Source organism: Cibotium barometz, chromosome 60 (genome assembly GCF_041138505.1).
Source record: "Cibotium barometz isolate CiBa-2024 chromosome 60, ASM4113850v1, whole genome shotgun sequence".
Taxonomy (NCBI): domain Eukaryota; kingdom Viridiplantae; phylum Streptophyta; class Polypodiopsida; order Cyatheales; family Cibotiaceae; genus Cibotium; species Cibotium barometz.
Window position 1 is genome coordinate 13,669,819 of NC_141105.1, and position 288,358 is coordinate 13,958,176.

Below are 288,358 nucleotides of genomic sequence, written 5' to 3' on the forward strand. Positions count from 1 at the left end.
GATGACATGCTTATTGTAGGCATGGCAAATGGTATTGGGAGATGCATTTGGGGCATGGATCTCAATGGCTGGAAGATATCAGCCACTGGATTCAGTCTAAGTGTGAGCCCACGTAATCCCTCTATCACTGCCATATCTTGACGTTGTCAATTGCTCCTTAATGTGAGTAAGCACATTTTTTAAGTTATTATTTATTTTTGCTTTATAGGTTTTCTTACAGCCCGTTATAGCCTCGAGGCATGGCGTACCCTTCGTTGGGTTAAACGTGTGTCCGTTTGCCCTAATTAGCTTAGGCGCTACACACGCGTGAATGACCTCTTATCAAAAAAAGTCCATGCAAGGAGCTTTTCAAAGGGAAGAGAAGGTCTCAAAACCTATTTTCCATCATTGTCCAATTTCGAAGAGCTCGATGTGGGCTTTCCGATAAGCACTAGAGCGCGTTTAGGTACACGGTCTATGAGATATGAGCCTCCAAATAGGGCTTATTTCTAGACTTTTTTTTTGCTACAGACTCTCCTTCACACGTGAACCAGTAAGGTTTCACGATGTGAAATGGACTTCACGCAAAAAAAAAGCGTGAAACGCTTAGCCTGTGAACCAAATTTCATGATTTTATTTTATTATTTTTTCACGGGGGCTGTTTCACAACGTGAACCCTTAACCCATGAAACATCTTCCTTTTTTTTTTAGCGTTGGGGACTATTTCACACCGTGAAATAGCAGGGTTTCACGCCGTGAACCCTTAACCCGTGAATTGTTGATTTTTATTTTTATTTTTTTGGGAGTCTAGTGGGAAATTCGAATTTCCTTATATAGAGGAAATATTTTTTGAATTTTAAAATGAGGAGATATGGATATTTTTCTAAAAAGGTAAGTGGAAATCAAAAAAGTCAACACTTTATGACACCTCCTTACACCCTTCATAAATAAACCCCAAAATGGACAATTTGACAACTCATTAATGCTCATTAATCTTAATGAGTTATGAAAAAAAATGCTTAGAAATTAATCAAAGATTAATTATTTCACTAATCCTTTCCATTTGGACTAACTAAGAGCTCTAATTAACCACCACTAATCACTAATTAATTCACACCATTAAGCACATCACTGGATAGAGCATAGAATTGCTAAGCTATGTGCATCAACTAACGTATAGATTAATCTATACATAGAATTGCTAAGCTATGTGCATCAACTAATGTATAGATTAATCTATAATTAGAGATTAATTAAACTCTAGATTATAGTCTCTTCTCTTTATGCAAAATTAAGCAAAAGAGAGAAATTCCTCCAATTGATGAAGAAATTGATGTAATTAGGTGTTTTGATACACCTAAATGCTCTCAAAACACTCAAAATCACTAATGCGACCTCTTATATGATCAAGTTTGACCCCAAAAACACATTTTCTAATCTTTTTGCCTCTTGAATTAGATTAATCACCCTTTAATGATAAAAACTAGTCAATTAAGAAAGATTAGTCGATTTCATTAGTTTTTGAGAAACTTTAAATGATTAAGCTACTCCTGATGCTTGCTAACACTCTAATGCATACAAATCAAACAAAAAAACACACAAATCAAACAAAAATTTATGATTCTAGCTCTATGTTTAACTCTAAAGAAAGCTAAAAACCTCTAAAATTTACATTCTATTACATTTTTTGATGCAATGGAAACAAACAAAGCCTAATACACTCTATGTGCAAGCCGTAAGAACATTAAAAACCACATAATAAAAATAATGATTTAAGCTAAAATTTAAGCAAAAAGACATTCTTTACAAAACACAAAAAGAGAATTATTTCACACAAAATCACACACAAATCGCCATCAAAACCGCATCTTTTTCATGGGAAACCATTAATAAAGACAATGGGCGATGGGTAATGCGTAGATTAGGAAAAAGCTAAGGAATGATTCCCAGGTAGCGGCGCTAAAAATATTATGGTTCACCCCAACCCCCCTTGAAACACATCCAACAATAGATTACTTGGTGAACAGCAATTGTCATGAGGATCTTTCCAATGGCCGAGCTCGTAACCCTTGAGGTCCAAGCTCTACAACTCCTTGAGAGAAGCAATTCCATCATGTCTCGTGAGCGTTGTCACACCGCCACGTTGCACTACGTGTACTCATCTCTCCTCTCACCTCACCTCACTCACACACACTCACTAGCATGCATTAGAGAGATATAGATTAGCAAGAGGATTAGAAAGAGCAAGACTCTATTGCACAATGGGAGAGTTTTGTATTATGAGATATATTCACTTATATACATGGCCATAAGTGTTTACACTCACTTAAACTATGGCTGGCCAGGCACTTTAGGCTCATAAGAGGCTTAATGCCATTACAATGACTCATCTCATAATATATCCATGAAGTACATCACTTGGGACTTCATCTTAACTTACTACCACATGCTCTTAAAGTAGAAAGAGAGCGGAAATCACCATAAGTATTCCATAGGACCATACGGATGCCCATCCAAGTTGTAGATTTGGACACCGTTGCTTCATATCTTGAATGTATGACCTTTTGGTGTATCTACCTTGACTCCTTGATATAAGATAATGGTAGTATCTCTTGTTAACCCTAGGAATGGGTTAACATTCCTCGACCTTGCGAGTTCTATACTAGTCCCTAACCTTATCATCTAATGTTAGACTAAAGGCGTTGGTCTTGGAAACCTCATTTTGTTCTCCTAGGGCCTCACGCACTTGATCAAAAACCTCCAAATGTCTCCTAGGATCACCATCGCTCTAGTGAACTTGTGGGTTAGCTTGACTATCTTAGCAGCCTTCCCATGGCTTTGTCGACCATCTTCTCTCACAACTGGTGCTATGCTTTCCACTCTAGTGAACTTGTGGGTTAGCTTGACTATCTTAGCAGCCTTCCCATGGCTTTATCGACCACCTTCTCTCACAACTGGTGCTATGCTTTCCACTCTACCGCTCTTTCCAGGGCCTATGCAAAACCAACTGGGTCTATGGGTAGAGATAGTGCTGACATAACTTAAGCAACAATGATAGGAGCAGGTGGAGGTGGGACACATGGCACTGCACGAGGATTCATTTGTCTAAACCTTGGTGGAGGTAGATGTGCGACATAAGGCATGTGCCCTATTGGGCACCCAATAAGTGCTCGTCATGTGGGCATGAGGTGGTCTCACCAGCAGGAGTTGGTAGCTCACTCACTCCAAGGAGGGGATGTGTCACGGGTGCACTAGAATAAGATGTGACCCCTTTAGGAACGGTCATACTAGATATGCCAGGCAGCGCAAGGGGCTCCATGTGTGAAGTGGTGTTGGCTACCATATGACCGCCATGCTGCTGACCCTCAGGGTGCTTGAAAACTTTAGAGGTCATGGTAACAAATCAAACTCATGTGCAAGATGAAGACTAGTACCTGAACAAAACCAACTAACTGAAAATCGGACTCTTTATGCTATCTCTGAAGTGGCGCAGCTTGTTTGCATACGCTCCTTGTTGTAGATTGCACTACCATTGTGCTTTTCTATGTGGCGGTGCTATAGAGAAAGAGGGAGAAAAAGCCTCCTCTCTCTGATGTGGCAAGTCCTTAACCACGTTGAAGACTTTCTTTAAGATTTGGCACTTGCCAAATCTTAAAGATTTGGCACTTGTCAACATCTGATGCAAGATGATATCATAGAACATTGTAAACCACAACTTAGTGCTCAAAGCTCGAAAGATGCTTTCAAGAACTACTAAAACGTGACTCGATTATGCTTCACATTTTGATGTTGCATGCCATGGTAGAGGAGTAACCACTTGCACTTGATGTGAGATGACATGATGACATTCTAGGTGAAGACATGATGACATTGCCCAAATAGTCCAATAGAAATTCTTACAAACTTTAAAGGGGTAGATGAGGTGACTTGCCACTATAGCTAGGAGCGCTAGCCACCACCATGAAGGACACACTCACCACCTTGTGCTTTCACGTGTGGCATGCACAATCTAGGGACCATCATCCTAACACATAGGTAGTCCCATTGCTCCAAATGGAATGCTTATTATATTGCTCCATCCAACCCCTCTTTCTTACACAATCTACCTAGCACACTGCTACTTGAGGAAACTCAATGGATTGCTTAGAGACGAAAATGTTGCCTCATCCAACCCCCCTTTCTTACACAACATACCTAGCACACTACTACATGGATTGCTACTTGGATTGCTTAGAGAAGAAAATGTTGCCTCATCCAACCCCTCTTTCTTACACAATATACCTATCACACTGCTACTTGGGGAAACTTAATGGATTGCTTAGAGAAGAAGAAAATGTTGTATTTGAATAGAACACTTAAATAGTAAGTTAAAAGGCTTGTTCATTTCCAGATTACATACATTTCTACATGAAATTCAAAAAAAGGATTCATAATGCTTGAGTTTGCCTTAAGAAAATATGCACCTTGTGCATATTTCATATACTTCTACATGAATTTTGAAAAAAGGACTCATACTGCTTGTTGAATCAGCCTTAAGAATGTATGCACCTACTATATAATGCATAGGTTTTTGATAGCCCTTGTCCTCCTCCGTTACATGTTGATAGCTAAAGGCAGTCCACTTTGGCTGAACAAATGGGGGACACATCGCGCTCACCTTGTAAACCAACTTGTTTACTTTTGACCTCAAAATCAAAAGTATTATGTAGATAACTACAAGAAAGAGATGGTCCTATATGAAACAACCATTCACAACCCAAAATAACATCAGCTCTAGTAATATGCATAACCTAAAAATCTAAGTGCATTTCATGTCCCTGAATAATGAGTGATACTTGCTTAACCACCGTGTCCCATACATTCTTATCATGCCCATTAACAAGAGATACCATGTATTTATGATCAATAGGGCTTTGTGGCAATTTTAATTTTTTAACCAAGTGATGATTCTGAAAGTTATGTGTAGCCCCATTGTCAATCATGACACGAACTCTTCGTCTGTATGATGTGTCCATACATCGAAAACCAAATCATAAGGTCCAAAAGAGGGTACCCACATTATAGAGGTTACACAACACTCATGCGTGGCATCAATATGGCATACTTGAGCTTCTGAAAACTTTTAAGAAGCCTGGAGTGGCAAGACTTGCATCGTGTGCATTGCCTTACTACCACCCTTATCGACATCCTTGCCATGGTTCTTTGGACAATGATGTTTATCATGATTAACAACCATGCAAATAAAACATAATTTTACTTTTTTGCTTGCTCATAATCTTGCAGAGACAAGGAACCCCTTCGCCCCTTAGCCTTCTTAACCGTGTCACTACCTTGTTTGGCCCCCTTTTAATTTTTTCCCCTTAGAACTATGGAAGTCGGATGCTTCAACCCAAGGTGTCTTGGCTATGCATTTCTTCTCAATATTATCATCAAAGATTTGTACACTCTTTATGGCCTATTCTAAAGTTTTAGGGTTTTGTGTTTTAACTTTATTCTTACATTCATTATCTAAACCATGCAGAAAACCTCGTACTTTATGGAAATCATCCAAACTCTCAAGCTTGAGAATTATCTCACGGTACTTAGAAATATATTGGTTCAACGTAAGACCTTCCATCTTCAGTTGTCTCAAGCATTCCAATTGTGATCCTTCTCATTCTCACGTAAGAATTCTTTTTGAAAAAAGTTCCTCAAAAGCAGCCTATGACATAGGTTAATCGCTCTTGCCGAGGCTCGCCCACCACTTATTGGCCTTGCCCTCAAGCGTAAGACTTGCCTTGAGAGTGTGAACAACATTAGGAGAACACTTCAAAAGGTGCAAGTCCATCCGATTTTGTAAAAATTGTTCACTGCATCTTTATTACACTCCTTCTCTTCCCTGTGGAACACAGGTGGCTTCATGCTCTTGAGCATAACTATCACTTCCTGATTCCCGGGCGTTTCAGTGTCTTGAGTTGACCCGCCAAGGGTAGATGCCCCTGGAGTGTTAACCGGGACACTCTAAAACCCTGAATTAGCACGACGACCAACTGCTAGTAGAGAGTCGCTTGTATGTTTTGTAAACTTTGAGAAAGGACAAGTAAATTTTGTTTGTGCGTGGATTCTAATAAAGTATGTGCATGTAAATCCACAAATCCGTGATCACCCGCATCTAGATCAACCATATTGGTATCCATAGATGGATGACCGCCATGCTGCTGACCCTCAGGGTGCTTGAAAACTTTAGAGGTCATGGTAACAAATCAAACTCATGTGCAAGATCAAGACTAGTACCTGACCAAAACCGACTAACCGAAAATCGGACTCTTTATGCTATCTTTGAAGTGGCGCAACTTGTTTGCATACGCTCCTTGTTGTAGATTGCACTACCATTGTGCTTTTCTATGTGGCAGTGCTATAGAGAAAGAAAGAGAAAAAGCCTCCTCTCTCTAATGTGGCTGTAGAGAAAGAGAGAGAAAGCCTCCTCTCTTACATGCCGCTAGTTGTAGAGATAAAAGCTGGCAGCGGCTACTATTGATCGCCCATTCTCGTGTAGACAAGTAACGAGAGAGAGAAAGAGAGTAGTTACTCTCCTCCGTGGCCTGTGAGAGCGTAGAGAGAGAGAGAGAGAGAGAGAGAGAGAGAGAGAGAGAGAGAGAGAGAGAGAGAGAGAGAGAGAGAGAGAGAGAGAGAGAGAGAGAGAGAGAGAGAGTAGTTACTCTCTTCCACGGCCTATGAGAGTGCGTCGTTACTATTGATGTCCATCGACACTAGTTGGACTTTGTCAACACTTGTGTGATGTGACAGATCCGCCATCAGTAGAACTGGTGTCTTGTCGAGATTTGTGTGTACGACTGCCTGTGCATGTTAACAATGCTGATGTTGTATGGTGCTATTGCACGCTTATCTTGCAGTTAGATGCTCTGTGCTGTTGGCATCGTTTGCGCGGTTCTCTTAGCCGTCGTCTGTGGGGCTGTTGTGGTTGCTCTTGTGGCCAACTGTGCAACGGCTGAGAACAGTCGTTGCTCTTGCAGCCGACTATGCACACGGCTGAGAACAGCCGTGTGCTATGGTGGTTGTGCGCTTCCATGGTTGCTGATGCGGACAAGTAACTGGAGAGAGATAACCTGTAGTTACTCTCCTCATGTTGGAGTTGTGCGTAGCCTATTGTGTGATGATGGAAGAGCATTGCTTTGATACCAGTGTGAGACCTCCTAGAAGAGAATAGGGTAACTCTCCACCTAACCACTGGATATAGACTCGAGCCAGCTAACTATATCCCTGGCTATCCACACTAGTCCGGAATCCCATGAACCGCCCAACTCCCCCTAGCCCTACGCTTGTCCTAACTGTGTTGATATCCCTATCCATACAACTCCTATAGCACTTGTTGCAATTGTGACCATCAAACGACCCCTTGCACAAGTGCTTATGCTCGATGGTAGGACATTAGAAGAAGTGCATGTGGTAGAGGCATTGATCCAAGTTGCTAGAGCAAAGGAATAAGAGACCTTGCAATTGGCACAACAATGATTAGCAGACCAATCAGCCCAATATGAGTCCCATGCCAGGATTGCGCAAGTAGTGCCCGATAGACTCGATACAATCAATAACATTGCGTCTACCTCGAGGAAAGAGCTAGGCATGCAAATCATGGATCAACGTCTTCTCACAAATGTTTAGGAGTATGACGCATCCACATTCTCAAGGACAAAATGATTCTTTAAAATTTCAGGAACCAAAGTAAGTTCCTAAAATATCAATAATATCAAGCTTACTTACAATCATGCACTACTGATGAATATAGCAAATATAGTCAAACCAAAAATGTATGGAGAAGTCAAAGGAAGTAAACAGTGGAAGTAATCATACAATAGCACTTGAGCTAATAAATTTAATATTGGAAATAAATGGGTATACAAGGGTAACTCAAAATAATGAAAGTATTAAAAAATTGAATGTTAGACTGTTAGCAAAAGGTTATGCCCAAAAAAGGCATCAAAGTATAAGGAGACGATAAAGATCAAGGGAGTAAAGAGCCGCTAGCCACCACCATGAAGGACACACTCACCACCTTGTGCTTTCACGTGTGGCATGCACAATCTAGAGACCATCATCCTAACACATAGGTAGTCCCATTGCTCCAAATGGAATGCTTATTATATTGCTCCATCCAACCCCTCTTTCTTACACAATCTACCTAGCACATTGCTACTTGAGGAAACTCAATGTTGCCTCATCCAACCCCCCTTTCTTACACAACATACCTAGCACACTACTACATGGATTGCTACTTGGATTGCTTAGAGAAAAAAATGTTGCCTCATCCAACCCCCCTTTCTTACACAACATACCTAGCACACTACTACATGGATTGCTACTTGGATTGCTTAGAGAAGAAAATGTTGCCTCATCCAACCCCTTTTTCTTACACAACATACCTAGCACACTGCTACATGGGGAAACTTAATGGATTGCTTAGAGAAGAAGAAAATGTTGTATTTGAATAGAACACTTAAATAGTAAGTTAAAAAGCTTGTTCATTTCCAGATTACATACATTTCTACATGAAATTCAAAAAAAGGATTCATAATGCTTGAGTTTGCCTTAAGAAAATATGCACCTTGTGCATATTTCATATACTTCTACATGATTTTTGAAAAAAGGACTCATACTGCTTGTTGAATCAGCCTTAAGAATGTATGCACCTACTGTATAATGCATAGGTTTTTGATAGCCCTTGTCCTCCTCCGTTACATGTTGATAGCTAAAGCATTAAACATAGTGGACATTAAAATCATGAAAAATAGAAGAAAGTGTGAGTAGAGTACATTTCAGATTGCCATAAACAAAATTCTAAAAGAACATAAGCTTGTACCCACCATCAAAGCTTAGATGGTGAAACTCAATTCTTTAGAAAGGAAAAAACCATGAAGAATTTTCATAGGGCTAAATGTATTGGATAGGTTCATGTGGGCTATCTCATTCTTTGTAGAAATGGGGTAGTAGATAACCATCTCTAGAGAACACTAACCAATCCGCCTAATCTAATTGCTATAATCCAAGGCTTTACTATCTCTTATTCTTAGCTCTACAAAACCCCTAAATCCTAGCTTTACAATCTTAGCTATGGAGAATGATGCTGAAAGCTCATGAAATTAACCTTGCCATTTTGAAAAAATCCATTAAAAAATCCTATATGTTTGGATAAAAAGAAGAGAGCAAGGTACAGTTTTAAACAAAGCTAAAAGAAGAAGAAGAATAAGAGAGAGAGAGAGAGAGAGAGAGAGAGAGAGAGAGAGAGAGAGATTACTACCACAAAAAAAGATTTTGTAGCACATCCCCCTTTCTTCGATGTGAGTGTGGGTACTTATTTTAGATGCCATAACGGTAGATTCGAAACCACAACCACTTGTTTTTGGGAGGTGTGGGAGGAGGCTATTTCTTAAACTAAAGCAATCTATGCTCAATTATGGGGGCTACAATGTTTTTTCTTTGTTTATTGAATTATTTTTAAAGCATATTCCCCTATATGATTTTATCATAGCATGAACATAAGCAAACTGCAAAAATAATCAATGTGCAAATATTGATCGTTTTGTTTAGGCTAGCAGAATGAATATGCCATGAGCACGATGAGCAAAATCCCCCCCTCCCCCCCCCCCTCCCTCCCTCTCTCTCTCTCTCTCTCTCAAGTGCATCTCTTTCTCCCCTCAATCCATCTCTCCTTTCACACCATCACACAATCCATCTTTCTCTCTCTCTCTCTCTCTCTTCTCAGTTTGTCTCCAATGTACCAAAAATAAACTCCGCATGATTTTTTTTTTCTTTTTTGCAAGCTATAACAAGTTGTTTTGTTTGCATAAGATAGGTTTTCTTAGAGTTACAATTCTCTGTAGGAAAAGGAGCCATTAGATTCGAGAGAAAAATATTATACCCATAAATATCAGCTGTTGATATCCTATAACATCGCCAACCATTGATTTAAGGATTTAACGAAGGTACCCCCGAGTAATGTAATTCACTCATCAACAAAACAAAAACAGCGCAGTGCAAGGCCTCGTGATGGCTTTGGCCTACCGTTTCTTCGCCTCTTCTTCCATTCATGAGCTCTGTTCTGCTTTCCCTTCCTCAAGCTCCATTTCTCCTCTCTCAATACACCCAAGCAGTAACAGAAGAAATAGGACCGCTTGGCGATGGCAACCTGCAAACCCTATCCCTAATTCTGCTTGCATTTGCGCAGTCATGGGGATTCCGGGCCCAATCCCAGCCTCTTCCAATGACCCCTTCCTCGCCCGCCTAGCGGCAGCAGCTTCTTCTCCTATGGGGCAGGCTCAATCAACAGAATCCAGCAGCGAAGGCCCCCTTTACTCGACCTCGTTGCCAGCCCCAAACTTATGGCGGCCCCAGGTCAGGTAAAATTTCTCTGCATTTTGCATAGGTAAGAGACCTGGAATCGCCATTGTTTCTGATGTTGATAATGATGGTGATGCCTTAAGAAATTCTCATTTGTTCCATCCTTTCATGTTTTCATGTGGAGCTGTAGGCTGAGAGATCGGCTGCTTATAATGAGCACAAGCCGCGAAGACCTCCTCCAGATTTGCCTTCCCTGCTTCTCAATAGTCGGATTGTGTACATCGGAATGCCGGTAGTTGTCCCCTTCTCTGTCATCATGACTATGATCCTCCCATTTTGTGATGGTTAGGTCTTCTGGAATAGCAAGGGCTTCCTTTGAAGCATTAGCTTAAAAGTAGAGTTTATTGCCATTGCAGGGATTAGGGTCACTAGGCCCTCTTCGTGAGGCGTACTGATGTTTGAGCAGCCAGACTCTTTTTAAACTTCGGATTTGTAGATGACTCAAGTAGGTTTGGCACATTGCCAAATAGGCTGCATGTATGTGTGTATTGATATTGTCCTTGGATTAAGACAAAAATGATTGAAGGAGATACTCCTGTGATATTTTGTCCTTTACTGTTCCAAGAGCTCCTATATCTGCAGTACGGTAGTTCGGGGGTCAATATGCATGAACTGATAGGTGGTCGACATAGACTGATGTGGACCTACCTACCGCACCCCAGGATGTATATAGGCTCCAGTGCAGCCCATCCACATATTCCTCAGTTATCTACCTTCAACATGCGTTCGGTCTTGTATCCTCTTCGCATACAGCATTCTTCTGAGTATTTCCAGTCAAGCCATCAAAGCTCTTTTCCCAGGAGCGCATGGGTGGGGAGCAGCAAGCCATATGTTTAATGACTTTTCATCAGTAATTGAGTATTATTCTCCATCTCTGCTATTGTGCAATTTCTCATGTGAGAGGCTTGGCTATATCTACCTTGGACTAATTCAAGAAGGAAAAAGCTTTCCAGATAGTGAACCTGTCATGGGTTGTAAGCTTGAGTCTTGCATTTGGAGCAAATAACTGAAAGAAGAGTAGGTCTAGCTAGAGATTTCACGATAGGTAAACTATTCTACATAACCACAGACGTTAAGAGGAGTTTTAACTTATTTTTAAAATCACTTTTTATGCTAGCAGCAAATCAAATTTCATAGCACATTTCAAAGTTGGTTTAGATATTTCTGAGTATGGAATGCTTCGAAGTTCTGACATCATCTTTTGTTTCAGCTTGTGCCGGCAGTGACTGAGCTGGTCATAGCAGAGTTACTTTGCCTCCAGTGGTTGGATCCTCGGCAGCCTACATATGTGTACATTAACTCCACAGGGACTTCACGTGCAGATGGTGAAACGGTATTTTCTTCAACTTGTATGTAAGTTTATAATGTATTGAAATTATGCTGATTGAGACAGGACCGGGACTTGAAATAACCATGTGATTTTTGGTTAGGGCTTACTCATGTTGCAATGACAGGAATTTATTTTCTCTCATTTAATTTTATTTACCCACTCATATACTTGGCTGTCAGAATGCTCAGTGAGTGAGGAAGAAGTGAGGGCGCTTGGTTTGCTTTTTATGTCAGCCTCTGTTTGCCTTTCATCTTTAGTTGAAGCAATGTAAAACACATGGAGAGATTTTAAAAAAAACTGAAGGCGTTGTCACGTGTGGACCTTCCGGCCGGTGGTGTGATGTGGACACGTCCTTACCATTTAGCACTTTAGAGGGTGTGTTCGTGGCTGAGTCTTGGTCAATTTTGGGGCTTTTCAGCCATTTCATTGTATTTGGTCCGGGCGCCCAATGGGTGGCCATGTGTGGATGCTTTTATTATATTTGGACATTATTATTAATAAGTTAGGGTTGGTAGCCAACCAATCCTTAAGGCCACATTCGACATAACGTGAGTATTGGCAAGATCTCATCATCAGAAATCATTGTAAATATTCATTCATGTTAGTTATAGACACTAGATCAGTTCTACATCTATCTTGTCTATTGCATGCTTTCATTCGTGCTTCTGCATATGTAAATGCTCATGTTTTGCAATATATTGTAGGTTAGGTCTATCTCTCCTTGTCTTTTGTGCGTTTGCAAGATAAGTTTGATTAACGTTAATCTACGCTTTAGTCTTTCTGTAGCGTCACGCATGTAAATGTGATGGCCTTAGCACATTACCTTTCCCTTAGAGATTTAGGTGTCCTTCTCATCTTTGAGAAGGCTTATGATGATAAGAGTTTATTGGACCTTGGAGAGCGCCATGAAGCCGCGTCACTCATGTAAATGCGACAGCCTTAGTGCATTACCTTTCCCTTAGTGATTTGGGTGTCCTTCTTGTCTTTGAGAAGGCTTATGATAAGAGTTTATTGGACCTTCTTCGAGAGCTCCATGTTGCCAATATGCTTCTCGACAGCTTGGATTTACCTGTTGGCCCCTTTGCTTGTCCTCTTCATCGTAGAAGCCGTGAACCGCTTCTTGAGCTCAGAGGGATACATGTCTCTGGAAACTTAGCCTCCCTATCCACATCTTGGAGGAGCTTTTGGATGCAAAGTTCACAAATGACACTGCTACTTACCTTTGCGGGTTCAAAAGAGAACCTGGAGCATTTTGCCTTGGCAATAGAGGACATTCCCGTGCCTCTGGTGTGCGTGTAAAGTGGCACAAGTTGTATGGCTTTTGGGTGGTATCCCTTCCCACCCCAACTTGGTGGTTTATAGATGCTTGTCAATGGATCCATGGCGGTGACGCTAGTGGACCATTAACATCACCCAATAGCATTAGATAGCTCCCCTTTTGAGCATTCTTGGGAAGTTACTTGATTGGAGTTTTGCACAACTATCACTTGTAGGTAGAGTGGTGGTAGCTAATGAGGCCCTTGCTAGCATTTGGTACATCGCATCTTGCTAGGCATTGGGCAGATCTAGCACCTTACCTTTTTTTTTTTTTTTTTTTTGGGGGGGCGAGCAAAGGATCCTTCTATTAATTAAAAAAGACAGCCCATGGGTTAGATGTACATGCTCGTCACCCACAAAAGGGCAAGCAAACTACAAACTGCCGGGCGGGGGGGCGGGGGCGGGGGCGCGCGGCAAACCGGTGGCTTATAATGCCAAGTAATCTTGCCAGTCCAATTAGTAAGAAAGGGACCCATGCTGCATGTGCGCAGGAAGGCCTCTTGTCGTCTATGGATGCGATCTTCCCTACCGTGTAGCTTGCCCCACTGGCCACAGAGGATATGAATGATGGTGCAATAGAGCGAATGGGCTCTGCTGGAGTAGTGAGAGTACCCTCAAGGGTCTGTTGCAATGAGCCCGCCAAATATGCCATGTAGCTATCTTGTTGATGTAACGATTTGGCCCTCCTAGCTCTATTTCACATGATGGAACACATGCCCGGACACATGGACAAGTTGTTGAAAGCATGGGAACATGGATATCATGAAGTTGGCCAAGAAAAAGCACTAGTTTTGGACAAAAAGCAAGAGAAAGCAAAAAGTCAAACAAAGTTGACCGCAAGCTAAGGGCACCATTGGAAAGAGGAGATTAAGCCGGATCAAAAAGCTAAAGGCTATTTTTCCAAAAAGCAGTTCCAAGGCCAAAAAGCAAGGCTGTGAACTTAGAAAAGCAAAGCTAAAGAACTTTGACAAAAGTTGAGTAATATATTCTATTATTGAAAGAATAAAGAGGAAAGCATAGTGAAAAAGTAAAAGCAAAGCATGGTAGCTTTTGGCAAAAAGCAGGACATCCCCTTGGGTATAAAAGAAGCATGAATCTCTCCCTTCTGGTCATTCATTGAAGCTTGGAGATTATTCTCACCTTCATCAACATAATCATCGATTGTGGTATAGAGTGCGAGAAGACCATCTTCGTCATCATCATCATCATTATCAAGCTTTTGATCGAGGGGTTTCTTCTACCACCCCTCACTGACTATTTCTGCTGCCGTCGCCTTGCGCCGCTTGTGCCGCTGTAGCTTGTGCTACCAATAGCATTGCCACTGCCGCCCTTAGTCGTCGACGTTGCCATGTGTACGTTTTAGCTCTTGGCAAGAGATTTGATACCAAGTTCACAAATCTGCCATCTGGGCTAAGGGTTCCATCGCCAACTTGGAATTGCTTTCTTAAGGATTTTCTATAGATTGAGTATTGAGTTTTCTTGGACATCATTGAGATTTGGGGTTTGATATCAGATTTTGGACATTGGTACTAGCCCGGTGACTCTTGTGGGTCCTCCTTGTGGTGTGTTCACAATCAGAGATCTAAAAGAATGGGTACTATGCAATGATACCCACAAAGAAATGCTGCAAGAACTGTACAACATTGTGTATGGACAACAAGCATAAAGGAGAAAAAAAGATCACTGCTGAATATCACTAGAAAAGGTTGTACATGACGTGGAGCAGCACGAGGGAGGTCTCGTAGGTGCTACCTATCACTGTAGAAGTTGAAAAGAGATAAGGATGAGGCTAAGCCTAGCCACCTTTATATACGTGGGAGAGGAGCTAGTCGGCCATTAAAAAATCAGAGGATTGGCCGACAATGCAAAAAATGCTGAAATGTTACCTAAAAATAGGCTAAAAATATGTAGTGCCTAGATGCATATGCAGGGCTTCATATGGAGCTAGATACAAGCACGAATGTGCATGGGAAAGTCCATCTGGGGATGGAATAATTTCCAACACCTCCTCTTCAGCGCCAGATGGGTGTACCAACTCCGGTACGCTGAAAAAATCCTCCAAAGAGTCTGAAGGAACAACCTCCTCATAAAAGGCACAAAGCTTGCGAAGACTTGGTACATGTGAATATCAAGGAGGTCTCCGGAAGAAGCCATGAGAAGATATCGAAGACGAACTCACCAAGATCAATCTGGAGAGAGAAGCCCTCAAGAGATGGAACCATAGATGGCTCCAAAAAATGTGGTACCTCCTTTGCATCTGCAACAAGCAGAGGGACCAAAGTAGAACCCTTCTTTGAAGAAGAAGGAAATGAAACAACCATTGGAACAAAAGCATCATCAGTGATAGCAGAATTGCCAGGGTCGAAGTCGGAACAGGCTCCAAGATAGTGGAAGATGCCTCCTCAGAAACATAAGAAGAAGAAGCAACTGCTAGGAGAGAAGCCACCAAAGTAGGAAGCTCTAGAATATGTGAGGAACAAAATCATCCACCTGCTCCGTAGAAGAACCACTATCCTCCTCTGAAAGAGAGGATAGAAAATCTGCAATAATAGCGTCAGCATGTAACAACACAAGAGAAGGAAGATACTCATCCAAAGGGATGAGAGGAACTGATAAGGTCTCTGTCAGAAATGCCTGTAAATAATCCTCTTTTGCGGATAGGGCACTGACTTGGGTAGAGAGAATAGGTATCTGTGAAGAGGACACCTGTGTACTGTGAGTAGGGAAGAGAAGAGAATCCCCAAGAGGGGAGAATGGTGATCTCTAGAAGCCATCACCTCCAAGAGCCCAAATCTCCTTTAGAAAGACTAGAAGAGAGGGTGGGTGGGAGGGAACCAGAAAGAGAAGAGTATAGAATGACTGTAACATGCGGAAGCTTCGGAGAAGAATCGGTAACTTCAATACTCAGAAATCAGCACTCTTTTCGAGACGGAAATTAACGCACAAACTGAAAGGAGATGTGCAGAAAATAGAGAGAGGGAGAGAGAGCTGGAGAGGACACAGTATTGGGTCCCAAATACGCTCTGTAGGGCCCCCACCACGGATGGTGTATTTGCTTTATTAGAATGATGTAAATCTGAAAGAGAATACAGAAATCTTGGACCTTTCTTGGCTGGGTATTCCCTGCCCTTGACTTGAAATTCTTCACCCCTTTGCTTAGCACCCTCTTGGCTTGTCTAGCCTCTTATGCTTGAGCTCTTGGTGAGAAAATGAGATGAATGAATGGGATTGTGGGCTCAACCTTTTATACTACCCCTACTACTGCAGTCGGCCAGCAATAAATACTCCCACGACTCTGAAAATACGGAAATTAATACCTTAAATGCTGCGCATGACCTTACTGCATACTTATGCGCATGGGAAACAGGGCTGGGCACTTAGGCGCCTGCTGTCTGGGAGGCTGGGTACTGAATACCCATTTTCTGGAGGCTGGGCAGCCTGTATGGGCTGCACCATACTTGCTTTATACCTCTCCGAGGGCTGGATAACCAGTCGGCTACCCCTGGCCTGCCCTTGGGGCTGTCCTACAGCTCCCCCATGGCCTACCCATGGCTGGTGGGTACAGCCAGGGCCTCCTTGGCCCTCATGGGGGTGGTTTCACCCCATCCTCATGCCCACACTACGACTTGGGGTAGCCCTATGGGCTGGCCCCTTGTCCTAAACACTAACTACTCAGTGGAGGCCTACACTCGACAGGCCAATAAAGACCGAAGGGATATGAAGTTTTCGGAAGGGGATTGGGTTTATCTTCGGATTATGAAGCAAAGGTTGAAACAGGTGGGCAAGCGATGCCCAAAGTTGTCTTTCAGGAGCTTTGGACCTTTTCCCATCAGGAAAAAGATTAATGAGGTGTCTATGCAGTTAAAGCTACCTTCGCGTTGGACTATGCACGATGTGTTTCACGTCAGTCGGTTAAAGCCATATGCAGGTCCTATCCCGTCAGAAGTCAAAGACGAAGAGAAACCAGATATTGTTGATGAAGTAGAAGTTATGGTTCCAGAATAGATTCTTTTGCACCGTTTCAAGCACGGCTCAGGCCGACGACTACGACAGTTCCTCGCGAAGTTGCAGGACCGAGGGACCCATGAAGCAGTATGGCTCGACAAAGAGTTTTTCGAAGACTATTCGGCGTTATTGACGGATTATTTGGAGGCTATGCAGCTTCCGTCAAGTTTAGCAGAAGGGGATGCCAATCTGTCTTTTACTGACTCTAAAATCCCCTGGTAAGACTCCGTCACTCTGTTTGCTTCAGGTACTGAAGACGAGGTCCTGGTCAACAATGACTGGAAAGGTCTTTCAAATGCTGCCTCATATTGAGTCCTGCCAATAGCTGAAGAAAAAGAATCATTCAAAACAGCTTGAACTAAAGGCAAATATGATTCCCACTTACCTTGCTGATCGTGGACATAACACTTCAGCACATCAAAGGCCAACTGGTTGTATATCTTTGTTTGGCCGTCCATCTGTGGGTGGAATGCACTGGAAAAATTCAATTTAGTACCAAAATTATCAAACAGTGCCCTTCAAAAGTTACTGGTAAACTTAGCATCTCGGTTTGACACTATGGTCCTAGGAATTCCGCCAATCGAGTACCAATGCTGAATGAACAACTGGGCAACATCCTCGGTGGTCACATTGGCCCTGCAAGGAATAAGCATAACAAATTTGCTAAATCTATCAACAATAGTTAAGCACTGCGTATTATGCTTACTTGGACTGGGAGGCAGATTCGTGACAAAGTCCATGGAAATGTCTTGGAAAGGACCCTCCGAAAGTGACAAGGGCTGTAACAACCCTATCTTCTTTCCACGAGGAGCTTTCACCTTTTGACAAATGTCACAGCGTTGTACATATGTAAACACATCACGCCTTATCTTTGGCCAATAGTATTGCCGTTCAAATTTCTCCAAAGTCGAATTCATGCCCCTATGACCACCTGTAATGGCGTCATGGGCATCATGGAGAAGAGCTGCCCTGAAGGACTTTATGACACATAGTCGGCCTTTGTAGAAAAGCCAATCATCGCGTATCAGAAAGTGGCATGGTCCTGTGGCATTCAATGCCTGTTTCCACTTTGTACCGAATCCCTCGGAATCCGCGTATGTGTGCTTCATGTCATCTAGTCCTGTACCAACAAGATGAAGTCTAGTGGTTTGAATCGTAGACACTTGTCCCTTCCTGCTCAAAGCATCAGCCATTGGATTGGCCTTTCCTGGAAGGTACTCAATCACACCACCGAATTGCTGGAATATTTGACTCCAGCGGTGTTGTCGATCACTCCACTGTGCACTTGGCATTGTCTGAATCCAGCATAATGCTTGATGGTCAGTGCGAACCTCGAAGTCACGGCCATACAGAAAATGTTTCCAATGTTTCAAGGCCTGTATAACTGCTAGGAGTTCACGATCATAGACTGAATAGTTTTTCTCGCTGACAGTAACTTACGAGACATGTAAGCTACTGGATGACCATTCTGCTGCAATACACCTCCAATTGCGATGTTACTCGCATCGGTGATCACCTGAAATGGGTCGTCCCACGAGGCAAGTGCTAAACAAGGTGCTTCTGACAAAGCCACCTTGAGGTTATGGAATGCCTCCAATGCTCGTGGAGTCATTCGAATCTTTTGCCTTCTTGTCTTCACTCCCTTTAGCAGATGGGTAAGATGGGTAAGATCTGCCGAGAGGTCAGAAAACTTGTCGATGTGGGTGGAGTATACCTGGCATATACCCACAAAGGATCTGATGTCATAGGCTGTCTGAGGTACTTCCCAGTTGACAATCTCCGCCACTTTAGCCGGATCTAGTCGAATGCCTTGAGCACTAATTATGTATCCCAAGTAATGCACCTGGAACAGATAAAATTCCGACTTCTTTTCATTGACGTAGAGTTCGTTGCTTTCCAGCAACTTAAGGACTTTCTCCACATCAATGTCATGCTGCTCAATCGTAGCTGAAGATACGAGTATGTCGTCCAAAAATATGAATACGCACTTTCCAATCAAATCCCGGAAAACACGCATCATCATGCGGTTAAATGTAGCTGGGGCGTTCGTCAATCTAAATGGCATGACCACAAATTCATAGTGGGCCCGTTCCGTACGGAAGGCTGTCTTGGGGATGTCCCCCTCCACAATCCGCACCTGGTGGTACCCACTCTTTGAATCCAGTTTCGAGAACACCTTTGCTCCATTCAGCCTCTCGAGAATATAGTCAATTCGAGGCATCGGGAATATGCTCTTGATAGTCAGCTTGTTGAGTGCACGATAATTGACACAAACGGGAAGACCCATCTTTCTTCTTGACAAATAAGATCGGTGCTGCAAATGGCGACACGCTAGGGCGGATGAAGCTAGATTGCGACAATTCTTGGAGTTGGCGGTCCAACTCCGATTCCATTGCCTTGGAAAGGCGATACGGAAACTTGCTCGGGGGTTCTCGAGCTTGGGAGGAGGTCAATCTTGTGGTCCTCTGGTCTGGATGGGGGGAGCTGGGGAGGGAGGCTGTCCCGAAGAAAAATCTTCTGGAACTTTTCATGGAGAATCGAGTACTTCTTGGAAGCACTGGCCACCGTCTGGGCTGTTTGGATGTAAATCATCGCACACTGTGCGCCTTTCCTGACTGCTCGCTTAGCCCGCTCGCTTAGCTCATGAGCGGAAAGTTCAGAATTCTTGGCTCACACTAAATGGTCACCATGGCGTTTGACACATTCTGATTGATCTGGAACGTGTGCTTGTCCCACTTGACATTAGGAAGAAACTTGTGAAACCACTGAATACCCAAAATTATGTCTGCTCCTACAAGAGCGGCAACCATAAAATCACGTACAAACTCTATGCCCTAAATAACTAACTTAGCACCTAGAGCTTCATACTTGACGCTTGTTGTCATGCCTGTGCTAAAACCCTCAACCTGTTTGTCCACCGAAGTCAGCTCGAAACGGGCACGCCTAGCGGCCTGTTCCGTGACCACATCCTCCGTGCTGCCGCTGTCAAACAAGACAACTCCTCTTTGGCTACCTATGTAGCCAAAGGACTTGAGCAATTTGTTGCGCTCATACTCCTCATCATGGTCTTCAATCATGTTTGCACCATTCTTTTTCTTTGAAAAACAGTCTCTTTCATAGTGCTCGGTCTTTCCGCAGAAGTGGCATTTAATCTTGTCTTTGGAGAATTTCTTTGATGTAGCCCCCCTTGATGTATTCTTGCTGTAGTAGACTTCACTGTACACAAGTCCTTGCTTCTTTAGCTTCTTTTCTTCTTCCATCAGTGACCCAACAACATCTACCAATTTGGGAGTAGGTAGATTTGTGAGTGTGGTAACAATTTGTCCATACTCTTCAAGTGGAAGACTCTTCAATAAGATAGCTATGCTTACATCCTCTCCCATGTTAACCTTAATCCCTACCAGCTGGGTGATTAAACTCTTCATTTTGTTGAGGTGTGAGGCAAGTGATTCTCCTTTCTCTAGCTTCAGCTCAAAGAATTGAATCAATAGGCTTATCTTAGAGCTTTTGGCTGAAGTTCCAAATATCTTATCCAGTTCATCCCATGCCTCTTGTGAGGTATCCATTCCATCAATGTGATGAATGTACTCATCACTTAGGCCTAAGGCAATAATAGACAAAGCCTTTTCATCCTTAGAGATCCAATTTACTTCCCCCTCTCTTGTAGATGGCTTTTTGTCTTTGCCATTTACAATGTTCCATAGCCCCTTCCGCATCAATGTGAATTTAATTTTAGTTTGCCAAGTATGAAAGGATGCCCCTTCAAACTTATCATATTTCACTAGATTCATGGTTTATTCAGGGAAGGTCTTACCCTAGAGGGGCAGTGTCTAGTCCCAAACAATGGAAAGATAAAAAGAAAGACAACAAGAGTAGGTCTTACCTTAGAAAAGGCAGTGTCTAAACTCTTACACAAGTTTGAATGATTATATGCCTTCTCACCACAAGCTTTGACCAAAAATATTTTCAAGAAACTTAGTCAAAGAAGATCAACCTATCCTTTTTGACTAATAGATGATAGTCATGTGTGAAATGAAGTTCGGGAAAACTTGAAGGTGAGGTCCTCTCTTTACCGGCAGTAACAAATCCCAAAATGATTCCAGCTTTTCAATGACTTAGCAACCAAACCAGAGCTTTTCTGAAGCAAATAACATATAAGGATCAAAAACCCCCAACAAATTTTGGCCTTTGACCAAGTCCAAGTAGTCAAAATAGTCAAAACAAGCCCGAAATTGTCAACTACAGCAACAGTAAAGTTTGACCTTTAAATTCGAACTGAATACTAAAGCAATGAAGGGGATTTTGCAACCAAAATGAAGCTTATATAAAAGCTAAACTCCACCCAGGAGGATGCGGCCAGAACAGCTCGGATGAAGTCACACAGAGGTCGCCTAGCTCCAGAAAAGAAATGTGAACAGCAGCTCGAAATTAGCTCAAAATGAGCTCAAAAATCATGAGCATGATGCTCATAACATTGCTAAACCACAGCCAGGAGCATGAGTCGTTAATCTCATAGATGAATCTTGCATCTATGAGCTTTTGGATTTCTTCTCGTACTATCAATGCATGCTTGGGATTCATCGGGTAAGGATGTTAACATACTGGCCTGGCATCCTCTAACATCGGGATGGTGTGCTGGACTACTTTTGGGGGCACACCCTTCATATCGGTATACTTCCAGGTGAAGCGATCCTTGAATTCTATGAGGAGGGCTATCAGGGTCTTCTCCTTCATGAGAGGGAGGTCATCAACTATCAATACTGGTTGGGGTTCCTCTCCCCCTGGAGCTAGGTTTACTTCCTTAACTTTGGCTGGCCCATCGTATCCTTGGAAGCAATCCTTTTCTTGGGTCCTTTTTGCCTGTTGGAAGAGGATTTTTCAATCCTCTACGGTATAGGATTTGTAGTGAGAGGGGACATGTCATAAGTCTTCCTTTTTTTCATCATCCTCCTCGTCAACCTTAAATCGGACCTTTTTGGGACCCTTGGGTGGATTTACACGCTCTTGGATTTGAGGAGGTGTGGCTCCGGAGTTTACTCCTTAGTAGCGATTGTCGAGCCCACTGGAGCCATGATCTTGTTCAAACAAGAATCCCAATTCGAGGTGAACTCGTGTGATGAACCTTTGTAACTTCTACATAAGTCAACCAATGCATATCTGAATTGACTTTGACTTTCCCTTGGCACACCTTCCTAGGCTTAAGCGTGTTGAGCATGCGCAAGGGTACTTCCACCTTCTGTTCTTCTATTTTGGGTGTGGTGATTTGGGAACCAATCCGGTCAGATACATCGATGGTAGCAAGAACATGCATCCAATTCTGAGAGTATTCAGGCTCAAGTAAGGAGGCATAACAATGCTCATCCCGTTCTTGTTCTGGGTCGCTCCCTTTCTCAGAAGCTTTTAGAAGCTTGACAGATGTGGTCCTATCAGTCGTATCAGACTTGGCAGTAAATAAATGTCCGGATAGGGGATGCGCCTTATATGTGTCAAGGTCGATCCTTAGGACTTGTTCCCCTTGTCGTATATAGATGTTGTTGGAATGCCAATCATGCACCATTCCTACAATACGCAAGAGCGGACGTCCTAATATAACCTCGTAACCGGGCTAGTGTGTGAAGTCCATGACTACAAATCTGACCAGATACGTGAAGCAGGTTATGAAATATAGAGAGAATTTTCATATCCCGTGGAATGGCATAGATGGATCCAAATCCCATAATCTCTTCCAATCCCTAACATGAAGCATTGCAAGCAGGGATTTTTTGTTCACGTGATGACAAGGTCTCTCAAAAGTAGGCGTGCATCTGACTGATACAACAAAAAAAGAGGGCCTTTTTAACTATGCTAGAAGAGGCCATATCTAAGATGTTTCTAAGTTGTGACTCCATTAAAGCTTGGAAAATGCTCCGAGAGAAAGTCCCACTGATGGTGATCACATCCCCTCATGAATGGTAGGAATATGCAACCTCACGATATACCCTACCCAATCAAACCCCCTTGCTTGATCCCTTGAAACTATGTCCAAAAACCTACACTTACTTCACCAAGGAGATGGTTATGAAGTCCATTTGTAGATTAGCAACAAGGAGAATGCACTATCATAAAGGGTTAGTAGCATAACATATCATCTATGCCAAAGATGTGCTCTCAGACCTACTAGAACATCTCTTCAATAGAGCCATGTGTGAAGGCCTCCCTACTTCATGGAGCACATCCACTATTATACTAATACTATAATCAGGAGACCCTCACCAGTGCACCAACTATCACACTATCATGGCCAGACACACTCTTGCAAATTCGTATGCCTCCATCCTAGAACAAGACCTTAGCAAGTGGGAAAAAAGTTCTAGAGTTAGATGTCGAGGACAAGCAAGCTTTCGACAAGATTTCTCAATGCTAGACCATATCATCACTCTTTGGGATATCATTGAAGAAGGTAGATCCTACATGGATAGAATCTATTACACTTTTGTGGATTTTTGCAAGGCCTTTGATACGGTACCAAGAGCCAAACTCTTACACCGACTACAAAGACTAGGGGTCCCACAAGAGATTTTATGGGGCATCATAGCCTTGTATGAAAAAGTGATGGGCCATTTTTGTACCCCCAAATCCAACAACTCCAAATGCATCCAATCAACAATTGGGGCAAATCAAGGATGCCTACTATCACCCACATTGTTGGAGATCTATATTGATGAGATTTATAATTATATAGAAAGGTCAAGAGATCCAAGTTTTTTGCTTGATGAAATATGGATCCTAGTACTACTATATGTTGACGGCATTGTCTTGATTTCCGAGTCTCTGGAAGGAATGCAAAAATAGCTAGATGCCCTACTATCCTTTGCTAGAAATAGTGGGTTGGTGGTAAACCTCACAAAAACCAAGGCAATAGTGTTCAACACTCTCAATGGATGAGGAATTCAATGCCTTCACTCAGGTATGGGCCTAACCTAGTGGAATTTGTTGATTCCTCAAAGGCCCAATTTTCTCCATGAAGGAAGCAGTAGTAGAGAAGGTTGAGAGAGGGGCATGTTGCACTGGGAAAATTGGAAAGAATGTGTATAGAAGCACAATTTCAAGAGCCAAGAACTAAACTATGGCTCCTTGATACATTGGTGACACCAATAATACTTTATGGGGTCCCAATTTGTGGTCCTAGCTTAGAGCATCAAAACAAGATAGGAAAGTTTAAGGTAGGATGGAGACTAATAGAACATCTTTTGGTCTCTATGATATCTAGGATGATCATCGCAAAAGCCACAGTGCCTTATGAAATCATTAGAGTAGAATAAGCAACACTACCATTAATAGTGGAAGCCTTGACAAAGTTGGTGTCCTTTATACATGACCTCTGGTTGCAACCTCATCATAAATATGCGAGACAAGCTCTAGAGTCCTCCTGACAACTTGCACAAGAAGGAGACACTAAATGTTGGTATGCATAAATGAGCTCTTGGTTCAAACTTCATAGCTTCCACATGGACAAACTACCCCCATTCCAGTACTCCCTGGAGGCACCCTATTTAGAGATGACTAGAGACAAAATAAATAAGGTCATTAGATAGGATCTCATTCAACTCGAGACTCAAAGAACATGGAGGGATCCCAAGTCGACCTTAGGAGTCAAAACTTTCTACAGGGACAACCCATTGCAGCTCACATAAGATTGCTTCATCCGAAGGCCAGGTTACATGAACGTTGACCTCTCCCATAGACTATAGTGTGCTATTGTCTAGATTTTCACATCATTGTACCCACTAGAAATAGAAGTAGGTCATTGGCTTAAAACTCCCTCCAAAGTAAGGATTTATCACTTCTGTCAATTGGAAATAGAAACTAAGGAACACTGCATCTATAGATGCACTGTCTATTATGAAATAAGGGGAAGCTTCTAATGCCTTTCTTAGGAAGGTTTTAGCCCTCTTAGTAGAGTCATGAACTACTATGACCAAAGATTCTTGGGATTATACCTCAGAGATATATATTTATTTTGGAAGAATCTACTATTGAGCCCATCATCGGTGCAATCTTCATCTTGTAAGCTTCCTTCCTGAGATGCACCACACATCTATATAGGTAATTTACCATGTTTCCCTAGAGATATTTTTGAATTTACCAAGGTGGTAGATTTGAAATCCTCTACTAGAGTTTTGGCAACATCTCAGTAAGTATGATCTTGGGTATTCACCCATGTAATTGCATCTTCCTTCCTCCAGTAGATATGGCCATATCCCCAATATTGGATCACTTTAAGTTGTCGCATGAATGGACGACCCAAGATTATGTCATAGGTGGATCTTTTTCCAAAATCTACTATGGTAAATGGATGCTTCAAAGAAATTGTGTATACTAAGCCACCTAGCTAGTTTATTGATACAATTATCAAGAGTAAGATTTCACTGTAATGAGCACATATAGTATACTATAGTTTTACCTTGCTTCAATGATGTTAAAATAAGTATATTTCTAAGTATATGGTACTCATTATAGATTATATAGGTAAAGGTAGCATGCTTTAGCAATACCATGGACTTGATTATTGAACAAACTATCACTAACATTGGTCTAGGTACCACCCCACTTCTCACATACCTAGCAAAGGTAACTGAATGACCTAAGGGGTGACAAAAATGACAAACTTGCGACTTTAATTGCACTACTTCTAGTCATAAATAGAAATAGGTGTGAGCGGAAAAGATTAGAAACTAGAGGTAGTGATAAATGAACAAGTACTCTACAAAGAAAATACGTGCCTTAAAAGTAAAAGAGAAAGGTTGTGAACCTCATGTAGGGAAAACCGGTAAATGGCTCTACATGATGTAATCATCAAAAAACTAATTATATAGGGAAAACTGGTAAACTGCTCTGCATAATATAGGGAGAGGCACATACATGTTCACTCTCACTAACTTGTTTACTAATAACTAGCGAAGGTTATGAAAAACAAAGGTTGATTGTCACTAACTTTCTAACAAATGTTGTTTTGAAGATGTCTACCTTGGCAAGTCAAAGGAGTATAAGCAACGTAACGTTACCCCCTTTTCAAATGGATCAACCAGAGGTGAGGATAGCAGGTCAAAACTATATCTTATTGGATGTCATACACCAATGCAATGTAGACCTATAAGAGCTTGGAAAATAGAGGGAATGCCATAACATCTATCATGGAGTGAGCCCCTCCTCAAAAGGGAAATAGAGATGTACAAGATGGAGAATATAATTTCACATGATCCTACTCAAGTAGGAGGATATGAAGACACTCCAGATCAAGCTTTTAACACGAGTGACTTCAAAAAAACCCAGCTCAAGTGGAGAAGATTCTAGTTTAGTAACCACCCGTCAACAAAGATATGGTACAAGAGAGCCCCTAGGGAAATGAGGATTGATCCCTCCTTCTTCCCTATCAAGAGAAGATGCACATGGGAGGATTTTCAAAGACTCACGAAGGACACCCCTCAGTGGCTCAACTACCTGTCCATGAGCCCTCCAATATGTCATCGACACATTAGAGTACAACATAAAATTGCTCAGGGATCAAGATTGCAAGGATGCTTCTGGCTTGTCTCAAAACCTTTGAGCATGCCAGATGGAATAGGTTCCCTAAAAGAAAAGATGGCATGGCCTTTGATTTGGAGAGGGTATATGTACCACCCAAAGAAATCCTATATGGATTATATGCATGGGTATTGAACCTACGTGCTCATTACATAGTTACATGTGGGAGGAGGCATTCTACACAAGGTTCTTTGAAATCCACACGAGTGTCTTCACCCCATTCTTAAGATTGGCTAGTAGGTTCTGAGCCTACTCAGTAGTAAAATCCAGAAACCCCATTTGGTAGATCCTCATATCCAAATAAGATAGAGATCAAGCACAAAAGCACAAGAGGGCAGTAAAAGAGTTGGTTGACACATTCAAAGAAAAATGTCATTGACTCACTAAATTACCAACGCATTTGAGGACGTATGCAGAATAGGTGTGGGGAATTGTCCAAGCTTGAACGAGCAGACCTAAGTAGTGGCCAGACTACTCGAAGAAGTTGGACAAGTCCTAGGGGAGCATAACTTAAAATTTTACATTTTTTGGGTTTCGATAACCTGATCGAAGCTGAGTTATTTGGAATTTGTATATGAGTCGGGGCTCGCATGCTTCCAAGTTGTAAAATTAGAAGTCCCGGCCAACCGCTCAAGTTGATTGGCTTAAAAAAAATCTTGTGTGGAGAAGGAGCCGTGAGCGAGAAAATCTTCAGGCAAATGCTATACACGACATAGGTGTCAAAACTCAATTCTGATTGAAGTAGGTTGTCCTCCTTTAGCTCTTTGATTCCATATAAACAAAGTCCCTTTTAATAAAGATATTTTTTAATCATAATCAGAGCATGATTAGTATATTTTTACCTAACTTCTTACGTTATAATCTATGTTTTTAGCTTATAATGGTTATGATGCATCTTAGGATCATGGGGAATATATATGGAATTTGTGTGGTGAGATAGACTAAGTAGTGTCTACCCACAAGCCCAAGTGGTAGATTTAGTTAGTTTAGTTGTATTACACATGTCCATTAGTATTTTAGGGCTTCTAGAAAGCTTCATCGGACCACTAGTTAGTAGAGGGGACTATTGGGCACTTTACATGGGTGTAGGTTTATTACTGTAACCTTAGGCTATCTCTTGACACTTGCATAGCTGCTTCCACACATTACTTGGGCCAACTACATCCTTAGATGACATTTGGTATGTTATCAGAGTTCTCACTAGACATGACACGATGACCCATAAAACAAGGATAGTACAACACTTGATTGCCACTTATTGCTCCAAGGAATTGGACTTGAAGTGAGGGTAAACACCACTCCAGTAGCAGAATGATGATTGTTGGGATTACGAGCCCAATGTGAATCACACCAAACTTGCAGGAGTGCTGGGCTTGAGCCTCGAGCATAGAAGTTTTGATGGTCCAAGGTACTGAGATGTATCTGTGAGAGTACATTGTACCACAAGCATGTGGTGTTGATGAGGTTTTGTGGTGAAGGAACCAAGATTAGAAACAACATGTGTGATATTTGGGCAAGAATACGTGAGCCACACCATGCAACCCACAATGATTTCGTAAGGGCCCACGTCATTACGCAGTGAGGGGTCATGTATAGACAATGTCTCTCCAGAGTCTATTGGAGTGTCGATTGATTTGAAACTTCCCAAGTCAAAGCACTTGAGGATGTCATATAGGCAAACTTCCTTTGAGAAAAGAAAATACCCTTAGAGTTTGGTATACTTGGAAGCCTAGAAATAAGTGAAGTAAATCAAGGTTAGACATCTTGAATGAGTTCTCTAGCGTGTCCATGATCTGCTAAACCTAGTCAGTCCAATAACCTATGAGAACTATGTCATCCATTTAGATGATCACTATAGCAACCAAGGAGTCATAGATTATAACATTGCAGTTGGAATCCTCACGTGCACGCCGTAAGCCAATGCTGTGGAAGAACTTCTCAACCTTTGTGTACCATGCACATGGAGCTTGCTTGAGGCCTGTAGCTGGCAAACATAGTCCTCAAATCCTTTGATGATGAAATGAGGGGGCTGTTCCATGTATACTTCCTTCTCAAGGTATCCATGGAGGAATGCACTCTTGACATCCATATGAAATATTGGCCAACTGTAGTGAGCTACCAGTGCAAATGCACGCCTTATTATTGTCATTTGAGTAGTGGGAGCAAAAGTCTCATCATAAAAGTCAACACTAGGGCATTGTGCATAGCCCTTTTCCACCAAGCTTGCCTTGTGTTTCTCCATAGAGTAGTTGGCTTTGAACTTTGTCTTGAAGATCCAATGAGTGCCGATCACCTTCTGCTTCTTAGGTCGAGGAACAAGCTTCCAAGTCCCATTGAGCTCAATCAAATTGAGCTCCAGTTGTAGCACTTTTTTCAAACATCATATTGTTGAGCTTCTTGTACTGAAGAGGATTCCATGGGTGTCCTATGTGAATGTGACATAAGAACCAAATTGACAAAAATATTTCCCTCAAACACCTGCTTCTTACCCTTAAGACGTGCCGAGCGGTGAGGGGGATGGAAATGCGGGATGCTTCATAACACCTAAAGAGGAGATTGTGGAGTAGAGCTAGCTTGGAACCCTTGACTCCTTGGTAGCCTTCTAGGAAGGCACTGTCAATGTGGAGGCACCAATCGCATGATCCTCCTTGATATCTGACTTAGAAGTGGACTACGATGTGTCATGAGCCAGTGAGATGAGTGTCATGTGCATCATAAATGCCATGGACATTCTCAGGGCTAGATCCAGAAGAGGCAGCCAGATAAAGAGTAGAACCAAGATGAAAGAGTACAGAGCACTTGTGGCAGTGTAGATTGGAGACCGGCGTGGAGAACAAGCTGAAGATCAGAAGTGTGTCGGCTGCAGGACATTGGTGCTGGCTGCACAGAAAGGACTGTCGGCTGCTCATGGAGGTGGTCGGCTGAACCAGCAAACAGGGGCAGCATCAGGCGCATCAAGATCAAGGAGGAGGACCAAGTCGACTGAGTTAAATATCATTTAATGCATTCAGAACTGGCCGACCAGCAGTCGGCCAGCTCCTACATTGTCCAAGGGACCTATAAATAGGCCCACTTGCTCATTGTTTTAATGATTCAGCCCACTAGGGGTTTGAGTCAGTAGGAGTCCTAGTTTGGGACTGAATTTTGTTGAGTTATCACCTTTTCAAGAAGGCATCCAAGTACTTTTTTGTACCATAGATTATACTGAATTTCCAGCACTTCTCTCTCTCTCTCTCTCTCTCTCTCTCTCTCTACTCTCTCTCTCTATACCTGCATTTTTGCATCAGATGGTGCTTTTTTGCATCAGAAGGTTCTCAAGAGTGTTTAGGGCTGAAAGAAGACTACCCAGAGCTTTCGCGTGTTACATTGGTATCAGAGCATCAGGCTCAGCAAGGCTAAACGTTGATTCAGTCCCAGATGATGGTGTACAGGTCCAAGGTACAGGAAAGTACACGGATTCGAAGCCCAAGGCAAGAACACAGATCGGGAAGAACTCCCACGAGGTTTGTTGGTGGTGTTCCACAGTGCCAGATGGGGATGGCAGTTCCGTGAGCCAGATAGGTTCTCAGGTAACGGTCCCAAGGGAGGTTGATCCTCCAAGGGTGATGTGAGAGTGCCAGACTCAGTTCCAGGAATGAAGACCAAGATGGTGTTCAGAGTCAGGGCAGGAACGGAGTGTGGACTAGAGGAAACTAGATGCATAGATCTTCATCAGAGACAGAGTGGTTTGGAGAACAGGCCGGGTTTTGAGAGAAAAAAAGGTTGCCAGGGATGGATGATGACAGAGGGACTTTGGGACAGGATTGGGATGATGACAGTCATCCAAGAGCAGGTTGGAATCCCGTCATCAAGTTTAGCAGAGGGGGATGTCATGTGCATCATAAATGCCATGGACATTCTCAGGGCTAGATCCAGAAGAGGCAGCCAGATAAAGAGTAGAACCAAGATGAAAGAGTACAGAGCACTTGTGGCAGTGTAGACTGGAGACCGGCGTGGAGAACAAGCTGAAGATCAGAAGTGTGTTGGCTACAGGACATTGGTGCTGGCTGCACAGAAAGGATTGTCGGCTGCTCATGGAGGTGGTCGGCTGAACCAGCAAACAGGGGCAGCATCAGGCGCATCAAGATCAAGGAGGAGGACCAAGTCGGCTGAGTTAAATATCATTTAATGCATTCAGAACTGGCCGACCAGCAGTCGGCCAGCTCCTACATTGTCCAAGGGACCTATAAATAGGCCCACTTGCTCATTGTTTTAATGATTCAGCCCACTAGGGGTTTGAGTCAGTAGGAGTCCTAGTTTGGGACTGAATTTTGGTGTGTTATCACCTTTTCAAGAAGGCAGCCAAGGGCTGCAGACATGTACCTTTTTGTACCATAGATTATACTGAATTTCCAGCACTTCTCTCTCTCTCTCTACTCTCTCTCTATACCTGCGTTTTTGCATCAGATGGTGCTTTTTTGCATCAGAAGGTTCTCAAGAGTGTTTAGGGCTGAAAGAAGACTACCTAGAGCTTCCGCGTGTTACAATGAGTGGCTCATAGTCCAACAAGTTTTTGGGAGTTGATGGTGTTGATTCCAAGGATGAAGGTGTGGAAGGAAAGGATCCCAATGAGGAAGAGGAAGTTTTGGCTGCTATGGGATCGAGAGAGCTCTCAACAAAGACCACCACCTAGCTTATGTTGATGGTGAGGGTGTTGAAGTCAATAAGCTGAACTGCATTGGATTCTGGGCTATATCCCATGAAGGTGAGCTTCTTGGACTTTGCATCCAACTTTTGGCGAGTCTCCTTTTGGTATGTGTATAAAGGCCAGGCAACTAAATACTATGAAGTGAGCCAGCGAGGGCTTATGCAACTCAATACTATGAAGTGAGCCAGCGAGGGCTTCTGCCCATGATAAGCCTAAAATGGTGTCATGTTCCTCAATGCCATCGTAGGAGAGTGGTCTTGGATATATACAACCATAGAGCAAAGTTGGATATATACTTCCATAGAGCATCTCTCAAGCCATGCCTTAGGCCAAAAGGTGTGGAGAAGCAAAGCATACTCATGCATGGATGATCAAGCCATCTCCACCACCATCCGGTTCTTTGATGTGACAACTCCATTTTGTTGTGGAGTAGCCGATTGGTATTGTATGCCATTGGACTTGTAGAACTGCATCAATTCAGTCGATGTGAATTAATTCCCTTGATCGGTGTACAATGTAACCATGTTTAGGTCCTTCTCATTCTCCACCATGGTCCCCCATTCCTTGAAATGTTTGAATGCCTCTGACTTGAGCCTCAAGGAGTAGGCACAAGTGTACCTAGAAAAAACATCCACATGGGACACATGAATGAGTGCAAGTGGATACGATGTGGTAGTCATCACTTGCTTCAAGAAATAATCTCGATGTTGTTTACCCATCTGGCAAACAATGCAAATGCTAGTTGGTATCCTCAATGTAGGCAAGCCCTCCACAAAGGGTATCCCTACTAGCAGCTACTCAAAGCACATCATAGTTGAGGTGTCCAAACCGTGCATGATGCCAAAGTGAAGTTGAGGCAGCTCCATAAGAGAAGTGCCTTCAATTTGAAGAGGGATTCCTCATGCTCACTTGTAGTAGGAATAGTACTTGAGGAAGATTCTAAAATTACATCTTTACCTCCACTAAAGACCATAGTTGTACCCTGCATATCCAAAGAGGACATAGAGAGGAGGTTGAATGCCAAGTTAGAAACATAGAGGGCCTCCAAAGGGCTAAATGTTTTGCCCGATGCTGCCTTGACGATCGGGATCTCACAAGACCTTGAAACAGGTACCTGAGCAGAGTCACCCAAGGTGATGTGATTACCCACAATAGGTTGAAGAGAGCGGAACTAGTCCTTCATGGGATTCATGTGAGTCGTAGCACTGCTATCCACAATCCAAGAGTTGGCTTGGGTGTGGTAGTGAAAGTCATCTCTATTGTAGCAACAACAATAAAATGGCCTTTTTTACTTGTAGTGACAGTCATATATATTGTAGCAACAAGCAGATGGCCTTCCGTACTTGTAGTGAAAGTCATCTATATTGTAGCAACAAGAAAATGTCTCTCTATTGTAGCAACAAGCAATTCTAGGGAGGATTGATGATAACCCAAAATAAGTAAACATTTGTGCGGACTTGGAGAATCCATTCAAAGACAAATTGATCAAGCTTCTTACTAAATTCATAGATGTCTTTGCATGGTATTATGTGGACATAAAGGGTCTGGACACCCACTTTTATATCACCACCATAATGTATGGATCCAATCGAGCATCACTGTGCTTTTCACTTTGAACTTGTATTTCAACCTCTTCTACCTTGTATTTGCCTTTATCTCTTTGTGCTTGATTTGCTACATCACCCGGCTCTTCTTCTTGGCACCTTCTTGGAAACACTTAATCATCATGATTGGCATGATGTCATTACCATACAAATATACATACATATATATGCACACACACACACACATATGTATATCTATATATATATATACATATATATATATACGCACATATATACATATATATTCATATATGTATATATGTACATATATACATACTTACAAAAAAATAGAACCAAGGGTTCCTATTTGGTTCTACTCCATTGTACCCTCTTTGGATAGTATGGTACTTCCCATATTGTCAGTTGGGTGAAGCAAGAATATACAACCTAATAGGAGTTAGCTTACTGGAAACCACAATGCGTGTAACTTGTAATAGAATCCATACTTACATATTTCCACTTTAGATGAGCAATCTCTATTCATTCTAGGGAGTTAGTACTTCATCATCTTTGTATCACTAACAATGTTATACAAGGCCAAAAGTGCACACACACGAGAGAGAGAGAGAGAGAGAGAGACACACACACACGATGTGGTGGGGAGTACCGGCCAATGTACTATGAGCCCTCCCCTTATTCACTATATGTAAAGAATAAGGTGTGTACATATGTGGGCGCCCGTACATGGGCGACCGCCCGGACGACACAGGGGCCTTTAACCCCAACATGCGGCATACCTCTTGAGAACCTATATCACAAGATGTCATGTCGCTGAACACCCAACCCAAGAATGGTTAGTTTCAATATTCATCAATGGGTTGGTAAAGTAAACACCTCAGAACGGATGTATACAAGCACGGATGATGTGCTACTCTATATCAATGCATCTGGCAAGCTGTGGACTTAATTGACAACATGGGATCGTACTATGACCAAGAGGTGGGTCTAGATACTAAGTCCATAAGTGTTCCAACATAGAGTGATGGGAACAATCCCACACCGATAAACATGGACCTCCTAAGTGATTTGATCATACAAAAAATGAGGGATTCAATTGAGAGATCAAATCAAGCAAGCCAATCGCAAACTAACTGGAAGAATCAGAATGAGATGGACCAACATGTCAATGCAAATTATGGCCCAGTACATCAAAGACCAGATCATGTGTCACATACACATACACATACACATACACATACACACACACATATTTGTCTTTCCAGGCAGCCTTGCCTCCCGATCCATAATGCATGGGAGTTTGCCTAGCTCAAGCCTCTCGTTGTTTTGTATGGCATATGCATATGTGGATGTATATATGCATCAGGTGGGAACCACCCCTAATCACCCAAGAGGAGCTACTGTGGGAATAGCCCCCAGCTCTTGGACTCAAGATCTGCCAAATTGCTCCCGCCAAGCGTAACATGAGGCTAGCGAGTGTTTTATGTAAACCTACACACACATATATATACATGCATTCTCAGGTAATCAAGGCAGAATAGGTCACTGATTTTAGAGTCCAATATGAGGGATTTGGACTAACATTGGAAGGCAAGGCCATCAATTCAACTTGTGGATAAGGTGCATCTCAATCAAGTAAATAACTGAGGATTTTAATCCCCTTCCCAAGGGTCTCACATGTGGACCACATCTGTCGTGGAGAAGTTTGTTATAAAGATCCGAAGAAGAGCCCGTGATAATGATGGTTAGGACACATGCCTGTGAGATTTCGAGCGTAAGTAGTGGGAGGGAGTACCAATTGTGATGCACCCTCTTGCTATAAGGAAGCCATGTCAGTTCTTGCAACCTACCAAGTCTGGTCAGAATTGGGCAACTCTATCGCACCTGATCTGCTAAACATGCTTAAGAAATCTAATTAACCAATTATTGATTTTGTTAGTTCGTGTTTCCAATCCGAGTGTGCATTACACTTTCTTTGCCATGTTTTATTTTCTCTTCTCATAAATGATCAATTTATGATAAAAATACTTTAGAGAATATGAAAATTATTTAAATTATGTGCCTATGCAGGATAACCCTACGGATCTTTTCACAAGGGCGTTGCCTGATCGTGAGAAAATGTCGTGTTGCAAAGTGTTCATGAGCAGAATTGCAAAAGTAATGATGATCATTACCTCTATACCAAATGTGTCAAGAATGGTATATATATATATATATATATATATATATATATATATATACTTTTCAAACCCATTTAGGTCTCCCCAATCCAAGTGGATAGGTTAGGAAAATTGTTTACTAAAAATAGTGTTGGACCAAGGCGAGTCCTTGGAGGCCAAGGCCGGTGGATCCTCAGCACCCGTGAATGAATCAAAATAGTACCATGACCTCCTCGTCCTTTCGCTCCTCAGAAGTCCAACATGATGGAACTCATGGGGTCAATTTTTACCTATCTTTTATACTGATTCTGTCTTACAAGAGCTAGCTAGCTCTTGTAAGACAGATTTAGTACAAAAAATAGGTTGAACCAATTCCTTGTTTGTTATATGCAAGGCCTATGGGCATCTATAACTATAGCATGCAAGCCTCACTCTATATACACTTTTTTGGTGAAGATTAATCCAAGGTTGTATTTTGCAACTCTCATCCACATTCTCACATATATCTCACCTCCTATTTTTTCATTAATGCTACATAAAATAATGTGACAAGTTATGTATGCATGTATCATATGTATATGTATTCGAATTAAGCATGCTACAAGCGTTTCCTAAGGGCTATGGTTGTATAGGGATTTGCTTTTTTTTTTAAAAATTATTATTTTAGACATACAGCTTAAGAAGTGTTTATTAAAAATTAGTTTTGCTTTTTCGACTAATCTTCTTGGTGATTGTGACAACAGTACCTGTGCAACACGACGACTGAAAGAAACGAGTAATCCAAAAGAGCAAAAGAGCATACAGAATTACAACACGACTGAAAGAAATGAGCAGACGCCATGGAAAACTCTGATGCGTGTGTCAGCAGTGACATTGAGGATCTTTACGTCCCTGCAGATGCCACTTCCGGAATTGATGTTGTAAGGATGGTCAGTTCCAGCAGTGACTTTGAGGATCTTTACATCCCTGCAGATGCCACTTCCGGTATTGATGTTGTAACGATGGTCAGTTCTGAAAAAGATGTACACCAACATAACCCAGATAAATATGGTTCTGCAGAAGTGCATAGACATGCGTGTGTCAGCAGTGACTTTGAGGATCTTTGCGTCCCTGTAGATGCCACTTCCGGAATTGATGTTGTAAGGATGGTCAGTTCTGAAAAAGGTGTACACCAACATGCGTGTGTCAGCAGTGACTTTGAGGATCTTTGCGTCCCTGCAGATGCCACTTCCGGTATTGATGTTGTAAGGATGGTCAGTTCTGAAAACGGTGTACAACAACATAACCCAAATAAATATGGTTCTGCAGAAGTACATAGCCATGCGTGTGCAGATGCCACTTCCGGTATTGATGTTGTAAGGATGGTCAGTTCTCAAAAAGGTGTACACCAACATAACCCAGATAAATATGGTTCTGCAGAAGTGCATAGCCATGCGTGTGCAGATGCCACTTCCGGTATTGATGTTGTAAGGATGGTCAGTTCTGAAAAAGGTGTACACAAACATAACCCAGATAAATATGGTTCTCCAGAAGTGCATAGCCATGCGTGTCCAGATGTCACTTCCGGTATTGATGTTGTAAGGATGGTCAGTTCTGAAAAAGGTGTACACCAACATAACCCAGATAAATATGGTTCTGCAGAAGTGCATAGCCATGCGTGTGTCAGCAGCAGTGACTTTGAGGATCTTTGCGTCCCTGCAGATGCCACTTCTGGAATTGATGTAAGGATGGTCAGTTCTGAGAAAGGTGTACACCAACATGCGTGTGTCAGCAGTGACTTTGAGGATCTTTGCGTCCCTGCAGATGCCACTTCCGGTATTGATGTTGTAAGGATGGTCAGTTTTGAAAAAGGTGTACACCAACATAACCCAGATAAATATGGTTCTGCAGAAGTACATAGCCATGCGTGTGCAAATGCCACTTCCGGTATTGATGTTGTAAGGATGGTCAGTTCTGAAAAAGGTATACACCAACATAACGCAGATAAATACGGTTCTGCAGAAGTACATGGCCATGCGTGTGCAGATGCCACTTTCGGTATTGATGTTGTAAGGATGGTTAGTTCTGAAAAAGGTGTACACCAACATAACCCAGATAAATATGGTTCTGCAGAAGTGCATAGCCATGCGTGTTGTCCAGTTGGTACATAACTTTCATGTTTTCTTGGTACCAATGAGTATCACCATGAAAAAGCTTTATGATCAAACTTTGCTGGACAACGCACCTTGTGGCATGATGCATTTCAGTATGCCAGAGAAGATAAGGGCAGACTTGATGAACAAGCTTCCATGTGACCTATCTCAGGAGGATATGCAATGTTGTTTACGCGAGCGAATCAGATTTTTCACAAGCAATTGTCATGTGATCGCAAAAGACATGGAGGTAATATTGAGTGGCAAAACACTCAGACAATTCTTCAAGGAAGACAAAAGTCAGCGCCAGTATTCAGGTGAAAAAGTGGTACTTTACCTTGAAGCAGAGAATTCTGGCATTCACAAATCACAAGAAGGATGGAGACATGTACATAGGTACCGGGAGGATTTTGGGATGGAATACTAGCATGATAGCGCATAGTATTTCTGCATTCTCTGGATCATTTGGGGCTGCTCTCTTTTTGTTGGGTGCCATTCCAGGTTGTCATGTTGGAATCCACCTCTCTCCTACAAGCATTCCAATTTCAGCTGACAAAGTATGGTATGTTGTGCCCGATCACAATTTAGCTTGCAACACAGAAAACCCGACATACGGAAAGATGTATTTTGAATTTGTGTTGCCTTGCATAAGACTCGATAGTACAGATGTCAGACGAGATGTTGTCAAGAGATACACAGCATTTCACTTGTCAACAATCTTGAAGAACTTTCCATGTGAAGGGTGGACAAATGCCCAATTGGTGTGGTTGAGAGAAACAGTGGGCTACCTTGCAGATCCACCTAAGAGAAACAGTGGGCTCGAGTAAACAATGCATCTGCAAGGTAGCCCACTGTTTCTCTCAACCACACCAATTGGGCATTTGTCCACCCTTCACATGGATAGTTCTTCAAGATTGTTGACAAGTGAAATGCTGTGTATCTCTTGACAACATCTTGTCTGACATCTGTACTATCGAGTCTTATGCAAGGCAACACAAATTCAAAATACATCTTTCCGTATGCCGGGTTTTCTGTGTTGCAAGCTAAATTGTGATCGGGCACAACATACCATACTTTGTCAGCTGAAATTGGAATGCTTGCAGGAGAGAGGTGGGTTCCAACATGACAACCTGGAATGGCACCCAACAAAAAGAGAGCAGCCCCAGATGATCCAGAGAATGCAGAAATACTATGCGCTATCATGCTAGTATTCCATCCCAAAATCCTCCCGGTACCTATGTACATGTCTCCATCCTTCTTGTGATTTGTGAATGCCAGAATTCTCTGCTTCAAGGTAAGGTACCACTTTTTCACCTGAATACTGGCGCTGACTTTGTCTTCCTTGAAGAATTGTCTGAGTGTTTTGCCACTCAATATTGCCTCCATGTCTTTTGCGATCACATGACAATTGCTTGTGAAAAATCTGATTCGCTCGCGTAAACAACATTGCATATCCTCCTGAGATAGGTCACATGGAAGCTTGTTCATCAAGTCTGTCCTTATCTTCTCTGGCATACTGAAATGCACCATGCCACAAGGTGCGTTGTCCAGCAAAGTTTGATCATAAAGCTTTTCCATGGTGATACTCATTGGTACCAAGAAAACATGAAAGTTATGTACCAACTTAGGTTTTCTTGGAAGTGGAAAATTAGTGGCACACTTAATGATCTCCCATATAGCTGCATCAACTCGAGAAAGATCCTTGATGTCATATTCAAAACTTGTCAGTGGATCTACCATCGTAGGATCATCCTTGTTAGGGAGTACTTGTAAATCCTTTAAATGAACACGAGCAAGCCTATCGCTCTCAAACTGTGCCCTTGTTGGTTTGCATGGCCCTCCAAGCTATCATTTTTTGACCAATGCCACCAAAATGCACATGCAAGGCACTAGCAAGTAGCTTATGCGACAATGCAAAACCTGTGCCATAGTTGAAATCAACTCTACCAGCTTTGGATTCCTGTGGGCCACTGGTCCCTTGGATATGAAAAAACGCTTTGATAAATTTGGCAAATTCATCAAACTTATTCCCGAGTTGTTGTACAGGAGTATTCTCAAACCTCAAATGCTCAAATTCTTGAACTTCCTCGACTGAGACCTCATCACTAGAAACAACAAGCTTGAACATAGGACTTAGTTGTCCGGGTTCAACACCATCTCGATCGGAAATTCCCGAGTAAGGTGTAGAATGAAAAAACGGTGGTGATTCCTCCAAGAAGGCATCCACTGCAAGTGCTGCCAATTTACTCTCAATATTGTCCTCCCACTCATCATCTTCTGCACAATCCACAGCATCGTTCCAGAGCAATGCGCCAAATTCAAGTTCCAACTTATGATCCGAACCTATCACTACATCCTTCTCTACTTGCTCCTTAATAACAGGATTACCATCTTCATAGACAAATGTATCCGCATGGCTATGTACTTCTGCAGAACCATATTTATCCGGGTTATGTTGGTGTACACCTTTTTCAGAACTCACCATCCTTACAACATCAATACCGGAAGTGGCATCTGCACATGCATGGCTATGCACTTCTGCAGAACCATATTTATCTGGGTTATGTTGGTGTAGACCTTTTTCAGAACTGACCATCCTTACAAGAGTCAATACCGGAAGTGGCATCTGCACACGCATGGCTATGTACTTCTGCAGAACCATATTTATCTGGGTTATGTTGGTGTACATCTTTTTCAGAACTGACGATCCTTACAACATCAATATCGGAAGTGGCATCTGCACACGCATGGCTATGTACTTCTGTAGAACCATATCTATCTGGGTTATGTTGGTGTACATCTTTTTCAGAACTGACCATCCTTACAACATCAATACCAGAAGTGGCATCTGCAGGGACGCAAAAATCCTCAAAGTCACTACTGACACACGCATGGCTATGCACTTCTGCAGAACCATATTTATCTGGGTTATGTTGGTGTACACCTTTTTCAGAACTGACCATCCTTACAACATCAATATCGGAAGTGGCATTTGCACACGCATGGCTATGCACTTCTGCAGAACTATATTTATCTGGGTTATGTTGGTGTACACCTTTTTCAGAACTGACCATCCTTACAACATCAATACCGGAAGTGGCATCTGCACATACATGACTATGCACTTCTGCAGAACCATATTTATCTGGGTTATGTTGGTGTACACCTTTTTCAGAACTGACCATCCTTACAACATCAATACTGGAAGTGGCATCTGCACACGCATGGCTATGCACTTCTGCAGAACCATATTTATCTGGGTTATGTTGGTGTACACCTTTTTCAGAACTGACCATCCTTACAACATCAATACCGGAAGTGGCATCTGCACACGCATGGCTATGCACTTCTGCAGAACCATATTTATCTGGGTTATGTTGGTGTACACCTTTTTCAGAACTGACCATCCTTACAACATCAATACCGGAAGTGGCATCTGCAGGGAGGCAAAGATCATCAAAGTCACTGCTGACACACGCATGTTGGTGTACACCTTTTTCAGAACTGACCATCCTTACAACATCAATTCCGGAAGTGGCATCTACAGGGACGCAAAGATCCTCAAAGTCATTGTTGACACACGCATGGCTATGCACTTCTGCAGAACCATATTTATCTGGGTTTTGTTGGTGTACACCTTTTTCAGAACTGCCCTATACAACCATAGCTCTTAGGAAACTCTTGTAGCATGCTTAATTCGAATACATATAGATATGATACATGCATACATAATTTGTCACATTATTTTATGTAGCATTAATGGAAAAATAGGAGGTGAGATACATGTGAGAATGTGGATGAGAGTTGGAAAATACAACCTTGGATTAATCTTCACCAAAAAAGTGTATATAGAGTGAGGCTTGCATGCTACTTATACATGCCCATAGGCCTTGCATATAACAAACAAGGAATTGGTTGAACCTATTTTTTGTACTGATTCTGTCTTACAAGAGCTAGCTAGCTTTTGTAAGACAGAATCAGTACAAAAGATAGGTAAAAATTGACCTTATGAGTTCCATCATGTTGGACTTCTGAGGGGCGAAAGGGCGAGGAGGTCATGGTACTATTTTGATTCATTCATGGGTGTTGAGGATCCACCGACCTTGGCCTCCAAGGACTCGCCATGGTCCAACACTATTTTTAATAAACAATTTCCCTAACCCATCCACTTGGATTGGGGAGACCTAAATGGGTTTGAAAAGTGTATATATATATATAAATATATATATATACCATTCTTGGCACATTTGGTATAGAGGTAATACTTTTGCAATTCTGCTCATGAACACTTTGCAACATGACATTTTCTCACGATCAGGCAATGCCCTTGTGAAAAGATCTGTAGAGTTATCCTGCATAGGCACATAATTTAAATAATTTTCATATTCTCTAAAGTATTTTTATCATAAATTGGCCATTTATAAGAAGAGAAAATAAAACATGGCAAAGAAAGTGTAATGCACACTTAGATTGGGAACATGAACTAACAAAATTAATAATTGGTTAATTAGATTTCTTAAGCATGTTTAGCAGATCAGGTGCGATAGAGTTGCCCAATTCTGACCAGACTTGGTAGGTTGCAACAACTGACATGGCTTCCTTATAGCAAGAGGTTGCATCACAATTGGTACTCCCTCGCACTACTTACGCTCGAAATCTCATAGGCATGTGTTCTAACCATCATTATCACGGGCTCTTCTTCGGATCTTTAGCCAATCTTAGATAAATCCTAAATTTTAGAATCTTTTAAGAAAATAAGATTGTTTTGATCATATACCAATGATTATGATTTACTATAAACTAGTATTACCAAACCTTTATGATTATGACTTTTACGTCTTATTACCAATTTAGTGTTAAAGTTTAACTTGAAAGAACATAAACTTGAAAGGACATATATTTTAATCATAGATCAATATAAATTCGATTCTAGGAGCATATATTTCAGTCCTAGTGTCGTGTACATCCATCATAGATTCATAGCTCAGTGTATAAAGAGTTCAATCTCATAGTCCTAGACCAAGAACATGTACAATTTTATAGATAGTTGTAACTTTACAAAGTAGGCATAACGATGATCTTGGCAAGTAATCTACCAAACAATAAATATAAAATCTATGATGGTAATGTATAACATAGTAGCCGATTGAGTCGTCAAACAAATACTAGCACATAGGGGGTAAACAATTATCTAATCTAAGACTATCTGAGGGAAGCAGTTGCATAGCATATGGCTGTGTAGATGGGTACCAATAGATAGCTAACTGTACCTCTACAGTTGTATCCCCAATCAGTGCTGCACATGCATTGTGTGCCTCTTGTTGCAACTGTGTACTCAACTCTTTTAGGATCTTCAATTGGGCATGTAGAGCAACAATCTGGTTTTTAAACTCAGACTCAATGTGCAGTATTTCGATTTCCAAATGTTGAACTTGCTTGAACTGGGCTATGTTCTCTTCATATAATTGTGCCACAAGTTACTATGATGGCCCATGTAATGCCTTAAATAACTATGATCTCATGATTGTGACTTTGAGATGGCCACATGTATGCTTGTCCTTATAAGAGGACAAGTGTGGGAGGGAACTTGCAAGGAGGGGGTGGAAAAACCCCCTTAAGGAATTCTGAAAAGGCTAGAAGATCTAGCCAACGAAGGTGATAGCCTCGTAGATCTTTCTTAACAAGTTTGATTACCTAGATTCCTTTAATGAACTCCACACGTGGCAGTATGCAAGTTTTGCATGCATCAAATTTAACATTCATGAGGCAGTCACATGTGATGCTGGATGCAAGATGCAAATCTTACATGTAGTATGCTCGATGCAAGTTAAATGATGTTACATATACCATGCAAGATGCAAACTATTACATGTACTATGCACGATGAAGATGCAATGAATTAACAAAGAAGAGGAATATTGTTTTATAATTGCAATCTTTAATTATAGATAACAAAAACTCATATATATTGATAACAACATATAGGCTGGTGGGGCTAATGCCAAATGCCAAATATAGATTTTATTTCATAATGATTTGATTATAATAAGTTTGACACATGGCATCCAAATAAATATCAGTGTAGTATGAGCTCAGGGCATCACTAGAGTTACCTCCATTGAAAACATGTCCTAGTAGCTCCAAATGGCTTGTGCACGGCTCTACCTAAATAGCTTATTTTGCAAGTGCATTGAATTAGACATATTAGGGTAGCTCTAGAGACGAGAATCTACTTAGAACATGAGGCTTTATAAATCCCATGAAAAGGATAGATGTAGAGACACATATTGACAAGAGTGTGCAAAAGAACTTCAATTTGTGTAAGAGTATACATGTGCTTTTTTATCTTCCATATGAGAGGAGAGTCTATGAGAATGATAAGGGTGTCTCGTTGCATATTGATTTAGGGTTGCTAGTTTTGAACTGTGAGATGCTTGAATGATAGCAAAGTTAATGATGCATGTGGTAGTGAAATGTTTAAATGCCTAATTAGACGTTTCCTTATTTAAAGTGTAATTAGTGCATGGGGTTTTAGCTTTAGGGTGATGCATGGGATGCAAATATTTTAATTTCAATGTCTCAAATTGTGCCTTTGGAATGCGAATGCTTTAGTCTAGATTTCAATGGCGGCAAATGCCAAATGCTTTTTGATTTAGGGTTTAGGGTTTTGATCTAGGATTGCAACTTACGTTTTGATTTAGGATTGCTAGTTTAGCGATTCAAATGGAATGCAAATGGTATAATTTTCTTTATTCTATAAATTTCAATTGCAAATGCCAAATGCTTTTTGATTTAGGGCTGCATTTTGATTTAGAATTGCAACCTGCATTTTGGTTTAGGATTGCTAGTTTAGTAATAATTCAGATGGAATTCTATAAATTGCTTTATTTTATACATTGCTTTAGTGTAATTTGCTTTATTATATAAATTTCAACTGTAAATGCTTTTTGATTTAGTGTTGCAGTTTTACTTGTAAATGCAACTTGCATTTTGATTTAAAGTACCAATTTAATTGATGAACATGAACCGTGAGATGCTTGAATGATAGTAAACTTAATTATGCATATGATCGTGTATATGCTTTTAGATGTTTTCTTATATGCCATTGAAACTTTCTATATCTCATTAATTGCTCTTATATTAGTGTAAAAGTGTGGCAATGGATCTCATAACCCATATTATCACGTATAACCATGCATGACCTAAAATTATTCTTGAGGAATAAATTACCCTTTTCTTTACACTAAAGATTTTCCATCCATATATAACATTATATTTCATGTACAAAGATGTAGCATTATCTTTCATAAAGAAAATTTTAACATTATCTGTCATATACAAAGAAATTTCCACTTATATATAGAAACGTCAAAATAAGAATACTTATTTTGAGAAAAAAGTCATTGATTCCAAGTCATTTTTAGTGTGTTTAACCACAAAGAAATTTTCATTTATATATAGAAACGTCAAAATAAGAATACTTATTTTGAGAAAAAAGTCATTGATTCCAAGTCATTTTTAGTGTGTTTAACCACGAAAGTAAGAGAAAAAAGTAGCCAATCTTAGTTAATTCCTAAATTTTAGAATCTTTTAAGAAAATAAGATTGTTTTGATCATATACCAATGATTATGATTTACTATAAACTAGTATTACCAAACTTTTATGATTATGACTTTTATGTCTTATTACCAATTTAGTGTTAAAGTTTAACTTGAAAGAACATAAACTTGAAAGGACATATATTTCAATCATAGATCAATATAAATTCGATTCTAGGAGCATATATTTCAGTCCTAGTGTCGTGTACATCCATCATAGATTCATAGCTCAGTGTATAAAGAGTTCAATCTCATAGTCCTAGACCAAGAACATGTACAATTTTATAGATAGTTGTAACTTTACAAAGTAGGCATAACGATGATCTTGGCAAGTAATCTACCAAACAATAAATATAAAATCTATGATGGTAATGTATAACATAGTAGCCGATTGAGTCGTCAAACAAATACTAGCACATAGGGGGTAAACAATTATCTAATCTAAGACTATCTGAGGGAAGCAGTTGCATAGCATATGGCTGTGTAGATGGGTACCAACACATAGCTAACTGTACCTCTATAGTTGTATCCCCAATCAGTGCTGCACATGCATTGTGTGCCTCTTGTTGCAACTGTGTATTCAACTCTTTTAGGATCTTCAATTGGGGCATGTAGAGCAACAATCTGGTTTTTAAACTCAGACTCAATGTGCAGTCTTTCGATTTCCAAATGCTGAACTTACTTGAATTGGGCTATGTTCTCTTCATATAATTGTGCCACAAGTTACTCTGATGGCCCATGTAATGCCTTAAATAACTATGATCTCATGATTGTGACGTTGAGATGGCCACATGTATGCTTGTCCTTATAAGAGGACAAGTGTGGGAGGGAACTTGCAAGGAGGGGGTGGAAACCCCCCCTTAAGGAATTCTGAAAAGGCTAGAAGATCTAGCCAAAGAAGGTGATAGCCTCGTATATCTTTCTTAGCAAGTTTGATTACCTAGATTCCTTTAATAAACTCCACATATAGAAATTTAGCAAAGTATATTGCCACTTTGTTTTGGATCAGTGTCTTTTCATATACATTGACATAGATTTGATGCACATTTTGCCAAATGTGCTTGTCTCAAATTTTGTAATTTTCCATCAGCCATGCTAGTCAAATGATTGGGTCGGGGTGGTTCCACTTTCCTCTCTTGTTCTTTTGTGTCTCCTAGCTGCCTACTCATAGCTTCACCTTCATTGGCCTCTAAGGGCTAGATTTCCAATAACTCCTACTTGAAACAATATTATTCACTTCCTTCTATTGCATGCCCTTAAAAATTAGTGCACATGGTGTTGGTTATTACTTTGTATGTGATAATTAGTCATGTAAGACCTAAGAAATGATAAATCTAATATGCATTGCTACTTGGCACATCGAGAATCCTCTTTGTGCACCTCTTGCATCAATGGATGCTTACTTGCTCTTTTGGAACATTTTGGTTCCCTAGGAGCGAGAGAGGAGGTCCCTCTCCATTCTTGTAGAGAGTGATTGGATGGAGAGAGTGAAGTCACGCAATTGGATGCTACACATGTGGCAGTATGCAAGTTTTGCATGCATCAAATTTAACATTCATGAGGCAGCCACATGTGATGCTGGATGCAAGATGCAAATGTTACATGTAGTATGCTCGATGCAAGTTAAATGATGTTACATATACCATGCAAGATGCAAACTATTACATGTACTATGCACGATGAAGATGCAATGAATTAACAAAGAAGAGGAATATTGTTTTATAAGTGCAATCTTTAATTATAGATAATAAAAACTCATATATTGATAACAGCATATAGGCTGGTGGGGCTAATGCCAAATGCCAAATATAGATTTTATTTCATAATGATTTGATTCTAATAAGTTTGACACATGGGATCCAAATAAATATCAGTGTAGTATGAGCTTAGGTTATCACTAGATGTAGAGACACATATTGACAACAGTGTGCAAAAGAACTTCAATTTGTGTAAGAGTATACATGTGCTTTTTTATCTTCCATATGAGAGGAGAGTCTATGAGAATGATAAGGGTGTCTCGTTGCATATTGATTTAGGCTTGCTAGTTTTGAACTGTGAGATGCTTGAATGATAGCAAAGTTAATGATGCATGTGGTAGTGAAATGTTTAAATGCCTAATTAGACGTTTCCTTATTTAAAGTGTAATTAGTGCATGGGATTTTAGCTATACGGTGATGCATGGGATGCAAATATTTTAATTTCAATGTCTCAAATTGTGCCTTTGGAATGCAAATGCTTTAGTCTAGATTTCAATGGCGGCAAATGCCAAATGCTTTTCGATTTAGGGTTTAGGGTTTTGATCTAGGATTGCAACTTACGTTTTGATTTAGGATTGCTAGTTTAGCGATTCAAATGGAATGCAAATGGTTTAATTTTCTTTATTCTATAAATTTCAATTGCAAATGCCAAATGCTTTTTGATTTAGGGCTGCATTTTGATTTAGAATTGCAACCTGCATTTTGGTTTAGGATTGCTAGTTTAGTAATAATTCAGATGGAATTCTATAAATTGCTTTATTTTATACATTGCTTTAGTGTAATTTGCTTTATTATATAAATTTCAACTGTAAATGCTTTTTGATTTAGTGTTGCAGTTTCACTTGTAAATGCAACTTGCATTTTGACTTAAAGTACCAATTTAATTGATGAACATGAACTGTGAGATGCTTGAATGATAGTAAACTTAATTATGCATATGATCGTGTATATGCTTTTAGATGTTTTCTTATATGCCATTGAAACTTTCTATATCTCATTAATTGCTCTTATATTAGTGTAAAAGTGTGGCAATGGATCTCATAACCCATATTATCACGTATAACCATGCATGACCTAAAATTATTCTTGAGGAATAAATTACCCTTTTCTTTACACTAAAGATTTTCCATCCATATATAACATTATATTTCATGTACAAAGATGTAGCATTATCTTTCATAAAGAAAATTTTAACATTATCTGTCATATACAAAGAAATTTTCACTTATATATAGAAACGTCAAAATAAGAATACTTATTTTGAGAAAAAAGTCATTGATTCCAAGTCATTTTTAGTGTGTTTAACCACAAAGAAATTTCCATTTATATATAGAAACGTCAAAATAAGAATACTTATTTTGAGAAAAAAGTCATTGATTCCAAGTCATTTTTAGTGTGTTTAACCACGAAAGTAAGAGAAAAAAGTAGCCAATCTTAGATAAATCCTAAATTTTAGAATATTGTAAGAAAATAAGATTGTTTTGATCATATACCAATGATTATGATTTACTATAAACTAGTATTACCAAACTTTTATGATTATGACTTTTATGTCTTATTACCAATTTAGTGTTAAAGTTTAACTTGAAAGAACATAAACTTGAAAGGACATATATTTCAATCATAGATCAATATAAATTCGATTCTAGGAGCATATATTTCAGTCCTAGTGTCGTGTACATCCATCATAGATTCATAGCTCAATGTATAAAGAGTTCAATCTCATAGTCCTAGACCCAAGAACATGTACAATTTTATAGATAGTTGTAACTTTACAAAGTAGGCATAACGATGATCTTGGCAAGTAATCTACCAAACAATAAATATAAAATCTATGATGGTAATGTATAACATAGTAGCCGATTGAGTCGTCAAACAAATACTAGCACATAGGGGGTAAACAATTATCTAATCTAAGACTATCTGAGGGAAGCAGTTGCATAGCATATGGCTGTGTAGATGGGTACCAACACATAGCTAACTGTACCTCTACAGTTGTATCCCCAATCAGTGCTGCACATGCATTGTGTGCCTCTTGTTGCAACTGTGTATTCAACTCTTTTAGGATCTTCAATTGGGCATGTAGAGCAACAATCTGGTTTTTAAACTCAGACTCAATGTGCAGTCTTTCGATTTCCAAATGTTGAACTTGCTTGAACTGGGCTATGTTCTCTTCATATAATTGTGCCACAAGTTACTCTGATGGTCCATGTAATGCCTTAAATAACTATGATCTCATGATTGTGACTTTGAGATGGCCACATGTATGCTTGTTCTTATAAGAGGACAAGTGTGGGAGGGAACTTGCAAGGAGGGGGTGGAAAAACCCCCTTAAGGAATTCTGAAAAGGCTAGAAGATCTAGCCAAAGAAGGTGATAGCCTCGTAGATCTTTCTTAGCAAGTTTGATTACCTAGATTCCTTTAATGAACTCCACATATAGGAATTTAGCAAAGTATATTGCCACTTTGTTTTGGATCAGTGCCTTTTCATATACATTGACATAGATTTGATGCACATTTTGCCAAATGTGGTTGTCTCAAATTTTGTAATTTTCCATCAGCCATGCTAGTGAAATGATTGGGTTGGGGTGGTTCCACCTTCCTCTCTTGTTCTTTTGTGTCTCCTAGCTTGCCTACTCATAGCTTCACCTTCATTGGCCTCTAAGGGCTAGATTTCCAATAACTCCTACTTGAAACAATATTATTCACTTCCTTCTATTGCATGCCCTTAAAAATTAGTGCACATGGTGTTGGTTATTACTTTGTATGTGATAATTAGTCATGTAAGACCTAAGAAATGATAAATCTAATATGCATTGCTACTTGGCACATCGAGAATCCTCTTTGTGCACCTCTTGCATCAATGGATGCTTACTTGCTCTTTTGGAACATTTTGGTTCCCTAGGCGCGAGAGAGGAGGTCCCTCTCCATTCTTGTAGAGAGTGATTGGATGGAGAGAGTGAAGTCACGCAATTGGATGCTACACATGTGGCAGTATGCAAGTTTTGCATGCATCAAATTTAACATTCATGAGGCAGCCACATGTGATGCTGGATGCAAGATGCAAATGTTACATGTAGTATGCTCGATGCAAGTTAAATGATGTTACATATACCATGCAAGATGCAAACTATTACAAGTACTATGCACGATGAAGATGCAATGAATTAACAAAGAAGAGGAATATTGTTTTATAAGTGCAATCTTTAATTATAGATAACAAAAACTCATATATATTGATAACAACATATAGGCTGGTGGGGCTAATGCCAAATGTCAAATATAGATTTTATTTCATAATGATTTGATTATAATAAGTTTGACACATGGGATCCAAATAAATATCAGTGTAGTATGAGCTCAGGGCATCACTAGAGTTACCTCCATTGAAAACATGTCCTAGTAGCTCCAAATGGCTTGTGCACGGCTCTACCTAAATAGCTTATTTTGCAAGTGCATTGAATTAGACATATTAGGGTAGCTCTAGAGACGAGAATCTACTTAGAACATGAGGCTTTATAAATCCCATGAAAAGGATAGATGTAGAGACACATATTGACAAGAGTGTGCAAAAGAACTTCAATTTGTGTAAGAGTATACATGCGCTTTTTTATCTTCCATATGAGAGGAGAGTCTATGAGAATGATAAGGGTGTCTCGTTGCATATTGATTTAGGGTTGCTAGTTTTGAACTGTGAGATGCTTGAATGATAGCAAAGTTAATGATGCATGTGGTAGTGAAATGTTTAAATGCCTAATTAGACGTTTTCTTATTTAAAGTGTAATTAGTGCATGGGGTTTTAGCTTTAGGATGATGCATGGGATGCAAATATTTTAATTTCAATGTCTCAAATTGTGCCTTTGGAATGCAAATGCTTTAGTCTAGATTTCAATGGCGGCAAATGCCAAATGCTTTTTGATTTAGGGTTTAGGGTTTTGTTCTAGGATTGCAACTTATGTTTTGATTTAGGATTGCTAGTTTAGCGATTCAAATGGAATGCAAATGGTTAAATTTTCTTTATTCTCTAAATTTCAATTGCAAATGCCAAATGCTTTTTGATTTAGGGTTGCATTTTGATTTAGAATTGCAACCTGCATTTTGGTTTAGGATTGCTAGTTTAGTAATAATTATATGGAATTCTATAAATTACTTTATTTTATACATTGCTTTAGTCTAATTTGCTTTATTATATAAATTTCAACTGTAAATGCTTTTTGATTTAGTGTTGCAGTTTCACTTGTAAATGCAACTTGCATTTTGATTTAAAGTACCAATTTAATTGATGAACATGAACCGTGAGATGCTTGAATGATAGTAAACTTAATTATGCATATGATCGTGTATATGCTTTTATATGTTTTCTTATATGCCATTGAAACTTTCTATATCTCATTATTTGCTCTTATATTAGTGTAAAAGTGTGGCAATGGATCTCATAACCCATATTATCACGTATAACCATGCATGACCTAAAATTATTCTTGAGGAATAATTTACCCTTTTCTTTACACTAAAGATTTTCCATCCATATATAACATTATCTTTCATGTACAAAGATGTAGCATTATCTTTCATAAAGAAAATTTTAACATTATCTGTCATATACAAAGAAATTTTCATTTATATATAGAAACGTTAAAATAAGAATACTTATTTTGAGAAAAAAGTCATTGATTCCAAGTCATTTTTAGTGTGTTTAACCACAAAGAAATTTCCATTTATATATAGAAACGTCAAAATAAGAATACTTATTTTGAGAAAAAAGTCATTGATTCCAAGTCATTTTTAGTGTGTTTAACCACAAAGGTAAGAGAAAAAAGTAGCCAATCTTAGATAAATCCTAAATTTTAGAATCTTTTAAGAAAATAAGATTGTTTTGATCATATATCAATGATTATGATTTACTATAAACTAGTATTACCAAACTTTTATGATTATGACTTTTATGTCTTATTACCAATTTAGTGTTAAAGTTTAACTTGAAAGAACATAAACTTGAAAGGACATATATTTCAATCATAGATCAATATAAATTCGATTCTAGGAGCATATATTTCAGTCCTAGTGTCGTGTACATCCATCATAGATTCATAGCTCAGTGTATAAAGAGTTCAATCTCATAGTCCTAGACCCAAGAACATGTACAATTTTATAGATAGTTGTAACTTTACAAAGTAGGCATAACGATGATCTTGGCAAGTAATCTACCAAACAATAAATATAAAATCTATGATGGTAATGTATAACATAGTAGCCGATTGAGTCCTCAAACAAATACTAGCACATAGGGGGTAAACAATTATCTAATCTAAGACTATATGAGGGAAGCAGTTGCATAGCATATGGCTGTGTAGATGGGTACCAACACATAGCTAACTGTACCTCTACAGTTGTATCCCCAATCAGTGCTGCACATGCATTGTGTGCCTCTTGTTGCAATTGTGTATTCAACTCTTTTAGGATCTTCAATTGGGGCATGTAGAGCAACAATCTGGTTTTTAAACTCAGACTCAATGTGCAGTCTTTCGATTTCCAAATGCTGAACTTGCTTGAACTGGGCTATGTTCTTTTTATATAATTGTGCCACAAGTTACTCTGATGGCCCATGTAATGCCTTAAATAACTATGATCTCATGATTGTGACTTTGAGATGGCCACATGTATGCTTGTCCTTATAAGAGGATAGCAAGTTTGATTACCTAGATTCCTTTAATGAACTCCACATATAGAAATTTAGCAAAGTATATTGCCACTTTGTTTTGGATCAGTGCCTTTTCATATACATTGACATAGATTTGATGCACATTTTGCCAAATGTGCTTGTCTCAAATTTTGTAATTTTCCATCAGCAGCCATGCTAGTCAAATGATTGGGTCGTGGTGGTTCCACCTTCCTCTCTTGTTCTTTTGTGTCTCCTAGCTGCCTACTCATAGCTTCACCTTCATTGGCCTCTAAGGGCTAGATTTCCAATAACTCCTACTTGAAACAATATTATTCACTTCCTTCTATTGCATGCCCTTAAAAATTAGTGCACATGGTGTTGGTTATTACTTTGTATGTGATAATTAGTCATGTAAGACCTAAGAAATGATAAATCTAATATGCATTGCTACTTGGCACATCGAGAATCCTCTTTGTGCACCTCTTGCATCAATGGATGCTTACTTGCTCTTTTGGAACATTTTGGTTCCCTAGGCGCGAGAGAGGAGGTCCCTCTCCATTCTTGTAGAGAGTGATTGGATGGAGAGAGTGAAGTCACGCAATTGGATGCTACACGTGTGGCAGTATGCAAGTTTTGCATGCATCAAATTTAACATTCCTGAGGCAGCCACATGTGATGCTGGATGCAAGATGCAAATGTTACATGTAGTATGCTCGATGCAAGTTAAATGATGTTACATATACCATGCAAGATGCAAACTATTACGTGTACTATGCACGATGAAGATGCAATGAATTAACAAAGAAGAGGAATATTGTTTTATGATTGCAATCTTTAATTATAGATAACAAAAACTCATAAATTGATAACAACATATAGGCTGGTGGGGTTAATGTCAAATGCCAAATATAGATTTTATTTCATAATGATTTGATTATAATAAGTTTGACACATGGGATCCAAATAAATATCAGTGTAGTATGAGCTCAGGGCATCACTAGAGTTACCTCCATTGAAAACATGTTCTAGTAGATCCAAATGGCTTGTGCACGGCTCTACCTAAATAGCTTATTTTGCAAGTGCATTGAATTAGACATATTAGGGTAGCTCTAGAGATGAGAATCTACTTAGAACATGAGGCTTTACAAATCCCGTGAAAAGGATAGATGTAGAGACACATATTGACAAGAGTGTGCAAAAGAACTTCAATTTGTGTAAGAGTGTACATGTGCTTTCTTATCTTCCATATGAGAGGAGAGTCTATGAGAATGATACATTGTGCACTAGGGTGTCTCGTTGCATATTGATTTAGGGTTGCTAGTTTTGAACTGTGAGATGCTTGAATGATAGCAAAGTTAATGATGCATGTTGTAGTGAAATGTTTAAATGCCTAATCAGACGTTTCCTTATCTAAAGTGTAATTAGTGCATGGGGTTTTAGATTTAGGGTGACGCATGGGATGCAAATATTTTAATTTCAATGTCTCAAATTGTGCATTTGGAATGCAAATGCTTTAGTCTAGATTTCAATGGCGGCAAATGCCAAATGCTTTTTGATTTAGGGTTTAGGGTTTTGATCTAGGATTGCAACTTACGTTTTGATTTAGGATTGCTAGTTTAGCGATTCAAATGGATGCAAATGGTTTAATTTTCTTTATTCTATAAATTTCAATTGCAAATGCCAAATGCTTTTTGATTTAGGGCTGTATTTTGATTTAGAATTGCAACTTGCATTTTGGTTTAGGATTGCTAGTTTAGTAATAATTTAGATGGAATTCTATAAATTGCTTTATTTTATACATTGCTTTAGTCTAATTTACTTTATTATATAAATTTCAACTGTCAATGCTTTTTGATTTAGTGTTGCAGTTTCACTTGTAAATATAACTTGCATTTTGATTTAAAGTACCAATTTATTTGATGAACATGAACCGTGAGATGCTTGAATGATAGTAAACTTAATTATGCATATGATCGTGTATATGCTTTTAGATGTTTTCTTATACGCCATTGAAACGTTCTATATCTCATTAATTGCTCTTATATTAGTGTAAAAGTGTGGCAATGGATCTCATAACCCATATTATCACGTATAACCATGCATGACCTAAAATTATTCTTGAGGAATAAATAGCATATGGCTGTGTAGATGGGTACCAACACATAGCTAACTGTACCTCTACAGTTGTATCCCCAATCAGTGCTGCACATGCATTGTGTGCCTCTTGTTGCAACTGTGTATTTAACTCTTTTAGGATATTCAATTGGGGCATGTAGAGCAACAATCTGGTTTTTAAACTCAGACTCAATGTGCAGTCTTTCGATTTTCAAATGCTGAACTTGCTTGAACTGGGCTATGTTCTCTTCATATAATTGTGCCACAAGTTACTCTGATGGCCCATGTAATGCCTTAAATAACTATGATCTCATGATTGTGACTTTGAGATGGCCACATGTATGCTTGTCCTTATAAGAGGACAAGTGTGGGAGGGAACTTGCAAGGAGGGGGTGGAAACCCCCCCTTAAGGAATTGTGAAAAGGCTAGAAGATCTAGCCAAAGAAGGTGATAGCCTCGTAGATCTTTCTTAGCAAGTTTGATTACCTAGATTCCTTTAATGAACTCCACATATAGGAATTTAGCAAAGTATATTGCCACTTGGTTTTGGATCAGTGCCTTTTCATATACATTGACATAGATTTGATGCACATTTTGCCAAATGTGCTTGTCTCAAATTTTGTAATTTTCCATCAGCCATGCTAGTCAAATGATTGGGTCGGGGTGGTTCCACCTTCCTCTCTTGTTCTTTTGTGTCTCCATGTGCCTACTCATAGCTTCACCTTCATTGGCCTCTAAGGGCTAGATTTCCAATAACTCCTACTTGAAACAATATTATTCACTTCCTTCTATTGCATGCCCTTAAAAATTAGTGCACATGGTGTTGGTTATTACTTTGTATGTGATAATTAGTCATGTAAGACCTAAGAAATGATAAATCTAATATGCATTGCTACTTGGCACATCGAGAATCCTCTTTGTGCACCTCTTGCATCAATGGATGCTTACTTGCTCTTTTGGAACATTTTGGTTCCCTAGGAGCGAGAGAGGAGGTCCCTCTCCATTCTTGTAGAGAGTGATTGGATGGAGAGAGTGAAGTCACGCAATTGGATGCTACACATGTGGCAGTATGCAAGTCTTGCATGCATCAAATTTAACATTCATGAGGCAGCCACATGTGATGCTGGATGCAAGATGCAAATGTTACATGTAGTATGCTCGATGCAAGTTAAATGATGTTACATATACCATGCAAGATGCAAACTATTACATGTACTATGCACGATGAAGATGCAATGAATTAACAAAGAAGAGGAATATTGTTTTATAATTGCAATCTTTAATTATAGATAACAAAAACTCATATATATTGATAACAACATATAGGCTGGTGGGGCTAATGCCAAATGCCAAATATAGATTTTATTTCATAATGATTTGATTATAATAAGTTTGACACATGGGATCCAAATAAATATCAGTGTAGTATGAGCTCAGGGCATCACTAGAGTTACCTCCATTGAAAACATGTCCTAGTAGCTCCAAATGGCTTGTGCACGGCTCTACCTAAATAGCTTATTTTGTAAGTGCATTGAATTAGACATATTAGGGTAGCTCTAGAGATGAGAATCTACTTAGAACATGAGGCTTTATAAATCCCATGAAAAGGATAGATGTAGAGACACATATTGACAAGAGTGTGCAAAAGAACTTCAATTTGTGTAAGAGTATACATGTGCTTTTTTATCTTCCATATGAGAGGAGAGTCTATGAGAATGATAAGGGTGTCTCGTTGCATATTGATTTAGGCTTGCTAGTTTTGAACTGTGAGATGCTTGAATGATAGCAAAGTTAATGATGCATGTGGTAGTGAAATGTTTAAATGCCTAATTAGACGTTTCCTTATTTAAAGTGTAATTAGTGCATGGGATTTTAGCTATAGGGTGATGCATGGGATGCAAATATTTTAATTTCAATGTCTCAAATTGTGCCTTTGGAATGCAAATGCTTTAGTCTAGATTTCAATGGCGGCAAATGCCAAATGCTTTTTGATTTAGGGTTTAGGGTTTTGATCTAGGATTGCAACTTACGTTTTGATTTAGGATTGCTAGTTTAGCGATTCAAATGGAATGCAAATGGTTTAATTTTCTTTATTCTATAAATTTCAATTGCAAATGCCAAATGCTTTTTGATTTAGGGCTGCATTTTGATTTAGAATTGCAACCTGCATTTTGGTTTAGGATTGCTAGTTTAGTAATAATTCAGATGGAATTCTATAAATTGCTTTATTTTATACATTGCTTTAGTGTAATTTGCTTTATTATATAAATTTCAACTGTAAATGCTTTTTGATTTAGTGTTGCAGTTTCACTTGTAAATGCAACTTGCATTTTGACTTAAAGTACCAATTTAATTGATGAACATGAACCGTGAGATGCTTGAATGATAGTAAACTTAATTATGCATGTGATCGTGTATATGCTTTTAGATGTTTTCTTATATGCCATTGAAACTTTCTATATCTCATTAATTGCTCTTATATTAGTGTAAAAGTGTGGCAATGGATCTCATAACCCATATTATCACGTATAACCATGCATGACCTAAAATTATTCTTGAGGAATAAATTACCCTTTTCTTTACACTAAAGATTTTTCATCCATATATAACATTATATTTCATGTACAAAGATGTAGCATTAGCTTTCATAAAGAAAATTTTAACATTATCTGTCATATACAAAGAAATTTTCACTTATATATAGAAACGTCAAAATAAGAATACTTATTTTGAGAAAAAAGTCATTGATTCCAAGTCATTTTTAGTGTGTTTAACCACAAAGAAATTTCCATTTATATATAGAAACGTCAAAATAAGAATACTTATTTTGAGAAAAAAGTCATTGATTCCAAGTCATTTTTAGTGTGTTTAACCACGAAAGTAAGAGAAAAAAGTAGCCAATCTTAGATAAATCCTAAATTTTAGAATATTTTAAGAAAATAAGATTGTTTTGATCATATACCAATGATTATGATTTACTATAAACTAGTATTACCAAACTTTTATGATTATGACTTTTATGTCTTATTACCAATTTAGTGTTAAAGTTTAACTTGAAAGAACATAAACTTGAAAGGACATATATTTCAATCATAGATCAATATAAATTCGATTCTAGGAGCATATATTTCAGTCCTAGTGTCGTGTACATCCATCATAGATTCATAGCTCAATGTATAAAGAGTTCAATCTCATAGTCCTAGACCCAAGAACATGTACAATTTTATAGATAGTTGTAACTTTACAAAGTAGGCATAACGATGATCTTGGCAAGTAATCTACCAAACAATAAATATAAAATCTATGATGGTAATGTATAACATAGTAGCCGATTGAGTCGTCAAACAAATACTAGCACATAGGGGGTAAACAATTATCTAATCTAAGACTATCTGAGGGAAGCAGTTGCATAGCATATGGCTGTGTAGATGGGTACCAACACATAGCTAACTGTACCTCTACAGTTGTATCCCCAATCAGTGCTGCACATGCATTGTGTGCCTCTTGTTGCAACTGTGTATTCAACTCTTTTAGGATCTTCAATTGGGCATGTAGAGCAACAATCTGGTTTTTAAACTCAGACTCAATGTGCAGTCTTTTGATTTCCAAATGTTGAACTTGCTTGAACTGGGCTATGTTCTCTTCATATAATTGTGCCACAAGTTACTCTGATGGTCCATGTAATGCCTTAAATAACTATGATCTCATGATTGTGACTTTGAGATGGCCACATGTATGCTTGTTCTTATAAGAGGACAAGTGTGGGAGAGAGCTTGCAAGGAGGGGGTGGAAAAACCCCCTTAAGGAATTCTGAAAAGGCTAGAAGATCTAGCCAAAGAAGGTGATAGCCTCGTAGATCTTTCTTAGCAAGTTTGATTACCTAGATTCCTTTAATGAACTCCACATATAGGAATTTAGCAAAGTATATTGCCACTTTGTTTTGGATCAGTGCCTTTTTATATACATTGACATAGATTTGATGCACATTTTGCCAAATGTGGTTGTCTCAAATTTTGTAATTTTCCATCAGCCATGCTAGTCAAATGATTGGGTTGGGGTGGTTCCACCTTCCTCTCTTGTTCTTTTGTGTCTCCTAGCTTGCCTACTCATAGCTTCACCTTCATTGGCCTCTAAGGGCTAGATTTCCAATAACTCCTACTTGAAACAATATTATTCACTTTCTTCTATTGCATGCCCTTAAAAATTAGTGCACATGGTGTTGGTTATTACTTTGTATGTGATAATTAGTCATGTAAGACCTAAGAAATGATAAATCTAATATGCATTGCTACTTGGCACATCGAGAATCCTCTTTGTGCACCTCTTGCATCAATGGATGCTTACTTGCTCTTTTGGAACATTTTGGTTCCCTAGGCGCGAGAGAGGAGGTCCCTCTCCATTCTTGTAGAGAGTGATTGGATGGAGAGAGTGAAGTCACGCAATTGGATGCTACACATGTGGCAGTATGCAAGTTTTGCATGCATCAAATTTAACATTCATGAGGCAGCCACATGTGATGCTGGATGCAAGATGCAAATGTTACATGTAGTATGCTCGATGCAAGTTAAATGATGTTACATATACCATGCAAGATGCAAACTATTACAAGTACTATGCACGATGAAGATGCAATGAATTAACAAAGAAGAGGAATATTGTTTTATAAGTGCAATCTTTAATTATAGATAACAAAAACTCATATATATTGATAACAACATATAGGCTGGTGGGGCTAATGCCAAATGCCAAATATAGATTTTATTTCATAATGATTTGATTATAATAAGTTTGACACATGGGATCCAAATAAATATCAGTGTAGTATGAGCTTAGGGCATCACTAGAGTTACCTCCATTGAAAACATGTCCTAGTAGCTCCAAATGGCTTGTGCACGGCTCTACCTAAATAGCTTATTTTGCAAGTGCATTGAATTAGACATATTAGGGTAGCTCTAGAGACGAGAATCTACTTAGAATATGAGGCTTTATAAATCCCATGAAAAGGATAGATGTAGAGACACATATTGACAAGAGTGTGCAAAAGAACTTCAATTTGTGTAAGAGTATACATGTGCTTTTTTATCTTCCATATGAGAGGAGAGTCTATGAGAATGATAAGGGTGTCTCGTTGCATATTGATTTAGGGTTGCTAGTTTTGAACTGTGAGATGCTTGAATGATAGCAAAGTTAATGATGCATGTGGTAGTGAAATGTTTAAATGCCTAATTAGACGTTTCCTTATTTAAAGTGTAATTAGTGCATGGGGTTTTAGCTTTAGGATGATGCATGGGATGCAAATATTTTAATTTCAATGTCTCAAATTGTGCCTTTGGAATGCAAATGCTTTAGTCTAGATTTCAATGGCGGCAAATGCCAAATGCTTTTTGATTTAGGGTTTAGGGTTTTGTTCTAGGATTGCAACTTATGTTTTGATTTAGGATTGCTAGTTTAGCGATTCAAATGGAATGCAAATGGTTAAATTTTCTCTATTCTCTAAATTTCAATTGCAAATGCCAAATGCTTTTTGATTTAGGGTTGCATTTTGATTTAGAATTGCAACCTGCATTTTGGTTTAGGATTGCTAGTTTAGTAATAATTATATGGAATTCTATAAATTACTTTATTTTATACATTGCTTTAGTCTAATTTGCTTTATTATATAAATTTCAACTGTAAATGCTTTTTGATTTAGTGTTGCAGTTTCACTTGTAAATGCAACTTGCATTTTGATTTAAAGTACCAATTTAATTGATGAACATGAACCGTGAGATGCTTGAATGATAGTAAACTTAATTATGCATATGATCGTGTATATGCTTTTATATGTTTTCTTTTATGCCATTGAAACTTTCTATATCTCATTAATTGCTCTTATATTAGTGTAAAAGTGTGGCAATGGATCTCATAACCCATATTATCACGTATAACCATGCATGACCTAAAATTATTCTTGAGGAATAATTTACCCTTTTCTTTACACTAAAGATTTTCCATCCATATATAACATTATCTTTCATGTACAAAGATGTAGCATTATCTTTCATAAAGAAAATTTTAACATTATCTGTCATATACAAAGAAATTTTCATTTATATATAGAAACGTTAAAATAAGAATACTTATTTTGAGAAAAAAGTCATTGATTCCAAGTCATTTTTAGTGTGTTTAACCACAAAGAAATTTCCATTTATATATAGAAACGTCAAAATAAGAATACTTATTTTGAGAAAAAAGTCATTGATTCCAAGTCATTTTTAGTGTGTTTAACCACAAAGGTAAGAGAAAAAAGTAGCCAATCTTAGATAAATCCTAAATTTTAGAATCTTTTAAGAAAATAAGATTGTTTTGATCATATACCAATGATTATGATTTACTATAAACTAGTATTACCAAACTTTTATGATTATGACTTTTATGTCTTATTACCAATTTAGTGTTAAAGTTTAACTTGAAAGAACATAAACTTGAAAGGACATATATTTCAATCATAGATCAATATAAATTCGATTCTAGGAGCATATATTTCAGTCCTAGTGTCGTGTACATCCATCATAGATTCATAGCTCAGTGTATAAAGAGTTCAATCTCATAGTCCTAGACCCAAGAACATGTACAATTTTATAGATAGTTGTAACTTTACAAAGTAGGCATAACGATGATCTTGGCAAGTAATCTACCAAACAATAAATATAAAATCTATGATGGTAATGTATAACATAGTAGCCGATTGAGTCGTCAAACAAATACTAGCACATAGGGGGTAAACAATTATCTAATCTAAGACTATATGAGGGAAGCAGTTGCATAGCATATGGCTGTGTAGATGGGTACCAACACATAGCTAACTGTACCTCTACAGTTGTATCCCCAATCAGTGCTGCACATGCATTGTGTGCCTCTTGTTGCAATTGTGTATTCAACTCTTTTAGGATCTTCAATTGGGGCATGTAGAGCAACAATCTGGTTTTTAAACTCAGACTCAATGTGCAGTCTTTCGATTTCCAAATGCTGAACTTGCTTGAACTGGGCTATGTTCTTTTTATATAATTGTGCCACAAGTTACTCTGATGGCCCATGTAATGCCTTAAATAACTATGATCTCATGATTGTGACTTTGAGATGGCCACATGTATGCTTGTCCTTATAAGAGGATAGCAAGTTTGATTACCTAGATTCCTTTAATGAACTCCACATATAGAAATTTAGCAAAGTATATTGCCACTTTGTTTTGGATCAGTGCCTTTTCATATACATTGACATAGATTTGATGCACATTTTGCCAAATGTGCTTGTCTCAAATTTTGTAATTTTCCATCAGCCATGCTAGTCAAATGATTGGGTCGTGGTGGTTCCACCTTCCTCTCTTGTTCTTTTGTGTCTCCTAGCTGCCTACTCATAGCTTCACCTTCATTGGCCTCTAAGGGCTAGATTTCCAATAACTCCTACTTGAAACAATATTATTCACTTCCTTCTATTGCATGCCCTTAAAAATTAGTGCACATGGTGTTGGTTATTACTTTGTATGTGATAATTAGTCATGTAAGACCTAAGAAATGATAAATCTAATATGCATTGCTACTTGGCACATCGAGAATCCTCTTTGTGCACCTCTTGCATCAATGGATGCTTACTTGCTCTTTTGGAACATTTTGGTTCCCTAGGCGCGAGAGAGGAGGTCCCTCTCCATTCTTGTAGAGAGTGATTGGATGGAGAGAGTGAAGTCACGCAATTGGATGCTACACGTGTGGCAGTATGCAAGTTTTGCATGCATCAAATTTAACATTCCTGAGGCAGCCACATGTGATGCTGGATGCAAGATGCAAATGTTACATGTAGTATGCTCGATGCAAGTTAAATGATGTTACATATACCATGCAAGATGCAAACTATTACGTGTACTATGCACGATGAAGATGCAATGAATTAACAAAGAAGAGGAATATTGTTTTATGATTGCAATCTTTAATTATAGATAACAAAAACTCATATATTGATAACAACATATAGGCTGGTGGGGTTAATGTCAAATGCCAAATATAGATTTTATTTCATAATGATTTGATTATAATAAGTTTGACACATGGGATCCAAATAAATATCAGTGTAGTATGAGCTCAGGGCATCACTAGAGTTACCTCCATTGAAAACATGTTCTAGTAGATCCAAATGGCTTGTGCACGGCTCTACCTAAATAGCTTATTTTGCAAGTGCATTGAATTAGACATATTAGGGTAGCTCTAGAGATGAGAATCTACTTAGAACATGAGGCTTTACAAATCCCGTGAAAAGGATAGATGTAGAGACACATATTGACAAGAGTGTGCAAAAGAACTTCAATTTGTGTAAGAGTGTACATGTGCTTTCTTATCTTCCATATGAGAGGAGAGTCTATGAGAATGATACATTGTGCACTAGGGTGTCTCGTTGCATATTGATTTAGGGTTGCTAGTTTTGAACTGTGAGATGCTTGAATGATAGCAAAGTTAATGATGCATGTTGTAGTGAAATGTTTAAATGCCTAATCAGACGTTTCCTTATCTAAAGTGTAATTAGTGCATGGGGTTTTAGATTTAGGGTGACGCATGGGATGCAAATATTTTAATTTCAATGTCTCAAATTGTGCATTTGGAATGCAAATGCTTTAGTCTAGATTTCAATGGCGGCAAATGCCAAATGCTTTTTGATTTAGGGTTTAGGGTTTTGATCTAGGATTGCAACTTACGTTTTGATTTAGGATTGCTAGTTTAGCGATTCAAATGGATGCAAATGGTTTAATTTTCTTTATTCTATAAATTTCAATTGCAAATGCCAAATGCTTTTTGATTTAGGGCTGTATTTTGATTTAGAATTGCAACTTGCATTTTGGTTTAGGATTGCTAGTTTAGTAATAATTTAGATGGAATTCTATAAATTGCTTTATTTTATACATTGCTTTAGTCTAATTTACTTTATTATATAAATTTCAACTGTCAATGCTTTTTGATTTAGTGTTGCAGTTTCACTTGTAAATATAACTTGCATTTTGATTTAAAGTACCAATTTATTTGATGAACATGAACCGTGAGATGCTTGAATGATAGTAAACTTAATTATGCATATGATCGTGTATATGCTTTTAGATGTTTTCTTATACGCCATTGAAACGTTCTATATCTCATTAATTGCTCTTATATTAGTGTAAAAGTGTGGCAATGGATCTCATAACCCATATTATCACGTATAACCATGCATGACCTAAAATTATTCTTGAGGAATAAATAGCATATGGCTGTGTAGATGGGTACCAACACATAGCTAACTGTACCTCTACAGTTGTATCCCCAATCAGTGCTGCACATGCATTGTGTGCCTCTTGTTGCAACTGTGTATTTAACTCTTTTAGGATCTTCAATTGGGGCATGTAGAGCAACAATCTGGTTTTTAAACTCAGACTCAATGTGCAGTCTTTCGATTTTCAAATGCTGAACTTGCTTGAACTGGGCTATGTTCTCTTCATATAATTGTGCCACAAGTTACTCTGATGGCCCATGTAATGCCTTAAATAACTATGATCTCATGATTGTGACTTTGAGATGGCCACATGTATGCTTGTCCTTATAAGAGGACAAGTGTGGGAGGGAACTTGCAAGGAGGGGGTGGAAACCCCCCCTTAAGGAATTGTGAAAAGGCTAGAAGATCTAGCCAAAGAAGGTGATAGCCTCGTAGATCTTTCTTAGCAAGTTTGATTACCTAGATTCCTTTAATGAACTCCACATATAGGAATTTAGCAAAGTATATTGCCACTTGGTTTTGGATCAGTGCCTTTTCATATACATTGACATAGATTTGATGCACATTTTGCCAAATGTGCTTGTCTCAAATTTTGTAATTTTCCATCAGCCATGCTAGTCAAATGATTGGGTCGGGGTGGTTCCACCTTCCTCTCTTGTTCTTTTGTGTCTCCATGTGCCTACTCATAGCTTCACCTTCATTGGCCTCTAAGGGCTAGATTTCCAATAACTCCTACTTGAAACAATATTATTCACTTCCTTCTATTGCATGCCCTTAAAAATTAGTGCACATGGTGTTGGTTATTACTTTGTATGTGATAATTAGTCATGTAAGACCTAAGAAATGATAAATCTAATATGCATTGCTACTTGGCACATCGAGAATCCTCTTTGTGCACCTCTTGCATCAATGGATGCTTACTTGCTCTTTTGGAACATTTTGGTTCCCTAGGAGCGAGAGAGGAGGTCCCTCTCCATTCTTGTAGAGAGTGATTGGATGGAGAGAGTGAAGTCACGCAATTGGATGCTACACATGTGGCAGTATGCAAGTCTTGCATGCATCAAATTTAACATTCATGAGGCAGCCACATGTGATGCTGGATGTAAGATGCAAATGTTACATGTAGTATGCTCGATGCAAGTTAAATGATGTTACATATACCATGCAAGATGCAAACTATTACATGTACTATGCACGATGAAGATGCAATGAATTAACAAAGAAGAGGAATATTGTTTTATAATTGCAATCTTTAATTATAGATAACAAAAACTCATATATATTGATAACAACATATAGGCTGGTGGGGCTAATGCCAAATGCCAAATATAGATTTTATTTCATAATGATTTGATTATAATAAGTTTGACACATGGGATCCAAATAAATATCAGTGTAGTATGAGCTCAGGGCATCACTAGAGTTACCTCCATTGAAAACATGTCCTAGTAGCTCCAAATGGCTTGTGCACGGCTCTACCTAAATAGCTTATTTTGCAAGTGCATTGAATTAGACATATTAGGGTAGCTCTAGAGATGAGAATCTACTTAGAACATGAGGCTTTATAAATCCCATGAAAAGGATAGATGTAGAGACACATATTGACAAGAGTGTGCAAAAGAACTTCAATTTGTGTAAGAGTATACATGTGCTTTTTTATCTTCCATATGAGAGGAGAGTCTATGAGAATGATAAGGGTGTCTCGTTGCATATTGATTTAGGCTTGCTAGTTTTGAACTGTGAGATGCTTGAATGATAGCAAAGTTAATGATGCATGTGGTAGTGAAATGTTTAAATGCCTAATTAGACGTTTCCTTATTTAAAGTGTAATTAGTGCATGGGATTTTAGCTATAGGGTGATGCATGGGATGCAAATATTTTAATTTCAATGTCTCAAATTGTGCCTTTGGAATGCAAATGCTTTAGTCTAGATTTCAATGGCGGCAAATGCCAAATGCTTTTTGATTTAGGGTTTAGGGTTTTGATCTAGGATTGCAACTTACGTTTTGATTTAGGATTGCTAGTTTAGCGATTCAAATGGAATGCAAATGGTTTAATTTTCTTTATTCTATAAATTTCAATTGCAAATGCCAAATGCTTTTTGATTTAGGGCTGCATTTTGATTTAGAATTGCAACCTGCATTTTGGTTTAGGATTGCTAGTTTAGTAATAATTCAGATGGAATTCTATAAATTGCTTTATTTTATACATTGCTTTAGTGTAATTTGCTTTATTATATAAATTTCAACTGTAAATGCTTTTTGATTTAGTGTTGCAGTTTCACTTGTAAATGCAACTTGCATTTTGACTTAAAGTACCAATCTAATTGATGAACATGAACCGTGAGATGCTTGAATGATAGTAAACTTAATTATGCATATGATCGTGTATATGCTTTTAGATGTTTTCTTATATGCCATTGAAACTTTCTATATCTCATTAATTGCTCTTATATTAGTGTAAAAGTGTGGCAATGGATCTCATAACCCATATTATCACGTATAACCATGCATGACCTAAAATTATTCTTGAGGAATAAATTACCCTTTTCTTTACACTAAAGATTTTCCATCCATATATAACATTATATTTCATGTACAAAGATGTAGCATTATCTTTCATAAAGAAAATTCTAACATTATCTGTCATATACAAAGAAATTTTCACTTATATATAGAAACGTCAAAATAAGAATACTTATTTTGAGAAAAAAGTCATTGATTCCAAGTCATTTTTAGTGTGTTTAACCACAAAGAAATTTCCATTTATATATAGAAACGTCAAAATAAGAATACTTATTTTGAGAAAAAAGTCATTGATTCCAAGTCATTTTTAGTGTGTTTAACCACGAAGGTAAGAGAAAAAAGTAGCCAATCTTAGATAAATCCTAAATTTTAGAATATTTTAAGAAAATAAGATTGTTTTGATCATATACCAATGATTATGATTTACTATAAACTAGTATTACCAAACTTTTATGATTATGACTTTTATGTCTTATTACCAATTTAGTGTTAAAGTTTAACTTGAAAGAACATAAACTTGAAAGGACATATATTTCAATCATAGATCAATATAAATTCGATTCTAGGAGCATATATTTCAGTCCTAGTGTCGTGTACATCCATCATAGATTCATAGCTCAGTGTATAAAGAGTTCAATCTCATAGTGCTAGACCCAAGAACATGTACAATTTTATAGATAGTTGTAACTTTACAAAGTAGGCATAACGATCATCTTGGCAAGTAATCTACCAAACAATAAATATAAAATCTATGATGGTAATGTATAACATAGTAGCCGATTGAGTCGTCAAACAAATACTAGCACATAGGGGGTAAACAATTATCTAATCTAAGACTATCTGAGGGAAGCAGTTGCATAGCATATGGCTGTGTAGATGGGTACCAACACATAGCTAACTGTACCTCTACAGTTGTATCCCCAATCAGTGCTGCACATGCATTGTGTGCCTCTTGTTGCAACTGTGTATTCAACTCTTTTAGGATCTTCAATTGGGCATGTAGAGCAACAATCTGGTTTTTAAACTCAGACTCAATGTGCAGTCTTTCGATTTCCAAATGTTGAACTTGCTTGAACTGGGCTATGTTCTCTTCATATAATTGTGCCACAAGTTACTCTGATGGTCCATGTAATGCCTTAAATAACTATGATCTCATGATTGTGACTTTGAGATGGCCACATGTATGCTTGTTCTTATAAGAGGACAAGTGTGGGAGGGAGCTTGCAAGGAGGGGGTGGAAAAACCCCCTTAAGGAATTCTGAAAAGGCTAGAAGATCTAGCCAAAGAAGGTGATAGCCTCGTAGATCTTTCTTAGCAAGTTTGATTACCTAGATTCCTTTAATGAACTCCACATATAGGAATTTAGCAAAGTATATTGCCACTTTGTTTTGGATCAGTGCCTTTTCATATACATTGACATAGATTTGATGCACATTTTGCCAAATGTGGTTGTCTCAAATTTTGTAATTTTCCATCAGCCATGCTAGTCAAATGATTGGGTCGGGGTGGTTCCACCTTCCTCTCTTGTTCTTTTGTGTCTCCTAGCTGCCTACTCATAGCTTCACCTTCATTGGCCTCTAAGGGCTAGATTTCCAATAACTCCTACTTGAAACAATATTATCCACTTCCTTCTATTGCATGCCCTTAAAAATTAGTGCACATGGTGTTGGTTATTACTTTGTATGTGATAATTAGTCATGTAAGACGTAAGAAATGATAAATCTAATATGCATTGCTACTTGGCACATCGAGAATCCTCTTTGTGCACCTCTTGCATCAATGGATGCTCACTTGCTCTTTTGGAACATTTTGGTTCCCTAGGCGCGAGAGAGGAGGTCCCTCTCCATTCTTGTAGAGAGTGATTGGATGGAGAGAGTGAAGTCACGCAATTGGATGCTACACATGTGGCAGTATGCAAGTTTTGCATGCATCAAATTTAACATTCATGAGGCAGCCACATGTGATGCTGGATGCAAGATGCAAATGTTACATGTAGTATGCTCGATGCAAGTTAAATGATGTTACATATACCATGCAAGATGCAAACTATTACATGTACTATGCACGATGAAGATGCAATGAATTAACAAAGAAGAGGAATATTGTTTTATAAGTGCAATCTTTAATTATAGATAACAAAAACTCATATATATTGATAACAACATATAGGCTGGTGGGGCTAATGCCAAATGCCAAATATAGATTTTATTTCATAATGATTTGATTATAATAAGTTTGACACATGGGATCCAAATAAATATCAGTGTAGTATGAGCTCAGGGCATCACTAGAGTTACCTCCATTGAAAACATGTTTTAGCTCCAAATGGCTTGTGCACGGCTCTACCTAAATAGCTTATTTTGCAAGTGCATTGAATTAGACATATTAGGGTAGCTCTAGAGATGAGAATCTACTTAGAACATGAGGCTTTATAAATCCCATGAAAAGGATAGATGTAGAGACACATATTGACAAGAGTGTGCAAAAGAACTTCAATTTGTGTAAGAGTATACATGTGCTTTTTTATCTTCCATATGAGAGGAGAGTCTATGAGAATGATAAGGGTGTCTCGTTGCATATTGATTTAGGGTTGCTAGTTTTGAACTGTGAGATGCTTGAATGATAGCAAAGTTAATGATGCATGTGGTAGTGAAATGTTTAAATGCCTAATTAGACGTTTCCTTATTTAAAGTGTAATTAGTGCATGGGGTTTTAGCTTTAGGGTGATGCATGGGATGCAAATATTTTAATTTCAATGTCTCAAATTGTGCCTTTGGAATGCAAATGCTTTAGTCTAGATTTCAATGGCGGCAAATGCCAAATGCTTTTTGATTTAGGGTTTAGGGTTTTGATCTAGGATTGCAACTTACGTTTTGATTTAGAAATGCTAGTTTAGCGATTCAAATGGAATGCAAATGGTTTAATTTTCTTTATTCTATAAATTTCAATTGCAAATGCCAAATGCTTTTTGATTTATGGTTGCATTTTGATTTAGAATTGCAACCTGCATTTTGGTTTAGGATTGCTAGTTTAGTAATAATTCAGATGGAATTCTATAAATTGCTTTATTTTATACATTGCTTTAGTGTAATTTGCTTTATTATATAAATTTCAACTGTAAATGCTTTTTGATTTAGTGTTGCAGTTTCACTTGTAAATGCAACTTGCATTTTGATTTAAAGTACCAATTTAATTGATGAACATGAACCGTGAGATGCTTGAATGATAGTAAACTTAATTATGCATATGATCGTGTATATGCTTTTATATGTTTTCTTATATGCCATTGAAACTTTCTATATCTCATTAATTGCTCTTATATTAGTGTAAAAGTGTGGCAATGGATCTCATAACCCATATTATCACGTATAACCATGCATGACCTAAAATTATTCTTGAGGAATAATTTACCCTTTTCTTTACACTAAAGATTTTCCATCCATATATAACATTATCTTTCATGTACAAAGATGTAGCATTATCTTTCATAAAGAAAATTTTAACATTATCTGTCATATACAAAGAAATTTTCATTTATATATAGAAACGTCAAAATAAGAATACTTATTTTGAGAAAAAAGTCATTGATTCCAAGTCATTTTTAGTGTGTTTAACCACAAAGAAATTTCCATTTATATATAGAAACGTCAAAATAAGAATACTTATTTTGAGAAAAAAGTCATTGATTCCAAGTCATTTTTAGTGTGTTTAACCACAAAGGTAAGAGAAAAAAGTAGCCAATCTTAGATAAATCCTAAATTTTAGAATCTTTTAAGAAAATAAGATTGTTTTGATCATATACCAATGATTATGATTTACTATAAACTAGTATTACCAAACTTTTATGATTATGACTTTTATGTCTTATTACCAATTTAGTGTTAAAGTTTAACTTGAAAGAACATAAACTTGAAAGGACATATATTTCAATCATAGATCAATATAAATTCGATTCTAGGAGCATATATTTTAGTCCTAGTGTCGTGTACATCCATCATAGATTCATAGCTCAGTGTATAAAGAGTTCAATCTCATAGTCCTAGACCCAAGAACATGTACAATTTTATAGATAGTTGTAACTTTACAAAGTAGGCATAACGATGATCTTGGCAAGTAATCTACCAAACAATAAATATAAAATCTATGATGGTAATGTATAACATAGTAGCCGATTGAGTCGTCAAACAAATACTAGCACATAGGGGGTAAACAATTATCTAATCTAAGACTATATGAGGGAAGCAGTTGCATAGCATATGGCTGTGTAGATGGGTACCAACACATAGCTAACTGTACCTCTACAGTTGTATCCCCAATCAGTGCTGCACATGCATTGTGTGCCTCTTGTTGCAATTGTGTATTCAACTCTTTTAGGATCTTCAATTGGGGCATGTAGAGCAACAATCTGGTTTTTAAACTCAGACTCAATGTGCAGTCTTTCGATTTCCAAATGCTGAACTTGCTTGAACTGGGCTATGTTCTTTTTATATAATTGTGCCACAAGTTACTCTGATGGCCCATGTAATGCCTTAAATAACTATGATCTCATGATTGTGACTTTGAGATGGCCACATGTATGCTTGTCCTTATAAGAGGATAGCAAGTTTGATTACCTAGATTCCTTTAATGAACTCCACATATAGAAATTTAGCAAAGTATATTGCCACTTTGTTTTGGATCAGTGCCTTTTCATATACATTGACATAGATTTGATGCACATTTTGCCAAATGTGCTTGTCTCAAATTTTGTAATTTTCCATCAGCCATGCTAGTCAAATGATTGGGTCGTGGTGGTTCCACCTTCCTCTCTTGTTCTTTTGTGTCTCCTAGCTGCCTACTCATAGCTTCACCTTCATTGGCCTCTAAGGGCTAGATTTCCAATAACTCCTACTTGAAACAATATTATTCACTTCCTTCTATTGCATGCCCTTAAAAATTAGTGCACATGGTGTTGGTTATTACTTTGTATGTGATAATTAGTCATGTAAGACCTAAGAAATGATAAATCTAATATGCATTGCTACTTGGCATATCGAGAATCCTCTTTGTGCACCTCTTGCATCAATGGATGCTTACTTGCTCTTTTGGAACATTTTGGTTCCCTAGGCGCGAGAGAGGAGGTCCCTCTCCATTCTTGTAGAGAGTGATTGGATGGAGAGAGTGAAGTCACGCAATTGGATGCTACACATGTGGCAGTATGCAAGTTTTGCATGCATCAAATTTAACATTCATGAGGCAGCCACATGTGATGCTGGATGCAAGATGCAAATGTTACATGTATTATGCTCGATGCAAGTTAAATGATGTTACATATACCATGCAAGATGCAAACTATTACATGTACTATGCACGATGAAGATGCAAATAATTAACAAGAAGAGGAATATTGTTTTATAATTGTAATCTTTAATTATAGATAACAAAAACTCATATACATTGATAACAACATATAGGCTGGTGGGGCTAATGCCAAATGCCAAATATAGATTTTATTTCATAATGATTTGATTATAATAAGTTTGACACATGGGATCCAAATAAATATCAGTGTAGTATGAGCTCAGGGCATCACTAGAGTTACCTCCATTGAAAACATGTCCTAGTAGCTCCAAATGGCTTGTGCACGGCTCTACCTAAATAGCTTATTTTGCAAGTGCATTGAATTAGACATATTATGGTAGCTCTAGAGATGAGAATCTACTTAGAACATGAGGCTTTATAAATCCCATGAAAAGGATAGATGTAGAGACACATATTGACAAGAGTGTGCAAAAGAACTTCAATTTGTGTAAGAGTATACATGTGCTTTTTTATCTTCCATATGAGAGGAGAGTCTATGAGAATGATAAGGGTGTCTCGTTGCATATTGATTTAGGGTTGCTAGTTTTGAACTGTGAGATGCTTGAATGATAGCAAAGTTAATGATGCATGTGGTAGTGAAATGTTTAAATGCCTAATTAGACGTTTCCTTATTTAAAGTGTAATTAGTGCATGAGGTTTTAGCTTTAGGGTGATGCATGTGATGCAAATATTTTAATTTCAATGTCTCAAATTGTGCCTTTGGAATGCAAATGCTTTAGTCTAGATTTCAATGGCGGCAAATGCCAAATGCTTTTTGATTTAGGGTTTAGGGTTTTGATCTAGGATTGCAACTTACGTTTTGATTTAGGATTGCTAGTTTAGCGATTCAAATGGAATGCAAATGGTTTAATTTTCTTTATTCTATAAATTTCAATTGCAAATGCCAAATGCTTTTTGATTTAGGGCTGCATTTTGATTTAGAATTGCAACCTGCATTTTGGTTTAGGATTGCTAGTTTAGTAATAATTCAGATGGAATTCTATAAATTGCTTTATTTTATACATTGCTTTAGTGTAATTTGCTTTATTATATAAATTTCAACTGTAAATGCTTTTTGATTTAGTGTTGCAGTTTCACTTGTAAATGCAACTTGCATTTTGATTTAAAGTACCAATTTAATTGATGAACATGAACCGTGAGATGCTTGAATGATAGTAAACTTAATTATGCATATGATCGTGTATATGCTTTTAGATGTTTTCTTATATGCCATTGAAACTTTCTATATCTCATTAATTGCTCTTATATTAGTGTAAAAGTGTGGCAATGGATCTCATAACCCATATTATCAGGTATAACCATGCATGACCTAAAATTATTCTTGAGGAATAAATTACTCTTTTCTTTACACTAAAGGTTTTCCATCCATATATAACATTATCTTTCATGTACAAAGATGTAGCATTATCTTTCATAAAGAAAATTCTAACATTATCTGTCATATACAAAGAAATTTTCATTTATATATAGAAACGTCAAAATAAGAATACTTATTTTGAGAAAAAAGTCATTGATTCCAAGTCATTTTTAGTGTGTTTAACCACAAAGAAATTTCCATTTATATATAGAAACGTCAAAATAAGAATACTTATTTAGAGAAAAAAGTCATTGATTCCAAGTCATTTTTAGTGTGTTTAACCACAAAAGTAAGAGAAAAGAGTAGCCAATCTTAGATAAATCCTAAATTTTAGAATCTTTTAAGAAAATAAGATTGTTTTGATCATATACCAATGATTATGATTTACTATAAACTAGTATTACCAAACTTTTATGATTATGACTTTTATGTCTTATTACCAATTTAGTGTTAAAGTTTAACTTGAAAGAACATAAACTTGAAAGGACATATATTTCAATCATAGATCAATATAAATTCGATTCTAGGAGCATATATTTCAGTCCTAGTGTCGTGTACATCCATCATAGATTCATAGCTCAGTGTATAAAGAGTTCAATCTCATAGTCCTAGACCCAAGACATGTACAATTTTATAGATAGTTGTAACTTTACAAAGTAGGCATAACGATGATCTTGGCAAGTAATCTACCAAACAATAAATATAAAATCTATGATGGTAATGTATAACATAGTAGCCGATTGAGTCGTCAAACAAATACTAGCACATAGGGGGTAAACAATTATCTAATCTAAGACTATCTGAGGGAAGTAGTTGCATAGCATATGGCTGTGTAGATGGGTACCATTACATAGCTAACTGTACCTCTACAGTTGTATCCCCAATCAGTGCTGCACATGCATTGTGTGCCTCTTGTTGCAACTGTGTATTCAACTCTTTTAGGATCTTCAATTGGGGCATGTAGAGCAACAATCTGGTTTTTAAACTCAGACTCAATGTGCAGTCTTTCGATTTTCAAATGCTGAACTTGCTTGAACTGGGCTATGTTCTTTTTATATAATTGTGCCACAAGGTACTCTGATGGCCCATGTAATGCCTTAAATAACTATGATCTCATGATTGTGACTTTGAGATGGCCACATGTATGCTTGTCCTTATAAGAGGACAAGTGTGGGAGGGAACTTGCAAGGAGGGGGTGGAAACCCCCCCTTAAGGAATTGTGAAAAGGCTAGAAGATCTAGCCAAAGAAGGTGATAGCCTCGTAGATCTTTCTTAGCAAGTTTGATTACCTAGATCCCTTTAATGAACTCCACATATAGAAATTTAGCAAAGTATATTGCCACTTTGTTTTGGATCAGTGCCTTTTCATATACATTGACATAGATTTGATGCACATTTTGCCAAATGTGCTTGTCTCAAATTTTGTAATTTTCCATCAGCCATGCTAGTCAAATGATTGGGTCGGGGTGGTTCCACCTTCCTCTCTTGTTCTTTTGTGTCTCCTAGCTGCCTACTCATAGCTTCACCTTCATTGGCCTCTAAGGGCTAGATTTCCAATAACTCCTACTTGAAACAATATTATCCACTTCCTTCTATTGCATGCCCTTAAAAATTAGTGCACATGGTGTTGGTTATTACTTTGTATGTGATAATTAGTCATGTAAGACCTAAGAAATGATAAATCTAATATGCATTGCTACTTGGCACATCGAGAATCCTCTTTGTGCACCTCTTGCATCAATGGATGCTCACTTGCTCTTTTGGAACATTTTGGTTCCCTAGGCGCGAGAGAGGAGGTCCCTCTCCATTCTTGTAGAGAGTGATTGGATGGAGAGAGTGAAGTCACGCAATTGGATGCTACACATGTGGCAGTATGCAAGTTTTGCATGCATCAAATTTAACATTCATGAGGCAGCCACATGTGATGCTGGATGCAAGATGCAAATGTTACATGTAGTATGCTCGATGCAAGTTAAATGATGTTACATATACCATGCAAGATGCAAACTATTACATGTACTATGCACCATGAAGATGCAATGAATTAACAAAGAAGAGGAATATTGTTTTATAATTGCAATCTTTAATTATAGATAACAAAAACTCATATATATTGATAACAACATATAGGCTGGTGGGGCTGATGCCAAATGCCAAATATAGATTTTATTTCATAATGATTTGATTATAATAAGTTTGACACATGGGATCCAAATAAATATCAGTGTAGTATGAGCTCAGGGCATCACTAGAGTTACCTCCATTGAAAACATGTCCTAGTAGCTCCAAATGGCTTGTGCACGGCTCTACCTAAATAGCTTATTTTGTAAGTGCATTGAATTAGACATATTAGGGTAGCTCTAGAGATGAGAATCTACTTAGAACATGAGGCTTTATAAATCCCATGAAAAGGATAGAAGTAGAGACACATATTGACAAGAGTGTGCAAAAGAACTTCAATTTGTGTAAGAGTATACATGTGCTTTTTTATCTTCCATATGAGAGGAGAGTCTATGAGAATGATAAGGGTGTCTCGTTGCATATTGATTTAGGGTTGCTAGTTTTGAACTGTGAGATGCTTGAATGATAGCAAAGTTAATGATGCATGTGGTAGTGAAATGTTTAAATGCCTAATTAGACGTTTCCTTATTTAAAGTGTAATTAGTGCATGGGGTTTTAGCTTTAGGGTGATGCATGGGATGCAAATATTTTAATTTCAATGTCTCAAATTGTGCCTTTGGAATGCAAATGCTTTAGTCTAGATTTCAATGGCGGCAAATGCCAAATGCTTTTTGATTTAGGGTTTAGGGTTTTGATCTAGGATTGCAACTTACGTTTTGATTTAGGATTGCTAGTTTAGCGATTCAAATGGAATGCAAATGGTTTAATTTTCTTTATTCTATAAATTTCAATTGCAAATGCCAAATGCTTTTTGATTTATGGTTGCATTTTGATTTAGAATTGCAACCTGCATTTTGGTTTAGGATTGCTAGTTTAGTAATAATTCAGATGGAATTCTATAAATTGCTTTATTTTATACATTGCTTTAGTGTAATTTGCTTTATTATATAAATTTCAACTGTAAATGCTTTTTGATTTAGTGTTGCAGTTTCACTTGTAAATGCAACTTGCATTTTGATTTAAAGTACCAATTTAATTGATGAACATGAACCGTGAGATGCTTGAATGATAGTAAACTTAATTATGCATATGATCGTGTATATGCTTTTATATGTTTTCTTATATGCCATTGAAACTTTCTATATCTCATTAATTGCTCTTATATTAGTGTAAAAGTGTGGCAATGGATCTCATAACCCATATTATCACGTATAACCATGCATGACCTAAAATTATTCTTGAGGAATAATTTACCCTTTTCTTTACACTAAAGATTTTCCATCCATATATAACATTATCTTTCATGTACAAAGATGTAGCATTATCTTTCATAAAGAAAATTTTAACATTATCTGTCATATACAAAGAAATTTTCATTTATATATAGAAACGTCAAAATAAGAATACTTATTTTGAGAAAAAAGTCATTGATTCCAAGTCATTTTTAGTGTGTTTAACCACAAAGAAATTTCCATTTATATATAGAAACGTCAAAATAAGAATACTTATTTTGAGAAAAAAGTCATTGATTCCAAGTCATTTTTAGTGTGTTTAACCACAAAGGTAAGAGAAAAAAGTAGCCAATCTTAGATAAATCCTAAATTTTAGAATCTTTTAAGAAAATAAGATTGTTTTGATCATATACCAATGATTATGATTTACTATAAACTAGTATTACCAAACTTTTATGATTATGACTTTTATGTCTTATTACCAATTTAGTGTTAAAGTTTAACTTGAAAGAACATAAACTTGAAAGGACATATATTTCAATCATAGATCAATATAAATTCGATTCTAGGAGCATATATTTTAGTCCTAGTGTCGTGTACATCCATCATAGATTCATAGCTCAGTGTATAAAGAGTTCAATCTCATAGTCCTAGACCCAAGAACATGTACAATTTTATAGATAGTTGTAACTTTACAAAGTAGGCATAACGATGATCTTGGCAAGTAATCTACCAAACAATAAATATAAAATCTATGATGGTAATGTATAACATAGTAGCCGATTGAGTCGTCAAACAAATACTAGCACATAGGGGGTAAACAATTATCTAATCTAAGACTATATGAGGGAAGCAGTTGCATAGCATATGGCTGTGTAGATGGGTACCAACACATAGCTAACTGTACCTCTACAGTTGTATCCCCAATCAGTGCTGCACATGCATTGTGTGCCTCTTGTTGCAATTGTGTATTCAACTCTTTTAGGATCTTCAATTGGGGCATGTAGAGCAACAATCTGGTTTTTAAACTCAGACTCAATGTGCAGTCTTTCGATTTCCAAATGCTGAACTTGCTTGAACTGGGCTATGTTCTTTTTATATAATTGTGCCACAAGTTACTCTGATGGCCCATGTAATGCCTTAAATAACTATGATCTCATGATTGTGACTTTGAGATGGCCACATGTATGCTTGTCCTTATAAGAGGATAGCAAGTTTGATTACCTAGATTCCTTTAATGAACTCCACATATAGAAATTTAGCAAAGTATATTGCCACTTTGTTTTGGATCAGTGCCTTTTCATATACATTGACATAGATTTGATGCACATTTTGCCAAATGTGCTTGTCTCAAATTTTGTAATTTTCCATCAGCCATGCTAGTCAAATGATTGGGTCGTGGTGGTTCCACCTTCCTCTCTTGTTCTTTTGTGTCTCCTAGCTGCCTACTCATAGCTTCACCTTCATTGGCCTCTAAGGGCTAGATTTCCAATAACTCCTACTTGAAACAATATTATTCACTTCCTTCTATTGCATGCCCTTAAAAATTAGTGCACATGGTGTTGGTTATTACTTTGTATGTGATAATTAGTCATGTAAGATTCCTCTCCCAACCCCTTTTTGATGTCTAGTATCTTCCCCTGTAATCAACCCCTCTTCAAAAATATAAAGACCTTGTTTCTAACTATTTTAGCCTAGAGAGAGAAAATATTCTAGAGAGAGAATATTCAGATTTTGAATATTTTTGGATAGAAAAATATCTCTTATAATTCAGATGAGTTCCCCTGAAACAGAAATTCAAAAAGAATTTTCCAATGTGCAATTGGAATTAATTGGAAATAGGTATAAAGAACCTTAGTCTAAGGGTCTAGATTTTCAGAAATCTTTAGACTATGGTCCAATTAAGGTTCCTATGGGCCAATAGCATCAATCCATGTGTAGGGAGTAGATAAATCCAATTTGTAAAAAAAAAGATACCCAAAAATGAGTAAATGCTCACATAAGGTGAAGAGTTGAAAATGTACAAGGTTTATTAGTAAAAAACTATGAGCAATATTAAAAATATGAGATATTTTGGGAATAATGATTTTATTATGACACATATGTAAGGAAGGAGAGTCCCTTAAATGCTCACATAAGATGAAGAGTTGAAAATGTACAAGGTTTATTAGTAAAAAACTATGAGCAATATTAAAATGATTCCATTATGACACATATGTAAGGAAGGGGAGTTCTTTAAAGGATGTGCATATTTCACATAAGATGAAGAGTTGAAAATGTACAAGGTTTATTAGTAAAAAACTATGAGCAATATTAAAATGATTCCATTATGACACTTATGTAAGGAAAGAGAGTTCTTTAAAGGAGGTGCATATTTCACATGCTTGAATGAGTTTTAAACTCATAAAAATTGAGATATTTCATCTCTCCTCTCTCCTCATTTAAGTCTAGTTCCAAAAAGTTAGCTTAACTGACCTAAAAATGGTCAAATATTGACCAAACTGATTTAGAAAATTCTAGAATCAGTTTGTTTGGTTAGGAGCTCAATTTTTCCTATAAATAGAAGCCTCCCCCTTGTTGAAAAATAGATAGTGTTTATGCATCGTTACTCTACTCCACCTAAGCCAAGAACTGTGAATTCATTTAATAATTCACTAGTTTTTGGAGCTTCCCTCTTTCTTCAATCCCCATTAGTGGCTCCATCAACATACTTAACCAATTGATTGGTTGGGGGCCTCTACCGTGAACAAAGAATCAAGCAATTTGTAAGGTAATTAGTGAATATTGCTCTTTTCTATAATTTCTCAATGTTTCTCTCTTCTCAACCCCTCTCAAGCTTGAGAAGCTTAATTGGTATGGTTTTTTAAATGCTATTAAAGTTAATTGGTGAATAGTAGTGAAGAGTTACATAATTTAATAAATGCTATTGAAGTTAATTTTTATTTATGTTTAAATTCTAATGGTTTTTATGTAATTTCTCTCTCTCACTCAAGAAATGGTCATACTCATGACCCATTCTCAATCCACATGAAGCTTTTCATAAAGCTTTTCCTTAACCCAAGATTAAGCTATGCTTGAGGCCAAATTAATGGCTTTTTTTCTATGCTTTTAGTTTATGTATATTAATGATTCAATCCATTATGGATTAATAATCCAATTAGAGATTATTTTAATTATTTCCTTAATGATAAGCATTATCCCTTAGAAAAATTGAGATTTATCAGTCATAGTAGCGGAGCTATGGTAAAATTTTTATAAAAATTATGCATAAAATAATCTCATTCAAAGCATAAAAAGAGGACTTCCTACCATATTCTAGGAATTATCATCCTAGATTAATTGAAAGAATTTCATTACAATCATGGAGAAATTGAATTTTAATATCATGCATAAAGGATAAGTTTTTATATCAAAAGTGTTATTTTTACCATTTTTATTTCATGCATAAGAGTATGCATAATGATAAATTTTTATATCAAAAGTGTTACTTTTATCATTTCTATTTTCATGCATAGGAATATGCATAATGATAAATTTTTATATCAAAATTGTTACTTTTATTCATTTTTATTTTCATGCATAGGAATATGCATAATGATAAATTTTTATATCAAAAGTGTTACTTTTATCATTTTTATTTTCATGCATAGGAATATGCATAATGATAAATTTTTATATCAAAAGTGTTACTTTTATCATTTTTATTTTCATGCATAGGAATATGCATAATGATAAATTTTTATATCAAAAGTGTTACTTTTATCATTTCTATTTTCATGCATAAGAATATGCATAATGATAAATTTTTATATCAAAAGTGTTACTTTTATCATTTCTATTTTCATGCATAGGAATATGCATAATGATAAATTTTTATATCAAAAGTGTTACTTTTATCATTTCTATTTTCATGCATAGGAATATGCATAATGATAAATTTTTATATCAAAAGTGTACTTTTATCTTTTTTATTTTCATGCATAGGAATATGCATAATGATAAATTTTTATATCAAAAGTGTTACTTTTATCATTTTTATTTTCATGCATAAGAATATGCATAATGATAAATTTTTATATCAAAAGTGTTACTTTTATCATTTCTATTTTCATGCATAAGAGTATGCATAATGATAAATTTTTATATCAAAAGTGTTACTTTTATCATTTTTAAATTTCATGCATAGAAGTATGCATAAGAGTTGATTATTTTATTATAAAAGTGTGACTTATATCATAATTGAATTTCATGCATAGAGGTATGCATAAAAGTTGATTATTTTATTGTAAGAGTGTTACTTTTATCATATTGGATTTCATGCATATAGGTATGCATAAAAGATATTCTTTTTATACTAAAAGTGTGATTTTTCTCATAAATGGATTTTATGCTTAACTTGGATGCATAAGAGAAATTCTTTTATTCTAAAAGTGTAATTTCCTACCAAACTGAATTTATGCATAAGAAGATGCATAAAAGATTGATTTTAAATTCGAAAGTGTTAGTCTCCTTAAATGGAATTTATGTATAAATAAATGTGTAGAGAAATCTTATATCAAATATAAGAATTCTCTTTTAAAAAAAAAAGATATGAAATGTGATAAGATGTGATAAGAGGTGTATGAGATGTGATAAGAATTGATAAGATGCGTATGGAAAGTGATAGGATGTGATAAGATGTGTATGGGATGAGGTAAGAAGTGTATGTGATAGAATAGGATGTATATGGGTTGTGATAGGGCGAGAATGGATGTGATGTAAAAGATTAGATGTGAAGACATATGGGGTTACATGAATGGGAATGTGGAAATGGATGTATGTATGTGGATGTGTGGATGTGGAGATGGGAGTATGGATGTATGAATGTGAAAGTGGATGTATGAATGTGAAAATGGATGTATGCATGAAGATGTATATGCATAGATGTGAATGTGGATGTAGATGTGGATGTATAGATGTGAATGGGAATGTGGATGTGGATGTATGTATGTATGTGGATGTAGATGTGAATGTATAGATGTGAATGGGAATGTGGATGTGGATGTATATGAATGTGGATGTAGATGTGGATGTATAGATGTGAATGGGAATGTGGATGTGGATGTATGTATGTATGTGGATGTAGATATGGATGTATAGATGTGAATGGGAATGTGGATGTGGATGTATGTATGTATGTAGATGTGGATGTATGTATGTATGTGGATGTGGATGTATGAATGAGGACGTGATAATGGATGTATGCATATAGATGTGGATATATGGATGTATGCATATAGATGTGGATATATGGATGTGAATATGAATGTGGATGTGGATGTATGGATGTGGATATGGATGTGTATGTATGAATGTAGATAAGGGATGTGGATGTATAAATGAGGATGTGAAAATGGAGGTATGCATGTAGATGTGGATGTATGGATGTGAATATGGATGTGGATGTGGATGTATAAATGAGGATGTGAATGTGAATGTGGATGTGAATGTGGATGTATGGATGTGGATATGGATGTGTATGTATGAATGTGGATATGGGATGTGGATGTATAAATGAGGATATGAAAATGGATGTATCCATGTAAATGTGGATGTATGAATGTGAATGTGAATTAATGTGTCGTCGAGATGGGAAAATGGATGAGAATGAGTACACATTGAATGGAATGTGGAATAAGTAATGTGGACTAAGGAGGGATAATGTGGAAAGACGAGAGTTTGATTTAGAAACTGTATTTTGTGACTGTTTGTAAATGACTGTTTTATGTCAAGAATGCTGGGGAAGCATTTTGACCATCTTGTGGATTAAGGTCATGAAGACCTAACTGTTAAAGTTGCAACTGCTGACGGAGAGTCAATGGAGGACGTCTCGCGTAGCAAGGTCGACCGAGGTCTTGACCAGCCTCGGTTCGATTTAAATGGTGAGCTTCCGGTACGGTGGATGAGGGACCAAGGAAGCGGCCTATGAGTGAAGCGCTAGGTCACCTGCGAAGGATCCTAGAGGGTGCTGACCATACGGTGCTCGGGCTCTGGGTCGCCTAGGATACCCACGCGTGCGTCGAGGAAGATATTGGAACAAGGAGTAAGAGTTGTTTTGTGAAACCGGGCATGGATCTGGTTGACTGACCTTGCTGGTCCTCAACGGATGAGTCCATGGCTCTTTTATATGGATCTGTTGGTTGATCTTGCTGATCTTCAACGAGAGTCCATCTTGATAAGTGATTATATTGCCGAGTATTATGGGCTAGGAACTATGGAAACGGCCTCTGTGTGGACAGGTGGTGAGCGTTCTAGTTGCCAATGATGCCATAGATACTCTGATGAAGGAATGATGGGAAATTATGAATCAACTGGATAAATTGGAAGATTGTGATCAGTGGTACTATGGTTTCATTAAAGGATTATTTTAAAGTTAGCTGATGCTAAGAAAAAGGCAATTTTCATATTGGGTGTGTAAGTGGTGTGGCTAGTTTTATGTTTGCATGAACTTCCGGCTAGGGGGCCTTGGAACTCTTTTCCTTGGTACCCGGGACAAAACCTAACCAAATTCCAAATTGGATCCCATCACTACAGTGGTTGGGAGGTTGGCTAACCCATGGGATCGGATGGGGTTAGGCTGGACTGATGGATCCGTAAATCGAGATTTAATTTCTATTATTACGATAGATGAAGTAAATCCCAGATAGAAATTGTTCTATGGATAGGAATCAATGGCTGTGCCTCTTGATGGGGAAAAAAGCGTTGATCCCAATGATCCAAGTGCAAGTTTCTTCCTCGATTTGACCAAGTACCGTTAAAGGTGCAGTCAGATCAGTTGATCCGTAATGATCTTGACTACGTTAGAGTAAAGAGTTATCCTGGTGGAATCGCCCATGCTTTCCGGGTAAAGGAAGTTTTTTCGGTTTCGATTTTGGACAAACCGACGGATTAGTCTCTTGTCCGGATATCCGTGGGCGAGGCCCCGAGTGTGAGACCCCTACCCACGCATGATGTGCTACTTCCGCTGCTAGTAACCCGAATCCGTTGCGCGGTGGAGATCGGGATCTCACAGTTGGTATCAGAGCCTCTTGGTTAAATGAGGATCAACCGAGAAGCCAAATATATCAAAAAATTTTCAAGAATCAAAAAGGTTGTAATTGTGTGATATAATTCATACAATTTGATATTCAAACTGAAATTCGTAATTTGGTAATTGGGTCTTCAGATGGAAGTACCGCAATTATATAGAATTCGTGACTTGCTTGAGGCCTAGACATGATGGTATTTACCTTATAATTCCAAGGGCCGTGACTACCCGTATATACCGAGAGTATACTGCAGCTCTTTACTGACAGTATATACGAGTAAATCTAAGACTTGAAATTATAAGCGTTAATGCTATCCAGATGATGAATTCGAATGTGGTTGATATGATTTTTAATTTTGTTTGAGAATTGATGAATTGAATTGGATTCTGATTGAAAATTCTGATTGAAAAATGATGATTTCTGAAATTAGTTGAAATATAAAAATCCGAACAAAACCACAATGAGGATTAATGGGACGACTCCCAGTGATGATATTCATAACTGGAATGATGATAATGATTTCAGCAAATCACTATGAGATTAGTGGATTGTGCTGTCAGATTGCTACTGTTAACACTTGACCGGTAGATCAAGTTAAGGGATGACAAATTGAGATCTAGCTAAACTGAAATTTTCGTAGAGGAATGTTCAGAAGGAATTTTTTCGGTCTAATGGACCATTATCGTGTTAAAGTTATGAATGATATGATTTAAATGATTTGTTATTTAATGATGAGTTCTATTTAAGGGATAATTATCCCAGTCTTCTGTTGGGTTGACCAGAATATAAGGAACCCAGAATAAAATTGGATCTTAAGAAAAAGAGTTGTCCTCTACCTTGCAAGATGAGGACATCTCGCTCTTTTCAAGTGGGGTAGAATGTAAGATTCTCCCCCAGCCTTAGAGGTATACAGGAGTAAGAATCTCCCTTTCTGATCTTATAATTATTCTCTCTCTAAAATAAAAGAAAGATTCTGTTTAAAAAAGGAAGAACCTTTTTCCTGAATACTTCTCAAGAGTCCCACCTGTTTTAAGGATTCAGAACAACGAGTTCAGAAGTGAGAATCGATGTTTTGGATATCAAGGTTTTGGTCTCGAGTATGGCCCAAAAGAAGTTCTTTATCTCTTGGGAAGTATAAGAAGTTATCTCCCAGATATTGTGGACCAAAGAAAGTAGGTGATTCAGCTTACGAACTTCTTTTATCTCCTCATCTCAAAGTTTTGAATGCCTTCTATAGAAAAACGTGCCAAACCCAAATCATGGAAAGACGGTAAAACTTCAGTGGCAAGTTACCGTTGGCTTCTAAGTTACGCTAGCTCCTTCCTTTATATAAGTCGTAACTTTTACTTGTCGCTCACAGTAATCTTACTTCCATCGATCTCCTTTCTTTCTTAATCTCCTTCATGGCTTGGCAACAAGAACTAGTTTTATCCATAATGATTCCTCACCTTCAAGACGCAAGTGAGTCTGTGAAGAAGGATTTTATAGAGCAGTATGAGCGCTCACTTTTCCCTCACTTGGGAACTTCTGTAGCGCAAACCAAATGGCGGACCTATCAAGACATAACTAGGGTAACACCCTGGGGTCAGCAACATTTTCGTAATAATGTCCGCTTGGCCATGGCTATTGAAGCTTTGGGATTGGGTCCCCGGTACTACTGCGTCATGAGATCAAGGCATCTTGGGTTTTCTGAGCGGGTCTTCTTACTGGCGTGTTTTCTTCCTCATGAGAAGATATGTCTTTATCCCGTTTTTGGCTTGCCTCTCAGAGGTCCTTTTGTTAGATCGCCTCATACCACTGAGATAGGTGCGGCAATAACTAGCAGAATCATTCCCATAGATGAGTTACCCTATACTTGTGCAGCTTGTGAGGACTGCTTTTGTGACCATATGATGGACGGACTTATGGAAGTGTAAAGAGTTCTTCTATCTTTACTGTATAAGTTCCGAGAATGAATAAAGTTTAAATCTTGTTCTTATCTTGAATCTTGCTCTCTTGAGACTTTTTTTTAATTGGTGGTTAATCTTAATTAAAAAAAATTTCTCTCAGTCTCATACTTGTGCATCTTGCGAAATTACCCCCAGTTTGCGAGATGAGGGCATCTCGCGTTTTTTAAGTGGGGTAGAATGTAAGATTCCTCTCCCAACCCCTTTTTGATGTCTAGTATCTTCCCCTGTAATCAACCCCTCTTCAAAAATATAAAGACCTTGTTTCTAACTATTTTAGCCTAGAGAGAGAAAATATTCTAGAGAGAGAATATTCAGATTTTGAATATTTTTGGATAGAAAAATATCTCTTATAATTCAGATGAGTTCCCCTGAAACAGAAATTCAAAAAGAATTTTCCAATGTGCAATTGGAATTAATTGGAAATAGGTATAAAGAACCTTAGTCTAAGGGTCTAGATTTTCAGAAATCTTTAGACTATGGTCCAATTAAGGTTCCTATGGGCCAATAGCATCAATCCATGTGTAGGGAGTAGATAAATCCAATTTGTAAAAAAAAAGATACCCAAAAATGAGTAAATGCTCACATAAGGTGAAGAGTTGAAAATGTACAAGGTTTATTAGTAAAAAACTATGAGCAATATTAAAAATATGAGATATTTTGGGAATAATGATTTTATTATGACACATATGTAAGGAAGGAGAGTCCCTTAAATGCTCACATAAGATGAAGAGTTGAAAATGTACAAGGTTTATTAGTAAAAAACTATGAGCAATATTAAAATGATTCCATTATGACACATATGTAAGGAAGGGGAGTTCTTTAAAGGATGTGCATATTTCACATAAGATGAAGAGTTGAAAATGTACAAGGTTTATTAGTAAAAAACTATGAGCAATATTAAAATGATTCCATTATGACACTTATGTAAGGAAAGAGAGTTCTTTAAAGGAGGTGCATATTTCACATGCTTGAATGAGTTTTAAACTCATAAAAATTGAGATATTTCATCTCTCCTCTCTCCTCATTTAAGTCTAGTTCCAAAAAGTTAGCTTAACTGACCTAAAAATGGTCAAATATTGACCAAACTGATTTAGAAAATTCTAGAATCAGTTTGTTTGGTTAGGAGCTCAATTTTTCCTATAAATAGAAGCCTCCCCCTTGTTGAAAAATAGATAGTGTTTATGCATCGTTACTCTACTCCACCTAAGCCAAGAACTGTGAATTCATTTAATAATTCACTAGTTTTTGGAGCTTCCCTCTTTCTTCAATCCCCATTAGTGGCTCCATCAACATACTTAACCAATTGATTGGTTGGGGGCCTCTACCGTGAACAAAGAATCAAGCAATTTGTAAGGTAATTAGTGAATATTGCTCTTTTCTATAATTTCTCAATGTTTCTCTCTTCTCAACCCCTCTCAAGCTTGAGAAGCTTAATTGGTATGGTTTTTTAAATGCTATTAAAGTTAATTGGTGAATAGTAGTGAAGAGTTACATAATTTAATAAATGCTATTGAAGTTAATTTTTATTTATGTTTAAATTCTAATGGTTTTTATGTAATTTCTCTCTCTCACTCAAGAAATGGTCATACTCATGACCCATTCTCAATCCACATGAAGCTTTTCATAAAGCTTTTCCTTAACCCAAGATTAAGCTATGCTTGAGGCCAAATTAATGGCTTTTTTTCTATGCTTTTAGTTTATGTATATTAATGATTCAATCCATTATGGATTAATAATCCAATTAGAGATTATTTTAATTATTTCCTTAATGATAAGCATTATCCCTTAGAAAAATTGAGATTTATCAGTCATAGTAGCGGAGCTATGGCAAAATTTTTATAAAAATTATGCATAAAATAATCTCATTCAAAGCATAAAAAGAGGACTTCCTACCATATTCTAGGAATTATCATCCTAGATTAATTGAAAGAATTTCATTACAATCATGGAGAAATTGAATTTTAATATCATGCATAAAGGATAAGTTTTTATATCAAAAGTGTTATTTTTACCATTTTTATTTCATGCATAAGAGTATGCATAATGATAAATTTTTATATCAAAAGTGTTACTTTTATCATTTCTATTTTCATGCATAGGAATATGCATAATGATAAATTTTTATATCAAAATTGTTACTTTTATTCATTTTTATTTTCATGCATAGGAATATGCATAATGATAAATTTTTATATCAAAAGTGTTACTTTTATCATTTTTATTTTCATGCATAGGAATATGCATAATGATAAATTTTTATATCAAAAGTGTTACTTTTATCATTTTTATTTTCATGCATAGGAATATGCATAATGATAAATTTTTATATCAAAAGTGTTACTTTTATCATTTCTATTTTCATGCATAAGAATATGCATAATGATAAATTTTTATATCAAAAGTGTTACTTTTATCATTTCTATTTTCATGCATAGGAATATGCATAATGATAAATTTTTATATCAAAAGTGTTACTTTTATCATTTCTATTTTCATGCATAGGAATATGCATAATGATAAATTTTTATATCAAAAGTGTACTTTTATCTTTTTTATTTTCATGCATAGGAATATGCATAATGATAAATTTTTATATCAAAAGTGTTACTTTTATCATTTTTATTTTCATGCATAAGAATATGCATAATGATAAATTTTTATATCAAAAGTGTTACTTTTATCATTTCTATTTTCATGCATAAGAGTATGCATAATGATAAATTTTTATATCAAAAGTGTTACTTTTATCATTTTTAAATTTCATGCATAGAAGTATGCATAAGAGTTGATTATTTTATTATAAAAGTGTGACTTATATCATAATTGAATTTCATGCATAGAGGTATGCATAAAAGTTGATTATTTTATTGTAAGAGTGTTACTTTTATCATATTGGATTTCATGCATATAGGTATGCATAAAAGATATTCTTTTTATACTAAAAGTGTGATTTTTCTCATAAATGGATTTTATGCTTAACTTAGATGCATAAGAGAAATTCTTTTATTCTAAAAGTGTAATTTTCTACCAAACTGAATTTATGCATAAGAAGATGCATAAAAGATTGATTTTAAATTCGAAAGTGTTAGTCTCCTTAAATGGAATTTATGTATAAATAAATGTGTAGAGAAATCTTATATCAAATATAAGAATTCTCTTTTAAAAAAAAAAGATATGAAATGTGATAAGATGTGATAAGAGGTGTATGAGATGTGATAAGAATTGATAAGATGCGTATGGAAAGTGATAGGATGTGATAAGATGTGTATGGGATGAGGTAAGAAGTGTATGTGATAGAATAGGATGTATATGGGTTGTGATAGGGCGAGAATGGATGTGATGTAAAAGATTAGATGTGAAGACATATGGGGTTACATGAATGGGAATGTGGAAATGGATGTATGTATGTGGATGTGTGGATGTGGAGATGGGAGTATGGATGTATGAATGTGAAAGTGGATGTATGAATGTGAAAATGGATGTATGCATGAAGATGTATATGCATAGATGTGAATGTGGATGTAGATGTGGATGTATAGATGTGAATGGGAATGTGGATGTGGATGTATGTATGTATGTGGATGTAGATGTGAATGTATAGATGTGAATGGGAATGTGGATGTGGATGTATATGAATGTGGATGTAGATGTGGATGTATAGATGTGAATGGGAATGTGGATGTGGATGTATGTATGTATGTGGATGTAGATATGGATGTATAGATGTGAATGGGAATGTGGATGTGGATGTATGTATGTATGTAGATGTGGATGTATGTATGTATGTGGATGTGGATGTATGAATGAGGACGTGATAATGGATGTATGCATATAGATGTGGATATATGGATGTATGCATATAGATGTGGATATATGGATGTGAATATGAATGTGGATGTGGATGTATGGATGTGGATATGGATGTGTATGTATGAATGTAGATAAGGGATGTGGATGTATAAATGAGGATGTGAAAATGGAGGTATGCATGTAGATGTGGATGTATGGATGTGAATATGGATGTGGATGTGGATGTATAAATGAGGATGTGAATGTGAATGTGGATGTGAATGTGGATGTATGGATGTGGATATGGATGTGTATGTATGAATGTGGATATGGGATGTGGATGTATAAATGAGGATATGAAAATGGATGTATCCATGTAAATGTGGATGTATGAATGTGAATGTGAATTAATGTGTCGTCGAGATGGGGAAATGGATGAGAATGAGTACACATTGAATGGAATGTGGAATAAGTAATGTGGACTAAGGAGGGATAATGTGGAAAGACGAGAGTTTGATTTAGAAACTGTATTTTGTGACTGTTTGTAAATGACTGTTTTATGTCAAGAATGCTGGGGAAGCATTTTGACCATCTTGTGGATTAAGGTCATGAAGACCTAACTGTTAAAGTTGCAACTGCTGACGGAGAGTCAATGGAGGACGTCTCGCGTAGCAAGGTCGACCGAGGTCTTGACCAGCCTCGGTTCGATTTAAATGGTGAGCTTCCGGTACGGTGGATGAGGGACCAAGGAAGCGGCCTATGAGTGAAGCGCTAGGTCACCTGCGAAGGATCCTAGAGGGTGCTGACCATACGGTGCTCGGGCTCTGGGTCGCCTAGGATACCCACGCGTGCGTCGAGGAAGATATTGGAACAAGGAGTAAGAGTTGTTTTGTGAAACCGGGCATGGATCTGGTTGACTGACCTTGCTGGTCCTCAACGGATGAGTCCATGGCTCTTTTATATGGATCTGTTGGTTGATCTTGCTGATCTTCAACGAGAGTCCATCTTGATAAGTGATTATATTGCCGAGTATTATGGGCTAGGAACTATGGAAACGGCCTCTGTGTGGACAGGTGGTGAGCGTTCTAGTTGCCAATGATGCCATAGATACTCTGATGAAGGAATGATGGGAAATTATGAATCAACTGGATAAATTGGAAGATTGTGATCAGTGGTACTATGGTTTCATTAAAGGATTATTTTAAAGTTAGCTGATGCTAAGAAAAAGGCAATTTTCATATTGGGTGTGTAAGTGGTGTGGCTAGTTTTATGTTTGCATGAACTTCCGGCTAGGGGGCCTTGGAACTCTTTTCCTTGGTACCCGGGACAAAACCTAACCAAATTCCAAATTGGATCCCATCACTACAGTGGTTGGGAGGTTGGCTAACCCATGGGATCGGATGGGGTTAGGCTGGACTGATGGATCCGTAAATCGAGATTTAATTTCTATTATTACGATAGATGAAGTAAATCCCAGATAGAAATTGTTCTATGGATAGGAATCAATGGCTGTGCCTCTTGATGGGGAAAAAAGCGTTGATCCCAATGATCCAAGTGCAAGTTTCTTCCTCGATTTGACCAAGTACCGTTAAAGGTGCAGTCAGATCAGTTGATCCGTAATGATCTTGACTACGTTAGAGTAAAGAGTTATCCTGGTGGAATCGCCCATGCTTTCCGGGTAAAGGAAGTTTTTTCGGTTTCGATTTTGGACAAACCGACGGATTAGTCTCTTGTCCGGATATCCGTGGGCGAGGCCCCGAGTGTGAGACCCCTACCCACGCATGATGTGCTACTTCCGCTGCTAGTAACCCGAATCCGTTGCGCGGTGGAGATCGGGATCTCACAAGTCATGTAAGACCTAAGAAATGATAAATCTAATATGCATTGCTACTTGGCATATCGAGAATCCTCTTTGTGCACCTCTTGCATCAATGGATGCTTACTTGCTCTTTTGGAACATTTTGGTTCCCTAGGCGCGAGAGAGGAGGTCCCTCTCCATTCTTGTAGAGAGTGATTGGATGGAGAGAGTGAAGTCACGCAATTGGATGCTACACATGTGGCAGTATGCAAGTTTTGCATGCATCAAATTTAACATTCATGAGGCAGCCACATGTGATGCTGGATGCAAGATGCAAATGTTACATGTATTATGCTCGATGCAAGTTAAATGATGTTACATATACCATGCAAGATGCAAACTATTACATGTACTATGCACGATGAAGATGCAAATAATTAACAAGAAGAGGAATATTGTTTTATAATTGTAATCTTTAATTATAGATAACAAAAACTCATATACATTGATAACAACATATAGGCTGGTGGGGCTAATGCCAAATGCCAAATATAGATTTTATTTCATAATGATTTGATTATAATAAGTTTGACACATGGGATCCAAATAAATATCAGTGTAGTATGAGCTCAGGGCATCACTAGAGTTACCTCCATTGAAAACATGTCCTAGTAGCTCCAAATGGCTTGTGCACGGCTCTACCTAAATAGCTTATTTTGCAAGTGCATTGAATTAGACATATTATGGTAGCTCTAGAGATGAGAATCTACTTAGAACATGAGGCTTTATAAATCCCATGAAAAGGATAGATGTAGAGACACATATTGACAAGAGTGTGCAAAAGAACTTCAATTTGTGTAAGAGTATACATGTGCTTTTTTATCTTCCATATGAGAGGAGAGTCTATGAGAATGATAAGGGTGTCTCGTTGCATATTGATTTAGGGTTGCTAGTTTTGAACTGTGAGATGCTTGAATGATAGCAAAGTTAATGATGCATGTGGTAGTGAAATGTTTAAATGCCTAATTAGACGTTTCCTTATTTAAAGTGTAATTAGTGCATGAGGTTTTAGCTTTAGGGTGATGCATGTGATGCAAATATTTTAATTTCAATGTCTCAAATTGTGCCTTTGGAATGCAAATGCTTTAGTCTAGATTTCAATGGCGGCAAATGCCAAATGCTTTTTGATTTAGGGTTTAGGGTTTTGATCTAGGATTGCAACTTACGTTTTGATTTAGGATTGCTAGTTTAGCGATTCAAATGGAATGCAAATGGTTTAATTTTCTTTATTCTATAAATTTCAATTGCAAATGCCAAATGCTTTTTGATTTAGGGCTGCATTTTGATTTAGAATTGCAACCTGCATTTTGGTTTAGGATTGCTAGTTTAGTAATAATTCAGATGGAATTCTATAAATTGCTTTATTTTATACATTGCTTTAGTGTAATTTGCTTTATTATATAAATTTCAACTGTAAATGCTTTTTGATTTAGTGTTGCAGTTTCACTTGTAAATGCAACTTGCATTTTGATTTAAAGTACCAATTTAATTGATGAACATGAACCGTGAGATGCTTGAATGATAGTAAACTTAATTATGCATATGATCGTGTATATGCTTTTAGATGTTTTCTTATATGCCATTGAAACTTTCTATATCTCATTAATTGCTCTTATATTAGTGTAAAAGTGTGGCAATGGATCTCATAACCCATATTATCACGTATAACCATGCATGACCTAAAATTATTCTTGAGGAATAAATTACTCTTTTCTTTACACTAAAGGTTTTCCATCCATATATAACATTATCTTTCATGTACAAAGATGTAGCATTATCTTTCATAAAGAAAATTCTAGCATTATCTGTCATATACAAAGAAATTTTCATTTATATATAGAAACGTCAAAATAAGAATACTTATTTTGAGAAAAAAGTCATTGATTCCAAGTCATTTTTAGTGTGTTTAACCACAAAGAAATTTCCATTTATATATAGAAACGTCAAAATAAGAATACTTATTTAGAGAAAAAAGTCATTGATTCCAAGTCATTTTTAGTGTGTTTAACCACAAAAGTAAGAGAAAAGAGTAGCCAATCTTAGATAAATCCTAAATTTTAGAATCTTTTAAGAAAATAAGATTGTTTTGATCATATACCAATGATTATGATTTACTATAAACTAGTATTACCAAACTTTTATGATTATGACTTTTATGTCTTATTACCAATTTAGTGTTAAAGTTTAACTTGAAAGAACATAAACTTGAAAGGACATATATTTCAATCATAGATCAATATAAATTCGATTCTAGGAGCATATATTTCAGTCCTAGTGTCGTGTACATCCATCATAGATTCATAGCTCAGTGTATAAAGAGTTCAATCTCATAGTCCTAGACCCAAGACATGTACAATTTTATAGATAGTTGTAACTTTACAAAGTAGGCATAACGATGATCTTGGCAAGTAATCTACCAAACAATAAATATAAAATCTATGATGGTAATGTATAACATAGTAGCCGATTGAGTCGTCAAACAAATACTAGCACATAGGGGGTAAACAATTATCTAATCTAAGACTATCTGAGGGAAGTAGTTGCATAGCATATGGCTGTGTAGATGGGTACCATTACATAGCTAACTGTACCTCTACAGTTGTATCCCCAATCAGTGCTGCACATGCATTGTGTGCCTCTTGTTGCAACTGTGTATTCAACTCTTTTAGGATCTTCAATTGGGGCATGTAGAGCAACAATCTGGTTTTTAAACTCAGACTCAATGTGCAGTCTTTCGATTTTCAAATGCTGAACTTGCTTGAACTGGGCTATGTTCTTTTTATATAATTGTGCCACAAGGTACTCTGATGGCCCATGTAATGCCTTAAATAACTATGATCTCATGATTGTGACTTTGAGATGGCCACATGTATGCTTGTCCTTATAAGAGGACAAGTGTGGGAGGGAACTTGCAAGGAGGGGGTGGAAACCCCCCCTTAAGGAATTGTGAAAAGGCTAGAAGATCTAGCCAAAGAAGGTGATAGCCTCGTAGATCTTTCTTAGCAAGTTTGATTACCTAGATCCCTTTAATGAACTCCACATATAGAAATTTAGCAAAGTATATTGCCACTTTGTTTTGGATCAGTGCCTTTTCATATACATTGACATAGATTTGATGCACATTTTGCCAAATGTGCTTGTCTCAAATTTTGTAATTTTCCATCAGCCATGCTAGTCAAATGATTGGGTCGGGGTGGTTCCACCTTCCTCTCTTGTTCTTTTGTGTCTCCTAGTTGCCTACTCATAGCTTCACCTTCATTGGCCTCTAAGGGCTAGATTTCCAATAACTCCTACTTGAAACAATATTATCCACTTCCTTCTATTGCATGCCCTTAAAAATTAGTGCACATGGTGTTGGTTATTACTTTGTATGTGATAATTAGTCATGTAAGACCTAAGAAATGATAAATCTAATATGCATTGCTACTTGGCACATCGAGAATCCTCTTTGTGCACCTCTTGCATCAATGGATGCTCACTTGCTCTTTTGGAACATTTTGGTTCCCTAGGCGCGAGAGAGGAGGTCCCTCTCCATTCTTGTAGAGAGTGATTGGATGGAGAGAGTGAAGTCACGCAATTGGATGCTACACATGTGGCAGTATGCAAGTTTTGCATGCATCAAATTTAACATTCATGAGGCAGCCACATGTGATGCTGGATGCAAGATGCAAATGTTACATGTAGTATGCTCGATGCAAGTTAAATGATGTTACATATACCATGCAAGATGCAAACTATTACATGTACTATGCACCATGAAGATGCAATGAATTAACAAAGAAGAGGAATATTGTTTTATAATTGCAATCTTTAATTATAGATAACAAAAACTCATATATATTGATAACAACATATAGGCTGGTGGGGCTGATGCCAAATGCCAAATATAGATTTTATTTCATAATGATTTGATTATAATAAGTTTGACACATGGGATCCAAATAAATATCAGTGTAGTATGAGCTCAGGGCATCACTAGAGTTACCTCCATTGAAAACATGTCCTAGTAGCTCCAAATGGCTTGTGCACGGCTCTACCTAAATAGCTTATTTTGTAAGTGCATTGAATTAGACATATTAGGGTAGCTCTAGAGATGAGAATCTACTTAGAACATGAGGCTTTATAAATCCCATGAAAAGGATAGAAGTAGAGACACATATTGACAAGAGTGTGCAAAAGAACTTCAATTTGTGTAAGAGTATACATGTGCTTTTTTATCTTCCATATGAGAGGAGAGTCTATGAGAATGATAAGGGTGTCTCGTTGCATATTGATTTAGGGTTGCTAGTTTTGAACTGTGAGATGCTTGAATGATAGCAAAGTTAATGATGCATGTGGTAGTGAAATGTTTAAATGCCTAATTAGACGTTTCCTTATTTAAAGTGTAATTAGTGCATGGGGTTTTAGCTTTAGGGTGATGCATGGGATGCAAATATTTTAATTTCAATGTCTCAAATTGTGCCTTTGGAATGCAAATGCTTTAGTCTAGATTTCAATGGCGGCAAATGCCAAATGCTTTTTGATTTAGGGTTTAGGGTTTTGATCTAGGATTGCAACTTACGTTTTGATTTAGGATTGCTAGTTTAGCGATTCAAATGGAATGCAAATGGTTTAATTTTCTTTATTCTATAAATTTCAATTGCAAATGCCAAATGCTTTTTGATTTAGGGCTGCATTTTGATTTAGAATTGCAACCTACATTTTGGTTTAGGATTGCTAGTTTAGTAATAATTCAGATGGAATTCTATAAATTGCTTTATTTTATACATTGCTTTAGTCTAATTTGCTTTATTATATAAATTTCAACTGTAAATGCTTTTTGATTTAGTGTTGCAGTTTCACTTGTAAGTGCAACTTGCATTTTGATTTAAAGTACCAATTTAATTGATGAACATGAACCGTGAGATGCTTGAATGATAGTAAACTTAATTATGCATATGATCGTGTATATGCTTTTAGATGTTATCTTATATGCCATTGAAACTTTCTATATCTCATTAATTGCTCTTATATTAGTGTAAAAGTAGGGCAATGGATCTCATAACCCATATTATCACGTATAACCATGCATGACCTAAAATTATTCTTGAGGAATAAATTACCCTTTTCTTTACACTAAAGATTTTCCATCCATATATAACATTATATTTCATGTACAAAGATGTAGCATTATCCTTCATAAAGAAAATTTTAACATTATCTGTCATATACAAAGAAATTCCCACTTATATATAGAAACGTCAAAATAAGAATACTTATTTTGAGAAAAAAGTCATTGATTCCAAGTCATTTTTAGTGTGTTTAACCACAAAGAAATTTCCATTTATATATAGAAACGTCAAAATAAGAATACTTATTTTGAGAAAAAAGTCATTGATTCCAAGTCATTTTTAGTGTGTTTAACCACGAAAGTAAGAGAAAAGAGTAGCCAATCTTAGATAAATCCTAAATTTTAGAATCTTTTAAGAAAATAAGATTGTTTTGATCATATACCAATGATTATGATTTACTATAAACTAGTATTACCAAACTTTTATGATTATGACTTTTATGTCTTATTACCAATTTAGTGTTAAAGTTTAACTTGAAAGAACATAAACTTGAAAGGACATATATTTCAATCATAGATCAATATAAATTCGATTCTAGGAGCATATATTTCAGTCCTAGTGTCGTGTACATCCATCATAGATTCATAGCCAAATGCTTTTTGATTTAGGGTTTAGGGTTTTGATCTAGGATTGCAACTTACGTTTTGATTTAGGATTGCTAGTTTAGCGATTCAAATGGAATGCAAATGGTTTAATTTTCTTTATTCTATAAATTTCAATTGCAAATGCCAAATGCTTTTTGATTTAGGGTTGCATTTTGATTTAGAATTGCAACCTACATTTTGGTTTAGGATTGCTAGTTTAGTAATAATTCAGATGGAATTCTATAAATTGCTTTATTTTATACATTGCTTTAGTCTAATTTGCTTTATTATATAAATTTCAACTGTAAATGCTTTTTGATTTAGTGTTGCAGTTTCACTTGTAAATGCAACTTGCATTTTGATTTAAAGTACCAATTTAATTGATGAACATGAACCGTGAGATGCTTGAATGATAGTAAACTTAATTATGCATATGATCGTGTATATGCTTTTAGATGTTATCTTATATGCCATTGAAACTTTCTATATCTCATTAATTGCTCTTATATTAGTGTAAAAGTGTGGCAATGGATCTCATAACCCATATTATCACGTATAACCATGCATGACCTAAAATTATTCTTGAGGAATAAATTACCCTTTTCTTTACACTAAAGATTTTCCATCCATATATAAGATTATATTTCATGTACAAAGATGTAGCATTATCCTTCATAAAGAAAATTTTAACATTATCTGTCATATACAAAGAAATTTCCACTTATATATAGAAACGTCAAAATAAGAATACTTATTTTGAGAAAAAAGTCATTGATTCCAAGTCATTTTTAGTGTGTTTAACCACAAAGAAATTTCCATTTATATATAGAAACGTCAAAATAAGAATACTTATTTTGAGAAAAAAGTCATTGATTCCAAGTCATTTTTAGTGTGTTTAACCACGAAAGTAAGAGAAAAAAGTAGCCAATCTTAGATAAATCCTAAATTTTAGAATATTTTAAGAAAATAAGATTGTTTTGATCATATACCAATGATTATGATTTACTATAAACTAGTATTACCAAACTTTTATGATTATGACTTTTATGTCTTATTACCAATTTAGTGTTAAAGTTTAACTTGAAAGAACATAAACTTGAAAGGACATATATTTCAATCATAGATCAATATAAATTCGATTCTAGGAGCATATATTTCAGTCCTAGTGTCGTGTACATCCATCATAGATTCATAGCTCAGTGTATAAAGAGTTCAATCTCATAGTCCTAGACCCAAGAACATGTACAATTTTATAGATAGTTGTAACTTTACAAAGTAGGCATAACGATGATCTTGGCAAGTAATCTACCAAACAATAAATATAAAATCTATGATGGTAATGTATAACATAGTAGCCGATTGAGTCGTCAAACAAATACTAGCACATAGGGGGTAAACAATTATCTAATCTAAGACTATCTGAGGGAAGCAGTTGCATAGCATATGGCTGTGTAGATGGGTACCAACACATAGCTAACTGTACCTCTACAGTTGTATCCCCAATCAGTGCTGCACATGCATTGTGTGCCTCTTGTTGCAACTGTGTATTCAACTCTTTTAGGATATTCAATTGGGCATGTAGAGCAACAATCTGGTTTTTAAACTCAGACTCAATGTGCAGTCTTTCGATTTCCAAATGTTGAACTTGCTTGAACTGGGCTATGTTCTCTTCATATAATTGTGCCACAAGTTACTCTGATGGTCCATGTAATGCCTTAAATAACTATGATCTCATGATTGTGACTTTGAGATGGCCACATGTATGCTTGTTCTTATAAGAGGACAAGTGTGGGAGGGAACTTGCAAGGAGGGGGTGGAAAAACCCCCTTAAGGAATTCTGAAAAGGCTAGAAGATCTAGCCAAAGAAGGTGATAGCCTCGTAGATCTTTCTTAGCAAGTTTGATTACCTAGATTCCTTTAATGAACTCCACATATAGAAATTTAGCAAAGTATATTGCCACTTTGTTTTGGATCAGTGCCTTTTCATATACATTGACATAGATTTGATGCACATTTTGCCAAATGTGCTTGTCTCAAATTTTGTAATTTTCCATCAGCCATGCTAGTCAAATGATTGGGTCGGGGTGGTTCCACTTTCCTCTCTTGTTCTTTTGTGTCTCCTAGCTGCCTACTTATAGCTTCACCTTCATTGGTCTCTAAGGGCTAGATTTCCAATAACTCCTACTTGAAACAATATTATTCACTTCCTTCTATTGCATGCCCTTAAAAATTAGTGCACATGGTGTTGGTTATTACTTTGTATGTGATAATTAGTCATGTAAGACCTAAGAAATGATAAATCTAATATGCATTGCTACTTGGCACATCGAGAATCCTCTTTGTGCACCTCTTGCATCAATGGATGCTTACTTGCTCTTTTGGAACATTTTGGTTCCCTAGACGCGAGAGAGGAGGTCCCTCTCCATTCTTGTAGAGAGTGATTGGATGGAGAGAGTGAAGTCACGCAATTGGATGCTACACGTGTGGCAGTATGCAAGTTTTGCATGCATCAAATTTAACATTCCTGAGGCAGCCACATGTGATGCTGGATGCAAGATGCAAATGTTACATGTAGTATGCTCGATGCAAGTTAAATGATGTTACATATACCATGCAAGATGCAAACTATTACGTGTACTATGCACGATGAAGATGCAATGAATTAACAAAGAAGAGGAATATTGTTTTATGATTGCAATCTTTAATTATAGATAACAAAAACTCATATATTGATAACAACATATAGGCTGGTGGGGTTAATGTCAAATGCCAAATATAGATTTTATTTCATAATGATTTGATTATAATAAGTTTGACACATGGGATCCAAATAAATATCAGTGTAGTATGAGCTCAGGGCATCACTAGAGTTACCTCCATTGAAAACATGTTCTAGTAGATCCAAATGGCTTGTGCACGGCTCTACCTAAATAGCTTATTTTGCAAGTGCATTGAATTAGACATATTAGGGTAGCTCTAGAGATGAGAATCTACTTAGAACATGAGGCTTTACAAATCCCGTGAAAAGGATAGATGTAGAGACACATATTGACAAGAGTGTGCAAAAGAACTTCAATTTGTGTAAGAGTGTACATGTGCTTTCTTATCTTCCATATGAGAGGAGAGTCTATGAGAATGATACATTGTGCACTAGGGTGTCTCGTTGCGTATTGATTTAGGGTTGCTAGTTTTGAACTGTGAGATGCTTGAATGATAGCAAAGTTAATGATGCATGTTGTAGTGAAATGTTTAAATGCCTAATCAGACGTTTCCTTATCTAAAGTGTAATTAGTGCATGGGGTTTTAGATTTAGGGTGACGCATGGGATGCAAATATTTTAATTTCAATGTCTCAAATTGTGCATTTGGAATGCAAATGCTTTAGTCTAGATTTCAATGGCGGCAAATGCCAAATGCTTTTTGATTTAGGGTTTAGGGTTTTGATCTAGGATTGCAACTTACGTTTTGATTTAGGATTGCTAGTTTAGCGATTCAAATGGATGCAAATGGTTTAATTTTCTTTATTCTATAAATTTCAATTGCAAATGCCAAATGCTTTTTGATTTAGGGCTGTATTTTGATTTAGAATTGCAACTTGCATTTTGGTTTAGGATTGCTAGTTTAGTAATAATTTAGATGGAATTCTATAAATTGCTTTATTTTATACATTGCTTTAGTCTAATTTACTTTATTATATAAATTTCAACTGTCAATGCTTTTTGATTTAGTGTTGCAGTTTCACTTGTAAATATAACTTGCATTTTGATTTAAAGTACCAATTTAATTGATGAACATGAACCGTGAGATGCTTGAATGATAGTAAACTTAATTATGCATATGATCGTGTATATGCTTTTAGATGTTTTCTTATACGCCATTGAAACTTTCTATATCTCATTAATTGCTCTTATATTAGTGTAAAAGTGTGGCAATGGATCTCATAACCCATATTATCACGTATAACCATGCATGACCTAAAATTATTCTTGAGGAATAAATAGCATATGGCTGTGTAGATGGGTACCAACACATAGCTAACTGTACCTCTACAGTTGTATCCCCAATCAGTGCTGCACATGCATTGTGTGCCTCTTGTTGCAACTGTGTATTTAACTCTTTTAGGATCTTCAATTGGGGCATGTAGAGCAACAATCTGGTTTTTAAACTCAGACTCAATGTGCAGTCTTTTGATTTTCAAATGCTGAACTTGCTTGAACTGGGCTATGTTCTCTTCATATAATTGTGCCACAAGTTACTCTGATGGCCCATGTAATGCCTTAAATAACTATGATCTCATGATTGTGACTTTGAGATGGCCACATGTATGCTTGTCCTTATAAGAGGACAAGTGTGGGAGGGAACTTGCAAGGAGGGGGTGGAAACCCCCCCTTAAGGAATTGTGAAAAGGCTAGAAGATCTAGCCAAAGAAGGTGATAGCCTCGTAGATCTTTCTTAGCAAGTTTGATTACCTAGATTCCTTTAATGAACTCCACATATAGAAATTTAGCAAAGTATATTGCCACTTTGTTTTGGATCAGTGCCTTTTCATATACATTGACATAGATTTGATGCACATTTTGCCAAATGTGCTTGTCTCAAATTTTGTAATTTTCCATCAGCCATGCTAGTCAAATGATTGGGTCGGGGTGGTTCCACCTTCCTCTCTTGTTCTTTTGTGTCTCCATGTGCCTACTCATAGCTTCACCTTCATTGGCCTCTAAGGGCTAGATTTCCAATAACTCCTACTTGAAACAATATTATTCACTTCCTTCTATTGCATGCCCTTAAAAATTAGTGCACATGGTGTTGGTTATTACTTTGTATGTGATAATTAGTCATGTAAGACCTAAGAAATGATAAATCTAATATGCATTGCTACTTGGCACATCGAGAATCCTCTTTGTGCACCTCTTGCATCAATGGATGCTTACTTGCTCTTTTGGAACATTTTGGTTCCCTAGGAGCGAGAGAGGAGGTCCCTCTCCATTCTTGTAGAGAGTGATTGGATGGAGAGAGTGAAGTCACGCAATTGGATGCTACACATGTGGCAGTATGCAAGTCTTGCATGCATCAAATTTAACATTCATGAGGCAGCCACATGTGATGCTGGATGCAAGATGCAAATGTTACATGTAGTATGCTCGATGCAAGTTAAATGATGTTACATATACCATGCAAGATGCAAACTATTACATGTACTATGCACGATGAAGATGCAATGAATTAACAAAGAAGAGGAATATTGTTTTATAATTGCAATCTTTAATTATAGATAACAAAAACTCATATATATTGATAACAACATATAGGCTGGTGGGGCTAATGCCAAATGCCAAATATAGATTTTATTTCATAATGATTTGATTATAATAAGTTTGACACATGGGATCCAAATAAATATCAGTGTAGTATGAGCTCAGGGCATCACTAGAGTTACCTCCATTGAAAACATGTCCTAGTAGCTCCAAATGGCTTGTGCACGGCTCTACCTAAATAGCTTATTTTGCAAGTGCATTGAATTAGACATATTAGGGTAGCTCTAGAGATGAGAATCTACTTAGAACATGAGGCTTTATAAATCCCATGAAAAGGATAGATGTAGAGACACATATTGACAAGAGTGTGCAAAAGAACTTCAATTTGTGTAAGAGTATACATGTGCTTTTTTATCTTCCATATGAGAGGAGAGTCTATGAGAATGATAAGGGTGTCTCGTTGCATATTGATTTAGGGTTGTTAGTTTTGAACTGTGAGATGCTTGAATGATAGCAAAGTTAATGATGCATGTGGTAGTGAAATGTTTAAATGCCTAATTAGACGTTTCCTTATTTAAAGTGTAATTAGTGCATGGGGTTTTAGCTTTAGGGTGATGCATGGGATGCAAATATTTTAATTTCAATGTCTCAAATTGTGCCTTTGGAATGCAAATGCTATAGTCTAGATTTCAATGGCGGCAAATGCCAAATGCTTTTTGATTTAGGGTTTAGGGTTTTGATCTAGGATTGCAACTTACGTTTTGAGTTAGGATTGCTAGTTTAGCGATTCAAATGGAATGCAAATGGTTTAATTTTCTTTATTCTATAAATTTCAATTGCAAATGCCAAATGCTTTTTGATTTAGGGCTGCATTTTGATTTAGAATTGCAACCTGCATTTTGGTTTAGGATTGCTAGTTTAGTAATAATTCAGATGGAATTCTATAAATTGCTTTATTTTATACATTGCTTTAGTGTAATTTGCTTTATTATATAAATTTCAACTGTAAATGCTTTTTGATTTAGTGTTGCAGTTTCACTTGTAAATGCAACTTGCATTTTGATTTAAAGTACCAATTTAATTGATGAACATGAACCGTGAGATGCTTGAATGATAGTAAACTTAATTATGCATATGATCGTGTATATGCTTTTAGATGTTTTCTTATATGCCATTGAAACTTTCTATATCTCATTAATTGCTCTTATATTAGTGTAAAAGTGTGGCAATGGATCTCATAACCCATATTATCACGTATAACCATGCATGACCTAAAATTATTCTTGAGGAATAAATTACCCTTGTCTTTACACTAAAGATTTTCCATCCATATATAACATTATCTTTCATGTACAAAGATGTAGCATTATCTTTCATAAAGAAAATTTTAACATTATCTATCATATACAAAGAAATTTTCATTTATATATAGAAACGTCAAAATAAGAATACTTATTTTGAGAAAAAAGTCATTGATTCCAAGTCATTTTTAGTGTGTTTAACCACAAAGAAATTTCCATTTATATATAGAAACGTCAAAATAAGAATACTTATTTTGAGAAAAAAGTCATTGATTCCAAGTCATTTTTAGTGTGTTTAACCACAAAAGTAAGAGAAAAAAGTAGCCAATCTTAGATAAATCCTAAATTTTAGAATCTTTTAAGAAAATAAGATTGTTTTGATCATATACCAATGATTATGATTTACTATAAACTAGTATTACCAAACTTTTATGATTATGACTTTTATGTCTTATTACCAATTTAGTGTTAAAGTTTAACTTGAAAGAACATAAACTTGAAAGGACATATATTTCAATCATAGATCAATATAAATTCGATTCTAGGAGCATATATTTCAGTCCTAGTGTCGTGTACATCCATCATAGATTCATAGCTCAGTGTATAAAGAGTTCAATCTCATAGTGCTAGACCCAAGACATGTACAATTTTATAGATAGTTGTAACTTTACAAAGTAGGCATAACGATGATCTTGGCAAGTAATCTACCAAACAATAAATATAAAATCTATGATGGTAATGTATAACATAGTAGCCGATTGAGTCGTCAAACAAATACTAGCACATAGGGGGTAAACAATTATCTAATCTAAGACTATCTGAGGGAAGTAGTTGCATAGCATATGGCTGTGTAGATGGGTACCATTACATAGCTAACTGTACCTCTACAGTTGTATCCCCAATCAGTGCTGCACATGCATTGTGTGCCTCTTGTTGCAACTGTGTATTCAACTCTTTTAGGATCTTCAATTGGGGCATGTAGAGCAACAATCTGGTTTTTAAACTCAGACTCAATGTGCAGTCTTTCGATTTTCAAATGCTGAACTTGCTTGAACTGGGCTATGTTCTTTTTATATAATTGTGCCACAAGGTACTCTGATGGCCCATGTAATGCCTTAAATAACTATGATCTCATGATTGTGACTTTGAGATGGCCACATGTATGCTTGTCCTTATAAGAGGACAAGTGTGGGAGGGAACTTGCAAGGAGGGGGTGGAAACCCCCCCTTAAGGAATTGTGAAAAGGCTAGAAGATCTAGCCAAAGAAGGTGATAGCCTCGTAGATCTTTCTTAGCAAGTTTGATTACCTAGATCCCTTTAATGAACTCCACATATAGAAATTTAGCAAAGTATATTGCCACTTTGTTTTGGATCAGTGCCTTTTCATATACATTGACATAGATTTGATGCACATTTTGCCAAATGTGCTTGTCTCAAATTTTGTAATTTTCCATCAGCCATGCTAGTCAAATGATTGGGTCGGGGTGGTTCCACCTTCCTCTCTTGTTCTTTTGTGTGTCCTAGCTGCCTACTCATAGCTTCACCTTCATTGGCCTCTAAGGGCTAGATTTCCAATAACTCCTACTTGAAACAATATTATCCACTTCCTTCTATTGCATGCCCTTAAAAATTAGTGCACATGGTGTTGGTTATTACTTTGTATGTGATAATTAGTCATGTAAGACCTAAGAAATGATAAATCTAATATGCATTGCTACTTGGCACATCGAGAATCCTCTTTGTGCACCTCTTGCATCAATGGATGCTCACTTTCTCTTTTGGAACATTTTGGTTCCCTAGGCGCGAGAGAGGAGGTCCCTCTCCATTCTTGTAGAGAGTGATTGGATGGAGAGAGTGAAGTCACGCAATTGGATGCTACACATGTGGCAGTATGCAAGAGGCAGCCACATGTGATGCTGGATGCAAGATGCAAATGTTACATGTAGTATGCTCGATGCAAGTTAAATGATGTTACATATACCATGCAAGATGCAAACTATTACATGTACTATGCACGATGAAGATGCAATGAATTAACAAAGAAGAGGAATATTGTTTTATAAGTGCAATCTTTAATTATAGATAACAAAAACTCATATATGTTGATAACAACATATAGGCTGGTGGGGCTAATGCCAAATGCCAAATATAGATTTTATTTCATAATGATTTGATTATAATAAGTTTGACACATGGGATCCAAATAAATATCAGTGTAGTATGAGCTCAGGGCATCACTAGAGTTACCTCCATTGAAAACATGTTTTAGCTCCAAATGGCTTGTGCACGGCTCTACCTAAATAGCTTATTTTGCAAGTGCATTGAATTAGACATATTAGGGTAGCTCTAGAGATGAGAATCTACTTAGAACATGAGGCTTTATAAATCCCATGAAAAGGATAGATGTAGAGACACATATTGACAAGAGTGTGCAAAAGAACTTCAATTTGTGTAAGAGTATACATGTGCTTTTTTATCTTCCATATGAGAGGAGAGTCTATGAGAATGATAAGGGTGTCTCGTTGCATATTGATTTAGGGTTGCTAGTTTTGAACTGTGAGATGCTTGAATGATAGCAAAGTTAATGATGCATGTGGTAGTGAAATGTTTAAATGCCTAATTAGACGTTTCCTTATTTAAAGTGTAATTAGTGCATGGGGTTTTAGCTTTAGGGTGATGCATGGGATGCAAATATTTTAATTTCAATGTCTCAAATTGTGCCTTTGGAATGCAAATGCTTTAGTCTAGATTTCAATGGCGGCAAATGCCAAATGCTTTTTGATTTAGGGTTTAGGGTTTTGATCTAGGATTGCAACTTACGTTTTGATTTAGGATTGCTAGTTTAGCGATTCAAATGGAATGCAAATGGTTTAATTTTCTTTATTCTATAAATTTCAATTGCAAATGCCAAATGCTTTTTGATTTATGGTTGCATTTTGATTTAGAATTGCAACCTGCATTTTGGTTTAGGATTGCTAGTTTAGTAATAATTCAGATGGAATTCTATAAATTGCTTTATTTTATACATTGCTTTAGTCTAATTTGCTTTATTATATAAATTTCAACTGTAAATGCTTTTTGATTTAGTGTTGCAGTTTCACTTGTAAATGCAACTTGCATTTTGATTTAAAGTACCAATTTAATTGATGAACATGAACCGTGAGATGCTTGAATGATAGTAAACTTAATTATGCATATGATCGTGTATATGCTTTTATATGTTTTCTTATATGCCATTGAAACTTTCTATATCTCATTAATTGCTCTTATATTAGTGTAAAAGTGTGGCAATGGATCTCATAACCCATATTATCACGTATAACCATGCATGACCTAAAATTATTCTTGAGGAATAATTTACCCTTTTCTTTACACTAAAGATTTTCCATCCATATATAACATTATCTTTCATGTACAAAGATGTAGCATTATCTTTCATAAAGAAAATTTTAACATTATCTGTCATATACAAAGAAATTTTCATTTATATATAGAAACGTCAAAATAAGAATACTTATTTTGAGAAAAAAGTCATTGATTCCAAGTCATTTTTAGTGTGTTTAACCACAAAGAAATTTCCATTTATATATAGAAACGTCAAAATAAGAATACTTATTTTGAGAAAAAAGTCATTGATTCCAAGTCATTTTTAGTGTGTTTAACCACAAAGGTAAGAGAAAAAAGTAGCCAATCTTAGATAAATCCTAAATTTTAGAATCTTTTAAGAAAATAAGATTGTTTTGATCATATACCAATGATTATGATTTACTATAAACTAGTATTACCAAACTTTTATGATTATGACTTTTATGTCTTATTACCAATTTAGTGTTAAAGTTTAACTTGAAAGAACATAAACTTGAAAGGACATATATTTCAATCATAGATCAATATAAATTCGATTCTAGGAGCATATATTTCAGTCCTAGTGTCGTGTACATCCATCATAGATTCATAGCTCAGTGTATAAAGAGTTCAATCTCATAGTCCTAGACCCAAGAACATGTACAATTTTATAGATAGTTGTAACTTTACAAAGTAGGCATAACGATGATCTTGGCAAGTAATCTACCAAACAATAAATATAAAATCTATGATGGTAATGTATAACATAGTAGCCGATTGAGTCCTCAAACAAATACTAGCACATAGGGGGTAAACAATTATCTAATCTAAGACTATATGAGGGAAGTAGTTGCATAGCATATGGCTGTGTAGATGGGTACCAACACATAGCTAACTGTACCTCTACAGTTGTATCCCCAATCAGTGCTGCACATGCATTGTGTGCCTCTTGTTGCAATTGTGTATTCAACTCTTTTAGGATCTTCAATTGGGGCATGTAGAGCAACAATCTGGTTTTTAAACTCAGACTCAATGTGCAGTCTTTCGATTTCCAAATGCTGAACTTGCTTGAACTGGGCTATGTTCTTTTTATATAATTGTGCCACAAGTTACTCTGATGGCCCATGTAATGCCTTAAATAACTATGATCTCATGATTGTGACTTTGAGATGGCCACATGTATGCTTGTCCTTATAAGAGGATAGCAAGTTTGATTACCTAGATTCCTTTAATGAACTCCACATATAGAAATTTAGCAAAGTATATTGCCACTTTGTTTTGGATCAGTGCCTTTTCATATACATTGACATAGATTTGATGCACATTTTGCCAAATGTGCTTGTCTCAAATTTTGTAATTTTCCATCAGCCATGCTAGTCAAATGATTGGGTCGTGGTGGTTCCACCTTCCTCTCTTGTTCTTTTGTGTCTCCTAGCTGCCTACTCATAGCTTCACCTTCATTGGCCTCTAAGGGCTAGATTTCCAATAACTCCTACTTGAAACAATATTATTCACTTCCTTCTATTGCATGCCCTTAAAAATTAGTGCACATGGTGTTGGTTATTACTTTGTATGTGATAATTAGTCATGTAAGACCTAAGAAATGATAAATCTAATATGCATTGCTACTTGGCACATCGAGAATCCTCTTTGTGCACCTCTTGCATCAATGGATGCTTACTTGCTCTTTTGGAACATTTTGGTTCCCTAGACGCGAGAGAGGAGGTCCCTCTCCATTCTTGTAGAGAGTGATTGGATGGAGAGAGTGAAGTCACGCAATTGGATGCTACACGTGTGGCAGTATGCAAGTTTTGCATGCATCAAATTTAACATTCCTGAGGCAGCCACATGTGATGCTGGATGCAAGATGCAAATGTTACATGTAGTATGCTCGATGCAAGTTAAATGATGTTACATATACCATGCAAGATGCAAACTATTACGTGTACTATGCACGATGAAGATGCAATGAATTAACAAAGAAGAGGAATATTGTTTTATGATTGCAATCTTTAATTATAGATAACAAAAACTCATATATTGATAACAACATATAGGCTGGTGGGGTTAATGTCAAATGCCAAATATAGATTTTATTTCATAATGATTTGATTATAATAAGTTTGACACATGGGATCCAAATAAATATCAGTGTAGTATGAGCTCAGGGCATCACTAGAGTTACCTCCATTGAAAACATGTTCTAGTAGATCCAAATGGCTTGTGCACGGCTCTACCTAAATAGCTTATTTTGCAAGTGCATTGAATTAGACATATTAGGGTAGCTCTAGAGATGAGAATCTACTTAGAACATGAGGCTTTACAAATCCCGTGAAAAGGATAGATGTAGAGACACATATTGACAAGAGTGTGCAAAAGAACTTCAATTTGTGTAAGAGTGTACATGTGCTTTCTTATCTTCCATATGAGAGGAGAGTCTATGAGAATGATACATTGTGCACTAGGGTGTCTCGTTGCATATTGATTTAGGGTTGCTAGTTTTGAACTGTGAGATGCTTGAATGATAGCAAAGTTAATGATGCATGTTGTAGTGAAATGTTTAAATGCCTAATCAGACGTTTCCTTATCTAAAGTGTAATTAGTGCATGGGGTTTTAGATTTAGGGTGACGCATGGGATGCAAATATTTTAATTTCAATGTCTCAAATTGTGCATTTGGAATGCAAATGCTTTAGTCTAGATTTCAATGGCGGCAAATGCCAAATGCTTTTTGATTTAGGGTTTAGGGTTTTGATCTAGGATTGCAACTTACGTTTTGATTTAGGATTGCTAGTTTAGCGATTCAAATGGATGCAAATGGTTTAATTTTCTTTATTCTATAAATTTCAATTGCAAATGCCAAATGCTTTTTGATTTAGGGCTGTATTTTGATTTAGAATTGCAACTTGCATTTTGGTTTAGGATTGCTAGTTTAGTAATAATTTAGATGGAATTCTATAAATTGCTTTATTTTATACATTGCTTTAGTCTAATTTACTTTATTATATAAATTTCAACTGTCAATGCTTTTTGATTTAGTGTTGCAGTTTCACTTGTAAATATAACTTGCATTTTGATTTAAAGTACCAATTTATTTGATGAACATGAACCGTGAGATGCTTGAATGATAGTAAACTTAATTATGCATATGATCGTGTATATGCTTTTAGATGTTTTCTTATACGCCATTGAAACGTTCTATATCTCATTAATTGCTCTTATATTAGTGTAAAAGTGTGGCAATGGATCTCATAACCCATATTATCACGTATAACCATGCATGACCTAAAATTATTCTTGAGGAATAAATAGCATATGGCTGTGTAGATGGGTACCAACACATAGCTAACTGTACCTCTACAGTTGTATCCCCAATCAGTGCTGCACATGCATTGTGTGCCTCTTGTTGCAACTGTGTATTTAACTCTTTTAGGATCTTCAATTGGGGCATGTAGAGCAACAATCTGGTTTTTAAACTCAGACTCAATGTGCAGTCTTTCGATTTTCAAATGCTGAACTTGCTTGAACTGGGCTATGTTCTCTTCATATAATTGTGCCACAAGTTACTCTGATGGCCCATGTAATGCCTTAAATAACTATGATCTCATGATTGTGACTTTGAGATGGCCACATGTATGCTTGTCCTTATAAGAGGACAAGTGTGGGAGGGAACTTGCAAGGAGGGGGAGGAAACCCCCCCTTAAGGAATTGTGAAAAGGCTAGAAGATCTAGCCAAAGAAGGTGATAGCCTCGTAGATCTTTCTTAGCAAGTTTGATTACCTAGATTCCTTTAATGAACTCCACATATAGGAATTTAGCAAAGTATATTGCCACTTGGTTTTGGATCAGTGCCTTTTCATATACATTGACATAGATTTGATGCACATTTTGCCAAATGTGCTTGTCTCAAATTTTGTAATTTTCCATCAGCCATGCTAGTCAAATGATTGGGTCGGGGTGGTTCCACCTTCCTCTCTTGTTCTTTTGTGTCTCCATGTGCCTACTCATAGCTTCACCTTCATTGGCCTCTAAGGGCTAGATTTCCAATAACTCCTACTTGAAACAATATTATTCACTTCCTTCTATTGCATGCCCTTAAAAATTAGTGCACATGGTGTTGGTTATTACTTTGTATGTGATAATTAGTCATGTAAGACCTAAGAAATGATAAATCTAATATGCATTGCTACTTGGCACATCGAGAATCCTCTTTGTGCACCTCTTGCATCAATGGATGCTTACTTGCTCTTTTGGAACATTTTGGTTCCCTAGGAGCGAGAGAGGAGGTCCCTCTCCATTCTTGTAGAGAGTGATTGGATGGAGAGAGTGAAGTCACGCAATTGGATGCTACACATGTGGCAGTATGCAAGTCTTGCATGCATCAAATTTAACATTCATGAGGCAGCCACATGTGATGCTGGATGCAAGATGCAAATGTTACATGTAGTATGCTCGATGCAAGTTAAATGATGTTACATATACCATGCAAGATGCAAACTATTACATGTACTATGCACGATGAAGATGCAATGAATTAACAAAGAAGAGGAATATTGTTTTATAATTGCAATCTTTAATTATAGATAACAAAAACTCATATATATTGATAACAACATATAGGCTGGTGGGGCTAATGCCAAATGCCAAATATAGATTTTATTTCATAATGATTTGATTATAATAAGTTTGACACATGGGATCCAAATAAATATCAGTGTAGTATGAGCTCAGGGCATCACTAGAGTTACCTCCATTGAAAACATGTCCTAGTAGCTCCAAATGGCTTGTGCACGGCTCTACCTAAATAGCTTATTTTGCAAGTGCATTGAATTAGACATATTAGGGTAGCTCTAGAGATGAGAATCTACTTAGAACATGAGGCTTTATAAATCCCATGAAAAGGATAGATGTAGAGACACATATTGACAAGAGTGTGCAAAAGAACTTCAATTTGTGTAAGAGTATACATGTGCTTTTTTATCTTCCATATGAGAGGAGAGTCTATGAGAATGATAAGGGTGTCTCGTTGCATATTGATTTAGGGTTGTTAGTTTTGAACTGTGAGATGCTTGAATGATAGCAAAGTTAATGATGCATGTGGTAGTGAAATGTTTAAATGCCTAATTAGACGTTTCCTTATTTAAAGTGTAATTAGTGCATGGGGTTTTAGCTTTAGGGTGATGCATGGGATGCAAATATTTTAATTTCAATGTCTCAAATTGTGCCTTTGGAATGCAAATGCTATAGTCTAGATTTCAATGGCGGCAAATGCCAAATGCTTTTTGATTTAGGGTTTAGGGTTTTGATCTAGGATTGCAACTTACATTTTGAGTTAGGATTGCTAGTTTAGCGATTCAAATGGAATGCAAATGGTTTAATTTTCTTTATTCTATAAATTTCAATTGCAAATGCCAAATGCTTTTTGATTTAGGGCTGCATTTTGATTTAGAATTGCAACCTGCATTTTGGTTTAGGATTGCTAGTTTAGTAATAATTCAGATGGAATTCTATAAATTGCTTTATTTTATACATTGCTTTAGTGTAATTTGCTTTATTATATAAATTTCAACTGTAAATGCTTTTTGATTTAGTGTTGCAGTTTCACTTGTAAATGCAACTTGCATTTTGATTTAAAGTACCAATTTAATTGATGAACATGAACCGTGAGATGCTTGAATGATAGTAAACTTAATTATGCATATGATCGTGTATATGCTTTTAGATGTTTTCTTATATGCCATTGAAACTTTCTATATCTCATTAATTGCTCTTATATTAGTGTAAAAGTGTGGCAATGGATCTCATAACCCATATTATCACGTATAACCATGCATGACCTAAAATTATTCTTGAGGAATAAATTACCCTTGTCTTTACACTAAAGATTTTCCATCCATATATAACATTATCTTTCATGTACAAAGATGTAGCATTATCTTTCATAAAGAAAATTTTAACATTATCTATCATATACAAAGAAATTTTCATTTATATATAGAAACGTCAAAATAAGAATACTTATTTTGAGAAAAAAGTCATTGATTCCAAGTCATTTTTAGTGTGTTTAACCACAAAGAAATTTCCATTTATATATAGAAACGTCAAAATAAGAATACTTATTTTGAGAAAAAAGTCATTGATTCCAAGTCATTTTTAGTGTGTTTAACCACAAAAGTAAGAGAAAAAAGTAGCCAATCTTAGATAAATCCTAAATTTTAGAATCTTTTAAGAAAATAAGATTGTTTTGATCATATACCAATGATTATGATTTACTATAAACTAGTATTACCAAACTTTTATGATTATGACTTTTATGTCTTATTACCAATTTAGTGTTAAAGTTTAACTTGAAAGAACATAAACTTGAAAGGACATATATTTCAATCATAGATCAATATAAATTCGATTCTAGGAGCATATATTTCAGTCCTAGTGTCGTGTACATCCATCATAGATTCATAGCTCAGTGTATAAAGAGTTCAATCTCATAGTGCTAGACCCAAGACATGTACAATTTTATAGATAGTTGTAACTTTACAAAGTAGGCATAACGATGATCTTGGCAAGTAATCTACCAAACAATAAATATAAAATCTATGATGGTAATGTATAACATAGTAGCCGATTGAGTCGTCAAACAAATACTAGCACATAGGGGGTAAACAATTATCTAATCTAAGACTATCTGAGGGAAGCAGTTGCATAGCATATGGCTGTGTAGATGGGTACCAACACATAGCTAACTGTACCTCTACAGTTGTATCCCCAATCAGTGCTGCACATGCATTGTGTGCCTCTTGTTGCAACTGTGTATTCAACTCTTTTAGGATCTTCAATTGGGGCATGTAGAGCAACAATCTGGTTTTTAAACTCAGACTCAATGTGCAGTCTTTCGATTTTCAAATGCTGAACTTGCTTGAACTGGGCTATGTTCTCTTCATATAATTGTGCCACAAGGTACTCTGATGGCCCATGTAATGCCTTAAATAACTATGATCTCATTATTGTGACTTTGAGATGGCCACATGTATGCTTGTCCTTATAAGAGGACAAGTGTGGGAGGGAACTTGCAAGGAGGGGGTGGAAACCCCCCCTTAAGGAATTGTGAAAAGGCTAGAAGATCTAGCCAAAGAAGGTGATAGCTTCGTAGATCTTTCTTAGCAAGTTTGATTACCTAGATCCCTTTAATGAACTCCACATATAGAAATTTAGCAAAGTATATTGCCACTTTGTTTTGGATCAGTGCCTTTTCATATACATTGACATAGATTTGATGCACATTTTGCCAAATGTGCTTGTCTCAAATTTTGTAATTTTCCATCAGCCATGCTAGTCAAATGATTGGGTCGGGGTGGTTCCACCTTCCTCTCTTGTTCTTTTGTGTCTCCTAGCTGCCTACTCATAGCTTCACCTTCATTGGCCTCTAAGGGCTAGATTTCCAATAACTCCTACTTGAAACAATATTATCCACTTCCTTCTATTGCATGCCCTTAAAAATTAGTGCACATGGTGTTGGTTATTACTTTGTATGTGATAATTAGTCATGTAAGACCTAAGAAATGATAAATCTAATATGCATTGCTACTTGGCACATCGAGAATCCTCTTTGTGCACCTCTTGCATCAATGGATGCTCACTTGCTCTTTTGGAACATTTTGGTTCCCTAGGCGCGAGAGAGGAGGTCCCTCTCCATTCTTGTAGAGAGTGATTGGATGGAGAGAGTGAAGTCACGCAATTGGATGCTACACATGTGGCAGTATGCAAGTTTTGCATGCATCAAATTTAACATTCATGAGGCAGCCACATGTGATGCTGGATGCAAGATGCAAATGTTACATGTAGTATGCTCGATGCAAGTTAAATGATGTTACATATACCATGCAAGATGCAAACTATTACATGTACTATGCACGATGAAGATGCAATGAATTAACAAAGAAGAGGAATATTGTTTTATAAGTGCAATCTTTAATTATAGATAACAAAAACTCATATATATTGATAACAACATATAGGCTGGTGGGGCTAATGCCAAATGCCAAATATAGATTTTATTTCATAATGATTTGATTATAATAAGTTTGACACATGGGATCCAAATAAATATCAGTGTAGTATGAGCTCAGGGCATCACTAGAGTTACCTCCATTGAAAACATGTTTTAGCTCCAAATGGCTTGTGCACGGCTCTACCTAAATAGCTTATTTTGCAAGTGCATTGAATTAGACATATTAGGGTAGCTCTAGAGATGAGAATCTACTTAGAACATGAGGCTTTATAAATCCCATGAAAAGGATAGATGCAGAGACACATATTGACAAGAGTGTGCAAAAGAACTTCAATTTGTGTAAGAGTATACATGTGCTTTTTTATCTTCCATATGAGAGGAGAGTCTATGAGAATGATAAGGGTGTCTCGTTGCATATTGATTTAGGGTTGCTAGTTTTGAACTGTGAGATGCTTGAATGATAGCAAAGTTAATGATGCATGTGGTAGTGAAATGTTTAAATGCCTAATTAGACGTTTCCTTATTTAAAGTGTAATTAGTGCATGGGGTTTTAGCTTTAGGGTGATGCATGGGATGCAAATATTTTAATTTCAATGTCTCAAATTGTGCCTTTGGAATGCAAATGCTTTAGTCTAGATTTCAATGGCGGCAAATGCCAAATGCTTTTTGATTTAGGGTTTAGGGTTTTGATCTAGGATTGCAACTTACGTTTTGATTTAGGATTGCTAGTTTAGCGATTCAAATGGAATGCAAATGGTTTAATTTTCTTTATTCTATAAATTTCAATTGCAAATGCCAAATGCTTTTTGATTTATGGTTGCATTTTGATTTAGAATTGCAACCTGCATTTTGGTTTAGGATTGCTAGTTTAGTAATAATTCAGATGGAATTCTATAAATTGCTTTATTTTATACATTGCTTTAGTCTAATTTGCTTTATTATATAAATTTCAACTGTAAATGCTTTTTGATTTAGTGTTGCAGTTTCACTTGTAAATGCAACTTGCATTTTGATTTAAAGTACCAATTTAATTGATGAACATGAACCGTGAGATGCTTGAATGATAGTAAACTTAATTATGCATATGATCATGTATATGCTTTTATATGTTCTCTTATATGCCATTGAAACTTTCTATATCTCATTAATTGCTCTTATATTAGTGTAAAAGTGTGGCAATGGATCTCATAACCCATATTATCACGTATAACCATGCATGACCTAAAATTATTCTTGAGGAATAATTTACCCTTTTCTTTACACTAAAGATTTTCCATCCATATATAACATTATCTTTCATGTACAAAGATGTAGCATTATCTTTCATAAAGAAATTTTTAACATTATCTGTCATATACAAAGAAATTTTCATTTATATATAGAAACGTCAAAATAAGAATACTTATTTTGAGAAAAAAGTCATTGATTCCAAGTCATTTTTAGTGTGTTTAACCACAAAGAAATTTCCATTTATATATAGAAACGTCAAAATAAGAATACTTATTTTGAGAAAAAAGTCATTGATTCCAAGTCATTTTTAGTGTGTTTAACCACAAAGGTAAGAGAAAAAAGTAGCCAATCTTAGATAAATCCTAAATTTTAGAATCTTTTAAGAAAATAAGATTGGTTTGATCATATACCAATGATTATGATTTACTATAAACTAGTATTACCAAACTTTTATGATTATGACTTTTATGTCTTATTACCAATTTAGTGTTAAAGTTTAACTTGAAAGAACATAAACTTGAAAGGACATATATTTCAATCATAGATCAATATAAATTCGATTCTAGGAGCATATATTTCAGTCCTAGTGTCGTGTACATCCATCATAGATTCATAGCTCAGTGTATAAAGAGTTCAATCTCATAGTCCTAGACCCAAGAACATGTACAATTTTATAGATAGTTGTAACTTTACAAAGTAGGCATAACGATGATCTTGGCAAGTAATCTACCAAACAATAAATATAAAATCTATGATGGTAATGTATAACATAGTAGCCGATTGAGTCGTCAAACAAATACTAGCACATAGGGGGTAAACAATTATCTAATCTAAGACTATATGAGGGAAGCAGTTGCATAGCATATGGCTGTGTAGATGGGTACCAACACATAGCTAACTGTACCTCTACAGTTGTATCCCCAATCAGTGCTGCACATGCATTGTGTGCCTCTTGTTGCAATTGTGTATTCAACTCTTTTAGGATCTTCAATTGGGGCATGTAGAGCAGCAATCTGGTTTTTAAACTCAGACTCAATGTGCAGTCTTTCGATTTCCAAATGCTGAACTTGCTTGAACTGGGCTATGTTCTTTTTATATAATTGTGCCACAAGTTACTCTGATGGCCCATGTAATGCCTTAAATAACTATGATCTCATGATTGTGACTTTGAGATGGCCACATGTATGCTTGTCCTTATAAGAGGATAGCAAGTTTGATTACCTAGATTCCTTTAATGAACTCCACATATAGAAATTTAGCAAAGTATATTGCCACTTTGTTTTGGATCAGTGCCTTTTCATATACATTGACATAGATTTGATGCACATTTTGCCAAATGTGCTTGTCTCAAATTTTGTAATTTTCCATCAGCCATGCTAGTCAAATGATTGGGTCGTGGTGGTTCCACCTTCCTCTCTTGTTCTTTTGTGTCTCCTAGCTGCCTACTCATAGCTTCACCTTCATTGGCCTCTAAGGGCTAGATTTCCAATAACTCCTACTTGAAACAATATTATTCACTTCCTTCTATTGCATGCCCTTAAAAATTAGTGCACATGGTGTTGGTTATTACTTTGTATGTGATAATTAGTCATGTAAGACCTAAGAAATGATAAATCTAATATGCATTGCTACTTGGCACATCGAGAATCCTCTTTGTGCACCTCTTCCATCAATGGATGCTTACTTGCTCTTTTGGAACATTTTGGTTCCCTAGGCGCGAGAGAGGAGGTCCCTCTCCATTCTTGTAGAGAGTGATTGGATGGAGAGAGTGAAGTCACGCAATTGGATGCTACACATGTGGCAGTATGCAAGTTTTGCATGCATCAAATTTAACATTCATGAGGCAGCCACATGTGATGCTGGATGCAAGATGCAAATGTTACATGTATTATGCTCGATGCAAGTTAAATCATGTTACATATACCATGCAAGATGCAAACTATTACATGTACTATGCACGATGAAGATGCAAATAATTAACAAGAAGAGGAATATTGTTTTATAATTGTAATCTTTAATTATAGATAACAAAAACTCATATACATTGATAACAACATATAGGCTGGTGGGGCTAATGCCAAATGCCAAATATAGATTTTATTTCATAATGATTTGATTATAATAAGTTTGACACATGGGATCCAAATAAATATCAGTGTAGTATGAGCTCAGGGCATCACCGAGGGCATCACTAGAGTTACCTCCATTGAAAACATGTCCTAGTAGCTCCAAATGGCTTCTGCACGGCTCTACCTAAATAGCTTATTTTGCAAGTGCATTGAATTAGACATATTATGGTAGCTCTAGAGATGAGAATCTACTTAGAACATGAGGCTTTATAAATCCCATGAAAAGGATAGATGTAGAGACACATATTGACAAGAGTGTGCAAAAGAACTTCAATTTGTGTAAGAGTATACATGTGCTTTTTTATCTTCCATATGAGAGGAGAGTCTATGAGAATGATAAGGGTGTCTCGTTGCATATTGATTTAGGGTTGCTAGTTTTGAACTGTGAGATGCTTGAATGATAGCAAAGTTAATGATGCATGTGGTAGTGAAATGTTTAAATGCCTAATTAGATGTTTCCTTATTTAAAGTGTAATTAGTGCATGAGGTTTTAGCTTTAGGGTGATGCATGTGATGCAAATATTTTAATTTCAATGTCTCAAATTGTGCCTTTGGAATGCAAATGCTTTAGTCTAGATTTCAATGGCGGCAAATGCCAAATGCTTTTTGATTTAGGGTTTAGTATTTTGATCTAGGATTGCAACTTACGTTTTGATTTAGGATTGCTAGTTTAGCGATTCAAATGGAATGCAAATGGTTTAATTTTCTTTATTCTATAAATTTCAATTGCAAATGCCAAATGCTTTTTGATTTAGGGCTGCATTTTGATTTAGAATTGCAACCTGCATTTTGGTTTAGGATTGCTAGTTTAGTAATAATTCAGATGGAATTCTATAAATTGCTTTATTTTATGCATTGCTTTAGTCTAATTTGCTTTATTATATAAATTTCAACTGTAAATGCTTTTTGATTTAGTGTTGCAGTTTCACTTGTAAATGCAACTTGCATTTTGATTTAAAGTACCAATTTAATTGATGAACATGAACCGTGAGATGCTTGAATGATAGTAAACTTAATTATGCATATGATCGTGTATATGCTTTTAGATGTTTTCTTATATGCCATTGAAACTTTCTATATCTCATTAATTGCTCTTATATTAGTGTAAAAGTGTGGCAATGGATCTCATAACCCATATTATCACGTATAACCATGCATGACCTAAAATTATTCTTGAGGAATAAATTACTCTTTTCTTTACACTAAAGGTTTTCCATCCATATATAACATTATCTTTCATGTACAAAGATGTAGCATTATCTTTCATAAAGAAAATTCTAACATTATCTGTCATATACAAATAAATTTTCATTTATATATAGAAACGTCAAAATAAGAATACTTATTTTGAGAAAAAAGTCATTGATTCCAAGTCATTTTTAGTGTGTTTAACCACAAAGAAATTTCCATTTATATATAGAAACGTCAAAATAAGAATACTTATTTTGAGAGAAAAGTCATTGATTCCAAGTCATTTTTAGTGTGTTTAACCACAAAACTAAGAGAAAAAAGTAGCCAATCTTAGATAAATTCTAAATTTTAGAATCTTTTAAGAAAATAAGATTGTTTTGATCATATACCAATGATTATGATTTACTATAAACTAGTATTACCAAACTTTTATGATTATGACTTTTATGTCTTATTACCAATTTAGTGTTAAAGTTTAACTTGAAAGAACATAAACTTGAAAGGACATATATTTCAATCATAGATCAATATAAATTCCATTCTAGGAGCATATATTTCAGTCCTGGTGTCGTGTACATCCATCATAGATTCATAGCTCAGTGTATAAAGAGTTCAATCTCATAGTCCTAGACCCAAGAACATGTACAATTTTATAGATAGTTGTAACTTTACAAAGTAGGCATAACGATGATCTTGGCAAGTAATCTACCAAACAATAAATATAAAATCTATGATGGTAATGTATAACATAGTAGCCGATTGAGTCGTCAAACAAATACTAGCACATAGGGGGTAAACAATTATCTAATCTAAGACTATCTGAGGGAAGCAGTTGCATAGCATATGGCTGTGTAGATGGGTACCAACACATAGCTAACTGTACCTCTACAGTTGTATCCCCAATCAGTGCTGCACATGCATTGTGTGCCTCTTGTTGCAACTGTGTATTCAACTCTTTTAGGATCTTCAATTGGGCATGTAGAGCAACAATCTGGTTTTTAAACTCAGACTCAATGTGCAGTCTTTCGATTTCCAAATGCTGAACTTGCTTGAACTGGGCTATGTTCTCTTCATATAATTGTGCCACAAGTTACTCTAATGGCCCATGTAATGCCTTAAATAACTATGATCTCATGATTGTGACTTTGAGATGGCCACATGTATGCTTGTCCTTATAAGAGGACAAGTGTGGGAGGGAACTTGCAAGGAGGGGGTGGAAACCCCCCCTTAAGGAATTGTGAAAAGGCTAGAAGATCTAGCCAAAGAAGGTGATAGCCTCGTAGATCTTTCTTAGCAAGTTTGATTACCTAGATTCCTTTAATGAACTCCACATATAGAAATTTAGCAAAGTATATTGCCACTTTGTTTTGGATCAGTGCCTTTTCATATACATTGACATAGATTTGATGCACATTTTGCCAAATGTGCTTGTCTCAAATTTTGTAATTTTCCATCAGCCATGCTAGTCAAATGATTGGGTCGGGGTGGTTCCACCTTCCTCTCTTGTTCTTTTGTGTCTCCATGTGCCTACTCATAGCTTCACCTTCATTGGCCTCTAAGGGCTAGATTTCCAATAACTCCTACTTGAAACAATATTATTCACTTCCTTCTATTGCATGCCCTTAAAAATTAGTGCACATGGTGTTGGTTATTACTTTGTATGTGATAATTAGTCATGTAAGACCTAAGAAATGATAAATCTAATATGCATTGCTACTTGGCACATCGAGAATCCTCTTTGTGCACCTCTTGCATCAATGGATGCTTACTTGCTCTTTTGGAACATTTTGGTTCCCTAGGAGCGAGAGAGGAGGTCCCTCTCCATTCTTGTAGAGAGTGATTGGATGGAGAGAGTGAAGTCACGCAATTGGATGCTACACATGTGGCAGTATGCAAGTCTTGCATGCATCAAATTTAACATTCATGAGGCAGCCACATGTGATGCTGGATGCAAGATGCAAATGTTACATGTAGTATGCTCGATGCAAGTTAAATGATGTTACATATACCATGCAAGATGCAAACTATTACATGTACTATGCACGATGAAGATGCAATGAATTAACAAAGAAGAGGAATATTGTTTTATAATTGCAATCTTTAATTATAGATAACAAAAACTCATATGTATTGATAACAACATATAGGCTCGTGGGGCTAATGCCAAATGCCAAATATAGATTTTATTTCATAATGATTTGATTATAATAAGTTTGACACATGGGATCCAAATAAATATCAGTGTAGTATGAGCTCAGGGCATCACTAGAGTTACCTCCATTGAAAACATGTCCTAGTAGCTCCAAATGGCTTGTGCACGGCTCTACCTAAATAGCTTATTTTGCAAGTGCATTGAATTAGACATATTAGGGTAGCTCTAGAGATGAGAATCTACTTAGAACATGAGGCTTTATAAATCCCATGAAAAGGATAGATGTAGAGACACATATTGACAAGAGTGTGCAAAAGAACTTCAATTTGTGTAAGAGTATACATGTGCTTTTTTATCTTCCATATGAGAGGAGAGTCTATGAGAATGATAAGGGTGTCTCGTTGCATATTGATTTAGGGTTGTTAGTTTTGAACTGTGAGATGCTTGAATGATAGCAAAGTTAATGATGCATGTGGTAGTGAAATGTTTAAATGCCTAATTAGACGTTTCCTTATTTAAAGTGTAATTAGTGCATGGGGTTTTAGCTTTAGGGTGATGCATGGGATGCAAATATTTTAATTTCAATGTCTCAAATTGTGCCTTTGGAATGCAAATGCTATAGTCTAGATTTCAATGGCGGCAAATGCCAAATGCTTTTTGATTTAGGGTTTAGGGTTTTGATCTAGGATTGCAACTTACGTTTTGAGTTAGGATTGCTAGTTTAGCGATTCAAATGGAATGCAAATGGTTTAATTTTCTTTATTCTATAAATTTCAATTGCAAATGCCAAATGCTTTTTGATTTAGGGCTGCATTTTGATTTAGAATTGCAACCTGCATTTTGGTTTAGGATTGCTAGTTTAGTAATAATTCAGATGGAATTCTATAAATTGCTTTATTTTATACATTGCTTTAGTGTAATTTGCTTTATTATATAAATTTCAACTGTAAATGCTTTTTGATTTAGTGTTGCAGTTTCACTTGTAAATGCAACTTGCATTTTGATTTAAAGTACCAATTTAATTGATGAACATGAACCGTGAGATGCTTGAATGATAGTAAACTTAATTATGCATATGATCGTGTATATGCTTTTAGATGTTTTCTTATATGCCATTGAAACTTTCTATATCTCATTAATTGCTCTTATATTAGTGTAAAAGTGTGGCAATGGATCTCATAACCCATATTATCACGTATAACCATGCATGACCTAAAATTATTCTTGAGGAATAAATTACCCTTGTCTTTACACTAAAGATTTTCCATCCATATATAACATTATCTTTCATGTACAAAGATGTAGCATTATCTTTCATAAAGAAAATTTTAACATTATCTATCATATACAAAGAAATTTTCATTTATATATAGAAACGTCAAAATAAGAATACTTATTTTGAGAAAAAAGTCATTGATTCCAAGTCATTTTTAGTGTGTTTAACCACAAAGAAATTTCCATTTATATATAGAAACGTCAAAATAAGAATACTTATTTTGAGAAAAAAGTTATTGATTCCAAGTCATTTTTAGTGTGTTTAACCACAAAAGTAAGAGAAAAAAGTAGCCAATCTTAGATAAATCCTAAATTTTAGAATCTTTTAAGAAAATAAGATTGTTTTGATCATATACCAATGATTATGATTTACTATAAACTAGTATTACCAAACTTTTATGATTATGACTTTTATGTCTTATTACCAATTTAGTGTTAAAGTTTAACTTGAAAGAACATAAACTTGAAAGGACATATATTTCAATCATAGATCAATATAAATTCGATTCTAGGAGCATATATTTCAGTCCTAGTGTCGTGTACATCCATCATAGATTCATAGCTCAGTGTATAAAGAGTTCAATCTCATAGTGCTAGACCCAAGACATGTACAATTTTATAGATAGTTGTAACTTTACAAAGTAGGCATAACGATGATCTTGGCAAGTAATCTACCAAACAATAAATATAAAATCTATGATGGTAATGTATAACATAGTAGCCGATTGAGTCGTCAAACAAATACTAGCACATAGGGGGTAAACAATTATCTAATCTAAGACTATCTGAGGGAAGCAGTTGCATAGCATATGGCTGTGTAGATGGGTACCAACACATAGCTAACTGTACCTCTACAGTTGTATCCCCAATCAGTGCTGCACATGCATTGTGTGCCTCTTGTTGCAACTGTGTATTCAACTCTTTTAGGATCTTCAATTGGGGCATGTAGAGCAACAATCTGGTTTTTAAACTCAGACTCAATGTGCAGTCTTTTGATTTTCAAATGCTGAACTTGCTTGAACTGGGCTATGTTCTCTTCATATAATTGTGCCACAAGGTACTCTGATGGCCCATGTAATGCCTTAAATAACTATGATCTCATTATTGTGACTTTGAGATGGCCACATGTATGCTTGTCCTTATAAGAGGACAAGTGTGGGAGGGAACTTGCAAGGAGGGGGTGGAAACCCCCCCTTAAGGAATTGTGAAAAGGCTAGAAGATCTAGCCAAAGAAGGTGATAGCTTCGTAGATCTTTCTTAGCAAGTTTGATTACCTAGATCCCTTTAATGAACTCCACATATAGAAATTTAGCAAAGTATATTGCCACTTTGTTTTGGATCAGTGCCTTTTCATATACATTGACATAGATTTGATGCACATTTTGCCAAATGTGCTTGTCTCAAATTTTGTAATTTTCCATCAGCCATGCTAGTCAAATGATTGGGTCGGGGTGGTTCCACCTTCCTCTCTTGTTCTTTTGTGTCTCCTAGCTGCCTACTCATAGCTTCACCTTCATTGGCCTCTAAGGGCTAGATTTCCAATAACTCCTACTTGAAACAATATTATCCACTTCCTTCTATTGCATGCCCTTAAAAATTAGTGCACATGGTGTTGGTTATTACTTTGTATGTGATAATTAGTCATGTAAGACCTAAGAAATGATAAATCTAATATGCATTGCTACTTGGCACATCGAGAATCCTCTTTGTGCACCTCTTGCATCAATGGATGCTCACTTGCTCTTTTGGAACATTTTGGTTCCCTAGGCGCGAGAGAGGAGGTCCCTCTCCATTCTTGTAGAGAGTGATTGGATGGAGAGAGTGAAGTCACGCAATTGGATGCTACACATGTGGCAGTATGCAAGTTTTGCATGCATCAAATTTAACATTCATGAGGCAGCCACATGTGATGCTGGATGCAAGATGCAAATGTTACATGTAGTATGCTCGATGCAAGTTAAATGATGTTACATATACCATGCAAGATGCAAACTATTACATGTACTATGCACGATGAAGATGCAATGAATTAACAAAGAAGAGGAATATTGTTTTATAAGTGCAATCTTTAATTATAGATAACAAAAACTCATATATATTGATAACAACATATAGGCTGGTGGGGCTAATGCCAAATGCCAAATATAGATTTTATTTCATAATGATTTGATTATAATAAGTTTGACACATGGGATCCAAATAAATATCAGTGTAGTATGAGCTCAGGGCATCACTAGAGTTACCTCCATTGAAAACATGTTTTAGCTCCAAATGGCTTGTGCACGGCTCTACCTAAATAGCTTATTTTGCAAGTGCATTGAATTAGACATATTAGGGTAGCTCTAGAGATGAGAATCTACTTAGAACATGAGGCTTTATAAATCCCATGAAAAGGATAGATGTAGAGACACATATTGACAAGAGTGTGCAAAAGAACTTCAATTTGTGTAAGAGTATACATGTGCTTTTTTATCTTCCATATGAGAGGAGAGTCTATGAGAATGATAAGGGTGTCTCGTTGCATATTGATTTAGGGTTGCTAGTTTTGAACTGTGAGATGCTTGAATGATAGCAAAGTTAATGATGCATGTGGTAGTGAAATGTTTAAATGCCTAATTAGACGTTTCCTTATTTAAAGTGTAATTAGTGCATGGGGTTTTAGCTTTAGGGTGATGCATGGGATGCAAATATTTTAATTTCAATGTCTCAAATTGTGCCTTTGGAATGCAAATGCTTTAGTCTAGATTTCAATGGCGGCAAATGCCAAATGCTTTTTGATTTAGGGTTTAGGGTTTTGATCTAGGATTGCAACTTACGTTTTGATTTAGGATTGCTAGTTTAGCGATTCAAATGGAATGCAAATGGTTTAATTTTCTTTATTGTATAAATTTCAATTGCAAATGCCAAATGCTTTTTGATTTAGGGCTGCATTTTGATTTAGAATTGCAACCTGCATTTTGGTTTAGGATTGCTAGTTTAGTAATAATTCAGATGGAATTCTATAAATTGCTTTATTTTATACATTGCTTTAGTGTAATTTGCTTTATTATATAAATTTCAACTGTAAATGCTTTTTGATTTAGTGTTGCAGTTTCACTTGTAAATGCAACTTGCATTTTGATTTAAAGTACCAATTTAATTGATGAACATGAACCGTGAGATGCTTGAATGATAGTAAACTTAATTATGCATATGATCGTGTATTTGATTTTAGATGTTTTCTTATATGCCATTGAAACTTTCTATATCTCATTAATTGCTCTTATATTAGTGTAAAAGTGTGGCAATGGATCTCATAACCCATATTATCACGTATAACCATGCATTACCTAAAATTATTCTTGAGGAATAAATTACCCTTGTCTTTACACTAAAGATTTTCCATCCATATATAACATTATCTTTCATGTACAAAGATGTAGCATTATCTTTCATAAAGAAAATTTTAACATTATCTGTCATATACAAAGAGATTTTCATTTATATATAGAAACGTCAAAATAAGAATACTTATTTTGAGAAAAAAGTCATTGATTCCAAGTCATTTTTAGTGTGTTTAACCACAAAGAAATTTCCATTTATATATAGAAACGTCAAAATAAGAATACTTATTTAGAGGAAAAGTCATTGATTCCAAGTCATTTTTAGTGTGTTTAACCACAAAAGTAAGAGAAAAGAGTAGCCAATCTTAGATAAATCCTAAATTTTAGAATCTTTTAAGAAAATAAGATTGTTTTGATCATATACCAATGATTATGATTTACTATAAACTAGTATTACCAAACTTTTATGATTATGACTTTTATGTCTTATTACCAATTTAGTGTTAAAGTTTAACTTGAAAGAACATAAACTTGAAAGGACATATATTTCAATCATAGATCAATATAAATTCGATTCTAGGAGCATATATTTCAGTCCTAGTGTCGTGTACATCCATCATAGATTCATAGCTCAGTGTATAAAGAGTTCAATCTCATAGTCCTAGACCTAAGACATGTACAATTTTATAGATAGTTGTAACTTTACAAAGTAGGCATAACGATGATCTTGGCAAGTAATCTACCAAACAATAAATATAAAATCTATGATGGTAATGTATAACATAGTAGCCGATTGAGTCGTCAAACAAATACTAGCACATAGGGGGTAAACAATTATCTAATCTAAGACTATCTGAGGGGAGTAGTTGCATAGCATATGGCTGTGTAGATGGGTACCAACACATAGCTAACTGTACCTCTACAGTTGTATCCCCAATCAGTGCTGCACATGCATTGTGTGCCTCTTGTTGCAACTGTGTATTCAACTCTTTTAGGATCTTCAATTGGGGCATGTAGAGCAACAATCTGGTTTTTAAACTCAAACTCAATGTGCAGTCTTTCGATTTTCAAATGCTGAACTTGCTTGAACTGGGCTATGTTCTTTTTATATAATTGTGCCACAAGGTACTCTGATGGCCCATGTAATGCCTTAAATAACTATGATCTCATGATTGTGACTTTGAGATGGCCACATGTATGCTTGTCCTTATAAGAGGACAAGTGTGGGAGGGAACTTGCAAGGAGGGGGTGGAAACCCCCCCTTAAGGAATTGTGAAAAGGCTAGAAGATCTAGCCAAAGAAGGTGATAGCCTCGTAGATCTTTCTTAGCAAGTTTGATTACCTAGATCCCTTTAATGAACTCCACATATAGAAATTTAGCAAAGTATATTGCCACTTTGTTTTGGATCAGTGCCTTTTCATATACATTGACATAGATTTGATGCACATTTTGCCAAATGTGCTTGTCTCAAATTTTGTAATTTTCCATCAGCCATGCTAGTCAAATGATTGGGTCGGGGTGGTTCCACCTTCCTCTCTTGTTCTTTTGTGTCTCCTAGCTGCCTACTCATAGCTTCACCTTCATTGGCCTCTAAGGGCTAGATTTCCAATAACTCCTACTTGAAACAATATTATCCACTTCCTTCTATTGCATGCCCTTAAAAATTAGTGCACATGGTGTTGGTTATTACTTTGTATGTGATAATTAGTCATGTAAGACCTAAGAAATGATAAATCTAATATGCATTGCTACTTGGCACATCGAGAATCCTCTTTGTGCACCTCTTGCATCAATGGATGCTCACTTGCTCTTTTGGAACATTTTGGTTCCCTAGGCGCGAGAGAGGAGGTCCCTCTCCATTCTTGTAGAGAGTGATTGGATGGAGAGAGTGAAGTCACGCAATTGGATGCTACACATGTGGCAGTATGCAAGTTTTGCATGCATCAAATTTAACATTCATGAGGCAGCCACATGTGATGCTGGATGCAAGATGCAAATGTTACATGTAGTATGCTCGATGCAAGTTAAATGATGTTACATATACCATGCAAGATGCAAACTATTACATGTACTATGCACCATGAAGATGCAATGAATTAACAAAGAAGAGGAATATTGTTTTATAATTGCAATCTTTAATTATAGATAACAAAAACTCATATATATTGATAACAACATATAGGCTGGTGGGGCTGATGGCAAATGCCAAATATAGATTTTATTTCATAATGATTTGATTATAATAAAGTTTGACACATGGGATCCAAATAAATATCAGTGTAGTATGAGCTCAGGGCATCACTAGAGTTACCTCCATTGAAAACATGTCCTAGTAGCTCCAAATGGCTTGTGCACGGCTCTACCTAAATAGCTTATTTTGTAAGTGCATTGAATTAGACATATTAGGGTAGCTCTAGAGATGAGAATCTACTTAGAACATGAGGCTTTATAAATCCCATGAAAAGGATAGAAGTAGAGACACATATTGACAAGAGTGTGCAAAAGAACTTCAATTTGTATAAGAGTATACATGTGCTTTTTTATCTTCCATATGAGAGGAGAGTCTATGAGAATGATAAGGGTGTCCCGTTGCATATTGATTTAGGGTTGCTAGTTTTGAACTGTGAGATGCTTGAATGATAGCAAAGTTAATGATGCATGTGGTAGTGAAATGTTTAAATGCCTAATTAGACGTTTCCTTATTTAAAGTGTAATTAGTGCATGGGGTTTTAGCTTTAGGGTGATGCATGGGATGCAAATATTTTAATTTCAATGTCTCAAATTGTGCCTTTGGAATGCAAATGCTTTAGTCTAGATTTCAATGGCGGCAAATGCCAAATGCTTTTTGATTTAGGGTTTAGGGTTTTGATCTAGGATTGCAACTTACGTTTTGATTTAGGATTGCTAGTTTAGCAATTCAAATGGAATGCAAATGGTTTAATTTTCTTTATTCTATAAATTTCAATTGCAAATGCCAAATGCTTTTTGATTTAGGGTTGCATTTTGATTTAGAATTGCAACCTACATTTTGGTTTAGGATTGCTAGTTTAGTAATAATTCAGATGGAATTCTATAAATTGCTTTATTTTATACATTGCTTTAGTGTAATTTGCTTTATTATATAAATTTCAACTGTAAATGCTTTTTGATTTAGTGTTGCAGTTTCACTTGTAAATGCAACTTGCATTTTGATTTAAAGTACCAATTTAATTGATGAACATGAACCGTGAGATGCTTGAATGATAGTAAACTTAATTATGCATATGATCGTGTATATGCTTTTAGATGCTATCTTATATGCCATTGAAACTTTCTATATCTCATTAATTGCTCTTATATTAGTGTAAAAGTAGGGCAATGGATCTCATAACCCATATTATCACGTATAACCATGCATGACCTAAAATTATTCTTGAGGAATAAATTACCCTTTTCTTTACACTAAAGATTTTCCATCCATATATAACATTATATTTCATGTACAAAGATGTAGCATTATCCTTCATAAAGAAAATTTTAACATTATCTGTCATATACAAAGAAATTTCCATTTATATATAGAAACGTCAAAATAAGAATACTTATTTTGAGAAAAAAGTCATTGATTCCAAGTCATTTTTAGTGTGTTTAACCACAAAGAAATTTCCATTTATATATAGAAACGTCAAAATAAGAATACTTATTTTGAGAAAAAAGTCATTGATTCCAAGTCATTTTTAGTGTGTCTAACCACAAAAGTAAGAGAAAAAAGTAGCCAATCTTAGATAAATCCTAAATTTTAGAATCTTTTAAGAAAATAAGATTGTTTTCATCATATACCAATGATTATGATTTACTATAAACTAGTATTACCAAACTTTTATGATTATGACTTTTATGTCTTATTACCAATTTAGTGTTAAAGTTTAACTTGAAAGAACATAAACTTGAAAGGACATATATTTCAATCATAGATCAATATAAATTCGATTCTAGGAGCATATATTTCAGTCCTAGTGTCGTGTACATCCATCATAGATTCATAGCTCAGTGTATAAAGAGTTCAATCTCATAGTCCTAGACCCAAGAACATGTACAATTTTATAGATAGTTGTAACTTTACAAAGTAGGCATAACGATGATCTTGGCAAGTAATCTACCAAACAATAAATATAAAATCTATGATGGTAATGTATAACATAGTAGCCGATTGAGTCGTCAAACAAATACTAGCACATAGGGGGTAAACAATTATCTAATCTAAGACTATCTGAGGGAAGCAGTTGCATAGCATATGGCTGTGTAGATGGGTACCAACACATAGCTAACTGTACCTCTACAGTTGTATCCCCAATCAGTGCTGCACATGCATTGTGTGCCTCTTGTTGCAACTGTGTATTCAACTCTTTTAGGATCTTCAATTGGGCATGTAGAGCAACAATCTGGTTTTTAAACTCAGACTCAATGTGCAGTCTTTCGATTTCCAAATGCTGAACTTGCTTGAACTGGGCTATGTTCTCTTCATATAATTGTGCCACAAGTTACTCTGATGGCCCATGTAATGCCTTAAATAACTATGATCTCATGATTGTGACTTTGAGATGGCCACATGTATGCTTGTCCTTATAAGAGGACAAGTGTGGGAGGGAACTTGCAAGGAGGGGGTGGAAACCCCCCCTTAAGGAATTGTGAAAAGGCTAGAAGATCTAGCCAAAGAAGGTGATAGCCTCGTAGATCTTTCTTAGCAAGTTTGATTACCTAGATTCCTTTAATGAACTCCACATATAGAAATTTAGCAAAGTATATTGCCACTTTGTTTTGGATCAGTGCCTTTTCATATACATTGACATAGATTTGATGCACATTTTGCCAAATGTGCTTGTCTCAAATTTTGTAATTTTCCATCAGCCATGCTAGTCAAATGATTGGGTGGGGGTGGTTCCACCTTCCTCTCTTGTTCTTTTGTGTCTCCTAGCTGCCTACTCATAGCTTCACCTTCATTGGCCTAAGGGCTAGATTTCCAATAACTCCTACTTGAAACAATATTATTCACTTCCTTCTATTGCATGCCCTTAAAAATTAGTGCACATGGTGTTGGTTATTACTTTGTATGTGATAATTAGTCATGTAAGACCTAAGAAATGATAAATCTAATATGCATTGCTACTTGGCACATCGAGAATCCTCTTTGTGCACCTCTTCCATCAATGGATGCTTACTTGCTCTTTTGGAACATTTTGGTTCCCTAGGAGCGAGAGAGGAGGTCCCTCTCCATTCTTGTAGAGAGTGATTGGATGGAGAGAGTGAAGTCACGCAATTGGATGCTACACATGTGGCAGTATGCAAGTTTTGCATGCATCAAATTTAACATTCATGAGGCAGCCACATGTGATGCTGGATGCAAGATGCAAATGTTACATGTAGTATGCTGCTCGATGCAAGTTAATCGATGCAAGTTAAATGATGTTACATATACCATGCAAGATGCAAACTATTACATGTACTATGCACGATGAAGATGCAATGAATTAACAAAGAAGAGGAATATTGTTTTATAATTGCAATCTTTAATTATAGATAACAAAAACTCATATATATTGATAACAACATATAGGCTGGTGGGGCTAATGCCAAATGCCAAATATAGATTTTATTTCATAATGATTTGATTATAATAAGTTTGACACATGGGATCCAAATAAATATCAGTGTAGTATGAGCTCAGGGCATCACTAGAGCTATTGAAAACATGTCCTAGTAGCTCCAAATGGCTTCTGCACGGCTCTACCTAAATAGCTTATTTTGCAAGTGCATTGAATTAGACATATTAGGGTAGCTCTAGAGATGAGAATCTACTTAGAACATGAGGCTTTATAAATCCCATGAAAAGGATAGATGTAGAGACACATATTGACAAGAGTGTGCAAAAGAACTTCAATTTGTGTAAGAGTATACATGTGCTTTTTTATCTTCCATATGAGAGGAGAGTCTATGAGAATGATAAGGGTGTCTCGTTGCATATTGATTTAGGGTTGCTAGTTTTGAACTGTGAGATGCTTGAATGATAGCAAAGTTAATGATGCATGTGGTAGTGAAATGTTTAAAATGCCTAATTAGACGTTTCCTTATTTAAAGTGTAATTAGTGCATGGGGTTTTAGCTTTAGGGTGATGCATGGGATGCAAATATTTTAATTTCAATGTCTCAAATTGTGCCTTTGGAATGCAAATGCTTTAGTCTAGATTTCAATGGCGGCAAATGCCAAATGCTTTTTGATTTAGGGTTTAGGGTTTTGATCTAGGATTGCAACTTACGTTTTGATTTAGGATTGTTAGTTTAGCGATTCAAATGGAATGCAAATGGTTTAATTTTCTTTATTGTATAAATTTCAATTGCAAATGCCAAATGCTTTTTGATTTAGGGCTGCATTTTGATTTAGAATTGCAACCTGCATTTTGGTTTAGGATTGCTAGTTTAGTAATAATTCAGATGGAATTCTATAAATTGCTTTATTTTATACATTGCTTTAGTCTAATTTGCTTTATTATATAAATTTCAACTGTAAATGCTTTTTGATTTAGTGTTGCAGTTTCACTTGTAAATGCAACTTGCATTTTGATTTAAAGTACCAATTTAATCGATGAACATGAACCGTGAGATGCTTGAATGATAGTAAACTTAATTATGCATATGATCGTGTATATGCTTTTAGATGTTTTCTTATATGCCATTGAAACTTTCTATATCTCATTAATTGCTCTTATATTAGTGTAAAAGTGTGGCAATGGATCTCATAACCCATATTATCACGTATAACCATGCATGACCTAAAATTATTCTTGAGGAATAAATTACCCTTTTCTTTACACTAAAGATTTTCCATCCATATATAACATTATATTTCATGTACAAAGATGTAGCATTATCTTTCATAAAGAAAATTTTAACATTATCTGTCATATACAAAGAAATTTTCATTTATATATAGAAACGTCAAAATAAGATTACTTATTTTGAGAAAAAAGTCATTGATTCCAAGTCATTTTTAGTGTGTTTAACCACAAAGAAATTTCCATTTATATATAGAAACGTCAAAATAAGAATACTTATTTTGAGAAAAAAGTCATTGATTCCAAGTCATTTTTAGTGTGTTTAACCACAAAAGTAAGAGAAAAAAGTAGCCAATCTTAGATAAATAAAAAATTTTAGAATCTTTTAAGAAAATAAGATTGTTTTGATCATATACCAATGATTATGATTTACTATAAACTAGTATTACCAAACTTTTATGATTATGACTTTTATGTCTTATTACCAATTTAGTGTTAAAGTTTAACTTGAAAGAACATAAACTTGAAAGGACATATATTTCAATCATAGATCAATATAAATTCGATTCTAGGAGCATATATTTCAGTCCTAGTGTCGTGTACATCCATCATAGATTCATAGCTCCGTGTATAAAGAGTTCAATCTCATAGTCCTAGACCCAAGAACATGTACAATTTTATAGATAGTTGTAACTTTACAAAGTAGGCATAACGATGATCTTGGCAAGTAATCTACCAAACAATAAATATAAAATCTATGATGGTAATGTATAACATAGTAGCCGATTGAGTTGTCAAACAAATACTAGCACATAGGGGGTAAACAATTATCTAATCTAAGACTATCTGAGGGAAGCAGTTGCATAGCATATGGCTGTGTAGATGGGTACCAACACATAGCTAACTGTACCTCTACAGTTGTATCCCCAATCAGTGCTGTGTGCCTCTTGTTGCAACTGTGTATTCAACTCTTTTAGGATCTTCAATTGGGGCATGTAGAGCAACAATCTGGTTTTTAAACTCAGACTCAATGTGCAGTCTTTTGATTTCCAAATGCTGAACTTGCTTGAACTGGGCTATGTTCTCTTCATATAATTGTGCCACAAGTTACTCTGATGGCCCATGTAATGCCTTAAATAACTATGATCTCATGATTGTGACTTTGAGATGGCCACATGTATGCTTGTCCTTATAAGAGGACAAGTGTGGGAGGGAACTTGCAAGGAGGGCGTGGAAACCCCCCCTTAAGGAATTGTGAAAAGGCTAGAAGATCTAGCCAAAGAAGGTGATAGCCTCGTAGATCTTTCTTAGCAAGTTTGATTACCTAGATTCCTTTAATGAACTCCACATATAGAAATTTAGCAAAGTATATTGCCACTTTGTTTTGGATCAGTGCCTTTTCATATACATTGACATAGATTTGATGCACATTTTGCAAATTGTGCTTGTCTCAAATTTTGTAATTTTCCATCAGCCATGCTAGTCAAATGATTGGGTCGGGGTGGTTCCACCTTCCTCTCTTGTTCTTTTGTGTCTCCTAGCTGCCTACTCATAGCTTCACCTTCATTGGCCTCTAAGGGCTAGATTTCCAATGACTCCTACTTGAAACAATATTATTCACTTCCTTCTATTGCATGCCCTTAAAAATTAGTGCACATGGTGTTGGTTATTACTTTGTATGTGATAATTAGTCATGTAAGAACTAAGAAATGATAAATCTAATATGCATTGCTACTTGGCACATCAAGAATCCTCTTTGTGCACCTCTTGCATCAATGGATGCTTACTTGCTCTTTTGGAACATTTTGGTTCCCTAGGAGCGAGAGAGGAGGTCCCTCTCCATTCTTGTAGAGAGTGATTGGATGGAGAGAGTGAAGTCACGCAATTGGATGCTACACATGTGGCAGTATGCAAGTTTTGCATGCATCAAATTTAACATTCATGAGGCAGCAAAATGTGATGCTGGATGCAAGATGCAAATGTTACATGTAGTATGCTGCTCGATGCAAGTTAAATGATGTTACATATACCATGCAAGATGCAAACTATTACATGTACTATGCACGATGAAGATGCAATGAATTAACAAAGAAGAGGAATATTGTTTTATAATTGCAATCTTTAATTATAGATAACAAAAACTCATATATATTGATAACAACATATAGGCTGGTGGGGCTAATGCCAAATGCCAAATATAGATTTTATTTCATAATGATTTGATTATAATAAGTTTGACACATGGGATCCAAATAAATATCAGTGTAGTATGAGCTCGGGGCATCACTAGAGCTACCTCCATTGAAAACATGTTCTAGTAGCTCCAAATGGCTTGTGCACGGCTCTACCTAAATAGCTTATTTTGCAAGTGCATTGAATTAGACATATTAGGGTAGCTCTAGAGATGAGAATCTATTTAGAACATGAGGCTTTATAAATCCCATGAAAAGGATAGATGTAGAGACACATATTGACAAGAGTGTGCAAAAGAACTTCAATTTGTGTAAGAGTATACATGTGCTTTTTTATCTTCCATATGAGAGGAGAGTCTATGAGAATGATAAGGGTGTCTCGTTGCATATTGATTTAGGGTTGCTAGTTTTGAACTGTGAGATGCTTGAATGATAGCAAAGTTAATGATGCATGTGGTAGTGAAATGTTTAAATGCCTAATTAGACGTTTCCTTATTTAAAGTGTAATTAGTGCAAGGGGTTTTAGCTTTAGGGTGATGCATGGGATGCAAATATTTTAATTTCAATGTCTCAAATTGTGCCTTTGGAATGCAAATGCTTTAGTCTAGATTTCAATGGCGGCAAATGCCAAATGCTTTTTGATTTAGGGTTTAGGGTTTTGATCTAGGATTGCAACTTACGTTTTGATTTAGGATTGCTAGTTTAGCAATTCAAATGGAATGCAAATGGTTTAATTCTCTTTATTCTATAAATTTCAATTGCAAATGCCAAATGCTTTTTGATTTAGGGTTGCATTTTGATTTAGAATTGCAACCTGCATTTTGGTTTAGGATTGCTAGTTTAGTAATAATTCAGATGGAATTCTATAAATTGCTTTATTTTATACATTGCTTTAGTCTAATTTGCTTTATTATATAAATTTAACTGTAAATTCTTTTTGATTTAGTGTTGCAGTTTCACTTGTAAATGCAACTTGCATTTTGATTTAAAGTACCAATTTAATTGATGAACATGAACCGTGAGATGCTTGAATGATAGTAAACTTAATTATGCATATGATCGTGTATATGCTTTTAGATGTTTTCTTATATGCCATTGAAACTTTCTATATCTCATTAACTGCTCTTATATTAGTGTAAAAGTGTGGCAATGGATCTCATAACCCATATTATCACGTATAACCATGCATGACCTAAAATTATTCTTGAGGAATAAATTACCCTTTTCTTTACACTAAAGATTTTCCATCCATATATAACATTATATTTCATGTACAAAGATGTAGCATTATCCTTCATAAAGAAAATTTTAACATTATCTGTCATATACAAAGAAATTTCCATTTATATATAGAAACGTCAAAATAAGAATACTTATTTTGAGAAAAAAGTCATTGATTCCAAGTCATTTTTAGTGTGTTTAACCACAAAGAAATTTCCATTTATATATAGAAATGTCAAAATAAGAATACTTATTTTGAGAAAAAAGTCATTGATTCCAAGTCACTTTTAGTGTGTTTAACCACAAAAGTAAGAGAAAAAAGTAGCCAATCTTAGATAAATCCTAAATTTTAAAATCTTTTAAGAAAATAAGATTGTTTTGATCATATACCAATGATTATGATTTACTATAAACTAGTATTACCAAACTTTTATGATTATGACTTTTATGTCTTATTACCAATTTAGTGTTAAAGTTTAACTTGAAAGAACATAAACTTGAAAGGACATATATTTCAATCATAGATCAATATAAATTTGATTCTAGGAGCATATATTTCAGTCCTAGTGTCGTGTACATCCATCATAGATTCATAGCTCAGTGTATAAAGAGTTCAATCTCATAGTCCTAGACCCAAGAACATGTACAATTTTATAGATAGTTGTAACTTTACAAAGTAGGCATAACGATGATCTTGGCAAGTAATCTACCAAACAATAAATATAAAATCTATGATGGTAATGTATAACATAGTAGCCGATTGAGTTGTCAAACAAATACTAGCACATAGGGGGTAAACAATTATCTAATCTAAGACTATCTGAGGGAAGCAGTTGCATAGCATATGGCTGTGTAGATGGGTACCAACACATAGCTAACTGTACCTCTACAGTTGTATCCCCAATCAGTGCTGCACATGCATTGTGTGCCTCTTGTTGCAACTGTGTATTCAACTCTTTTAGGATCTTCAATTGGGCATGTAGAGCAACAATCTGGTTTTTAAACTCAGACTCAATGTGCAGTCTTTTGATTTCCAAATGCTGAACTTGCTTGAACTGGGCTATGTTCTCTTCATATAATTGTGCCACAAGTGACTCTGATGGCCCATGTAATGCCTTAAATAACTATGATCTCATGATTGTGACTTTGAGATGGCCACATGTATGCTTGTCCTTATAAGAGGACAAGTGTGGGAGGGAACTTGCAAGGAGGGGGTGGAAAAACCCCCTTAAGGAATTGTGAAAAGGCTAGAAGATCTAGCCAAAGAAGGTGATAGCCTCGTAGATCTTTCTTAGCAAGTTTGATTACCTAGATTCCTTTAATGAACTCCACATATAGAAATTTAGCAAAGTATATTGCCACTTTGTTTTGGATCAGTGCCTTTTCATATACATTGACATAGATTTGATGCACATTTTGCAAATTGTGCTTGTCTCAAATTTTGTAATTTTCCATCGGCCATGCTAGTCAAATGATTGGGTCGGGGTGGTTCCACCTTCCTCTCTTGTTCTTTTGTGTCTCCTAGCTTGCCTACTTATAGCTTCACCTTCATTGGCCTCTAAGGGCTAGATTTCCAATAACTCCTACTTGAAACAATATTATTCACTTCCTTCTATTGCATGCCCTTAAAAATTAGTGCACATGGTGTTGGTTATTACTTTGTATGTGATAATTAGTCATGTAAGACCTAAGAAATGATAAATCTAATATGCATTGCTGCTTGGCACATCGAGAATCCTCTTTGTGCACCTCTTCCATCAATGGATGCTTACTTGCTCTTTTGGAACATTTTGGTTCCCTAGGCGCGAGAGAGGAGGTCCCTCTCCATTCTTGTAGAGAGTGATTGGATGGAGAGAGTGAAGTCACGCAATTGGATGCTACACATGTGGCAGTATGCAAGTTTTGCATGCATCAAATTTAACATTCATGAGGCAGCCACATGTGATGCTGGATGCAAGATGCAAATGTTACATGTAGTATGCTGCTCGATGCAAGTTAAATGATGTTACATATACCATGCAAGATGCAAACTATTACATGTACTATGCACGATGAAGATGCAATGAATTAACAAAGAAGAGGAATATTGTTTTATAATTGCAATCTTTAATTATAGATAACAAAAACTCATATATATTGATAACAACATATAGGCTCGTGGGGCTAATGCCAAATGCCAAATATAGATTTTATTTCATAATGATTTGATTATAATAAGTTTGACACATGGGATCCAAATAAATATCAGTGTAGTATGAGCTCAGGGCATCACTAGAGCTACCTCCATTGAAAACATGTCCTAGTAGCTCCAAATGGCTTCTGCACGGCTCTACCTAAATAGCTTATTTTTCAAGTGCATTGAATTAGACATATTAGGGTAGCTCTAGAGATGAGAATCTACTTAGAACATGAGGCTTTATAAATCCCATGAAAAGGATAGATGTAGAGACACATATTGACAAGAGTGTGCAAAAGAACTTCAATTTGTGTAAGAGTATACATGTGCTTTTTTATCTTCCATATGAGAGGAGAGTCTATGAGAATGATAAGGGTGTCTCGTTGCATATTGATTTAGGGTTGCTAGTTTTGAACTGTGAGATGCTTGAATGATAGCAAAGTTAATGATGCATGTGGTAGTGAAATGTTTAAAATGCCTAATTAGATGTTTCCTTATTTAAAGTGTAATTAGTGCATGGGGTTTTAGCTTTAGGGTGATGCATGGGATGCAAATATTTTAATTTCAATGTCTCAAATTGTAACTTTGGAATGCAAATGCTTTAGTCTAGATTTCAATGGCGGCAAATGCCAAATGCTTTTTGATTTAGGGTTTAGGGTTTTGATCTAGGATTGCAACTTACGTTTTGATTTAGGATTGCTAGTTTAGCGATTCAAATGGAATGCAAATGGTTTAATTTTCTTTATTGTATAAATTTCAATTGCAAATGCCAAATGCTTTTTGATTTAGGGCTGCATTTTGATTTAGAATTGCAACCTGCATTTTGGTTTAGGATTGCTAGTTTAGTAATAATTCAGATGGAATTCTATAAATTGCTTTATTTTATACATTGCTTTAGTCTAATTTGCTTTATTATATAAATTTCAACTGTAAATGCTTTTTGATTTAGTGTTGCAGTTTCACTTGTAAATGCAACTTGCATTTTGATTTAAAGTACCAATTTAATCGATGAACATGAACCGTGAGATGCTTGAATGATAGTAAACTTAATTATGCATATGATCGTGTATATGCTTTTAGATGTTTTCTTATATGCCATTGAAACTTTCTATATCTCATTAATTGCTCTTATATTAGTGTAAAAGTGTGGCAATGGATCTCATAACCCATATTATCACGTATAACCATGCATGACCTAAAATTATTCTTGAGGAATAAATTACCCTTTTCTTTACACTAAAGATTTTCCATCCATATATAACATTATATTTCATGTACAAAGATGTAGCATTATCTTTCATAAAGAAAATTTTAACATTATCTGTCATATACAAAGAAATTTTCATTTATATATAGAAACGTCAAAATAAGAATACTTATTTTGAGAAAAAAGTCATTGATTCCAAGTCATTTTTAGTGTGTTTAACCACAAAGAAATTTCCATTTATATATAGAAACGTCAAAATAAGAATACTTATTTTGAGAAAAAAGTCATTGATTCCAAGTCATTTTTAGTGTGTTTAACCACAAAAGTAAGAGAAAAAAGTAGCCAATCTTAGATAAATAAAAAATTTTAGAATCTTTTAAGAAAATAAGATTGTTTTGATCATATACCAATGATTATGATTTACTATAAACTAGTATTACCAAACTTTTATGATTATGACTTTTATGTCTTATTACCAATTTAGTGTTAAAGTTTAACTTGAAAGAACATAAACTTGAAAGGACATATATTTCAATCATAGATCAATATAAATTCGATTCTAGGAGCATATATTTCAGTCCTAGTGTCGTGTACATCCATCATAGATTCATAGCTCAGTGTATAAAGAGTTCAATCTCATAGTCCTAGACCCAAGAACATGTACAATTTTATAGATAGTTGTAACTTTACAAAGTAGGCATAACGATGATCTTGGCAAGTAATCTACCAAACAATAAATATAAAATCTATGATGGTAATGTATAACATAGTAGCCGATTGAGTTGTCAAACAAATACTAGCACATAGGGGGTAAACAATTATCTAATCTAAGACTATCTGAGGGAAGCAGTTGCATAGCATATGGCTGTGTAGATGGGTACCAACACATAGCTAACTGTACCTCTACAGTTGTATCCCCAATCAGTGCTGTGTGCCTCTTGTTGCAACTGTGTATTCAACTCTTTTAGGATCTTCAATTGGGGCATGTAGAGCAACAATCTGGTTTTTAAACTCAGACTCAATGTGCAGTCTTTCGATTTCCAAATGCTGAACTTGCTTGAACTGGGCTATGTTCTCTTCATATAATTGTGCCACAAGTTACTCTGATGGCCCATGTAATGCCTTAAATAACTATGATCTCATGATTGTGACTTTGAGATGGCCACATGTATGCTTGTCCTTATAAGAGGACAAGTGTGGGAGGGAACTTGCAAGGAGGGCGTGGAAACCCCCCCTTAAGGAATTGTGAAAAGGCTAGAAGATCTAGCCAAAGAAGGTGATAGCCTCGTAGATCTTTCTTAGCAAGTTTGATTACCTAGATTCCTTTAATGAACTCCACATATAGAAATTTAGCAAAGTATATTGCCACTTTGTTTTGGATCAGTGCCTTTTCATATACATTGACATAGATTTGATGCACATTTTGCAAATTGTGCTTGTCTCAAATTTTGTAATTTTCCATCAGCCATGCTAGTCAAATGATTGGGTCGGGGTGGTTCCACCTTCCTCTCTTGTTCTTTTGTGTCTCCTAGCTGCCTACTCATAGCTTCACCTTCATTGGCCTCTAAGGGCTAGATTTCCAATGACTCCTACTTGAAACAATATTATTCACTTCCTTCTATTGCATGCCCTTAAAAATTAGTGCACATGGTGTTGGTTATTACTTTGTATGTGATAATTAGTCATGTAAGAACTAAGAAATGATAAATCTAATATGCATTGCTACTTGGCACATCAAGAATCCTCTTTGTGCACCTCTTGCATCAATGGATGCTTACTTGCTCTTTTGGAACATTTTGGTTCCCTAGGAGCGAGAGAGGAGGTCCCTCTCCATTCTTGTAGAGAGTGATTGGATGGAGAGAGTGAAGTCACGCAATTGGATGCTACACATGTGGCAGTATGCAAGTTTTGCATGCATCAAATTTAACATTCATGAGGCAGCCACATGTGATGCTGGATGCAAGATGCAAATGTTACATGTAGTATGCTGCTCGATGCAAGTTAAATGATGTTACATATACCATGCAAGATGCAAACTATTACATGTACTATGCACGATGAAGATGCAATGAATTAACAAAGAAGAGGAATATTGTTTTATAATTGCAATTTTTTAATTATAGATAACAAAAACTCATATATATTGATAACAACATATAGGCTGGTGGGGCTAATGCCAAATGCCAAATATAGATTTTATTTCATAATGATTTGATTATAATAAGTTTGACACATGGGATCCAAATAAATATCAGTGTAGTATGAGCTCGGGGCATCACTAGAGCTACCTCCATTGAAAACATGTTCTAGTAGCTCCAAATGGCTTGTGCACGGCTCTACCTAAATAGCTTATTTTGCAAGTGCATTGAATTAGACATATTAGGGTAGCTCTAGAGATAAGAATCTATTTAGAACATGAGGCTTTATAAATCCCATGAAAAGGATAGATGTAGAGACACATATTGACAAGAGTGTGCAAAAGAACTTCAATTTGTGTAAGAGTATACATGTGCTTTTTTATCTTCCATATGAGAGGAGAGTCTATGAGAATGATAAGGGTGTCTCGTTGCATATTGATTTAGGGTTGCTAGTTTTGAACTGTGAGATGCTTGAATGATAGCAAAGTTAATGATGCATGTGGTAGTGAAATGTTTAAATGCCTAATTAGACGTTTCCTTATTTAAAGTGTAATTAGTGCATGGGGTTTTAGCTTTAGGGTGATGCATGGGATGCAAATATTTTAATTTCAATGTCTCAAATTGTGCCTTTGGAATGCAAATGCTTTAGTCTAGATTTCAATGGCGGCAAATGCCAAATGCTTTTTGATTTAGGGTTTAGGTTTTTGATCTAGGATTGTAACTTACGTTTTGATTTAGGATTGCTAGTTTAGCGATTTAAATGGAATGCAAATGGTTTAATTCTCTTTATTCTATAAATTTCAATTGCAAATGCCAAATGCTTTTTGATTTAGGGCTGCATTTTGATTTAGAATTGCAACCTGCATTTTGGTTTAGGATTGCTAGTTTAGTAATAATTCAGATGGAATTCTATAAATTGCTTTATTTTATACATTGCTTTAGTCTAATTTGCTTTATTATATAAATTCAACTGTAAATGCTTTTTGATTTAGTGTTGCAGTTTCACTTGTAAATGCAACTTGCATTTTGATTTAAAGTACCAATTTAATTGATGAACATGAACCGTGAGATGCTTGAATGATAGTAAACTTAATTATGCATATGATCGTGTATATGCTTTTAGATGTTTTCTTATATGCCATTGAAACTTTCTATATCTCATTAATTGCTCTTATATTAGTGTAAAAGTGTGGCAATGGATCTCATAACCCATATTATCACGTATAACCATGCATGACCTAAAATTATTCTTGAGGAATAAATTACCCTTTTCTTTACACTAAAGATTTTCCATCCATATATAACATTATATTTCATGTACAAAGATGTAGCATTATCCTTCATAAAGAAAATTTTAACATTATCTGTCATATACAAAGAAATTTCCATTTATATATAGAAGCGTCAAAATAAGAATACTTATTTTGAGAAAAAAGTCATTGATTCCAAGTCATTTTTAGTGTGTTTAACCACAAAGAAATTTCCATTTATATATAGAAACGTCAAAATAAGAATACTTATTTTGAGAAAAAAGTCATTGATTCCAAGTCACTTTTAGTGTGTTTAACCACAAAAGTAAGAGAAAAAAGTAGCCAATCTTAGATAAATCCTAAATTTTAGAATCTTTTAAGAAAATAAGATTGTTTTGATCATATACCAATGATTATGATTTACTATAAACTAGTATTACCAAACTTTTATGATTATGACTTTTATGTCTTATTACCAATTTAGTGTTAAAGTTTAACTTGAAAGAACATAAACTTGAAAGGACATATATTTCAATCATAGATCAATATAAATTCGATTCTAGGAGCATATATTTCAGTCCTAGTGTCGTGTACATCCATCATAGATTCATAGCTCAGTGTATAAAGAGTTCAATCTCATAGTCCTAGACCCAAGAACATGTACAATTTTATAGATAGTTGTAACTTTACAAAGTAGGCATAACGATGATCTTGGCAAGTAATCTACCAAACAATAAATATAAAATCTATGATGGTAATGTATAACATAGTAGCCGATTGAATCATCAAACAAATACTAGCACATAGGGGGTAAACAATTATCTAATCTAAGACTATCTGAGGGAAGCAGTTGCATAGCATATGGCTGTGTAGATGGGTACCAACACATAGCTAACTGTACCTCTACAGTTGTATCCCCAATCAGTGCTGCACATGCATTGTGTGCCTCTTGTTGCAACTGTGTATTCAACTCTTTTAGGATCTTCAATTGGGCATGTAGAGCAACAATCTGGTTTTTAAACTCAGACTCAATGTGCAGTCTTTTGATTTCCAAATGCTGAACTTGCTTGAACTGGGCTATGTTCTCTTCATATAATTGTGCCACAAGTGACTCTGATGGCCCATGTAATGCCTTAAATAACTATGATCTCATGATTGTGACTTTGAGATGGCCACATGTATGCTTGTCCTTATAAGAGGACAAGTGTGGGAGGGAACTTGCAAGGAGGGGGTGGAAAAACCCCCTTAAGGAATTGTGAAAAGGCTAGAAGATCTAGCCAAAGAAGGTGATAGCCTCGTAGATCTTTCTTAGCAAGTTTGATTACCTAGATTCCTTTAATGAACTCCACATATAGAAATTTAGCAAAGTATATTGCCACTTTGTTTTGGATCAGTGCCTTTTCATATACATTGACATAGATTTGATGCACATTTTGCAAATTGTGCTTGTCTCAAATTTTGTAATTTTCCATCGGCCATGCTAGTCAAATGATTGGGTCGGGGTGGTTCCACCTTCCTCTCTTGTTCTTTTGTGTCTCCTAGCTTGCCTACTTATAGCTTCACCTTCATTGGCCTCTTAGGGCTAGATTTCCAATAACTCCTACTTGAAACAATATTATTCACTTCCTTCTATTGCATGCCCTTAAAAATTAGTGCACATGGTGTTGGTTATTACTTTGTATGTGATAATTAGTCATGTAAGACCTAAGAAATGATAAATCTAATATGCATTGCTGCTTGGCACATCGAGAATCCTCTTTGTGCACCTCTTGCATCAATGGATGCTTACTTGCTCTTTTGGAACATTTTGGTTCCCTAGGCGCGAGAGAGGAGGTCCCTCTCCATTCTTGTAGAGAGTGATTGGATGGAGAGAGTGAAGTCACGCAATTGGATGCTACACGTGTGGCAGTATGCAAGTTTTGCATGCATCAAATTTAACATTCATGAGGCAGCCACATGTGATGCTGGATGCAAGATGCAAATGTTACATGTAGTATGCTCGATGCAAGTTAAATGATGTTACATATACCATGCAAGATGCAAACTATTACATGTACTATGCACGATGAAGATGCAATGAATTAACAAAGAAGAGGAATATTGTTTTATAATTGCAATCTTTAATTATAGATAACAAAAACTCATATATATTGATAACAACATATAGGCTGGTGGGGCTAATGCCAAATGCCAAATATAGATTTTATTTCATAATTATTTGATTATAATAAGTTTGACACATGGGATCCAAATAAATATCAGTGTAGTATGAGCTCAGGGCATCACTAGAGTTACCTCCATTGAAAACATGTTCTAGTAGCTCCAAATGGCTTGTGCACGGCTCTACCTAAATAGCTTATTTTGCAAGTGCATTGAATTAGACATATTAGGGTAGCTCTAGAGATGAGAATCTACTTAGAACATGAGGCTTTATAAATCCCATGAAAAGGATAGATGTAGAGACACATATTGACAAGAGTGTGCAAAAGAACTTCAATTTGTGTAAGAGTATACATGTGCTTTTTTATCTTCCATACGAGAGGAGAGTCTATGAGAATGATACATTGTGCACTAGGGTGTCTCGTTGCATATTGATTTAGGGTTGCTAGTTTTGAACTGTGAGATGCTTGAATGATAGCAAAGTTAATGATGCATGTGGTAGTGAAATGTTTAAATGCCTAATTAGACGTTTCCTTATTTAAAGTGTAATTAGTGCATGGGATTTTAGATTTAGGGTGACGCATGGGATGCAAATATTTTAATTTCAATGTCTCAAATTGTGCATTTGGAATGCAAATGCTTTAGTCTAGATTTCAATGGTGGCAAATGCCAAATGCTTTTTGATTTAGGGTTTAGGGTTTTGATCTAGGATTGCAACTTACGTTTTGATTTAGGATTGCTAGTTTAGCGATTCAAATGGAATGCAAATGGTTTAATTTTCTTTATTGTATAAATTTCAATTGCAAATGCCAAGTGCTTTTTGATTTAGGGCTGCATTTTGATTTAGAATTGCAACCTGCATTTTGGTTTAGGATTGCTAGTTTAGTAATAATTCAGATGGAATTCTATAAATTGCTTTATTTTATACATTGCTTTAGTCTAATTTGCTTTATTATATAAATTTCAACTGTAAATGCTTTTTGATTTAGTGTTGCAGTTTCACTTGTAAATGCAACTTGCATTTTGATTTAAAGTACCAATTTAATCGATGAACATGAACCGTGAGATGCTTGAATGATAGTAAACTTAATTATGCATATGATCGTGTATATGCTTTTAGATGTCTTCTTATATGCCATTGAAACTTTCTATATCTCATTGATTGCTCTTATATTAGTGTAAAAATGTGGCAATGGATCTCATAACCCATATTATCACGTATAACCATGCATGACCTAAAATTATTCTTGAGGAATAAATTACCCTTTTCTTTACACTAAAGATTTTCCATCCATATATAACATTATCTTTCATGTACAAAGATGTAGCATTATCTTTCATAAAGAAAATTTTAACATTATCTGTCATATACAAAGAGATTTCCATTTATATATAGAAATGTCAAAATAAGAATACTTATTTTGAGAAAGAGTCATTGATTCCAAGTCATTTTTAGTGTGTTTAACCACAAAGAAATTTCCATTTATATATAGAAATGTCAAAATAAGAATACTTATTTTGAGAAAAAAGTCATTGATTCCAAGTCATTTTTAGTGTGTTTAACCACAAAAGTAAGAGAAAAAAGGTAGCCAATCTTAGATAAATTCTAAATTTTAGAATCTTTTAAGAAAATAAGATTGTTTTGATCATATACCAATGATTATGATTTACTATAAACTAGTATTACCAAACTTTTATGATTATGACTTTTATGTCTTATTACCAATTTAGTGTTAAAGTTTAACTTGAAAGAACATAAACTTGAAAGGACATATATTTCAATCCGATAGATCAATATAAATTCGATTCTAGGAGCATATATTTCAGTCCTAGTGTCGTGTACATCCATCATAGATTCATAGCTCAGTGTATAAAGAGTTCAATCTCATAGTCCTAGACCCAAGAACATGTACAATTTTATAGATAGTTGTAACTTTACAAAGTAGGCATAACGATGATCTTGGCAAGTAATCTACCAAACAATAAATATAAAATCTATGATGGTAATGTATAACATAGTAGCCGATTGAGTCGTCAAACAAATACTAGCACATAGGGGGTAAACAATTATCTAATCTAAAACTATCTGAGGGAAGCAATTGCATAGCATATGGCTGTGTAGATGGGTACCAACACATAGCTAACTGTACCTCTACAGTTGTATCCCCAATCAGTGCTGCACATGCATTGTGTGCCTCTTGTTGCAACTGTGTATTCAACTCTTTTAGGATCTTCAATTGGGCATGTAGAGCAACAATCTGGTTTGTAAACTCAGACTCAATGTGCAATCTTTGGATTTCCAAATGTTGAACTTGCTTGAACTGGGCTATGTTCTCTTCATATAATTGTGCCACAAGTTACTCTGATGGCCCATGTAATGCCTTAAATAACTATGATCTCATGATTGTGACTTTGAGATGGCCACATGTATGCTTGTCCTTATAAGAGGACAAGTGTGGGAGGGAACTTGCAAGGAGGGGGTGGAAAACCCCCCTTAAGGAATTGTGAAAAGGCTAGAAGATCTAGCCAAAGAAGGTGATAGCCTCGTAGATCTTTCTTAGCAAGTTTGATTACCTAGATTCCTTTAATGAACTCCACATATAGAAATTTAGCAAAGTATATTGCCACTTTGTTTTGGATCAGTGCCTTTTCATATACATTGACATAGATTTGATGCACATTTTTCCAAATGTGCATCAAATCTAGCAAAGTATATTGCCACTTTGTTTTGGATCAGTGCCTTTTCATATACATTGACATAGATTTGATGCACATTTTGCCAAATGTGCTTGTCTCAAATTTTGTAATTTTCCATTAGCCATGCTAGTCAAATGATTGGGTCGAGGTGGTTCCACCTTCCTCTCTTGTTCTTTTGTGTCTCCTTGCTTGCCTACTCATAGCTTCACCTTCATTGGCCTCTAAGGGCTAGATTTCCAATAACTCCTACTTGAAACAATATTATTCACTTCCGTCTATTGCATGCCCTTAAAAATTAGTGCACATGGTGTTGGTTATTACTTTGTATGTGATAATTAGTCATGTAAGACCTAAGAAATGATAAATCTAATATGCATTGCTACTTGGCACATCGAGAATCCTCTTTGTGCACCTCTTGCATCAATGGATGCTTACTTGCTCTTTTGGAACATTTTGGTTCCCTAGGCGAGAGAGGAGGTCCGTCTCCATTCTTGTAGAGAGTGATTGGATGGAGAGAGTGAAGTCACGCAATTGGATGCTACACGTGTGGCAGTATGCAAGTTTTGCATGCATCAAATTTAACATTCATGAGGCAGCCACATGTGATGATGGATGCAAGATGCAAATGTTACATGTAGTATAAATGATGTTACATATACCATGCAAGATGCAAACTATTACATGTACTATGCACGATGAAGATGCAATGAATTAACAAAGAAGAGGAATATTGTTTAATAATTGTAATCTTTAATTATAGATAACAAAAACTCATATATATTGATGACAACATATAGGCTGGTGGGGCTAATGCCAAATGCCAAATATAGATTTTATTTCATAATGATTTGATTATAATAAGTTTGACACATGGGATCCAAATAAATATCAGTGCAGTATGAGCTCAGGGCATCACTAGAGTTACCTCCATTGAAAACATGTTCTAGTAGCTCCAAATGGCTTGTGCACGGCTCTACCTAAATAGCTTCTTTTGCAAGTGCATTGAATTAGACATATTAGGGTAGCTCTAGAGATGAGAATCTACTTAATCTTCACATATCTCATATCGATTTCTCCACTTATCACTTTCTCTCTAATGTAGTGATAGTGGATCTCAATGCATTTTGTCCTTGCATGGTAAATGGGGTTCCTAGCTAACATAATAGAGATTGTGTTATCACAGTTTATCACTACTAAACCATCAATGCAAACACCCAAATCATGTAGGAGTAATTTCAACCAAGTTTCTTCACATGTTGCTATGGAGGTTCCTCTATACTCAGCTTCTGTACTAGACAACACAACTGTGAGTTGTTCCTTGTTGTTGCTCCAACAAATCACTCCACTTCTAAGAGAGAATGTATGCCCACTAGTTGACATTCTATCATCAATACTATGAGCCCAATTTGCATCTGTATAAACATGCAAGCATATTCCTCCGTCTTTGGCATAGAACAAGCCAATATTGATTGTGTCTTTCACATATCTAATGATCCTTCCTTGGGGGGGGTCACTATGTATAAACCCTATATATCATGTGCGTTCAAGACCTATTTGTAAAACCCCTTATTTGTGATTTTTTCATTAATAAAATGTACGCTTTTTCTATTCAATCTGTAAATTTTTTTCCAAGATCCTTTTTCGGCACACCTCTGTCAGTGAAATGTGAGAAAAAATGAAATTAAATATATCCTTATGTTGAATCACGTGATATTCACATATATTATTGAGTGACCCCCTAAGGATCCTCCTCACTGCATCAAGGTGACTCTTACAAGGTCTTTGCATAAATTGACTCACCACACCTAATGCATAACTCAAGTCTGGCCTAGTAATGGTATGATATATAAGGCTTCCAACCATCTTTCTAAACATAGTGACATCCTGCAAGTAGTGACCATCATCAAGCATCTTGGCATTTTGCTCAAGAGGAGTCTCAGTTGGTTTGCATGTTGTCATGCCATATTTGTGTAGCATATCTATGGCATATTTCCATTGCATCATCCATATACCATGAGGAGTATCAATAACATCAATATCAAGGAAGTACCTACGTTGTCCGAGGTCTTTCATATCAAACTCCCTTGCTAATTGCTTCTTTATGACTGCACTTCCAGCATCATAGTTCCCAGTGATGATCAAGTCATCAACATATGTGATTATAATCACCATCCTTGACTCCTCTTGTTGCACATATAGAGAATAATCAGCCTTGGATTGTTTGAGATGTAATTTTAGCAAGGTCTTGCTTATCTTCTCATAGCACGCTCTTGGAGCTTGCTTCAGCTCATATAAAGGTTTTCTTCGCTTGTACAAATACATTGGAAACTAGGTGTGTACATATCCCTCCGACTGTAGCATATACACTTCCTCTTGTAGGGCACCATTTAGAAAGGCATTTTTAACATCCGTCTACCATAAAATTCTAGCCATATATACTAGCCATTGTAATCACTATTCATATGGTAGTCATCTTTGCTACCGGGTTGAATGTCTCATCATATTCCAAACCATATGTTTGAACATATCCCTTTGCAATTAACCTTGCTTTATATCTTTCAACACTCCCATCCAATTTGAATTTCAATTTGTAAACCCATTTATAGCCCATATCCTTCTTGCCTTTTGGGAGTTTGACAAGTGTCCAACTATTATTCTTATCCAAGGAATCCATTTCTTGATCCATGGCATCTCTTCAGTCTAAAATTTTGATAGCTTCTTCAAAACACGAGGGCTCAACATGTTGCACTTTGCTAACCATGTATGCATAGTGCATCCTCATATACTCAGGGCTTAAAATGTTGCACTTTGCTAACCTTGTAAGTCAATCTATCCACAGGGTGTCTCACCCTTTCTGATCTCCTCAAGGGTTGCGGATTTGTCGTTTGCTTTCTAGCATGTGGTGGCATATATTTTCGTGCATGCTTGGTCTCTTGAACTTTGACAAGCTATAAATCACTTCCTTCATCACCACTTGCATCCTCAATGCTCTCTTTAACCTCAACTTTTTACTTGCCTTTGTCCACCATACTTACTCCCCCTTAGTCTATGGCTCCACCATACTTACTCCCCCTTAATCTATGGCTCCAAGGGCTTACATTATCAACACTTTCTTCATGTCGTGATGGCCTTGACATAGTATCACTTAAGGGTATAGCTTGTTGTAATTTTCCCTTGTTGTCACCCCTTGGCATGTATTCATCCTCAACCACAATTGCTTTGGGCTGATCCCAAGCTTCATGCTAACTAAAATTTACATCCTAGCTCTCATACACTTGCCTTATAGTAGGCTTCAAATATGTCAAGGTAGACTTGTACCCATAAGGCTTCTCAAAGGGTGTCATCCCATATATGGCATCTATAGGAGTCCTATTCATTATGTGCATGGTTGTGTGCACTGATTTAGCATGGAATAGCTCAATGGAATATGCATTTCATCCATCATGTCTCTAGCCATGTCTCCAATCACCCTATTTTTTCTTTCTATAATTGGGTTTTGTTACGGTGTGTATCTGCAAAAGTAACCCATCTCTTTATGCCTTGGCCATACAAGAACTCATAAAACCCATAGGACATGTACTCTTTGCCATTTTTGATATGAAAACATTTTATGTAACACCCAAGCTCCTTCTCAAACATTCTCTTGAATTGGCATAACACTTTAAAGGCATCAATTTTGGCTTTTAAAAAATAGACCCATGTCATATGGCTGAAATCATCTATAAAAGTGATGTAATATCATGCTCCTCCTAGTGTTACATTATTTGTATGCCCCCAATATTTGAGTGTACTATTTCCAAAGGATACTTACTCATTCTCCCCCTCTTTGGAAATAGCAAATTGACATGCTAGGCATACATGGCTAAAATCTAAATGGCAAAAAATAGGCAACCCTCTTATCAATTGTTTGGTTTGCATCTCCTTCAAGCGTTAATAATTACTATGCCCAAGTTTTTTTGTGCCATAGTTTAGCTTCTTGATCTTGTGTGGGGCCACTATTTGCATACATACCTTGCTGTACACAAGGTTTTCTAGCATCAAAAGTGAATAATCTTCCTCTCTTTTGACCTTTGGCAATAGTTTTTCCCACTTTGCCATTATGAAACTCCACAAAGCATTCAAACTTATTGAATTGCACTTGATAGTCTTGGTTAGCCATTTGACCAATGGAGGCAAGATTCTTTGTAATAGTGGACACATATAAGACATATCCCAAAGTATTCTCCACATCATACTTATCTTCGCAATGGAATATCACCAATATGAGTAATTTGGTGCATGGTATCACCTCTCGTAGCAACAAACTCCTCACTGGGTATCTCATCCTTTTGAATAAACCACGCACCATGGTGCATCATATGATTCATGGCACCCAAATCTATGAACCAATCATCACTAAATGAGGGCTTTTCCATGCTAAAGAGGTGTGTGTCACTGTCCATGCTTATGTGCATACTCTCTTCCACCAACATAATGATTATATTAATGTCTTCCACCATGCCCTCTATGTGTGGAATTATGCTTAGCATAGAGTTCTCTCTCATAATGCCCAAACTTTCCACAAAAGTGCCAATTTTTAAGGGGTGAAGCTTGAGTGGCCCTTCCTCTTCCATGGGTTGGGGCTCTCCCACTTCCTCTTGGCATATAGCCACATCCTCTTGGAACAAATTCACTTCTATCCATAGTGTTTTCATAAGCATATGAGGCTCTCCCATGGCCTCTAGGAGGTCCACTGTCCCCTCTAAAATCACCTCTACCACCTTGATGGTAGAATAGATTCTCTTCCACTACTAGTGGATCCTTCAAGCCTAAGCTTTACTTCTTCCATCATGCATAATGCAACCAACTCCTCAAAATTGGGCATAATCCCTTGTACAAAAATAGAAGTGCCCAATGACTTATATTGAGGGCCCAATCCATTCAAGATAATGGACACTAAATCATCATCTTCCACATCGGAATTTACGGAAGCCAAATCCTCTATAATTTGCCTTATCTCAGCAACATAGTCCGTTAAACTTCTATTTCCTCTCCACATTCCATGGAGCCTTTGCTTGAGCTGAATTTTCCTTGCTTCTATGCTTGTACCATACAATTTGTGGATTTTCCAAGCTTCTTTAGGCATATTAGCCTTCTTGATGTGAGGGATGAGAATGTCGAAAATGCAAAGTGACGTCCAATGCAAGGCTTTTCTTGGTTTTTCCATCCATGTTTTATATTCCAATTTTTGCTCATTGGATCATCCCATGGCAACTTGGGGCATTCATTTTCACCCAAGATCAAAGCCCAAACGCTTTTGCCCATGAGGAAATTTTCCATGTGATAACACCACACACTATAGTTGTCTTTTGTCGAAATTTCTCCCACTATTTGGGTTACTTGAGATGTCCCATACATACTTGAGAGGTCTCATCCATACTTGAATCACAAGTTTCATGCATATACTTGGTTCTGAATGCAACTCAATAACCCCCAAAATGTTGGGACTTTTTTGTATTTTTTGATCAGACTCACTTCAAGTGAGGTAAATGGCATCCAAATCTGAAATTTTACCTTCTTTTCAAGTGTTTATCCTTGCTCTATTTTTAGGCATCAAAGAGCATCAAATTTGGGCATCCAATAGCCACTTTTGGGCATCAATTTAAGCATTTACTAATGCATTCATGGCATTTTTCACTTTCAATAAATGCGTGTATTTGGGCATGAAATGACCCTTAAATGCATTCCAAGCGTACTCTTGCAATATTTTGCCAACCTGAAATTTATCCCACTCTTTTGGGCATCAAATGTATAGGCATTCACACCCTCATATGCATGCTACAATTCAAATTTACTAGCAAAGAACTAGAAAAACCTTATTTCAAGTGCTCAAATGCATTCACATTTCACCAGATGGGCATGTAACCTTCGGTATCAAGCACTTTTTTGTCCCAAATCTGTATTTTTTTGCATTTTAGTAACCAATTCTTGCAACAAATGTTATCTCCCAACAAATCTCAACCACCGTGCTACCCATGGTGGGTTATGCCAATAATTTGAAAAAGAAAACTTGCAAATAATGCACACAAGAGGGGGTAATAGAATCTTACCTGGCCTCTAATGACATGAACATCAACCCTATGAAATAGCCTCAATTTTATCTCCAAGCATAAAACACACTTCTTTATTCTCTATGGAAGATAAGGTAGCTATCCTTATATTCAATTGAGGGAAAAAAACAACATGTTTATGCAAGGAACCCATTTGATATAAAGAGGAAAGAAAGGGTTATAAATCCAAAGAAGGTTTAAGAGTCAATTTACACCTAGTAGCACTTAAGGACAAGGCAAATATAGAACCTCAAAGGTTCTCAAAGGTGTGGCCAAACTCAGTTCTATACTTCATTCATGTCACTCTGTCTCACGTATATAGCACTCACTGAGTATGCATCGATTTTCAAGGATTTGATTCTTGTGCACTTTTGTGGCTTTGCCTTAGCTCGGCCTTGCGTTCTAGGTCCTTCTAATGCTAATGACAAACAAAACTTCTTAGTAGTTATATGGGTGAGTTGAATACTCATGAATGGTTCGTGGATTTCAAAGTAACGGGCTGCCTAGTTCTCTCGACCATTGGAGGCACCCACAAATTGCAAATAGATCTTGATTTTAGCTAGATATACAAGTAGTCAAGGTGTTTCTCACCTCACAATTTGGATCTTTGACCCACGATGAGATCTATGGAAAGATTTCAAAGTGGTAATCCCTACTTTTGTGTAGCCAAAGCATTTGTTGGAAGTCCCAATGTACATCTATCTCAGGAGGTTCTTGACTACTTCTTTATGTGGCAATTCAGAACGTTGTTAATGAGATTATGATTTTCTTCTTAAGCTTAGAGTGATTCATTGTTGCAATAGAGCAGCTTACTAGAGAGTGATCCGGTCACTAAATGGGCTCAAACCTAAAAGCTCCAACTGTAGACAATGCCCACAACATTGAGAGATTTCATCCCATTCGAAGGATAGTAGAGATAGTTTCTTTTCAGACATCTCTGGCAAACATGAATGCCATATACGGATATGATCTAGGCCTTGACCTCTCTATGTTAATGCTCATTCAATCTTGAACAGGAAACCAAAAATGAGGCTGCACTTACTGTCACTATTGTCTTTAGTTGTTGAAAAGATAATGGGAGAGATGGAGGAGTCTTGCTAGCAGCAAAACAACACAAGGGGGAAGACACAAGAGGTGGAGGCTGAAGCTTTTCTTCTTCTTACTTGCAGAATGCAACACAACAACTATGCATGAAAGGAAGGGTATACCCGATATCTCTATCCCTAGAGTACATGGTCCATAGTGTGAACCCAAACCATACATACACGGCAATCTAGCTATGTCGTAACTACCTCACACATGAGTAGCTGTCATACAGCTATTATTCGGTGGCAATGTAATAGCCACAAGTAACCAAGTCGGTGATATAAATGACAATCACCCAGGCGTCACATGTGGGTTTGAGCTAGATATGTCAACACTCCCCCTCAAGCTCAAATCCGATTCCTGCACACCAAGTAAACTTCTAAACCTGCGAAGTTTCTCTGTGCCCAATGCCTTTGTAAAGATATCAGCCACCTGCTCCTTGGTGCTGACATACACAAGATCAATATCTCCAGCTAGAACCCTCTCTCTCACAAAGTGGTCATGCACCTCAATGTGCTTTGTTCTAGCATGATAGACTAGGTTATTAGCAAGCATGATGCTGCTAATGTTGTCACAATATATGACAACAGACTCCTGCACTAACTGGCCAATATCATCAAGTAACTTGCGCAACCAAGCTACTTCACATGCAGCCATTGCTGCACCTCTATACTCAGCTTCTGTGCTTGACAAAGCAACTGTGGGCTACTTCTTGCTGCTCCAGCTAACAGCACCACTGCCAAGAGAAAACACAAATCCACTTGTAGATCTCCTATCCAAGATACTACCCGCCCAGTTAGCATCTGTAAATCCATAGACCTTAACTGGTCTACCAGCCTCATAAAAAAGCCCATAATGTAGAGTGGACTTCACATAGTGGACTTCACATATGGTAATATGCGTCTAGTTGCATCCAAATGTGGCTTCCTTGGAGCCTGCATAAATTGACTCACCAATCCCACAGCATAGCTCAAATCCAGCCTAGTGATAGTTATGTAGATGAGACTTCCAACTATGTGCCTTTAAATAGTAACATCCTCCAACAGCTCACCTACATTTGCACTGAGCTTAGCATTCTGCTCCAAGGGAACTGAAATGGGCTTGCATCCTGTTATCCTATACTTTGACAGCATATCCAGTCCATACTGTCTCTGCAATAGCCATATGCCACTTGGTGATCTAATCACCTCAATGCCCAAGAAATATCTCAGCTCTCCCAAGTCTTTCATTTCAAATTTCTGCTTCAAGAGCATCTTGACATCACATATGTCTGCATCACTATCTCCTGTGATGAAAGTCATCAACATAGATGACTATAAGCATAATCCCCCTATCTGTCTTTTTCTTATAAAGTGAAAAATCTGCTTTTAAAATCTGAAATCCAATAGTGACAAGATATTGACCAATCTTGTCAGACCATGCCCTGGGTGCCTGTTTCAAGCCATACAAGGCTTTGCACAACCTGCATACAAAATCGGGGTGTGCCTCATCCTCATAACCTTGTGGCTATGTCATATAAACTTCCTCTTGCCGATCACCATGCAAGAAGGCATTCTTCATATCCATTTGGTGCAATGACCATTCTTTTGCTGTAGCCATAGCAATCATTGCTCTCACAGTTGCCATTCTTGTAAACCAGGCTGAATGTTTTTTCGTAATCAATGCCATAAGTCTGCGCATATCCCTTGGCAACTAGCCGATACTCCTTACCAAGATCGTTCAAGGTCACAAACACCAAGTCATCATCCTCAACTGGTGCACCAATAGAAGCAAGCGAATCTGCAAGCTTCTTTACCTTCATGGAGTAGTCATTGATATTCATGTTTCCCCTCTGCATATTATGCAATTCCTACTTGAGCTGCATCTTTCGTGCCTACGTATTTGTGCTATACATTTTGGACAGTGTGTCCCATGCATCCCTTGGCGTTTCTGCATCCTAAATGTGCACAATAATATCATCCGAAATGCTAATAGAAAGCCAATACATAACCTTCCTAGCTTTCTCATGCCAGGTCTTATGAGCCTGCACTTGTGCTAGAGTAGGATTTTCCGAGAGAGTAGGTTCTCATTCTTCTCCTATGATGAACTCCCAATAGCCCTTTCCCAGCAGGAAATTGGAAAGTCTGAACTTCCATGCTTGATAGTTGTTTTTGTTCAACTTCTCACTCACAATCTGTGTGAGACTATCAGAGGCCATTTCAACCAGCTACAAATAGCAACCTATAATTGAAAAAATAGAGATCCTGCCTCACAAGGGCAAATAACACAATTTCTACGAACTGAACTTTTCATCACACAGACTGCCAAAAACACGGGTCTGTAACTGTCGCTTGAAACCAGCGGACCGCACAGTCACACCAAGTGATGTTTATGCATAGACAAGCATCCACAACTGCTTCGTGCTTCTCAATGTCTCTGCATCAAAGGCATAGACTCAAAATTGTATGTATGTTTCGCTAAACACAGCGAATCCTTGCATACACAGCCAAAAACGGCCACTCCTTCCGAGTGCCTCCTGCGAACTTGCGATGAAAAAACGAGCCCTATAACGACTCCGAAATGCAAAAATTCACCCAAGTAATGCTCCTGAGCTCTGTGGCAAAGGTCGCCCCAATCGGAGACACCGCACCTTGCACTCACGGATGTGTACCTCCAGAGACTGCTCCAAAAATGTCCGAATGGAAAAGAGGCTAAGCTCCTCGTACCACGATGTCGCAGACTCTAGTTTGCTGCTTGAACTCCTCGCCAACAAACCAGGCTTTGATACCATGAAAAGATAGTGGGAGAGATGGAGGAGTCTTGCTTGCAGCAGCAACACAAGGGGGAAGACACAAGAGGTGGAGGCTGAAGCTTTTCTTCTTCTTACTTGCAGAATGCAACACAACAACTATACATGAAAGGAAGGGTATACCCGATATCTCTATCCCTAGAGTACATGGTCCATAGTGTGAACCCAAACCATACATACACGGCAATCTAGCTATGTTGTAACTACCGCACCCATGAGTAGCTGTCATTATATTCGGTGGCAATGTAATAGCGACAACTAACCAAGTCGGTGATATAAGTGACAATCACCCAGGCGTCACATGTGGGTTTGAGCTTGATATCTCAACAGTTGTCTGATAGTTCACTTCCCCCTTTCTTTCTCCTTGGTCACTTGTCTTCTTCCAAGACTACTCTCTCACAAGGTTAGCACTGGCTCTAATACTAAAATGAAAATGGAAGAGGTGAGATATCTCACACCACACACATAGGAGCAATGCTCATGAAATATGCTTCCATATTATGGGAGATGTCTTCACCATCACACACTTCATCTCTTCTTCTTACAAATCTCAAATACACAAGGATAGTCCCTAACTCTCTTCACACCTATACTTTAAAGAATCCACCTCATCAACTCTAAACCACTCTAACACCATGTATACATGATGTCTACACATCAACAGGTTGTGTAGATTGCTTTTATCAACTTGTATCAACATGCACTTAGATATAAGATGCCTTATTTTAATGTTTTTGATTAGTAGACTTTAGTATTTGATTTTTTGTTAGTTGATATTTGCATATAATTTATAAAAAACATTAGTTTATAAAGTTGGTAGTAGCATTATTAGGTTTTCATTTGAAATTATTTTTATAGAATATAGTAGGGTTTACTTCAATAAGTTGAAAATGTTGTTTAATTCATAGTATTCAAAATGATACTAAGTTGTTATATGTATTTATTATTTAGTAGTTTTTTTAAAGAAAAAGTGCATGTGTTGGTTGGGAGGTTCGCTTATGCTAACATGTAACAACTCACACATGGATGTTCTATATATATATATATATATATATATATATATATATATATATATATAGATATATGTATTTGTAAAGTAAGAGATATTATTGGACTAGAACCGTTTGTGAGGTTGCCTTATGCCAGACCATATCAACTCATTCGTAGTCTAGCCAATTGTGTGGCTCACGTATGCTGGCTTGTATCAACCCACAAATTATAGGCACATGAAATCTCAATATGTGTGTTTCATATTGAATGTATGAGCCTTTATTATTAAATCATATATGATGATACATTGTAAAAAAGACATTACATGTGACAGTTGCAGCTAGATATACTTGTTTAGGAAGCACATTTGTCAATAGATTAGTGTATATGTACACAATATAGATTTCATGTACTATAGACATGAAAATAATGAGAATGTTTAGGTTTTTATAGGTTGTTCATGTATTGTTTAGGTTTTCTTTTGTGGTTCACGCATGATACAAAATAATTTTTTTGAAACTATGTTATAGTATTTTGAAAATGGGAAAAAGATAGAGAAATGAAAATAGATTTTAGATGTAAGTATCATTGGCTACTACACTAGTGTGTGTGAAAGATTGTCAATTGTCAATATAGCATGATGTTGGAAAATAGTTCAAATAGATTCTTACCCAAGAAAGAGGGGGACAAGAGAAAAGGAAATCGACCATCCCATGCCTATTTTAATAGGTAGATTATCACATATACAATCATTCAATTATATCTAGAGGGGACAGTTGGATGGTTCCTCTCTCTTGAGGTCTAGCTGGCTTACCTAGAATGTTTTAAGTGAACATTGAAAAGGTGTAAAACGTTTTATTTATAATCATAAAATATTATAGATTTCCATGTAAGCAGTGCTAGCTATTCTTGGGGGTGCACAAATAAGAAACCCTATGTATCACATGCATTTCTAGATATTCTCAGGGGTGCACAACTAAGAAACCCTATGTATCACATGCATTCAAGGGGTATTTAGAAAACCCATAAACTAAAAATTTTCCCCCAATAAAAACACCCCTCTTTACTTATGAACTAAGTGATTTTTTCCTAAAGTTGAATTAAAAAACCCCTCCTGTTATTGCAATCTTGTTAAATTTTTTCACGAAGTTGAGTTAAAATACCCCTTCTTTTGAATGCACATGGTACACTAAAATTTTATGAGGTGAACCTCCCAAGTAGCTATTGCACTAGTGTGTGTGATATATTGACATTCATTAATAGAGCATAATGCCTTCGATGATCATAGAGCACATAGATGCTTACTTGAGAAAGAGTGGGATGTGGGAAAAGGCAACCCACCATCCCATACTTATTTGAATAGGGAGATTACCACATCTATAATCAACCAATTATATGTCACTGGGGAAGAAGATAAAATTTGGATGATATCTCTATCTCAAGGTCTACTTAGCTTATGTAGAATGTTTTAACACTAAAAAGATGTAAATAGGGTGTAAAACTTTTTAGGTTTAATCATAAAATATTGTAGAATTCTATGCAAATATTGCTTGCTATTATGTGTGTTATATCGATATTTGTTGATAGAGTATAATGTCTCAAACGAATGATAGTGTAGTTAGATGCTTACTTGAGAAAGAGTGCAACATGGAAAAAGGTGACCCACCATCTAATGGCTATTTTAATAGTAGATAGATTACCATGTCTATAATCATCCAATTAGGTCATGAGGTGACAAGACAATTGGATGGTTTCTCTAATCCAAGGTCTAGATGGATTACATGGAATGTTACAAGAGAAATGTTATAGGTGTATAAAATGTAAGACTTAATTAGAAAAATTAAAGTTGGATTTATTCAAAAGACATAACTTGAAACTAATATAAAAATTTGTTTGGTGTCTCATACATAACTCATTATAAAACTAGCAACTAACTTAATGCTTTCAAATTTTTATAAGTGTTTATGTTTCTCTTTCTATCTTGACAACAATCATGCCATTAGAGAGACAAGGTTAAAAACTAGAAGTGGCACATAAGTATGTTACTATGTCCAAGTGTAACTCATGGACTAGTAACATTTGCCTTAAGAGTTTGTTTATGTTTCTTAGGAGATCCTCATAAGAAAATTGGAAATTGCTTTGGGGAGGGTTTGGGGTAGGAATTGAGGTCAGACATTTATGAGATTAGGCATAGGAGCTTGTTTATGTTTCTTAGGAGATCCTCATAAGAAAATTGGAAAGTGCTTTGGGGTAGGAGTTGAGGCAATCATACAAGATTTTTCTAGCATATGAAGAGATGTAGGCAGTATGGTGGATGAGATAATAGCACATTAAGAATCCAAGATTGAGGTGGAAATAATTTTATGTGGTTCTTCACAAGATGTTCTTGATTGCACTACCATAGGTTCAACCACTAACATTACACCACATTGCATGAATCCAACTATGGAACATGGCCTACGTAGCAATATGCCATGTTCAAATGCATTAGTCTAGCAGTGAACAATGGAATCACAAGATGTTCTTGATTGCATTGCGATTGGTTCAATTGCTAACACTGGCCAGTTGCATGCATCCAACTATGGAATATGGATAATGTAGCAATGTGACACATCCACATGCATGAGTCTAGAATAAACATTGGAAGTGTTTTTCAAATCACAACAAATTAAAACGGTGCAACTAGGGTTTGAATATTAACGTAATCACCTCATTTTTGTTGTGATTATGTGTCATGATAACATATTTCATGCAATCATGAGCATAATCATGCCTCACTATTCGGTGGCCCTAACATGGCAATTGGCCAACTACCGATAGTAGTACTAAAACTATTGCCATTAATTTTATAGGAAACTGTCAGCCCCCTGTCATCATAGTAGAAGTATACAAGTTACCAGCAATAGTATTATTATCGATGGGCAAACATCATAGAACCATCGATAAACCACATAGTACTACTAATAGACAATTTATTACCATCGGTGTTTTAAGTATTATCATTGGTAGTACTACCAACCCAAGATATATGGGCACTACTGGCTCATTTTCACTTATCTTGAATTGAGAAGAGGTAAAAACTCCTCCTCTCTCCAAGTCTTAGTTGAGGGGCCTCATTTGGGAAGTAGTTCATGTTCTCACATCTAGAATAGGATGGGGGCTAGAACCATGACCTAGATCTAGGTTCCCTTGCAAGGGAAGATTGTTTTGACATTTTTTTAAAGGATTTATATAGCATTTGTTGCATCCATGCATTGAAAATTATTAAGCAATATTTTGCATCCATGCACTAAAAATTATTAAGGAATATTTTGCATCCATGCATGATGCAATGCATCGATTTGCATTTCATATAATTTAAAAGATGAAAAATGCATATGGTGGATATGCAAGATATTAGAGTTGATACTGCTTAGTTGTTATCACATGCTTGCTTGCTCACTATTGTGTGCAAAATGTAGCTCTTGTTGGTGTTATATATTCAGGCTTTTTGCAAGAGTCAAGTGTTTTAGGAATTTTGCACACACATAGTAAGATTTGCTCAGCATGGACTCAATGACCAAGACTAAGTGAAATGCAAGGGAAGTGCTGAGTAGGGCCTAGCACAAAACAATCATGAAAAGCATTTCTAATGCCCTTTTCATGAGGGTATGTAGTATATCAATAGTATTTAGCATAGAGGGAATCAACAATATGAAGAGGAGGATTTTCAAGAATGAGGAGCACCTTGTGTTTTGAAGGTCATGAGGACCTTATCAACTTGGTGCAATGGGAGGCTTTGGGTTGATAGCTTTATTGGTAATGTAGAGACCCACTTCATAGAAGCATGCAATGTATACCCTACCCTTGCACAAGATTTTGATGTGATAAAGTTGGCACAATGGATTGGTGTGTGGGCTGAGTATAAGCATAGGGTGCATGCATCAGATTGATGGGTCACAATGACTATGAACTAGGACAAGAAGGTTGCAACCGCTTATGGTGGGGTCAAGCTATGTCCCTAGCCATAGGTGAAGAGAAAGCCCTATTAGCCATTGAGAGGTTCAATGGCCTTCAAAGAGCACAACAAGTGGCAAGTAACATAATCCATGCGTCTTTCTTAACATACGTCATGGAGAAAGAGATACAAGTTGGTGAGAAAATCGACTTAGTCACAGATGGTAGCATATTTAAAGTGCACTTGGTAGGAGCTCTAGGGTTGCCATATCATGTAGAATATGACAAAAGAGATACAAGGGGAATATCAAAACTTTCACATGAGAGGCAAGGAGAGAAGTACAAATGAAGATTCTACATCCAATGCTTGCCCATGTGATCACAACAACCCGAGAAGAGCCACTATGGATCATCATGCCGTACTTCAATGGTGATAGTGTGCTATAGTTTCTTCAAATCTTGCCAATGCACCAAGGTAGGTTCACACAATACTTCCCCCATGTTCTAGGGTAGGAGCAGATCTGATGGCCATAGCAACTGGAGGGGTCCAAGCAACATTGGAAAGAAAGATATTGCCTAAGTCAATGTCAATTGTGAGAATCTCCTCCATATCATCCATGCACTGGGGTGGATGGATTAGTAAGGTTGCACATTGGAAATCAAAGGCATATAGATCTACATCTAGGAAATATCATGTTGGATTTTTTTTTGAAAAGCCTAGATGTCGAGTAGGAACCATAGACTAGGGGATGGCCATGGACTTCTCAAAGACTCGAAAGGCATTTAGGAAATTGAAGAAGCAGTCTTTGGAGACAGATGCCAAATTTGCTAAGCAAGTTCACGGCGGGAAAGAGGAAGAGCATCAGCAAAAAAAATGGCTTGCACATGGGCTACAACATGTGGTGTTAATAGATAGATACACACATCATGCAGATTACATATGCATTAGGATGGATCATACTTGAAATGATCCAATTTTTTGAAGATGCCATGGATTATCTTGAGGATGGTCGAGTGATGCCTAGGTCTAAACTTGTTAATGCTATTAAGTGACATGCAAAGGAGTAGATGATGAATCCCATTGTCAAAGAGATGAGGTCACCTATAGAGACCAATGATATCTTAAGGAGAGTTCGGATGTGAGCGGCGATTGGCCACAAGACCTATGGAGGAGATGATCCTCACACTTAGGCTAGTGTCATCAGCCTTCTTATTGGTCTGATATTTATTTGGATCCCATGTGTCAAACTTATTATAATCAAATCATTATGAAATAAAATCTATATTTGGCATTTGGCATTAGCCCCACCAGCCTATATGTTGTTATCAATATATATGAGTTTTTGTTATCTATAATTAAAGATTGCAATTATAAAACAATATTGTTAATTCATTGCATCTTCATCGTGCATAGTACATGTAATAGTTTGCATCTTGCATGGTATATGTAACATCATTTAACTTGCATCGAGCATACTACATGTAACATTTGCATCTTGCATCCAGCATCACGTGTGGCTGCCTCATGAATGTTAAATTTGATGCATGAAAAACTTGCATACTGCCACACGTGTAGCATCCAATTGCGTGACTTCACTCTCTCCATCCAATCACTCTCTACAAGAATGGAGAGTGACCTCCTCTCTCGCCTAGGGAACCAAAATGTTCCAAAAGAGCAAATAAGCATCCATTGATGCAAGAGGTGCACAAAGAGGATTCTCGATGTGCCAAGTAGCAATGCATACACTTTGAGCGACTATGCAAAGTTGCAAGCGTAGCACTCGAGCACGTGCCAGATATTATTGCATGCACATCCAAATACACCAAGCTTCGAGGTCTGGATGTTACAATTTAATATTAGATTTATCATTTCTTAGGTCTTACATGACTAATTATCACATACAAAGTAAAAACCAACACCATGTGCACTAATTTTTAAGGGCATGCAATAGAAGGAAGTGAATAATATTGTTTCAAGTAGGAGTTATTGGAAATCTAGCCCTTAGAGGCCAATGAAGGTGAAGCTATGAGTAGGCAAGCTAGGAGACACAAAAGAACAAGAGAGGAAGGTGGAACCACCCCGACCCAATCATTTGACTAGAATGGCTGATGGAAAATTACAAAATTTGAGACAAGCACATTTGGCAAAATGTGCATCAAATCTATGTCACTGTATATGAAAAGGCACTGATCCAAAACAAAGTGGCAATATACTTTGCTAAATTTCTATATGTGGAGTTCATTAAAGGAATCTAGGTAATCAAACTTGCTAAGAAAGATCTACGAGGCTATCACCTTCTTTGGCTAGATCTTCTAGCCTTTTCAGAATTCCTTAAGGGGGGGGTTTCCACCACCTCCTTGCAAGTTCCCTCCCACACTTGTCCTCTTATAAGGACAAGCATACATGTGGACATCTCAAAGTCACAATCATGAGATCATAGTTATTTAAGGCATTACATGGGCCATCAGAGTAACTTGTGGCACAATTATATGAAGAGAACATAGCCCAGTTCAAGCAAGTTCAGCATTTGGAAATCGAAAGACTGCACATTGAGTCTGAGTTTAAAAACCAGATTGTTGCTCTACATGCCCAATTGAAGATCCTAAAAGAGTTGAATACACAGTTGCAACAAGAGGCACACAATGCATGTGCAGCACTGATTGGGGATACAACTGTAGAGGTACAATTAGCTATCTGTTGGTACCCATCTACACAGCCATATGCTATGCAATTGCTTTCCTCAGATAGTCTTAGATTAGATAATTGTTTACCCCCTATGTGCTAGTATTTGTTTGACGACTCAATCGGCTACTATGTTATACATTACCATCATAGATTTTATATTTATTGTTTGGTAGATTACTTGCCAAGACCATCGTTATGCCTACTTTGTAAAGTTACAACTATCTATAAAATTGTACATGTTCTTGGGTCTAGGACTATGAGATTGAACTCTTTATACACTGAGCTATGAATCTATGATGGATGTACACGACACTAGGACTGAAATATATGCTCCTAGAATCGAATTTATATTGATCTATGATTGAAATATATGTCCTTTCAAGTTTATGTTCTTTCAAGTTAAACTTTAACACTAAATTGGTAATAAGACATAAAAGTCATAATCATAAAAGTTTGGTAATACTAGTTTATAGTAAATCATAATCATTGGTATATGATCAAAACAATCTTATTTTCTTAAAAGATTCTAAAATTTAGGATTTATCTAAGATTGGCTACTTTTTTCTCTTACTTTTGTGGTTAAACACACTAAAAATGACTTGGAATCAATGACTTTTTTCTCAAAATAAGTATTCTTATTTTGACGTTTCTATATATAAATGGAAATTTCTTTGTGGTTAAACACACTAAAAATGACTTGGAATCAATGACTTTTTTCTCAAAACAAGCATTCTTATTTTGACGTTTCTATATATAAATGGAAATTTCTTTGTATATGACAAATAATGTTAAAATTTTCTTTATGAAAGATAATGCTACATCTTTGTACATGATGAAAGATAATGTGATATATGGATGGAATATCTTTAGTGTAAAGAAAAGGGTAATTTATTCCTCAAGAATAATTTTAGGTCATGCATGGTTATACGTGATAATATGGGTTATGAGATCCATTGCCACACTTTTACACTAATATAAGAGCAATTAATGAGATATAGAAAGTTTCAATGGCATATAAGAAAACATCTAAGCATATACATGATCATATGCATAATTAAGTTTACTATCATTCAAGCATCTCACGGTTCATGTTCATCAATTAAATTGGTACTTTAAATCAAAATGCAAGTTGCATTTACAAGTGAAACTGCAACACTAAATCAAAATGCATTTACAGTTCAAATTTATATAATAAAGCAAATTAGACTAAAGCAATTATGTATAAAATAAAGCAATTTATAGAATTCCATCTGAATTATTACTAAACTAGCAATCCTAAACCAAAATGCAGGTTGCAATTCTAAATCAAAATGCAGCCCTAAATCAAAAAGCATTTGGCATTTGCAATTGAAATTTATAGAATAAAGAAAATTAAACCATTTGCATTCCATTTGAATCGCTAAACTAGCAATCCTAAATCGAAACGTAAGTTGCAATCCTAGATCAAAACCCTAAACCCTAAATCAAAAAGCATTTGGCATTTGCTGCCATTTTGCATACGGCCACACGTGTAGCATCCAATTGCGTGACTTCACTCTCTCCATCCAATCACTCTCTACAAGAATGGAGAGGGACCTCCTCTCTCGCCTAGGGAACCAAAATGTTCCAAAAGAGCAAGTAAGCATCCATTGATGCAAGAGGTGCACAAAGAGGATTCTCGATGTGCCAAGTAGCAATGCATATTAGATTTAGCATTTCTTAGGTCTTACATGACTAATTATCACATACAAAGTAATAACCAACACCATGTGCACTAATTTTTAAGGGCATGCAATAGAAGGAAGTGAATAATATTGTTTCAAGTAGGAGTTATTGGAAATCTAGCCCTTAGAGGCCAATGAAGGTGAAGCTATGAGTAGGCAAGCTAGGAGACACAAAAGAACAAGAGAGGAAGGTGGAACCACCCCCCCCCGACCCAATCATTTAACTAGCATGGCTGATGGAAAATTACAAAATTTGAGACAAGCACATTTGGCAAAATGTGCATCAAATCTATGTCAATGTATATGAAAAGGCACTGATCCAAAACAAAGTGGCAATATACTTTGCTGAATTTCTATATGTGGAGTTCATTAAAGGAATCTAGGTAATCAAACTTGCTAAGAAAGATCTACGAGGCTATCACCTTCTTTGGCTAGATCTTCTAGCCTTTTCAGAATTCCTTAAGGGGGGGTTTCCACCCCCTCCTTGCAAGTTCCCTCCCACACTTGTCCTCTTATAAGGACAAGCATACATGTGGCCATCTCAAAGTCACAATCATGAGATCATAGTTATTTAAGGCATTACATGGGCCATCAGAGTAACTTGTGGCAAAATTATATGAAGAGAACTTAGCCCAGTTCAAGCAAGTACAGCATTTGGAAATCGAAAGACTGCACATTGAGTTTGAGTTTAAAAAGTAGATTGTTGCTCTACATGCCCAATTGAAGATCCTAAAAGAGTTGAATACACAGTTGCAACAAGAGGCACACAATGCATGTGCAGCACTGATTGGGGATACAACTGTAGAGGTACAATTAGCTATCTGTTGGTACCCATCTACACAGCCATATGCTATGCAACTGCTTCCCTCAGATAGTCTTAGATAATTGTTTACCCCCTATGTGCTAGTATTTGTTTGACGACTCAATCGGCTACTATGTTATACATTACCATCATAGATTTTATATTTATTGTTTGGTAGATTACTTGCCAAGATCATCGTTATGCCTACTTTGTAAAGTTACAACTATCTATAAACTTGTACATGTTCTTGGGTCTAGGACTATGAGATTGAACTCTTTATACACTGAACTATGAATCTATGATGGATGTACACGACACTAGGACTGAAATATATGCTCCTAGAATCGAATTTATATTGATCTATGATTGAAATATATGTCCTTTCAAGTTTATGTTCTTTCAAGTTAAACTTTAACACTAAATTGGTAATAAGACATAAAAGTCATAATCATAAAAGTTTGGTAATACTAGTTTATAGTAAATCATAATCATTGGTATATGATCAAAACAATCTTATTTTCTTAAAAGATTCTAAAATTTAGGATTTATCTAAGATTGGCTACTTTTTTCTCTTACTTTTGTGGTTAAACACACTAAAAATGACTTGGAATCAATGACTTTTTTCTCAAAATAAGTATTCTTATTTTGACGTTTCTATATATAAATGGAAATATCTTTGTGGTTAAACACACTAAAAATGAGTTACTTGGAATCAATGACTTTTTTCTCAAAATAAGCATTCTTATTTTGACGTTTCTATATATAAATGGAAATTTCTTTGTATATGACAGATAATATTAAAATTTTCTTTATGAAAGATAATGCTACATCTTTGTACATGATGAAAGATAATGTTATATATGGATGGAAAATCTTTAGTGTAAAGAAAAGGGTAATTTATTCCTCAAGAATAATTTTAGGTCATGCATGGTTATACGTGATAATATGGGTTATGAGATCCATTGCCACACTTTTACACTAATATAAGAGCAATTAATGAGATATAGAAAGTTTCAATGGCATATAAGAAAACATCTAAGCATATACACGATCATATGCATAATTAAGTTTACTATCATTCAAGCATCTCACGGTTCATGTTCATCAATTAAATTGGTACTTTAAATCAAAATGCAAGTTGCATTTACAAGTGAAACTGCAACACTAAATCAAAAAGCATTTACAGTTGAAATTTATATAATAAAGCAAATTAGACTAAAGCAATGTATAAAATAAAGCAATTTATAGAATTCCATCTGAATTATTACTAAACTAGCAATCCTAAACCAAAATGCAAGTTGCAATTCTAAATCAAAATGCAGCCCTAAATCAAAAAGCATTTGGCATTTGCAATTGAAATTTATACAATAAAGAAAATTAAACCATTTGCATTCCATTTGAATCGCTAAACTAGCAATCCTAAATCGAAACGTAAGTTGCAATCCTAGATCAAAACCCTAAACCCTAAATCAAAAAGCATTTGGCATTTGCCGCCATTGAAATCTAGACTAAAGCATTTGCATTCCAAATGCACAATTTGAGACATTGAAATTAAAGTATTTGCATCCCATGCGTCACCCTAAATCTAAAACCCCATGCACTAATTACACTTTAAATAAGGAAACGTCTAATTAGGCATTTAAACATTTCACTGCCACATGCATCATTAACTTTGCTATCATTCAAGCATCTCACAGTTCAAAACTAGCAACCCTAAATCAATATGCAACGAGACACCCTAGTGCACAATGTATCATTCTCATAGACTCTCCTCTCATATGGAAGATAAAAAAGCACATGTATACTCTTACACAAATTAAAGTTCTTTTGCACACTCTTGTCAATATGTGTCTCTACATCTATCCTTTTCATGGGATTTATAAAGCCTCATGTTCTAAGTAGATTCTCATCTCTAGAGATACCCTAATATGTCTAATTCAATGCACTTGCAAAATAAGCTATTTAGGTAGAGCCGTGCACAAGCCATTTGGAGCTACTAGAACATGTTTTCAATGGCGGTAACTCTAGTGATGCCCCGAGCTCATACTACACTGATATTTATTTGGATCCCATGTGTCAAACTTATTATAATCAAATCATTATGAAATAAAATCTATATTTGGCATTTGGCATTAGCCCCACCAGCCTATATGTTGTTATCAATATATATGAGTTTTTGTTATCTATAATTAAAGATTGCAATTATAAAACAATATTCCTCTTCTTTGTTAATTCATTGCATCTTCATCGTGCATAGTACATGTAATAGTTTGCATCTTGCATGGTATATGTGACATCATTTAACTTGCATCGAGCATACTACATGTAACATTTGCATCTTGCATCCAGCATCACATGTGGCTGCCTCATGAATGTTAAATTTGATGCATGCAAAACTTGCATACTGCCACACGTGTAGCATCCAATTGCGTGACTTCACTCTCTCCATCCAGTCACTCTCTACAAGAATGGAGAGGGACCTCCTCTCTCGCCTAGGGAACCAAAATGTTCCAAAAGAGCAAGTAAGCATCCATTGATGCAAGAGGTGCACAAAGAGGATTCTCGATGTGCCAAGTAGCAATGCATATTAGATTTATCATTTCTTAGGTCTTACATGACTAATTATCACATACAAAGTAATAACCAACACCATGTGCACTAATTTTTAAGGGCATGCAATAGAAGGAAGTGAATAATATTGTTTCAAGTAGGAGTTATTGGAAATCTAGCCCTTAGAGGCCAATGAAGGTGAAATCATAAAAGTTTGGTAATACTAGTTTATAGTAAATCATAATCATTGGTATATGATCAAAACAATCTTATTTTCTTAAAAGATTCTCAAATTTAGGATTTATCTAAGATTGGCTACTTTTTTCTCTTACTTTTGTGGTTAAACACACTAAAAATGACTTGGAATCAATGACTTTTTTCTCAAAATAAGTACTCTTATTTTGACATTTCTATATATAAATGGAAATTTCTTTGTGGTTAAACACACTAAGAATGACTTGGAATCAATGACTTTTTTCTCAAGATAAGCATTCTTATTTTGACGTTTCTATATATAAATGGAAATTTCTTTGTATATGACAGATAATGTTAAAATTTTCTTTATGAAAGATAATGCTACATCTTTGTACATGATGAAAGATAATGTTATATATGGATGGAAAATCTTTAGTGTAAAGAAAAGGGTAATTTATTCCTCAAGAATAATTTTAGGTCATGCATGGTTATACGTGATAATATGGGTTATGAGATCCATTGCCACACTTTTACACTAATATAAGAGCAATTAATGAGATATAGAAAGTTTCAATGGCATATAAGAAAACATCTAAGCATATACACGATCATATGCATAATTAAGTTTACTATCATTCAAGCATCTCACGGTTCATGTTCATCAATTAAATTGGTACTTTAAATCAAAATGCAAGTTGCATTTACAAGTGAAACTGCAACACTAAATCAAAAAGCATTTACAGTTGAAATTTATATAATAAAGCAAATTAGACTAAAGCAATGTATAAAATAAAGCAATTTATAGAATTCCATCTAAATTATTACTAAACTAGCAATCCTAAACCAAAATGCAGGTTGCAATTCTAAGTCAAAATGCAGCCCTAAATCAAAAAGCATTTGGCATTTGCAATTGAAATTTATAGAATAAAGAAAATTAAACCATTTGCATTCCATTTGAATCGCTAAACTAGCAATCCTAAATCGAAACGTAAGTTGCAATCCTAGATCAGAACCCTAAACCCTAAATCAAAAAGCATTTGGCATTTGCCGCCATTGAAATCTAGACTAAAGCATTTGCATTCCAAATGCACAATTTGAGACATTGAAATTAAAATATTTGCATCCCATGCGTCACCCTAAATCTAAAACCCCATGCACTAATTACACTTTAAATAAGGAAACGTCTAATTAGGCATTTAAACATTTCACTACCACATGCATCATTAACTTTGCTATCATTCAAGCATCTCACAGTTCAAAACTAGCAACCCTAAATCAATATGCAACGAGACACCCTAGTGCACAATGTATCATTCTCATAGACTCTCCTCTCATATAGGAGATAAAAAAGCACATGTATACTCTTACACAAATTGAAGTTCTTTTGCACACTCTTGTCAATATGTGTCTCTACATCTATCCTTTTCATGGGATTTATAAAGCCTCATGTTCTAAGTAGATTCTCATCTGTAGAGCTACCCTAATATGTCTAATTCAATGCACTTGCAAAATAAGCTATTTAGGTAGAGCCGTGCACAAGCCATTTGGAGCTACTAGAACATGTTAACTCTAGTGATGCCCTGAGCTCATACTACACTGATATTTATTTGGATCCCATGTGTCAAACTTATTATAATCAAATCATTATGAAATAAAATCTATATTTGGCATTTGGCATTAGCCCCACCAGCCTATATGTTGTTATCAATATATATGAGTTTTTGTTATCTATAATTAAAGATTGCAATTATAAAACAATATTCCTCTTCTTTGTTAATTCATTGCATCTTCATCATGCATAGTACATGTAATAGTTTGCATCTTGCATGGTATATGTAACATCATTTAACTTGCATCGAGCATACTACATGTAACATTTGCATCTTGCATCCAGCATCACATGTGGCTGCCTCATGAATGTTAAATTTGATGCATGCAAAACTTGCATACTGCCACACGTGTAGCATCCAATTGCGTGACTTCACTCTCTCCATCCAGTCACTCTCTACAAGAATGGAGAGGGACCTCCTCTCTCGCGCCTAGGGAACCAAAATGTTCCAAAAGAGCAAGTAAGCATCCATTGATGCAAGAGGTGCACAAAGAGGATTCTCGATGTGCCAAGTAGCAATGCATATTAGATTTATCATTTCTTAGGTCTTACATGACTAATTATCACATACAAAGTAATAACCAACACCATGTGCACTAATTTTTAAGGGCATGCAATAGAAGGAAGTGAATAATATTGTTTCAAGTAGGAGTTATTGGAAATCTAGCCCTTAGAGGCCAATGAAGGTGAAGCTATGAGTAGGCAAGCTAGGAGACACAAAAGAACAAGAGAGGAAGGTGGAACCACCCCCCGACCCAATCATTTGACTAGCATGGCTGATGGAAAATTACAAAATTTGAGACAAGCACATTTGGCAAAATGTGCATCAAATCTATGTCAATGTATATGAAAAGGCACGGATCCAAAACAAAGTGGCAATATACTTTGCTGAATTTCTATATGTGGAATTCATTAAAGGAATCTAGGTAATCAAACTTGCTAAGAAAGATCTACGAGGCTATCACCTTCTTTGGCTAGATCTTCTAGCCTTTTCAGAATTTCGTAAGGGGGGGTTTCCACCCCCTCCTTGCAAGTTCCTTCCCACACTTGTCCTCTTATAAGGACAAGCATACATGTGGCCATCTCAAAGTCGCAATCATGAGATCATAGTTATTTAAGGCGTTACATGGGCCATCAGAGTAACTTGTGGCACAATTATATGAAGAGAACATAGCCCAGTTCAAGCAAGTTCAGCATTTGGAAATCGAAAGACTGCACATTGAGTCTGAGTTTAAAAGCCAGATTGTTGCTCTACATGCCCAATTGAAGATCCTAAAAGAGTTGAATTCACAGTTGCAACAAGAGGCACACAATGCATGTGCAGCACTGATTGGGGATACAACTGTAGAGGTACAGTTAGCTATCTGTTGGTACCCATCTACACAGCCATATGCTATGCAACTGCTTCCCTCAGATAGTCTTAGATTAGATAATTGTTTACCCCCTATGTGCTAGTATTTGTTTGACGACTCAATCGGCTACTATGTTATACATTACCATCATAGATTTTATATTTATTGTTTGGTAGATTACTTGCCAAGATCATCGTTATGCCTACTTTGTAAAGTTACAACTATCTATAAAATTGTACATGTTCTTGGGTCTAGGTCTACGAGATTGAACTCTTTATACACTGAGCTATGAATCTATGATGGATGTACATGACACTAGGACTGAAATATATACTCCTAGAATCGAATTTATATTGATCTATGATTGAAATATATGTCCTTTCAAGTTTATGTTCTTTCAAGTTAAACTTTAACACTAAATTGGTAATAAGACATAAAAGCCATAATCATAAAAGTTTGGGAATACTAGTTTATAGTAAATCATAATCATTGGTATATGATCAAAACAATCTTATTTTCTTAAAAGATTCTAAAATTTAGGATTTGTCTAAGATTGGCTACTTTTTTCTCTTACTTTTGTGGTTAAACAGACCAAAAATGACTTGGAATCAATGACTTTTTTCTCAAAATAAGTACTCTTATTTTGACGTTTCTATATATAAATGGAAATTTCTTTGTGGTTAAACACACTAAAAATGACTTGGAATCAATGACTTTTTTCTCAAAATAAGCATTCTTATTTTGACGTTTCTATATATAAATGGAAATTTCTTTGTATATGACAGATAATGTTAAAATTTTCTTTATGAAAGATAATGCTACATCTTTGTACATGATGAAAGATAATGTTATATATGGATGGAAAATCTTTAGTGTAAAGAAAAGGGTAATTTATTCCTCAAGAATAATTTTAGGTCATGCATGGTTTTACATGATAATATGGGTTATGAGATCCATTGCCACACTTTTACACTAATATAAGAGCAATTAATGAGATATAGAAAGTTTCAATGGCATATAAGAAAACATCTAAGCATATACACGATCATATGCATAATTAAGTTTACTATCATTCAAGCATCTCACGGTTCATGTTCATCAATTAAATTGGTACTTTAAAACAAAATGCAAGTTGCATTTACAAGTGAAACTGCAACACTAAATCAAAAATCATTTACAGTTGAAATTTATATAATAAAGCAAATTAGACTAAAGCAATGTATAAAATAAAGCAATTTGTAGAATTCCATCTGAATTATTACTAAACTAGCAATCCTAAACCAAAATGCAGGTTGCAATTCTAAATCAAAATGCAGCCCTAAATCAAAAAGCATTTGGCATTTGCAATTGAAATTTATAGAATAAAGAAAATTAAACCATTTGCATTCCATTTGAATCGCTAAACTAGCAATCCTAAATGGAAACGTAAGTTGCAATCCTAGATCAAAACCCTAAACCCTAAATCAAAAAGCATTTGGCATTTGCCGCCATTGAAATCTAGCCTAAAGCATTTGCATTCCAAATGCACAATTTCAGACATTGAAATTAAAATATTTGCATCCCATGCATCACCCTAAAGCTAAAACCCCATGCACTAATTACACTTTAAATAAGGAAACATCTAATTAGGCATTTAAACATTTCACTACCACATGCATCATTAACTTTGCTATCATTCAAGCATCTCACAGTTCAAAACTAGCAACCCTAAATCAATATGCAACGAGACACCCTAGTGCACAATGTATCATTCTCATAGACTCTCCTCTCATATGGAAGATAAAAAAGCACATGTATACTCTTACACAAATTGAAGTTCTTTTGCACACTCTTGTCAATATGTGTCTCTACATCTATCCTTTTCATGGGATTTATAAAGCCTTATGTTCTAAGTAGATTCTCATCTGTAGAGCTACCCTAATATGTCTAATTCAATGCACTTGCAAAATAAGCTATTTAGGTAGACCCGTGCACAAGCCATTTGGAGCTACTAGAACATGTTTTCAATGGAGGTAACTCTAGTGATGCCCTGAGCTCATACTACACTGATATTTATTTGGATCCCATGTGTCAAACTTATTATAATCAAATCATTATGAAATAAAATCTATATTTGGCATTTGGCATTAGCCCCGGCCTCCACCAGCCTATATGTTGTTATCAATATATATGAGTTTTTGTTATCTATAATTAAAGATTGCAATTATAAAACAATATTCCTCTTCTTTGTTAATTCATTGCATCTTCATCGTGCATAGTACATGTAATAGTTTGCATCTTGCATAGTATATGTAACATCATTTAACTTGCATCGAGCATACTACATGTAACATTTGCATCTTGCATCCAGCATCAAATGTGGCTGCCTCATGAATGTTAAATTTGATGCATGCAAAACTTGCATACTGCCACACGTGTAGCATCCAATTGCGTGACTTCACTCTCTCCATCCAGTCACTCTCTACAAGAATGGAGAGGGACCTCCTCTCTCGCCTAGGGAACGAAAATGTTCCAAAAGAGCAAGTAAGCATCCACTGATGCAAGAGGTGCACAAAGAGGATTCTCGATGTGCCAAGTAGCAATGCATATTAGATTTATCATTTCTTAGGTCTTACATGACTAATTATCACATACAAAGTAATAACCAACACCATGTGCACTAATTTTTAAGGGCATGCAATAGAAGGAAGTGAATAATATTGTTTCAAGTAGGAGTAATAACCAACACCATGTGCACTAATTTTTAAGGGCATGCAATAGAAGGAAGTGAATAATATTGTTTCAAGTAGGAGTTATTGGAAATCTAGCCCTTAGAGGCCAATGAAGGAGAAGCTATGAGTAGGCAAGCTAGGAGACACAAAAGAACAAGAGAGGAAGGTGGAACCACCCCGACCCAATCATTTGACTAGCATGGCAGATGGAAAATTACAAAATTTGAGACAAGCACATTTGGCAAAATGTGCATCAAATCTATGTCAATGTATATGAAAAGGCACTGATCCAAAACAAAGTGGCAATATACTTTGCTAAATTTCTATATGTGGAATTCATTAAAGGAATCTAAGTAATCAAACTTGCTAAGAAAGATCTACGAGGCTATCACCTTCTTTGGCTAGATCTTCTAGCCTTTTCAGAATTTCGTAAGGGGGGGTTTCCACCCCCTCCTTGCCAGTTCCCTCCCACACTTGTCCTCTTATAAGGACAAGCATACATGTGGCCATCTCAAAGTCACAATCATGAGATCATAGTTATTTAAGGCATTACATGGGCCATCAGAGTAACTTTTGGCACAATTATATGAAGAGAACATAGCCCAGTTCAAGCAAGTTTAGCATTTGGAAATCGAAAGAATGCACATTGAGTCTGAGTTTAAAAACCAGATTGTTGCTCTACATGCCCAATTGAAGATCCTAAAAGAGTTGAATACACAGTTGCAACAAGAGGCACACAATGCATGTGCAGCACTGATTGGGGATACAACTGTAGAGGTACAGTTAGCTATCTGTTGGTACCCATCTACACAGCCATATGCTATGCAACTGCTTCCCTCATAGATTAGATAATTGTTTACCCCCTATGTGCTAGTATTTGTTTGACGACTCAATCGGCTACTATGTTATACATTACCATCATAGATTTTATATTTATTGTTTGGTAGATTACTTGCCAAGATCATCGTTATGCCTACTTTGTAAAGTTACAACTATCTATAAACTTGTACATGTTCTTGGGTCTAGGACTACGAGATTAAACTCTTTATACACTGACCTATGAATCTATGATGGATGTACACGACACTAGGACTGAAATATATGCTCCTAGAATCGAATTTATATTGATCTATGATTGAAATATATGTCCTTTCAAGTTTATGTTCTTTCAAGTTAAACTTTAACACTAAATTGGTAATAAGACATAAAAGTCATAATCATAAAAGTTTGGTAATTCTAGTTTATAGTAAATCATAATCATTGGTATATGATCAAAACAATCTTATTTTCTTAAAAGATTCTAAAATTTAGGATCTATCTAAGATTGGCTACTTTTTTCTCTTACTTTTGTGGTTAAACACACTAAAAATGACTTGGAATCAATGACTTTTTTCTCAAAATAAGTATTCTTATTTTGACGTTTCTATATATAAATGGAAATTTCTTTGTGGTTAAACACACTAAAAATGAACTTGGAATCAATGAATTTTTTCTCAAAATAAGCATTCTTATTTTGACGTTTCTATATATAAATGGAAATTTCTTTGTATATGACAGATAATGTTAAAATTTTCTTTATGAAAGATAATGCTACATCTTTGTACATGATGAAAGATAATGTTATATATGGATGGAAAATCTTTAGTGTAAAGAAAAGGGTAATTTATTCCTCAAGAATAATTTTAGGTCATGCATGGTTATACGTGATAATATGGGTTATGAGATCTATTGCCACACTTTTACACTAATATAAGAGCAATTAATGAGATATAGAAAGTTTCAATGGCATATAAGAAAACATCTAAGCATATACACGATCATATGCATAATTAAGTTTACTATCATTCAAGCATCTCACGGTTCATGTTCATCAATTAAATTGGTACTTTAAATCAAAATGCAAGTTGCATTTACAAGTGAAACTGCAACACTAAATCAAAAAGCATTTACAGTTGAAATTTATATAATAAAGCAAATTAGACTAAAGCAATGTATAAAATAAAGCAATTTATAGAATTCCATCTGAATTATTACTAAACTAGCAATCCTAAACCAAAATGCAGGTTGTAATTCTAAGTCAAAATGCAGCCCTAAATCAAAAAGCATTTGGCATTTGCAATTGAAATTTATAGAATAAAGAAAATTAAACCATTTGCATTCCATTTGAATCGCTAAACTAGCAATCCTAAATCGAAACGTAAGTTGCAATCCTAGATCAAAACCCTAAACCCTAAATCAAAAAGCATTTGGCATTTGCCGCCATTGAAATCTAGACTAAAGCATTTGCATTCCAAATGCACAATTTGAGACATTGAAATTAAAATATTTGCATCCCATGCGTCACCCTAAATCTAAAACCCCATGCACTAATTACACTTTAAATAAGGAAACGTCTAATTAGGCATTTTAACATTTCACTACCACATGCATCATTAACTTTGCTATCATTCAAGCATCTCACAGTTCAAAACTAGCAACCCTAAATCAATATGCAACGAGACACCCTAGTGCACAATGTATCATTCTCATAGACTCTCCTCTCATATAGGAGATAAAAAAGCACATGTATACTCTTACACAAATTGAAGTTCTTTTGCACACTCTTGTCAATATGTGTCTCTACATCTATCCTTTTCATGGGATTTATAAAGCCTCATGTTCTAAGTAGATTCTCATCTGTAGAGCTACCCTAATATGTCTAATTCAATGCACTTGCAAAATAAGCTATTTAGGTAGAGCCGTGCACAAGCCATTTGGAGCTAAAACATGTTTTCAATGGAGGTAACTCTAGTGATGCCCTGAGTTCATACTACACTGATATTTATTTGGATCCCATGTGTCAAACTTATTATAATCAAATCATTATGAAATAAAATCTATATTTGGCATTTGGCATTAGCCCCACCAGCCTATATGTTGTTATCAATATATATGAGTTTTTGTTATCTATAATTAAAGATTGCAATTATAAAACAATATTCCTCTTCTTTGTTAATTCATTGCATCTTCATCGTGCATAGTACATGTAATAGTTTGCATCTTGCATGGTATATGTAACATCATTCATGGAACATTTGCATCTTGCATCCAGCATCACATGTGGCTGCCTCATGAATGTTAAATTTGATGCATGCAAAACTTGCATACTGCCACACGTGTAGCATCCAATTGCGTGACTTCATTCTCTCCATCCAGTCACTCTCTACAAGAATGGAGAGGGACCTCCTCTCTCGCGCCTAGGGAACCAAAATGTTCCAAAAGAGCAAGTAAGCATCCATTGATGCAAGAGGTGCACAAAGAGGATTCTCAATGTGCCAAGTAGCAATGCATATTAGATTTATCATTTCTTAGGTCTTACATGACTAATTATCACATACAAAGTAATAACCAACACCATGTGCACTAATGTTTAAGGGCATGCAATAGAAGGAAGTGAATAATATTGTTTCAAGTAGGAGTTATTGGAAATCTAGCCCTTAGAGGCCAATGAAGGTGAAGCTATGAGTAGGCAAGCTAGGAGACACAAAAGAACAAGAGAGGAAGGTGGAACCACCCCGACCCAATCATTTGACTAGCATGGCTGATGGAAAATTACAAAATTTGAGACAAGCACATTTGGCAAAATGTGCATCAAATCTATGTCAATGTATATGAAAAGGCACGGATCCAAAACAAAGTGGCAATATACTTTGCTGAATTTCTATATGTGGAATTCATTAAAGGAATCTAGGTAATCAAACTTGCTAAGAAAGATCTACGAGGCTATCACCTTCTTTGGCTAGATCTTCTAGCCTTTTCAGAATTTCGTAAGGGGGGGTTTCCACCCCCTCCTTGCCAGTTCCCTCCCACACTTGTCCTCTTATAAGGACAAGCATACATGTGGCCATCTCAAAGTCACAATCATGAGATCATAGTTATTTAAGGCGTTACATGGGCCATCAGAGTAACTTGTGGCACAATTATATGAAGAGAACATAGCCCAGTTCAAGCAAGTTCAGCATTTGGAAATCGAAAGACTGCACATTGAGTCTGAGTTTAAAAGCCAGATTGTTGCTCTACATGCCCAATTGAAGATCCTAAAAGAGTTGCATACACAGTTGCAACAAGAGGCACACAATGCATGTGCAGCACTGATTGGGGATACAATTGTAGAGGTACAGTTAGCTATCTGTTGGTACCCATCTACACAGCCATATGCTATGCAACTGCTTCCCTCAGATAGTCTTAGATTAGATAATTGTTTACCCCCTATGTGCTAGTATTTGTTTGACGACTCAATCGGCTACTATGTTATACATTACCATCATAGATTTTATATTTATTGTTTGGTAGATTACTTGCCAAGATCATCGTTATGCCTACTTTGTAAAGTTACAACTATCTATAAAATTGTACATGTTCTTGGGTCTAGGACTATGAGATTGAACTCTTTATACACTGAGCTATGAATCTATGATGGATGTACACGACACTAGGACTGAAATATATGCTCCTAGAATCGAATTTATGTTGATCTATGATTGAAATATATGTCCTTTCAAGTTTATGTTCTTTCAAGTTAAACTTTAACACTAAATTGGTAATAAGACATAAAAGTCATAATCATAAAAGTTTGGTAATACTAGTTTATAGTAAATCATAATCATTGGTATATGATCAAAACAATCTTATTTTCTTAAAAGATTCTAAAATTTAGGATTTATCTAAGATTGGCTACTTTTTTCTCTTACTTTTGTGGTTAAACACACTAAAAATGACTTGGAATCAATGACTTTTTTCTCAAAATAAGTACTCTTATTTTGACATTTCTATATACAAATGGAAATTTCTTTGTGGTTAAACACACTAAGAATGACTTGGAATCAATGACTTTTTTCTCAAGATAAGCATTCTTATTTTGACGTTTCTATATATAAATGGAAATTTCTTTGTATATGACAGATAATGTTAAAATTTTCTTTATGAAAGATAATGCTACATCTTTATACATGATGAAAGATAATGTTATATATGGATGGAAAATCTTTAGTGTAAAGAAAAGGGTAATTTATTCCTCAAGAATAATTTTAGGTCATGCATGGTTATACGTGATAATATGGGTTATGAGATCCATTGCCACACTTTTACACTAATATAAGAGCAATTAATGAGATATAGAAAGTTTCAATGGCATATAAGAAAACATCTAAGCATATACACGATCATATGCATAATTAAGTTTACTATCATTCAAGCATCTCACGGTTCATGTTCATCAATTAAATTGGTACTTTAAATCAAAATGCAAGTTGCATTTACAAGTGAAACTGCAACACTAAATCAAAAAGCATTTACAGTTGAAATTTATATAATAAAGCAAATTAGACTAAAGCAATGTATAAAATAAAGCAATTTATAGAATTCCATCTGAATTATTACTAAACTAGCAATCCTAAACCAAAATGCAGGTTGCAATTCTAAGTCAAAATGCAGCCCTAAATCAAAAAGCATTTGGCATTTGCAATTGAAATTTATAGAATAAAGAAAATTAAACCATTTGCATTCCATTTGAATCGCTAAACTAGCAATCCTAAATCGAAACGTAAGTTGCAATCCTAGATCAGATCCCTAAACCCTAAATCAAAAAGCATTTGGCATTTGCCGCCATTGAAATCTAGACTAAAGCATTTGCATTCCAAATGCACAATTTGAGACATTGAAATTAAAATATTTGCATCCCATGCGTCACCCTAAATCTAAAACCCCATGCACTAATTACACTTTAAATAAGGAAACGTCTAATTAGGCATTTAAACATTTCACTACCACATGCATCATTAACTTTGCTATCATTCAAGCATCTCACAGTTCAAAACTAGCAACCCTATATCAATATGCAACGAGACACCCTAGTGCACAATGTATCATTCTCATAGACTCTCCTCTCATATAGGAGATAAAAAAGCACATGTATACTCTTACACAAATTGAAGTTCTTTTGCACACTCTTGTCAATATGTGTCTCTACATCTATCCTTTTCATGGGATTTATAAAGCCTCATGTTCTAAGTAGATTCTCATCTGTAGAGCTACCCTAATATGTCTAATTCAATGCACTTGCAAAATAAGCTATTTAGGTAGAGCCGTGCACAAGCCATTTGGAGCTAAAACATGTTTTCAATGGAGGTAACTCTAGTGATGCCCTGAGCTCATACTACACTGATATTTATTTGGATCCCATGTGTCAAACTTATTATAATCAAATCATTATGAAATAAAATCTATATTTGGCATTTGGCATTAGCCCCACCAGCCTATATGTTGTTATCAATATATATGAGTTTTTGTTATCTATAATTAAAGATTGCAATTATAAAACAATATTCCTCTTCTTTGTTAATTCATTGCATCTTCATCGTGCATAGTACATGTAATAGTTTGCATCTTGCATGGTATATGTAACATCATTTAACTTGCATCGAGCATACTACATGTAACATTTGCATCTTGCATCCAGCATCACATGTGGCTGCCTCATGAATGTTAAATTTGATGCATGCAAAACTTGCATACTGCCACACGTGTAGCATCCAATTGTGTGACTTCACTCTCTCCATCCAATCACTCCTACAAGAATGGAGTGGGACCTCCTCTCTCACCTAGGGAACCAAAATGTTCCAAAAGAGCAACTAAGCATCCATTGATGCAAGAGGTGCACAAAGAGGATTCTCGATGTGCCAAGTAGCAATGCATATTAGATTTATCATTTCTTAGGTCTTACATGACTAATTATCACATACAAAGTAATAACCAACACCATGTGCACTAATTTTTAAGGGCATGCAATAGAAAGAAGTGAATAATATTGTTTCAAGTAGGAGTTATTGGAAATCTAGCCCTTAGAGACCAATGAAGGTGAAGCTATGAGTAGGCAAGCTAGGAGACACAAAAGAACAAGAGAGGAAGGTGGAACCACCCCCCGACCCAATCATTTGACTAGCATGGCTGATGGAAAATTACAAAATTTGAGACAAGCACATTTGGCAAAATGTGCATCAAATCTATGTCAATGTATATGAAAAGGCACTGATCCAAAACAAAGTGGCAATATACTTTGCTAAATTTCTATATGTGTGGAATGAAGGGATGTAATGCATGAAAATTATGAGTAATCACCATGTAAACATGATGCCTAAGTGTGTTTAGTCTCTCACCAAGAGAATGGAAATAGCCTTCCACAAGCCAAGAGAGAAGCCATGAGCTCCAAGAAACATAAGTTTCCATTTCTAAAAATGATCATCAAAAGTTACAACCATGGCCCAAGTCCCCTCTTTTATACATGGACTTGTCCCATTATTAACCCTATTGAATAAAGTTCCTACTTTATTACAAACCATCCCTTCCCAAAGATTTTGTCCTCAAAATCAATAACATGTACAATCTCAAAGTATGAGACTCTAATGTAATCAATGGGAAGTGGTTAAGAGTTCTCAAGTATATCCAAAGCACATATACAATGAAAATCCAGATGTATACAAGTCCACAAAGCTTCAAGCCCAAAGTGTATGAGTGGGACTGTTATGACAGCCCTTCTAGTCGATGAAGACCCTTGAAAATCCTTCATTTAGACTCCATATATTGGGCTGAAAATGATATGTACACTCAGCCATATGTAGCCCACATCATAATCTTTCATTAGGATACGCCATGAAGCTTGTTGGAGTAGAAAAATAGGCCCAATAGTAGACCTTCCCAAAGCTGTCCAGAAATTACAGCATGTATACTTCTCCTCATATTACCCAATTTACTCAAGTAAACCATACCAGTTGGTCACGGAAAGTCATCCACAAGTAAGCCATGTTGTTGGACATACTCCAATGATTGCCAAGTAGCCTCATCCATGGGTAATTGCTTCCATTTGACAAGGTATTCATCAATATTCCGATTCCTCAACTCTCTTGTCCTCTTGCCAATAACCCTCTCCGGCTCATAAATGATCTCACCTTCTTCATTCATGGGTGGAAGCTCTTCCATCTCTTGAGGCAAAGATCCCATAAACCTCTTAAGGTTAGATACATGAAACACATTATGGATCCTTGTCGAAGAAGGCAAATCCAACTTGTAGGCCAAATCACCAACCCTCTTGATAATCAAGTATGGTCCATAATACCTATGAGCCAATTTTGAGTTGGTTACACCTTTGAGAGTGTTATGCCGACTCTTGGGAAGCTTCAATAGCACATAATCACCCTCTTCAAACTCCACATTCCTTCTATGAACATCCGCATTAGCCTTCATGACATCTTGAGCCTTCTTCATATTGTCCTTGCAAAGTTGAAGAAGTTGTCTCATTCTTTCCAACTCTTCTTTTGCCAATGGATTGACCACTTTGTCTTCATGGAAGGCTATCGATGGCACATGTACTTGATATCCATAGAGAGCCTCAAATGGTGACATGCCAATACTCAAATGCTTGCTTGAATTATGGCAAAATTCAGCAAGATAAAACCACTCATCCCAAGATGTTTGCATGTCATGACAATAGTGCCTCAAGTACACCTCAAGCCATTTGTTTGTGCACTCCGTTTGCCCATCCGTTTGAGGGTGATAGGCCGTAGATGGAGTGATTTGAGTACCCAAGCTCTCATATAATGACCTCCAAAAAGTCCCCATGAACTTGGTATCCCGATCACAAACTATGTTGAGTGGCAAGCCATGTATCTTGAATACATGTTCCAAAAATTGCTTGGCAATATGAGATGCTCCATAAGTGGTCTTTGAAGCAATGAAATGGGCTGATTTTGTAAGCCTATCAATCACCACAAATATTTGATCCCATCCATGCTTTGTCTTTGGTAGACCCGTGATGAAGTCCATAGAAATGTGAGTCCATTTACCATCCGGAATAGGTAATGGATGAAGTAAACCACTTGGGAGTTGATGGCTATCCTTATTCTTTTGACAAGAAGCACATTCCATCACAAACTTCTTCACATCTCCCCATATACCTTTCCAATAAAAACTCGTGCTCACTTTATCATAGGTTTTGAGTACACCAAGATGGCCCGAAAGTGGTGAAGAATGCATCTCATGAAGCACCTTTGGTATGTAGAATGAGGTAGGAATCAAATACACCTTATCCTTGTACCACAAGAGACCATTGTGAAGCTTGTAATGAGGAAACTCTCCACCATCACCTTGCTGTAATTTGGTATAAATATGGGCAGCACCTTCATTGATGAGGTATTCCTCTTGAATCCCCTTGATCCATTCACTATATACCTCCATGATTGAAGTTGTAGTGCATGCCCACATTCTAGACAATGCATCTGCCACTACATTGTCCTTCCCGGGTGTGTAGGATATCTCAAAATCATATCCTTGAAGTGTGGCCAGCCATCTCTTTTGCTTTGGAGAAAGATTTGGTTGGGAGAGGAAAAATTTCAGCACCCTATGATCACTTCTCACCTTGAAATGAGCACCATAAAGATAGTGATGCCACTTCTTGATGGCATGAAGTATGGCTACCATCTCTTGCTCATAAACATGAAGCCCCATCTCCTTTTCGGTAAGCTTTCTACTTTCAAATGCAATGACTCCATGCTCTTGATACAAAACTGCCCCAATTCCTCTACCACTTGCATCCGCCCTCACATAAAATGTCTTTGCAAAATCCGGACATACAAGTATAGGGGCTGAAGTGAGCAACTCCTTGAGCTCATTGAAGCTCTTGTTGGCAATGGAATCCCAAAAGAAAGCCTCCCTCTTGAGCAAGTCGATAAGAGGTTCCGCAATGGATGCATAATGTTGCATGAATCTTCTATAGAAAGAAGATAATCCCAAAAATCCTCTCAATTGAGTTGTATTGCTTGGTGTTGGCCACTCTTTGACACATGCCACTTTCTTAGGATCAGCCCTTATGCCATTCTCACCCACCAAGTGTCCAAGATATTCCACTTCATTGACCATGAATGTGCATTTGCTCTCCTTTGCATAAAGCTTGTGCTTCCTCAACACTTCAAACACTTGCTTCACATGACATAGATGTTCCCCTTTGCTCTTGCTATAGATCAAGATGTCATCGAAGAACACTAGCACAAACTTGAAAAGAAGAGGAGCCAATATCCGATTCATCAATGCTTGAAAAGTGGCCGGAGCATTTGTAAGACCAAAGGGCATCACCATGAAGTGAAACAATCCCCTTTCCGTCCTAAATGCTATCTTCTCTTCATCACCTTCCTTCATCCTTATTTGATGATATCCCGATCTCAAATCAATCTTGGTGAAGAACTTTGCCCCTTTGAGCTCATCAAGAAGATCATCAATGCGAGGTATGGGATACCTATTCTTGATTGTGACCTTGTTCAAGTCACGATAATCAATGCACATGCGAAAGGATCCATCCTTCTTCTTCACCAAGAGAACGGGAGATGCAAATGGAGATTGTGAAGGTTGAATAAGACCCATAGCAAGCAAATCTTGCACTTGCTTAGCCACTTCCTCTCTTTCTACCTTAGACAAACGGTAAGGAGGCTTGTTGACAACCTTTGCATTCGGTTCAAGTACTATGGCATAGTCAATCTCCCTTTTAGGTGGTAGACTCTTTGGCACTTGCAAAATATCTTCATACTCCTTAAGAAGAGTTGCCATTTCCTCATCTATGTGCTGTCCACTGGCTTCCATCCCCTCTTGGGTAACATGTAACACATAGATAGTGCCAAAAGCCTTAATCTCTTTCTTGAGTCGCCTTGGAGTGATCAAAGAGAGCTTCTTAGGTGCATTTGCAGCAAGTACCACTTGTTGCCCATGATGTAGAAAGCTCATGAAACCTTGTTGAAGGTTCATGTGAATGTCACCAAGTGAAGCCAACCAATCACACCCCATGATAATGTCGATGGGACCCATATCCAAAACCACCAAATCACCTTCCCAAGTGTATGAAGAGGATAAAACCACTTTTGTAGAAAGGCAAACCAAGCTAGTCTTCTCACTTTCCCCATTTGCCACTTGCACTTGGAATGTTGTAGGTGTCTTCTTTGTGTTGAGTTTGAGAGAGTTGATGGATTTAGAGTTGATGAAGCTATGAGTGCTCCTGGAATCCACAAGAATATGTGCAACCCTCCCATTGATGGTCCCCACCAACCTTAGTGTGCTTGGGTTCTTGCAACCCGCCAACAACTCTTGTGAGATAGAGCATATGCAAGCTGAAATTTCTGCATTGGTAGGCATGTCTCCGTCCACAAGGCTTTCCTTAACTCCACCTCCCGGATCAAACGGAAACTCACCATCCTCCGAGATGAAAGAATGGTCTTCAAGTGACTCCTCATGTGCTTCTTCATTGCAATCCTCCCATTCCTCAATGTCATGAGAGTCATCCTTGTTCTCTTCCTCATCCATGAGGATCATAGTGGCCACAATCTTCTTTGATTTGCACACATGCCCGGGTGACCACCTCTCTTTGCACTTGAAACATAGCCCTTTGCTTCTCAACTCCTCAATCTTTGGATCATCCATTCTTTGAGTCTTCTTGAAGGGTTGAAAGGGCTTCTTCTTCATGAAGTCACTACTCTTTTTGGCATCAAATTGATGTATCCCATTCTTTGGCTGTCCACCCCCAAATGATGTAGGAGTTCTTGGATTAGAGGATGGTAGGTTTATTAGTAAAAAACTATGAGCAATATTAAAAATATGAGATATTTTGGGTATCCAAAAATGAGTAAATGCTCACATAAGCTGAAGAGTTGAAAATGTACAAGGTTTATTAGTAAAAAACTATGAGCAATATTAAAATGATTCCATTATGACACATATGTAAGGAAGGGGAGTTCTTTAAAGGAGGTGCATATTTCACATGCTTGAATGAGTTTTAAACTCATAAAAATTGAGATATTTCATCTCTCCTCTCTCCTCATTCAAGTCTAGTTCCAAAAAGTTAGCTTAACTGACCTAAAAATGGTCAAAAATTGACCAAACTGATTTGGAAAATTCTAGAATCAGTTTGTTTGGTTAGGAGCTCAATTTTTCCTATAAATAGAAGCCTCCCCCTTGTTGAAAAATATATAGTGTTTATGCATCGTTACTCTACTCCACCTAAGCCAAGAACTGTGAATTCATTTAATAATTCACTAGTTTTTGGAGCTTCCCTCTTTCTTCCATCCCCATTAGTGGCTCCATCAACATACTTAACCAATTGATTGGTTGGGGGCCTCTACCGTAAACAAAGAATCAAGCAATTTGTAAGGTAATTAGTGAACATTGCTCTTTTCTATAATTTCTCAATGTTTCTCTCTTCTCAACCCCTCTCAAGCTTGAGAAGCTTAATTGGTATGGTTTTTTTAAATGCTATTGAAGTTAATTGGTGAATAGTAGTGAAGAGTTACATAATTTAATAAATGCTATTGAAGTTAATTTTCATTTATGTTTAAATTCTAATGGTTTTTATGTAATTTCTCTCTCTCACTCAAGAAATAGTCATACTCATGACCCATTCTCAATCCAAATGAAGCTTTTCATAAAGCTTTTCTTTAATCCAAGATTAAGCTATGCTTGAGGCCAAATTAATGGTTTTTTTTCTATGTTTTTAGTTTATGCATATTGATGATTCAATCCATTATGGATTGATGATCCAATTAGAGACCATTCTAATTATTTCCTTAATGATAAGCTTTATCCCTTACAAAAATTGAGATTTATCAGTCATAGCAGCGGAGCTATGGCAAAATTTTTATAAAAATTACGCATAAAATAATTTCATTCAAAGCATAAAAAGAGGACTTCCTACCATATTCTAGGAATTATCATCCTAGACTAATTGAAAGAATTCATTATAATCATGGAGAAATTGAATTTTTATATTATGCATAAAGAATAAGTTTTTATATCAAAAGTGTTACTTTTATCATTTTTATTTACATGCATAGAAGTATGCATAATGGATAAATTTTTATATCAAAAGTGTTACTTTTATCATTTTTATTTACATGCATAGAAGTATGCATAATGGATAAATTTTTATATCAAAAGTGTTACTTTTATCATTTTTATTTTCATGCATAGAAGTATGCACAATGGATAAATTTTTATATCAAAAGTGTTACTTTTATCATTTTTATTTTCATGCATAGAAGTATGCATAATGGATCAATTTTTATATCAAAAGTGTTACTTTTAGCATAATTGAATTTCATGCATAGAGGTATGCATAAGAGATGAATATTTTATTATAAAAGTGTTACTTTTAGCATAATTGAATTTCATGCATAGAGGTATGCATAAGAGATGATTATTTTATTATAAAAGTGTTACTTTTAGCATAATTGAATTTCATGCATAGAAGTATGCATAAAAGATATGGGAAGTGATAAGATATGATAAGATGCATATAAGATGAGTTAAGATGTGATAAGATGTGTATGGGATGAGATAAGAAGTGTATGAGATGAGATAAGATGTATATGGGTTGTGATAGGGTGAGAATGGATGTGATATAAAAGATTAGATATGAAGGCATATGGGGTTATATGAATGGGAATGTGGAAATGGATGTATGTATGTGGATGTGTGGATGTGGAGATGGGAGTGTGGATGTATGCATGTGAAAATGGATGTATGCATGAAGATGTATATGCATAGATGTGAATGTGGATGTAGACGTGGTTGTATAGAAGTGAATGTGGAATGTGGATATGGATGTATGTATGTATGTGGATGTAGATGTGGATGTATAGATGTGAATGGGAATATAGATGTGGATATAGATGTGAATGTGAATGTAGATGTGGATGTATGTGAATGTGGATGTAGATGTGGTTGTATAGATGTGAATGTGGAACGTGGATGTGGATGTATGTATGTATGTGGATGTAGATGTGTATGTATAGATGTGAATGGGAATGTGGATGTGGATATATGTGAATGTGGATGTAGATGTGGATGTATAGATGTGAATGTGGAATGTGGATGTGGATATGTATGTATATGGATGTAGATGTGGATGTATAGATGTGAATGTGGAATGTGGATGTGGATGTATGTATGTATGTGGATGTAGATGTGGATGTATAGATGTGAATGGGAATGTGGATGTGGATGTATGTATGTATGTGGATATGGATGTATGAATGAGGACGTGATAGTGGATGTATGCATGTGGATGTATAGATGTGAATGGGAATGTGGATGTGGATGTATGTATGTATGTGGATATGGATGTATGAATGAGGACGTGATAGTGGATGTATGCATGTGGATGTGGATGTATGGATGTGGATGTATGGATGTGGATATGGATGTGTATGTATGAATGTGGATATGGGATGTGGATGTATAAATGAGGATGTGAAAATGGAGGTAAGCATGTAGATGTGGATGTATGGATGTGAATGTGGATGTGGATGTGGATGTATGGATGTGAATATATGATATGTGATGTGAAGGAATCTGAAGTGAAGAGATGGAAAATGATGTGATTGGATGAGTACACATATAAATGGAATGAGGAATAAGTAATGTGGATTATATGAGGGATAATGTGGAAAAATTAGAGTTAATATAGAAATTGTATTTGTAAACTGTTTGTAAATGCTGTTTGTAAATGGCTGTTTTATGTCAAGAATGCTGGGAAAGCATTTTGACCGTCTTGTGATTAAGGTCGTGGAGACCTAACTGATAAAGTTGCAACTGCTGATGGAGAGTCAATGGAGGACGTCTCGCGTAGCAAGGTCGGCCGAGGTCTTGACCAGCCTCGGTTCGATTAAAATGGTGAGCTTCCGGTACGGTGGATGAGGGACCAAGGAAGCGGCCTATGAGTGAAGCGCTAGGTCACCTGCGAAGGATCCTAGAGGGTGCTGACCATACGGTGCTCGAGCTCTGGGTCGCATAGGATACCCACGCGTGCGTCGAGGAAGATATTGGAACAAGGAGTAAGAGTTGTTTTGTGAAACCGGGCATGGATCTGGTTGATTGACCTTGCTGGTCTTCAATGGATGAGTCCATGGCTCTTTATATGGATCTGTTGGTTGATCTTGCTGATCTTCAACGAGAGTCCATCTTGATTTTTATAAGTGATTATATTGCCGAGTATTATGGGCTAGGAACTATTGAAAAGGCCCCTGTGTGGACAGGTGGTGAGCGTTCTAGTTGCCAATGATGCCATAGATACTCTGATGAAGGAATGATGGGAAATTATGAATCAACTGGATAAATTGGAAGATTGTGATCAATGGTACTATGGTTTCATTAAAGGATTGTTTTAAAGTTAGCTGATGCTAAGAAAAAGGCAATTTTCATATTAGGTGTGTAAGTGGTGTGGCTAGTTTTATGTTTGCATGAACTTCCGGCTAGGGGGCCTTGGAACTCTTTTCCTTGGTACCCGGGACAAAACCTAACCAAATTCCAAATTGGATCCCATCACTACAGTGGTTGGGCGGTTGGCTAACCCATGGGATCGGATGGGGTTAGGCTGGACTGATGGATCCGTAAATCGAGATTTAATTTCTATTATTACGATAGATGAAGTAAATCCCGGATAAAAATTGTTCTATGGATAGGAATCAACGGCTGTGCCTCTTGATGGGGAAAAAAGCAATGATCCAAGTGCAAGTTTCTTCCTTGATTTGACCAAGTACCGTTAAAGGTGCAGTCAAATCAGTTGATCTGTAATGATCTTGACTGCGTTAGAGTAAAGAGTTATCCTGGTGGAATCGCCCATGCTTTCCGGGTAAGGGAAGTTTTTTTGGGTTCGGTTTTGGAAAAACCGACGGATTAGTCTCTTGTCCAGATATCCGTGGGGGACGAGGCCCCAAGTGTGGGTCCCTGCCCCGTGCATGAAGTGCTACTTCCGCTGCTAGTACCCCGAATCCGTTGCACGGTGGGAACAGGGATCTCACAATATGCATAATTAAGTTTACTATCATTCAAGCATCTCACGGTTCATGTTCATCAATTAAATTGGTACTTTAAATCAAAATGCAAGTTGCATTTACAAGTGAAACTGCAACACTAAATCAAAAAGCATTTACAGTTGAAATTTTTATAATAAAGCAAATTAGACTAAAGCAATGTATAAAATAAAGCAATTTATAGAATTCCATCTGAATTATTACTAAACTAGCAATCCTAAACCAAAATGCAGGTTGCAATTCTAAATCAAAATGCAGTCCTAAATCAAAAAGCATTTGGCATTTGCAATTGAAATTTATAGAATAAAGAAAATTAAACCATTTGCATTTCATTTGAATCGCTAAACTAGCAATCCTAAACCAAAACGTAAGTTGCAATCCTAGATCAAAACCCTAAACCCTAAATCAAAAAGCATTTGGCATTTGCCGCCATTGAAATCTAGACTAAAGCATTTGCATTCCAAATGCACAATTTGAGACATTGAAATTAAAATATTTGCATTTCATGCGTCACCCTAAATCTAAAACCCCATGCACTAATTACACTTTAAATAAGGAAACATCTAATTAGGCATTTAAACATTTCACTACCACATGCATCATTAACTTTGCTATCATTCAAGCATCTCACAGTTCAAAACTAGCAACCCTAAATCAATATGCAACGAGACACCCTAGTGCACAATGTATCATTCTCATAGACTCTCCTCTCATATGGAAGATAAAAAAGCACATGTATACTCTTACACAAATTGAAGTTCTTTTGCACACTCTTGCAATATGTGTCTCTACATCTATCCTTTTGATGGGATTTATAAAGCCTCATGTTCTAAGTAGATTCTCATCTCTAGAGCTACCCTAATATGTCTAATTCAATGCACTTGCAAAATAAGCTATTTAGGTAGAGCCGTGCACAAGCCATTTGGAGCTACTAGAACATGTTTTCAATGGAGGTAACTCTAGTGATGCCCCGAGCTCATACTACACTGATATTTATTTGGATCCCATGTGTCAAACTTATTATAATCAAATCATTATGAAATAAAATCTATATTTGGCATTTGGCATTAGCCCCACCAGCCTATATGTTGTTATCAATATATATGAGTTTTTGTTATCTATAATTAAAGATTGCAATTATAAAACAATATTCCTCTTCTTTGTTAATTCATTGCATCTTCATCGTGCATAGTACATGTAATAGTTTGCATCTTGCATGGTATATGTAACATCATTTAACTTGCATCGAGCATACTACATGTAACATTTGCATCTTGCATCCAGCATCACATGTGGCTGCCTCATGAATGTTAAATTTGATGCATGCAAAACTTGCATACTGCCACACGTGTAGCATCCAATTGCGTGACTTCATTCTCTCCATCCAGTCACTCTCTACAAGAATGGAGAGGGACCTCCTCTCTCGTGCCTAGGGAACCAAAATGTTCCAAAAGAGCAAGTAAGCATCCATTGATGCAAGAGGTGCACAAAGAGGATTCTCGATGTGCCAAGTAGCAATGCATATTAGATTTATCATTTCTTAGGTCTTACATGACTAATTATCACATACAAAGTAATAACCAACACCATGTGCACTAATTTTTAAGGGCATGCAATAGAAGGAAGTGAATAATATTGTTTCAAGGAGGAGTTATTGGAAATCTAGCCCTTAGAGGCCAATGAAGGTGAAGCTATGAGTAGGCAAGCTAGGAGACACAAAAGAACAAGAGAGGAAGGTGGAACCACCCCGACCCAATCATTTGACTAGCATGGCTGATGGAAAATTACAAAATTTGAGACAAGCACATTTGGCAAAATGTGCATCAAATCTATGTCAATGTATATGAAAAGGCACTGATCCAAAACAAAGTGGCAATATACTTTGCTAAATTTCTATATGTGGAGTTCATTAAAGGAATCTAGGTAATCAAACTTGCTAAGAAAGATCTGCGAGGCTATCACCTTCTTTGGCTAGATCTTCTAGCCTTTTCAGAATTCCTTAAGGGGGAGTTTCCACCCCCTCCTTGCAAGTTCCCTCCCACACTTGTCCTCTTATAAGGACAAGCATACATGTGGCCATCTCAAAGTCACAATCATGAGATCATAGTTATTTAAGGCATTACATGGGCCATCAGAGTAACTTGTGGCACAATTATATGAAGAGAACATAGCCCAGTTCAAGCAAGTTCAGCATTTGGAAATCGAAAGACTGCACATTGAGTCTAAGTTTAAAAACCAGATTGTTGCTCTACATGCCCAATTGAATATCCTAAAAGAGTTGAATACACAGTTGCAACAAGAGGCACACAATGCATGTGCATCACTGATTGGGGATACAACTGTAGAGGTACAGTTAGCTATCTATTGGTACCCATCTACACAGCCATATGCTATGCAACTGCTTCCCTCAGATAGTCTTAGATTAGATAATTGTTTACCCCCTATGTGCTAGTATTTGTTTGACGACTCAATCGGCTACTATGTTATACATTACCATCATAGATTTTATATTTATTGTTTGGTAGATTACTTGCCAAGATCATCGTTATGCCTACTTTGTAAAGTTACAACTATCTATAAAATTGTACATGTTCTTGGGTCTAGGACTACGAGATTAAACTCTTTATACACTGAGCTATGAATCTATGATGGATGTACACGACACTAGGACTGAAATATATGCTCCTAGAATCGAATTTATATTGATCTATGATTGAAATATATGTCCTTTCAAGTTTATGTTCTTTCAAGTTAAACTTTAACACTAAATTGGTAATAAGACATAAAAGTCATAATCATAAAAGTTTGGTAATACTAGTTTATAGTAAATCATAATCATTGGTATATGATCAAAACAATCTTATTTTCTTAAAAGATTCTAAAATTTAGGATTTATCTAAGATTGGCTACTTTTTTCTCTTACTTTTGTGGTTAAACACACTAAAAATGACTTGGAATCAATGACTTTTTTCTCAAAATAAGTATTCTTATTTTGACGTTTCTATATATAAATGGAAATTTCTTTGTGGTTAAACACACTAAAAATGAGTTACTTGGAATCAATGACTTTTTTCTCAAAATAAGCATTCTTATTTTGACGTTTCTATATATAAATGGAAATTTTTTTGTATATGATAGATAATGTTAAAATTTTCTTTATGAAAGATAATGCTACATCTTTGTACATGATGAAAGATAATGTTATATATGGATGGAAAATCTTTAGTGTAAAGAAAAGGGTAATTTATTCCTCAAGAATAATTTTAGGTCATGCATGGTTATACGTGATAGTATGGGTTATGAGATCCATTGCCACACTTTTACACTAATATAAGAGCAATTAATGAGATATAGAAAGTTTCAATGGCATATAAGAAAACATCTAAGCATATACACGATCATATGCATAATTAAGTTTACTATCATTCAAGCATCTCGCGGTTCATGTTCATCAATTAAATTGGTACTTTAAATCAAAATGCAAGTTGCATTTACAAGTGAAACTGCAACACTAAATCAAAAAGCATTTACAGTTGAAATTTTTATAATAAAGCAAATTAGACTAAAGCAATGTATAAAATAGAGCAATTTATAGAATTCCATCTGAATTATTACTAAACTAGCAATCCTAAACCAAAATGCAGGTTGCAATTCTAAATCAAAATACAGCCCTAAATCAAAAAACATTTGGCATTTGCAATTGAAATTTATAGAATAAAGAAAATTAAACCATTTGCATTCCATTTGAATTGCTAAACTAACAATCCTAAACCAAAACGTAAGTTGCAATCCTAGATCAAAACCATAAAACCCTAAATCAAAAAGCATTTGGCATTTGCGGCCATTGAAATCTAGACTAAAGCATTTGCATTCCAAATGCACAATTTGAGACATTGAAATTAAAATATTTGCATCCCATGCATCACCCTAAATATAAAACCCCATGCACTAATTACACTTTAATTAAGGAAACGTCTAATTAGGCATTTAAACATTTCACTGCCACATGCATCATTAACTTTGCTATCATTCATGCATCTCACAGTTCAAAACTAGCAACCCTAAATCAATATGCAACGAGACACCCTAGTGCACAATGTATCATTCTCATAGACTCTCCTCTCATATGGAAGATAAAAAAGCACATGTATACTCTTACACAAATTGAAGTTCTTTTGCACACTCTTGTCAATATGTGTCTCTACATCTATCCTTTTGATGGGATTTATAAAGCCTCATGTTCTAAGTAGATTCTCATCTCTAGAGCTACCCTAATATGTCTAATTCAATGCACTTGCAAAATAAGCTATTTAGGTAGAGCCGTGCACAAGCCATTTGGAGCTACTAGAACATGTTTTCAATGGAGGTAACTCTAGTGATGCCCTGAGCTCATACTACACTGATATTTATTTGGATCCCATGTGTCAAACTTATTATAATCAAATCATTATGAAATAAAATCTATATTTGGCATTTGGCATTAGCCCCACCAGCCTATATGTTGTGATCAATATATATGAGTTTTTGTTATCTATAATTAAAGATTGCAATTATAAAACAATATAATTCCTCTTCTTTGTTAATTCATTGCATCTTCATCGTGCATAGTACATGTAATAGTTTGCATCTTGCATGGTATATGTAGCATCATTTAACTTGCATCGAGCATACTACATGTAACATTTGCATCTTGCATCCAGCATCACATGTGGTTGCCTCATGAATGTTAAATTTGATGCATGCAAAACTTGCATACTGCCACACGTGTAGCATCCAATTGCGTGACTTCACTCTCTCCATCCAGTCACTCTCTACAAGAATGGAGAGGGACCTCCTCTCTCGCGCCTAGCGAACCAAAATGTTCCAAAAGAGCATGTAAGCATCCATTGATGCAAGAGGTGCACAAAGAGGATTCTCGATGTGCCAAGTAGCAATGCATATTAGATTTATCATTTCTTAGGTCTTACATGACTAATTATCACATACAAAGTAATAACCAACACCATGTGCACTAATTCTTAAGGGCATGCAATAGAAGGAAGTGAATAATATTGTTTCAAGTAGGAGTTATTGGAAATCTAGCCCTTAGAGGCCAATGAAGGTGAAGCTATGAGTAGGCAAGCTAGGAGACACAAAAGAACAAGAGAGGAAGGTGGAACCACCCCGACCCAATCATTTGACTAGCATGGCTGATGGAAAATTACATAATTTGAGACAAGCACATTTGGCAAAATGTGCATCGAATCTATGTCAATGTATATGAAAAGGCACTGATCCAAAACAAAGTGGCAATATACTTTGCTAAATTTCTATATGTGGAGTTCATTAAAGGAATCTAGGTAATCAAACTTGCTAAGAAAGATCTGCGAGGCTATCACCTTCTTTGGCTAGATCTTCTAGCCTTTTCAGAATTCCTTAAGGGGGGGTTTCCACCCCCTCCTTGCAAGTTCCCTCCCACACTTGTCCTCTTATAAGGACAAGCATACATGTGGCCATCTCAAAGTCACAATCATGAGATCATAGTTATTTAAGGCATTACATGGGCCATCAGAGTAACTTGTGGCACAATTATATGAAGAGAACATAGCCCAGTTCAAGCAAGTTCAGCATTTGGAAATCGAAAGACTGCACATTGAGTCTAAGTTTAAAAACCAGATTGTTGCTCTACATGCCCAATTGAATATCCTAAAAGAGTTGAATACACAGTTGCAACAAGAGGCACACAATGCATGTGCATCACTGATTGGGGATACAACTGTAGAGGTACAGTTAGCTATCTGTTGGTACCCATCTACACAGCCATATGCTATGCAACTGCTTCCCTCAGATAGTCTTAGATTAGATAATTGTTTACCCCCTATGTGCTAGTATTTGTTTGACGACTCAATCGGCTACTATGTTATACATTACCATCGTAGATTTTATATTTATTGTTTGGTAGATTACTTGCCAAGATCATCGTTATGCCTACTTTGTAAAGTTACAACTATCTATAAAATTGTACATGTTCTTGGGTCTAGGACTATGAGATTGAACTCTTTATACACTGACCTGTGAATCTATGATGGATGTACACCACGCTAGGACTGAAATATATGCTCCTAGAATCGAATTTATATTGATCTATGATTGAAATATATGTCCTTTCAAGTTTATGTTCTTTCAAGTTAAACTTTAACACTAAATTGGTAATAAGACATAAAAGTCATAATCATAAAAGTTTGGTAATACTAGTTTATAGTAAATCATAATCATTGGTATATGATCAAAACAATCTTATTTTCTTAAAAGATTCTAAAATTTAGGATTTATCTAAGATTGGCTACTTTTTTCTCTTACTTTTGTGGTTAAACACACTAAAAATGACTTGGAATCAATGACTTTTTTCTCAAAATAAGTATTCTTATTTTGACGTTTCTATATATAAATGGAAATTTCTTTGTGGTTAAACACACTAAAAATGAGTTACTTGGAATCAATGACTTTTTTCTCAAAATAAGCATTCTTATTTTGACGTTTCTATATATAAATGGAAATTTCTTTGTATATGACAGATAATGTTAAAATTTTCTTTATGAAAGATAATTCTACATCTTTGTACATGATGAAAGATAATGTTATATATGGATGGAAAATCTTTAGTGTAAAGAAAAGGGTAATTTATTCCTCAAGAATAATTTTAGGTCATGCATGGTTATACGTGATAATATGGGTTATGAGATCCATTGCCACACTTTTACACTAATATAAGAGCAATTAATGAGATATAGAAAGTTTCAATGGCATATAAGAAAACATCTAAGCATATACACGATCATATGCATAATTAAGTTTACTATCATTCAAGCATCTCACGGTTCATGTTCATCAATTAAATTGGTACTTTAAATCAAAATGCAAGTTGCATTTACAAGTGAAACTGCAACACTAAATCAAAAAGCATTTACAGTTGAAATTTATATAATAAAGCAAATTAGACTAAAGCAATGTATAAAATAAAGCAATTTATAGAATTCCATCTGAATTATTACTAAACTAGCAATCCTAAACCAAAATGCAGGTTGCAATTCTAAATCAAAATGCAGCCCTAAATCAAAAAACATTTGGCATTTGCAATTGAAATTTATAGAATAAAGAAAATTAAACCATTTGCATTCCATTTGAATCGCTAAACTAGCAATCCTAAATCTAAACGTAAGTTGCAATCCTAGATCAAAACCCTAAACCCTAAATCAAAAAGCATTTGGCATTTGCCGCCATTGAAATCTAGACTAAAGCATTTGCATTCCAAATGCACAATTTGAGACATTGAAATTAAAATATTTGCATCCCATGTGTCACCCTAAATCTAAAACCCCATGCACACTAATTACACTTTAAATAAGGAAACGTCTAATTAGGCATTTAAACATTTCACTACCACATGCATCATTAACTTTGCTATCATTCAAGCATCTCACAGTTCAAAACTAGCAACCCTAAATCAATATGCAACGAGACACCCTAGTGCACGATGTATCATTCTCATAGACTCTCCTCTCATATGGAAGATAAAAAAGCACATGTATACTCTTACACAAATTGAAGTTCTTTTGCACACTCTTGCAATATGTGTCTCTACATCTATCCTTTTGATGGGATTTATAAAGCCTCATGTTCTAAGTAGATTCTCATCTCTAGAGCTACCCTAATATGTCTAATTCAATGCACTTGCAAAATAAGCTATTTAGGTAGAGCCGTGCACAAGCCATTTGGAGCTACTAGAACATGTTTTCAATGGAGGTAACTCTAGTGATGCCCCGAGCTCATACTACACTGATATTTATTTGGATCCCATGTGTCAAACTTATTATAATCAAATCATTATGAAATAAAATCTATATTTGGCATTTGGCATTAGCCCCACCAGCCTATATGTTGTTATCAATATATATGAGTTTTTGTTATCTATAATTAAAGATTGCAATTATAAAACAATATTCCTCTTCTTTGTTAATTCATTGCATCTTCATCGTGCATAGTACATGTAATAGTTTGCATCTTGCATGGTATATGTGACATCATTTAACTTGCATCGAGCATACTACATGTAACATTTGCATCTTGCATCCAGCATCACATGTGGCTGCCTCATGAATGTTAAATTTGATGCATGCAAAACTTGCATACTGCCACACGTGTAGCATCCAATTGCGTGACTTCACTCTCTCCATCCAGTCACTCTCTACAAGAATGGAGAGGGACCTCCTCTCTCGCGCCTAGGGAACCAAAATGTTCCAAAAGAGCAAGTAAGCATCCATTGATGCAAGAGGTGCACAAAGAGGATTCTCGATGTGCCAAGTAGCAATGCATATTAGATTTATCATTTCTTAGGTCTTACATGACTAATTATCACATACAAAGTAATAACCAACACCATGTGCACTAATTCTTAAGGGCATGCAATAGAAGGAAGTGAATAATATTGTTTCAAGTAGGAGTTATTGGAAATCTAGCCCTTAGAGGCCAATGAAGGTGAAGCTATGAGTAGGCAAGCTAGGAGACACAAAAGAACAAGAGAGGAAGGTGGAACCACCCCGACCCAATCATTTGACTAGCATGGCTGATGGAAAATTACATAATTTGAGACAAGCACATTTGGCAAAATGTGCATCGAATCTATGTCAATGTATATGAAAAGGCACTGATCCAAAACAAAGTGGCAATATACTTTGCTAAATTTCTATATGTGGAGTTCATTAAAGGAATCTAGGTAATCAAACTTGCTAAGAAAGATCTGCGAGGCTATCACCTTCTTTGGCTAGATCTTCTAGCCTTTTCAGAATTCCTTAAGGGGGGGTTTCCACCCCCTCCTTGCAAGTTCCCTCCCACACTTGTCCTCTTATAAGGACAAGCATACATGTGGCCATCTCAAAGTCACAATCATGAGATCATAGTTATTTAAGGCATTATATGGGCCATCAGAGTAACTTGTGGCACAATTATATGAAGAGAACATAGCCCAGTTCAAGCAAGTTCAGCATTTGGAAATCGAAAGACTGCACATTGAGTCTGAGTTTAAAAACCAGATTGTTGCTCTACATGCCCAATTGAAGATCCTAAAAGAGTTGAATACACAGTTGCAACAAGAGGCACACAATGCATGTGCAGCACTGATTGGGGATACAACTGTAGAGGTACAGTTAGCTATCTGTTGGTACCCATCTACACAGCCATATGCTATGCAACTGCTTCCCTCAGATAGTCTTAGATTAGATAATTGTTTACCCCCTATGTGCTAGTATTTGTTTGACGACTCAATCGGCTACTATGTTATACATTACCATCATAGATTTTATATTTATTGTTTGGTAGATTACTTGCCAAGATCATCGTTATGCCTACTTTGTAAAGTTACAACTATCTATAAAATTGTACATGTTCTTGGGTCTAGGACTATGAGATTGAACTCTTTATACACTGAGCTATGAATCTATGATGGATGTACACGACACTAGGACTGAAATATATGCTCCTAGAATCGAATTTATATTGATCTATGATTGAAATATATGTCCTTTCAAGTTTATGTTCTTTCAAGTTAAACTTTAACACTAAATTGGTAATACGACATAAAAGTCATAATCATAAAAGTTTGGTAATACTAGTTTATAGTAAATCATAATCATTGGTATATGATCAAAACAATCTTATTTTCTTAAAAGATTCTAAAATTTAGGATTTATCTAAGATTGGCTACTTTTTTCTCTTACTTTTGTGGTTAAACACACTAAAAATGACTTGGAATCAATGACTTTTTTTCTGAAAATAAGTATTCTTATTTTGACGTTTCTATAGATAAATGGAAATTTCTTTGTGGCAGTCCTCCTTCGTTGTCACCCAAGGAGCACAATTTTTAGTAGATGGTCAAGCCTTGTATCTCAATGGATTCAATGCTAACTTTCTGATGGCTATCAGCGTCGATTCCTCCTCCAGGCCGAGGGCGACTGCGTTGCAGCTGGAAGAAGCTGCAGCAGCTGCGGGCCTGAATGTATGCCGCGCCTGGGCTTTTAATGACGGATCTGGTTACGAGGCCCTTCAAACCTCTCCCGGAGTTTACGATGAGAACGTTTTTCAAGTAAGATCGATTGGAATAGTCCGCGGCCTGCATCGCATTTCTTCTTATGTTGAGAATGAGACCAGAAAATACTCCGATTGCAATATTGACGCCAGAAATGATGTTACGACGTCCCATTCGCACGTTAGTAAGTCTCTGGCTGGCTTCTGGTCCAACTTGCTTGGTCATTCCAGGTGGGCCTTGATTTTGTGGTCAGCGTCGAAGCGAAGCGACTGGGAATACGATTGATTCTCAGTCTCTGTAATAACTGGCGCGACTACGGCGGTAAAGCGCAGTACGTTCAGTGGGCTCGATCGCAATGCGGGCCTGAAGACGCATTCTTCTCAGACGCCACTGTCAAAGGATTTTACAAGAACCACGTCCTCGACCGGGTAAGCAATTGATCAGGATAGTCGAGTTGTTCACCGTACCTTCGACCACAAGTGGCAATCCTCATTAACGGAATATTGGGGAACCGTTTGTTGAAAACGATGCATAAGATATCTCCTCTTATGTCTCCGAATCTCTTTCAGAGTCATGGCAGACTCAGTTAGAGCATTTTGAGATGGATTGATTCTATTTTAAATGATGTTTAATAATATGAATGCAACTGCTGTGTCTAGGATCATGATGACTTTATCCACATCATACCCATGCTTCTTTTTCAGACTTCGAGTCCTGGACTTCCAACAATGAACAATGCTACTCACCTCCACTTCACTCAAGCCCTCTTTGTTTGGAACCCATTCACGTTTCTTTTGCAAACAACCCTCATAAAGTTGTTTCATTGTATTATTACTTTTTTGGGAGACTTTTCAAAGGTTTTGGTTCATACCACAAAGCTACATTTCATCCCTTCAAATTGGTCCCCCTTGGTCATCTAATTTTGATTTTGGATCAACTACCCAAATGGCAACAAAAAGGCCCTCTATTACGATTTCATCAGATGTTACAAACTCTGGCAAGGGCTTATCACCTTTCCTTCCGCGAGGTAAAAGGCATTGCTTTGCATCAGATTCCATATCTTTAGTTATAGTATCTCTAAGAAATTCAAACCTTCTCGACTCATCTTGTTGTGGCCAAAATAAATCGAAGCATTCTATGCTCGCTAAATTATCTTATCCTTTTAGATATTCAACAAGAGCTTCATTTGAATTAATTATCTTAGTATTTTTATTTGACTGCTCTGGGTGTTTTTGCATCATACTTCCAACATGAGAAATGAATGCCTGCAATCCTTTCATTTCATCTATGTCGAGTGCTTTATTTTTTGAAAGAAATAATCTATTTCTTCCTTTTCCAATAAAGCATATTATGGTTGTTGACTCCATAAGTCATCTCCATCTATTGAGTAGTGCTTCCATTGCATCATTGGAGTATTGTTATGCAAGCTAAACCTAAAGTTTAAATGTGGATTTGTATGAACTATTAGTGCATCATCTCCTTTTTTCAAATGTGGCTCAATGAACCTCCTCCAATCTACCATCCTATGTAAGATAGCTACTTCTGATTCCTTCTTTTGAGAGCCACGGTCCAATTTTTTTCCCAATTTGAGCTAACATGTCCTCCATAGTCAAAACATCCCCTGACTTCAACTCTCCAGATATAACAATAAAGATTTAGTCTGTGTCTTCGTGTGTGTGCGCAACAAGGAGAAAACCCATTTCCAATTCTTCAAATATTTTCAAAGCAAAATCCCAGAGCCTCTGCCAAAAAATTTTCTGCAAGTCTACAAAAATCTAAAAATTCTCCCAATGAGGAGCTCTAGTGGGCCTCCAACCCCTACAGCTGAGCTGGAATTTCCTGGCATTACTGACCGTGTATCGAAAGAAGGGGATGCCCTTATCTCGGTGCCCTTCCTCTATCCACTCCCATTCCCTAGGGTCCCACTGCAAAAACTTTATTGGGACACCTCCAGAGAGCCATAGCCTCCATGAGACCAGGGCAATGAGCAGCGGATCAGGATCCAAGTACCACTATGAAGTAGAGCCATGCTCCATGAAGCCCACTATCCTGACTGGCTGAAACGATACATCCAACAAAATACCGTCTGTGGATCTGGACAGCCTACCCCCTGAAGAAACATCATAGACGAGGGCATCCTCATGTGTGTTACGTAAAGCAATCACCTACAAAGGAATGCCCCATCTGGAAAAAGCCCCCATCCAGGTGGAACAACTCTCCTTGCACTCCGTCTGAGATGAAGAATCAATTGTGCCTATCGGTCTGTAGGAAGCTTCCTGAAGGCTTTCCATGCTCCCACCCCTCTCCCATCTGGACCACTGCATGTACATAGAGGCTTCAAGTGGTCTGCCATGCTCATCCAAAATACTGTCATTCCACATGACTGGCTGCCTTTCAATCTCTTCATGAGTGAACGGGGGAATCCTGCGAAGAGTACTCCTGAAGCTGACCCATGCTTTTAGGATAGCAACCATCAGAGGGGAGGAAGGAGATCTGAGGTGGGCTGAGGTGAAAATCCATCTGTTACTGTGTCTCCAATCATCTCCTGAAGTGGGCGTGGGGACTGTATGCATCTGATAAAAAAATCCTTCCAAGGCTCTTGCCCTGGCATAAGTCCTCTCACAATGACCTTGCAGAGTAAGGCTCTGCACTGCAAATCCGGGTCAATGATATTCAAACCCCCTTCTCTTAAAGGAAGAATCAAGTTCTCCCAAGCCACCCTGGCTGAAACATCAGATGTGCCATCTAGACCACTCCATAGAAAGTTTCGTATGGGCCTCCTGAGCTGAGTGATACAATCCCTAGAGTGGCACCAACAAGAGCATACAAACCATGTTGTGGCTAAAAGAACCTGGTTAACCACCACCACTCTGGATGCCAAGTCAAGTTTGGCTGAGCTCCAGAAAAGGAGCTTTCGTCTGATGCTCTCCAACAACAGAGCAAACTGTTGTGATGGAGAGATGCCCACCCCAACCTGGCAGCCCAAATATTTGATGGAGACACCCTCTGTACCCATGTGAAACCAATATCATTACCCCAATCCGGGATGTCATCATTGCAAATCCAAAAACCATTGGATTTATGCCAATTTATGTGTGCACCTGCAGCCGTGCAAAATAAATCCAAGGCAATCCGAAAAGAGGTGAGTGTCCTAGGGGAGGCATCCAAAAAAACAGCCGTGTCATCTGCCAACTCATATCCAGGAGCTCTTCTTCCCGACGGAGGGGAAGTCTCAGCCCAAAGATATCAGCTTGAGATCTGAGGTAGATACTCATAGCTTCCTCCACAAATAAAAAAAGGAAAGAGGACATCCCTGGCGGACTGATCTAGAGATCTGAAATCTGTCACCTCTTACCCCCCCAATAAGCACCTGGCTATGGGCTGATATGTAGAGAGAGGATACTCCTCTAATCCATGCATCTGAAAAACCAAAGCGAGAGAGAGTACCCTCCAAAAAATCCCAGTCTACTCTGTCGTAAGCTTTCTCAAGTCCAAGAGTAGAATGGCCAACCTCTGGCCGCTCTGCATGGCCCATTTTGAAGCCTCCCAAAATGAGAAAATATTATCAAAAATACTTCTACCATGCACAAACCCTGTCTGCGTGTCATGAATCAAATCTAGAAGAAATACCTGTAGCCAAAAACCTGTTTCTTCTAGATTTCGCAGACTGATGGCTTTCGCCAGAATCTTGTAGAAAGTGCCTAATAGAGTGATGGGTCTCCATTGTGACACAATTTCTATTACCCCCCTTCGGGATGAGATGGATGAGACCATCTGTAAGTGAGTCAGGCATCTCGCCAGAGTCCCAAACGCCCTGCAGGGCTGATGTAATGTAATCACCAATCTGCTCCCAAAAAGTAATAAAGAAGGAAGGGGGAAGTCCATCTGAGCTGGACATTTGCCCTTGTGAAGGGCAAGTAAAGCAGTCCTGAATTCTGCATTGGTGAAAGGTGCATCAAGAGAAACAGACATCTCATCCTTTACCAATACAGGGATACACTGCCAAATGACCTCTCTGGCAACATCTATGGCCTGTGTGCGCGGATCTGCAGTAAGAAGGGACGCATAAAAATCTATCGCTATACACATGACGGCATCAAGATCTGACTGCAACACACCGTCTGAGTCAACAAGCTGCAAAACACTATCTCTACTATGTCTGGGCCCATGAGTGGAGAAGAAGTGTTTGTTGACTCTGCCACCCATCTGAATCCAAAAGGATTCTCGTGCATGAAAGGCGTACTCTGCCACCCATCTGAATCCAAAAGGATTCTCGTGCATGAAAGGCGTACTCTACTCTCTGATCCAACAATGTCTGCATATGAGTCCTTGCTGCAGCAAGGCGCTCCTGAATCCAAGCATCTGTGGGCCTCTTCTGCTCTTCCCTCTGTAGGGATGCTAACTACTGGCACATACCAATCTCACGTCTGAGAATCTCACGTCTCCTGGAATCAGCAACTGTATGGTAGTAGTCACTAATTCCAGATAAGGTTGCATCTACCTGAGATGGACGGACAGCTCCACCCTGCATATGAGAAACCCAGATCTGTAAAACATCTCAACGCCTCTTTCTCTGTTCTAGATCCACGCCATCTTCCGGCTCCAGATCTGCTGAGGTATGCTGCCCACATGACAGCCATGCTGCTGTCCATGTGGCAGCCCCCTCTCAACTCTTATCCCCCGCTGACTCTTGCCCACATGGCATCCAAACAGATGCCCATGTGGCAGACAGTCAGATCCCAGTCTCCCTCCCCCATGCTCTCCTCATTTGGGGGCTTATAGATGGGGAGGTGACCTTTCCAACACCCCCTCTCACCAACACATCTTGGCCTAATACCAACTCGTCGATGAAGTCGCTCCAACGGCTCCCTTGAAGAAACCCTCTGGAACAATTCGGTGCTGAATCCGTTTTCTGGCTTTTCAACCAGTGACTCCTGCTCCGCCAGGTTCGGTTCCGCATGCGCACACCATCCTGGCAGCACCGGATGGCACCACCACCTTCAATTACGTACATGCCTTCGAACTCGAGCTCTTCAGGCACCAACATCCTTCGACTGTCCCCCTCATGATGGGTGACCCACCTAAGGTCTTCCAGGCACCACACTCTCGGGGTCTGTTTCAACCCGTCTTCCTTCTGGCAACGTCCGCAAACAACCAAAGAACCATCTGGAGAAGTGATATCCCAAGAATGTTTCCAGACATCCTGGACCATGAACTCTCACTGAGCTCTCAAGCAAGTACTCCTCTGGCTCCTGTATCTCTTGTCCAAAATCACCTTTTAGCAATTTGCGTTCGAGATTTGAAGAAGCACCACCACTTCCCCTTCTGCTTTCAAGGAAGGCACATGTCTTCCAATCACTCAATTCCTGAGACGCATGAAGAGCAGATTCTCCCCGCAAAAAGTTATAAAGGCTCCGATTTAAATGACAGAGTACATACCAAAATAACGTCTTGGACACATAGCCCTTCATCTAGTATCTGTCTCGATCGCCATCGAAGCTCCACTCTGGGAGCGCACGGGTGTGCGGAGCCATCATTTGTACTACTCTCAGTATTATTGAAAGAAATTTTTCGATTCTCTCCAATTCTTGTGTACTCTCTATTCTTTGTTCAGTTTCTGTTCCACTTTGTTGTGTGTTTTTACAGTTCCCACATGAATCATAAGCCTTGTCAATGTCCAATCCTTTGTCAATACATAGTATACAACGCACGAACATGCTCCAATGCACATAACTGACATTTTACAAAAATGACATGTGAGCATACAACCTTTTGCAATGGCCAAATGGCCAAGATCACACCTGTTTTGTAATAGACCTTTAAAGAAAATAGTGTTCTTAGAGACATTGTTTAGAAAATGAGGGCAAGATGTATTTGCACATTCAAAAATCCCTGCACAATATGCAACTCAAACAACTCCCTCAAACGGATATAGGTTTTGTCCATATGTGTCCATCATACCTTTGTTCCATACCTTCCATGGTTGCAAGCTTGCCTAAGGTTGGAGGTAACTCAAATATGCAATGTCCATTATATTGTCGGGGTATCTCGTCAATGTATTCACATCTTTGAATTTTATTCACCAGCTTCCCAATCACAGTTGCACCATGTTTTGCCATGATTGTAGGAATCACACTAGACCTTTCATCAATTATCCTAGTTGGGCACTTAGGAACACTAAGTGGTGAATCCAAGTCGATAAGAACGCAAGGTGGAGTGATGACATGAATTTCTTCACTTGCATCTTGTTGTTGAGGTGTTGCAAAACTAGATTCTTCACTTGAGACTGTACCATCCTTCTCAAGGTCAATGGGCTTAGTGGACATCTTTGAAGAGCTTGCAAAGTTAGAACAAACATTCTTCTTTATGCTAATGACATAAGATTTTGATACGGATGAATCCAAAATGAAGTGGCTATTTCCCTCGACATCCAAGTGCTCAGTCATTGGAATTAGAAATGGGATGTTACTTTGGGAATCGTCATCAATCAAAGCACTCAAATTGACAAATGCATAGGTGTGCGACAACTTTCCCTCTAAGAAACCCCCTCTTACAATGCCCTTACCATTGACAAGGGAAACACTAAGAACATGTAAGTCCAAGATTTCCTGTAACTCATCTACAAACTTGATCTGTGCTTGCATTGTGGACAAGATGAAAGGATAAGAGTTTTAGAAGATGGGCAAGGTTGGTGAGGGAGATAAGACACTACCAGAAGAGGTGTCAGAAGGTAGCTGATAGGAGACAAGGATACAAAGAGATGCAAAATGGAGAAGGGTACGGTGTTGAAGCCCACGACAAACCACTAGAGGGCAACTAACAGGGGTGTGGGACATGAGGGGACAAGTGTGATGTTGAGAAGGCAAGTGATGGGTGTGGGAGATGAGGGGACAAGTGTGATAGTAAGAAGGCAAACAATGGGTATAGGAGATGCCTTAAGGACAAGTGTGATAGAGGAGTGGGTTTCCTAATTCAAATGTTATTTGTAATCCCTCAACCCTAATCCAATGGCTAATCAAACGGCTAAACCCTAATCTAACGGTGGCGGTTGATGAAACGGGATTAACCTAATCTATTCCCTAGTCAAACACCTAATCCTCCTGTCTAGGATCCCTAATCTGGCCCTCCTTGCATTCCACTTCCATATGGTCTACTTGCACTCCTTTCGACCTCCTTGGACCTCCTTGCCTAGTCAAACACCTAATCCTCCTGTCTAGGATCCCTAATCTGGCCCTCCTTGCATTCCACTTCCACATGGTCTCCTTGGGTAGCTTTTTAGTTACGAGCAAACCTGGAGAGCTAGATATGCAAGTATCTCCGAAAGACTCTCACATGGTGCATAGTAAATGATGAGTTTGAGGGAGAACTTAGAGATGATCCAGAATGGAGTCATTTAAGTGGAAAAAAGTTTCTTGTGTGGGATGGGAATCATAGAGTAAAAGCATGGATGCAACGTGTCAATGTTGGTAAGCAAGTATGCTTTTATTAATTTTATCAATTTCAAAAGTGTGGTAGTAATGTTTATGATGTTCATTTATTATTTGTTCAATGCAGCACATTCAGCTTCCCATTCCTGACATATTCGAGTTCATTGCTAGTTCTTAAATTTGAAAATTCTCAAGAGGGGGAAGTGCTCCTAGCACTTGCAGAGATCAACAGGCAAGTGTGAATTCTTCTGTTGTATATATGAAGAGAAAAATTATATGTTGTGTTGATAATGTGCTATCTTATCATAATCCATGTTTCTTTTAGGTTAACTCGAATTCATGTGCCACATACTCTAGCTAATGACATTTTTCTTATGTCAAAATTCGGATTGTCAAACAAAGAGACTTTGATGAGGAGAAAAAATGGATAGAAAGTGCAATTGTGCAAGAGTATAGACGACCTCGTTAGGCGTGGTACAATGTCCCCATGCCTATCTTAGCACAGTTTGTATTTAAGGTAATCATCATAGTCTTTCCTTAATGCTTTTAGATTTTGAAATGCTAGCCATGCTTTTGCATCATAAAAGCCCTTCTTTTTCTCCTTGGTTGTAGGAGGACTTTACAAAGAAATATGAAGAAGAGATTGCAAGAATTGGCAATCCACCCAGATGAAGGCTTAAAGAACATAGAAGAGGCCCACACTCATGCCCTAAGAAACGCAAAGGAGAAAGTAAAGACAAAGGGCTACAAATTGTCCACAATAGCCAATCCATCAAATGGTGAAGGGTCCTTTCAGGTCCTATTTTCTATAGATTGGGAAGCTAAGGGCAAGATTGTTACAGAGGACAAGCTTGGAATGCCTTGCTCTAGCAAAATTAGTGCAGAAAAGTAAGATATTCATTCTACTACCTTTATTTGTTTTGTCTATTGCTTCCATTCTTAAGGTTAAATAAATGGTACTTTTATTTTGCAGGAAAAAGGAAGTGTTGAAGATACTTGTAGGAGATATTAGGACATAGGAAAATTTGGGCATGCCAAAAGACAACAAAGAATGGCAGAAATACATGTGCAAGGAGACCTTTTGGACCCAAATCATAGACCTTGCAAAAGATGTGGTGACAAATTCAGCATTGGACCTTGTGGGAGATGCCCAAGTGTAAATTCCAGGTGATGCTTTGATGTATTTTAGACATTTTTGTCAACAGTTTCACTTCAAGCAAGCATTTCATGACATTGAACATGAGCTGAAGACTCATCACCTCCTGAAAACCAACCACAATTGCCAATAGCTATGCGTCGATTGGTATTTAGGTAAGATAAGAGTGTGAAAAAGTCATTCACGTATCCCATAAAGTACTTTCTATTAGAATGATGGGATCACTATCATTAATTACAATCATACTTTTTGCTACTTCTGTATTTATAGGTGGATTGTGAAGCTACTACAAGCAAGACAGCTAGAGAATATTCCAATGGACTGCCAAGACTGGACTATTAGGGGTGGACCATCTTCCATGTATCTAGATTCATGGTGTGAGTGGAGTATTACCGAGTGGGAACTTAACATTTGCCCTTGGTGGCTTGACTACCCGATGATTGCAAGTCAATTGGTGTGTGTTGTGTGCATTTAATCAAGAAGGATTCGAAGGACCCTTGGTATACAATAGAAGTAAAGCAGACGAGCAATGGGGTGATGGCTTGTGTCCATCAAACAAAAACTAGTTTAGAGAGTGCCTACATGAGAAGGCAGTGTACTCAAAACTAGAGAGGCAATTCATTCGTGGTGGTGCAGAGCGTCGAGTGGCATTAAGGAGGTTGGTTGTGGTAAAGATTAGCATAGATATGCCTTGCAAATGTAGTATGTACACTACTGTACTTCATCTATGGATATTATACCTTACAAGCGTCAATGTTTTTGTAGATTCTTACTCCATACATATACGGGAGTAGGGGATACAGTATAGATGCTTTTGCTGGGACCGAAAACATGGCTAAGGCATGCACAGAGCTCGCTAGGCATTGCATCTCCATGGAAAAGGATGACACTCTACTTGACATGTTTCTTAGGCATGGATGTGCTCGAGGCAAAGATACAGAAGGACAGGAGGATTAACACTAGTTCTGTAATTGGACACTTAAGTGTCCTGAGGACACTAAAGTGTCCTGAAAGTTAGCATTTTTCTTGAATTTTTGTGGGCAATCTATTAAGAGTTTTGAAATGCTTAACATCCACAGATGTTCCTCAAGACCCAAAAAAATCCTTGAGATTTTTTAAATTGCACTTTTCTTAGCTTTTGCAAGGCAATATTTTAATTTTCTTAGACACATGCTGATAAAACGCATGATTTTTGTTGTTTTCAAAATAGTAGTAATTTGGACATAACTTTTAGAAGGGACATAGTTTGATCATGAAACTTGGCTTGATGGAAAGCCCATGATGTAAACTAAATCTTGGAATCATCAAACGATAATTATTGGATAAATTTTTGACTCGCTAATATTGAAATGACGTTTTTTATACAGGTGGAGCATGAATTTTTCTCCTTCCATATGCAAGCTAATAATGTAAAACTTGAGGTGCACCCATGTTATATAGGGTAAATACTACTTTGTTTTGAATTTTTCAAAACTTTACAGCCACTTTTTGGGCCTCTTCTCATACATGGTCTTTTGCGCAACCTATTTTTAATACATAAAATGTCTAATTATGAGCCTAATTTTGATTTTCATCAAAGGAAAAAGCTGTGTAAGTGCATTATTTGTTGTAACTATAGGTGTAGACTACTTGTGCAAGCATAGTTATGATTAGTTTTTGATAAAAGATGATCAAATTTTGTATTTTTATTTTTTACAGTTTTTTTAGAACTAGGCGATAAGAACCTACTTAAGTGGAGGCTAAGTTAGTGTCATACACATCAAATTATGGCTTATTTATCTCATCTCAAGCATGAAAACCAATAATCAACATTCTCATTGATAGGGCTACATTTTTTTTAGTGGCATGATTGAGTTTTGATAATACGCGTTACGTTTGCTAATTTTATGCAACTTTTTTGGAAAAAATTCTAGGAAAGGAAAATGATTTTTTTGGTGAACTTCTACCTCCTTGGACTGATGTATGCTATCAAAATATCTTGGGAAAAATGCTATTGATATCATTGGATTTTTTTTTGAGAGAATGATGCTTGCATATTTGGAAAAATCCTGAAAAATGTTCATTTTCAAGACATATGCTATTTGTTGCTTATGTACTTCCAAATAAAAAGGCATTTTATATGTTTAGCATTTTTTACATAAGCATAGGGTTATGTTCTACATGCCCAATGAAGCATTTTGGTTTTTAAAGCCTACATTAGGAGTTTGATTTTTTTTTCGCAACCCCCAAAAAAGGACACTCAAGTGTCCTGTTTTGGTACCAAACTAGTGTTAAACACATATGGTGGCTTTTCTAGTTTATTAGTAGTAAATAGAGGCAGTAGATGGCTATGGACATAAAGTCTCTTTCTTTTTCTTGGATGAATTTTGAGCTACTGTTCTATTTTATGAAAAACGTTTGAACACTTTCATGTCTTCACATTTCTGGACAGAACCATGATAACATGAAAGGAACTTTTTGTCATTTGTGGTTGCATGCAAGTTTATGAGTAGTTTTTATCGGCATTATATAGTAGCTGAATATAGACATAAAGTGACTTTGTTCTGGCTGGCTGAATTTTAAGCTATACGTCTATTTTATGAAAATTGCATAAAGTTGTAGAAGTTTTACGAAGTGCCAAAAAAAAAAGTGACAAATTTATGTTGCTGGTGTAGTTCAAAATGTTGGTACTAGGTTTGAATAACTTGTAGATAACTTTTGTGTGTGGTAATAGCCACAATAGTTATAGCTAGATATAACGTTTTGTAATGGAGAGATTACAATTGTTCAACTCAATCCATATGTATGCAGCAGTAGCCAAACAAGTATTGTCATGAGATGGATGGATATTATAAATAATTTTATATGTGGTAATAGCTAGTAGTTGTAGCTAGATATAGCCTTATAAATTGGAAAAACATTTGAATGTTTTATTGTATGCAGTAGCCAAATAAGTATTGTCATGAGATGGATGGATACTATAAATAATTTTGTGTGTGGTAATAGCTAGTAGTTGTAGCTAGATATAGTGTTTTATAGTGGAAAAACATTTGAATGTTTTATAATGTAAATTGCTTTTGTGTGTTGTAACAGATTATAACTAGCAGGAGTTGTAGCTACATATAACATTAACCAAATCACCTTAGAAAATAAAAGCTCACCAAAATGGGATAGAAAAAGGTTCACAATGTTGAGTGTAGGCCATTGATTTTCCATTGAAGATTGAGTGGTAGATGTTGTAGCATGGGTGGCTTGAATTCCATAGCAAAAGGCTTGATGATGACAACAATTGACAAAATGCAATGATGGGCACAACTTGACTTATTCGCATAGCACTAGAGTAGGACTCAAATCCATGACCGCTATTTACATAATCTAGCACTCTAGCCATGTGATCAAGTCACAAACCTTGTGACTAGTTTGGACTACACATGTATTTAATCAAGGAATTTGTCCCAAGTTTCAAATACTTGTAACTTTTTATAGAAAAGTTGGATGGGTGTGATTCTAAAAGGTGAAATTTTTATTCTCTTTTATTTTGCGCACTTAGTTTTGATTCTAAGAAAAAGCATGTGGGTGTGTGGGCAATTATATGGTTTATGTATATGTTTTATGGGCTAGTGTTTGTTTTATAGTGCAACATGACAACTATGTATGTTTGGCACTAAATGGATATATTTTCCTTTCTTTCAAGAAATTGGCATGTTTGAGCTGAGGTGAAATGTTAACCTTTATATCTACACCTTTGTCAAGTTCTTTAGGAAAGTTGGTATTGTAGTTCCCTTGACAAGAGGCCAACAATAAATGGTTAAGGCTTCCCTTCCACACCTTCTTAAAGGCCAAGATCAGCTTTGTCTTTTTGGAATATTTTGTGCTCTTGGATGCTTTTTTATGTTTTTGGACCAATTATGCATACACATGTGGATTCATGTAAAGGTAAGGATCCCTTTGAGTCCTATGTGATGCCTTCCATAATCATGTACAATCACAAATAGCAAGGCGTTCATAACTTCTCTCTTCACAATTAGAGCCATGTTGCAAGTGTTGAGCCCCAAAATCACGGCATCAAGAATTCAAGTAAGGCAGGAAATGAATGCCTAGGGAGTAGACACAACGAATGACTGATCAAAGAGCAAAGCGCCAAAAATAGGTGAAGGGTAGGTTTAATTGGAAAGCAACTCCTTCAAACAAGTCAATATAGTCTACATGATGCCAAACCAAAGATAGCCATTGTGCTAGAAGACAAGAGAAAGGTAGCTCAAGCTGCAACTATCAAGATTCGAGTGGATGCTAGAAAGGTGGATAGTGCACATAGGGTCTGCAAAGGTAGAAGTGTTAGAGCTGAGTAGCTACAATGTAATGGAGCCTACACTTCTAACAGGTAGGTGCAAATGATAAGAGAGTCATGTATATAAAGTCCTAGAGTCCTATGAGTTTAGGTCATCTTATTGCCACATCAACATAGCTACAATGTAATGGACACTTCTAACAAGTAGGTGCAAATGATTGTAAACGTGGTGTGTAGTACTCACTATGAATTTCAAAGAGAGTCATGTATATAAAATCCTAGAGTCCTATGAGTTCAATCATCTTATTGGCATAGCAATGTGTGTGCATAGAGTGCGGTCTCAATGTCATTTGTCTCTTGACCATCATTTGGCTAAGTGATAGAAGAAGATCAATTCCAATTCATTGTGCATCCCTTCTCTTTGTATTTCAATTTGTTTTTTAAGCTATGCATTTCCCCCCTGCCCCCACACAACTTATATATCCTATATCCTTTTGTAATTGTTTGCTACTATAGAGAAAACCATCACTTGGTTATTTAGAAAAGCTAATTTACGTTGCACACCTAGAGCAAAGAGAAGATCCACAAGATGAATCAAGGAACTAGTAAGCAAAACCATGACTCGGCATGATCCTACTAGGGAAGGAAGTGGTTTGCACTAGGAAAGACGATGTTTAGAGCAATGCAAACCAACTTGCAGTGAATTTCAAAACACCGAATGTGGCACTGATGAAGATACCAACAATAAAGAGAAGAGTGGATCACCATAATCAAATCTCAAGAAAAAGGACTTTGGATGGTGATCAAAGAAGAGATCCAAAGTGACCAAGCTGATCCATTCACACAAAAAAATGCCAAAAGAAGAGAAGAAGGGAACAACCAAGAGAGATAAGGATCCCAACCTCCAATGAATTCAAGCAAGCTTTGGGAAGAACCGGAAAGTGGATCCTCACAACTATCAAAAGGGCAAAGACGAAATCCATCAGCAAATCCACAATGGACATGTTTTGAGCCACTCCACTGTCAAGTCCACCAAGATTTTCCAAGGCAACAAGAGGACCAAAAACACAAATGAAATTCCAAAAATACATGGGACAAGAGAAGGGGAGACCCTCACTATCGCAAAAGATGGGCAGGATGCGTAGATTTTGATGGGCATAAGCATGATTTGAAAGCAATGCAAGTCTAAATGCCTAAAGGTGGAAGAGGCATATGCCTTAGACATTAAAGGGTGGTGGAAGATGAAGAGATCTACATGGCCTTCCTAAAAGGCTTAACAGTAGATGAAGAGGGACAAAGAGAAGTCCAAGAGGATCCGGCAAACCAAATCTACTAAATCGGCGGGTGCGATAGTGGGTGAATCATTAAAGGTCACAAGCACAGGGAAATCAATGCTCATGTGGGAAGCACCAAACTTGATTTAAATTAGCAAAGAACTTCCGATGGATTACTTAAGGAAGTCAAAAAAACTCTTCATGGAGTATAAGGATGTATTTGCCTAGGATTACATGGATCTAAAGAGGATACCACCAAACTTGATACAACACCAACCCCCCCTTATTCCAAATGCAAAACCCATTTAGTGGTAATACAAGTATCTAAAGAAACTCCAAGTTGGAGAAGGCCAAGATCGACCAACTACTCAAGGTAGGTTTTATTTACCAGGTCTACCAAAGTGATTCACTATTCCCAATTGTGACTGTGCGGAGGAAGAACGGGGAAAGGATGGCAAGTTGCAGCTCTACATTGACTACCAAAAGCTCAATGAATAGATCATTAGAGACCCATTCCTATAACCGTTCACAAACACCATCATGGACAAGGTGGCAAGGCATGAGATGTATTCATTCATGGTCATATAGAATGTGTATACTTAGGCAACATTGGATGAAGAAGATCAAGAAAAGACAAACTGCATCATTGTATTGGGGCCAAATTTAAGTAAAAGGGTGCCCTTTGAGTGGACAAGTGCACTGGCCACATTTCAAAGCTTCATTTCCAAGAGTATATTGATGAATTCCTCACAATATTCTTGGATGATTTCTCTGTCTACTACAACACAAAGCACACACACTTGGAATGTCTCCAAAAGTGTTCTAGAAATGCTAGAAGACACAAACCTCCCTTAATCTATACAAGTATGTGTTTTGTGTGCTTTGGGGAGTATTACTAGGGCACATGATTTCAAGCAATGCCATCATGATCAAAAAATAAATTGATTATATTCAATAGATGGAGCTGAATAATGTCAAGCAAGTATGCTCATTCATGGGTTGCCTTAGCTTCTATAGAAGCTTCATCAAAAAGTTTGCAAGCATAACAAAGTTTGAGTGGAATGAAGCCCGAATTGAACAATGCCTGATCTTGCAAGATATGGCAACAAAAGCCTCTATTCACAAACAAAGATAGCATTTTCACAGGGAAGCCCTTACCCCATCCTCATCCCTGATAGTCTCAAAAAAAAATCACAGAATAAACAAGAAAACTTACTAAGATGGTAAACAAAGCATAGAGATTCTATTAGAGGAATCTCTCTAAGATACAGAAGTAAGAGGTGGCTGCTTGCAGCTGTTAGAAACTAATTGCTCCTTTAGTTGCTTCACATGTAGCTACCAGAAAAGATAAAGCCTTCACATTTTACAAAAAGGGGGGGAAAATATAAAGCAAAATATTTTTGGCTGTAGAGTGTACGTCCACAGCTATACTGGCATGCTTTCATGGGCATATCCAGATTTAATCTGGCACCAGCTAACATTATAAACCAATCCTTTAAGGCTGAATCAACCCAAACCCCCATCATTTGCACCATAGGTCATTGGACGCTCCATGATACGAATGCCTGCTCTTTTATCCCATGCCTCTGTTGACAGTGTCTCCGCCATGGCTTCTTGTCCTCGCCATAATATCTGAGAGAGCAAATGTCATTTACGCCCACCCACATTAGCATATAACACATAAAAAGCCTCAAGATGCAAGAAGAGATTGATCACTTGCAAGTATATGTCTGCACAAACAGCACACTCATGAAAATTCAAAAACACTCGATAATTTTTTCTTGATTTGAGAATTCTGGCTTACTACCTTGTCAGCAACACCAAATTCAACGGCTTTCCTCGGATCCATATAAAATGGGCGCTGCATAACTTTTGAAACCTTCTCAAATGACTGTCAATCACAACAAAAGGAAAAGTAATGCTAGAAAATTACAATGTGGAAGGATGATGCAAAAACACCAGCACAAAACGGCCTGCTTGTGAACCTAAATAGATATTTCTAATAGGACCTCTTCTTTTAAAACTACCACTACAAAAGAACTTACATTCCCAGTATGCTTTGCAAGAAGTGATGCAAGTGTGTCTCGGTTGTTCACAACCTAAAATGTGCAAAAATACTAAACGTTAGCCTCACAATCCTTGGCTGAAAGAAGCATCACCTTACATCAAACTTGCAGCCAAAAGTCCCCTCAGCTTTGCTCAGCTAGTAAAAAAAACAGCATGGTTACCTCTTTGGCCCGTATGTGCACATCGATTGCTGGCATTTGTCCAGTTGATGGAAGTCGTGGCTGTTGAATCATAGCTGCAGATAACATCAAAAACCTTGAATCACATTTTTCTCTCTTGAAAAATGCAACTGCAAGATCACGGACATGAAGCAACAATAGCTCAGTAAAAAAACCTGTAGCATGAGGTAGCATGTAACGCTTTCCCTTTGTTCCAGCAGAAAGGAGCAAACATGCCTGCCCAATGGCTGCCCCAACAGCTACAGTCTGTATCTGTACATACACAAGAATAGTTTCCTTGTTAAATGTCAGAGAGTCAAACTCCAAGTCAAGGGAAAGATCCAAGTGCAGTCCAATGACGCATATTACTCAAGGACAGTTTCACAAAGTAAACACCATACCTCATTCTTGACCAGCATCATTGTGTCGTAGATAGCAAAACCCTCCGTCTCCATGCCTACCTAATAATCAGAAGAAATGAAAGTAAGATTTAAAGCTAAAGATTATGAGACATGCAACAAAGAAAAGCTACAGATTGTTATAATTAAAAGAACAAGATGCCCAAAATTCTCATAGAAATGCAAAAATCATCCCAAAACAAAGTCACCAAGGTACTTCAAAATTGGTCCCTAGGAGAGAATTTGGTCACATTGGTCTATTTGAATGGTCTTCACGACTTATATAAAGTGCGACTACCTTTGAGTCTACCGACAATGTTCTTCATGACATAGAAGATAATGACACCCACCCACACAAGTGCCCCAACACTGCATACTTAATGAATGCCCGAAGCAAGATGCCAATGGATATGATTCTCAGCTACAGCCACCTAAAGGGAAACATTCAAGGGCGAGTGTGGACCACTTGGGGCAGATTTGGCAGCATGATAGGCACGCCCAAATTGGCCTCGACCAACGGATGGGACACAAGTTGGGTACTATAAGAGGCCTCCCAGGCCTGCCTAACCAAGATCTCCTTAACACAGTCCAAAACAAGATTAGAGAAAACCAAATAAAAGGGAAGCACACAAGCTCACCACCCAACCCTAGGAGAAGTACTTCAATCCATCCCCGAGCCAATCAACACTTGCATCCCATACCACTAGTGACTGCCCACAAGAGCCCTCGGCAAGACTACCTATGATCTGCCATGTCCGTGGCAGGACTAGAAAGCCCAAACTCATCAAAAGTGCACCGCACAACTGACTCCACAATAATAACCCAAGGCATCACTTATATATGATAATTGCCACTATAAATAGCTAACCTGCTATAGATAGCCAATGGCCTAGTTATAATAATTTTGAACCTTAGCCCTCTACATCTACCTGCTATCTCCTAGTCCCAAGGTTCCCTAAACCTGTTGGATTAGGCCCGCTAATCCGAGGATTAGCTCCACGTACATAACATACTTCCCCTCCTCAAACATTTCCACTCTTGGAAACAAAATCTGTCTAAGCAAGAAAACTGGGGAACCTATGTTGTACACTTGTCTCCCAAGTCAAGTCTCCTTCTCTACCCTTAATTTTATACTTAGGGATCAACTTATTTCTGAAGTCTTTCCCTAAAATCAATCACCGTTTTTAGTTCATGTGGAACATAGGACAAGTCCTCAACCTCAACAATCTCATGAGGAGTCACAATGCTATCTTCAGCTCCCAGCATCTCTTTCAGTCTACTGACATGAAAGACTAGATGAACTTTAACATTCAACGGTAGTTCTAGTTTATACACTACCTCTCCGATCTTTTTAAGGTCCAGAAAGGTCCACACGTGACAGTACATACAAGATAACTTCCCAACCTTTGTCGTTCATAACGTCTCTAAACTCTTAGGTATTCACAAATACACCAGCATTCCCTCGGATAACTCCCTTGGCAAACGATGTCTATCAACATAAAACAGTGCTCTATCTTGAGCACTCCTATTAGAATCTCTAGCTCGAGCTAGCATCTCTTGCATATCTGCCAAGAAATCCCTAGCCACATCATTCTAAATACCCTTAAGTCCCATAGCTACAAGAGATCTAGGTTGGTATCCGTACATCAGCATAAACAGGTTGTAACCACTGGCTGCATGCTTAACGCTATTATGGGCAAACTAAACCATCGGGATGCATCTCTCCCAGTCTGATGGTCTCTTGGAGATGTATGCACGAAGCATATCCTCCAAAACTTGACTCGCCCTCTCCGTCTGCCCGTTGGACTGAGGATGATCAAAAGAACTCAAACTCCGCTTGGTCTCCAATTTGTGGAAGACTAGCTACCATAAGTGTCCAGTAAAGTTCAAGTCCCTATCACTCACTATATCACAAGGTAAGCCATATAACCTCAAAGTTGCTCAACAAACTGTTGTGACAATTCATGAGCCATTACTCTTTTCCTCGTGTGTAAAAATCTTGCCATCTTCGTTTATCTATCTACCACCACCCAAATGATACCATGCCCTCTGTGACTGTGTGATAAACCAGTGATAAAATCCATGGAAATACTCTCCCATTTACTATAAGGGATCTCCAAAGGATGTAACATTCATCCAACCGTAGAGCGCTCAGCCTTATTCACTTGACACTACTGACACGTAGACTTTTGCCCTCATCTTGGGCCAGTAGAACATACGTTTTACCAAATCATAGGTTCGATGTACCCTTGCATGACCTGTTGTAGAAGTGTCGTGACATTCAAAAAGGATCCTCCTCCTAATCTCAACACTATCCAATACGCAAACCCTATCATTTCGGAACAACAATCTGTTCCGAATAAGATTCTGACCTCCACCCACCTTGACAAGTGAAATAATCCCTAAGCTCTGGTCTATAATAATGGAGCTCCCTACCTAGACCTACTACCAAAACCGACCAAAATATCTATCGGTCTGACATTGCCCTCTCAAGGAATCATAAGGTCAACTTGAAACCCGTGTATGCAAGAAGGCCACCTACTCAATGAGCACATGCATTGTATCATGCTGATGATGAGCCTAATGTTGCAACGGTTTCTCCATAGGAATCAAGAGGAAGAGAATCGTGCCAAAAAGCAAAATGAATTCAAGGTTGGACAGCGGAGACGAGTCCGTCAAATTTGAAACATGTCATGGTGAGTATGATGCAAGCAAGGCATTGGCTTTTATTGCACAATTTGATATTGCCTTCAATGAGTGATGAAGACTTCACGAAGAAGTCTAAGATCCGCCATGCAAGTATGTTTCTAAAAGGGTCACATACAATTTGATATGGAATGATGAGATTGGACACAAAAAGGAAGCCAGGTCTAGTATCCATGATAGGCATCTACTCAGGACAAACGCCTCGCAAGGATCTGAGGCCGCGTTTAGATTACCCTCATATATCGACTTTGCCACCCCCACGCAATTAGCGGACCTCCCTTCAGGATCCTGCCCCCCCCCCCCCCCCCCCCCCCCCCCCCGGCGGCGGAGTGGCTTCGCGCTTTCACTCGACAAGATTTCCCTCTAGCAGCCCTCGGTTCTGATGGAGGGCTAGCACTTATTTTCTCAGTTGAACCGCAGGGCCCGCTTACCCTTTCTCCCACAAAAGACTACAAGGGTGGCCCTCTTCAATGCATGCAGATTCTTGGCTTTCATGATCATCAATGGCACATTAACCTTCCCCCGACCAAGGTAGCCACAGCAACAGTTCTTGGCGCCTATGGCTCTAGAAGAGCCAACCTTTGACTCACGTCCACTAGGATCCTAGCAAGAGAAAGTGGAAAGACCCCTTCAAGCCAACGAGCCCGACCATACCCTTCTTTCATTACTTGGCAAGGATGAGTCATAGGATCCAGATGCATGAGATACATGGTACCCCGGCAACAACATACCATTGGGCAACCCACGGCATCTCTTCCTACTTCCTAGGAGATTTTTGGAGGTGGTTGTGGGTATAGTTATGGACCTAGGAAGGTCACACTATTCCTCTGGCAGATCGCCCACCACAACCTTGTTGTCCGTACCTAGTTGGCCATAGGAGGACAGCCAACACAATGCGCGTGTTACACACACAACGGCACTGCCTTTGGGACTCTCCCAAAGCGCAACAAGTTTGGGATTCTGAAATAGGGGAAAGGGGCCAGGGGAAGCATAATATTGGACATAGAGCACAAGCCTTTTTTATTTTTCCATGTTCTGGATCGATGCCTTGGATTCGTCACGCTTGCTATTGAATCTGGGAAAGACATGTGGAGACTCTTTGATGTCCTGCTATTTGGATTGCCCTCGCCTTGGAGGCTTGAAGAAGAAGAAGAAGAAGATACTGCACGTGGATCCGGATCACCTTCTAAACAACGTTCTGCACAGGAAACCAAAGTCATATCCGTAGAGGAAACCCTAGCCACATCTAGGCAAGAAACCCTAGAAAAATCTGAGAGAAAAGAGGGTTTCGAGCCCTCCAAATGAACCTTTGCCTATAGACATCGGCATGGTCCATGGGCAATTGGGTGACTAAGGCTGGCCCCACTCTTTCCTACGAGGAGACTGCAAGTGGGCAAGCCCTCCAGCTCTCTCACTACAAGATTGATACAGTTCCCACTCCCAAACAGTTCCGCAGAGCTCTGGTCTCTTGGCACCAGCCCAAGATGGGAGATCATGAGCTATAAGCCCAGCGGGGCATGACGTGACAAATTCAACCACTTGTCCAAGAGATAGAAATAGAGAGAGAGAGAGAGAGAGAGAGAGAGAGAGAGAGAGAGAATGGTATAGGGAACTTGCATAGTACACCACACTAAGCGGGGAACAGGCCTCGCACCCTTTCAAGAATTTATTCAAGATCAATCCACAGGCTTTTCCAAGCCAAGACCAATACAATCAATGAATACAATATCAAACAAATATGTCGATGAAGAAATCTCGGTCGAAGTCGATGTCGAGGCACAAGATCTTGTTGCAAATTATTTCATCCCCAAATGGACTTTCCCATGCACACTCATGCTTGTATCTAGCTCCATATGAAGCCCTGCATATGCATCTAGGCACTACATATTTTTTTGCCTATTTTTAAGTAATCATTTCAGCATTTTTGCATTGTTAGCCAGTCCTCTCATTTTCTACTGGCCGACCAACTCCTCTCCCACCTATATAAAGGTGGCTAGGCTTAGCCTCATTCTTATCTCTCTTTTCAACTTCTGCAGTGATAGGCAGCACCTATGAGACCTCCCTCGTGCTGCTCCACATCATGTACAACCTTTTCTGGTGATATTCAGCAGTGATCTTTTCTCATTTATGCTTGTTGTCCATACACAGTGTTGTATGGTTCTTGCAACATTTCTTTGTGGGTATCATTGCATGGTGTCCATTCTTTCATGGTATTAGAGCGGGAAACATCTACAGGGACCTACGTTTCTTTTCCCATGCTGCTGTTGACAGTTTACAGCATATAGGAGCTGTTCACTTGCTGCGTTTTTCATTAGTAACCCTGTGTTTTTTCCTGTGGAGCTGTGTTTTCACTTGGGACTGCCTCAAGTGCTGTGTTTTCTTCCTACAGAGCTGCTTTACAGCCTTTTACCACTAGAGAGTCATTGTCACGTGCATCCCGCACTTGGATGCCACGTAGACATTTCTGTACAGAAGGTGCAGGACCTGGGATGGTGGAACTGGTCCCATGTGAGCCCAGTCCAGGACGAGTCAGCCAGGGAATCCATCTCAGTTGTCCGAGGTCAGGTGTGCATTGTCCTGCACAGGAGTCTAAGGTCAGGTGTGCACTGTCCTGCACATGAAACAGTGCCAATCCGCGCTGCGAGTCTCCCCTCTGGAATGATGTCAGTGACTCTGTGTATCTGGGTATGGTACCGGATGCCAGATCACTGAGTAGTTAGTGTTTAAGACAAGGGGCCAGCCCATAGGGCTACCCCAAGTCGTAGTGTGGGCAGGGGTGGTGTGAAACCACCCCCATGAGGGCCAGCAAGGCCCTGGCTGTACCCACCAGCCATGGGTAGGCCATGGGGGGGCTGTAGGACAGCCCCAGGGGCAGGCCAAGGGTAGCCGACTGGTTATCCAGCCCTGGGAGAGGTATAAAGAAAGTATGGGGCAGCCCATACAGGCTGCCCAGCCTCCAGAAAAGGGGGTATTCAGTACCCAGCCTCCCAGGCAGCAGGCGCCTAAGTGCCCAGCCCTGTTTCCATGCGCATAAGTGCCCAGCCATGCAGTAAGGTCATGCGCAGCATTTAAGGTATTAATTGCTGTATTTCACAGTCGTGGGAGTATTTAATGCTGGCCGACTGCAGTAGTACTGGCCGACTGCTGTAGTAGGGGTAGTATAAAGGTGAGCCCACACTCAGAGCCCGCAGGAGACAGAGGACACCTGGCTTTCAGACACCAGGCCTATACCAGAGAGAGATGACACAGATCAGGGCTCAGTTCACAGAGAGGGTGCGGAGCGACTGGCTCGCTTCAGAGTAGACCCAGGCATGTTCTTCAGGGAGCTGTGGACACCCCCTTCATTGATGTATACCATTTTATACCCCAGTATGGTACAGGATGGAGCTAGCTACGTTGCATATCATGATTGTATACTCCATGCATATAGCTTTGCATCTCTAGTAGTAGAGCTCCATTCCCTCCCCCACTCATTGTACTTATTGCACACCCACATTCAGCTTTTTAGTTCAGTACTTTTTCATTTTGTTGGGATGACAGAGGATACCCATACAGGTACACAGATTTGTCTCATAGGTCGAGTTCAGTCTTTTGGAAGACGTTAATAAAATCTTTCTTTCTTTCTTTCTTTCTCTCCTCTCTCTATTTTCTGCACATCTCCTTTCAGTTTGTGCGTTAAAAGAGTGCTGATTTCTGAGTATTGAAGTTACCGATTCTTCTCCAAAGCTTCCGCATGTTACAGTGGTATCACAGCCTACTTCAAGTGCAAAGATTCAGCAAAGAAACCAAAATTTTTTCTCGCTCGTGTGGTTGGTTTTTAGACGCCACCCCTTTCAGAGTAACTCTTGTCCCTCGAAGGACGGTTGGTTTTCAGCCTCCGGAAGCCTCCAGACGTCTCCCACACAGATAGTGGATGGTCAGATTGCGTTCCGGACAGGAAGTGCATTTTCCTGCTATGGCGAGCTTCGACGACGAGAGAGACCAAGAACCATGGGACCAGAGTGCAGGCAGCCCAGCTAGGGCACCAAGCTTTACTATTACAGACATGTTCCAGCAGATGATGCAAGCAATCGCAGAACAGACAGCCAAGTTGGATGAGCAGAAGGCGCAGATCTTGGCTCTGGAAGAGCGTACCCGTTCTCTAGCGTCGTGTTTTCCATCTCCTCCTCCCTCTCCTTCTGTATCCCAGATTCCAGATCCTCGTCACAAGGACCCTCTCGCGGGGTCACAGCCGCAGCCAAGCTCTTTGCTTGAGTTGCAGATGCGTGCATTGGAGATCCAACAACAAGAAGACGAAGCCATGCGACACGTGGAACGCGAGCGTTACCTCAAAGCATTGGACACCAGATTGACACCGGTGGAGCCCTCGAATCATTTTCCCGAGAAAATGAACTTTAGTAAGTATAATGGTAAACTCGATCCCACAACTCTCTATTCATGGTTACATCAATTTGAAGCTTACTTTGCCACAGTTAGGAAAACAGATACTGACAGAGTGATCTTAGCCAGTTGGTACTTGGAAGGTGAGGCCATTCCTTGGTGGACTCAGTGGGCTCATGCCCACACCAGAGTAGGTATGGCAGCTTGTGTGTGGGACGAGTTTCTCCGCGACCTTAAGCAGCGGTTTCTACCACCCCACTACCTTGAGCGACTCAAAGATGAGTTCAGGGGAGCGCGTCAGAACGCGCAACCAGTCCTTCAGTTTGCCCCAATAGAATTTCAACTTTATGTCTGTAATTAGGCTTATCTGATACGGACAAGAAAGCGCAGTTCTCTCGCTTGCGCAGAGTGCAAAAATGAAACATAATGGTGGCAAGCCAAAGACTTCCCAGCCGGCTTCTCCTAGAGCTACCGCCTCGGGGGGCAAAAGCCAGAACCAAACGGGGTCTTCCCCAGGACAGAGCCCGGGAGCCTCTGGCTCCAAGAACTCGAACAATGCGTCTAAGCTTACTCCAAACCAGAAAGCGGAGGCAGGCAAGACGGGCGGCAAGTTGAGTGCTGAAGAGCTTTCTCAGTACAAGGAGGAGAGTATATGTTTCTTTTGTCATACAAAAGGACATACTTCTCGGGATTGTGCGAAGAAGCCTCCAAAGCCCGCCGCCGCCGCCGCCGCCTCCACAGCTTCTGTGGTAAGCTCAGCTCCCACGCATACCCCAACGGCTACCCCTAGTTCTTCAAACCCCGGTGCTTCAGTTGGCGCAATTATTAGCCGAGAGCTCGAAGATAAGCAGAAGGGCGCCCATGACTAGGAGTATGAGCGCAACGAATTGCTCAAGTCCTTTGGCTACATAGGTGGCCAAAGAGGAGTTGTCTTGTTTGATAGCGGCAGTACGGAGGATGTGGTCACGGAACAGGGCGCTAGGCGTGCCCGTTTCGAGCTAACTTCGGTGGACAAACAGGTTGAGGGTTTTAGCACAGGCATGACAACGAGCATCAAGTATGAAGCTCTAGGTGCTAAGTTAGTTCTTTAGGGCACAGAGTTTGTACGTGATTTTATGGTTGCCCCTCTTGTAGGAGGGGCAGACATAATTTTGGGTATTCAGTGGTTTCACAAGTTTCTTCCTAATGTCAAGTGGGACAAGCACACATTCCAGATCAATCAGAATGTGTCAAACGCCCTGGTGACCATTAAGTGTGAGCCAGGAATTCCGAACTTTCCGCTCATGGGCTAAGCGAGGAGTCAGGAAAGGCACACAATGTGCGATGAATTACATCCAAATAGCCCAGACGGTGGCCAGTGCTTCCGAGAAGTACTCGATTCTCCATGAAAAGCTCCAGAAGATTTTTCTTCGGAACAGCCTCCTCCCTCCCTAGCTCCCCCCATCCAAACTGGAGGACCACAAGATTGACCTCCTCCCAAGCTCGAGAACCCCCGAGCAAGTTTTCGTATCGCCTTTCCAAGGCAATGGAATCGGAGTTGGACCGCCAACTCCAAGAATTGTTGCAATCTAGCTTCATCCGCCCTAGCGTGTCGCCATTTGCAGCACCGATCTTATTTGTCAAGAAGAAAGATGGGTCTTCCCGTTTGTGTCAATTATCGTGCACTCAACAAGCTGACTATCAAGAGCATATTCCCGATGCCTCGAATTGACTATATTCTCGAGAGGCTGAATGGAGCAAAGGTGTTCTCGAAACTGGATTCAAAGAGTGGGTACCACCAGGTGCGGATTGTGGAGGGGGACATCCCCAAGACAGCCTTCCGTACGGAATGGGCCCACTATGAATTTGTGGTCATGCCATTTAGCTTGACGAACGCCCCAGCTACATTTAACCGCATGATGATGCGTGTTTTCCGGGATTTGATTGGAAAGTGTGTATTCATATTTCTGGACGACATACTCGTATCTTCAACTACGATTGAGTAGCATGACATTGATGTGGAGAAAGTCCTTAAGTTGCTGGAAAGCAATAAACTCTACGTCAATGAAAAGAAGTCGGAATTTTATCTGTTCCAGGTGCATTACTTGGGATACATAATTAGTGCTCAAGGCATTCGACTAGATCCGGCTAAAGTGGCGGAGATTGTCAACTGGGAAGTACCTCAAGCAGCCTATGACATCAGATCCTTTGTGGGTATATGCCAGGCATACTCCACCCACATCGACAAGTTTTCTGACCTCTCGGCAGATCTCACCGATCTGCTAAAGGGAGTGAAGACAAGAAGACAAAAGATTCGAATGACTCCACGAGAATTGGAGGCATTCCATAACCTCAAGGTGGCTTTGTCAAAAGCGCCTTGTTTAGCACTTGCCTCGTGGGACGACCCATTTCAGGCGATCACCGATGCAAGTAACATCGCAATTGGAGGTGTATTGCAACAGAATGGTCATCCAGTAGCTTACATGTCTTGTAAGTTACTGCCGGCCGAGAAAAACTATTCAGTCTATGATCGTGAACTCCTAGCAGTTATACAAGCCTTGAAACATTGGAAACATTTTCTGTATGGCCGTGACTTCGAGGTTCGCACTGCCCATCAAGTATTATGCTGGATTCAGACAATGCCAAGTGCACAATGGAGTGATCGACACACACCGCTGGAGTCAAATATTCCAGCAATTCGGTGGTGTGATTGAGTACCTTCCAGGAAAGGCCAATCCAATGGCTGATGCTTTGAGCAGGAAGGGACAAGTGTCTACGATTCAGACCATTAGCAAATTTGTTATGCTTATTCCTTGCAGGGCCACTGTGACCACCGAGGATGTTGCCCAGTTGTTCATTCAGCATTGGTACCCGATTGGCGGGATTCCTAGGACCATAGTGTCAGACCGAGATACTAAGTTTACCAGTCACTTTTGAAGGGCATTGTTTTGATAATTTTGGTACTAAGTTGAATTTTTCCAGTCCATTCCACCTACAGACGGACGGCCAAACAGAGATATACAACCAGTTGGCCTTTGATGTGCTGAAGTGTTATGTCCACGATCAGCAAGTAAGTGGGAATCATATTTGCCTTTAGTTCAAGCTGTTTTGAATGATTCTTTTTCTTCAGCTATTGGCAGGACTCCATATGAGGCAGCATTTGGAAGACCTTTCCAGTCATTTGTTGACCAGGACCTCGTCTTCAGTACCTGAAGCAAACAGAGTGACGGAGTCTTACCAGGGGATTTTAGAGTCAGTAAAAGACAGATTGGCTAAAGCGCAAGAGGCCTACACTCGACAGGCCAATAAAGACCGAAGGGATATGAAGTTTTCGGAAGGGGATTGGGTTTTATCTTCGGATTATGAAGCAAAGGTTGAAACAGGTGAGCAAGCGATGCCCAAAGTTGTCTTTCAGGAGCTTCGGACCTTTTCCCATCAAGAAAAAGATTAATGAGGTGTCTATGCAGTTAAAGCTACCTTCGCGTTGGACTATGCACGATGTGTTTCACGTCAGTCGGTTAAAGCTATATGCAGGTCCTATCCCATCAGAAGTCAAAGACGAAGCGGAACCAGATAGTGTTGATGAAGCAGAAGTTATGGTTCCAGAACAGATCCTTTTGCACCGTTTCTATCATGGCTCAGGCCAACGACTATGACAGTTCCTCGCGAAGTTGCAGGACCGAGGGACCCATGAAGCGGTATGGCTCGACAAAGAGTTTTTCGAAGACTATCCGGCGTTATTGACAGATTATTTGGAGGCTATACAGCTTCCGTCAAGTTAAGCAGAAGGGGATGTCACGTGCATCCCGCACTTGGATGCCACGTAGACATTTCTATACAGAAGGTGCAGGACCTGGGATGGTGAACTGGTCCCATGTGAGCCCAGTCCAGGACGAGTCAGCCAGGGATCCATCTCAGTTGTTCCGAGGTCAGGTGTGCATTGTCCTGCACAGGAGTCTAAGGTCAGGTGTGCACTGTCCTGCACATGAAACAGTGCCAATCCGCGCTGTGAGTCTCCCTCTGGAATGATGTCAGTGACTGTGTGTATTTGGTATGGTACCGGATGCCAGATCACTGAGTAGTTAGTGTTTAGGACAAGGGGCCAGCCCATAGGGCTACCCAAGTCGTAGTGTGGGCATGGGGATGGTGTGAAACCACCCCCATGAGGGCCAGGGAGGCCCTGGCTGTACCCACCAGCCATGGGTAGGCCATGGGGAGCTGTAGGACAGCCCCAGGGGCAGGGGCAGGCCCAGGGGTAGCCGACTGGTTATCCAGCCTTGGGAGAGGTATAAAGCAAGTATGGGGCAGCCCATACAGGCTGCCCAGCCTCCAGAAAAGGGGGTATTCAGTACCCAGCCTCCCAGGCAGCAGGCGCCTAAGTGCCCAGCCCTGTTTCCCATGCGCATAAGTATGCAGTAAGGTCATGCGCAGCATTTAAGGTATTAATTGCTGTATTTTCAGAGTCGTGGGAGTATTTATTGCTAGCCGACTGCAGTAGTAGGGGTAGTATAAAAGGTTGAGCCCACAATCCCATTCATTCATCTCATTTTCTCACCAAGAGCTCAAGCATAAGAGGCTAGACAAGCCAAGAGGGTGCTAAGCAAAGGGGTGAAGAATTTCAGGTCAAGGGCAGGGAATACCCAGCCAAGAAAGGTCCAAGTGTATTCTCTTTCAGATTTACATCATTCTAATAAAGCAAATACACCATCCGTGGTGGGGGCCCTACGGAGGGTATTTGGGACCCAATACTGTGTCCTCTCCAACTCTCTCTCCTCTCTCTATTTTCTGCACATCTCCTTTCAGTTTGTGCGTTAATTTCCATCTCGAAAAGAGTGCTGATTTCTGAGTATTGAAGTTACCGATTCTTCTCCGAAGCTTCCGCATGTTACAATCATTCTATACTCTTCTCTTTCTGGTTCCCTCCACCCACCCTCTCTTCTAGTCTTTCTAAAGGAGGTTTGGGCTCTTGGAGGTGATGGCTTCTAGAGATCACCATTCTCCCCTCTTGGGGATTCTCTTCTCTTCCCTACTCACAGTACACAGGTGGTCCTCTTCACAGATACCTAATCCCTCTACCCAAGTCAGTGCCATATCCGCAAAAGAGGATTATTTACAGGAGTTTCTGACAGAGACCTTATCAGTTCCTCTCATCCCTTTGGATGAGTATCTTCCTTCTCTTTGTGTTGTTACATGCTGACGCTATTATTGCAGATTTTCTATCCTCTCTTTCAGAGGAGGATAGTGGTTCTTCTACGGAGCAGGTGGATGATTTTGTTGAGATATCCTTACATATTCTAGAGCTTCCTACTTTGGTGGCTTCTCTCCTAGCAGTTGCTTCTTCTTCTTATGTTTCTGAGGAGGCATCTTCCACTATCTTGGAGCCTGTTCCAACTTCGACCCTGGCAAATTCTACTATCACTGATGATGCTTTTTGTTCCAATGGTTGTTTCATTTCCTTCTTCTTCAAAGAAGGGTTCTACTTTGGTCCCTCTGCTTGTTGCAGATGCAAAGGAGGTACCACATTTTTTGGAGCCATCTATGGTTCCATCTCTTGAGGGCTTCTCTCTCCACATTGATCTTGGTGTTTCGTCTTCGATATCTTCTCATGGCTTCTTCCGGAGACCTCCTTGATATTCACATGTACCAAGTCTTCGCGAGCTTTGTGCCTTTTACGAGGAGGTTGTTCCTTCAGACTCTTTGGAGGATTTTTTCAATGTACCGGAGTTGGTACACCCATTTTGGCGCTGATAGAGGAGGTGTTGGAAATTATTCCATCCCCAGATGGACTTTCCCATGCACATTCATGCTTGTATCTAGCTCCATATGAAGCCCTGCATATGCATCTAGGCACTACATATTTTTAGCCTATTTTTAGGTAACATTTCAGCATTTTTTGCATTGTCGGCCAGTCCTCTGATTTTCTACTGGCCGACTAGCTCCTCTCCCACGTATATAAAGGTGGCTAGGCTTAGCCTCATCCTTATCTCTTTTCAACTTCTACAGTGATAGGCAGCACCTACGGGACCTCCCTCGTGCTGCTCCACGTCATGTACAACCTTTTCTAGTGATATTCAGCAGTGATATTTTTTTCTCCTTTATGCTTGCTGTCCATACACAATGTTGTACAGTTCTTGCAGCATTTCTTTGTGGGTATCATTGCATAGTACCCATTCTTTTAGATCTCTGATTGTGAGCACACCACAAGGAGGACCCACAAGAGTCTCACCGGGCTAGTACCAATGTCCAGAATCTGATATCAAACCCCAAATCTCAATGATGTCCAAGAAAACTCAATACTCAATCTATAGAAAATCCTTAAGAAAGCAATTCCAAGTTGGCGATGGAACCCTTAGCCCGGATGGCAGATTTGTGAACTTGGTATCAAGTCTCTTGCCAAGAGCTAAAACGTACACATGGCAACGTCGACGACTAAGGGCAGCACTGGCAATGCTATTGGTAGCACAAGCTACAGCGGCACAAGCGGCGCAAGGCGGCGGCAGCAAAAATAGTCAGTGAGGGGTGGTAGAAGAAACCCCTCGATCAAAAGCTTGATAATGATGATGATGATGACGAAGATGGTCTTCTCGCACTCTCCCACAATCGATGATTATGTTGATGAAGGTGAGGATAATCTCCAAGCTTCAATGAATGACCAGAAGGGAGAGATTCATGCTTCTTTTATACCCAAGGGGGTGTCCTGCTTTTTGCCAAAAGCTACCATGCTTTGCTTTTACTTTTTCACTATGCTTTCCTCTTTATGCTTTTAATAATAGAATATATTACTCAACTTTTGTCAAAGTTCTTTAGCTTTGCTTTTCTAACTTCACAGCCTTACTTTTTGGCCCTGGAACAGCTTTTTGGAAAAATAGCCTTTAGCTTTTTGATCCGGCTTAATCTCCTCTTTCCAATGGTGCCCTTAGCTTGCGGTCAACTTTGTTTGACTTTTGCTTTCTCTTGCTTTTTGTCCAAAACTAGTGCTTTTTCTTGAGCCAACTTCATGATATCCATGTTCCCATGCTTTCAACAACTTGTCCATGTGTCCGGGCATGTGTTCCATCATGTGAAATAGAGCTAGGAGGGCCAAAACGTTACATCAAAAACATAGCTACATGGCATATTTGGCGGGCTCATTGCAACAGACCCTTGAGGGTACTCTCACCGCTCCAGCGGAGTCCATTCGCTCTATGGGACCAGCACATGGGGCATGGGTCCCTTTCTTACTAATTGGACTGGCAAGATTACTTGGCATTATAAGCCACCGGTTTGCCGCGCCCCCCCCCCCCCCCGGGCCCCGCCCGGCAGTTTGTAATTTGCTTGCCCTTTTGTGGGTGACGAGCATGTACATCTAACCCATGGGCTGTCTTTTTTAATTAATAGAAGGATCCTTTGCTCACCAAAAAAAAAAGGTAAGGTGCTAGATCTGCCCAATGCCTAGCAAGATGCGATGTACTAAATGCTAGCAAGGGCCTCATAGCTACCACCACTCTACCTACAAGTGATAGCTATGCAAAACTCCAATGAAGTAACTTCCCAAGAATGCTCAAAAGGGGAGCTATCTAATGCTATTGGGTGATGTTAATGGCCCACTAGCGTCACCACTATGGATCCATTGACAAGCGTCTATAAACCACCAAGTTGGGGTGGGAAGGGATACCACCCAAAAGCCATACAAGTTGTGCCACTTTACACGCACACCAGAGGCAAGGGAATGTCCTCTATTGCCAAGGCAAAATGCTCCAGGTTCTCTTTTGAAACCCACAAAGGTAAGTAGCAGTGTCATTTGTGAACTTTGCATCCAAAAGCTCCTCCAAGATGTGGATAGGGAGGCTAAGTTTCCAGAGACATGTATCCCTCTGAGCTCAAGAAGCGGTTCACGGCTTCTACGATGAAGAGGACAAGCAAAGGGGCCAACAGGCAAAGCCCCGCACCAAACAAAGGATAGGGAATCGCTACCCCCTCTCCCCCCAAATCCAAGCTGTCGAGAAGCATATTGGCGACATGGAGCTCTCGAAGAAGGTCCAATAAACTCTTATCATAAGCCTTCTCAAAGACAAGAAGGACACCCAAATCACTAAGGGAAAGGTAATGCACTAAGGCCGTCGCATTTACATGAGTGACGCGGCTTCATGGAGCTCTCCAAGGTCCAATAAACTCTTATCATCATAAGCCTTCTCAAAGATGAGAAGGACACCTAAATCTCTAAGGGAAAGGTAATGTGCTAAGGCCATCACATTTACATGCGTGACGCTACAGAAAGACTAAAGCGTAGATTAACGTTAATCAAACTTATCTTGCAAATGCACAAAAGACAAGGAGAGATAGACCTAACCTACAATATATTGCAAAACATGAGCATTTACATATGCAGAAGCACGAATGAAAGCATGCAATAGACAAGATAGATGTAGAACTAATCTAGTGTCTATAACTAACATGAATGAATATTTACAATGATTTCTGATGATGAGATCTTGCCAATACTCACGTTATGTCGAATGTGGACTTTAGGATTGGTTGGCTACCAACCCTAACTTATTAATAATAATGTCCAAATATAATAAAAACATCCACACTTGGCCGCCCATTGGGCGCCCGGACCAAATACAATGAAATTGGCTAAAAAGCCCCAAAATTGACCAAGACTCAGCCACGAACACACCCTCTAAAGTGCTAAATGGTAAGGACGTGTCCACTTCACACCGCCAGAAGGTCCACACGTGACAACGCCTTCAGTTTTTTTTTTAATCTCTCCATGTGTTTTACATTGCTTCAACTAAAGATGAAAAGCAAAACAGAGGCTGACATAGAAAGCAAACCAAGTGCCCTCACTTCTTCCTCACTCATTGAGCATTCTAACAGCCAAGTATATGAGTGGGTAAATAAAATTAAATGAGAGAAAATAAATTCCTGTCATTGCAACATGAGTAAGCCCTAACCAAAAATCACATGGTTATTTCAAGTCCCGGTCCTGTCTCAATCAGCATAATTTCAATACATTATAAACTTACATACAAGTTGAAGAAAATACCGTTTCACCATCTGCACGTGAAGTCCCTGTGGAGTTAATGTACACATATGTAGGCTGCCGAGGATCCAACCACTGGAGGTAAAGTAACTCTGCTATGACCAGCTCAGTCACTGCCGGCACAAGCTGAAACAAAAGATGATGTCAGAACTTCGAAGCATTCCATACTCAGAAATATCTAAACCAACTTTGAAATGTGCTATGAAATTTGATTTGCTGCTAGCATAAAAAGTGATTTTAAAAATAAGTTAAAACTCCTCTTAAGGTCTGTGGTTATGTAGAATAGTTTACCTATCGTGAAATCTCCAGCTAGACCTACTCTTCTTTCAGTTATTTGCTCCAAATGCAAGACTCAAGCTTACAACCCATGACAGGTTCACTATCTGGAAAGCCTTTTCCCTTCTTGAATTAGTTTAAGGTAGATATAGCCAAGCCTCTCACATGAGAAATTGCACAATAGCAGAGATGGAGAATAATACTCAATTACTGATGAAAAGTCATTAAACAGATGGCTTGCTGCTCCCCACCCATGCGCTCCTGGGAAAAGAGCTTTGACGGCTTGACTGGAAATACTCAGAAGAATGCTGTATGCGAAGAGGATACAAGACTGAACGCATGTTGAAGGTAGATAACTGAGGAATATGTGGATGGGCTGCACTGGAGCCTATATACATCCTGGGGTGCGGTAGGTAGGTCCACATCAGTCTATGTCGACCACCTGTCAGTTCATGCATATTGACCCCTGAACTACCGTACTGCAGATATAGGAACTCTTGGAACAGTAAAGGACAAAATATCACAGGAGTATCTCCTTCAATCATTTTTGTCTTAATCCAAGGACAATATCAATACACACATACATGCAGCCTATTTGGCAATGTGCCAAACCTACTTGAGTCATCTAGAAATCCAAAGTTCAAAAAGAGTCTGGCTGCTCAAACATCAGTACGCCTCACGAAGAGGGCCTTATGAACACTAGTAACCCTAATCCCTGCAATGGCAATAAACTCTACTTTTAAGCTAATGCTTCAAAGGAAGCCCTTGCTATTCCAGAAGACCTAACCATCACAAAATGGGAGGATCATAGTCATGATGACAGAGAAGGGGACAATTACCGGCATTCCGATGTACACAATCCGACTATTGAGAAGCAGGGAAGGCAAATCTGGAGGAGGTCTTCGCGGCTTGTGCTCATTATAAGCAGCCGATCTCTCAGCCTACAGCTCCACATGAAAACATGAAAGGATGGAACAAATGAGAATTTCTTAAGGCATCACCATCATTATCAACATCAGAAACAATGGCGATTCCAGGTCTCTTACCTATGCAAAATGCACAGAAATTTTACCTGACCTGGGGCCGCCATAAGTTTGGGGCTGGCAACGAGGTCGAGTAGAGGGGGGCCTTCGCTGCTGGATTCTGTTGATTGAGCCTGCCCCATAGGAGAAGAAGCTGCTAGGCGGGCGAGGAAGGGGTCATTGGAAAAGGCTGGGATTGGGCCCGGAATCCCCATGACTGCGCAAATGCAAGCAGAATTAGGGATAGGGTTTGCAGGTTGCCATCGCCAAGCGGTCCTATTTCTTCTGTTACTGCTTGGGTGTATTGAGAGAGGAGAAATGGAGCTTGAGGAAGGGAAAGCAGAACAGAGCTCATGAATGGAAGAAGAGGCGAAGAAACGGGAGGCCAAAGCCATCACGAGGCCTTGCACTGCGCTGTTTTTGTTTTGTTGATGAGTGAATTACATTACTCGGGGGTACCTTCGTTAAATCCTTAAATCAATGGTTGGCGATGTTATAGGATATCAACAGTTGATATTTATGGGTATAATATTTTTCTCTCGAATCTAATGGCTCCTTTTCCTACAGAGAATTGTAACTCTCAGAAAACCTATCTTATGCAAACAAAACAACTTGTTATAGCTTGCAAAAAAGAAAGAAAAAAATCATGCGGAGTTTATTTTTGGTACATTGGAGACAAACTGAGAAGAGAGAGAGAGAGAGAGAAAGATGGATTGTGTGATGGTGTGAAAGGAGAGATGGATTGAGGGGAGAAAGAGATGCACTTGAGTGAGAGAGAGAGAGAGAGAGAGAGAGAGGGGGGGGGGGGGGGGGGGGGAGGGGGGGATTTTTCTCATCGTGCTCATGGCATATTCATTCTGCTAGCCTAAACAAAACGATCAATATTTGCACATGGATTATTTTTGCAGTTTGCTTATGTTCATGCTATGATAAAATCATATAGCTTTTCAGGGAATATGCTTTAAAAATAATTCAATAAACAAAGAAAAAACATTGTAGCCCCCATAATTGAGCATAGATTGCTTTAGTTTAAGAAAAAGCCTCCTCCCACACCTCCCAAAAATAAGTGGTTGAATCTACCGTTATGGCATCTAAAATAAGTACCCACACTCACATCGAAGAAAGGGGGATGTGCTACAAAATCTTTTTTTGTGTTAGCAATCTCTCTCTCTCTCTCTCTCTCTCTCTCTCTCTCTCTCTCTCTCTCTCTCTCTCTCTCTCTCTCTTTTATTCTTCTTCTTCTTTTAGCTTTGTTTAAAACCGTACCTTGCTCTCTTCTTTTAATCCAAACATATAGGCTTTTTCAATGGATTTTTTCAAAATGGCAAGGTTAATTTCATGAGCTTTAAGCATCAGTCTCCATAGCTAAGATTGCAAAGCTAGGTTTCTCGGAAAAAAAAAATTTCTCGGAAAAAAAAGATTGCAAAGCTAGGATTTAGGGGTTTTGTAGAACTAAGAATAAGAGATAGTAAAGCCTTGGATTATAGCAATTAGATTAGGTGGATTGGTTAGTGTTCTCTAGAGATGGTTATCTACTACCCCATTTCTACAAAGGATGAGATAGCCCACATGAACCTATCCAATACATTTAGCCCTATGAAAATTCTTCGTGGTTTTTTCCTTTCTAAAGAATTGAGTTTCACCATCTAAGCTTTGATGGTGGGTACAAGCTTATGTTCTTTTAGAATTTTGTTTATGGCAATCTGAAACCTACTCTACTCACACTTTCTTCTATTTTACATGATTTTAATGTCCACTATGTTTAATGCTTTAGCTATCAACATGTAACGGAGGACATGTAACAGAGGAGGACAAGGGCTATCAAAAACCTATGCATTATACACTAGGTGCATACATTCTTAAGGCTGATTCAACAAGTAGTATGAGTCCTTTTTTCAAAATTCATGTAGAAGTATATGAAATATGCACAAGGTGCATATTTTCTTAAGGCAAACTCAAGCATTATGAATCCTTTTTTTGAATTTCATGTAGAAATATATGTAATCTGGAAATGAACAAGCCTTTTAACTTACTATTTAAGTGTTCTATTCAAATACAACATTTTCTTCTTCTCTAAGCAATCCATTAAGTTTCCCCAAGTAGCAGTGTGCTAGGTATGTTGTGTAAGAAAGAGGGGTTGGATGAGGCAACATTTTCTTCTCTAAGCAATCCAAGTAGCAATCCATGTAGTAGTGTGCTAGGTATGTGTTGTGTAAGAAAGGGGGGTTGGATGAGGCAACATTTTCTTCTCTAAGCAATCCATTGAGTTTCCTCAAGTAGCAGTGTGCTAGGTAGATTGTGTAAGAAAGAGGGGTGGGATGGAGCAATATAATAAGCATTCCATTTGGAGCAATGGGACTACCTATGTGTTAGGATGATGGTCTCTAGATTGTGCATGACACATGTGAAAGCACAAGGTGGTGAGTGTGTCCTTCATGGTGGTGGCTAGTGCTCCTAGCTATAGTGGCAAGTCACCTCATCTACCCCTTTAAAGTTTGTAAGAATTTCTATTGGACTATTTGGGCAATGTCATCGTGTCTTCACCTAGAATGTCATCATGTCATCTCACATCAAGTGCAAGTGGTTACTCCTCTACCACGGCATGCAACATCAAAATGTGAAGCATAATCGAGTCACGTTTTAGTAGTGCTTGAAAGCATCTTCCGATCTTTGAGCACTAAGTTGTGGTTCACAATGTTCTATGATATCATCTTGCAGCAGATGTTGGCAAGTGCCAAATCTTAAAGAAAGTCTTCATCGTGGTTAAGGACTTGCAACATTGTCCATGCATGGTCTTTTTTGGGTCTTCTAGAGATCTATGATTACTATCCAACATATGTGTGCAACCTTGCGTGCTACCCTTGACCTCTAGGAAAATGTAAGAGGTTTCTTGTTTTCAATAGCTAAATTTCATATAACTTAGTGTATTAGATACACTAATTTTTTATCTTATTGTCAAGTGGCATCTCTCGAACATTTTCTAAAACAACGATGGCGGCATTTTATATCTCTAGCTTCCATAACGTTGCATGAATTTTTTGTGAAAAGTCATAATACATCAATTGTCCTCAATTGTAGATGAAGTCTTTCTCATTATCGAGCTTGATCTCAAACTTGTGTCGCTCTTTACTCCCTTGATCTTTATCGTCTCCTTATACTTTGATGCCTTTTTTGGGCATAACCTTTTGCTAACAATCTAACATTCAATTTTTTAATACTTTCATTATTTTGAGTTACCCTTGTACACCCATTTATTTCCAATATTAAATTTATTAGCTCAAGTGCTTTTGTATGATTACTTCCACTGTTTACTTCCTTTGACTTCTCCATACATTTTTGGTTTGACTATATTTGCTATATTCATCAGTAGTGCATGATTGTAAGTAAGCTTGATATTATTGATATTTTAGGAACTTACTTTGGTTCCTAAAATTTCAAAGAATCATTTTGTCCTTGAGAATATGGATGCATCATACTCCTAAACATTTGTGAGAAGACGTTAATCCATGATTTGCATGCCTAGCTCTTTCCCCGAGGTAGACGCAATGTTATTGATTGTATCGAGTCTATCGGGCACTACTTGCGCAATCCTGGCATGGGACTCATATTGGGCTGATTGGGCTGCTAATCATTGTTGTGCCAATTGCAAGGTCTCTTATTCCTTTGCTCTAGCAACTTGGATCAATGCCTCTACCGCATGCACTTCTTCTAATGTCCTACCATCGAGCATAAGCACTTGTGCAAGGGGTCGTTTGATGGTCACAATTGCAACAAGTGCTATAGGAGTTGTATGGATAGGGATATCAACACTGTTAGGACAAGCGTAGGGCTAGGGGGATTGGGCAGTTCATGGGATTCCGGACTAGTGTGGATGGCCAGGGATATAGTTAGCCGGCTAGAGTCTATATCCAGTGGTTAGGTGGAGAGTTACCCTATTCTCTTCTAGGAGGTCTCACACTGGTATCAAAGCAATGCTCTTCCATCATCACACAACAGGCTACGCACAACTCCAACATGAGGAGAGTAGCTACAGGCTATCTCTTTCCAGTTACTTGTCCGCATCAGCAACCATGGAAGCGCACAACCACCATAGCACACGGCTATTCTCAGCCCTTGCATAGTCGGCCACAAGAGCAACGGCTGTTCTCAGCCGCCGTTGCATAGTCGGCCACAAGAGCAACGGCTGTTCTCAGCCGCCGTTGCACAGTCGGCCACAAGAGCAACCACAACAGCCCCACAGACGACGGCTAAGAGAACCGCGCAAACGATGCCAACAGCACAGAGCGTCTAACCGTAAGATAGGCATGCAATAGCACCATACAACATCAGCGTTGTTAACACGCATAGGCAGTCGTACACACAAATCTCGACAAGACACCAGTTCTACTGATGGCGGATCTGTCACATCACACAAGTGTTGACAAAGTCCAACTAGTGCCGATGGACATCAATAGTAACGACGCACTCTCACAGGCCGTGGAAGAGAGTAACTACTCTCTCTCTCTCTCTCTCTCTCTCTCTCTCTCTCTCTCTCTCTCTCTCTCTCTCTCTCTCTCTCCCCTACGCTCTCACAGGCCACGGAGGAGAGTAACTGCTCTCTTTCTCTCTCTCGTTACTTGTCTACATGAGAAGGGGGCGATCAATAGTAGCCGTCGCCAGCTTTTTTCTCTACAACTAGCGGCATGTAAGAGAGGAGGCTTTCTCTCTCTTTCTCTACAGCCATATCAGAGAGAGGAGGCTTTTTCTCTCTCTTTCTCTATAGCACCGCCACATAGAAAAGCACAATGGTAGTGCAATCTACAACAAGGAGCATATGCAAACAAGATGCGCCACTTCAGAGATAGCATAAAGAGTCCGATTCTCAGTTAGTCGATTTTGGTCAGGTACTAGTCTTCATCTTGCACATGAGTTTGATTTGTTACCATGACCTCTAAAGTTTTCAAGCACCCTGAGGGTCAGCAGCATGGCGGTCATCCATCTATGGATACCAATATGGTTGATCTAGATGCGGGTGATCATCACGGATTTGTGGATTTACATGCACATACTTTATTAGAATCCACACACAAACAAAATTTACTTGTCCTTTCTCAAAGTTTACAAAACATACAAGCGACTCTCTAGCAGTTGGTCGTCGCGCTAATTCAGGGTTTTAGAGTGTCCCGGTTAACACTCCAGGGGCATCTACCCTTGGCGGGTCAACTCAAGACACTGAAACGCCCGGGATTCAGGAAGTGACAGCTATGCTCAAGAGCATGAAGCCACCTGTGTTCCGCGGGGAAGAGAAGGAGTGTAATAAAGATGCAGTGAATAATTTTTTACAAAATCGGATGGACTTGCACCTTTTGAAGTGTTCTCCTAATGTTGTTCACGCTCTCGAGGCAAGTCTTACGCTTGAGGGCAAGGCCAATAAGTGGTGGGTGAGCCTCGGCAAGAGCAATTAACCTATGTCATAGGCTGCTTTTGAGGCACTTTTTTAAAAAGAATTCTTACGTGAGAATGAGAAGGATCACAATTGGAATGCTTGGGACAACTGAAGATGGAAGGTCTTACGTTGAACCAATATATTTCTAAGTACCGTGAGATAATTCTCAAGCTTGAGGGTTTGGATGATTTCCATAAAGTACGAGATTTTCTGCATGGTTTAGATAATGAATGTAAGAATAAGGTTAAAACTCAAAACCCTAAAACTTTAGAAGAGGCCATAAAGAGTGTACAAATCTTTGATGATAATATTGAGAAGAAATGCATAGCCAGGACACCTTGGGTTGGAGCATCTGACTTCCATAGTTCTAAGGGGGAAAAATTAAAAGGGGGCCAAACAAGGTAGTGACACGGTTAAGAAGGCCAAGGGGCGAAGGGGTTCCTTGTCTCTGTAAGATTATGAGCAAGCAAAAAAGTAAAATTATGTTTTATTTGCATGGTTGTTAATCATGATAAACATAATTGTCCAAAGAACCATGGCAAGGATGTCGATAAGGGTGGTAGTAAGGCAATGCACACGATGCAAGTCTTGCCACTCGAGGCTTCTTAAAAGTTTTCAGAAGCTCAAGTATGCCATACTGATGCCACGCATGAGTGTTGTGTAACCTCTATAATGTGGGTACCCTCTTTTGGACCTTATGATTTGGTTTCGGATGTATGGACACATCATACAGACGAAGAGTTCGTGTCATGATAACAATGGGGCTACACATAACTTTCAGAATCATCACTTGGTTAAAAAATTAAAATTGCCACAAAGCCCTATTGATCATAAATACATGGTATCTCTGCTAATGGGCATGATAAGAATGTATGGGACACGGTGGTTAAGCAAGTATCACTCATTATTCAGGGACATGAAATGCACTTAGATTTTTAGGTTATGCATATTACTAGAGCTGATGTTATTTTGGGTTGTGAATGGTTGTTTCATATAGGACCATCTCTTTCTTGTAGTTATCTAGATAATACGTTTGATTTTGAGGTCAATGGTAAACAAGTTGGTTTACAAGGTGAGCGCGATGTGTCCCCCATTTGTTCAACCGAAGTGGACTGCCTTGTATATGCTCGTGAAATAGAAAATCTCTTTTTGTGTTACATGTCTCCTTCAGTTTTGTCTCATGAAATGATGTTAGTGGTGGTGATTTTAATTCCAGTTTGTGTATTTCTATCAAGCGTACGGAAAGTGATACTTCTCTTCATGATTTGCAGTGTATTAAATCTTTTAATTTTGTCATATGTGAACAACATGTTTCTGCTATGCATAATAATGAACAAACTCAAATTTTTCCTGAGCTTACTCGACAAGTTTCTAATTCTTTAAAAATTCTTTTCCTTGAATTTCACAATGTGTTTCCAAGTGACTTGCCATCTGGTTTACCCCCTGAGCGCAATGTCCAGCATGCCATTGAAGTGCTCAAGGATTCTAAACCAATCCACAAGCCTCCGTATCGGCTTAGCGCTAGTGAAGCCAATGAGGTAGAGCGTCAGCTTGCTAACTACCTTGCTAGGGGCTTCATTAGGCCTAGCAATTCGCCATGGGCATCACCAATTTTATGGGTGAAGAAAAAGATGGGTCTATGCATTTATGTGTGGACTATCGTGGCTTGAATGCAATCACGATAAAAATAAGTATCCGTTTTACCATGAGTTAATGAGATTTTTGATCAGCTGCAAGGTGCATGATACTTTAGCAAGATTGACTTAAGATCGAGCTATCATCAAGTTCGCATCCACATGGAGGACATGCTTAAGACAGCTTTCATACCAGATTTGGGCATTATGAGTTTTTAGTTATGCCGTTTGGTCTAACTAATGCTCCAACTACGTTTATGACGCTTATGGATAGCGTGTTACACCCGTATCTTGGTCAATTTGTTGTAGTATTTCTTGATGATATTTTGATCTTTAGCCGTATCAAGGAAGAGAATTTGCAACACTTACGATGATCAGTGTTCGATTTGCTAAGGCAAAATGCACTTTACGCTAAAGAGAGCAAGTGTGAGTTTTTTTTGCCTCGGAGATCCATTATTTAGGTCACATAATCTCGACAGAGGAAATTCAGATAGATCTTGCGAAGGTAGAGGCAATCCTTAAGTAGATCTTGCGAAGGTAGAGGCAATCCTTAAGTAGCCTCATCCAACCAATTTGTAGGAATTACAAATATTACTTGGGTTGGCAGGGTTCTATCGTAAATTCATTCAGGATTATGCTAAGTTAGTGGTTCCAATGATGGACCAATTAAAATCTAAGGGTCACAACTTTGCTTGGGGTGATGCCCAACAACAAAGTTTCAATCATCTTAAGGTTGCTATAGCTACCGCACCTATGTTGGCAATAGTAGATCTTAATCGACTCTTTATGGTTGAAATGGATGCTAGTGACCATGCAGGTGGTGCTATGCTCCTTTAAGGAGGAAGACCGATAGCTTTTGAGAGCAAAATGTTGGATAGAGCTCAACAGAATTATTATGAGTATGAACGTGAGCTATATGCCATCATTTATGCTATAGGGAAGTGGATACATTATCTCTACAATGCTAAGTTTGAGATTGTCTTCGATCATGAGAGCATCAAGTGGTTGACAACTCAAACTAATTTGAAAGGTCGTAAAGCTTGGTGGGCAGAAATCCTCCAAGAATTTGACTTTCAATTAAGGTATCGCAAAGGGCCAATACAATGTCGTGGGGCTGATGCCTTAAGTCACATGCCTCAAGTCAACTCGTTGAGTTTCACACGAAGTTGAGAAGTGAATTTTTAGATTCACTCAAAGGCAAGTGCAAACATGATCAATCATATGCAAAGCTGTGGAAAATTGTTAACCAAAGGGATCCCTCCCACTTCGCAGCAGTAGCGACGAGTGCAAATGATAGTTCCACATCCAACTCTTCTCTTTCTAGGGACAAGCTTAATCTTTGGAAGCATTTTTCCATCAATAATGGGTTACACTTATTACATAAAGAAAGAGTATGTGTACCCTCAGACTTAGACACAAGGCGCCAAGTACTTTATAAATGTCATGATAGTTCAAGTGAGTGCAAATGATAGTTCCACATCCAACTCTTCTCTTTCTAGGGACAAGCTTAATCTTTGGAAGCATTTTTCCATCAATAATGGGTTACACTTATTACACAAAGAAACAGTATGTGTACCCTCAGACTTAGACACTAGGCACTAAATACTTTATAAATGTCATGATAGTTCAAGTGCAGGTCATCTTGGAATTAGGAAGACCTATGCCGCCTTAGTGAGAGAAGGCAATTCTATTGGCCTAGAATTCACAGGGATGTCCAAGAATATGTTTTGTATTGTCAAAAATGCCAGGTCAATAAGATTGAGCGTCTTAAGATAGGTGGGCTGTTACAACCCTTAGAGATCCCTGAGATGATAAGTGGGAAAGCATCTTTATGGATTTTATTTTAGGTCCTCCTACGCGTATGGTGTTAGAGCGGAAGGGATTGTCCAATCCATATTCGGAGCCACAACAGAGGAGGACCGATTCCAGGGTATCTGTGATTGTATATATAGGGTCATTGAACATGAAAGGATCCAAAGACCCATGGTGCAAGTTGGGATGTCCAAAGCAAGGATGCCCACAATGAGCGAAATGGTAACACCTCCTATGAGCTCAGCGGATCCTACTTTTGTAGTATCACCTGGCTATACCATTGACCAACCTACATCTTCTAACCTAGAAGGCCATGCTATAAGGACTTAAGAGCAGACTAGCATGAGCTTCACTTTCTTAGATCCCAGAGCTGCCCCTGCCCAAGATAATACTAATTCATTGGCATCACATCAACTATGGCACCTATGTTAACTAATGCAGAATTGCCTTTGAGCCACATGCTAATGGTTACCATGGTAGCCAACACCACTTCACACATGGAGCCCCTTGCGCTGTCTAGCATATCTAGTATGACCGTTCCTAAAGGGGTCACATCTTATTCTAGTGCACCCGTGACACATCCCCTCCCTGGAGTGAGTGAGCTACCAACTCCTGCTCGTGAGACCACCTCATGCCCACATGACGAGCACCTATTGGGTGCCCAATAGGGCACATGCCTTATGTCGCACATCTACCTCCACCAAGGTTTACACAAATGAATCCTCATGCAGTGCCATGTGTCCCACCTCCACCTGCTCCTATCATTGTTGCTTAAGTTATGTCAGCACCATCTCTACCCATATACCCAATTGGTTTTGCATAGGCCCTGGAAAGAGCGGTAGAGTGGAAAGCATAGCACCAGTTGTGAGAGAAGGTGGTCGACAAAGCCATGGGAAGGCTGCTAAGATAGTCAAGCTAACCCATAAGTTCACTAGAGCGATGGTGATCCTAGGAGACATTTGGAGGTTTTTGATCAAGTGTGTGAGGCCCTAGGAGAACAAAATGAGGTTTCCAAGACCAACGCCTTTAGTCTAACATTAGATGATAAGGTTAGGGACTAGTATAGAACTCGCAAGGTCGAGGAATGTTAACCCATTCCTAGGGTTAACAAGAGCTACTACCATTATCTTATATCAAGGAGTCAAGGTAGATACACCAAAAGGTCATACATTCAAGATATGAAGCAATGGTGTCCAAATCTACAACTTGGATGGGCGTTCGTATGGTCCTATGGAATACTTATGGTGATTTTCGCTCTCTTTCTACTTCAAGAGCGTGTGGTAGTAAGTTAAGATGAAGTCCCAAGTGATGTACTTCATGGATATATTATGAGATGAGTCATTGTAATGGCATTAGGCCTCTTATGAGCCTAAAGTGCCTGGCCAGCCATAGTTTAAGTGAGTGTGAACACTTATGGCCATGTATATAAGTGAATATATCTCATAATACAAAGAACTCTCCCATTGTGCAATAGAGTCTTGCTCTTTCTAATCCTCTTGCTAATCTATCTCTCTAATGCATGCTAGTGAGTGTGTGTGAGTGAAGTGAGGTGAGAGAAGAGATGAGTACACGTAGTGCAATGCGGCGGTGTGACAACGCTCACGAGACACGATGGAATTGCTTCTGTCAAGGAGTTGTAGAGCTTGGAGACCTCAAGGGTTACGAGCTCGGCCGTTGGAAAGATCCTCATGATGACAATTGCGGTTCACCAAGTAATCTATTGTTGGATGTGTTTCAAGGGGAGTTGGGTTGAGCCATAATATTTTTAGCGCCACTACCTGGGAATCATTCCTTAGCTTTTTCCTAATCTATGCATTACCCATCGCCCATTGTCTTTATTAATGATTTCCCATGAAAAAGATACGATTTTGATGGCGATTTGTGTGTGATTTTGTGTGAAATTATTCTCTTTTTATGTTTTGTAAAGAATGTCTTTTTGCTTAAATTTTAGCTTAAATCATTATTTTTATTATGTGGTTTTTAATGTTCTTACGGCTTGCACATAGAGTGTATTAGGCTTTGTTTGTTTCCATTTCATCAAAAAATGTAATAGAATGTAAATTTTAGAGGTTTTTAGCTTTCTTTAGAGTTAAACATAGAGCTAGAATCATAAATTTTTGGTTGACTTGTGTGTTTTTTTGTTTGATTTGTATGCATTAAAGTGTTAGCAAGCATCAGGAGCAGCTTAATCATTTAAAAAGTTTCTCAAAAACTATTGAAATCGACTAATCTTTCTTAATTGACTAGTTTTTATCATTAAAGGGTGATTAATCTAATTCAAGAGGCAAAAAGATTAGAAAATGTGTTTTTGGGGTCAAACTTGATCATATAAGAGGTCGCATTAGTGATTCTGGGGTCAAACTTGATCATATAAGAGGTTGCATTAGTGATTTTGAGTGTTTTGAGAGCATTTAGGTGTATCAAAACACCTAATTACATCAATTGGAGGAATTTCTCTCTTTTGCTTAATTTTGCATAAAGAGAAGAGACTATAATCAAGAGTTTAATTAATATCTAATTATAGATTAATCTATACATTAGTTGATGCACATAGCTTAGCAATTTTATGCTCTATCCAGTGATGTGCTTAATGGTGTGAATTAATTAGTGATTAGTGGTGGTTAATTAGAGCTCTTAGTTAGTCCAAATGGAAAGGATTAGTGAAATAATTAATTTTTGATTAATTTCTAAGCGTTTTTTTCTATAACTCATTAAGGTTAATGAGCATTGAATGAAAAGATGCCAATGAGTTATCAAATTGTCCATTTTGGGGTTTATTTATGCAGGGTGTAAGGAGGTGTCATAAAGTGTTGACTTTTTTTATTTCCACTTACCTTTTGGAAAAATATCCATATCTCCTCATTTTAAAATTCAAAAAATATTCCCTCTATATAAGGAAATTTGAATTTCCCACTAGACTCCCAAAAAAATAAAAATAAAAATCAACAATTCACGGGTTAAGGGTTCACGGCGTGAAACCCTGCTATTTCACGGTGTGAAATTGTCCCCAACGCTAAAAAAAAAGAAGATGTTTCACGGGTTAAGGGTTCACGTTGTGAAACAGTTCCCGTGAAAAAATAAAAAAAATAAAATCATGAAATTTGGTTCACAAGCTAAGCGTTTCACGCTATTTTTTATTTATTTTCTTGCGTGAAGTCCATTTCACATCGTGAAACCTTGCTGGTTCACTTGTGAAGGAGGGTCTGTAGCAAAAAAAAAGTCTAGAAATAAGCCCTATTTGGAGACTCATATCTCATAGACCGTGTACCTAAATGCGCTCTAGTGCTTATCGAAAAGCCCACATCGAGCTCTTCGAAATTGGTCTCGAGCGTCCGAGGGCAAAATACATCATTTTGGCTTCTAACCAGCAGCCTCAAAATTCGACTTGGAAATCGAGGCAAAAAATGGCCCTTAAAGCACTAAAAATCACCCAAAACAACTTGAAAACAATTGCGAAACATATTCGGGCTACTTTTTGAGTGCCTAAATGAAAAAATCAGAGAGACAAAGTTGTAATACTCTAAAAATACAACAACTCTCTCATACATAGTTTTTTCCAAATTCCTTTTGGAATACATTAAAAAACGAGCTGCGAAATAGGAAAAATCTTTCAAAAAAAATTCATCTTGAGACAATGATGGAAAATAGGTTTTGAGACCTTCTCTTCCATTTGAAAAGCTCCTTGCATGGACTTTTTTCGAAAAAATATCTATAAGAGGTCGTTCACGCGTGTGTAGCGCCTAAGCTAATTAGGGCAAACGGACACACGTTTAACCCAACGAAGGGTACGCCATGCCTCTTGAGGCTATAACGGGCTGTAAGAAAACCTATAAAACAAAAATAAATAATAAATTAAAAAAATGTGCTTACTCATTAAGGAGCAATTGACAACGTCAAGATATGGCAGTGATAGAGGGATTACGTGGGCTCACACTTAGACTGAATCCAATGGCTGATATCTTCCAGCCATTGAGATCCATGTCCCAAATGCATCTCCCAATACTATTTGCCATGCCTACAATAAGCATGTCATCGGGTCAAAAATCTCACTAGCACATTCATGATTGCTCACCATAAGTCAACGCCATATTATCCACATGCAAATGGCCAAGCAGAGGGCACCAATAAGGTTCTTATGGATAATGATAAAGACTATTGAAGCTCGACGTACAGACTCGGAGTCTAAGCTCACAACAGCTTTATGGGCCTATTGCACATCATATAAAGTTGCAATTAATTACACACCTTTTGAGATGGTATATGGACTTGAGGCAACAATGCCATAGGAGTTCATGATCCCTAGCTTAAGAGTAGCTGTAATAAGTGAAAAGCTTGATGGTAATGAATTGGCTGATTGTCTATTTGTTTTAGAAGAACAACTCACCAAGGAGCGACAAATTGCAGTGCAAAACATGCTGACAGAAAAGGACCGAAGAAAAAAGTGGTTGACAAAAATCTCAAGGACAAGGAGATTGAGATAGGAGATCTTGTACTTATGTATGGGGTCTGCAGTGAGAAGAAAAAGCTTAAATATACCGAAAAGGGACCATTCAAGGTTTGTGAAGTTACGCCACAAGGTACTATACGTGTTGAGACTCTTGACGGAGTTGAAACTGTTGGTTTCCTTAATGGAAGTAAGTTTAAAAAATACTATGGAAGTAAGTTTAAAAAATACTATGGACCTCTTACTGAAGAATCCTCCTTAATGGAAGTAAGTTTAAAAAATACTATGGACCTCTTACTGAAGAATCCTCCTTAATGGAAGTAAGTTTAAAAAATACTATGGACCTCTTACCGAAGAATCCTTACATGCTTCACATGACAAGAAAGCTACCAAGGAAAGGGCCGCTCAAAAGAAGACCCAAACCCAAGAGGAGGCAAGGGAAAGACAAGCCAAACTACAATAGCGACAAGACAGGAACCTTAGACCTACTACACAAGACTTGTGGGAGAGGTTGAAGGCAACATAGAGGAGAACATAGTGCCTCTACAAACATCCATTCAATTGCCTAGCCCTTATGGCAAAGTGCTTTGTAATGCATTTCTTGATACGAGGGCTAGTCACAATCTAATTTCCTTCAATGCATGGAAACAGTTGGGAAAACCCCAACTCGTAGATACTTTCTTAAAGGTGAAAGGTATCCATGGTAGAAATACCAAGGTTCTTGGGCTATTACAAATAGAGATATACTGTGATGGCAGAGCAAACAACTAATGGCAAACTTCTTGGTTATGCCAGCTAGAACGTTACCTAAACTAATAATACTTGGTCGTACATGGATAAAGGTTGTAGGATGTATGATTGATTGGTCGACAAGGAGTGTCTCTATGGGTAACACCACAACTTAACAATCTACTCATAAACCCCTGCCACCTCTCACTATCATGGAGGGTTGCAAAGAGGAGGAACCTTCAACATCCACAAAATCTATAAAAGCTTCAACCCCCTCCACTTCAGCGTCCAATATCCAAAAAAACTCTCGATCCTTCTACCTCCACATAATAGACACCTTCATATGAAAAGAATGAACGGATTTAATGAGCTACAAAGTGGCAATCCAAATCTACCTGGAAATGGATTCCCAAGGTTTCTCAATCCATACCACCTCACCCAACCAAGAAAGAAGGACCTCAACATAAGAATCGGTGCAAGAAGTCCAAATTACAAATGGATCTCCAAACAGTTATTAAAAGCTCAAGGCTACTACAAGGGTAACCATTGTATTTGGACACCATAACATAAAAGTATACTCCTAGTCTCACTACCGCCACTTATCAATTCCTAAACCTCCTCCTCAATGATGGATAAAGGCTTTAATAACTCAAATGCCAACAAAGAAAAAGCTATTGTTATAATAGAATGTTCACCCCAACAACAACGCCCAAAAAGGTCTGGATCCCAAAGAGAAACCCTATCACACAAGACATGGTGATTGATGGATGAAGCCTCTAAAGGTTACAAAACCATTGATAGCTATGCAAGCCCCAACCTCGTTGGTCTCCCTAGATGAGCGACCCACTATGCAAGTGTCAACTCCATTACTCATCAATATTGGTAAAACTATAAGATCCATCTGTTCTTATGAGAGTCCTTTACCGCCATTAAAGCTGGAACTTGACTTACCACCATAACAAAAAACAAAGAGCGCTCCTAGCCAACAAACATTGATGGAGAAAAGTTGGAAGAAATGGTTTCAAAAACCTACAATAACTTCCACGAGGAGGTCAAGGTATGATAGAAAGCAAGAAGGGGGGACTTATGCTAATATCATTACTTTTACCCTTCACATGTTTCTCCATGACAAAATTCATGTCTATATTAGGAGGGAGCCTGTTTGGAAAAAAGTTAACCCATGACAATCTAGCTTGAACCAATAGTGTACAACATTATAGCAACTATACCATACTAAAAAACTAACTAACCATATAGGACTATCGCAATCCATGGTAGGAGAGACACCATAATGACACGATCCACGAGAGTGTTTGTTACCTAATGAGAGGACCCCAACAAGATAGAACTGCATAGGAACAACTTGTAGAGCAATGGAGGAGGCCGAGAACTTATGGACTTACACCATTAGATATGGCATATTCGTTTCCACTTTCTTGTTTCTTCTCGGGTATATTGGTTGATTTCCTAGACAGCTTAGCTCACGGTAGCTACTTAGCTAACTTACCTATAGTACCCATGCCCTATCACAGTGAGGAGGCACTTAGACCATTCTCTAGTAGACCTGAGAACACATACATATATGGAGCACATCCGAGTGAGGGGGAAAGTTAAGATGACGAAGAATCAGAGCATGCTTATGCAGTATGGTTATCTAACGAGATGAGCTTGCTAGATAGTATGATTTACATGTTATTGAGGTGCCGTCATGTAGAACAGATCCAATTACAACAAGCGGTGGACGTGCAACCTCGATATGGATAGGATTTTCCTCATTGACCAAGTGTATTTTAACCCATCCTCACCTTTTTCTTAATGTTTATGATTCTATATTTACTTTTTGTTTGAGTGCTTGCATGCATTGCTAGGTATCTGGTATATCAATTTTCTAGTTTATTACTTGGTAACATTTATCTACTCCACCTTTCTTAGTGTACTCTCTTTAGTTGGAATAGAGCCTTTTAGATGAGTTGTGAAAGTGACACTAGTTTATTTAGAAAGAAGAAGAAGAAGAAGAAGAAGAAGAAGAAGAAGAAGAAACAACAATAACACAAACAAAAAACAAAAAAAAACCACAAGAAGATAGCCATTACCATGTGCAATCTAGGAAGGACTTTTGGTTCTTAGTGATGGAGCCTTGAGACCGTAGCCTTTGATTTCCATGGGATGGGACCTTGTGGCTAAAAATCTATCAATAAAGGGCTTAAAAAAAACCATCGCTATGGAGATACTTAGCGGTTCTTAGATACTCTTGTATGAGGTCTTTGGACCATTTCTTGGGTCTCTGTAGGGTGGTGCCCTAATTTTCTATTTTGTAAATAAAAGAGAAACCTTATAATAATCACTTAGCAGTTCTATTTAGGAGGCTAGATATTAGCTAGAGATGGTTTCACTAAAGGATAGTGTGTCGAGACTAAGGCCATGACTCGAGGCATGCTTTTTGCTCCTCCTTAGCTTAGATCGAATTTGGACCAAGCTTCATAGTACCCTTGTCTTAACTAGAAAATTTGACCAGTCTCATTAAATATCATTCCTTACTACATAATTGGTACCATGTTGCTTAAATACACCTTACTCATGGTACCATGTTGCTTAAATACACCTTACTCATGGTACCATGTTGCTTTGCCTTCCAGGACCTCCAACATTTCATGCATCAAAAAACAGCCTCAACAAATCTTCATCGACATATTCCGAGGACAGAATCTGCATGAAGAAGGGGTCATGTTAACCCTCATCGGACACCTCTCCAGCATCATTGTATATTTTACATGTGCAATCACCGCTTGTCTTTGAAAGGCGCATCGCGGGATTAATAATGGAAGTTGTCTTCTTAGATTAGGTGTTTGCATAATGGACCTATTTTTAAGTATGGCCGCCCAAGGTGTGAAGGCTATGGTCCAAGATAAGGGTCATTGTAATATTTAACATATATTCATGATAAATCTAGCATCCTAAGTTACTCATTGATATTAGACACATGTCTAATTGATGATAAAATAATAAATCTAACATAGAACCCTTCATGAGATTTAAGTAAATATATAACCTAACTAAGAAAAAATATTTGATTAATACTAGAGTAATGAATAAAAGAAGTGGTAGAGTGTTCTAAGTAAATTAATATTGTTTAAATAAATACCCTGTCTAAAGATGATAAAGAACATATAAAAAAGAAAGTATGTTTTCTTTACGTACATTATATATATTTTTTATATTTTTATATGATTTTTTGTGTTAAATAATCCTCAAAGAAAATATCATTAAAAAATAAAGAATAAAACCAAAAAAATTAATATCTAATTTTAAAAATAATTAAGAGAGGAGTTATGATTAGAATAGTGATTTGTGAGATAAAATTTACATAAAGTATCACTAATACATGATTACACCCCAAAAAAATCTATCGCAAATGTGAGATTTATATAATTTAACCCTTTAAATGTTTTCAAATGGCTTTTTCCCTTTGATTTAAGTGGTTGAATAGCTATATTTAGACATTAGATGTAGGAGTTATGTCTACTTAAAAAAATTTCCAAACCCGCGAAACTATATTTGAAGAGTACAAGAGTCATGCAATTTTACCTTGAGGTTTTGACATATAAAAAAAAGATACCACACCTTTTATATGGAAATAACATGCAAAGATAAACATTTGTATTGTGTTTCTTTGAAAAACTTGACATAAAACTCAAAAACTTGTATGATGCTTCCTATTTTTTTAAATAATTAATGTGCACATCTAAAGAAAACGTTTCTTACTTTTAATTGTCTCATGCATATTTTTTCAACAAAAATAAAGACTTGAGAAGAGATGAAGGGCCTCTCAAATTTATGGAGAAATTTATAATTTTGAGATTGTTTATTGTATTGAAAACATGTAAAGTGTACATTTTTTTAAGAAACGGGAAAAAATGAGAGGGTAATAGTTTTAAGGAATTCACAAAACCTTTTTTTTAGAACCAAAATGTTTTTGAAAAGAGGTAAATTTGAGAACATTTTGAGGAAAGTTGTAAATCCGAGTCTTTATTTTGTATTTAAACATGCATTTTGTATGTTTCTTTGAGAAACTAAATAAACAAGAAAAAAAATTCTTGATGGATAATTTCACCATCTCTAGATGCCTTTTGCTCCTGGAGATACTATTCCCTTCCTAGATAAGAGAGATGCTTAACTGACAAGTGAAATTCTCTCATGGTGGTGGAGAGGCTTTGTATGTGTGGTCCCAATGGTGCATTTATAAGGTTTGGATGTGAAACAAGACTCATTTGCCCACATTCAAGGTTTTATGTACAAAAGAAATTAAGACAAGGCCAATGGCTCAAAATTTGTTTTTTGTGTTAAGACTTGGAATTTTGTCGTCCACAACATTAGGATCCTTAGTTCTAAGGTGGCATAGTGGATCTAAAATGTCATACTCATGTAGCCATAAAACATGTGTAAGAGGTTATAGAGAGTGGAGTCTAGCAGTCAGGAAATCAAAAGATCTTTTTATAGATATTCCAATCCCAGGTTTGGCTATTTAAGGTGGGGGTTGTATACCTTCCAAAAGGCAACAATATGCCATGCTTTGAGCATCTTTTTCATTATCTCTTGCCTATTATAATGCTTTGCACTTCTCCCCATTGTGCCCATGTGTTTTTTTAACAATCTAGTAGTGAAAGCTACAAACTCTCATGATCCTACTAATCATACTTATAGAGGACCTCATAAGAGCACAATCATCTACTGTAATATCTTAGCTCCCAATCACCATATAAAACTCCCCTAGTAAAGTTGCAGTTAATGTCATGATAGACAAGTAGTAATGTGCAATCAAGGACATGACATGTATGTATTCTTAGACAGTATTTTACTTAGCTCCCGAACACCATAGAAAACTCCCTTGGTAAAGGTGTAGTTAATGTCATGATAGGCAAGTAGTAATGTGCAATCAAGGTATACATTCTTAGAATTTATCGGATAATATTTTGTATTTAACATTTTAAATTGTTTAAAATGATCCAAATAAATGTCAAAATCTACTATTTTTCCATTGACATGATAATTGTGATGATTCCTCACACTCATGTCTTAATAATGTTGACGCATGCCCGGCTACATAGATTGACAATGCCTTGCCCGTGTTTGGATCTGAATGAGCACATGCCTAATGATTGCAAGGATGAATATATGCATGCTTTGAGTCATTCGAATGTAGCGATACAAGTAGTGCTAGATAATTGCTGGACTTTGATGATCTAGAGGAGGTCACCTTAAGCCTTGTTGATGCCAACTTAATGTATCTACTTTATCCCATTAGTTATGTGTTGGCAGCTAGCAATAAAAATATTTTTGTCTTGGATGATTGTGCTTTGGCATCGGAATGATTGTGCTCCAGATGTGTTACTTTGGACACCTCAAGTGCATCGACAAGTTATGCAAAAGTTGTCATTGTGTCTGACGTGGATATCCTAGCATAGGATGTGGTCCATGCGCTGACTAGTTATGTAGAGGTTATCATTATGTCTGATGTGGATGTCATAGCATAGGATGTAGCCCATGCAGATGGTTCCCATGGTGATTTAGATCTCTCAAATATCCTAGGCCCATGAGAGTTTAATTCGGGCATAGGAGGCTAACTTATGTCAGATAGATGTGGACTTATTACACTTATCCTACATGCATGCTTTGAAGGATATATTTAATCCGATTAATAATTCTCTTATGTTCGCCATCAAAATAGATAAGCACATGCAGTGCCCCTTATGATAATTCTCTTATGTTCGCCATCAAAATAGATAAGCACATGTAGTGCCCCTTATGATAATTTATATTCGCGAGATTCTAATGAGAGTAATTTGGGACTTTCAAAATTTGACTCATTTAGTTTTTCAACTCTAGGGTTCACATATTTTGATCTATTTATTATAGTCGCATGTGATTCATACCACACACCCCACTTGTGAACTTGATTCTAGTGGTTTATACTTTAATTTTGCCATGCGTTCTAGGTGATATGGATGTTCTGCATTGCTTTGATCTCATGGATAACCCATCTGACCTCCATACTCTAACTCCAACAGCTTTTTGATGCAGATTCTCCAATCTTTAGAGCGGTCTACTTTGTAGATTCTATGCCTCCAATCCATAAGACAACACTGGATTCACGGTTTTTCATGGTTCCACATGACATATAATTGAGAGGAAGGATGTGTACATTTTTTTATTGTTTCAACAGTTTGTATTTGCCTATTTCAATGCTTGACAGTTGGTTGGGAGGGCCTCAACTTGATTTCTACACCAACATATGATGCGGTTATAATGACAACTACTATAATCCCCCTTCATTCGAAAAGCATGGACATGCTCTCCACTCCATTCCATGCTATTTCATATAGGTGTGCATCTATCTATTCTTATTATGTGGTCTTACATGGCACACACTATCTAAGTGAACACGATTGGTACACCATGATTTTGTGTCGTGGGGTCATACGGATGGCTATCTTGTTCCCTAACGTGTTTCACGTGTTTATTTAGCATTTGGCTATCCATAATAGTATGAACATGTTATCCTTAGTTCTAAGGTGACTTTGTGGATCTAAAATGTCATCATATCCAGATTAGTTATAACATGTGTAAGAGGTGACATAGATTGGATTGGTTGGGATGTAGTGGTTAGGAAACCAAAAGGTCTTTATATGGATATTTAAAGCCTAGATATGGCTAGTTATAAGAAGGCAACAATACATGGCCATGCTTTGAGCATCTTTTTCCTATATGGAATGAAATACAATGCTTTGCACTTGTCTTTACCATGTGTTGTTTTTTCTAGCCCCATGGTTAAGATTGTGCACACTTCATAATTATTGTTATCATTCTAATTTCCCTTCAAAGAGTCATCCTCATGATTGTCGTCATGCTTGTCGTCTCCTTTATCATCCTACATCATACAAAAGCAAATTGACCTAATATATAACACTAGTTCTCCTCCTTGAGACTTAATGTGTAAAATCAATGCATCAAGTTATATGTATAAGGGCTTGCGCATAAGCTTTATGCATTAGACATAATGCACAAGGCTCATGCATTAGGCAGCTTGTGTATAAGCCTTATACATAAGGCCTAATGTATAAGGCAGCTTGTGTATAAGCCCTATACATAAGGCCTAATGTATAGGCCCTTATGCATGGGTCTTACTGCATAACTCCTTGTGCATTAGATCACTTATGTGCATAATCCTTATGCATTAGGCCACTTATACATAAGCCCTTATGCATAATCCTAATGCATTAAGTTTCTTATACATAAGCCCTTACAAATTAGGTCTAATATGTAATCCCTTATGCATTAGGCCTCTTATGCGTAAGCCTTATGAATTAGGCCACTTATATATAAGCCCTTATATATTAGGTGTAATACATAAGACCTCATGCATAACCCCTTATACATAAAGAGCTCATACATTAGGTTTAATGCACGAGACCTCATATTGCATACAACATCATTTTGCATATATACTACAAATTATCACTCTTATGAATGATACAAATGGAAGAGGGAAAATTATAATGATGTTGCTTAGTAGCTACAAATGTTGGAGCTTCGTTTGTAGATGTAGATCTATGGGTTGAGCCTTTGGGCTTGAAGGCAAGAATGGAAGAGAGAAAATTAGAATGATGTTGCTTAGTAGCTACAAATGTTGGAGCTCCTTTTGTAGATGTAAAGCTATGGGTTGAGCCTTTGGGCTTGAAGGCAAGAAGCTATAGTTACGATGGTCTTTAAAAGGCCAAACAAAAGATGGAGCTTAATTGGATTTATGATATTTTTAAAATTAATGATAAGACACCAACAATGATAAGGAAAAGGCCATTAATTTTGTTCATTTTTTGGTGTGCTTATAAAAACTCATTGGATTTAAAGTTGAAGTGCAGCTAGCTTTGAGAGATTCTCTATACTTGTTCGCACTTGTTTGAGGTATTAATTGATTTGTTTTGGAGCTACACATTTCTAATGAAAAGATAGCTTATGAAAGGCTTTGCTTCATGGGTCATGAAGCTCGACTAGTTGTTCACACTTGTTTGAGGTATTAATTGATTAGTTTTGGAGCTACACATTGCTAATTAAAAGATAGCTTATGAAAGGCTTTGCTTCATGGTTGGCCAATGAAAGCAAGGGAGCTCGATTAGAGGATGATGATGACAAAGGTTGGTGTTGATTTATTAAATATTTTTGCTTTCCTTTCTCTTCTCTCTATTAACTCACCTTTTACTTTATTAACTTTATCTTATCTCTCCGCCTTTTTTAAAATTATCTTCATCTCTCTCTTTGTAATTTCTTGTCAAAGTTTTAACATTTTGGGATATATAGTTGATTTCCAACCAAAATTCTAGATCTTTTTATGGGCCTCCTCTAAGATATTTTTAAAGAATGTAATTAGGCCTTAGAAAAATCGCTCTCTCTCTCTCTCTCTCTCTCTCTCTCTCTCTCTCTCTCTCTCACACACACACACACACACACACACACACACACACAAAAACACACACACACCCACCCACCCATCTTAGCCTTACCAAAGTAGGTGTTGTCAAGTCTTGCCTTGGAGCCACAAATGCAACTTCTTGATATGCGTGAACTAGCATGTCCATCATGTCCTCATTCTATTGTCACACTGGAAAAGAGATTTGTCTACATGGTTCTTTCTCACAAAAGGCAGGGGAAGAAGAGGAAGCTTATGTAAGAAGAAAACCTAAACAAACTTATATAGCATGCATCCACCAAGTAATCAAGATTTAATAGCATGCGTGTAAGCAAGCAGAGGGAAGAGAAGAGCTCATGCGTATTCTATTACAAGGGAATGATTATGTATTTCTTATTGTAAAAAATGACTTATATAAAAGTGACTAATTTTTGCACTAGGTCAGCCAAACTTAAAAATGGTCCAACCTCTATTGCTAGTCATAAGCAAATATGTACACAAAGTCCTTATACTTTCCTTATTTGAAATTAAGCACAAGGTAAGGTTCCTTTATATGTTCTAGCATCGCCTTATAAAATTTAAGTGCCCATTCGAGCGAGTAAAATGTCAAAGCACCTTATGGTAGGTCAGGTGAGTGAAATCATATTAACCTATGGAGTAGTTAACATACCCCCCTTCCTAATGGTAACCACCATGACCTCAAGTCACCTAAGTCGGTGGTGAAGTTACTGTCAGGCTGGAAAGGTGTGGATGGTCCATAATACACCATGAAGTTGGCATGAGGTCAAGTGGTATGGTTCGGGAACAATCCCGAGCCAAATGCATGGTGTATTTGTGAGAAGCTATGGGTAGCCCTGGTGGTAGGTAGATTCTTATTAAGGTGGCATAAAGGTATAGGTAGATTCTTATTAAGGTGGCATAAAGGTATAGGTGATGTAGAAGTTCCACGTGAGGCCTCCTTCTGTTTTGAAAATGGTTGGGACCCTTCAAAATTAGGTGATTGGCAGAAGTATTCTACACCTTGTAATTAGTGGAATGAACAATAGGACCACCATAAAATGATTTGCATGGGTAGATAGCGTTTTGGATCTTCTGGGTGTGTGTGATATGATATTATACCCCGAGCTCATGGCATGATGCCTAGAGATTGGGCTTCTTCACGGCAAATACATTAGTCAAAGGGCGAGGTTTTATTGACATTGAATTGGAGTTGAAGCAGAGGAGTCGTGCATTAAAGCTCATTGGAGGTACCTATAAGGTCACAGGTTTTCTAGGTGATAGGGGCCACGTTTATGGTCCCCCCATCTACAGATGTACCTAGAGGGTTGGTGTTAATGAGGTTAGTTTATAGATGCATGTGTTTGTGTGTGCCATGAGATGCAAGATATGAAAAATACATGTGATGTCCATTGTGAAATATGTAGGTGATGTTGTGCAATGGGCGGGAGGTGTGCCCTTGTGTGTGTTCTACTCCAACTTGAAGATTTCTCTACCTCAACTGCTTTCTTTGACATTTTCTTGCCATACCTTTCTTGGGGAGTCAAGATCATTAGAAAATTGATGTACGGTAGCTAGCTTTACCTGCTCTACAATGGGTGGTCTTTGTGGCTCAAGGGTTTGACATTATCAACAAGCACTAGGGATAGAGACAATGTGGATCAATGGGTGGTGGGGCTAAAGAAGATGCCACAAAAGGTTTGTGTAGATTTAAGGAAGATATAGGTGATGGGTCATACCATGGGCCAGGCTACGCCGGTGCCATGTTCCCCCCATCTGTAAATGTGGTAGGTGCTTTGAGATATCAGTGGCTACCTATTAATGTGCGTACTAGATGCAGAGCACATGTATATATTACATGGGCATTGGAAAAAAGGTGGGCCCATGTAGAAGTAGGGAATTGAGTGTTGATGTGTAGTGAGGATGGTCAAGAAGGCAGGTGTGAACGAGGCATGTCTACCTTATTTGATTAGCATGGTTGTTGTGGACATGTTATTGCACCTGATGGAGGGAGCGATGGAGCTCAGTTGAGTTTGAGACTTTTATTGGCTTCGGTTGCATTGTCAAGCCCTTCTCCCTATTTAGGTTCTCTTCTCAGGGAAGGTTTTTATGTACTCTCTCTCTCTCTCTCTCTCTCTCTCTCTCTCTCTCTCTTTGCTTCTCTTGTTTCCTCTTTCTCTCTTTTTTTCTTTCTTTCTCTTTCTCTCTTCTTGTCTTTTTCTCTCTATCTCTTTCTCTCTTTCTCTGTCTCTTTTTCTCTTTCTTTCTTTATCTCTCTTTCTTTCTCCTTTATATATATATATATATATATATATATATATATATATATATATATATATATATATATATATGTATATATAATAAAAGTAAAAAATTAAGTTTTTTTGACACATGGTACATGTGAACCTACGTTACCACATGGTAATTTTTTTTAATTCTAAATTTTTTATTTTTGTTTTGTGATGATGTGACACTGCTGTGAACCCACGTTACCGCGTGGCACACATGAGCCTACGTTACCACATGTGGCAAGAAAAAAAACATTTATTTATTTATTTTGGTGAGATGACATGGCACCATGAGCCTACATTGCCCAATGGCACACATGAACCTACATCACCATGTGATACTTTTTTTGGTATGTGTGTGTGTGTGTGTGTGGAAATTTTCCCCAAGAGAAGTTTCAAAAATTTAGAGAGGAAATTTAAAAGATCTATGGGGGCAATTTTTTAGACAAAGGGGAGGGGTTAGTTTTTAGAGGAGAATTATGTATGTGTACGGGGATATATTTATGTACAATGAGGTTTGCCCTCATGTCATCAATTCTCAAGTCTCACTCTCATGGAGTGGTAATACATCGAGTAGACATGCCATGATACCCATGCTTAGAAACATGCCTAGTAATCATAATCCTATGACTAGGGGATAAAGTTTCTAATAATCCTAAATATTTGGTGGTGAACCATAAGATCACCAACATAGAGGTCCATAAAAGTGCTACCCCTCTTATACAGTCCTTACGTGAGGAAACGTGTACAATTCCACTTAGGTGTTTTCCCTTCACATCGAGTGGCTCCCCGAGGTTTACAACAAGATGTCCTGACTCCTCGGTTATGAAGGAAACTTCTTTATCATTTTCATAACTTCTGATCTAATTTATTCTCCCTAAGTTACTTGTTCTAAGTTACAATTTGATTTTGTTTTAGAAAGGACTTGCAAGCTCGAGTCCACCCTGCCATCCACTTTCTAGTGTTTGATCTTAAATTCTACTTAGAACAATTCCATAAACTGACCCTAGCCCTATCTAATCCCATGGGTCTAGCCTTCCGACCATTGGGCCTATGGAGTCGGGTGTGAATTCACACATCTATAATTAAAATTGCCATATGACTCACGCACACCATATATGCACTCCTCTAAAAACACTTATTTTTTATGAAAACAAAGCATCATACTAAATTTCTCACATAATTATAAGTTTTATATGTCCAGACAATAATCATAATCCCATACCATGGAGTACACATCACAATATCACAACATCATAACATATCTCCTTGCACCATGACCGTGATCCTTACTTAGGATGGCACGCACCATTGAGGATCATCACTCACCACAAACTAGTATATATGGAGAATTCCATATGTCTCACATCCACCACTATTACTCTTTTTGATACACGCTTTGTAATCCCCACCCTAGCTTACATACTTCACATCGTATATGGCCAAAGGTCCACTGTTATAATGAAAACTAACCATATAAGGCTTGTAATTGTTTTGGGCACACTATAAGTGTGGGCAGTGAGGCAAAGCCCATTTTTAAATAAGTGATGGGAGTGTGTAAAGACACTTTTTTAAATACAATCTACATTTTAGCTCAAGCTTAGGAGCTCCTTCATTCTTGCTTGTCCTAATCTCCTCTTAATTCTTGCATGCTTGCTTTCTTGCATATGTGAGTGCTTGAGTGTGTGTGTGTTTGATCTACATTTAATAACATATCTACAACCGAACAAAAAGTTTGAGAACCCAATCAATCTTGATAAATGAAGTGTTTAACATGATTACACAACAATAATCATGTTATAAATGATAGGGAAAATGTGTCTCAGATAGTGAAATATATCGTAAAGCTTAATACTACAAGACATTTGAGAGGGTAGATCCTATTACCTACATCCATCCAAAACAGATAAACAAATTGTTAGCTTGCATGTGTATTATAGGTGTCCTAAGATCTACCACATGTTATAGATGTCACCCAAAGATCTTCAGATTTAAGCTATAGTTGGGTCAAGTACAAAGTAGATGGAGTGAATCCATTAGGTTGTAAAGTTAAGGCCTAGGCTTTGGGCAGCAAAGACTCGACTAGAAGTCATTATTAGTACACATTGATTAGCATACAACCAAGTATTCAAAAGATTATGTGGCTTACAGCAGTAAATGCAAAAAAGGCACAAAGGTAGATGCTAATTCAATATCCTAATGGATTTTTTTCACAGTAGGTCTAGCCAGAATGTACATGTCTATGGTGCCACATAAGAGTCTAGTCAAAGATCTCATTGCAATATACCAATCTCAAAAGGTTATATATAAGTTCCAACAAGACCCCTCATGAATGGGTTCACTAATCATAGAGAATTATCCCAGTGCTGGTCATAAATCAATTTAGCTATTACAGATATTTAACAATAGCAAATGTTAAATATCCGTTGCTAGACATGCATTAGGTCATAAAAATGGCTATTACATAAGCTAACAATCCGTTGTCTAATATGCAATAATGCTTAACAGTAGCCATGCTGAGAGCAGCAAAAAAAAAAGTTTTTTCCAAAGTTTTCATGCAGGTCACCAACAACAAATGCATGTGTCAAAGCATAAACCCCGAAATAAATCATTACAATCATCATCCCATAGACACCAGTGCCATAACCAAAGTTGCAATTGCAAAAATTAGAGAACCAAGACCATCATCGAGTTAATAGTAGCAAGATGCTGCTTAATCCCACAGATCGCATGGAAGTCATAAAGAACCAAGTTTAGAACATTAGTGATGATTGACGTAATTTCTATGAAGACACAGTTAGCAGCATTAGAAATCCATCTAAATTTTTTCTTATGGACTTTAAAAATCGGAACAAGCACCAGTAATCTGGTGTTGAGAAATTCAATGTTCATTTTCCTAAGTTCTTGTATATCATTACAATCTCAAAAGGATTGTCTGAAAGTCTATAAAATTCTTCTTCTGATAACTGTTTTAACCTTGCCTCATAAGCAAGATGTTTACAAATAATGGGACACATTATTAGGTGCTTCATCAAGTCCTATAATCATGATTTTTTCTAGTAGGTGTGATGAAGAATGCCTAAAATAAGGGTTCATCCAAGAGTTCATGTTTGAAAGCTATTTCTTAGGGACCCTTTGATTTTTTTCAAAAATATGTGAGGGACTGCTACAACAATCACATTAGTTTGCAAAGACCCCAGTTGGAGTTCATTGGCAATGTTTGCCAGATAATCTAATAAAGCACTGATTGCTAAATGTGGATTTAGAGGTTCTATTAGGACGTGATTTAACCCTTTGTAAGTAAATTTCTACTAGTCAGATATGAACTTATATTCAGATCCACTGTGTAGACATGAGAACCTAGATCAGTAAACTCTTTAGTAAAAGTCTTAAATTTAGAACAGAAACAAGGAGGAGTCTTATCTTCTCGTAAAAAATCCTGCTTGCAGAATAGCTTCTTTAAACATGTAGTGTATTTCCATATTCCAGAAGTTTATTAATAAATAGGCAGTGAAAGAAATTATCTTTTCGTACATCATTGGTACATAAAATTCGCCTGCCAGTGGGACTCTTTGAAATCTGTTAACATGAAATCAAAAATTACAAGTCATGAAAATTACAGATGGGGAGACCCCTCCCATGTCCTTTTGAAGTAAAGGATTTAGATTTACTTCTAGTAGAACTATAACCAGAGGAGGGGGAGAGAAATGAAGTAAAAGTACTGGGAGTGCCAAGGGCTATGTTAGGTCTCTTTCTTAGGGGTGAGGAAGAGGATTCAATATCAATGCAAGGGTTCAATAGAGAGTTTATAAGCTTAATGCCTTTAAATTGTCCATAGCTAGTAAGTATGGTCCCTGGCTCTGTACCTTTGAGTTCAATGAGCACATTCAACATAATATTTAAACTGTAAGAAGGCAATTTGTGCTAAGACCGAGTTACGAGCTTATCCACCAAGCCAAGAACATAGAAGAGACATTAGGGGAAGGTTGAGGTCTATAGGGGCCCTTTAAAATGCCATGTGATTAAAAGGTTATTAAAGGAAAAGGGCCAATCATGTGATGCCATGTATACAAAAATGTTGGGTGATTAAAGGTGGTCAAAAGATTCTCTAGAAGATGCCTTTTTGTACTTTTCATTCCCAAAAAGTGGGGGGGGAAGTTTTTGAAATTTCGGACATCCATAACTTCTACATATGAGCTCAAAATTTGTCGGAGATTAGAGATCCAGAATCTACTCATCGTCGCACTGAGCTCTTTCCATAGATATGTCACATGATATGGTTTTGCCCACTCAATTTTAAATTCAAATTTGGTGGGAAACTTCTAGCCATTTGAAGAATAAGAAGGTATCTAAAGTCAAAGAAACTTAACATTTTAACAAAAAGTCATTAAAATCATAATATGGCAGCATAAAGGGCCCCTATAGACCTCAACCTTCCCCTAATGAAGATGGAAGACCACTGGCTTATTTGGAAATAAATCCTCTAAGTGATTCAAGACAAACCATATGGCATGGTCAAACCATATGATATTGGAGTCACAAAGGAAATTAGAATCCAAAAATTTACATTCACACTTTAGATAGGGTCTGTAAATATTCCATATGTTTTTTGAGTAATAATCTGCATTGGCTTTGGTAAAGGTCATAGTACCTTTGGTTTTGCCATAGATGCCCACCGGTGAGATGAGCATTTAGAAGGGTCCACGAAACTCATAGAGAAAGGTGATTTCAACAACTCTCCCCTTTCCATATATTGAAATCCTTTAATTGCATGGTTTTGCATTCTTCAAGGGTTGACACCGGTAGATTAGCAAGGTAAATCCAAGTTTCTACCTGGATAGGTGCAAGAAACTCTTTATTTGCTACACTCCAAAGTAGCTTCTTCTACCTCCACCTGATGAATAGGCAGCTCTCTCGTGCCACAGGCATATTATTCCGCACATTCATTCTTGCACCATTGCAAAGGGTGCTTGGGATACCTTGGTGGCCTTGTATTCAGGTCGCCAACAATGAGGCTCGTGTAGCTTACCGTTGGGGCACTGACCGCATGCTTAAAGAAGGTGACTCTATCGACCAGTACCTTACGCATGTGAAAGACCTACAAGAGTAGCTCATTAACATTGATGAGGTCTTAACAGATGGCTATCTTGTTCAGAGACAGTTTTGCGTAATTTGCCCGACTCTTATCAGACATTTGGCACCACTTTGCGGTTGTTGGCTGGCAATGCACCTAATGCGGTCACTTTTGACAACCTTATGACTCTCTTGCTCAGTGAGAAGAGCAATCTCGTTCCAACAGGAACAACATGATGTCTGCTGATGAGTCAACAATGGCGACTCCCTTTCATGGGAATAGATCTGGGCCTAAACCTAGCCCATCGGATCCTCCCACCAAGACAGAGGACAAGCCTGAAAAGAAAAAGCGCGTAATTATTGCAGGAAAACAGGGCACACCATAGAGGAATGCAGGAAGCGTATTGAGAGTGAAAAAAAAAAAGAAGTTGGCATCTTCTTCCACAGGTGCAGTTCAGGCCAATTTGGCTACACATGTATCAGCCTTGACCCTTACATCTTCATCACCTCAGAGATGTCTTCTGATGCCGTTGCTTTTAATGACTATGCTCTATAGTCTGTACTCTCGGTATGCATTGTCTGGCAGATGCATTTCAGGGGGGATTTTACTTGCCCCATGGTCACTTATGCTTGTTGACCCTTATGCTTATCTATGCTAGACACTTTCTCTTATGTGATGTCTACTGGAGATGCCTTTTATGCTATTTTCCCTTGCAGCGGGATTGTTTCTATAGTGTTGACATTGTCACTTTCTAACATGTGGATGTTTACTGGGAGTGCCTTCTACACACTTGGCCAGTGTTGGCTTGCTCTCATGGTTTTGACATGTCACATGTATATTATTCATTGTGGGATTATGCATCTTTACACTTGACACACATGCCACTGATCATGGCATCGTTGAGATTTTACCCATCTTCTCATAGCATTGGCTGATGCCCGCCTCGAGCCCCCACTTTTTCTCTCGATTTTTAGCTTTTCCCATTGCTGAATTTTTACTTTTATCAGCATTACCATTGTTGATTTTTCCTCATCGGATCCTCCATTGATGAGTTTTTCTCTTGCAGCTTACATTGCATGTCTCACAGGCATGACTTCTTGATCCTATTGCCTTTACACAAGCGTATATCTGCTACCACTTCTTATGCTTATATCACTGGTGCAATTACAGAGCTATGCTTTGCTCTCTTGTTGTCATTGATGTGGATTACATGGAGTTCAGCATGGCATTTGGATGCTTGCCTTCTTTAGGGGGGGTATTATGCGATGCCTCTTGATTTGATGCAGGTGATGTCTACATGATCTTTGCCATGCATTTCAGGTGATGCGTTTATGTACTACCGTGCTCTAGCATTAGCACTATGACATTGGGGCTTCTCTATTTCCCTATCATATAGTGCTTGCTTTTCCCATTGGCACTGCAGTTCATCTTTGTCGTCGTGATCTCTCTTGATCACTCTTACTGTGGAGCATAGTGCAGGGCAGCATTCATAGCTTTATCACCCTGCTTCCAGTTCACACCGTTCACTTGAGGGGGGTTTGTTGGTCATGTCCACTCCTGGCTAGTTCAAGTATGAACACAGCTTACTCAATCACGGACATTTTTTCCATGTGACTGGACACAGGTTTTTTCCCCGTGTGAACACACTTATGTGTGTTGGGCACTTTTTCCCCGTGTGAACACACTTATGTGTGTTGGGCACTTTTGCCCTAGGCTACTATATGTACTCACTTATACTTTCATTTCATTATTATTGAGTACATCTTTTCCAGCACTCTCACATTTCTCTATGCTTGAGGTTGTGTGTGTGTGTGTGTGTGTAGGCTAGCTGCTCTCCTATACCCATCAACAGTTATTATTAGTACACATTCAAGCAAGAATCGATCCATTTGGAATCGTTTCTAGTGGAATCATTGATGAGGAGAATTGCCAAATGAGGATGGTCGATTCTATTGAGACAAAATTCTATAAAGATTAAAATTAAGTGTCCAAACTCAAATATGGCCAAACGAGACCATGAAGTGTTTAGAGGTGAGTCATCGAAAGGAGCCAAAAGGCCCCAAGCTGAAAGACCAATGGGTGAGAGAAGAGCCACGAATGAACAAGTTAGTGAATATGGCCGAACAAGTTAGCAAATATGGCCAAACAAGTTAGCGAATATGGCCGAATGAGACCACGGAGTGTTCAGAGGTGAGTCATCAAAAGGAGCCAAAAGGCCCCAAGCTGAAAGGCCAACGGGTGAGAGAAGAGCCACGAGAGAACAAGTTAGGGGCTAGGCTAGTGAATAATGGAACCATTGAAACGTACGTCTTACAATGCTATGGCTTCCATATAACTAACCAAGCCCCAGTCTTCGTTGATGCAAATGGAATACTCTTGGGAGATGGCCAATGCCGTCATTGCATGGAATTGAGCCAAACCTCTTAGACAACCCACCCATTAGTGGGAACCAGTTCTATTTGGACTCCAACGAAACGATGTAAATCTTAACAAGGTACATCAAGATGGTTAGACCTTTGGACATGGCCAATGAGATAGAAAGGCCCAAAACATTGCACGAAGCTACCAAAGCTTAAATAAAGCTGGTAAGGACTCAACTCCCTAATGTTATTGATAAATTCTTCTTGAGGAGGCTCCCTAATGTCAGTGATAAATTCAAGCTCAAAGTTGACAACAATGAAGGGATGGTACTATATAGGATGGCTCACGCAACCTTTACACAATCATTAATATTCCTAGGGACTTATAGGGGTCATTTTGATTCCCTGATATAGTGAGCAAGTGTTACTAGTAAGCCATTGATCAAATGACGTATGTTGATGAGAAAGACTAAGACTTGTTGGGAGGTGAGAAATATAGAAAGATCTAGCAGGGGGGAGTCACACCACCCATAGCCTACCATAGTAAAAGAACAATAAGAGCAAGAAGGGAAACGAGGACCTCTCAAGAGGAAATCACTTCAAGAAGAGGTAGTCTAGTAGAGGAGCAAGAATTCTCATTCTATAGCCCACAGAGAAGATGCTAGCTTCTATATTCCTTACTTATTGGATATAATTAGGTAAGAAAGAATGAGGGAAAATAGTATCATCTGAAGAGAGGCAGCACCTCTCGAAAGAACACGGGCAACCACTCCCCTAGAGACCAGAGTACCAGCTCATGGAGCTTGGGTAACTAAAAGACCAGAGTACCAACTCATGGAGCTTGGGAAACTGAAAGACTATATAGTCATGAACGAAGAGCTACAAGCCAACTAACAGCTATAGTGGGATACCCTATGACACATATGGCCAATGTGCTCCTAGAACCCTTACTAGAATCATTAGTTGGAGTATCAGACATGGGACCGTTCATATGCACTAGTATCTCCCAAGGTCGAACCAAGATACATAGCCCCGATGGTTCCACAACTAACAATTGAGCCTACATTACTACATAACAAAGAGCATGAGCTCGTATTCCTGATGAAATGAGAAGAGTGCTAGATGTTTTTCCCATGGTGGTAGGAAAACCACCTAGAGGAACGAGAGATGAATACGATCAACGATCACGGCCATTTGAGGATTAGAGCCTCACACATATCCAAGCTAGTGTCCAAGTTTGAAGGATTAGGGGATCCATATAGCTACCTAGTTGCATTTAGATAAATTTATATGGCTGAGAGGGTAACTGATCCTAGAACTAAGATTGATGCCTTTGGATTGACCCTAGAAGGTAATCCATTGTTGTGGTTTCAAATGCTAGAAGATCCTTTCAAAGGGATCATGAAGGATCTCGAGCTACCATGGGCTTCTCAAAAATTGGTGTGTCAAGCATAGCTCAGTTACACAATTATATCAATTCAAGTTTCTTGAGCACGGGTTTGTGTAAGAGATTGTATTAATAGTCTTAAGAACTTAAATAGCAGATGGCCTACTAAGGAAAAATCAAGCCAAACCAGGTTGATTTCATTGTTCTTAGAGGGATTGAGAAGCAAACAATTGCATGATGCATTATATGCCAGAAGGAATAGAACACTAATGGAGTGCTACCTAGATGTAATAAATTTTAATGACAACTTTACATGCATCCCTTCCATGAGAAGCAGAAGACCAGACTCCTTGGTCAAAACAGAACCTAGTGTTAAAAGTCAGAACACTAGAAAAATTAAACAGCCCAAGAGCACTAAAAACATTGCTAAGGTAGTGATCAAAGGGCTAGAAGAAGCATAGAAAGCCTCTCCTAGGGAGACGGGCCATTCACATTTAGCTCCAACATGAGAAATAGCTTGGTGTGATGTTTGTGCAAAAGAAGTCACATGAAGCATAGAAAGCCTCTCCTAGGGAGATGGGCCATCCGCATTTAGCTCCAAGATGAGAAATGGCTTGGTGTGTTGTTTATGCACACGAAGCATGAGTGCCAAGTCTTGAGAGCAAGAGGGAACCAGTGGTGGTGTACGTATTGCAGAAGATATGGAAATTATGAACTGTTTAATTGCTACCATGCATAACAAATGGCTAGAATGACGAGTGCCTACATTACTGGTACCTCCTTAGCAACGATTGGATTTACCAGCCCCATCTACAACTGGATCAAATGCTATTCATGTATTAATGAACCCTATGTTAGCAAGAAACCCATAAATGACATCAAGTGTTCCCATCATAGCTAACGCTGCCCATAAACCATGCCGAGATGAGGATAGTAGATACAAATCACATATTAGATGAACCCCTTAGCACCTCCAAATTTTATGTTGACTATTCGGATTTAATCCTTGGAAGACCACCTTGAAGTGAATATCATTCGAGACAACTAGGACTGATGATGTGGGAACAAGAATAGACTACTTTAATGCAATTGGTATCACCATGGGACATTAATAGCCTCACGAGAGCCTCTCTTGCTTGCTTTAGATGTCAGGGCCCCCACAGAGTGTGTCTGAATACCCCATGAAGGTAAATCTAGAAGCAGTAAACAACAAATCTGCCATCGTTAGATAGATGGTGTATCTGGTGTGGCATAGATCATTTGATAAGTGACTGCCCCTGCCCACACAAGCCCACAACTCTAAGTTCATCTACCATCTCACTACTGCAACTACCATCAACAAGCTTTGGGATAGTCAATGTCATAAGCCAACCTTCTTCAGAGGAAGAACATGAAGTACCAATGAGGATTATGACTAGTGTGCTAGCCCAACAAAAGTAGGATCAAGCTAGTCCTCAATCTACAACCCAAGAACTAAAAACTTCCAAGAGCTTTAAAACCAAGAAACGAGGCAATGAGGATTATGACTAGGGTGCTGCCCAACAAAAGTAGGACCAAGCTAGTCCTCAGTCTACAACCCAAGAACTGAAAACTTCCAAGAGCATTAAAACCAAGAAACGAGGCAAGGACCATAGCAAGGAAAAAGCTACATTGCCCTCCTTTGAGCCAACAAAGGTACCCTATCAACTAGAAGGACCTCAAAAAGTCCTATGGTAATGAGATAAGAGAACCCAAAAGATCATCTAGGTTATGCTAAGATGGAGGATGTTCTCGATTTAGTAAGTCAAATAGCCTTGGATGAAGAAAAGGGATTAGATGGTCCCGATGGACTAGTCTTGGGGTAGAGAGAACCCTAGAACTCATGGAGAAAGTTGGAAGAGCCTCACAAGCGTATAGAGAAGAATGAACAACTCTAGGGTTAAAACCAATGGATGAGCCAAGCTATGTGGGCCTCGAGAAAATTCCTCTCAGTCCCAATCACTATAACCATGGCCGAATACTTGGCATGTAAAGCTAAATGCTTGGAATGAATTCTATCAATGGATGAAAGAAAAGCTCAAACTGATGGAGAAATTGAGGAGATAGACCAAGCTAAAATAAATAACCCAACGGATATTCAAAGATGTACTAGTCAGTGACAAAGATAGCAATACATACACATGCAATACAACACTCAAAGTAGATTCATGAGAAAAGTAAAGTATAAGTAACATGATAAGCTTACTTACACATAAGAGTGCGTACATACACTCAAGAGCAAAACCTCCTAAAGAGGGAAAAAGTGCCCGGGCCCACTATTAGCCTACATCCATACATTGCTACCATATAAATAGCTACAAAGTGGTCTCAAAGTGCTCCAAGTACTACTTGAGGGCATCACTATATTTTGTGTACTTCTAAAAGTATTTGGCAATGGTCAATGGTTTAGATTTTCTCAAAATAATTATCCAAACCTAAGTGTAATGTTTGGTGAGAAGGACCTTTGTAGAGGAATCCCTTAAGAGATTAGTCATGTGAAATTTTTAATGGTGGACAAGGTTGTTCATACTGCTTTTCAACACCTCTTGAGTAATAGACTAGAAAATCCAAATTGACTTTTGGGATATGTCAAGAACTCACTAATACTCAAAACCCCAACCTCATACAATGTGACAAAAAAAATTAAGTGTGCTTGCTTGTTAATTAACTCCCAATTTGGAAATTTATATCCATTTTGGTTGTTTTTGCCTTTGATATGTATTTACATGACATTAGTCTCATAATTATGCATAGTCTCTAGCAATGCTGCCAAAATTTTATTGTTTTGACTATATTTACTTGTTAATTAACCCCTGAGGTTGGAAATTTACACCCATTTTTGTTGTTTTTGCCTTTGGTATGTACTTAAGTGGCCTTAGTCTCACAATTATGCATAGTTTCTGTCGGCAACCATGCCAAATGTTTTTGTTGCTTTTTCCTTTGGTATGTACGTAAGTGGCCTTATCCTCACAATTACGCATAGTCTTAAGTGGCCTTGGTATGTACTTAAGTGGCCTTAGTCTCACAATTATGCAGTCTCTGGCAACGATGCCAAAATTTTGTTATCTTAGTTTTTGTTGTTTTTGCCTTTGGCATGTACTTGAGTGGCCTTGGTCTCACAATTATGCAATCTCTAGCAATAATGATACCAAAATTTTATTACCTTAGTTGTTATTATGAGAGCATCAATGTCACACCAATGTCTTTCGCAAGGTTTCACTAGCCGTGTGAGCGGCTATACTATTGTGGTAAGGCCTAAGGTAATTTGTTGGATCTACTTGTTCATTCCTCTCCCAACTATCACCTATGATTCCATGACAAGGTGATTTACTCCTACTCCTAAGGTTCACAACTTAAGTATTTCTAGAAAAATTCTTATAAGCTTGCAAGGTTCCTTGGACATATAAGAAGATTAATATGACTCTATATTTGTGTACCCAATTGGTAATGTGGAAGACACAAGAGAGTGAAGAAAATGTGAAATCGGGGGTAGAAGATGGGTCAAGAGGCTCCTTCACATACTCCTCATTCTTTACAACTATAGATGTCTATAGTGCAAGGCTAATACATGTGCAAGGCTAGAGATAAAGTCTCAAGCCATGGAGATGGTGCAAAGCGAGAGATGGATTTCCCAGGCACAGAAACCAAACTATAAAAAGTTCAAATTTTGGGGACTTCTAACGATCGTTCTAAGGAAGACCATAAAAAGTTCAAATTTTGGGGACTTCTAATGATCGTTCTAAGGAAGACCATAGAGACCATTCTAAGGAGTATCCGGAAGGACCTTCCCGAGGAGTATTGCTATTGGGTATGCCATGCTCTATGGGCGTGAACAACTTTTATTTAAGTTGTCTCTCTCTCTCTCTCTCTCTCTCTCTCTCTCTCTCTCTCTCTCTCTCTCTCTCTCTGCCTCATCTCTATGGCTTTACCTCCATCTCTATCCTTGCCAATGTATAATCCTAGCATTATGGACTTCTACATTGTATCAAAGCCACGCTAACCACCTCGTCCATGCTTCAAATGTTCTGTGCATTTTTTCCACTCCGTGAGGTGCCTGCATTGTCCACATGGCCTACAATCATCTCTCAGTAATCTTACACATCTATGGTTAAGCACAACTATCAGTATAGCAGTCTTTCACCTATAAATGCAAGCTACATGAGGTCTACATCCAACCCACAATAGTACTAAAGCAAAATGCATCATCCTTGATAGCCTATAGAACAAAACACAGGTCATAGGTGTTGTCCTTCAGGTGATATAGTTGGTAGAGCTAGCATTTAGCCAACATTCAACCAGTAACACAAGGAAGAAGAGGTCCACCTATTGTTCCAACTATGCCCTAGAGCAAAACACAAGCATTAGAACTTGTAGAGTGGGAAACATAGCACATTGAGGGGTCAAATACGCAAACACGTAACCCATCTTCAATGCAAAATGCCTAGCAAAACGGGATCATCTCAAGCCCAAATTAGGTGTGATCAACCCACAACAATGTTTATGCAAAAACGCACATCTTCTTAGCCTCAAGGAGAAAAACACAAGCCTTAGGGGCTCAAGAGCTACCCTAGAAGAAAGACATCACCCTACAAACCAACCCTCCACACCATTTTTTTAATGCATCTTGGTCAATATACAATCCAGTTTGTAGTCACTTCCTACATTAATTTTTAGCAATAGGCATCATGTAAGAGGGGACAAAGGTTTTTTATTTTAATATGAAGAAAATCATCAATTCAAGCCTCCTACATCAAATTGGAGCTTCTACAGTGTTATAGAAGGTCTAAGCCTCTACATTTTGGCACTTGCAACAACAAAGTCTACATCATCGGCATTGGCATAGAAATGTCGCCAAAAGAGACTACTCTTCACCAACTTACATTCTCCCTTGATGTACGCTCGAAGGGAACTTTTTCGATTTTTTTATTTATATTTTTTGAGTCATAGGTTCTCTACCTGAAGTCCCCCAAAAGAGACTACTTTTTATCGACATATGCTAGAGATGAAGTTTTTAGAGTTCCAAAATTTTCTAATTCCTATTACGTTTTGAGTCATGGGTTCTTTGCCCTCCTCGAGATAGGAAAGGTCCTTTTGGGAGGCTCCTTAGAACAATCTTTAGGAGACTCATTAGAATGACACTCGTTGGTAGACATTAAAATGAGGGCACTCATTACTCTGTTTGGAAATCATATTTCTACTACTCTACTCCCTCTTCCAAAAGCATCCATATCCAAGGGAATGGTTTCTAGTTCATAATCCCTTCTCGTGCTACCATAATAGAAGACTTAACAAGATATAATTCCAAGCATTCATCTCAAGGAGATGGATCCTATTTCATAATCCATTCACATGCTATCGTAATACAAAAGTCATATTTACTAGCACCACACACAATCCCTCTCTCTCTCTCTCGCAAAGGGAGGCTTCATACAAAATCACGGCTAAAAACAAGACCTTAACCCAAAATGTAGGGTGACCTAAACCAATGTGGGGCACAAAGGTGCCAAGAGACATTGAGTTATATATCAAGGTAATCTCTCACACCTCACTATTCCTATTCACTTCCTGCTCCCATGATTCAATCCAGTGAAGTCACATGATTCAACAAAGGGCTTTATCACTTGTTGTACGCCTCCCACACAAAACATAGTGCTTCAATTCCAAGATAAAGTCACAAATATTTGACGAAGCCTATAAGCAATAGCTCAAATTAGAGCTAGAGAACTCATAACCATAGAGCCCACAAATTAATGAAATCATACCACATATAGAGTAGCAAGAATCAACAATAAGAGGACTAGATAAAGACGAGCTCGCATAGTAAACTTAAGCATGTAAAAAGAAATTGGAATGTAGAGAAATTTACTTCTATACAAACTATTATGTAAGGGAAATCCTTATCCCATAACTCATTTATACCCTAGTCTCGCCCATTTCTTTCTCACTAATACTATTGAGCAAAAAGGGTTAGCCTAGGCACATTAGTAGGCATACCCTTGTGGCATCCCAAGCTCTGCTTCAACCCATGGAATGTGCAAGGGCTCACCCACTAGTATTCTTGTCAAAAGAGTATGCGTGCCTTGATATCTAGTAGTTGGGCATAGTTAAAGAAAATAATCAAAGGATATTTTGCTTCTTGTAATGACTTCTAATTATACTCTCAACTCATTATGGAAGGTGCCATAAAAGCATTTTTGAGAACAGCTCCACCACAATGATTACATTGCTCACCTATTTATCTCACCAAATTATAAATCTAGCATCCAAGAGACCAAATGATTTCTTCTAATGCGTTTGTTTCCTTTGTGAACTCCAACTTTGGAAGTGTGAGATGCCCACCTTCGAATATAAATAAAATCATTGTTTCTATGAACTTGGATTTTTTTAAGATGGGGAATATCTCAAGGAGGGAAAGAGGAAGAAGAGGAAAATGAAGCTAGTTAAAGAGGAAGATAGAAAATGATGAGAAGAACAGGAAGAGAAAAAAAACATGAGGAAGAGGAAAACAAAGAGGTAAACATGAGACATTCTTGCTAGAATTGAAAAGGCAACTGTAAAACAAGAGAAGAAGAAAAAAAGAGGCAAATGTAGACACTTGATAGAATTGAAGAGTCAATTGTGTGCGTGTGTGTGTGTGTGTGTGTGTGTGTGTGAGAGAGAGAGAGAGAGAGAGAGAGAGAGAGAGAGGTAAAAGAGGTAAAATGTGAGAGTCCACATATTGGGATGCATGTATTTGGGTTGTCTACTTAGCAAAATGGATCATGAAATGGTAACTACAAAATCTTGACAAGTAAAAATATTGTAAGTCCTTATTTTCACACATTATTAAAGAGTAGAGCTTGGGATGCCACAAGGGTATTCCTACTAATGTGCCTAGGCTAACACTTTTTGCTCAATATTGTTAGTGAGAAAGAAATGGGTGAGACTAGGGTATAAATGAGTTATGGGATAAGGATTTCCCTTGCATAATAGTTTGTATAGAAGTAAATTTATCTACATTCCAATGGACTTTTACATGCTTACTCATTTTCACACATTATTAAAGAGTAAATCTTAGAAATAGGGAATACACAAATCAAAAGGTTTGTAATTCTTACGTTCAAAGATTTTGAGGTTATTGAAAAGCAACCCAAAAAAAAAAGCGTAAACTTTTTCTTGTTTGCATTCAATCCTCTCCATCCTATTTTGGAGTAATTCAATCTACATTGTGAATCTTTTATTATACAAATCTAAGAATCTAATTACTTATCGCGACAGAGTGATTGAGGGCAAAGAAAAGCACATAATATTGTAAGAAATTATTATTTTAAAAAATGCTTTGTTTGAAATATGCCTAACTCAATAGATAGATAGATAGATAGAGAGAGAGAGAGAGAGAGAGAGAGAGAGAGAGAGAGAGAGAGAAAGAAAGAAAGATTTTGTTAACGTCTTCCAAAAGACCGAACTCGGCATATGAGACAAATCAGTGTACCTGTGTGGGGTATCCTCTCTCATCCCAACAAAATGAAAAAGTCTACATTGTCACTGTCCCTAAGTACAGTCCAAGCTGAACAAAAAAGTTGATACCAAGAACAAAAAAATGACTAATGAGGACTTTGGACAGAGGGTCCTACCTCTTTACAGCTGACAAATCTGATGGTGGTGCACTCTTTCTGACCCTTTGAGCCTGTTTGGTTGGTTGGACCCAGACAGGTCTCTCTGTGGAGCCACCCTAACTCACGTTTTGCTACTGGTGGCTCCAGCCAGCATATGTACCTCTCAGGGAGATAGAACTTGTTAACTGCCTATGATTGATTTGCACAGCAGAGCAACTGACAACAACCAAAAAACACCAAATTTCCCTCTTGGCAGACCAACTCCTTGTTCCTATCCAGACTGCTGACCCACTGCTGGTTTCCCAATCCCCTTGGCATACTAGGTTGTCCAACAAGATGGCACCAGTTCTGTCAAAGATTTTATTGATTTTTACCATTTGCTCTTGTAACTCCCAACTTGCCCCATGATAAAAAATACTGCCTCATAATCAAAAAAATAGCCTCCTTAAAAAATAAAAAAATAAAGAAAAAAAAACACATCAGCTTTATGCAAGCCTCGAGTGGAAAACACTTCCTCATTGTCAATGGTTCTGGTTGTTGCCTTTCCCACTTGCACCCATTCCCAAAACAATCACAAGAGTCTTGCCATCTGGACACAAGTCGCTGACCCTTCAAAAGCAGTGGATTTGATGTTTGTGCCTCATATCTGATCCAAGTCACCCATAGTCACGTGCGTTTCTGGGCTGAGAAACTCCGAAACGGCCGAAACGCTAGAAACGCGTTTTAGAAACCGGGATTTTTTTTCGTTTCTTAAAAAAAACAAATTATATTTTTTTTAAATTTTGTTCGTGTCTTTTTTATAATGTCGAAGATGCACTATCTCTACATCTACTAGTAGAGAAGTGACATCAGCCCAAGTGAGAGCGCTACGATCCAGGAGACGCCCCTGTCCACCTAGCCCTCACCCCCAGGTCTCCACCAGACACAGATTGATGAGATCTTGAGGAGACATAACAGATAGGACAGACCCTAGATTGATCTAGCATAGGCTGGGAGATATCTTGTCCCTAACCCGATGTATGACAACCTACACCCAGTCATTGGCACTGGTTGGAGCTAGTTGCTTTATTGGATGTATTTACTCCCCCCTCACTCCCACCCACCCCACAGTAGTTAACCAGAGCCCTGTATATGATTTATCTCCACATTATAGAGTACTTTGTACTTTTTTTCCTTTTGTATCCATTTGATGTCCATTGAGACATGATGATGATGTACACAGGTTGTCTCATAGGCCGTTTTTTGGCCTTTAGAAGACGTTAATAAAATCTTTCTTTATTTCTTTCTCCGTGTGTAGCCCAAATATCCTCTCTCTCTCTCTCTCTCTCTCTCTCTCTCTCTCGCTCGCACGCGATCTACAGTCACCTCTTCTTCTTCTCCTCCTCCTCCTCCTCCTCCTCCTCCTCCTCTCTCTTCCAATTTCTCACAAATTTCCCAATATTCCCAATTCCCTAAATTCTCAATTGCCCAATTTCTCATAAATCCCCAATTTCTCACAATTGCCCAATTTCTCACTAGTCACAATTCCACAACTCCCCAATAGTCCAATTGTGACCACAATTGCCTGAACTTTTACCATATTTTAAGTGCCTAGCTAGCACTAGGTAGGCCTACAAATAATTCTACAAACTACAAGTTCTAAACCATTTTCTTATATAGAAAAAATTACGAAACCTCCGCGTTTCTTAACCGAAAGACCAAACGTTTTGTCCCGAAACGTTAAAAACCCCGAAACGTCAAAAACCCCGAAACGTTTCTCATGACTATGAAGTCACCTAAGACATTGGAATTTCTTCTTCAACCAAAGCTATAGAACCATAAAGCTATAGTCCTAGGACACACCCCAAGAAGTCCACTTGACTACAAACATCAGAAACATACAAATGATTGATGTGAAACGACAGCAACAAGAACCAGGTTCTATTAAACTTGCACTGCTTTAAAAATGGCGGGAAATGTCATCGCACATCGACATACTTTACAGGGGTGCAATCCAATGATGAGGCCTTCTAAGGCCACCTGAAATTTCACCTCCGACGTCCTTGAGTGGCAGATCTTCCAGATCCTCTAAAGCCACCAAAAATGGCTTTCAAGTGTTATTACATGTAATACAGTCTAATCTACCTTTACCCCCTTAGAAATGTACAAAATGCAACTACATTAGAATAGCTGCTGATAAGATCACTTGCTTGCAAAAGCCAGCACTATTGTGTGATCGGAGTTTCTACTTTAATGACACTAGTTACATGACAAGTGCATGACATAAATGAGAGTAACTAACAAATATTCCAATATCTTAATAGCATGCTGCATTCTTTTTGTCTGGCTTGCAGGGTCTTCTCAGAGAGTATGGGTAGACATTGCTACAGACGAGGACCTTACTTTAAGTTGACATCCCACAATGTGTAATCGGAGCAAGGGTTGTCTTGCAAAGCTTTTTTATCAGATTTATGTAAGCATACTCCTAAACAATAGATCCATCAAGAAGGCTTTGCTTATGAAGATAGAATGTGCACCGACCAAGAGGAAACACGCTGATGCAGCATGCAGCTTTTCCTTTGGACTTACCTTTCTCGATGTTGAAATCGAGAGAGAGAGAGAGAGAGAGAGAGCACCCACACCTGTCATGAAAACCTTATGATGGAACCATCGCTTTGTCATCACCATCATAGGAATCACCTCACTGCTATATGGTCTGTGAAGCTGATGATCTCTGCAAAGGTGATGATCATGATTTAGCCACAAACAAAACTTCATCTCACATCAATTATAGATCCTCACAGGTTTCTCATATGTATGCCGGCTCTGCACCAAAAAATAAAAAAATGTAAGATAGCTGATGTAAGATGGTTGATGCCTAAGAAGCAGAAATGCAGTAACCAATTTGATGTTGAACCTGGTTAGCCTGGTGAGATCTCTTAGGTGCATTGTCGGTGTGCTCCAATCCCAGGTAGTGCTCCCATGCACCATAAGTATCCCTTTTCTGTTCGGCCACATCCAACCTCCTTGAGTTAGTACATATGCATGGTCTAAGCTAGATGAACAAAACAGATTGCTGGCTCGTGGTTCATGATCACAGAGACTCTTATTACCCATAGGGTACTGGGGTGAGTTATTTCCATCATTCTGAGCTTGGAACATACGAATCCAACTTGAATGAGCGGTATTTTTGAGTGATGTGCAGAAGAGTGATACAAAAGAGGGCTCCAAAACATACCAAGAAACAGCAGGCTACAATATCATTGTCTTGAAGATATTCCGGGCGCCCTAAAGAAAGGAACGCAAACTTCCACTGCAAGTGAGGAAAAGAGAACAAAATAAGGACTTTGACTTATTACTGAGCTCTTGCTTTCAAGCACAGTGACCTGTGTAAAGAAGGTGCAAGCTTTGATTTCAAAGCCAAAATTTTCCTTTAAGAAGGCATACCAAGCAAGATAGACCTAATGTCATACTCAGCATTAACGAAGGGATTTAATGAAGAAAACATGGTCGTTAACCTTCGAGAACTCTTCTTCCGATACTTGCAGCTTCTTCTTGATACGCTCCTTGACACTTGCCAATGTCTCATCCTCACGCACAACTAAGAAGAATGGCTCTCCAAAGTTTTGTACCTGTGCAGTGTGAACACACCATTAATGAGGAAACTACCAGTGTTAATGACCACAGCCAGGAACACATATTGCAGTGTTACTGAGGGTACCATATGGCTCTGTGTTGCATCCCATGTGAAATGATACACATGTATAAGCCTGCTACTAGTAAGACCAAGCTGCTTCTCCTCCTCTGGAATCTGCTCATTTGCAAGAAAAAGCACCATAAGGATATATACCCCCCTCCCCCCCCCCCCCCCCAAAAAAGAAAGCACAACAGCAACAAATCCCTTAGCCCGTGTTGATGGGACTAGCTAAACACCTCTTCTGCTCGTAATGTCCAGTACTGATCGTTTATATTCTCAATCTTCTCGTTCAAAGAAAAGATCTGTAAAAAGCCCACACAAATTTCAGTTTATTTGAATTGAGGGATTTATAAACCCCGTTTCCGCACATGAAGGTCAAATTCTAAGACATGAAAGGTAGCAGTTTCACTTGCTAAAGAAGTCCCCCCTTCTCTCTCACCTTGTAGATTTTATGATAGAAAACCTCCAGAATTCGAAGCTCTGCTTTTGGATTCGATAATTGTACCTTTCAATCCGAACAATCATATGAAACATAGTCCAAATGAGTAGTGTCTTTCAAAGCGAACAATCATATGAACCATAGTCAATTGAGTGGTGTCTTTCCCCCAAATAGTGTTAAGGCAGAAAAACAATAGAAACCATCCAATCCAGGATTATAACTGCCCAAGCATAGATCCAGCTTTTCAAGCACATAAGCAAGGGACCTGCAGCCATGCAGGTTCCCATGTGAATCGGAGCACAAAATATGCTACCTTTTGCTTCAGTTCATTGATAACATCGCCAATGGTACTCTGCTTTGGAAGTCGTATTCTATGCACAGAAACCTGATTGCAATACACAGGTTTCACAACATCTATCAGTAAAGTTAACATCTTTTCCATTGCAATTGTCCAACATCAACAGCATTCTTAAGTGTACCTCTTCAGTGTGATTGTTGTGGAATGCAACTTTCAAGGTTTTAAGGCCTTGTAGCTCGGGTAAGGGAATGTCCAGCACTTCAAAGTACAAGGTGTCTGAAACCTGATACATTAGACCCATCTCTTAAACCTCAGCACAAAGCAACCCTAAATGTTCATTTAACAGTGCATAACCTGGTCAAAAGTAACCTGCGTATAATGCACAAGCATATCACTCAGGCGGTCAGCACCCCGGTATTTGATTGGTTGTGGCTTTGGCTGTTGCGAGTAGCAGTTGTGTGATGTCAATCTAATCTTTGAAGGATCTTCAACACCCAACTCAACAGCAACCCTCTCCACAACATCATCGTATGTGTGCTGCTTTGATCTGATTTGGAAAATGAACGTATTAAGGCTTGAAAATGCAAGCATTATATATTCCATCATTGGGGCGAATGCTTACAATTCTAGGAAAAATCCTTCCTCTTTGGGTGCCTCCAATCGCCGAAAATGTACAAGCTTCAATCACATTCCAAAAAACAATAAATAATAAGAAAACAATCCAAAAAACACTGCAATATTGCATGGAAGTATGGAATATTTTCCATTCGAGTATGAAAAAAAAACTATGCCTCAAATCATATCCATCGTGCACACATAGCATCAACACTCCACGGTGAAGCAGCCATAATTAGCAAAGTGTTTATGCACTGTCAATGCTCAATCACACAAGGTCCTCACAAGAGGCCTTAGATGTGGAAGACCAATCTGACCTCCCATGCTGGCACCTTTTGCTGCCAATGCAAAAAACAGCACGCAGACTCAAACCTTTGAAAAAGGGCTCAGCTGACCTTACTGAAATACAGCCCCCTCCTCCCCCTTCTTACCTTCCAACAAGCACACGCACGAGAGAGAGAGAGAGAGAGAGAGAGAGAGAATTATGGTGAACAATACCTGCCTATTGTGAACGTACTCCAAAAATGATGGAACATCTGGGAAGCGGCACTCGTCTATTGCTTCCAAGTTAGGGGCCTTTTGAAAACAAATAATGTCACCATCTTCCAGCTGCATCACATGAACAATAGTACAACTTTAGGAAAAGATCATCAAAGAGCACTTCAAGCCAGTGATGCCGTTTTTGGTAGACCAATCTGTAACCCCTGTTTTCAGATTCCAACCAACAACCTTCGACAATAAAACTTGACAAACATAACCTATATATCTCCAGGTGACTTCACGATCAACCTTTTACCTGACAAGCTCTGAAAGTTGCATTCTTGTCTATGTGTTCGCACATCACATTTGGATCAAACTTGATCTCCTGGGGACACAGATGAAGACAATGGGTTACCAAAAAGTGCTTTTCTTTTTACCTTCAACAAATCCTCGAAGACCCCTCATTATCAACATCCGCCAACGAAAAAAAATAAAAATAAAACAGTATTTGGGACTTTGGAGCACACAAAATAGCCTTACAGCAATTGCATCATAGAACAAATCACTGCCTACTTCCATCATCAGATGAAGCAGATTTAGAAACCATTACATCCTGCTGGCTGCATCTGGATACCCTTACTGTGCACTAAACCAAGTCCTGGAAGTATGACCAGTCTAGTAGTTGCTACCTCTTGCTGAAGACCTTATAAGGCTGCTAAACTGCCAAAATTAGAAGTCGCAACCAGAGTCCAGACCTGCCTACTGGCCTTTCCTGCTTACTGGCCAAAATTAGAAGTGGCAACAAGAGTCCAGAACCACTTACTGGCCTTTCCTGCTCAATCGAACCCTGTTAAGTGCACCATATGGTGGGTGTGGAAGGACCTACTAACTGCCCAAGGCTAATTTGAGAAAGACACCAAAATTTGGATAGCCAATGGAGCCCAAGAGGAAGAACAAAAGGAAACAAGCACCAAAGCTCTACAAAAACAAAGCAATCATGCAAAAGAATGGTGGTAGGTACCAGATAGCTAGCTAGGGCCACAAAGAGCAACATTCTTATCTGGTTAAATTATCCTGACATCCTCGCCCCCAACGAACCCCAAGAAAGACCAAGGGAGCCAACAAGACAAATCCAAAGATGACCCCAAGTTCAAGAAGGCTGACACCCAAGGATGTGTTGTATGCCCAAGGATGTGGTGTATGCCGATAGCCATGGATACCCATGGATGTGCTGTATGCCCAAGGATATTATGATGGTAGTCACAACTCATACCACATGGTTACCCAAGCAAATCCAACAAGATCTTTTCACATCCAATGTTCCACCAACATTCACAGCTTCAAATCCAACATACGGCATGTTTACCTAGAGGAAGTGACCTCATTGGAAGATGACCTTCAGACACAAATGCTTGGAGCAGAAAGAGGCCGCCCACAATCCAAATTGTTTGGCACTAGCACATGACTACATGGCCAACGTATTATTTGAGGCTAGGCTTATACCTAGGGGTGGCACTGGATGGGGAATAACAGTCAAAGCCTAAAGGGCTTAATTATTGATAAGTGTGCTTTCCTACTTAACTAATAGCCCAGAAAGGGGCTGTTTCACACTCTTACAGCTCACACAAGACAAGCCTCCAATTCACAGGCCTAGAAGTCTGGGAAGGACTAGTTTGAAAGCAATGACAAGAAAACATAGGACACATCTTTCAGAAGGAGACTGATCCCTCTGAGGAAAACGGATGCTTCAATTTCCATGAAATGTGCATGCTACGCAGGACTGCCCTATATTCCAGAAATCCACACAGATACAATCAGCAAAATGAATGTCGTTATATCGAGCCAAGTTGAAAGGGGGTTTCTAGGACAGCAAGCAGACTCCACATGAAGGAAGTTCTCGGGTGTTTTGGTCAGGTGAGCTGACACACCTGTGGTACTCTGGTTCCGAAGACCCTTTCAACCTTCGTTCTTTCAACAAAACCCACAGCACCTTGCAGCCAGTCTAGTGCTTTTCTGGGCGGAGTAATGAAAACTTCAATGGAGGTGCAAAACTTGGAGCTCCAGCTTCAAGGTTTGGTCTGACTGACCACTTCTATAGCTGCACTATCTGTGGCAACTGACACTACATTGGGCAGCATCCACTTCATGCATGAGTACAAGCCATCCATGGATTGGGCTCACTACTAGAGAGGAGCTTCAAACTCCACTGTTATCTGTGGTACGCGAAAAAAAAACATCTGACAGAAAGTTTTCAGTGCTACAAAGCACATCCTCCAAGATGAGCAACAAGAATACGTGACAGCAAATGACGGAAAAATGAACAACAACATAGATTAAAAACCAGCCATCAAACAAACCTCATAGAGTTCAATCTCTTCATCTGGAGAGAATCCAGCCAATTCATTCAACTTCTCCGATATCTCCAGAGGCCTACCTCCAACCTTCACAAAAGTTCTCCCCACATAGCTGCAGCCATTTAGGGACAACGGGGCTCGTTAGGTTTTACAGCCATCCATAACTCAACAGCTTCATCTAGCAAGTAGAAGTGTTACCGCAGTTCTTCCTTGATGGGATCGTAGAGCTTGAAAAAAAGTAAGATATCCTCTTTCAATCTGTCGGGCAGGCCTTGAGGAATTCCTTGATCCTGCTAACAACCAACACCTAAGCAAACTGCATGTTTTGATCAAAAAGTGGGGAATAATTTCCACTCTAACTTGGGATTCTGCCAAAAGAACACTAGACCACAATACCTTGTCTCGATAGATTTCCAGAAAAAGCTTCAAATCTGGATTGTAAGCTTTGTTTGAACTATCTTTTAAAAACCCAACCTGCAATGCATGATCATTAAGCCATTCTGCATGACCCATTTCAGTAAAATCTCACAGAAACCCAACCTTCTCTAGCTAAGAGCTCTTACTGACTGAGATTCTTCTGTTTCTGTCATAGGTCTATTGGGGCGAAAGGTATGATTTTGCCGCTTTGCCCAGATCCAAAACCGTTGGCATTCCACAGGAATGTTCAACTCCTTGGCTATCTCTTCCTGCCAAGAGAGAGGTAAAACATGTTCAAAGACGTGACACAAGTAAAGCTGCCACTCAACACAACCTCCCATAACTCGGCATACCTTAAATGCTTTGAAGGGTGTCTGCTTTTGTATCCGAAAGCCCCGAACCTTGTCATGATCAACTAGGTCAAAGAAGATGTCTTTTCCAATTTGATTTGCAAGATCATCATCACCTGCTACCTGCAAGGTGCACCATAAGCAGCTACATCAAATTTAAAAAAATACTACTACTTTATGATGCGTGCAGAAGCTGACCAACCTTGATGATTGTATACAGATGCGCTTCTGCTTTCTCCTTCCGTTTCCTTTCTTTCTCTTCCTGCTCCTTCTTCAATCTCACCTGGCCAAAAAGATCAATTCTACTAAGTGCATGAGTCAAGACAAAGACTATGCAAAACTACAGAAAGTAGATGTAGAAGCTACGAGAGACGTACCCTTAGATGTTCCGCAATGTCCTTCTCATCCACATTGCATGTGACCTTTTCCTTGTCTGAATCTCTGACATATACAAGCATGTAGGCATTCGAATACTTCGTGAATCTGAAAGGTGTGTTGTTGTACCCTGGATTCATCTGAGGTAGCTGGACAATACCAGAAAAACCACACAAAAGTCAGCAAAAAAAAGTCCCCCACCTCTAAGAAAGCTAGGATTCAGGGTTTAGTGAAATAGTATGGAGAATATAGACAATCTTACTTCCTCCTCTCCACCATATTGCTCCTCCAATGCCCGTTTTACATCTTCTTTCGTCACACGTTCATCCTCAAATTTGTACCTGCCAAGACCCACACAAACAAAAGCTTCACAGTTCGAATTCGCAGATATCATTTAAATCATAAGCAGAACGCCTGATCAAGACCAATACCTTGTGTACACATGTTACATCACCTGTATTTATAGGATTGCAATAAGGGCAGGTATATAACAGGGTGTCTAGAGAGGCTATGCCAGTACATGAGGAGGCCAGTTATAGGACCAATGTCTAGGGTTTTTGGACCTTCATCTTGAGACATTTAAATTAATGCCTAAGCCCTCTCCTTTGGCATCTCTCCGCTAATTGGCTACCTCACCCACTAGCATAGCCCTCTAGACAACCTATTTCATACACATCCTTAGAGGAATCCCATATACACACAATTTAATTGCAAGGAAACTGTGCACCTATCAAAAGGGTCAGAAATGTATAATTGCATACCATTGCTCTAAGAGTGCTGGTCTGATGTACGCATAATAATGGCCCCCATGAACACCACCACTATGAACCAGTATGCTGTTACAACAAATGGCAGCATTAGATTGGGTATAGATCAGCTTTCGCTGCAAATACTGAAACATGATAGTCCCCACCTATGCAGTGTATACAGGTTACGGACACTTCGATCAGCTTCTGGTGTTAAATATCGGCCATTGTCTCTATCCAAGTCAAGTTTCAATGGGAACTCATACCGATCATTGATCTACAACAGAATTCAAAAGCAAAAAGTTTCATTAGCACCAAACTTAGTGGAGCCAAAAGCTGTGCAAGCAAGCAAGCAAAAGTATACAAGAAAAGGCATTAATCCACAGGTGACATGGTCCCTATTCAAAAGAAGCAGTCAGCCTTTCAGGATTGGCCCATATATAATGCTTGAATATCAAGGAAGACAACTGATATTTCTTAGCACGGATAAGTAGAATCTTTTGTCAGCAAAGATAAGTAGATTCTATTCAGAAACAAAGATAGAATCGCTGCTAAACGTTAGAAGTACAAAAAGTTGAAGTCCACATCTTGCCTTGTCATAGCACTCAAAGAATATGCCAAAGTAGCCATGCATTCGAAACCCTAATGAATAGGGGCCCTAGTCTCGAAAATCAATATTCAATCAATTTGCTCAAGGGAGAGAGAAAATTCAGCTTAAGGTAAATATCGTAAACTTGAAATCCTAAGGAGCATTAAAGCAAATGATAAAATGCATGATGGGATAAAGAAATTAACACCTAAGTAAGAAGCTTAATTGGATGATCATTGTTTAAGGCATTGGCATAATCTCAAAACTAATCAAACTCTCATAAAAATGAGCTTTGAAGTATATGAATTTATAGCTCTTGAGAGAGCATCTAAATCCACTTTTCTCTCCATAGTTATCTCCATCAAGTCTCCACAAATCTCTCTATCTCCCCTTGATTCTCTCAATTACATGATTCCCTCCTAGAATATTTAAATCACCTTTTTACCTTCTTCACCAAGGATATTAGTTACCTTGAATTCCAAACCTTGAACTAATTAACACTAGTCTTGTAAAGAAATAGCCACTTTTGTGGCTTTTAGAGACTTTTGTAAAAATATTTTTCTCTAAGTATATTGGTTCAAAGAAATTCCCACTATGGAAATACTCTCGAGTCTCGACATAAGATATCAGTTTCAAATAAGCAAGTGTCAAAAAGTTTTTAAAATATAGTTTTCTATGGTC

The 288,358-nt window shown here is 37.6% G+C and overlaps 4 protein-coding genes across 8 annotated transcripts in view; 2 read left to right on the forward strand and 2 right to left on the reverse strand.

Annotated features, from left to right (window-relative positions):
- The first annotated feature begins 9,950 nt into the window (after window positions 1–9,950).
- On the forward strand, window positions 9,951–210,999 carry LOC147605011 (ATP-dependent Clp protease proteolytic subunit-related protein 3, chloroplastic-like). 5 transcript variants are annotated; one of them, XM_086794375.1, is made up of 6 exons: window positions 9,951–10,373; window positions 10,505–10,606; window positions 11,585–11,707; window positions 209,534–209,638; window positions 210,380–210,717; window positions 210,833–210,999. In XM_086794375.1, exons 1-4 carry the CDS (start codon window positions 10,356–10,358, stop codon window positions 209,582–209,584), a joined length of 294 nt encoding a protein of 97 aa, XP_086650501.1. In that variant the 5' UTR covers window positions 9,951–10,355; the 3' UTR covers window positions 209,585–209,638; window positions 210,380–210,717; window positions 210,833–210,999. The 5 variants fall into 5 exon arrangements, with proteins under 5 accessions (XP_086650501.1, XP_086650502.1, XP_086650503.1 ...); XM_086794376.1 differs by lacking the exons at window positions 210,380–210,717; window positions 210,833–210,999 and adding exons at window positions 209,809–209,923; window positions 210,019–210,108; XM_086794377.1 differs by lacking the exon at window positions 209,534–209,638 and having other exon boundaries at window positions 9,952–10,373; window positions 210,380–210,573.
- LOC147605012 (mannan endo-1,4-beta-mannosidase 8-like) lies at window positions 201,805–202,643 on the forward strand. The gene is made up of 2 exons (XM_086794380.1): window positions 201,805–202,036; window positions 202,210–202,643. The coding sequence occupies exons 1-2, from the start codon at window positions 201,866–201,868 to the stop codon at window positions 202,417–202,419; spliced, it is 381 nt and encodes a 126-aa protein (XP_086650506.1). The 5' UTR covers window positions 201,805–201,865; the 3' UTR covers window positions 202,420–202,643.
- Window positions 211,000–217,327: 6,328 nt separating the features above from the next.
- Window positions 217,328–236,576, reverse strand: LOC147605013 (ATP-dependent caseinolytic (Clp) protease/crotonase family protein). The gene is made up of 9 exons (XM_086794366.1): window positions 236,165–236,576; window positions 235,932–236,033; window positions 234,820–234,942; window positions 218,730–218,789; window positions 218,505–218,601; window positions 218,332–218,405; window positions 218,149–218,202; window positions 217,911–217,994; window positions 217,328–217,735 (listed from the first exon to the last, which is right to left on the reverse strand). The coding sequence occupies exons 1-9, from the start codon at window positions 236,507–236,509 to the stop codon at window positions 217,610–217,612; spliced, it is 1,065 nt and encodes a 354-aa protein (XP_086650492.1). The 5' UTR covers window positions 236,510–236,576; the 3' UTR covers window positions 217,328–217,609.
- A 42,664-nt stretch (window positions 236,577–279,240) lies between these two features.
- The window catches only part of LOC147605014 (ubiquitin C-terminal hydrolase 12-like), a 13,334-nt gene continuing 4,216 nt past the window's right edge, over window positions 279,241–288,358 (reverse strand). The window contains exons 10-32 of the mRNA XM_086794365.1: window positions 287,256–287,365; window positions 287,104–287,178; window positions 286,605–286,683; window positions 286,345–286,491; window positions 286,170–286,250; window positions 285,971–286,090; window positions 285,764–285,886; window positions 285,597–285,674; window positions 285,399–285,490; window positions 285,204–285,312; window positions 283,163–283,231; window positions 282,865–282,975; window positions 282,374–282,429; window positions 282,121–282,298; window positions 281,933–282,034; window positions 281,767–281,838; window positions 281,454–281,519; window positions 281,251–281,316; window positions 281,039–281,128; window positions 280,836–280,949; window positions 280,556–280,630; window positions 280,235–280,321; window positions 279,241–280,143 (exon numbers count right to left, since the gene is read on the reverse strand). Of these exons, the coding sequence (XP_086650491.1) occupies window positions 280,102–280,143; window positions 280,235–280,321; window positions 280,556–280,630; window positions 280,836–280,949; window positions 281,039–281,128; window positions 281,251–281,316; window positions 281,454–281,519; window positions 281,767–281,838; window positions 281,933–282,034; window positions 282,121–282,298; window positions 282,374–282,429; window positions 282,865–282,975; window positions 283,163–283,231; window positions 285,204–285,312; window positions 285,399–285,490; window positions 285,597–285,674; window positions 285,764–285,886; window positions 285,971–286,090; window positions 286,170–286,250; window positions 286,345–286,491; window positions 286,605–286,683; window positions 287,104–287,178; window positions 287,256–287,365 (2,142 nt within the window). The 3' untranslated portion in view covers window positions 279,241–280,101. The remainder of the gene's footprint in view (window positions 280,144–280,234; window positions 280,322–280,555; window positions 280,631–280,835; window positions 280,950–281,038; window positions 281,129–281,250; window positions 281,317–281,453; window positions 281,520–281,766; window positions 281,839–281,932; window positions 282,035–282,120; window positions 282,299–282,373; window positions 282,430–282,864; window positions 282,976–283,162; window positions 283,232–285,203; window positions 285,313–285,398; window positions 285,491–285,596; window positions 285,675–285,763; window positions 285,887–285,970; window positions 286,091–286,169; window positions 286,251–286,344; window positions 286,492–286,604; window positions 286,684–287,103; window positions 287,179–287,255; window positions 287,366–288,358) is intronic.

Coding starts and splice junctions, on each gene's coding strand:
- LOC147605011 (XM_086794375.1), top strand. Junction 10,607..11,584: donor TTGTGTACATCGGAATGCCG/GTAGTTGTCCCC, acceptor CTTTTGTTTCAG/CTTGTGCCGGCAGTGACTGA. Junction 11,708..209,533: donor CACGTGCAGATGGTGAAACG/GTATTTTCTTCA, acceptor TGTTCAATGCAG/CACATTCAGCTTCCCATTCC.
- LOC147605012 (XM_086794380.1), top strand. CDS start 201,866: ATGGCTATCAGCGTCGATTCCTCCTCCAGGCCGAGGGCGACTGCGTTG. Junction 202,037..202,209: donor ACGATGAGAACGTTTTTCAA/GTAAGATCGATT, acceptor TGGTCATTCCAG/GTGGGCCTTGATTTTGTGGT.
- LOC147605013 (XM_086794366.1), bottom strand. CDS start 236,509: ATGGCTTTGGCCTCCCGTTTCTTCGCCTCTTCTTCCATTCATGAGCTC. Junction 234,943..235,931: donor TTGTGTACATCGGAATGCCG/GTAATTGTCCCC, acceptor CTTTTGTTTCAG/CTTGTGCCGGCAGTGACTGA. Junction 218,790..234,819: donor CACGTGCAGATGGTGAAACG/GTATTTTCTTCA, acceptor TCTGATTATTAG/GTAGGCATGGAGACGGAGGG.